The sequence below is a fragment of the Hydractinia symbiolongicarpus genome, chromosome 8 (genome assembly GCF_029227915.1).
Source record: "Hydractinia symbiolongicarpus strain clone_291-10 chromosome 8, HSymV2.1, whole genome shotgun sequence".
Lineage (NCBI taxonomy): Eukaryota > Metazoa > Cnidaria > Hydrozoa > Anthoathecata > Hydractiniidae > Hydractinia > Hydractinia symbiolongicarpus.
This window is the reverse complement of record NC_079882.1, coordinates 7,952,320-8,166,277: the sequence shown is the minus strand read 5'-3', so window position 1 is coordinate 8,166,277 and position 213,958 is coordinate 7,952,320. Positions and strand designations below refer to the sequence as shown.

Here is a 213,958-nt window from a genome sequence, read left to right as displayed (position 1 = left end):
GATTATGAATTTCATTCAAGTACTGGCTCACTAGTGAAGGAATAGAACAGTCACCCCTTAAGCCTCTGGTCAACCCAACTTAATTTTGCTGCATGTTGTGCAACCTCAGGCTACGGTATTTCCATGCAACATCTAAACGCTGCATTGCCCATTGTTCGTGCCGTGTATCGCTTCCACACTTTTAAATCCTTTAAATTTTATCAGAACTTGATATATCACTACCAGGCTTAGCCAGATTTCGACGTTTAAGCAATCCATTCAATCAACAAAACTGCATCAATTGGCGAATGAAGGCTTTATTTATCTTTTACGGTTAGTGAAAAAAAAGTGCCTAGTAAAAACAATGTTATGTGTCTGCCGTGTTTTGAGTATGCCAAACAAGAACCTCTTACAATGAAAACGACAAACAGAAATTGAGTTAAACAATTACAAACACAACTTTTCAAATAATTTTCCGCACATTTTTTTCTCTAACGAAACTAAGAATATATTTTATAACAAAGCTAAAAAACATTACAAGTGGCACATATTTGCGTTTTTTGCATAGCTTACGATAAAAAAAATTTAATCTTCACCTTCTTCTTTATAATGTTTTGTTTATAAATAAACTGTTTCGTCCAATGCCAACACGTTGCAATTTTTTTGTTTTGTGACTTGATTATTTGCAACTTGTGGTCACATCTGCTGAAATTATAAGCTACCTTAAATTTTATTATTAATATCGTGCATTTAACCACAGTTATCACAAGTTAGAAGTAGTAAGACAAACGTTTGTTGCCTGAACAAAACACTCATACTTTGCTTTGGAGTATGAATGAATAATACCGAAGCGTAACCTTTGGTAAATTAGAAAATGTAAACTGCATAATATTTTGATTATAAAAATTATAAAAATTTTAATTATAAAAAAAGATTATAAAAAAATAGAGCAAAACCTTCTCCAAATAGAGATTTTCAGAATTTCCACGAATGCTGCTAAAGCTGGAAATTCTCAAAACACCCAAAGGATTGTAGTAAAAATTTTGGACTCTGCAGAATATATATTTTCAGACACAGGGCTGGTAGTGAACTTACAAATTTTTATCTATATAGTAAGTACTAATTAAAAATATTAGGATGTAAATAGCGTAAAAAGGATACATAAACTGAAGATTCTTAGATGTATTTCCCTTAAAGTTTCGCTAGGAATTTAGTTGTGGCATTGAAAGCAAAGGCATAAAAATGAGCATGATTTGACACTTGCCTTTATCGCCATGTTAGATTATGTCATTGATACTTGACAGTTCGTTAAACTCTTAGCTAAAAATAATTATCATAGGACATTAATGATGCAAAAAATGTAAAAAGAAAGATATTCAGTCAATACCAAAGAGTTTGGAAGTTATTTCTGTATTTTAAATATTTTAAAAACCTGATTCACATCTTATTTCCACAAAAATAGGGACGTGTTAAATCATACAGAATTATTTATCAACGTATTTTGTCTTGCATTTCATCAATTTTGTCATTCCCATCTCCATCTTCATCTTTGTCTTTATCTTTGTCTTCCTCTAGAAATATTCAAGAAGGGTAAGGGATTTTAGAAACAGGACTAGGTAATTAGATGATAAAAAATATAAACTAAAGATATATATGAAATAAAGTGTTACAACTTACGCAGTCTTATTTTGCAGATATTTCCCTTGTTGTCGTTGTAATCCAATGTGGGGCCGCTTCTACTTTTACTCTCCTTGCGTAATGCCAATGTTGTTCCATCGTATGCTTCACCAACTATTACAATGTCGTTTATCCTTCTTACTTCTTGCACCATCGGATCAAATATGTTGAGAAGAGCGTACCTGTAAGTTTGATCGCTTTGAACGATACGTACAATGTTGTTATATTTTTTTGTTTCTTTGATAAAACTAGCCTGTCGAATCAATGACCATAATCTATATTCTTAAATTAAAAAAAGTTCGTGTTATTTTGTTACATCATCGCTAATCCTAGTCACTACTTTTTAGGCGTCTCAGTATTCAGGAAGGGTGTGTGTGGGGAGGGGGCTCCTCCGTAACCTTTTATTCACATTTTATTTATCTTCCACATCAAAAATATCGATGACGTTATCATTTCTCTACAGACGTCATAACGCTAGGACTAAACATTAATTTAATTTTAAGCGAGCAGTTAATCTTATTATTTGCTTAAATTATTCATAGGACTTGCTTTTGACTGTAATAATGGCCTAATGAATGTTATAATTTTTAAATCTTTAAGTCATACGCAATCCATCAAAAAACCGTATGTATCATTAAAATTACAATCATGAATAAAGTAAATGAAAAAAAGACAGCTTTTCCGTCATTTTTAAAACGGACAAATGGGTGGAATAGTCAATACTCCGCAGCTTACTTTTGCCCAAACGCAGAGAGCATGTGAGGTGCACTATTGGCGTTCTTTGTCATGCATTCTTTTATAATGTTTATTCTTTTACAAAAAAAAAATCAAATCGATTGATTAACTTAAAAAACAATTGCACTTAAACAAACTTACAGTGGGAAGGGGTCCCTTCTAGGATGATAAATCTTAAACTTTATGTTAAGACGAACATTAGGAAGAAGTCAACGTTATTATCAGTGACCTTTATTGGTCGTAATAGTAAAGGCTTGAAGTTACTAAAAAGTCTTATTACGTTAATAAAAGAAGTACTCACGGCCCAAATAAAAACGTCCAACGTTGTATACATTAAGTCCTTTAAAAGGAAAGAAAGGAAATCTTCCTTTTCTCGCGGTTTCTCCAAGACTTGCATTGGTATTCGGCGTAGTATAATCTATATGTTTAACAACAATAGAAATGAATTTAAAAAATAAAAAGTGCTTCTTGAGAAATTAGGGCATAATTTTGTTACTTCTTTAGACAATGATACGGGTTCGAGCAATTATGCTACTCAACTGCTATGGTGTATTCAAATATTTCCGATTAAAACAAAAATAAACAACAATTTCGTTTGTGTTATCTGACTTAGGGTTGCTATATTGACTTATAATTTAAACATCCAATTTAACATCCAATTTACTAACGCAAAATAATCATAGCTACCTTTCTTAATCCGTAAATTTCTGTTCGTGTTTCTATTTCCTGCAAATTCTGCCACATGACTATTAACTAAAACAGATGTAAAATATAATATTGTAATGACACTTCACAAATCAGATTCAAGTGATCAAACTGCAATATCAGATTTTCAGCAAAAAAACGGTGATTTAAGATGATCCTGTCAAAAGGACCATAATTACCCACTTAACGTAACTTTAAAATACAATTTGGCTACCTTGAATGCTAAAAAAATGCTAGGCATGATGGGCAGTTGCCGGGGCAGTAAAAACATGTCTACCAATAGAATGATACAATTATGGTTAGGCCAATTTTATACAAGTGTTGCTATCACCTTATTAAATTTTTACAAATATAAAAAATACAAAGTCTTTTCATTACCTATGATTATAAGCTAAGGGTGCTCTTACCTCTAGCATTCACCACTAAAAGGCAGAGAAAGAGAAACAGCTTCATCTTCAAAGTTTTCTTGACTGAAATAGAGAAGTGAAACCACAGCCAATGCTATTTATACAATACGTTTTAGTTAAGAATTCAATGTCTAAAAATATGCATATATTTCAATGTTACTATATTTTTACTGTCTTTTCTGCATTCTCTGTTACATTTGGCGCATTGCGTATACTAAAAATACTAAAAATGGGCTAAAAATGATGAGATATGAAACAAAATATTAAGAATTGTCAAAAACGTACAGAAATAAACCGCAAATAGAAACGAAATATAACAGAAACAAAAGTTACCTCAAAGACGAGATGCCGCCGAAAATGCTCCAAAAGTATAAACGCACATCACTTTTTGTCTAACTCAATTTCTGTATGGATCGTTAAAGAACTTCAAACTTGTAGACTGAAAATTTCTTGATGAATCTCTGGTGCGTGAATATGTACACAATGAATACTTTGTTTACAACGAAAAGAAAAATATTCTTAATTTTTGGGCATTATGCTAATTAGTAGAATACATCTTTTTAGCACATGCTGGTTCCAACGAGCGAAATATGGAATTTTAGTAATATTTAGCGCATTGTTATTTTGTGCAAAAAAATAATGTTAAGCGTGGTACAAACAACTTCGTCCCTAGGACTGTTTGCTTCTCAACGGCGCTGCGCTTTCTGATAGCTCTAGGAAAGTTGCTGGGGTCGAGTTTGTAGTACAAATAGTCCAGCCCGAAAAATATACAAAAAATCAATACATCGTATTAAATATAATTAAGGTTAAATTTAGCCAACTAAAAACCAAAAGTTAAGGTTAAGCTAAGATTCTTCAGCATTTTTTTTCGCAAGAATGTTTCTGATTGCTAAAATACAGCAAGAAAAGGTAGCCTCTTCGTTATGCGATGGCAACAGCTCTTCAGAAAACACTTTTGACGGTTATTTAAAGATTTAATAACACGGCAATAAAGAATCTGTCAATTATAAGTCATTTACTCATTGTAAATACCATACATGCTAGGTTGGTTACATGGGGAAAGACCATTTCCAGTCGACGTTGTGATTCTGCCCAAATTTTATGTTTTCTATATTAATAAAGACTGACTTTAGCTGTTCTGATTGAGAACTTAGTCTAGTGTTTCTCTCGACTTAACCTCGACATGTGATTATTATTTTTATCCCCCAACAAGAGGCAGTTATGAAATCAAAATTAATTTCATATCGCTGGTTAATTCTGAAGTTTCATCTCTTTTAAACAACACTATTCATGAAGATACCAGTACACGTTTGTTGAACTTAGATTCTGTGATCACTAGGCTTTGTGGGATTCGATTGCTGATTATGTTCGCCCAAAGTGTAACATGGCATGATTACGATGGGGGTAAATTTTTGTCAACAAAACAGTGTCAATTTTGTCAAGATAAACCGTTCAATAAAAAAATCAAATCTCTACCGATAGTTGAGCTCAAAAGATGAAATATTAATGACTATAATGGGATTTAGACTTGCATTCACAATTCATCAGGGCATCCAGCATTATAACTAGAAAAACTCATATATCGATCTATGAGAGAAGTAAAAATAATAGCCAGCCTGGTAAAAAATTGCAGAATGTGAAGCATCTTACTTTTAAAATTGTTTCTCAAGAAATTATATTTATTAAATATTGCCGATCGCCCCCATTCATCTGCTTTAAATTTGTGCAAACTTAGTGACTACATCTAGCCTGTTTTAATGTCTTAAGTTTTTATTGTTTTCTAATAGTTCGTTTAGCAATTGACCAAAGTCACTTAATAGGCTTCAATACCTAGCATTATTTGTAGTCACAGGGAAAGTAGCATATACAAGATTGTTTTGTTTTTTCAAGTGTGTATTAAATAACAGAATCGGGTGTGTCACTATTGTGAATGTATTGTAGTTGCACCTTTTTAACAGCGAGATAGTTCATTCAGCTTCTGCATCTTGTTTCTCCTCGCAATGAAACACATAATTTTTCCCATAATATCTACGTCATCATTATTATCATTGTTATTTAAAGCTATGAAGAAGATATCTTATATATACTGAACAGGTGTCAAAAGGTTTCTACCGTAACCTTAAGTGAAGTTTGTGTGGTCTGCTGATTAACAGTCATCTACTGACAGCCTATTAATTTGCGTAGATGACAAGGCAAACAAGGGAATATTATACGTATCTCTACCGAGCTATGTTACCTAAATGCCATCGCAAAAAGGCAGGGGACACCCATTGCTGGTTAATTTGAATCCACAAGGACGTTAAAACTTACATGCAACTCATGTACCAATTTGTTTACCAGTTATTTAGATTGGTGTGCGCGTGTGCATGTTCTTTCTCCGATACTTTTTTACAACTTGACACTTACTACTTCTTTCATATCTACATATCCGAACACTTAGATAGAAACAAACAGAAGGAAATGATATTGCATAATTGTGAAAGTAATTTCTTTTAATTATGTAAGTCGGTGCATTAATTACAAAACGTATGAAATACAAGTTTGCAATGACGATGAAAGTAAGCATACAGTAACAGAAGGGTTACAGACGCTCGGTTGTACCAATGTTCAACGCAGTGGGAATGTAGCGGCCATTTAATTAAGATCTTGCCGACTCTCTTATTAAGGTGCAACGGATTTGCTAACATTAGCATCACATGATTGAACAAACGCTTTCGGCTAATTAAAAACAATGGTAATGTCAACGTACTTAAAGTTTTCGTTTAGATATATGAGTATAAACGTTAATCATGTTTTTTTTCCACTAGAAATACGTTGGTTACAACGTAATAACGGTCAGCTAGCTAGCTTAATTAGAATGGTATTATTTCTATTCTAAACAATATCACCATGCTTGTTGGCTTCTTCTTTTGAATTTGGCCACACACACCTTAGCTAATCTCTCGATTATAAAAGCGGTTTTATTTTGAGTAAATTGTTCATACCATAGCTAATTATTTGAATCATTCACGGACCATATTGTACACACTATCCAATTGTCGCAATAGCCAATCAACATTATCAGACATTACTTACCTCCGTTGCTTAAACTTAATTGAAATTTAAGGTTTAAATTGATGGAAAGGTTAGCTGGGTACAGACACATGCTTATGTAGTCTTTAGAAGTTGTAGTGAGGCTTGTGCACAATAGAGTTTATTTCTATCATTAGTTTACAATTATAAGCTACTTTAAACTGAAACTGCATGTTTTAACTATTTCGTTCTTAGCTATTTAATTGGAGGGGCAAAATAGTATCTCCAATGGTTGCATGCCCAAATTCTTTTTTGAATTTTAAACCCTCTAAAATGGTCTAGGTCTAGGTCCTGGTTTTTTATACAAAACCTCGTTTCTTAACCCGATGCTAATAAAGCCTGTCAGGTTATGCAGAAAAAAAGGGGCATGAAAGTTGAAAAGCCGAAATACAAAGTAAGATACAAACTGCACCGTTTTGTTTGATGAACAATCAAATTGAAGTATTAATGTATTTTTTTCTGTTTTGTTTTGTTCTTGAGTCGAAGTTCAGATTTGCACGAATGTATAAAAATGTTTCGTATATGCCATGCAAAAAAATGATAGAATGAGGCAAAGGAATTCACAAAACCTGGGCGCTTGTCGGACTAGACATTCCTACAAATGTTCTACAAATCTGCCTAATGGCTTAATTGGTAAACCTTGCTTGCTATATATAAAAAGTTACTTTTAAGAGTTAGGGGAGTTAATTTTCTGCAAACTTTGAAGAACAAATTAAAAATATACCGAAAATAAGAAAACATATTTTACAAATAACATTGTGTTTTAAAAATTAGATACAATTATAATCAGGCAGGAATCCTTGCTGCGTGTTTACCACCTCTTGTGGTATTGGTGGTGTTTACATGAGAACAGATGTCTTCTGAAATATTGGTTTGGAGGGCAGGTACTTGTATGTCGACAACAACTGAATATAGAAAAAACGAAGGTTAAAAGATTGATGTAGCAATGTTTGACACAAATGCATCTCATTGAAAACAATACAGGTTCCAACACTCGTTGAATTGTAAAATTTTGCCTGACTCACCTGTGGCAATGCCTTGAGCAAAATATTGTTTCTTTCTTGTGGCAGTATGAATATCCATAGCTATGATGGCGGGAGTAATAACTGACTCGACATTTTGGGTATTCTGAAACGAAATTAGAATAATTTTATTAAATTCCGATCAAGTAACACAAGTTTTAGGGCCTATAATATATTTGTTTTATTTGAAACATAAAACACTCAAAGAAATTCATACGTACTGTGGCAAGTACAAGTTTTGCAGCCATTGCTATCTAAAACATGACCAAAACGACATTTCTTTTCACAGGATAGAGCAGGACCTAGAAATACATTAACAGAATTAAGTACAAATCAAATAATGTAAAACTAAATAAAAAGGAAATTCAATGGCTAAAAGTTGTTTTTTAAGAATCCCTAAATTTAGGCTAAGGCTTCTTTCTTCTGTTTTAAATTTATGTATTATACAGAAATAATAAATAGTTTTATTTGGTGGACAAATGTCTGATGCCATAATATTAAGTTAAAGGTTACTCACACTGGCAAGTACCAAATACGTTGAACTCTAAATCTCCTGGCTTCACAACCTTCTTGCACGCCAATCCTTTGTCACAGATGCCACCGATATTAAAAGGTCCTGCACAATTTTCGCCTAATACTTTGGCGCAAACTTTACAGCAGCCGCATACATCAAGTACTAAACCACCTGTGAAATAAAAAAAAAAGGTTTAGTTGTTATCCTAGATGACTTGTGGTCTGTAATCTGAACGATTTTAAAAACATTGAAATATCACTAAATACTGTATGCTACTAACAGCGACTTGTAAGTGTTTGCCAGGTGAAACACTTCTTCAAGCAGATAAAAATACAGAATTGCTTAAAAACCTTCCAAATGTTAGAATACTTCACGACGTTCAGATAATTTCCTCACCTTTGCAATTTGCTGGTGTCGTACATTTCGTTGGATCACACTTCAAACAAGTGAGTGCATCACTTTCCTCGATGTTCCATACCAAAATTATGACGAAAAGAAATAAGCATTTCAATGTAAGTGAGATCATGTTTGCCTTCAGTTTATCCGCATAAGCCAATGTGAGAAAACTTAACTGGAGTGAGGTTTTTATACCGCATTTATACCAATTTCTTGTGGAATAATTAGGATGCAATTAAGGAACGCACATGTATAATTAATTAACCCTTTCTTTGAACTGCGTATCCGACTTTTGTTGCATGAAGCTAATTGAAAACATGATTTACGATCTTCAAATTATAATGAACATTCTTTGTAGTTACGCATATATCTTTTGTATAATTATGAAAGCTAATATGATGATTCGACGTTGTTTGAGTTAAGACTGTTGCCATGGTTATAATATATTTTAAAGCAAAAAGGCTAAAATAATGGTTCACCACTAGGGGAGTTTCAAAACAAATCACATATTTTTTTCCTAGAAGTATACCTTGTTTGATTTAAGCATTATCAATTTCAAAATATTCATTATTTTAGCTTTTGAGTGATACCCTATGGCATGGTTTGTTTGTTTATTTGATTGTTCGTTTGTTTGCTGTTTTTTGCATGGGGCGTCTAAAACACGTTTGCTGTGATGATCGGGGTTTGTACATATTGTGGAACCAGTTACATAAAAAAATAAAAAAACACTGTCAGTTGTCACAAAATTCTGTAGACTATATGGATAAAGCTTCGGCATGACCTGCGATCCTTTTTGACACTTAGAGGATTCTGATTAAGTTATCTAGAATTTATAAGCTTGATATTCTAAGTCTAACGTAATTCTTAGCTAATATTATTTTGTTCAAAATATAGGAGAATTATCAGTTCGCACACGCTGTGCATTAATATTTATGAATATCATTTATTAATTACAGTTATATAGGTGGTGTAGGAACGATTAAGCACGTGCTTTATATTTTCAGGATAGATGACTATGCAGCTAAATTATTATTTCTTTCAGCTATAACGAGAGCAGTTAAGACCTTTACATATTTATCATTATGAGTTTTTTCTTATGACGTATCTGTATCAACAAGGTTCAAGTGATCGATAAGACCTAATAAATAATTATCGTTGTTTTGCTGGTGCTGTGCCCTCGACCGTGTATTTAACAAACATTTTAATATATCGCTTTCACTAAGAAGGCATAAAAAGTATCGTAGATCTATGAAAATTTATGTATAATGTAATGTGTCATTTATATTTTTCAGTTGCTTACGTTGCTATTGTTGTTATTTTTGTTGTTGTTGTTGTTGTTGTTGGAGTAAAATCTCCCTTTGTTTTCTCTCACCAATGGATATATATTGCATTCATAACGACAATAAGATAGTTGCCACATAACAGTAAAGATTACGAATGTTTGTTTTGGCAATTAGATAATTGTTAGGACGTGGAATATAGCTAAGGAGTGGGTTTACCACGATCGTGACGCATTGCGATATTTCCTCTTGTTTTTGAAATAACAAATATTCTGTGAAATCCTAGACTATCACTTATCCTAATGTCAATATAATTTATCGCTATATATTCTGATTATGAAATTTATAATTATGCGATCTTTCATTAGCCAAACCGTTATTTCCGAAGCCAAGACCTTATAAGATACAGTCCTGCTATGATCAATGTGGTTGCCAAGATGGAAAATGAAAATGAAAAAAAGGTCTCGTGAATTTAAACGTATTTGAATCATTTAAAAATGTTTAGACCTTGAACTAATCTTGGTAGCTATACAACGAAACAGAAATGTTTGATCTATATTCATTTACATTGTCTTATCAAAGGAGATTCTAAAAGTTTTTTTTAAGGATTGTCAACCGTTAAAAGCATATATTTATATGGTTATACACTTACAATCAATGTTTAACTATTTCCTCTATCCTATAATTTAACACAGCGTTGTAACAAATATAAAAGCGCAAAAACATCTGCTTGATAGTTCTGTTGTTTCTAAACCAGAGGTCAACTTTTGCAAAAACTTTTATATGACCAACATGTAAGAAATAATATCAGTATTGGGAACGTGTTTTATATCCTGAATATTATGTATTGCTGAGTAAAAAAATGTAGATGCCGTTGGTGCTTATGGACTGTAATTATCTTATTAAAAATTTGGCAAGCATATCAATAAGATTGATTTCATATACTGCCTCGTTCACTTTGCGATACATTGAACACTAAAAATATCTTATTTTCTGTAAGCATTTACTTGAAGTGGAGCAATTGGGAAGGATACTCAATTGAAAGGGACGTGTGCAGCAAAAATAATATATTGAACTAAAACAATCTCCTTTTCTAGAAGTGAGCGAAATATAATTCATTTGTAGCATTTTGAAATGATAAGATACCTATAAAAATTGTTTGCTTTATGTACCAATACAAATATTTATATGTTTTTTTTTGCATGATATCTTATTTGATTGAGTGATACAGGGATGCAGGCCCGTGTCCTTCAACCCAGGAACATTTCATTCATTGTAATTAAGGTTAAAATAATTACCATTAATTTAATTCCTTATAAAGTCACATCTTTTACTTTCAGAAACCTTGTTATGTAATGTAATTTCCTTTGTTTAAAATTGATTGGCTATTAATAAAATTAGCGTTCACAGGTTCTGGATTAATAGCTTGCCATATTTTCTCAGTCTGCTTTGATGTGAGGAAGTCAGCAAAAGTTAATGTAATTGCAATGTATTTTTAAATCGTCTTAAATTACTTTATCTACAACCATAATTACACAAATTGTAGGCAAAATGAATAATGTGATCCTACCTGAATTTTAGAGAAAGATTTTGCGTCCTCTATTTGTCCGCTCTTTGTTAATTAACTTTTAAGTAAACATATTAGAGCAATACTGCAACATAAAGCAGGTATTGATCACGTTATCAATTAAACTAGTCGATAGCCTGTGGAAAAATCCACGGGTTCGCCTGTCCTTTTTATACCGCATTGCGTACGTCTCGCTACGCAGCTAAGCTACTATTTTGTGTGACAGACAGACGGACAGATGTATACGGGTATTATGATATAGATATGAAATAAACATATCTGCATAAAAGGGGGTTAACGTAGGTCAGATTTGTTCATGCGGCAACACAGGGATTAACGTTGGAAACAGTTTTTTTAATAAAAGAGATCCTTCATTAAATTCTTGAGTATTGTAGCATATTTTTTGTTTGATGTTTAGTAACTCGTTGACTGCAGTGACTGCTGCCATTGCTAACAGTACATCGCCAAACCATCTCTTTTATAATTGCCAAGAACCAGTAGGAACAGATATAGAACAAGGAAGTTATGTCGTATAAATAAAAAGTTATGTTCCCTTGGGCTCTATATTATAGAAAACTAAGTCTTCATTTGTTCGACCACATTGCCATAGTGGTATTTCTTATGGCGAAATTCATCCCAAGATAAAATCATGCTTGACTTTTTTCCCCAATTCTGCTTACCGAAATTGAGAGCATCTTTTAAAGCAAAGAAATGGTTATATAGAAAAAACGAGCTAATTTTTCCGACAAATTTTGAATCGTTTGATGATCCCCTTTTGCATTTTCCTCCAGTGTATTTAAAGTAAGGAAATCCAAGTGTTAGCGTGCCAGAATTTAACAAGTAGACATAGCTTCCTTCAATGCTTGTCACCAAAACATCATCCAAATAAACGTCATACTGGGTGTTTCTCCAGGATATGCACGCTGTAAATGTTTGATGAGCTGTGATGTTTGGTTTATGCCCAATGGGTATCTCTTGGTGGAAAATTCGAACCAAGAAATTTCCTTTACGTACGTCTAATCTTATATTGGAGCAGGTGCCACCAGAGGATGAAAAATAATTGAACACCGTTCTGTAATTTTCATCGAGCGAGCCTTGAAACTTCACGCAAAATGTAAATTCTCTGAGTGAGGAAAAGGTAATTGGAATTTCAATATACGAGTCAGGTGCAGTTATGTCTAGTTCGAATGAAAAATCTAAAAAAAAAGGTGATATAATGAGTGCTAATTTATCTATCGCCAGCACATTACCTGGTAGTGAGCAGGATTTGAGGTTCACAAGAACAGCAGTCTGCACCTGCATTTATATCACTGTACGCCACAATATGTTCACGACCCTATATGTGTAGCTTATTGAGATGGCGCTCGATGGAGCTTTCAAGGGGGCGAAAAAATGGTTCCAATTAGCGAATGTTCCACTTATCTGAGGTTTTTTTCCAAAAAATCTAATTTCGTTAAAATAACGCAGTTCTGTGAAAAATTTAGAAACCTTTAAATACAGGTGCAAAGATTCCACAAAGATTCCATATCCGTCTTGATATTCTCAGCTACAAATTTTGTTAAAGATTTATTAATGAGGTATTTATAAAAAAAAAGATTTTCTTTCAAGATTTATGTTGATTATTCTTGCCTTGTCCGTATCTACTATTTTGATAAAAGTTACTTTCACTTCTGGAAACCATAAAGCTTCTATAAAAAAAAACATTCACACCAAAGTAATGAACGATAATTGTTTAGGCATACCTTTCTCGCATTTTTCGCCAACCTGGGACTTCCTGCATGTGCAATTAAAAGTATTATCAGAAAGTGCTTGACATTCACCTCCGTTTAAGCATGGATTTGGTTGACACACAGCCTAAACAAGAAAATGAAAATACGTGATAAAGATTGTTACGAAACACATACATGTTTTTATTAGCGTATGAAAAATTTGAAAACATTCTGGGGTATGTATGGTTAACTTTTATTTTAAGCTGAGAAAGAATTTTACAATCATATATGTTTTTCTAAAGTTGAAAACAACCTCATTTATTATGGCAATCCAGGGCTTTTTCGGCATGACTTTTAAACACTGTAGAAATAAATATCTGTTGAGATGGCCTATACTTATTTTGAAGTAAAGCTTAGCCTATGCTTATAAACTTATCTGTTAATGAAAAAGATTAACACCAGAATTGTATTGATGAATTAAAATTGATTCTGAGTTATTTTGACTTAAATTATTATAAGCAAAACTATAAAAAAAGAAAGCCTTTTACATTTCGCTTGGGATGTTTTTTTATAACGCTGGCGGAGTAAGTAAAATAATAGTAAACGCAAAATTGGCTATTGTGCTATACAGGAAAAGTAATTATTTGACTTATTGTATCAAGCTTAAAATGTCTTATTTTTCAATAGGTCAAAATATTCATAGTGTACAAGACACTCAATTAAAAGGTGAAAGAATTCTCTTACTTTTCTTTGATCTTGAAACATGAAAACAGACCAATCCTCAGCATTTTCTAAGTCAAAAATCTTCTTCTTTATCATCTCACAACTTTTTGTATTGCCTTGAAAATTGACACCAAAACAATTATCTTTACGCATGCAAAAGTGCACGCATTGTAGCAAGCTTGAAACTGACACAGTTGAACTGACGACGTTCAATGCCTTGGCATTTTCGTACTTTAATTTGGCAAACTTGCTCACTTCTTTTGTCCATGCAGATGCGATCAGACACAAGACAATAAAAATCAAGATATAAGCCTTCATGATCAAAATCAAATCTTAAAAGCTTGTATTTCCAAGTTCTCTTTTCTCTTCACTTAAAAAAGTTGTACTACAAAGTGGAGCTACCCTAAGAAGTTAAAAGAGTTTAAATATTTGATACTATAACGTTTTTATGACACATTGGTGAAATTTAATATTATTGATTAAAGAAAATTAACACAAACATAAACACCTGTATTTTTAATAAACATCCAAGTGTAAGTTGGCTTCAACAAACACGCTATGAGAAGTGATGAACATCTGATAATATATCTTGGTTTAGGAAAAAAAAATGTATTGTGTATTATAAATGCAGTTGTATTAAAACTAGCTGTTTTTTTTCAATTTAAATCACATTATTTGGCGAAGTATGTATTTCGTACTTAAACAGGTAGCTAGTCCATGGAAACGTTTTTTTTTTTTTACATTCTGTGGTGTCTAACTGTTACCCCGCATTGAGAATTAATCTCTTAAAAATTTTAATAGCCGATAAAAGTACGGAATCTTTTAACTATGTATTTGTTAGGGATATTATCTACAGTCCTGAAAAATTGAAACAAGTTAATATCATTGTGTGGCTTTCCAACTTGGATTTCATCGCATAGTGTAAACCAAAGAGCATTGGCAGAAATGTTCATATCTAAAAAAAATAGAACTTTGTTTCTATGTTGACAAAAGATACGATTACTGACAAATGCAGTTTCTTTTCTGCAATAAAATAATAAATTATAAAATTTAACATGATACTATTAAGAAGTCCACGCTGTCGAACGTGTTTTAATCGGCTGGTTGAATAAATATGGTTTTAATAAGACAAAACTACGTGTCGTTAAGATTCTTTCCTATCAACTTGTTTTAAATCTCGTCTATTTTATAATTTGTCTTGGCAGCTTTTAGAATACTATAGCTACTTGTCAATTGGATATGTTTATAAAAAATTGATTACCCTGACATGAAATTTCAGCCGCCCAAAATGACCAACTCTATCACCATTGCTAGGTACTTCATGTTCAAAAACCTTCGCGGGCAGAAACTTTACACGAATTTCGCAAAGTTTATCACCGAAATTTGCGAAAGTTAGTGTTCAGGCGCGAAAAAAAGCCAAGAAATGTCTGTTTAAGATTTAATCCTTGATCCATTTTTTGATGATTGCTAAGTTAATGCTCGCAAAATCTACTACGAACACCGAGTTGTAAAAGTTTTTATTCACGCAAAATAAATTTACACGAAAGCATACACAAAGGTTTCCGTCTCCGAAAGTCGCTACAAATGTAGTATACCGTAATTATTCTAATTTAACGCGCCGGTAAAATTATTTTAACCGCCCCGCGTAAATAATTAGAAGCTATAAATTACAAACTTTTGAGCACGGTCAACCCGCGTTAATAATTAGAGGCAAATAAACTAATCCGCTCAAAATAAGAAACATTTTTTTGAAAATTTTCCTTAATTTTTTTTTCAAAATATTTTTTTTACAAAGCTATTTCTTCTTCTTCTTGTTTCCCTTCGTTGCACGTTCCCTTGCATCTTTGTACTCATCAAGAGCTTTCGCAACAAGGCCTGGTAATTTTGAATGCATCTCTGAATTCGTCGACTTGAATATGTAGAAGGCTGGGAGCTCCATTCCTCCTTGAGGAAGGTCTTTTGAAAATGTTCTGAAGACGAAAATGATGATATCCTGCTTGATCTCAGTATCATAATATACCGAAATATATATGTTCAATTAATCTAAACCACTGCTTGTTTTTTTTAAAAATATGATCCGTGTTAAATTAGAGGACAATAAAACACGCCAAATTTTCGACCCGCGTTAATAATTAGAAGCGATGAATTACAAACATTTGGCCATTTTTGTCCTTCCGCGTTAATTAGAAGCAGCGTTAAATTAGAATAATTACTATGCAACGTAACGTCAAAATTTAGTAATTTTTTGACCACTGTCGAAAATCAGCTTTTACACATTAATAGCATGGTTTCGCCAAGATAACTGGAAATTTCAGCACATCGAAGGAAATAATGCATTTCATACAACTTTAAGAGAAACAATAACAAAGCAGGAGGGTTGCCCAAGTCTCTAGAGCTCTGACAACTGTCGTAGAAACGATCATTCGATCATTAATCAATTTACGCTACTAAACTGCAACCTGGAATTAAGTTTTTATGATGTTATTTGATCAGCAGGAACGCACAGGGGATCCATGTTTTTATGGAAAAACTCCAGACCCTTGCATTAAAGTTGAATAAATTGTGGCAATAATGAAAACACAGAAAAACACATTAGAATCAGTATTGCCTCACATTCATCTCTTTCTAACGAACAAATGTGTTACATGTTGTGACTGTATGTAAATAAGGCAATCGCATGCATTCCAATTTCCCAAAACCGATGTAGGGTTAATTTATTACAACAACGCCGTCATGATGAAATGACTTATCTGCAATTTGATTCCATGTTACAACAACGCCGTCATGATGAAATGACTTATCTGCAATTTGATTCCATGTTACAACAACACTCGACTTATCTTCCAGAAAACGATTACCATAAACCTTTAACTCTTGATCTGAAAAAGCTCTTTCATGCATACTAAAGAAGAGGATCTTTCCACGATACTTGCTTTGACTTTTTTTAGGGGCACATTCCCCCTTTACGTAATACTTACCAAATGACAACCTACCCGGGCTAGGAAGAGAGCCCAAAATATTTGCATATGCACTTATTTGGAATATGCCCTGGTAATAAATGTCGACGCGTCCATCTGTATTTTTCCACGACATGCATATAGTTTGTTTACTTGAAGGATGGTAGGTCAAAGCATAACGGTTGGAAAAGATGTCAATGTAGATATGTTTCTTCTCGAGAAATAATGCCATAACGTCGCACTTGTTCTTGCTGAGGGCATAATACATTACCGTACTTAGCTTTTCCCATTTTTCTGGTACAGTGAATGCCAGACAAAAAGTAAATGCAGTAAGATTTCCAAAGTCTACTGGCATATCAATGTAAGCACCAAGGTTGGATAAATCCAGTTCGAATTTAGTACCTGTATTGAGAAGACAAAAAACTGCATGATTTTGTGAATCGAGAAATTTACATTGATTAGGTTCAGAGACTATTCTTATTATTACATGCCATACAACAACATTACTGTGTTTGATCTTGCTATATAACGCCCTTTTCCATTTTAACACCCCGTCTAAATAACCGCCCACTATGAAAGTTGAAAAATAAACAATTAAATACGATATTTTAATTTGAATGAACATTTTTGGGTGTCCTTAAACAAAAGGTAATTCCTAAACATATAACATAATCAATTAAATTTAGTGGCACATCGCTATCAATATAAAATCTGACCTACACTCAACTATTAAGGGAGGAGGGTATAGATTTATAAAAAATGTCCTGGTAAGCGCTTTATCATACCTAACTTAAATTGTAGTTTCATATCAGCATCGTCTTTTGCACACAAAAGAACATGGTGACAGAGCAAGAAGCTGGAGTTTTTGTAAAACATGTTCGCTTCGTTAATGTTCTTCCTTTATTTAATGAATTTTCGTTCTGTGTTTTGACGTCTTTGAAAATACTGTAAAAGTTTTTTTTTACTTTTTACCGTTTTAAGTAATGTTGCATATTGCCTTTTTAGCCCAAGCTTGTTATGCTCAACTGAGATTCGAATTAGCTCGAGCTAATAAAATACTTGAGGTATAATATGTATATTAAAAATTTCAATGCATAACAATATCCTCTATTTTTCTCTATATTCTTACATACTTGGGAAAAAAACTCGACTCGAATATAAATTGCAAAGTATCAATGTTTGACGTTAGATACACATATTTCTTTGTTATGTGATTATCTGCTAATAACAGCCATAACTGCTCCATTTAATCTATTTATTTTCCTTCCACGAACAATAAAATTGAAAGTTTAAAACATTGTAAGATGTTGTCATGTCTTTTCATTTCCAGTGTCTAGCAAGAATAGACACGTGTTGCTTGCACTAGAAACAACATCAGTCTGGACAGACCAACTCTAATTCTTAACCCGTTATCAAAACAAGAACTTTCGTATATGACTCGTGTAAAATTCAAGATAAATTTGTTTGCATCAAAATAACACAAATACATTTGACGTCACAAATGACGATGAGGAGATTGATCAGCGCTCGGTGGCAGAACGAAGTAGAAAGTATTTTCCAGAATGGAAAGAGTCAGAACAAGAGAACCGTTGTTAAACATGTAGGATAAAACTGAAAATTTTGTTAGTCCTTACAAGTAAATTAGTTGGGGATTTTTATATATAGATGACGCAGTTTTTACAACGGATGTGAAAGATAAAATAAGCATCCACGGTTCGGATTTTATACAGCAAAATCTTCCGTCTATTTTTGTGTTCTATAATTTAAATCCAACCAATCAAAAGTTTACAGTGGACGAAGAATTTAATGTTACCTGATCAGAGATAAAATCTGATGGTAAAAAATATCAAAAAGTAGGTATTGTTGCTGACGTCAATATTTCCATTTCTGAAATATCAGGGTTTTGCGGTCCTGACGCGAACTGTCCCGTAATACGGCGCTTGTTAGATAGCACGATTAACAGATTTTAATTAAATTCACTTGACTTTAAAAAAGTAGCGATATGGTAGCTGCAGAGTATTTAATGCTTTTGGGAAATTGCCAAAAAACAGCCATGATTTTGATCAACATTGTATTTTTATTTTACTTTAGATATGAATTCAAATGAATTCGAGGACTATAAATAAAAGCTTACAAGTATAACCAAAGCTATTGAGAATGAGAGAAGATTGCGGCATGAAGCTGAAATACAGCACAAAATATATTCGGAAAAAAAGAAAAACGTTTAGAAGGGATTCTTCTCGACTGAGCAGAGCATGTGATTTTACTTTGACAAACTCTTTGATCAAGCTAATACTATCCAGGAAAAACTGGAGACAGAATTGCAACCTGCCATACGAATTGCTGAAAAGTTTTGTAAACATTCAAGAAAGAAGAACGAAAACTAAAGGAATAAGAAGATTCCTCGAAAAGCATGCTTCAACAACTCGCGGCCTTAAAAAGGGAAAAAGATGAAATGCATTGGTGTGTAGTCAACCTTAGCTGTCATAATGCTAAATTGGAAACTAACATAGCTGAGCAAGATTTTGAGGACTTGTAGAAGTTGTTGAGCTAGATGAAAAGTGAAAAAATAAATTTATCTTCCTCTCGACATTTTTTTCTTCTTCTTTTTGTCAGGTAGACCATTCTTATACCCAATGGCACACTCCTTCTTCACCATCTTATTTAGTTAATTTTGATAAAACGTTAGAAATATTTTCAAAGAATGAGAAAGTACTGCACAGACAAAAACATATTTCCCTGAATTGTTATTTTAACCACATTTGGTATAGGTTCTTGGGACTTGGAATTATAAGGGGACATAAAGTTCCCGCTGTCCTTAAATCCTTACGTAATTATCTTTACGACCCACAATTAGCATAATTGTATTATGAGTCAAAAGGAGTGAATTAGAATATTTTTTCTTTCTGACGTCACATTTTTTGCGTGACGTCATTAGCAATTATAACATCGAGAAAAATTTCATTACCTAAAAAAATCGCGATTGAGAACGTTCTGGAAAATATTTTGCTATTCTATTCTGATTTTCTGTTGGTAATAAAACTTCTGTTTCTGATACTTCTGTTGGTTGACAATGTATATTCTGGTTTTTGCACATAAAAGTAGAAGTGTGAAATAAAAGTACAAAAAATGCCCTAATACATAATGCGAAAACGTTAAATCCAATCATATCTACCAGAACATTTTTCACCGCCTTCTTTAATATTTAAAAAGCAAAAATTCCTGTGAACGTGAGCGAGGTGGAGTAAAAATCCTTGGAGCAGATGCCAGTCATAAAAATATTAATAGTCATAACGTTTCAAACCAATTGACCAAAAATTTAAGAGATAATACATTTTAAATTTGTCGCGGGCAACTTATGCCCCTCTCCCCCAAACCAAATAGGGTTAAAGTGACAGCTGGTCATGCAGAACTATTTTGTTTACTTTTGCATTGTTCTTATCTTTTTTACTTTATTATTTTAATAATAACAAATATTTATTAGCTTTTTTTCTTCTGTTTTCGTTAATTTTTTGTTGATAGCGATGATATCAATATTTTTAGACAAATAGTTTAAGCTTTCCCTTTTTTATTAAAGCCTTGGAAAAAGATGAAAAAGATTATTGAAATGTTTCTTATATCTCAGAAGAAAAATATATAATTTAACTGAGGTAAAAAAAGACTTACTTCTTTCACACGTTTTGCCGAAGGTTGAGTGTCTACAGTCACATTTGAAATCGTCTCCATTTACTACCGTACAAGTTCCACTGTTTAAACATTTCCTTGATTTGCAGGTCACCTACAATATGTGAAGAATCAATATGAAATAAATGTTCTTAATATTTGTTGAAATATGGGGGGTGATGCAGAGTTTTTTGCTGAACTTGCCAGTGAATAACGTTGTAGAAACAGGGTAAAAAAACTTCTACGCAAGACTGACACACGTCCTGTTTCTGTGAAAATTATATTAACAGAGACCGAGAAGAGTCGAATGGCTCTTCGATTAATACAAAAATGCACTATGGGACCCCTAGCGACCCAGGGAAATATATACAACATATAAAAACTAAAATTTCCAATTTCCACAGACGTAAGTAGAATATCGCAATGCTTCTATTAAACGCCCTTTTCCTTTAAACGCCCCTTAAATAAACGCCCCCACTGAAACTCAAAATATGTTATAAACACTAAAAATTCTTCATAGGTTTGCCAAATCAAATTAAAGTTGGTACAGTTGTAGCATGGGTTAAAAGATATTATTGTTGGCAAAAAAAATTTTCTTACGCCAATACTTGTTGTGTGATGTTGTCAAAAGCTTAAAAGTTTATGTCTACTTAAATTTTATTTAGTTCTCAAACGAGTTTTATATCTTATATTCATGTATTTTGTTATTAAAATAAGTTATTTGGCATAACCTTCTGGTTTTATATAACTTCAATGGCAAAATCAATTGAAAAATTCCAAAATATACCTAAGAAATCCAGTTTTCGGTTTTCTATGATAATGTCACCAGGAGGTAAACATTATGGACAAAAAAATAATCACAAAGTGTTATCGTTACCTGTTTTAACAAATATACGGACCATAGGTTTCCTGCTAGAAGATTGTTCTCAACATCTGTTCCTTTTGAAATCAATTGACATTCATTTGAATCCTGATTAAAGTTTATTCCCATGCAATTTTCATTTCTTGCACAAAAATGCGTGCAATGCAGCAAACTTGATGCTGATTTCGACTCTATTATTGCTTTGACTTTTCTGTTTTTATATATCAACTTAGCATTTCTTTGATGCACGAGATGTCCTTGAGATAAACTCACAGGATATAAAAGTGATGTTAGGATAGAAAGCAGACACAAGAAATAACACATTTCTACGATTTTTGATCTGATTGTTATGATGATATCAGATCAGTAATGAAATCCCAAATATGAATAAATAGATGGCTTTATTTTTTTCTGGATAATTTATTCAAAAAATTAACACATCTACTTTTCCTATGAAAATATGGCAAATATGTGTAAAGAAAAAGAATAAAAATTAAAATTAATTAATTTGGAAATAATGAAATTCTTAATTTTTTGTGAAAATAGTTAAGAAAGGCAAAAAAGTGAACAACATTAAGAGAAAGATTTAATTTAAACTCACTTTTCTTCATTCAGCATTCTTCTTGATAGTTACACACTTTGTCATATTTCAGAAACGTATTTGCAATCTTTTGCAATTCTCAGTGAAGCATTCTCAGAAAGCTCTTCTCTAATATTAATATCCAACGTGAGTTTTGTCGGGAAAGAGGAGAAGCTGGCAAACGAATTCGTTGTTGAATTGTGTGTGTTAGGGAAGGGAGTTAAGGCTCAACATTCAGTCTAAAAGACCAGATCGTCGATCGTCGTTTCTGTTGTCATTCAAAAAGTCGTTTTAGCAAAAAATTGGTGAAATGCCTTCAACCGTCTCTCTGTCCCCAAGATTTCGCCGGTCTAATTGGAGCATGGTAGAAAGATTTTTCAATTCACCAATAATAAAATAAAAAATCCTTTTTATGGTGGAATTCAACTAAGGCTCGCGCATAGACTGTTTGAAGCTTGCTAAATGCGAACGTAACAAAAAATATCTTGCTTTTAAGTAGGTATAGAAATCGAGAAAAAGTATACGGAAATTGAGAAATTTTATTATATGTATGAGCATAACATGTTAAAGTCCCAAGACTACATTTATAAGTGGAGTTTTTAAAGGATGTATATTTATGAAAAATATGTTATGTAAATACTACACTGATAAAGAAATATATGACTTACTTACAATATATGTTTTATTTTTTTACCACTAACAAAAACATATTGAAAATAAAATGTTTGCATAATCAAAAAAAATGGTATAAAAAAGTTAGATTTTTATTGTCCTTTAACATGTTGCATACGAATTGAATTCATTCGGATATTGGATCCTGTCTCCTTACAGTATATCTCTGCAGCTAAAACGTTGCATTCCAGGTACATAAGTGCTCTTTATAAAGCTTATAACGATTTCATGATGTTAAATCGCTTAATATAATTTTTTATATATTCTTCGAACTAGTCATACATCTTTTTGCAGTTGTTGAGCAATTCGTTTCTTTGAAACACCAATGGTTAACACAATTCCGTCCTCACTTCAGACTAAAGTCATGCAAAATTATATCTATTTAACATACCTATCCCAATATGTGTTATAAGGGTTATACATGTTGTTATTCTGCACATTTTGTTGCTCTTCGTTATTGTTTATAAAGTACTGGTTTGCAACATTTTGTTGTGGATCCAAAAGTTCATTCTCAGTAAATCTATTGTTGCTTGCTTCTTCTTGTTCTTCGCTACCATCCCTGTTCAGGTGCGTGTTTATTAATTCATTGTCGTATTTCATTACTGTGTCTTTTAAAACTGGGTTTTCTTGTTCGGTTGGTTGAACTTTTGTTGTTCTACTTCGAGTGGATTTTTTTGTTGTCGTTGTTGTTATTTCTTTGTTTGTTGGTTTACTTGTTGTTGTTGTTGTTGTTGTTGTTGTTGTATTTGTAATCTCCCCGAGTTTTACTGCGCGAAGCTTTTTGTCTAACTTCGCTGTGGGGCTTTTCTTTTGAGGAACTCTTTGCTTTTCAGAACAAGGAATTTTGTTTCGCTTTAAACTTTGAATTTGTCGCTTCATGCTGAATATTTTTGGTGCAGCTTTTGATAACTCTTCGCTATTTTTTACGCCAAGTAATAAGCTGTGGAGCTCCTACAAACATAAAAAATATAAAATAAAGGAAGAAGAAGGAGGAAAAGGGGAAAAATAAGGAGGAGAGAATGAAGAAGGAAAGGATAAAAGAGGAGAGGAAAAGGAACAGGAGCAGGAGGACGAGGACGAGGAAAATCATAAAGATATTAGATATACCCTGGCTAATTTCTGGATTTTCTCATCTGTTTCGGATTTTTCAGCAACATCAGATTTCTTGATAGCTCTCTGAGCAAATTCTTTAACTTTTGCAATGTACTGACGTAAAGAAACTCCTTTATCGGCTTCGATAATGTCAGCTGTTCGCTTCGAGAAGTAGTTCAGCGCCACTTTGTTCTGTTCTTCAATTTGATTCTCAATAACACTCGACCATTTTAAGGTACCTAAAACAATTAGAAGGGTACTTGCATTGAGCATTAACGTTCAAAAAAGCTACAATCACAACTTAATAAAGCGATCGTTGTATATCAGTAATTGGTTACAACACGATTTTATTTAAAAAAAAATTATAGTTACCCTCTCGTGCTCTTGCAAGATATGATAATGCATTTCCCATATCTTCCATGGTACAATTCTCAAGGAAACCTGGAAAATATACATTGAAAAGTTAAGTGAAAACAAGTGAAATAAAATATAATGTGAAAACAAATGTGCCAAAATTGTTTTGCGATTTGTGTATATTTGAGTAAATCTGATTTGGTAAAAAAAGAAAGCGAAGGTTCTTGATAAAAAAATAAACTTACAGTCTGACTTGATTTGATCATCAATCATTCGCAAGTCTGCTAATCGTCGATTTTTTTGGCGATAAAACATGATTTTTTCTTGCAAGAAGTTTTCCGTGAATTCCGACAATGGATTAATGATGTCACTGTATCTGTTGACACTGCTGCGGATTTTGCCACAATCTGTTTCTTTGTCAAACTCTATGATATTAAAATCTGTTGTGTTTAGTAATGTTTATATCAGAATTGTTGATTTATTGGTTAAAATTATTTTAATACTTTTAATTATTATTTATTGTATCAGTAATATATAATATTTTCCAAAAGTACACGTTCTTAAGATTGGCTCAATTCTTAAACAACTTTTAAGCAAATGGTCTGCTTGAAATTTAGAAAGTCGAGGAACAAAGCAACTTTTCAACAACCTTGAGGTATAAATCATTTTTGACCTTAGTAACTGAAGCTGAAATTTAAAACAACGTTTCTTATAAAAAACGAACGATTGGATACATATACCTTAATTCGAATGCTGATACATCGAGCAATCGTTATTTCAAACAAAAGTTCTTAGTCTACTGAAAATTTGCTTTATTTTCTGTTCTTAATTCAAACAAATTATTGAATCTAAACACAATTCCTAAACTACAACAAACCTTCAGCAAGTGATTTTGGTCTTGCGTTTTTATTTGCAACTATTTGGTTGTCACCAGGTGCTTGATCAAATAATGGATTATTTTGTGGTGCAATCTGCCATATTGATTTCTCCTCGAATGCATGTATGGTTTCGTCATCACTCAGAGTAAATCGAGGTAGTTCTCCGTATGCTAACTTTCTGAAATCATCTTCCTCGCTGTTCCAAACAATTTGACTAAAAGAGAAAGTAATGTTATTAGATGCTAAATCATTACTGTAACATTAAAGAATGAATTAATGGTATAAAAACTTGCTAAGGTTGTATCATCATGCTTTTGGGGAAAATAAAACCAGTGCTATAGGAAGCAATTTTGTTTAAGGAAGGGGGGATGCTAAATTCAGTGGCAAATTTTAAAAATTCGCATCTCTAGATTACCTGAAAGCGCATTGAGATCCAAAAAAATTGTTTCAAATTATCTTTTCAACATCTTGTGTCAAAATTATTACAGTAAGTAAAGCAAAATGGCAGCTAGAAATTTTTTTTGGGTAGTCACATTTCAAAAGTTACTGTTTTTAAGCATGTCAGTTGTTCTAAACATTCCAAATTTCCTTTTATTACCAATTCCTACAAAAATGTTGCAATTGGTAATTATATGCAAATAATTCGTTCTAAGTTTGTAAAACCATCTGGTGATTTAGTCTGTTGTCTTTGATGGTTAAGCACAATTGTCGTTTCAGACGCCTTATCGTTGTTATGTTGCAAAAAGCAGCGAATTTGGTGCAACGGATACAGGAGAGAAGTAAATAATTTTATATTTTTTTTAAAAAAATATTATTTTTTAAAAAATTCTTGGTTTTAACTCTTTTCGTACCTTTTTTGGTTAGTTGTTAATGAACCATCTGATGTTTTGTCGATCTCCTTTTCAATTTCTGCTTTCTCTCCATCCAAGCTGCTTAACAATACCTTGACTTGTTCCAGCTTCTTACTGAATTCAAAATAACCCGGATATAATTGGTTAGCAATTCCTTCTGCAATACTCTTTTCTAAATTGCCATCCAAAGCTGCTGCGACTGTGAATTTCTTCGTTTCATTTGTTAAGTTAAGATCGACATCGAATTTGACGAGAGATCTTTCCGCATTGTTTAAACTATCCTTAAAACAAGCCTGGCGAATAACGATGGCTTCGTCAGGTTTTCCCTCATTAAGAAACTTTGATATGTCAACACCAACTTTGATTTCCTTGTTTACTCTTTCAAGCCCGTCTAGAGTTGAATCAACGAGTTTTCTTGCTCGCTCAACCAGGGCACGTGCATCTTGTAAAGATCTTTTTGTATCAGCTAATGAACTCATAAGACCCTACGGAAGAAGGTGATTTAATTTGAGTAGGTATTGTCTTACTTAGGAATGCATAAGGCTTTATCGGTAAAAAGTAGTTGGCATTTGTCACCTGCGCAATATTGTCACTTTTTAACTGCAAAATTTTGGAAATACTTGGTAAGTTTATAACACATAACGAAGTAACTTTTATTTTTTTATCTTAAAAAATAATTTCAATTAAAGGAGCTAAGCTAAAAATTCCGTTTCTTTACATAATAAAAAAAAGCGAAATCGACAAGGACGGTAAGAGAAAGTTAATAAAGCATTTGAAATAAATCACACATGCGCTTTTTACACATGGTAAAATTTTAAAACAATACTGAAGCTGACTCTACTGAACACCAAAATACAAATTTAATGACTTAAACAAAAGTAAGTAAAATATAAGTTTTATGAGAATTTAAGATGAAGATAAGGCTCGTGTCCATTTAACCTTATTTCCCGCCATAACGTCAGAAGCTCACTATTTTTTTTGGTTAGCGCATGCGTACTTTGGGAACATTAGAGATTTAACCCAAGTGCACATGCGCTAGCAAAAAAACTCTTGACTTTATTGCGCTATACAAAAATACAATCAAATGGAAATGTCCCTTAAGACAAATATGGGAATGTGATAAACAGGAGTCGTGACACAAACAAAAATGAAAATATAAGTATTACCTGAAGTTCAATTTGTTTGTTATTTGCTTTGACATTTTCAATAACCTTACGACCTAGACATCTTGTAATGCAATTTAAATCTGGAATCTTTTGTTTACATGAATCCCAAGATGGCGCGCCAATAACGTTTCTACCATTTAAAGAGATGCCACTTCGTTTCCAGCTTGGAACTCCCATGCAAGCTATGATAAAGAAACAAAGACTGTTATCTTTTGGCCATTTAAGTATGTTAAACGGTTAAAAATTACAATGTTGGAATATTTCCATTTTGGGCAAAGAGCTATACGCATGCAAAGTAATGAGACAAGAAGAATGTAACGTACAACTTCCACAGTCCTTTACACAATGCTTCTTGATTCCTTTTCTCAATTTTGTCATTGTCTCAGCTCTCTGTCGAATATCTGTGGTGTAGTCTGCTGATCTCTTTTTGTTTTTATCTATCATAGCTTTTGTGGTTTCGTAAATTTTTTCAGTTGTGGTCACACGTTCTTCAGCTGAAATCAATGTCTTTTTTGTTTTTGTTGCTGTATCTTGCAAGAGCTTGTATAGTTCGCTCTTAATAGGTTGCTGAATTGGTAGACATGATGAAGCCTGAAGAATACAGGAAACAAATGTTAAATGCTATCTAGCCATTGACTTTGTTATCAGAAAAATTAAGGAATTCCTCTTGTTTCTTGTAGATGTACACTCAAACGTGGAAAAAAAAGGAGTTTAGAAAGCACTGGGATGTTGCATCATTAACATAAGCACATTACTTTAGCATAGGATTTATCACAGTTTAGTTGTTTTTAACCCAAAGAGTAAAATTACATTACTTTGCACCAATTGGACAAAAGAAACACATACAAAAATTAGTCTGATCAAAATTTCAACTCCGGTTAACTGGGCTGTGACTTTCAACCTGGGCTGAAACTTTCTATTTAATCAACCCCTGAGAAACTCCTTATACTGCTGATGTGAATCACACATAGGATAAATACACATAGTTTATGCTGCTATTCTCTGCCTGATGCTTTGTTTCAAAGAAAACAATAAAAATGCTCAAAATAGAACCCTGATTTTTTTCCTTTTTAAACGAACTTTTTGTTGTTAATTCTGGTCAAGATTTGAAAAGAGACTTTACCTGAAAATTAGCGTTTTGTATGTTTTCTGTATAATCCGATCGTAATGAAATATCAGAATTGACATTTCCTGGTAAACTACCAAATATCTTAGCTGAAAAACCATTATCTTCAACCTTAATTGCACTGATACGTGAAAACCCAAGGGTGGATACTTTTCCAACAATAACAGCAGAATTAGTAAAAGGATCCATACGAATAAGCAATGTGGGTCCATTAATAGTTTGTATTTCACTGTCTGGTTTTTGTTGCTTCAAACCCGCACGTATAGTCAGCATGCCCTGGTTAACACCTATATCTGGTAACCAAACTTCGGTCAAAAGTTGACTTTCCTGATGTAAGAACTTGATGGTGTATTCTGCATTTTGACCAAGAATGTGCATACGTCCTGTTACTTTGAGCTCTCCTTTGTAATCATAATCAGTCATGTTGTTTTCGCCTCCTTCCACGTGTTCTGTAAATAAAATCACATGATCTAATGATCGTTTTGTGGAATTTCATTTTATGCCTTTCATTTTATACCAACAAATACGCCCTTCAATGATAAAATTCTCTGAAAGTGGCCAAAAATTTAAGCCGAAAAAAGTTTATGCTCATCATAACTTGTGCATTAATAGTGCAATATCTTTAAAATTTAAAATTTCACTCTTCTAGGTAAAATAAGAATTTACCTTTGAAGAGTGTTTGTCCTATACAGCGTTCCTCAATTATTGAATGTGGTATTTTCTGTGTCAATTTTAAAATAAGTGATAAATAAAATGTGATATGTGTTCAACATGGAAACTAAATGCAATTACCTTCTTTGTTGTTCTGGTCATAAGTTAAAAGAGCATCTTCTGTAAACGCTGCTTCTTGTTGAAAACGCAGAAGAGGCTTTTTCGTTCCACATGCTGAGGCAAGTTTTTCAAATGAGACATCTCTGAGGTTTGCTGTAAATGAGTTTTTGGAAGGATCTTGACTATTCAGCTTTACATTTGCAATAGCCTCGACACTTTTAACTGCGTCGGAAGGATCCTTTCCAAAAATTATTTTTGATTTCAAATCTATAACGAGTAATACAATGTTAACATTAAAATAAAGTTTGAAAAATAGAAACCGTTCTCACAATTAATTATTAAGATTGTTAAAAACTGCTTTTAGAGATGATCCATGTTTTAAGCAATCAATTCAATTTAAACAATTAAATTTTCAAAGCATTAAATACTTCTCGTACCAAATGTTGGAACGGGTAAACCTGGTTCAAACGTAGCCGATAGATTGCTATTACTAAATTGGATATTTTTTAGTCCAAAAGGTTGCTCCCAGTTGTCTTTAGAGGCCATGTTAAGTTGTAACTGACCAGTATTGTCAACACGCATATCACCTGAAAAAAAAACAGAATAAAATTAATCCAATGCATATTTCATATTGCATCTGGTATAGAGTTAATATATAAAAACTTCCTCAGTGGTTGTTTCTTGTGTCGTCATTTATATTTGTATTTTGGTAATGTTTTACAAGGAAGAAAATACTTATGAGAAAAAATTTTTTTTTTGCAACAACAAGTTCTGTTGGTTGCGCGTAACTGAATAAATAACAAAACTTAACAAAAGATGGACGCCATGTTTACCTGTAAATGGAATAGCCACTCCTCGTAAATTAAGAGAAGCCAAAACATAAATATTTACACTATCCACCACATGAACTTGTAATGACGACCCATGCAGTTGGAGCGACTTTGACAATGTAATTGCATCGTTAATTGGTGCACTTAATCTTAGGACACCATTCGACATTGCTCCCGCTAAATGGAACGCGCTGCCATGTGGCATTTCTGATGATAAAACCCGACACAGTGAATCTCCCTTACATAGAGTGGCTTCAGGACGCATCAGTAAAACACGAAGGTGAGCACCTAAACGTAATACTCACACATTCAGATGAAGACGTATAAAACATTGCTAGCACACTATGTGCACACTAAAAATATGAAATTTGCTAATGACATTTTATCTATAGGGGAAAAATAAGGTTTCAAAAAAAACAATTTTTGAATTAAATATGTGTCTCCTAACCTGGCATGATTTTTGTTCTAATTAGACCTTCAGTCTCAAATTGAAGTTCGCCTGGTGTCTTCGAGTTGCTAAGAATAAGACCTAAAACAAATAACACAATTTTAAAATGAATACTTAACCAAGCCTTTAGCTCGTCAATTATTGTTTTAAAGGGTATTACAAACCTATATTGACGCCGGTTGCCCAACTGGACCTTTGCATCTTTCGATCAAGCATTCTGCCGAACACAGAATCTAGATCGACGTTTCTAAACAAGGTACCCATTGCTAAAGCGTCTTCTTTGTTGGCTTCTTCTGTCGCAATGAATTCTATTTTTGCATCCTCAACACCAAACACTGTTGGTTTTCCTGAGAATCTAAAATATAGTCATAAGGTATAATAATGCATATATGTTCAGGGTAAAACCTCACAGACTGATTGAGCGGTCGACATTTTATTTCGGTAACTCTAATTTGCGTCATTGTTTTGTTTATACTGCACTCGAAATAGTTTAATATATTAGTTTCATGTTTAAATAACAAAAACAAGGAAGTAGTAAATTACATTCAAGACAAAATATCTTATCAGCCAACAAATACGAGATGAAATACTCAAACTTAGAAACATATAACTTTCAACCAAAACCTACCTAATAATATTTTTATTCGTCAATGATCCAGCAACTTTAAAATTTTCAATAACAAAATCATCCATATGGTATTTAGTCATCTCAGGTTTAATAACAGCTCTTTTTTGGTCCAACAGATCTACTAACAACCCTGACCTTATAGAACTAGGATTGCTTGTAATTAAAAATCCAGTATTTTGACCTGTGAGTGACACAGAAACAGAAGTTGCCCCAAGTTTATAATCCCCGGAGGCAACAAACGTCCATTTAGAGAGCTCATCACGTTTCAAGTTAGCTTCAACATTGTTCAATATCATTAAAGAACCGATTTTCATAGGTGTATTTGACGTGAAATGTACAGTTAACGACTTCTTATCAATATTGTCAATTTCATAAGTTTTTATGAGTAGCTGTGTATCATCAATATTCGTTTGTTTTGGTATGTTCAGATCCTGCCCACGTTGTGCAAATAATTCAGCAACTCGAGATAAGGGCACTTGAAAATCATCTGGAAACTCAATATGCATCCTGTTGCCTTTAACTTCAACGTTAATTAATATGGTCTCTGGAAGATTCTGACTGTTCTGTTCACCTATTAATTTTTTTATTGGTAGTCGAGCCTTAACGGTTAGTCCCTTTTTAATTGTCTTTCCAGTGTTAAATAAGGAACCCACTTCTTTATTAAAATTATCATCTTTGACCACAAATAATCCATCCGGTGAAATACCAATCGCCATGTCTGTTCTGACGTCATTGAACAGTGGTATTTTAGACAAATCTTGATTCAGTATACTCGATAAAAATGACTGATACAAAGCGCTGTCGAAACTTGCTATTAAACCAGAAACTACTTTCCCTAGCCGTGGCTTTTGTATGATGACATAAACCATAGGTTGTGATGGAAATATAGACGCAGGGCTTTTGGCAACAGCGAGAAATTCAAAAGCACCACTTTCATCGTATAAGCCTGTTATTCTCGGATTTCTTAGAGAAGAAGTCACAAGTGTTGCTAAATCTGGTGGGAGATCCTGTTGAGCAATTTCTTCTTCAGTAAACAACCGTGTAAACTCAGGCAATTCCAAATCTGTTGTGCTCATTTCAATTTTAAAAAGTGTCGATGCCATTGGTTTCTCCACAATTGCGTTTAAGCGTCGGTTTCTCATGCTTAGATCTAACGCTCCAGCAATCTTCATGTCAAAATTACCAATGGCTTTTGGTGTTTGCTCGTAGCTAAAGTTTAAATGCATTCTGGCTTTCGAAAGTCTTAATTTATTTGGTATAACATCTAAAAGCTCTCTACATGTTAGATTAAAAGATATGTGCCCTTTACAGCGATCAATTGTAAAGTCGTTGACATCATATTTACCATGAACAATAAGCTCGTTTGATGGTTCTGCTAAATCAACGTTCGGTAAAATGCGAGCCATCAGCGCGGTAAATGAAACTTTACCATCGCACGTATTCTTATCGACAATCAATTTCACTCCACATACGCCAGACTTGGCATCAATTTTACATTCACCTAATTTAAAGGGTTGTTCAATGAAATTCGATGACATGATACCACGAATATTAGGCAAATCTGCAAGATCTAAAAGAAAGGAGAAGAAAATGATCCAGTAGTGACAGAGCAGCAATTTGTCATGACAACTTCCCTTAAGGCATGTTGTTATGGCTATACAGAAGTAAAGATTTTGGAATATTGCAATTAAATTACCGAAAGTGAGCACAAATAGAATTAACACCTTAATGAAATCAGTATACCTTGCAATACTTGCTGCTGTTGTGGAGCTGTCTGTTGTGTCTTGAGATTCTCCTGTTGAGTAGGCGTACTAGTAGGTGATACACTTCCATCTTTGTTCTCTTCCGGTTTTAGATTACTATCTTTACTTTCAAACGTTTTCGTTTTTTCTTTGTTTTCATCTACTTTCGACATAGATGCCGTTTCCTGATTCTCTTCTGCCTTCATCTCAACTCCTGTTGCATTTTTAACTTCGCTTGCTTGAGCAAAACCTTTGGTTGGTGTATTTTCAGTTAGTAGTTTAGTGTTTTCAATACCAACATCTGTCGGCTTTTCTACTTTAGTTGTCTTCTTAGTTGCAACTAAAACTGGCGCAGTAGGAGCAGGTTCGTCATGTTTTAAGGAGGCATAAGATGGTGAGGACAACGCAGAATAATGCGAACCAAGCTCAAATGATGGACTTGGATACTTCAAATCTTTGTCAGCGTTATTATTATAAACTGGTTCCCTGGAGGTGTCTGATCTATGCATTAGTTTTTCAACACCCTGGGTTGGTTTTCGTGCAGGATCCTTTACATTGGCTACTTGAAGAGTGTCGCTTAGTTTCGTGTTTTGCGAGGAATGCATGGTAGAATTTTCTGATGCGGTTGAAGTCTCACCAGCTTTTACTTGTGCTGACGTATCGTTTATAATAGTGTCATTGTTGTGAACGTTGGGAGAAGAGGGTACTGCTTGAACCTTCTGAATTGGTTTAACCTTAGCCTCCTCTGTTTTTTTGCTTGCTTGGTTATGAATTTCGGGTTTTATAGGCGCAAATGCTGCTGGGTCAGCAGCTTTTTGAGACCACTCGGACCAGGCCGACACCTGTTGTTTTTTTCCACCATATTTTTTATTAAAAGCCATAATAGAATCACCATGTTGAAAATTTGATATCGCTTCCGTTGGTCTAAAGGAGGCCATAACGATGTCTTTTTCTTCGGGTTTGGATGGAACATTCTTTTTGATTGGTTTCGTTTCTACGTCATAGGATTGAACCTCGACGTTTTCTGGTGACGACGACCTTTGCTTCCATTCGGTAGAATGGGGATTTGTTTCTAAAAAAGCAGAAAGTTAACAACTGATTCCATAACACGTTAGCAGGTGAAAGTTAGTTGTGTGGTCTTTAAGTTTAGTCAGTTCTCGAATAGGTACCAAGAGTTTGAAGACACAGAGTGTAAGGGAGAGATACAATCGCGGCGTAATGGCGGCTCTAAAGTGTTTAAAACTCTCATTTCATCAGCACGAACTTTTTTGAAATCTCTTCCCAACTATACAACGGCTTTGTGTAGGAACCGAACCTACATTCTCTTGGACATGAGCGAAATGTTCTGCCTATTTCTATAAATTTATGAGTTATTACCTTAAGTGCTGAATTGGATAACTATTCTTACCTGTTCGTTTTTCGTAGTTCCGGTTATCAGTTTTGTCATTTTTAATTCCATCAACTAACTGTTTATATATATCATTTAAATTCCAACATGCAGTGTTTGTTATAAACAACAACACTATAGGCAGTAACAATATCTTCATTTTCTAACATTGCCTACATAACATACCTAAAATTAAACGCAAAATGGTCATTACGCAAATTATATGCTAATGTAATTAGGGATATCTCTATACCCTTACTGGCATGAAGCTAAACTCTCTGTTACACCTATAACGTTGTTGAACCTTTCTGTTGAATGCGAAAACAACTATCGCAGTTATGCCAAATAGTAACTTCAGCATACATATTTTCAGGTTAGTTTTTAAGGTGTCGCCAATGAATTGAAAAAAAAAAACAAATAAAAATTTCAATCGAAAGTTAATTTTATCACAAGGTGTATGCTGATAAAGTTAAAAACGTCACGGAGTAACAAGTTGTTAATGTTGAAGTAAGGTTTCTGTCTAGATGCAACTGAGTTAGATGGAAAGGTAATAGCTGCGAAAGAGCTCAACCAGCAGGCCATTTTGCATTTATAAACACACAATAAACTTGCGATTTTAATATCTATAAGTACATATAAAATTACGTCATCATGTGATAATACCTCTTAGTTACTCTCTTAAAAGTTTCATTAATTTTTTTCCGGAAATTTCCATCTTTGATTCAATTGTACCAATATATCCCTGCAACCATATTTTTATTTTTTACAATGTGGCTCATTAGCTGTATTGTTACTGCAATTGAGAATTAATGAACCGTGTAAATTCGGCATTAGCAAGTGTTTTCAGTATGTTTTAAAAACACTTCAACGTTTGTTGATAAAGCTCTAAATATAAAGATTTGCATCAGTTGTTTACACAAACCTGGGCAATATGGAATGAAATCAAATATTTAAAGTTCCATGATATCTGTTTTCTATTACAATGTAATTATATATAAGCAAAGTAACGAAAATGTAAAATGTAAAAATAACTGCAATTAAAAATAGATTAACTATAGATTATCTATTTCAAGTACTATTTTTCAACAGTGATTCAATAGCATATGCGACTCTTTCTCAATGCAAGGCAACGATGTAGGATTTTAAACATAAATATGCTCATTCACTCGCGAAATTAACTGCCAGACCTAAAAAGTTATTTAAAGGTGGAAAATTATCATTTCTTCATAAACTTACATAAACTTTAACTTCAGTTCATCTTCTTCATTTCAAAGTAATTCTTTGCACTTTTATAACTCCTACTGGTATGTCATTATTGGTGCAAGTAAAAAATGTATTCCTAGTTGGGTATTTGAGTAAGATCTTTAAAAGGAAAAAAATTCTGATCTTTCATTTAGTTTCTATGCCATTAAACCTTAATGCGAATAGCTATAGCTCAGGTAAGGAAATGAAGTGCAATAGTTCATGAAGCGTTGCATGAACTGCCACTGCAGGCTTGTGGGTAGGGAAGGAGAAGAAAGTAATGTTATGTATCTGATTTAGTCACGTGCATTTTCTACGACCTAATAAGATTACATGCACAGCAAATATGTTAAATTAAGTTTGAGCTTATTTCATCTCGTAGAGAGGAGCGGCGAATCCGTTTTGGATAAAGGGATGGGCATGACAAAATTTAAATAAAGTCATAGATGATCGATTGTCGTATCTAGTTGTGGTCGTAAAAAATATGCAAAAATGTACCATGCCATAATTTTTTTTCATCAGTCTTTTACCACTTAACAAACCCTATTGTTTTAACAGAAGGATCTGTTTTTTAGTTGTGTTCATCAAATAACTAATCTATATTTACAATATCATTTAATGAATAAAAAATATCTTATCGGAGAATAAAAATTCTGCGTTAAGTAAAGTTTAAAACATTCATTTCTAACATAAGAACTAGAGAACTATATACAACAATATCGAGAATAGATTTTGTAAAAAGGTATTCAAGCGTCATATTCAGCGATGTACTTTTTTTTAAAACTACAAATTAAAAGAAAACATGGCTAGCATTTTTTTTTTTATTATTATTATTTTAAAAGAATTTTGGCGAATGAAAGAGCGAAAAGGAGGAACAGTAAAAATTTAGCTACTTATCCCGTTTTTTTCCCCGATAAGATAAATAAAAAAATAAATAGTTATGCTTAAAAATTTATTAAATTAGTAATAAAAACATATGCCAAGCTACACTTGCATATCATGGAACTGGATCATGCTCAAATGCAAAGTATGACACAGTTTGCCTGTCCAGTACTAAATAGCATTGTTCTATGTGGTGTGTTTGTCGTATATTGAATAGCATTTTTCCACTGCCCTTAACTGGCGAACTGTTTCTCATGAATTGCCGTGTACAGTTAGTTTCTTGTGTGTCACTACATTTAGTATGAATTGCACTCGTTGTAACTCATCCGTGTTCGTGTTGTATTCTCATCGAAAAATCAACATAGAGAGTATAACAGCTAACATTATGAAACGTGATGAAGATTTAATGTGGGTATTGAAACTGCAATCACCGAATTCTTCGTCCTAAAAGAAATAGGTTTAAGGTGATTGTTTTTGTGACAGAGTTATTGGCTACTATAAGTGACAAAAATTGAATTAGTTTGTTTAGTGGTTATGGCAAAAAACGCGTTTCTTTCGTTAAAAACCGTAAACGTACATAAACTGCAGAATATTATGTTTTATACATATTTTTTAATAAAAATAAATAAAAGATAATAAAGAATAATAATTGCAAGATAAAGAACATAAAGAATAAGAAGATGGCAAGTTACCTTGTAACAAGATGGAAGTAATTTTCTGTGATTATATCCCGGCGGTAAATTTTCTAGTAAAAACGCTTGTCAAGAAAAGAATTAAATCTAGTGCAATTTGAATAGCAGGGGGTTTTATTACAGTTCTGAGATAAGTCAAAAACCTAAAACAATCAAGCATTTTTGCTAAATTCTTAATTTTATGTAAGGAATTGTTTTTGTAAAAAATTTATTACTAAACCCTCGGATATTTAAAAAATTTTTGGCACTACAAAATAATTATTTATTATAGCAAACTTTAAAGAAGGGAAATAGAAATTCACTTTTAGTTTGTAAAATCAAATATACATTGAGAAGTTGTTTTAACTGACTCATTTAGAGTTTCCAGTGCTTTTTCCCGAAAATTAAGTCATAAATTCACATCGACTCCTTCTGAATTACGATTTAAACTTTTGGATCTATATATTTTTGCATTAAAACTAAAAACTCGATAGTTACAGAAGAAAAGGATATTTTTATACGGATTTCTAAGCAGCTTCCAATCAGGTTTGGAACAAGGATTTTGTACTCTATTTACAACAACCAGAACCAAGTTAGTCATTGGTATCTTATCAATATAAAATGATTTGACACAATCTCCAATCTCGATATCATCTAAAAAATATTAAGAATAATGATAAATACTTTAAATTATCATTTTTTTAATTAAACAGTACAACTTCGTATAATTTTCGTGGTATTATAGTTTTGGTGCTCTAAGAGGATTGCTTATTCGCTGAAAGTGCGTTATTCCAATGCTGAAGTGGTGACTCCGACATTTGAAGTATCTTTAGCACAATGCTTAACCTTTTTTTTCTGAAATCGAAAGTGTTCTGGAAGACTGCTGCAGCAATAACTCTAACAATATATATTGACGCAAGTTTCTTCATGATGCGTGACGCCCGCATTTCAATAGCATCCAAATCAAAGAGCAGAACATGTAATGATGTGGTAGAGAATTTGGACATTATGTTGTAAGTTCGAGCACTCATTCCACTTTTAATTCAGTACTGTTCACATTGACAATTCAAAAATTTCACAAGAACGTAGTAAGTTTGTTACCGACTTTTATAACTTTTTAAAGAGAACTCTATAACACCATTTTATTTGTTTAACAACTTACAATACCAATATCAGTTTTTAAAAATTAAAAATTAAAATGTTCTGTTACAAATTATCAGTAGTTATTATTCGGGTTCATACGGCATTTTTCGTCTAGCAAATTAAAAATCGCGTGAAGCGATCACGACATTTCCAGATGGAAAAGTAGGAAGAAAAAACAGAGGAGTAAAAGTAAACTTACCATGAAATGGCAGTTGGCCGTGGTTCACTTTGTAAAACCGCATTCCAGTAACACAAGGAACAAATCCTTCTGAAATATCGTCAGATTTAACCAACGTGTGTGTGATCATGTTAAATAAAGAAAGTTTTATGTGCAGTAGAATGCTAAAAAAGAAATTAAAAGTAAAATATTGAACATAAAAATTTCTGAGTTGATAATTTGACAAAATGTATTACCTTATGAAATTTGTTGCCAGGAATGAAAACAACAGTTGGAATGGCTATAAAGTTAATCAGAATACCTCACTAATTGATCCAAAACATAATCTCTGTTTTATAACAATATTGTATATGATCTTACTTACATTACTTAATGGTCTTGCTGAGTCACTCGAAGTTGAACTTGGTCCCAAACATTTAGCTTGATGATCTAAGTTCTGTGTCCTACAATTGGAAAACGTAGTGTTAAATAAAGATAGTAAAACAGACTGCTACAATAGCATAATTTAAACATGTGCGTGATTTGCATACATAACTTTTAGCTTACTCAAAAAAAATGTCTTTTTTCACCAAATATCTCATCACATCTCCTTGAAGTTTTCCAAAGAACGCGCCATTGTGCTAAATATTAAGGAATTACAAAATAAATTTACCTTTTATTAAAGTCCTAGTAAAGTTTTCACAGGTACAATATATTATTATACGTGTTTTTTAAGCATCAGCACGACAGAGTCAAATTAATGCTCAAATGTTGGCCAACTTTCAGGCCAGCTTGAGGTTGACTATAAAAGTTACATTGTGCAAATTTTCTTAGTACCACATTAAAATACCTGACTCCTGTTACCACAATAATCTTTTCAACTTTATTCAAAATGATGACGTGTGTTAAAAATAATACCTTTGTTATAGCGTCTTCATTTGTGTAAACCACATACCCTTCTTCGTCAAGTATATAAATGTATTCCTGAAAACGTCAAAAATACACGTTAACTGCGATACTGGAAGAATAAAAATGCCAGTTTAACCATTTAAATGCGATGTCGGGTTGTCCAACTGACTCGTTTTGAGCATTCTGGACTTTCGTTCAATCTTTCATTAGCCCTTAAAGTACGGGTCTCGGAAATAATGGCTACGGTCAGGCAAAATCAGCTCTACCGTTGGAGCGCTATATCTCCTGAGGACCAGGTTGTAATGAAAAGTGCTCCCATGTGTTAGAAAGAGGATGAAAATGTGGCTACTCAACGGTACCAAACTTGGACCAACTAGATCCTGTCCTTAGTCAATAACCGTGGCTCAAATTTAATGAAGGCGGTTATTTGTTGGGTGAAAAAAATAGCGTTTACAAGCGTTAACACACAAGTCCTACGTTGAAAAGTGCTTGCTAAGCGCTAAGGGGGGGGGGGGAGCTCAAAATATGCAAATGGGATCAAACAATCTACAATCCGGCTTAGAACATTGGCATAAATGCTAAATTCCAAGAATCGTGCCGCAAGCAATCATTTACAGAAACCTCAAACCGTTCTAACTCTTGCTATCGTCAGCATGGCTTATTTTCTATACCTCCGCAGGCCATCGCATAACAATACATTAAGCAAATTAATGTAACATTATAAAATTATCCTCTTACTGAAGCGTTTACTGCAACTTTTTCGATCACGCTTTGTAGAAACGTAGGTGTGATACTCAAACCTAATACTAAACACAATTTTCTGTATTAATTCGTGTACGTAAATAACGGATTCTTTAATGTGCGAATGAATTCAACTGAAAAACTTAACAAAAATGCCGCTGTAAAGGATTGAAGTGCCGCAGTACGACAAAAAATGTTGGACGATACTTTATATGGGAGAGACATGTGCAAGTTATGCGTTTATAGCCAACTAAGAGTTTAAAGTTGCCAGTTACGGCACTTGGATTATTGTTGAGCATTCATAAATTATCCTACCTGCTGTATGTATTAATGAATTTTCAGGAAAAATAGGTGAACTGATAGTAACTGCGTCGTCTTCCCCTAAACAAATGTTTGCAAAGTTTTATTTCAAGCAAAGGTAGTTTGGTCTCCTTTAAGGCAATCTTATTCTGCGTTGATGATTTATATACTACATTACAGTTATCTATATTTGCTCCCTTTAATTCTGATGACAGTGCTTTTTACATAGAGAATGGAACTATTTCAAACCTATTTTGGTAAATTTAATTAGCGCATTATGTTAAGAAAAAGCATTTTTTTCAATACACGCTCCTTCTTCAATTTCAATATCAGTCTTACCTGCTTCAAAGATAAAATGTTCGCTGTCATGCGTTGACACTGCACGTTTGTAAAACTCATTTTGTTGAACATCATCATTGGTAATGCTTGGTATCGACGACACGTTTGTTAGACTAAACAGAATGCATGGTTCTGGTTTTCCAACTACATTCTAAAAACCACTGTACGTGCGCACACAGGGATGGAAAAAAAGCGAAACTCAAGCGTAATGTGACTCAACAAAAAATTAACCACTTAACTAACCCTTAACCCACTAATTCTTTTACCTAACCCCTTACCTATACTAAAAGTAATAGAAATTAATAGTAGATGTTAACGTAGTACCATTTTCTGAGCAAACAAGCTAACTGATGTAAAAATCTTTAAGGGATAAATAAAAAAATAAATTCTACTTATGTTCTCTTTTCTTTAGCTTAAATTCAACCCAAATGCTCTCTCTTATAAAGGGCCCATCTAATAACAGAAATTTCTGCTATTGAGAATCTCCACTTTAGAGAGGTTTCGCTGTAATACATAAATCTATCATTTCGAAAATATCTTGAAAACCATGTATTCATATAAACTCTTCTAAAATAAAATAAAATTTTTTACCTTGTGTTAAGTACTAACGAATACCCGGAATATGTGGAAATAAATATTGTATTGACGCCGTGTCTAAAAAGTATTTTAACAGAAATATTATTTACAATGAAGCAAACAAATTGGGTAGTTAAGAAACGGCCAATGACTTATTAGGACTGTATTGTTTTAAAAAATCACTCACAAATTCAATTCTGTTGCATTCCATTTGCGGAAAGCCGTATCGTCAATGGATATTGAATCAAGTAAAACTCGACCAAACAAATACATATCACCTAAATATGGAATGGTAATGGTTTAGCAGAAAGGCTATGTCAAGAACTTTCACAAAACAAATACATATTGATAACGTTGTATTTGCATGTAGATGCAAAAATAAGAGATGAAATTGTGTATTCAAATATCCTATTTGAGTGCCAGAACAGTATTTAATTAATCTAACCATTAACTTATTGCATATGCTAAACTTCAAAGATCTCACTTCAAAGATTTAAGTGTGATAGTGGACTACCAGAAAAAATATAGGGACTATACATTTTGTTTCAACATTTTGTGGTTTGTTATTGATATTTGTGAGTATTTCTTGAAGGTCTGGATAAACTTTTTTTGTCGCAGGGGTGTATGATTCTTTCATTGAGCTATAGTTGCAGTATGGCCTAAAACAGAAAGTTCGTTACTCAGTAGTGAGCAGAATTTTTATTGCAATGAATGCTATACTTCATGTATGAGCAGAAGAAAATGCAATGTAAAGAAATATAAAAATATCCTACCATGGTGAAGCTATTCTGTTGAAATTCTTCATATCTCGCGAAATCGATTCCAATCCTAATATCAATAAAAGGTGGTAAAGGGAAGTGACACGAAAATTATTTAGATTTAATTATGTTTTACTGACCTTTTGATATATTTAACTTTTCTTCTACCAGTTTGTATGTAATGGCACTGTATGTTGGAAGCACAATGCCAGCCCTAAAACAAAAAACAAGATTAAAAGTTTTGTATACCATTTAAATTGTTTTGGCTTACCATAAATTATATATTTTTAAAAGTCCTGGAGTAATATTATATACATTGACAGGAATAAGAATGCATGTTTAAATTCTGGTAATTTTTTTTTTTTTTTTTTCGAGCTATCACTTTACTAAATTAAATTATTCTAAATGTTCTATATATACAAGTAATAAAAAGTTCAATAAAAACATTGAGTGTTAAATATAATAGCTAAAAAAACAGACACACACATAAATAGCTGAAGAATATCACAATAAGAAAAATTCAAGATAACGTTATTATTAAAAATTATAAGGTCGGATGGAGTATATTTGATTTTAAGTCCTCTTAGAGCCAACTAAAAGAATCTTCTACGATAAGAGTTATAGAATCTTTAAACTAACAACAAAATTGTTTTTGTTTTTTGTTTTTTACTTACGAAAACGGTGTATTCAGTGTATGTTTGTAATAAAATGTCATATTGACGCAATGAGCTCTTTTCTAAAACAAAATATATAGGTTTTGTGAAAAATCGATTTTTTATTTCCGATAATGAAAGACATCAGAAAAGCTATCAGTTTGGTTGTTAATAAAAATATCTGCGTTTTTTACGCGGTAACACTCGGTAGTTTATACAGAGACAGACAAGGGCTGAATATAGAAGGTAGGAACATTAAAAGTTAATTCCACATGGGAGAACCGAGGTCGTTGTATTAACTCTCAGTACTTCATGATTGACTACCAATTATTTTTTAATAACGATTCCATAAAAAAATAGTATAACACTCTTGATATCAATGATTATTTTTCTCAAGTATATGCCAAATTTAACACTTTAAATATGTTATTGTAAGAGTATAAACAACAATGCTCAATAAAAGCAGGTGCATCAAACCTTACTTGCTTATAAACTGGTCCAACAATTGTCACCTCGAACGTTTTATAACCCTCCTCCTCATCTATCATACTCTTGGTTAACTAATGAATAAAAGAGAATATTTATTACATACGATGAAGAAAAATAACATTTACATAATACTTACTTCGTTTATTTGACTTTAATTTTGTCAAAAGAAAGAAATACATATGTTCTTCCTTTGTATTAATAAAAACCGTTGTTGGAAATAACCTAACGACGAGATGAAAAAAATTCTTTAAGGTCAAAATAAAGAAGATTTTATTTTCAAAGTAAAAAATAAAATGCTAATATGAAAGCAAATCGTTTCTCTCTGGTAGTTATATTAGTTCCTTTGGCATTTCAAATAGTTACACCAAAACAGCATGGCATCTTCAAAGCTTTTGCGAATTTGCAGTTCGAGGACAAGAGAGTGTTAACAGCGACGACTTCAGAAATTTTAGTTTCCAGTCTGATACACTGCGTTCAATTATGTGCAAGGAGGAACAATTGTTTCGGAATAAATTTCCACCAAAATAAAAAAGGCTGTGAATTTTTTACAGAAGTGCATTTCGAAGCAGTGGAATTATTACAGCCAACAGCAGATTGGAAAGTATATCTCTTGAGGGAGGTGAAATATTTTAGAATTATCTGACAGCAAATTGTGGGTTACGTGACGATTTAGCAATATCTTTGCGGTTCAAATCCTGTTTTAGCACAGCTTTTCATTTAAGTAGAAACTCGGTCAATTTAAAATAAGTAGCAAAGATAATTCTGAAACTTTGAATAATTTAGCAATAATATTTTTGCAAGACAGTCCCAGAAGAAGTATATGTTTTGTGTCAAACCTATCAGCATGTTATACATAGCGAATATCTGACTATAACTTACGTTTCTGCCAAAATAAAATTCAAACTTCGGCGTCACTTTTTTTGTCCCAAAACCCAGAAAATTCAAGCGCCTATATAGTGAACATTTTACTTTGCTACAGCTGTCCCTATTAGACAGGTTTGACGTTTCTACCAAGGTTACAAGAAAGCTATAAAAAAGTTGTCAAAGAAGAGACTCAATCTCGGTTAATTATTCCGCACCCTTCAAAGCTGATTTACTTTATCATTTTTAAGCCAATGTGATATTATCTATTATTATATTGTAGGCAATATGTGATCCAAATCCTTGTTTAAATGGAGGAGAATGTAAAATTAGGGAAAACGATGAGTATGAGTGCATTTGTCCGAATTTAATCATAGGGGAACGATGTGAGAAAGGTAACGTTTCTGTTTTTCAGTTGTTCTTATGTTTTTTGTCTGTTGTTTTATTCTGCTTTTTTGGGTAAATGAAAATCCAGCAAACAATTTTTGAGTATGTTTTCTGAAATGCTCAACTATATAGTTAAACTAGTAATTTAAAACCATGGAGAATTTACTTAAATTTATTCTGCTTTTTATCACTAAAGGTTTGTAAAAAGGCTAAAAAATAAATTCTGTGGAAGTGTCCACTCAAAAACTTATAAAATTTATGGTATGTTTCGCGAAATGGTTTGTTGTTAATCTCATTTAAAAGACACAAACAATAAATTAAAACTTTTAAACGAATTCCGTGACTTTGCTTGTACAATAATTGATAACAAAGCACTCGTCACAGTAAGTTTAAATTAGCATGTGCAATTTTCATGTGGAAAATTCCCCACTAATGAAATCACTTTATTTTATCACATGATTTGTTCTAACCAATTAAAATCGTAAACAAAACGTTTTTAAAATACAGAACATTTTTATAGGGGATGATTTATAGACGCTTTTAGAAAAATTGCAAAAAAAGTCCACTTTGCCTGTTACAGACACACACAGTCTCTGTATTATTATGGAGATCATGAATATTGCTTTTATCTTTATAATTTATGTGTGTTGGTAGTCAAGCTATTCTCAAGCGAAGTTCATACAGACTTCTTTAAATAAAACTTGATCGTTTTGCCTTTTTTATTGTATATAGAATTGTTTCTGTAATACGAGGGTTTGTTTGATTGGTTTTTTAAATTTCCTTTCAAAATATTTACAAGTTAGCATCTTTAGAATGCTTTTTTGCAAAGACCATTTAAAAATGTTTTTTTTAGCTTTTAAACCTGCAAAAGACATTTAATAAACTGTAGAATCATATTGCAAACAGAAAACTCGATAAAAAAATATGCCACTGTACTACCGTCTATAGTTTTAGTTAACTGGAGATTCTGAGTTATCTTTACGTTGCACAGTTCATCTATGTTACTATTTTATAGATATTCGATTCAAGTTAGATATATCAAGTGGCGACTCGTTTGTTACAATGCCGACAACGTTTGGTCAGCTTCAGAATTTTACAATGTGTATTGCGTTTGAAATGCAAAGTCTTGGTACCTTAGATTATAGAACCATCCTAAACTATTTTCACGTCTCAGGTGGCACATGCTCGAACGTACTGTTTGCTGTAAACAACAGCACCTTTCGGGTCCGGATTTTAAACACAAATTATAAAATCGATTATCGTCCTGTGTCTAGGATACCAACAGCTGCTTGCATTACCTGGAGACAAAATACTCACCAATTTCAAGTTTATATCAGAAATACGCTAGCAAGATCCGATACAGGGGATAGTAGATTTATTCTAAGTAGTCCTGGGGTGTTAACACTTGGTATAAGGTATTCAAAAGCAGAATCAGATAAGTGCACTCCTGTAGTATCTCAGACTAATAAGTTCAAAGGGAAAATCGGTTACTTTTTTTTGTTCAATCGATTTTTTACTAAAGAGGATGTGCAAAATTATAGCAAGGTTATAATTGGTGAAATGTCGAATGTTGTGATTTCGTGGGATCGGTTCCGAGATGAGAAATTTTGGAGAAATGGAGTAAAGATTGTACCAATTATCAACTAGTAAGATTAATACGTATACGTACGTAACAGAATTTGATGTAATCATGATAGGTCTGCAAATCATTGTACAGAAAAATTGGAGGATGAGAATACGCATAAAGAAAGTCTTTGTGTGTACTAACCGAACTTATTGTTTCATGTGTGTATATATAACTATTCTAAAAGCTAGTCAAAATCAAAATGGTTGATGTTTGATTAAACTTTTTTAACAACTTACTTTTGTTTTGCTGCTGGTTTGTTTTTGTTATTTTCATTGTTTTGCTGTATTATATTGCTGTTTTTGCGTTTTTGTTGCTGCAGTTGTTGTCAATTTTGCTGTTGTTGGTATTGTCATTATTGTCGTCAACGTTGTATTAATTTTGCTGCTACAGTAACCGTTCTTTCTATTGCAGCAAGAACAGATCAAAATAAGCTCACCTCTTCTATTTCACTTCCACTTGTGTGTATCAATTGCTTCAAATATAAAGTGGGTGCTTCTGACGTCGTCTCTGTATTCTTTGGATCACTCTAAAGTCATTCAGAAATTTTATTATTTTATTATCTACGTCGCCTTGGCTATTACAAGAGGATACGGGGTAGCTTGGTTTTTTCCTAATAACTGGACTTAAAACAAAGGCAAATATTTTTCTTTACTTATTTAGCCACACCTATGCCATTTAAAATTCAGTGTCTCTAATTTAAATTGTGTACCTATTGAGCCGTTACCGTTAAAAATCGTCAACTTTTATCATTATATTTCGTAGAAAACATTTACCTTAACTACCAAAAATTGTTTCAAGTGCGGGGTAAACAGATGTCCTCACCTAAAGAGATACCTACCAGTTTCAAGTTTGGATGAAACAAAATAAAACCATTATTGTTTATCGCGAATCCATAACCATCCGGCCCAAGCTACAAGAAACGAGATTTTAAAATAATTAAAAAGATTGAAGTGTATCTCTACGCAGCCGATCTTTAAAAAATTCTTTATGAATTACTTATTATGTCAATTACGTAACGATAATTTAGAGTTAAAGATTTGAAAGGCTTACCATGTGTTTAGGTATGGTGTCTTCCAGCTCTGTTAAGGAAATGTCTTGGGCTGCCAGTCCCAGTATGCCATGTTCGTTCTAAAGAAACGTAATGTGTCATGTGACCATTTTTATCGTACTATTTCATTTGGTTTTTGCATCTAATACGTTGGGCTACGAAAATACTAGCTAAGTAACTAAAATTATGTTCATTTGCTTCATTATCATGAATTATAGCGTAGATAACCTGGGTTTTAGTGTAACTATTTTTTTACTAGCATGTACCGTAAGTTTATAGTTGGGCTTCCTAAAAAATATCAAAACGGTCATTAAAATTAGAAACATTTGTAAAAATTCGCAACATGTAGGTCTAATACTGAAAACTATAGCTATCACCATGTTCATTTTCATGCGTACCACTTCCGTGATAGAAATTAGGCCTAAAACTTGCACAGTGTTTCCGAAAAGTTCGCGCTATTACAAACAAACAAGTTTTTGTCAATTCCGTTTTAATTACCCAACTACGTTGATAACTGTTTAAGTAACCAACCGTCAGAGATTGAAGAAGGCTGTTTACATAACCAGGGACATATAATTAATGGAAATGATAGGCAAATTTTAAAAATTTTAACCAAAATCAATTGAGAAAACTGTATCTATCTAAGTTACATGAATTAAGAACTTGTTAATGTATACTTTCGCTCTTTTTTTTACATTCCAACTTGTTTGTTTGTTTTATTTCATTTTTTTTGTTTTTGTTTAGGCAATAAAAACCTTTACAATATTATTTATATGTTTTATTATTTTGCACAATAATTGTCAAATACTAATCGATACCTGTTTTTTCTTGAACATTGGTTGCACAACTGACATTACCATACCCGCGCCTGAATAATCTTCATAAATCGGTACGTAAGTGGGATTTGACACATTGCTATTCAATGCCAGAGGTTGACCAAGTACTGTAGTATACTCCTGGAAGTGCAATTTGCGTAGATTATTGTGTAGAAGTCTTTAATAGGTAAATTTACAGCGAAAATAAAAAATGTTTTTAGACTTTGCGTAACTTCGACTGTCTTAATCATGTAAAATAGTAACTTTTTATCTTACTAGCATTTTCTCCCAAACGTTTCCAGAAGAGTCCAATTGGTAATATTTGCCTTAAAAACATAAATGATCAGCGTTAACTTCAAGCATGGCCAAAGAAAGGTCAGGAAAAATAATAAACCATAATTAACCATAGATAGAAATTTTGATCCCAGGGTTCGTTGGCTAATGTCTATTTACGCTATCGCTTACCTGACTGCTTTTTCGCTGAATCCGTTGGAACGAGGTTGACAAAATAGAAATAGAAAAATCATGTGTAATACCTCTTGAGCGACAAGACATCTTCTTCAAAGTAGCTGTATATTTTGTAGATTGTCTTTGTCCAATTTGGTAGGAGAATATTCGTACCTAACCAATCAAAAAGATTCAGCCTTTTTCTACTTTTTTCCAGACTTGATAATGGTTCGAAGATCATACAACAGGGACCCTTCCGCAAAAGATATTAAAAAATGTACCGTTATTATTTTTTCCCGTTTTTCCTCTATAAAAAATCCTGGATTCTGCCAATTGCGAAATTTTATCTCTATTTCATGCTATCAAATGACCTGAAGGATTTTCATTAAAACAGATAGATCCCGATACTCACTTTCTTATTGTCTTCATGATATAACAGATGATCAATGTCACCAAAACCTTCATTACCGTCCGTCAAGAACATTATGACCTGATGACATCTCGATGACGTTGTCACATCCTTGTTATCCTGATAAGGAAAATGCGTGAACTTAAATGTAAGACAAAATGACCACTTTAAAACTGATGACATGGTAAGAGTCACAAAGTTGCGCAATTCTGTCACTTTGTCTCTGATATCATCGAAATAGGAGAGTAGGGAACTGTAGTTAAGAGAACAGTCAGTGGATGATCTTGAAATATGTTTAAATTTAAAAAATTATCGTATGACTGTCATATGTCTACGTACCTTAAATAACTGAAACGCTTTAGAGAATGCTTTTTCAAAGTCACTTTCGCCATCTGGCAGTTCCATTTCTTGAATAGCTTCAGTTACTCTCTAATGAAGTAAATGTACTAAAGTGAATGATCAAAGTTATATATCAAAATTAATATGTTTTTATTTTTTCATCTGTGTTCTCTGTTAAAGATCATCTATCACACAAACAAAATTTGGGACAAAAGCCTTTCTATTAATATAAAACTAGTGGAATTCCAGTGAAGTGACATTCTATACTGCATTGGAAAAGTGCGACTTTTTGCATGATTTTTCACTTCACTTCGATATTTTATTGTTTGGACTGTCAAGCATGCGCACTGATCGCAAACTGCATTTTGACTTTAAGGTAAGGTGTCCACATTCAAATCTTACCCACTTTGAGATTTCGTTTGGTCAATTTGACCGAAGTGAAATGCCGCCTAAAGTGAGTTACACTTCGCCTGAAGTCATAAGAAATCATGCATACAATCCTAAGAAATACAATGTAGACCGAGGTGACTCAAACCGGTTTAAGCTCACTTAGCGTCTCATGTAAACCGTCTCATAGAGTCAAAGTGTTAAGCATACCCATCCATCAAAAAACAGTTCGTTATTTATTTAGCTCCTGTTTTTGCAGTTTAGATAAAGAATTCTCCCTAAGCAGTCGTTCATTAAAAGTTTTTTAAATATCCTTACCACTTTGTTTATTCGGGTTCCTTGAATGAATCCAGTTTCTTCCGGAATTATGTAAGAAGGATTGGAACTAAACTAGAATGAATTTGAATATTGCTACCTTTAATTTCTTTTGTTTGGTGCGATTGCAGTAAGGTTCAGCATTTAATGTCGAAAGAAAAAGACACAAATAGTACTAACGTGAATAATGTTAAAGAAGTCGTTTTCTTGCAGTGATAATATCAACAGTTGCACAGCTACTTTTGCGGTTTCAAACTTCTTGCCAGACATACTTCCACTTCTAAAGAATTAAAGGCACAATGTTATCCGATGCAGGAGTTAATTTTGAGTAAAAGAGAGCTACTTTTATGAGGCGTTCGATGAATGGAATACCTTTTTAGAAATTTAAACTGTACGCACAGAAGAAAACAGACTTACGTGTCAAATAATATTAGCATATCTTTTGGTGAGCTTATTCCCTGTAAATACCTATATTAAAGTGAGGTATATTTAACTATGTTTTTTTGGGATTTGTATTGGTAGTTAAAAAAGATGGTGTCAACCGAAGAAGTTCCCCATGAATGAGAAACATGCAAACGTACCATCCCCTTCTCCTGCAGTCATATAAATCGATTCCGTTTTTCAAACTCCATATGTACCCTAGCAGATAAAAATAAATTGTAACAAAGGAACGCCAATATCAAACAAGTGTATTTTCGTATAAGTTACAAAAAAGTAAAGTAGGTTAACGTCTTATTACAATACTTTTCAAAAATAATTTTCATAAAGAAAAAACTATTTTGATGATTTCTTTGATAATTTTCTGCTTGAAATTGGCTTCAAATATATATTTAATGTGCGCTCTTTAAACGCGCACTTAGCAGAGAGAGTGGAAGTCCTTTTTGTTTATAACATGATTTTTGAAACGTACTTTCTTCAATAGGGTTTTATAGGTCTTTATGAACTATTAACAAAACCAAGTTATACCAGGGGCGAAAAATATTAGATCAATCAGACCTAATATTGCTAGGAGAGGGGAAAAAACCCTATAAACCTTAAGATATTGTATTGCTAACGATTGGTTTGGAGAGATACCTGGATAAACTTGATAAATTCCTTCAGGTACACCTACGTACTGCCAAAGCAATGATGGACTTTTTTTAAAATTATCAACAGCAACTGATGACAAATTCTTCAACATCTTAATTGTATTAAGGATTGTTTTACCTGATGAAAATAAGGACATTATTTTTAAAAAGTACAAAAGATTAGAATTGACAAAAAGATAAATAAATAACATAAATAAGTAATAAATATATTACTCACTGCTATCGTAGACATTACTTGGAACGTGATAGGCAAAAAAACTCGTATTCACTTCTTTATCTTTTATGAAAGTATCATAAGCTTTCATTTCAGGAGAACCAGATTCTTTGTACTTCTTAGCATTGAAGAAATCAACCTAAGATATAAAAATTGTGGAAGTAACTTAACTTTAATCACAGATAGGGGAGTTAAATTATTATTCTGACGAGATGCAGAGCATTTCTAGCAAATGATTAAAAGAAGCGCGTCACAGCATAAATTATACATTCTTCAGCACTTACATTTTGGATATGTTCGTCATATTCGTAGTTTTTGTAGAGTTCTTCTGCTTTTAACCTAATCGCCTGGATAAAAAAAGATGCCTTAATCGATGCAGTTACAGGTTACTAGCCTTAGCTTAACCCTTAGATTGCTAGAAACGCAAATATATTTTCATTGTTTCACATTTCACAACCAGTGCTTAGGTGTGTTTATTAAGCACTTTAGCAGATTTGTTTTATCTGTAGAATAGTTCACTTAGAAGAATCAAAATGTTCTTAGGTTTAATGTTAAGACTTATAAACACTAAGAGGAGAACTTAGTCTATGTAAATATAGCCAGCATATCATGAATACAATACTTACAAAAAGGATTCAAAACAAAGTTGCCTAAAATTAGCGTTCGCTCTGGCTGGAGGTAAACCAAAATATTTTTGACAAATTAAACCGACATAAAAGCTTTAAATCAATTTTTGGGGGAAACAAAGATACGTAAGGAGTTTTGTTTCTAAATACAGCGAAACATTTAGCTCAGAAATTTATTTACAAAGTTGTCCAACGTGAATTTAAGAAGAAGATTGACATCAGGCATTGTTGAAGATGTAGTATACCTTAAGGTGTAGTGTTCACTAAACGATATAAGTATGTAACATGGACAACTCCAGGACTTACCTCCAAAGCTTCAGTTTTTGAATTCAATATCTTGGTTAGATCTTCTGTAAATTTGTTGGATAATGCTCTTCCATCTTTCTTGTGTGGTATGATAATGCCATTTTTAACGAGATTGGAGTACAACTAAGATATATATCAAATCTTTTAAGGGGAAAAGAAAGGAAAGAAGAATCTATTGGGTTGTGGAAGGAAGATGCAACTGTTTGATGTTTGGTAAATTCAACTACAAAGTGTATTTTTCCAGTGGAATTCAATCACATTTCTGATATAAAGCCTTCTGCACGTGACACTATCGGTCAAATTTATCATTAAAGCAAACGTCCTGAAAACATTTTAAATGTAGTGTTATAGATATCGTAGTGCTTCACTTAAACATCTTGGGAGTTTAATAAATACTTTAACTTTTTAAGGGGTGTTAAGTTGGGGAGGTGGCAGATAGGCATGTCCAGTACTACCTGTTTGCAATTACTAGCTATTAGTTCGCGTGAATATTAATCGTGGTAGGATATAGACTATAATTTTAGATCACGCTCTTTTATATATAACAAACGCTATTTTAGAGGTTAGACGTCAAGTTGCCTCGCTAGTTACTTAGTACTCATTTCTTTCAACTGACACAAAACTGGCATCGTGAGCACTACCCTGACCCTTGAATTTTTTCACTGAAAATAAACAAGCAAAAAATTTTCTGAGGCAATAAAGTGGTTTTTACATACGTTGCTTCTAAGAATGCCCGATAGTTCAACTGGGAAGGTTGCTAGGTGGGGATAAATCATTAAGGCAATGGATGTAAAGCCTAGTGGTTGCCAAGCAAGTTGCCTAATTTAAGTTCTAGACCTTTAGCAACTGGTTTCCTGATAATAAAACGTGTTCTTTATGTTAAAAACACTAATAAATGTATGTATTTGCACTCAGATGTTGTGAATTTAAGTAAAATCTGTATTTAGGATTGCTGCTTTTAACGTTAGTGTGCATTTAAAAGAGAAGGAGGTAATGTATTTATTCTACACAAATAAGATAAAATGAAAGCAAGATTATATAACACAACAGATGTTGCGAATAGCAATATATACATACCTTTTTAAAAGAATTGATTGCTGTTATCTCTGTAAGTGTAGCATTGATATTTTCCCCAATTTGCACAGCCCATTTTGCATACCTGTGTACAAAAAATTGGACCCTTTTTGCTGAGTGTGTATAGAAATGGGAAAGGCTGTCGATTTCGTATTATACGTAAAGTTAACCGATTAGAGAGTTAAAAGTTATATCGTCAAATCGTCGTAAAAAATCGTTGTAAAAAAGTCATAACTTTTAATTTTATGCAGGGTAATAGGAATTTTTTCTATCATCCGTAAACTAAAAGGAGCACAAATTCTTGCGTGGCAGATACAGATTGGATTCGATATCCAAAACCTTTTGATGTTTAGTGTTAATAAAGGGGTAACTTCGAAGTGCCCCTTTTCACTTTTAGGCCACGCCCAACAACAACAACAAGAAAACAATAGATTGAATATGTGTGATAAACTATTTTGAAAGCAGTGATCAAAAATTTATGTTTTGATATAATTTTTCCTGTTTTTTTCTTTAAAAGAATATGTAAATTTTAATTAAAATAATAAACAAAGAAATAAAGCACTATGTAGCTACAAGGGGTAAAATTTAAATCATAAAAGATAAACACTCTTCTAAAATAAGCACATTTTATAAGATCAGTGAATGGCTAAAAATTAGGAACAAAGTAAGGACTGAAATTTTCCTGATTTTTCTTTTTTTCCTGAAAAAAACAGTTAACACAATTCGTTGTGCACTGAAAAACAAATAAAAACGCTTATATAAGAAGAAAATAAGAACGAGCGCCTCGAGAAACTGGGTGGAGGGGTGGTGGTGGTGAAGGATGCGGAAAGAAGGAATTGGCACACCCATCTTCCCCCAAATATTTTTTTCAAAACCTATTTCCTAAAAACAGAACATAGAAAATAACAATAACGCTTGGCCCCTTAAAATTTTATTGAATTCCAAGGGTTTTTTGGCAATCTGGATGCGTTAATTTTCAAAATCTTTCCCTTGGTCCAAACGATGGCTGGTACGGCGGAGACACTAAATACAAGGAACCTCAAAACAAATGTTATTCCTACGCATTGAGAACAATTTCAGAGTGAACGTGTAAAAAATAAAAATACTTCGGGCTAAAACTAAATTTCCCGGGTCCTTATATTTGCAGTTTTTTGAAAAAAACGCGAAAATCTATTCTTGCAAAGTGCACAATATTTTATAAAAGCGCGAAAATTAATCTACTCTATTGTTTGTCTGCCTTACTAACTAAAATCAAAATTTATCTCACGAAAATGTTGGTGCTCTTCTAAATGACGATTAATTTCGACAAACGTGTCCTGGACGCAAAAGTCCTGGCCGACCATCCTTTTTTCCATGAATAGTTTGACTACTCAGCACAAAACGTTAAAACCTTGTAGTGAAATAAATTAGGTTTGGCATTGCCCAAACTTACAAATCCTGTAGAATAATAAGTATTGTATTAATAGGATAACGTTTAAGATAAAACAAAAACCACGAAATAAGTTTTTGAAACACATTTTAGAACTATACAAAAAGAAATCTCCGCTAACTCTACTGTTCCTTTCATCACGATTTGTATTGCTTATTTTATACGAAAGGCGGGAATAATCAAATCAATTCAATGAAATAGACAACATCGTAAAACGAACAACAGCAGTTTGCGTAAGTTTCTCAACAATAAACGCACGGGGGTTGTGTTTAGTATCTTAAAGGCTAGAGACCTTTTGAGCGATATTTGACACTTTCGGGAGCAATAACTTTCGCAAGAGCAAAAATTCGCAAAATTTTAGGATTTTTATCATTAGCTAATTCATATCGGATTTTCGTGAACATAAATTTTGACGAATGGAGTAAGAACGTGTAACAGATAGAATGTTCTAACTTTACTGATAGAAATGTGTTATACATGTCCTTCAGTAATTTCAGATTTATTTAAATACACTTTTTTGTATAAGAACCAGAAAATTTGCCTTCAGCTTATGGTGGTCTTATGTTTCACATGTTCAGCCTGAAATTAACAAAATTATTATTATTATTACTATTATTTACCCAGGATAGCTTCTTCTGTTTCTATAGGAACTGTTATCGATGAGGGTCCTGCGAAGGGGCTCCCATTTGAGCTACGAAAGGCGTGCAAGCACAACAACCGCTCAACTAGACAACCTAAGATATCAATCCTATTCTCATGCTGAACGTTAAGCAGAAAAGATCAATTCACACTTTTAAAGTCTCTGGCATGACTCGATCCGTGTTTGAACCCTAGACCTTTCGCACTGGAAGGGAACACTCTAAGGTTACATTCTTCCTAAAAAAATCATTACATGCACTGCTGCAATGTTTGTTATAAGAAAAACATGCACTAACCTTACTTCGCTTGCAAACGATACTTCCACACAAAAAGAAAACAACGATAGTATGTTAAACAACATTTCTAAATTGAGAAAAAATTTTATAAATAGGAAAAAGTAAATATAAAACTTCTTAGGAACAGTAAAGTTAGAACCCTAATAGGTTTACTTTTTCTCGTTTCGAACGATAAGCTGAATATATTACGTGTTGTTTTATAATTTTAAATTATTTATGAGAATTTAACTTTCATAAAAACTGGAAATAGAAAAAGGAAAAACAGAAACATTTTTACTCGACAAATATCCATTGTTTTAAAATATTTTTTCCATATTTTGAAATGATATTATTTTTTTCTTTTATATTTTGAAGCTAAGGGTATATTGAATATATGAATACAATTTAATATGTATTACAAATAAATACTCTTTTAAACTAATGTTGTCTATCTCTCATGTTAAAACAATATTTTGTCTCTTCAAAGGTTGCGCGCAGTTTTATTTCGATCTCCCCCCTGCACTTTTTTTTAATTACTTTTTGCTAACTGGTGCAAACAAGGTTCAACGACAAATAGCGGGAAATAAGTACGATGGGTAATTCCCTTGATTTTTTTACGGTTTCAATTAAAATCGTTTTTTCTCTCAGATGTACCAAAATAGTAGCCAACACCCCAGTTGAGTAACCAATACATCAAAATGCACGAAAGGTGTGACAAATGCACGAAGTGTATTTGGGTGACTGCTACATGGAAAATTTGTGATATGAAAGATGGGAGCAACCTCAAACCCAGGACCTGGTGTCGTTTCTTGATATGAAGATGAAACGCGGACGTTTAATCTTTATATCAAAAAACGCTACAGGCCCTGGGTTCGAGGTTGAGTTGGGAGTTGAATTTATTAATACTCTTTGTTTTGATTTAAAGCATAAAACAAGATAGACATTTTTGTTTACTTTAATTTTAAGATAATTTCATTTGTTTTTTGCTCATATTACACTTTCATGTTTCTTTAGGTCTTAGATCAATATTTTAAAGTCCGTAAAATAACAATTTCGTTCCCAGGATTACGAAATTCCGTGGGACGAGATTGGTAGAATAACGCGTCCTGTGTTTTTTTACTGTTTTCTGAAAGCTTTTGAAGCTTATTCAGTACAAGTAAAAAAAATTATGATTTGACACCGCGCTTTGAAAACTATCGTGCTGGTACTGTTAGCTTCTCACTTTAGTTATAAAATATGTATGCTATTGACATCGTATCGATAGCACATCTGGAATTATCGTAAATATAACACGAATATAAATCACCTTTTCTGAATCGATTTCTTTATATGCATATAGTACTCGCAAAAATAGAATAAAATATTTAAACTTTTTTGCCCTGAATCTTGAAAATTTCTAAACGCAACTAACTACACTTGTTCGTTTCTCAGTAAAACTCATGACAAATTAAAGAAAGCTCTAATCAAACCGACGAGTCTCTTTTCATCCATTTTAAGTTAACGTAACGGTAATTTTCGTAAAGCGGAAGTTGGGTATTTTTGAAACTTTTGCTGTAAAACATTTAAAAGTCGTTTCTAACAAACAGATAAAAGATTAGCCCCCAGCGTCCAATTCCGATTTCACCGGTCCTGTTTGGAGCAATCTCAAGTGCAACCTGTGGTCTCTTGCAGGTTCTAGCTATTGGATGTGTAAAATGAAGTAGGCTTTATCAAAGCTATAGATTGAACTAATCCAGTGATATTACTAATAATTGATATTACAGCCAAAGTTTGTTAATACAAAAAATAAGTAATGTGAAATAATTACCTTTTCTTTCTTCTAAATTTATAATTAAAATTACTTTATTACTTTTATAGACCAGTTGCAAATTTAACAAAGTACTCTCTCTTGTACTCCTGCATACGTACGTGAGTAGTCTTATATAAATTTGTATTCAAAACGATATATGAGTTTAAGAGTTACAAAAAGATAATACAATAAATTTTTTATGAGTTATCGAATTCGTGAAAGCCGGTTACGCCTCTTTTCATGTACGCGTGATTCTGTCCATCGTTTGTTCCATTACAGATATTATTTAACCGAGTAACCTTATCCCCCTTTCCCCCCCTACAGAGGGCGTGACAGTATCGATTTTGGAAAACACGGTAAAAAAAAGATCTCTTAAAAATATATGCTTACGCTTACGTGAAGTTGTATCAAACTGCTTGTTGAATGATTTTTCTGTCCCCAGGGTTTGTTGCCTGATAACAAAGTCGCTAGCGGTTACTTCCCCAAACAGACAAGGACCCCTGCGGACGAAGTTCTTTATTAGCGCCCTGTGAAACTAGGGGAACAAGCTTGTCTTCCTGGGACAAGATTATCTTCCCGAACAAGTTTGTCTTTTAATAAATTTTATTTTCGAAAAAATCATGAAGTGAAGTATGAAGGGTGTTTACTACATTTTTGAATGGCATTTATTTGAAAAGAGCGTTATTAAAGACCTTTTTTATTCGACTATCTATAATAGTAGAAGATACATGATGTAATTCAGTCTTGTGTATGTTAAAAGTACTATATGCAGGTTTCTATAGACACGAATTCTGAATAACTTCAATATTATTCCTGTACTCAACAAGCTATGGCTTCTGTTAACTCTAGTGCAACAAAATAGACGAGGGCGTTTAAAAAAGAAAGGATTTATTTAAATTCCTGGGAAAAGTATTTCTTTAAAAGAGTGTGTCTCTGTAAAAGGGGCTTTTAACGAAAGTATTGCGGTGTTAAATTGTATCTTCCCACGAATTGTTTATAATTTAGTGATTTGATAGTATATTTCAAGCCTGCATGTAAAAAAAAACTCTTCCCTACCTTCCTTGGTCTGTTAAATAAAATCCTGTGTCCTGTAGTATCCCTTTAAATGATTAATCCTGTAATAAACTTGTCTCAAGCAAATTGTTTAAAGACAATTTCAAAAACATTGTGTAAATTGACCATTGTTTATAAAAAAGGGTTAACCAGACACTATATAAAATAGGTAAAATATGTTAAATTTTCTTTGTTGCACAGGCAAAAGAAAAATGTAGCTTTTTGCTTTTCGCGGGAGGAAACTTTCACCTGCGAAGGAGATGTTACGCATGCGTTGTAGGACAAGTATTTGATTCGTTAAGAAACTAATACATAGTCAGTTAGCGGCACAGTACAGATATGGGTTTTTTATTACAGAACGTCTGTTTTTGGTTTGCTTTTGTCTTTACTTTCAGCGCGCTAATTAAGTGGACGTTAATTTCCCACTTGTGTTCGTTTAGACTACAATAATTACGTTACACGGTAATTCAATCTGCATTAATTTCTACGACTTACAAAGGTAATAACCTTACCGTGGTCAAGTAATACCAACACTTAATTCGTATATTTAATGACTTTTATATATGTTGTGTATATAAGACAGTGCTGGTTGACAAATGCTCTGTTGTATCTTTTTCTTGGGTTGTTTGTACTCCTTTTTACATTACGAGGCGCCAAACGTGTTAATTTGATTAGAGTTAACTCTTTTACAATTTGTGGTAATTTAATTAAACGCTATTTTGAAATGGGTTAATTCTTCCATTAAATAAAATAAAGTTATTATCAAAAAAGAACAATTTATTTAGTTGAAGTGTGCGGACTATTCACATATATTAAAATATGGTGATTATTGCCCTGAAGAAATAATACAGTGAGATCCTGCTGAAGTGAACAGCTTTGTAAGACGGACAGGTGATACTTAGAACGGATAAATCTTAGGCTAAACTCTTTCAAAAAAGTCTTTATAAAGCGAACAGTTATAAAGCAGACACTCAATAAGAGGAACAATGTTTTTGCACACGAAATTTCTCACTATAAACACTCCCCAATCGAACATTACATAAATAAGAATAACGACAAAAAATCTTCATCAGAGTATTTTTAAATTTTTCTATTTCAGACAGTTTACAACTTATTTAATTATATTATCAAATACCTTTTTTAATATATGTCCATTCGAGAGCTTTTCTATTTTTTGGTATGAGTAATGCTTTATGCCTGAACTCGCTAAGTTAAGCTCGAAAAAAACTCGCTAAACTAAGGTGTGAAGAAACTCGCTTAACTAAGCTCGAAAAACCTTTTTAAGTCAAAAATTTGCTCTTAAAACAATACTCTTTTACAAAATATTTATAAAGCGGACATCTCTATAAAGCGTAGCTACAATTTTTTTTTATTGATGATTTCTGCTTATGACAGATTCTACTGTATTTATTTGCACACAACATTTAAATTTAGTTTTGACGTCAATTAGCATTATTAATTCAAGATAGACTGGCATACTGAATTAATTAATTAATTTGAATCTATTCTCCATAGAACATTTGTGGGTTTTCACAAAAACCCGCAAAAATCGCCTCGCAAAATGTGCATGATAGATCAACTGCAAAAATTAAATCACACAACAAAATTCATTTAATTTCTTTTTTATCTTTGTCTTTAGGTATGGGAAGAGAGGAAGACGGTTGCCTCTCCAAGTAAATCTCAACTAATCTCGTTTCATGGCATTCAAGGCTTGTGACTACAGAATATCGCAGAACGAAGACTTTTAAGAAAAGAACAACTAATTTTATTTTTCTGAAATGAAAATCTTATAGAAATTCATGACGTCATTACTGTCAAGAAGTCACAAACCGATTTTCATCCAAATTGTGTAATGCAAGTTTCAGCGATGTTTCTGATGACGCCATCGCAAAAAATCAAGACTTTTTTTAACAACACTCCCGTTTTGTGTGTGTTTGCTCTGTTACTTTATCACAGGTTTTAACAACCTCGATCGCAGGTCTTTTTTTTCTTTTTTTGATGTAAGGGACTTATATCGAAAAGAGAAGAAAAAGCCCTGGGATCGAGGTTGAGGCTTTTAATGCCCTGAGCAAAGTGATTGCAGGATTTTTAAAAATAAGACTAAATCGTAAAGTCCTTCCCTTTAGGTAAGGTTTGACGTGTCTTTGTGGTCTTTTTCTTAGATGTTTTGATAGTTGTTTTGGGAGATGACAATAACAACCGTAATATTGACAAGCGCAGGGTATAAACTACGTTGCATTTTTGGACTCGCATATGAAATGTTAACTTTAGTCGACTTTTTTAAAATTTGTCTACATATTTCATTCATTAAATTATTTCTTCTGATAAAGTACACACTTCGTGCATTTAAATACTTCGCAAAAGGTACGCAAAACCGCGCCCTGTCGACAAATGCTGATATTGAGAAAAGAATATTACAGGTTTTTATAATATACCTTTTAATTTATTTCTAGAATTTTGCATACAGAACCTGTGCTAACAGAAACAAAAATAAAAGAAAAAGTCTATTTGGGTAAATGTAATTGACACAACCCTAAATAAAAAATGAAAAGAATTGTGAAGAAAAAAATGAAATGATACGACCTTATTATGATCAAATAAAAGAGTATATAATATACTAAAAAAACAATGGCGAAGTAACATGAACCAAAAGTCGTTTTGCACATATGAATTTGTTAAATCTCTAAATTAGACAATAAATAATTATCTTCAGTCCAGTCAAAGTCTTCTTCGTAACATTTCCCCTTTTATTAAAACCATTTCTTGAAAACCGTCATCGCAACGTCTTTGGGTTTCACCATCGTTATAATTGCGAAAAGAAACCATAAAGGGTGAAAGAGAAGGCATTGATCGAATACTACACAGCAGTATAAAAACATATGTAAACCAAAAAGTTATCCCACTAAACTTTTAAACCCTAACTATTAATTATCGCGTGTATTATACTGACCAACATTCCTTAATCAGTCTCTATAATAATTCTTCTTTATCCTTTAGCAGCTAACCTATCGTTTCTTTGCACAAGCGGGGGTGCAGAAGACACTTGAGTCCTTATATATAAATTGATGACCAAGCATGGGCGTCTTACAAGTGACACATTTAAAACAATCCTCAGTTGCGTGCCAGTGACTTTCCTTATAAGACACGCGTTTCCCATCAGCTGGAATCTTTTGCCTGCACGCCGCACAGACCTTCGCGAATAGTTGATCGTAACACTTCATACAATATGGCTTTTCTTCGCGCGCCACGTACTTGTGTCCACCCAGGGCCGTGTCGCAGTTAAAACAACAGAAATGTTTGATGTGCCAGTTTTGATTTTCAGCTTGTGTGTATTCTTTGGTGAAAATCAGCTGGAAAATAAAAAGATGATTAAGGTATACTATTCATGTAGCTACAAAGGGTGGCCACGCCATAATATAATATGTTTTTGCCTGTCTAATTTCCCATATAGGCCTATACCTTTAAAACAGGTTTACTAATAGTATAGTATACTAGCTCTGGAAAGATATAAAAAAAGCTAATAGCTGCGAGAACGAAATTTCTATCAAACTAAACTCATTGGACAAAGAAGCATACTAAGAAGTGTCATATATACTGATATGCATAACGAAGTTTAAAAGTAAAAGTTAAACTGGTAAATTACTGGTATCATAAAACTGTCATAAAGCCAACATACCTCATCACATGCAGCACAACGGACACGAGTAAGCTCACCATAATGCCGACCACAATAGATCTTGTCGTCCTTGTAGAAGTAAATAAGGTCAACAAGCATTTCAGTGCATGTCGAACATACGAAACATCCCGGGTGCCAGCATTTATCCTTGCCCGCGCGTTCGGCGAAAATAGCCACCTCTCCGCTAAGAAGGTGTTTGTTGCATCGCTCACAAACCTACACGAGAAAATGGAAAATTTAGTTTAAAGTAAACCATTTTAAGAGTATTTGCATTCGCATGGATTGTACATACATATTTTTACGAGTACGTATTCTCGTAAATCAATTTGCGGTAATTCATAAATTTGATAATTTTACCAGAAAAAAAAGATGATTTGTATTTCCTTACTATCGTACATCTTCTATTTCGCGAAACAATTACCGCACTTACCTTCAGTAAATTTTCAAATTAATATGCCAAAAAGCAAAATAAAAATAAAAACACAGGCCGAAAAGAAATATTTCACTCACCCATTGCGTCACTTCCTGTGGTGTCTTTTCTTTAATCTCTCCCTGGCCAGCTGCCTCTTCATTTCTGCGTTCGTTAAAATTTTTCATTTTCTCTCTTTCTGCATCGGTTAGGTTATCGCAAAACGCTTCATCGAAATCATGTGCAGGTAGCTGCTTGGCCAACTGTTTACTTCGGTACTGCGCACCTGCTTCGTCGTGATGGGCGGCTTTGTCTTTAGGGATAGCATCCAAATATTTCGCCATCTAAAAGAAGCTTAAGGTTACTCAGGTTCTTAAGGTAAAGATTGTGAAAAAAATTGTCAGTTTTTTTTTTGAAAGATTCGGTTATTCCGTTTTGTGTTTTTAGGAAAGCTGCCACGGTTTATGTAAAAAAGAAAAGAAAAGAAATTTCAGCTGAACCAGCCCAAAAGAACGTCTTTGTACAACAAAATTTATGCCCTTAGGAAAACAGGTCCCTCCAACTTTTAACTAAAAACATTGATATACCCATATAACATTAAAACTTACGACAGCTGCAGATGATACTTCTGGCACTTGAATAAAATTTGCTTTCACATTTTCTCCGATCACAGGTTCGTTCTTTAAGTCAGCAATCTCCAACTTTCCTATGTTTTCTTCCAGTCCGCGTTCTTTACGAAAGATGTTGCGCACGATATCGTGGTGAATCTCTTCTTCCTGTTTGACATCATGGTCTTCATATTTGCAGTAACAAACCTTGCAAATTTTTCTGAACAAAAAATCATCAATCATAAGAATCATAAAATTACAATCCGATAATTTTATAATTTATATATTACATACTTGTTATACTTGTTTTTTTTTGTACTTTTTAGCCTTGAATGTTTTTATTTTACAACACAAGGAAAAACATGGTCAGATTTGAAGATACAGAAGAAATAGATAAAGTTATCTTATTGTAACAACAGACATGTCTAATACGTGTATGGAAAAGGAATGTTCGGTAGTATCAACGTTCATATAGACTCATATTAGTTTATTTATTTAATTTTTTTAATTTATGAAGGAATTTTAGGCCGACTGTTCTAATGTTTTTAATTTTTGTGTAAATTTCACCCTAAATGTGTTTACAAATTAGCCTCTTATATATATTTTACATTAGTAACAGATTGAAATGTGAAAGAACCAACAAACGTAAACAACTTTTACGTACCTCCAGAAATGTAAATCTAAACCATCACATGCAGGTCCACATTTTAAGCACGGTGCACCAGCCCCCCTTTCATGTGCAAGATGACGCTAAATAAATTAAAATGTATTTAAATAATTTAAAATGTATTTAAGAAGAGAAGGAATATTTGCCATTTTGCCTTTTTACATTTTATGCAAACTGATCCAAAAGCAGGATACGTATAATACAACTTATTCTTTTCGTTAGGGTTTTCTAATGCAGCCTCTTTAATAAACCGTTAAATAGATTTTCCACCAACTTATTAACATGAATATTTTCTTGGATAGTGTAGGTGAATTTTTTTCTTTTTACATTAAATAAGATCTAAAATATTTGAATTATTATGAAATTGTGTGGCAGAGCTGGGTAAATTATAATGCAGTGTTTACTTAGAATGTATTAAAAAGTATGAGTAAAGACCCATAAAAAATTGTAACAAAACATCATCATACTTTCAATGTTATTGTTAACCTATTCTTAAATACAGGAGCTAAATACATAAGCTATTTTGAAAAACATTAGTTATGTCTCACCGTAACATTTAATGTTATATTTAATTACATATTGCAGTGTAAATAATACAAAATGTATATAATAAGGCTAAGTTTGCCTTTTCCACAAATGAATAGTCGATTTTTTTAAAAAAGAAAACACATCATACAGAGCTTTAAAATCAGTTCAAAACAACAAGAAATGTCCCATAATGTGTAAACAAAAGATATGCAGAGATCGTTATGCTGGGTTGTAAAACTTGCGTAATGTAAAATTACGTTCAAGTGGTGCAGTAATTTGTTAACTAGGGTGTGCTGATTGGTTAACTTTTGATGACATTTGGTACTTTTTTATCTGTTACGAATAGCACAAAAATCAGTAATGTGTGTATGGGCTAGGTAACTTTGTAAAACACTTTAGTATATATATATCAGGATTTAATCCAAAATTTTTAGTATCATCTAGATGTATTACTATCCCCCAAATGAAATCTGTTTTAACTAGACAAAAGAAACTATCTATATTATAATACCCGTATATGTCTGTCTGTCTGTCACGCAAAATGGTAGCTTAGCTGCGCAATAGCGAGAAGCATGCAATGCGGTATAAAAAGGACGGGCGAACCCATGGATTTTCCACAGGGTAACGACTAGTTATATATATTCTCTCTACAACATACATAATATTCCTCTTTAACATTGTCAGGAGTGAGGTCAAAAACTCAAAAATTCGAAAAGGAGCAATTTTAGAATCAACGATGTCTTTTTCTGTTGATAATTATAAGTGGCTGCGTGGCTGCATGGTTTTGTTGCTACATGATAACTGCCTGGCTGAAAACCCCAACCCTAACCAATGCCAATCACATTGGAAGACCCTGCAGCCGCGTAACCAGGCAGCCACAGCAATTTGCATTGGTATTTTATTGCACATGTACAGGGTATGGAATATGGTAAGATTTATTATCAAAGAATGTAATTTTATATCAATGCAGCCAAGTAATTTTGATTTTTGAAGAGTATAAGTCCACCCTTCCAGCCATCATCTATTCTATATTTAATGATAACTTGCACACCTTGTTTAATGGGAGCTTCCCATTTTAAACTAGTTCTCAGGACCCTTCATAGTCACGGGTAAGATTTGAAGATATGAAACAGGATAGTTGTGGCAGGAACTGGGTGTGGGAAGACAACAGGCAAGATTTTTTTACACATGACTTGCGATAAGAAAATAATTTTTTAACCAATCAGATCTTCTAAAGAGAATTATTAGCCAATTGAATTGTTTTATTTTACCTGCTGAAAAAATAAAAACAAAAAATTTATCAAGATAGCAAGTCATCTATTCACAAACTTTATTTTGGGAAAAACTTTTTCAAGGATGTTTAATGGTTGCCCACAACTTTTTTTAAACCAACTTTTACCAGTGGTTTACCTTACTGTGGCCCTGTACTCTACTGTAGCCCTCCTGATTAGGTGATTTTTCTCGGATCTGTGAGTCTCACCTGATAAAGAAAAGTGTGCTAGCTACTGGTAATCTGCCTTCAACCAAGAAGGGACAATATAAAACTAAATTTTGCATAGCAAAAAAATGACACTGCATGGCATCTATACCTAGGTTAGGTAGCTTCTTCTTCTTCTTCTATGCCCTTTCGATTTGTAAAAACAGTGTTTTATTTATCTTAGGCAAGGCAAATGACTTTAAAGTCGAGGAATATTTCCCCATTTTTAAAATTGACACAACTCTCGTATTCAATGGGAATTAAACAAACACATCTCAGAAGACTGTAGTAGCAGCTAGTTAGCTGGTTTGTGTGTCTCTGGTATCTGGTAATCCTGCTTTTCTGTGTGCTGTTTCTTCCACTCCAGCCTTTTTTTGGTTAGGGTACAACAGGGCATGAATATTTAATACAGACTCGCATACCAAAACTGAGAAAAGTTATACCAACCCCAATTTCTTGCTGTCTAATAATCTCTTTTCCGTTAAAAACCTCCCGCCTCGCAGCTATAGTAGCCATTTTGTTATTATTCGATAAACTTTTTACCATACTTTTTTAACAACACAATACGAGGCAGCACAGAAGCTTGTTTTAGAGTTGAATTCTAAAGACTCTCAGTTTGTCACTCACCCATCCCTGTCCTATTATTTTATGGCTGCAATTAAATCGTGTTGTCCGGATGTACAAATAATTATATTTACCCCAATTCCCATTAATTTGTAAGATAAATTAGCTATAATAAAAGGACAACAAACTGGGATTTTAAACTCACCTCGGGAACATCTTCGTTTTTTGCGTCAACTTTTCTTCCAGCCATTGTTTTAATTGAATTTAACTTAACTCTTGAAAATAAAACAAAAACATGTTCAACCTCCACACTATTTTTCCCTACTTTTAATTAATCGGAAACCGAAATTTTCCGGTAATTTATACGCTTTATCCTTTATGTACAAAAATAAAATAAACGACATTACCAAATTAGTCTCCAGATCAAAGATAAGTATATTTAAAAACTCTCTCAAAATTTTAAGTTTATACTTTCTTTTTTATACTCAACTGACTTCGAAATAAAAAGTGGCTACTTCTACACAAATAACAATCTCATCGCTTTCGCCCTGTTTGTAATGTTTATCCTGTTATACCATATAAAGTCTATGTTGATTTAATGACATCTAAACCTTTTGTTTCTGTAAGTGCAATAATTAGAAAATAATTTTACTAAATTCTCATTGTTTTAAATCACGTCATTCAATATTTTTCCATAGGTATTTGCGAAGATTCATCCATCTGTCATCAATAACGTAATAAAAACGTATTACATGTACGTTTTAAAGCAAACATCGTAATCTTTTTATATGAAAAGCGAACATTTTTTTAAATGGGTGATGTGGTGTATGCTTTTTGTCTAGACTGTTGTTTTAACGTCAAAACCATCTTCGTCCCCAAGGTAACTCTTATCTTCTATGACATCGGAACGAAGCCCGGGGAACTAGGTTGTGTCATTACAATCTAACTGTCACACTTCTCCACTTTCTCTCTGTTTGTTTGTTTGTTTGTTTATTGGACGAATTACGTCATTGACTCCCTTCGTCACACAGCACTTCGTTCCCAGGTGTGCTTGCCTCTTTCTAATAAGAGTGGCGAGTTCTATTGATACCCTACTTATATTTTGCAAAATTGGCAAAAAAAAAGGGAATTCGTCACATTTTGAGTGTTTGGACGCGGCAATAAAATTCTAAAGAAGTTCAGAATTCTATTGCCGTGTCGTTTTGTTTACTTGATTTTCATCCAAATGTCTAAAATGTCTAAAATGACCTTATAAACTAGCAGGTTCTAATAGAAATTTACGGGAATTATTACGCGCAGCGAAAATGGAAGGTTTTTAAAAAGTATACCCATTGCTTAAAAAGAAACAAACAGAGAATATCTCTGTTTATTTGTTTGAAATAAAACAGAAAAATAAAAATATTTGTCATTCTCGACCGCAGAGCTCTCATATACTGGGCTCTGGGAACGAGAGTATTTGTTTGCAAGAAAATCCAGACGCTTTTCAATTCATGCTAACTACACGCTTTTTTTAAAAAAAACATCAAAGTTTTTAGAAAACGGAGCAACTTGTAATTTTATGTAATTTTTATACGAGGACAAATGTAATTTAAGCGAAAGGTAGGTTTCGAGAAACCTTGTCTAACTGAACAAGTAAACAGGTGAATTTGGTGTTCACAAAAAGATAGTCAACAACTACGTAATAGTTAAGCCTGTAAAACACAGAAACTTAAACAACATTGAGCTTCAGCCAAAATTGTGTGGACGATACTCAATTTTTCTTAAAAACCACATTTTCTGGTTTGAGTAATTCTTATACATAATTGTAAACCCCATTCAGGTATAGAAGGCGAACAAAAAACTTTGATTACCTAAAAAATTTAATATAACGAACTGCTGTAAAAGAGATTAATGTAAATTCTTTAAGAACAAACCTTTAAAATGTTTCTTTCTTTGGAAAGAAAAATGATAATTTATAAAAATGTAAAATATATTTTGTTAATGTAGCACACATACATATATATTGATGAAAAAAAATTATTATTTTCTCGTCTTTTTTTTGGGCGGTTGTTCGTCATCTTTAGTGGCCTTGTTGTTCAAGGGTGGTACAGACAAACCAGGAATCTATAAAAGGATAAATAATCATGAACTAATATAAGCGGTACAGATCGTACTTCTTTCGATATACAAGATTCTGTTCTGCGAAATATACAATACACATTCGTCCATGAAAGCTGATGTCTAAAGGCTGTACAACAATTGCAGGACTGAGTTGTTTTACAACTGAGTGAAAACACAAAACCACGCCAATGGAACGAGACTACGATATTTGTGCAACACATTTTGAACTGTAAAAGGTTGTTGCACAATAAGAATATATAACAGAGGATGCGTCGTACAATTGTTGGAAGCAAGTAACAAATCGCGCCTATATTAATTCGAAACTGCGACTTTTAAAAGAAACAAAAATCAGCTTTTTAAATTAAATTTTCCAGCAGAAGAATTTAGGATAGATTTGGATTCGTCTCAATGGCCGTCTCAACGGCGGTGACCGTTTAATAACACTTTGCCTTTTGTATCTACTACTAATAATCCCTTAAATCTCTAATTCTCATTAGGTGATTATTAGTATTAAAAAAAAAAAAAAAAAAATTAAAAAATAGTATTAACTGATAAATTTGTTGAATAATTTTTAAAAGTGTGTTGCATCATTACCTGTGGATGTACTAGCTTTAGTTGCATTTCTGTAGTTTGTATTGTTTTCTGTTCTATGCTCACTTGAACGATGACTTTGTCGAACACTTGTAACGTGACATCTCCAGCTGTTTGACACATTTTCTACAAAGCAAAAAGTCAAAGAATGACCTATATCCTGCTGAAAAAGCTGTATTTGGAATATTTTAACAAGGCTATTATGTTCAACGATTTATGGATAAAGGTACATAAACACCACTCAGAAACGAACGAGAACCAAACGGCTTTTTGGCCGAATTATGTTACCAAAGTGAAGCGTATGGAAACTTAATGTAATAATGCGTATAACTTTAGTCAAGTCACGATCTCGGAAAGAAAATATGTTGAATCAAATTCATTTTTTAATCTATAACTTTTTGCAAATGTAAATTTTTATCAATTCAGTTTGTGCGCAATTCCAGATATAACATATTAAGAAAGAGCGGAAATTCAAAGATCAAAACCACAAGATATTGACAGCGCCATTTTTATCTAAGTAACACGCACTCCGGAGTTGTCGAAGTTTGTCTATGTCGAACTGAGGACTAGGATCTGAAACGGTTCTAATTTTCGCTGACGTCAAGACGCCCCAATTTCTTGATTTTTTGCACCCTTTCGGGTCGTAGTATTGATTGCGCTAGAAAATGCATCTAGCACACTTTCGACGTTGTTTACTTAGCCTACACACCTGCCAAAGTAAAACTTTCCGCAGAATACTGGCCAACTGGTAGCCTTGTTGGTAGAGCGTTACCTTCCAGTGCGGGAGGTCTTGAGTTCGAACACCGTCTGAGTCTCCGTTATTATTATTACTCAAACAAGTGTAAATCCTTTCTGCTTAGAGTTCAGTATGAGAATAAGATTGATATCTTAGGCAGTTGTCTAGGTGAGCGATTGTTGAGCTTTAAAAGAACTAAGCCCCCTTCGCAGGACCCTCGTTAATAGCAGTACCAATAGGAACTGAAGAGGCTATCCTGAACAATCCCAATAATAATAATAATAACTGTTTTTTGTGGGGTTATTTTTGAGAGAAACAGCTTTCCAAATATTATTTCCAGTGTCGTAGCTGGAAAATTGAAGTACAGTAAAACAAGAACTTGTGTACATCCTTTAAACACAAGTTCATGCAAGACATGTCAAAGTACAGAACAGACTACTCCTCACAAACTAAGTTAAAAGCAAGTAGACAAATCAAAACCTGGTCTTTAGTATGAAGAAAAAAGTTGTTACTGTACCAGCTTTGAATTGCCGTGTAAAATTCTTTTGAAAAATTTTTCCCGGTTTCGCTATTTTTATAATGAAAGTGATTTTCAAGAATGCGCTTGCCTTCAGTACTACTGTGTATTTACAAACTCCGCCAACGAGGATACTCACCTCCTCATCAAAAGAGCACGGTCCCTCAGTATGTTTCTTCTTCGATAAATAAACTGTCCCTTCTAAACCGTACTTCGGTATAAGAATCTGGAGAGCATTTTTGCGAACAAATAATATGTAGCCGTCTTCATTTGTAAGGCGATTTTTGAAAAATATCTAAAACAATAATTTCAAGTCAAACGCACCAATATAAACTGCTATTCTAGGCTTTAATTAGTTTTAGGGTGAAGATACACGTTCTTTTTCCAAAGCATATCTAAAGGTTTAGTAAAATTAAAATATACATTGTTCAAAGTTTGGTATGCAGACACTGAAAATATAGATCCAGGACACAGATCGGATTTCGAAAATTATTGGCGCTGTTCAAAATTTGTAAAAAGTTACATTTTATGTTGTAATCGTTTTAAAGGTGAAGAAGGTCTTTTGGACATAAAAAAGCATCGCCGAGGCATAAAATTGATACAATTCCCCTAAATAAAACGACTGTTGCTACATAGCAACTCAACAAACTGATTTGACATATATTAGTAAACAATCCTTACTTGTGTATGCAAATTAACAGACGCACGGCCTGCATATTGCGCCATCTTGTGTCGATAATTACAGTGTGTAGTGGCTGACTAAATATAAAAGAGTGAAACACATAAGTTTGTGTGACACACGATGTTGAAAAGTGTGTGCACATTTTTTCATTGAATTTAATAAAGCTTTTAAAAACACCAGTTTTATGAGTTTTATTTTATATGAGCCTCTCTTTTTTACAGAACTATAGTATTCTTTCAATTTTTTTATGAGTTTAAATACATTATTTTAAGGATGCTTTCATTAAGGCGATTTTCGCCGCAACTCTTACCGCTTAGTATTTGAGCATGATATTAGATAGGCACAATAGAAGTTCTTACAGCTAAAAGTTCAATTCAAAAATTCACAAATTAGCCGGACAATACCATACAAAAAACATACAATTGGTGGAGTTTGAGCCTGATTATTATCCTTAACCCATACTTAAATTTTTAGAGTTTTAAGTATCATTGTTATTAAACACTACATTGTTTAAAAAAAAGAGTGTATGCGATGATTAAAAAATACCCCCTAAACAGATGGCTAAACAAATTTTTGCATACTTGTACAATTGGCATATTCAGTAAATCAGAACTGGATGGGTACGCTCCACAAGCGACACCTAATAAGCGATGCACTAAGACATCTGGATATCTAAAAAGTAGATCAGAACGAAAAATATATCACATTGCATGAATAACAGAGCGAAGTTGACATTTTTGGTCAATGACCATAATATTACCATATTATCCTTTTCTTTTTAACATTTAATAGGCGCATTAAGAAATAACTCGCTTTTTCATACAGATTTAAAATCTTAAGAAAAATGAAAATATGTTCGAAATAATGACCAAATTAGTTGTCAATCAAGAAGAAAAACTAAAGTGGTCATTATTTACTCCTGTAGTTTTTAAAACCCGTTTCGAAACGATAATGTCCATAGCTAGTGATATATTCTTATTAAAAGAAGAAACTAAGAAAAGTCACCAGCTTACCTTCTTATTGGTGATGTGAAGTGAGTATAAATCGGTGTTGCTAAACCATAATGTTTAAAATCCTCAAACTTCTCAGTACCAGAGCATAGGTAGACAGCTTGAGTCAACGATCGTGTTGTAAGGATACGCAACATGACATTCTTGTATGGATCGTCAGGAAATATCGCAGCATCTAATGACTGTTGTAACGAGCGACCAGTAGAAGCATCGATATCGACTTTCTGAAAAATACAAAAAAAGAATATTCTAAAATCTTTTGTTGTTGTTGTTGTTGTTGCTTCTTTATAAGTATTTTGTTGTAGACGTCTGCAACAACAAATTTGAATAAAATTATAGATGAAATTTACATATCTAGTATGTGCGGTTCTAGAAAAATTAAAGAAAAAATTAGTGCAAATCGTTTTCTACAAAAAAAAATTAAAAAAAATTCTTTCACGAGTGTTATAATTTTCGCGAGTGTTATAATTTTCGCAAGAACTAATTTTCGCGAGAATTAATTTTCGCAAAATTTATAAAACTGGCATTACAACTTTTACTTAGAGAATTTAAATAATGTTTCACTTACTAAGCTATTTGCTGATTTAATCAACGTTTCAAACATCGCAGGAGACGGAGTGGGATGTTTTCTTAACACTGCATGTTGTGGAAAGTGTTCGTAAAGTTTTTTAGCAACCGAGATATTGGCTAACAACATAAATTCCTCGACCAATGAATTTGTTTCTCTATGAAAGAAATACAAACCCATATCACAGAGCATAAAGCTCGTAGTAGAATTTCTCAAATAAGCTCTTGCGTTTATTCAAAAAAATATCCGATTTTCCTCAATCTCTCCTAAAAATAACTAACACTGTAAAACAATGTCTATTTTTTTAACGATTAAAAAATTTTAAACTTGTATACTTGTACCACGTGGAAGATTTTTTGCCAACTTCAAATATACACATAACCACATATACGATTTTCATTAGAAAACCCACGACTTTCCGTATGTCTATTAGTACTTCTATAATCTCATAAACCTTAAAACAACATTTCCCCGTCTAATTAATGTACCATCCTACCTCAGCTGTTTTGATTGCAGATCAATAGGATCATGCGTTTCACTGTCAATGTTGAAGCGAATTTCAGTCGAAGCTAGTGACAATGCTCTAAAAAGAACAGAAATTATCTTCCAACTATGAATATTACTGGGGAAGGCAGGCAGGGCAGGTGGTGGGAAAGAGGCGGTGATAGGGCAGAAGCGGTGATAGGGCAGGGGAGATGACGGGGCGGTGATGGGGCAGAAGGCGGTGGTGTTTAGTTAAGCAATAAAAAACAGAGTTCGCTACAACGTACCCTGCATCAATCCTCTTCTGCTTTAACTTTTTCGCAAGTTCGTTTAAATGACGCAAACCTTTTGCTATCTGATCCTGCCGAGAGGCGTCGTCAATTATCATTTGCGCCTCTGCATAAGTCATAGCAGCCTGAGTAAAAAAAGAGTATTTAATCAGATCGTTGCACCAAATTTTGACTGATTGCAGTGTAAAAATCAAATATTTTTTATAGAAAGTATGCCACAAAGCTCAAACAAATGACTCTAGGGATCAGTATTTACAGTAAAAAAATGTATAAGTTTAACCCAGCACCTTTGAACTGATTATGCTTTTGAAGAAGTCCACTGATACTATGTCAGCATCCGGTGTCATTTCCCAAACACAAGAGAAGGCGAACCTAGAGAGGACAGAAAAGAATGAGGAATATAACATCCGCAATATAAATAAAACAACCTCCTTCTAACGTACCGTTCCACTTTCTCGTGAAGCGAGCAGAGATTGGAGCTAAGTAATTCGGGAAGCATGTCTATCCGCTAAATGTAAACAAACACATAAATAAACAAACAAACGGACAAAGACAAAAGCACTAAACAAATGTGAATCAGATATCGCATACCTGATCCACTAAATAAACTGTCGTAGCACGATGTGCTGCTTCTTTGTCCATGTTCGTGTTCGGTTTGACAAAATGAGTGACATCAGCAATATGGACACCACACTAAAAAGATATGACAACAATTAAATCACTTTTACATTGTAATTAGGGAACAAAATTGAATTTATAAGAAAATTACCTCATAATTTCCGTTGTCCAGCATCCTCCAGTGCAAAGCATCGTCAATATCTGTGCAACCTGGTGGATCAATGCTGCATATATTGTAGTTACGTAAGTCCCGACGAATTGCATAATCCTGAAATTGTATATGCATTTTTTAGCGACAAACTGCGCTGTGTGTATGTGTGTTTGTTTACTACTTTAGAGCAAAAGTAAAAAAAAGATTGAAAATTGATAAATGTGAGTACGTTTTATCATGAAAGAACAAAGTTAAAAAAAGTGCAAAAAAAAACCAATCATATTTAACCTTACTTTTGCTACAAAAAACAACAGATTTTTCACTCAACTAACCTGTTCAGTGATAACCCAGGGCATTTCAGGTAAATCATCCAAAACTTGTTGCGAAAATGGACAGTGTGGCACGTCGTGTTCCAATAGCAGCACTTCATTCTCTGTTGCTTTTTCTCCACACTCGCCCAAGTCACGAACGTAATGACCCTAAAATGACGAAAGTTACGTCGAATGAAAAAGGAAGGGAGAAGGAACCAAACTGACCATATTCGACAGAATGTATGAAGAAGTAGCGTCTAAAACACATCGAAAACAGAACGTACCAACGGATATCGCGAATTTCTAGGCCAAGCGTCAATACTGACAATAATTTTCTTGTTTTGAAGTAATTCACCTTGTCTCGACTCGATCATGATACGTGGTATCTGACGGTTTGCAGCCACAAACATATGCTTCAGACCCTAGTAAAACGAATGAAGAAAAAAATATAAAGAACTTATCAATTACTGTAGAAATTGTTTCCATTAGAGTGGTCAAACATTCAGAATATGGATGACCTCGTAAAACTTTAGGCGGCGTTCGCTTAGTCTTCATTAAGACGCTTTGAACTGTTCATAGGAAGTTCAACCGTGCATGTCCAGGGTGGTATAAAAGGTGACTGAAACCCGAAATATTCTTCGTTTTAGTGTTCCTTTTTGAATATATTATAACTTAACTTAAAAGTTATTGTGGCCAACAATAGACGTTTGTAATGTAATGCTGCTTTAAAAAAACATTTAGTTTAACTTATTCCACGCACACTGTATACTTTATCCACTCATTAATTTGAGTGGAGCCGTTAACCCTACGTAATAGGGTCACATGCCATAAAGAAAGACAGGACCTGGTTTTAAACTTTTGACACAGTAGAACGTCGAAGCAGTGGTAAAGAAACAAAAATATATTAAAAAAAGCAACATCGGACATATCATTGGGAATTTCTCATGCAAATCTTTCAGGAAGTACAACTTATAAAGGTACCTTACGGTCCCTAGTTTACCTTAGCATTTCCTTTAGGTGATAACATTCCACAAAATGGTCGCCAATTACGCTTTATGATACCAACAACCTGAGAAAATTAATGTAACCAATAAAAAATCTTTAAAAAAGCAAATTATTTACAAAAATAGAAATGCATTTGTCAGGTGCTTCAAACGAACCTTCCCGCTTTCTTTTAAATTTGCCGTAATTCTTTTCTGCTTTTTCAGCTCTTCCTCCACCTGAATATCAGAGAAAAGGTAAGGAGAAAGTACATGCATTAATACTTGGAATATATTACAGATTTACTGATTACCCCCTTTGTCAGGAAGGAGAAGCAGGGCAAAACAAGGACAGACAGATGAAACATGGGTAACTCACTTTTTTTCATGTTACTTAATTAAATTTTTATGTTTTCCAAATAGAATTCTACCTCAGGTGGATTTTTTTCCTGTTTCAGCAAAGCAAGTTCCTGCTCAAGTAAACATGATCTCTTTTTAACTTTCTGTATAATTTTATGTGCCAAGACATTGTTACATATATTACCCTGTTAAGGGACTTTGTTTAATGGAGTACAAATCTGATTTGTCATATAACTTTCCCAAGTAAAAACATTTTTTTAAGTATATTGAAAGACGGCTAGAGCAAAACTTTTGCCACAATTGAAATAGTCAAAAATGAAAATTCATTTCTAACTAACTAATATATTTCTAATTTATTTCCTGTAGAAATATATTGTTTGTAAATTTAGCTTTTGTTCATTGATTTCCTTGCAAACTTCATGAAAATATTTAGACTGAAGCATTAAAACATGTCTAAGCATGTAACCAATTAAAAAAATGTGTAGTTTTTATTTTTCACCACTATTTTTGATTTGACAGGTATTTGTAATTTATCCCCAACATGGTAAAATATCAAATTCATAGAATGAAAATATGCTACAAATATCCCACTAACGTTTTGATCTTGTTCCTCTTCTTCTAATTCGTCATCTTTTTCCTCGAGTATTAGTGCAGATGGCGCAACCCACTCTTTTTTAGGTAAGATTTCAATGGCAACAATGTCATCTTGTATTCCACGGTTCAAATGTTGCAGTCCTTGAATAAAAATCTAAATAAAATATAAAACGCTTTAAAGGTATTAAATCATTTATTTACTTATTTAGTAATATTTACAAAGGGATTGTGTAACATGGTGTTTGATTTGGACCAAAGAAACAATTGGCAGGAATTAATTAGCAGGGAACTGAGAAAACAGACACAAAATCCAATATAATAACAGAAAATGCAATTCTTACCTCCCTCTCTCGACCTGGAATACGTACAGTTGCTTCAAGGTAATTTTCTCTATAAATAAACAGTTTGAAAACTACTTGATAGTTGTTGTTTGTTTGAAAACAAAAAAAATTAAGGATGCAGGATTTCTGTATGTTGCTTTCTTATTAACATGGTGATTATGAATGAAGTTGCAATTTATAAAAACCTACTGAAATCATTGAAACATGTATATATATATTGCAAGAATGTTTTGAAAAATGGAAGTTATATACAGTAGTAATGGTCAAACAAAAAGATTTCTCCTTTTTACAGTGAATATTAGTGCAATTAATCAATTTCAAATATCACAGTAATAATGATGACATAAAAGGATTTCATTTCTTTTTACAGTGAATTTCAGGCTCAAACTTATATGAGTTATATAACAACAAACATACTCATACCTGCTTGCACAAAATGTTCCCTAAAAAAACACAGAACACAAAAGTTATGACAAATATGTCGATAAGAGTATGTAGTATCAGCATTTTTGCATTAAAAGCATGTGTGTATGTGTGTACATTCATCTTCTGCAATAAATGGATGCTTTATGTTTCAACAAAGAATACATGTTAAAAATTAAAAATAAAACGACGTTATTTGTGCACATATAAACTTAGAACACTGGTAGTTAACAGTTTGCTAACAATTGTAGGAAAATAATTGCAAGCCTTTTTTTTATAAGGATGTCAAACAATATTTACTCACAATGGCAGCATAAATAGACGGAGTGGAACAATTACGTAATGCGGAGTGATTATACAATTGTGGTACATATTTTAAAACAGTCAGTCTAAATATGCCTGTTTTAAGTATATAAACATTACATTATTACTTTTGTGATTGGTTTAAAATCTTAATGACACACTATGACGAGCTGTTGGTCACTATCATCATAGTAAAGCCTATTTTTGGGATGATCCACCTAAACTAAAAACAGCTTCAGGTAGTACAGCATTATTCACATACAGTATGCAAGTAATACATACCTGAAGGTATTTACCAGTTTTAAGACCTGTTTGAATGGTTGACAGGGGTAAATGCTCTGGAAACATCACCTTTCCACCCTAAAAAATGAAAATTATTTACTAACATTTTAAACCTTAACCAAAAATTGCCTGATAATTTAGATAAAAACATAATCTCAAGCTTTAACTTTTCGTTTTTGTGGGACACTTTCCTTGTAAAACGTTTGTTTTGAACAAACGTTTTCCTTGTAAAACGTTACCACAAACATATGACAGCGTACTTAACATGAAAGCTTAATGCTATTAAACTATAGGCTATACAGATTATTAAAATATTTATTTTTTCTAAGAATGTCTACTGTAGGAGATGGAGCAAATTCTGTAAATTTAAACTCCTAAAAAATCAGTACAGAATAAAGTATTGTTGATTGAATTTCCGCGCCCGAAGGCATAGGAAATTCTTTAAAACCGTCGTTTTTTTCTTTCGGAGCATTTTTTGAGAAAAAATCAACCCTGGGATTTCACGTTCCTCCGAGAGGAGGATAGTATTGGTATAACTGACTAACTAACTAACCCTGTCTCAAATGGTCAATTGCAACGTCACAGATTTAAACTTCGTACCCTAAGTACTGGGAAGTCATCTAAATGACGTTTCATGCCAAAATTGGTATTTGTTTTCTACAAAATTTGGCTCAGTTAACAAAAAAAGTATGCTGAACATGATGGTGACATCAAAATTTTGATTTCTTGTTACCTAAATGTCATTTTAGGCCAAAATTAGTCTAAAAATTAAAACTACTTTATTTTTAACAAAATTTGGCACAGTTAACAAATAAAGTACGCTGAACATGATGGTGAAATTAAAATTTTGATTTCTTGTTACGTAAATGTCATTTTAGGCCAAAATTGGTCCAAAAATTAAAACCACTTTATTTTCGGCCAAATTTGACACAGTTAACAAATAAAGTATGCCGAACATGATGGTCACATCAAAATTTTGATTTTTTGTCAACTAAACGCCGTTTAAGACCATAAACGTTTCAATCGCAAGACTTTCAACCATGAATATGATAGGCTGTATTTTTTGTTAGCAATTTCTTTTAAAATGTGAGTTTATTATGACACGTTTCGTTTTGTTTGCGTTTGCTGTAAGATATAATGTCACTTGTGTGCTTTATCTTCAGAGTTTCATGCACCAAACCTCTTCGAATGTTTGGCACGATAACACAACGAATTAGCAGGTTGTCATCAAATATTTTGGTAGCGAGCGGAAGTTCTTAGAGTCCCCAGGGCTTCTTGTTTGCCTTCAAACGCAAAAATAAATCCACAAAATGCTTTGATAAAGCCTTCTTACATTCAACTGTATGTAAAAGAAAATGTTCTTCAAATTGTTCTTGAAACTACAGAAGAGTGAGAAAAAAATCCAGTTTGTAATCTCTGAAATGTTCTGGCTGAGGAAGCCTTAAGGTTTTTATATGGTTATATTGTTAAAGAAAACATACAAAAAAAGTTCAGTTATAATTTGAGAATCTTGGGTACTGTAGAAAACAAAAAGCATAGATAAATCCAATCATTTTCGTCTTTTTTCTTTTTTTTTTTTTGAACAATGAATTCTTTATACTAAAATAAAATCTTTAATTACTCAGTTCTACCACATAATTTTTTAAAATTTTTGTTTGAATGGGTTTTTGAGTTAAAGTGTATTTGAGTTGTGAAGCATAAAAAAAAATTATATTTCGTATCTGCAAAAATTAATTCCGCAAAATCTCCTCCGAACAAAGAACCTGCAAAAATAATTCTGCCTAATTTTGGGCATTACTTTATTCCCTAAAGTTAATATTAAACTTCCTTACAAAATTTCCTTCTTTTCTTTCCATTAAAAAAGGGAATTCATTTTAAAACTTCATAACGTAGTGAGACATGGGCAGTGAAGCAGGAAGATCTTGACCGTTTAGAAAGGAATGATATGAGAATGGTTAGGTGGATGTGTAACACCAGTGTGAGAGACAGAAAGAGTTTAGATGAGCTAAGAAGCAGGCTAAGTCTCCGTAGAATTAAAGATGTTATCCATATAAGAAGATTGAATTGGCTGGGGCACTTGGAAAGAATGGAGGAGGATAATTGGGTAAGAAAGTGTAGAGACTTGATAGTTCCTTGGCAGACCGAGAAAGACATGGCAGGAGGTTATAAGGACAGACTTGATACAGAGGAAGTTGAGTTTAGATCTAATAAAATCTAGATCAGATTGGAAGAGGGTCATTAATATACCCCGTCCAACCCATGCTAGCATGGAAAACAGACGTTAAGCATAAAATATTCTCAATAGTAATACTTACAGCTTTGTTAAAATTTGGTATTTTCGCCAACTTTTCAACAAGATAAGAATGACCTTGTAAACCTTGCACATATTCATGAACTGCAAAAAATAAATCAAAAATAAATTACTTCACTTATCTGTAATTGCAAGGGGCTTTAAAGCATACAATATATTTTGTTAATATTCAGTAATAGATAGAAAGAAAGAAATCGAAAATAAAAATTTTGTGCACACAATACACAGTCATATTTCAAATACAAAATACTGATCACCATTTTAAAATTTAATAGAAAAAGAAATGGACTGTTGCAAAATTTTCATTTAGTTCTTCCAATTATGTTGACAAATACATCTCTTGTGATTATATAATACAATTCTTGAGAGTTTATGCCTGTTTCATTAACAGTAGTTAGAGGTATGACTTTAAAATAACAATCTCCCCTAACTTCTTTTTACTCCACATTATAAGTACCTGTATAAACTTCCACGCCTTCAGCCTGTGCTTTCTCTTTATTCTTTATATCATTTGTCAGCAAAACTATGGAGGCTCGATTTGCTCCATTACCATTAACTCCAAATTCTTTTAGATGTTTATCATACCATCTAAACAATTAATGTCTGTTTTATTACACTACAACATGCAAATAGAGTAAAAAAAATGCAGAAATTGAGACATGCTGAACAAAATAACTTATTAATCACAGTTTTTCATACCGAGCGGCATGTCTGATACATCTATCATTGTAATCATTTGGACTTTCTCCTTTCTCTCTTTCTGTATAAGTATCTCTAAAATGGGTAAATACAAATTACATACAACCACTAACTAAGTACAGTCTGTTGAAACTATGTAGTTTCAAGTTATTTGGGCAACACACACAATTAAAAGATTTAAAACACCTTGTGAATTTTAAAGAAAATAATATTTACTTTACAACAAACAGTTTTCTACAAAATCTCGTGCACCTATCAATTCAGATCTCATTCAAACCTTTATCAGCCTAAATTCTATTACCCTTTCTTACTTTGGTTGTTTCAGTTGCTGGAACCATTAGTTTTTCCTATTTTGTTTCTATCTTTTTACTTTTTCATAGCAAGGGAAAAATCCATGGTTGTGCTGATTTAAAAGGAAAATTGTACCAATTTCCCTACTTTTTATTGAAATTATCACTGTTTTTAAAAAATTCCACATTAAAAATTTAGGGAATATGCATAGCACGAAACAAAATTGATATTGTATCATGGTTTTATTTTCCTATTCAATATGTCACAAAATGTTTTTTATTGAGGGGGGAGCAAAAACTGGAAAAATCCAGGGGGACTGCCCAACTTAGACACTTTATCACCATTACAATAAAGTAAACTATATACGGGCTAAGGTAAATAATTTCAAAATATACTCTTTTTCTATCAAGCAAGCAAAAACTATCAATTACATACATACTTATTTCAATAAACATTTGACATAGATCGTTAAGCACGTGCCCAATTTTACAATATACATTATTACCTCTGATGCAGTTATTACCTGTGATGCTCATTACTAAACACAAAGCAGCGCTGAGATTTGACTGAGATAAGTTCTCTGATCCGTTTGTATGCAGTATAGCTTTGATGCTTTACCTAAACCAAACCATGCTTAATAAAGAAATATTACTTAAAACTGGGTAACATGTGCAAGTAGAACATTAAAATAATTTTAAATTACTAATTTTTTTTAGACTTATCAGTGGCTAAACTGAACAAATGCAATATATTAGACTATCGTACATGCTCAATAAAGCACTCCTTGCAAATAAGCACCCTTTCGTATAAATACCCACTTTTTTAAAAGCTCTCTTCTGGCACTTATTTGACAAATTGTTTTTAGAATCATCTACATGCAATTCATGTCAAAATGTTTTATCTCATCAATTAAGCAGTTTGCTATTATTTTGTTGACATGAAGAAAATTTAATCATAAACATTTATGCTCAAGAACATTTTTTACCTGTTACATATATATTTCTATCTTTCTGTTTTAATACTTTACAACTATTATAATTCCTATAAAGAAGCTTTTACATAAAACAAGTATGAGATCTTTTTTATAAGCATCCCTCTCAATTTGTGACCCCTCTTGAACAAGTGCCCACGCTACAGGTCAAAACTTTAAATGTGCGGGTCTTTATTGAGCATTTGCAGTATTTGTTTTGAAAAAAATGAAAGGAAACATTGTAAGGCATACCTCGTGTAAAACTGTTTGCAATAAAATAACATTTTTAAAAACAGGGTCTTCCAAGACATCCATCTAAAAAATATTGCAGATACATGTAAAATCTATTAAAATGATAAAGACTGTGTCTGTCTGTCTGTCCTTCTATAACAGGTAAAGCAGATGTGTTAATTTTCCTTTAATGTAGTTGAAAAAGTTATGTCTCAATTGTGAAATTTCCTGACACTACAACACGAATGTCACGTCAAACCTAAGTCCCTGAATCAGTTTCAGAATAAAAAGGTTGATGATATCATCAAAAAACATTTAAACCTCAATATCTCTGCAAACATTTGTTAAGTACATAACATGATGCTATACATTTTTTTCAGGTAAACAAATTTCTCTTTATGGGATATCCCAATAAGTCAAATGAGTTGTTGCTCTATGATATCCTTACCAGCAAGCCTTATTAAAGATTTACTGAAAATTATACATGTCACAGTATATTAATGAGCTATATAAACTTTAAAAAAAAATATCTATGCAATGATAGATAGTGATGAAGGTTTCAGCATATAGATGTCACCCGCACGAATCCCTCAACTAAACAATGCTAAAAGTTATGTGATTTGTTGGCAAGAAATAAGAAATTCACAATGGCACCATGGTGTAAACAAACAAGATCACAAGGGAAGGATAAAATAGACACAGTTTTATTCAATTAACTAGTCCACAAAAACAGAGGTGTACTTCATTACCAATGTAGCATAACTTTGCATATGAAATATTTTGTTATGATAACAAAATTTAAAAAATAAATTGTTCAAAAGTTTTGAAATATCTTGTTAGGTAACCAGTTATATATGTTAAATTGCTTTACTTGTTGATGCGAAAAGTTACCAGCATTGTAAACTTAGTTTACAATAAAAGGTTTTATCAAAAGTAAGCTTTTATTCTCCCTGTAAACAAAGCCATTCCACCACTTGGTAGCCAAGTTACTATCGTGTTGTATATTTGTAAGGGGGAATTCCCAAGGGATTTCCATGTGGTTACAGTCATGGTAATGTACATTATTTTCCAAAGACGTTGTGTAAACATTCCTCAGAAAAAACAGCTCCATCATTTCTTACTTAGCCCCTATATTACCTTATCATAACAAATATTTGTTTGTGTGTATATACAAAGTAATTAATTGCACATAGATAGATCACTAGCTTATGTGATATGTCAACAACATATTTCATATTATAAGTTGCATTACTTTGCATTTTCAAACAATTACACATAAACTTATTTTAAGTTACCTGATGCAGAATAGCATTGGTATCTAGAATCAAATAATGTGGAAAATCACATATTTTAGACACAACATCTGGAGACGAATTTAAAACTGCATTATCATTTTCACATTGAGTGCACTCTTCAGCACCACACCATATATCATCACGAAGGTAATGCTCACGAACAATCTTTACCACACCACCTCTTCGAGTTTTTTTCAAAAAAACTTTTGACTTTAACATATTTCTTGACCTAAAATTATATATAAAATTGTCATTTAGGGGCTTAATAGACAAGTTTCATTGTGACAGTGTTGTTTATATATTCCCCAGACCTCTTACACAAATTGACAGGCAAAATCATGCAGGTGGCAAGGTAAAAGTTTATTTTGAACTGATGACTTTCAATGTTTACGTTTTTACGCATGAGCAGAAAAAATCAGAAAAAATGACCTTAGGTGAAGAAAGTCAGATTATGGTTAAAAACTTTTGTACTGTTGCTACTAGCATCTTTTAAATGATATATGATCTAAATCTAAACTATATGCAAGTTATATTTTAATTTTAAGATCAAAAGTTGCCTTTAACTGAAAATAAAGTTTGGAATGGACTGGTTATTTTGCCTGTCAATTTGCAAGAGGTCTGGGGATTATAAACAACACTCACATGATGAAAGTTGTCTATCAAAGGCACCTTTAACCCCTTTATCTTGCACATAAGTTCTGTTTAATTAGGATTTCTACTGTGAAGGTTTGACCATGAAAAGTCCACTTTGTGCACCTAAGGAGAGCACGAAGAAGAAAGTTATGACTTCAAGAATTAGTGAAGGATATACATTGCTTTTTAAACCAATCCTTTCAGTTTTACTAGATTTTAAACTAATCAGGGCTTTTTTACCCGTGTTTATTCATTATTTTTTATTTTGATTTTAACTTCAAATGTTCATTCTTTTTCGAGGGCTGGGGTGAATAAAAAAACAGAAAACACTGACGTTAAAGGAAAAATGCGATGTTATAAGCTTCAAGGACACTATTGGTTTAAGAACTTGTGAATTAACAAACAAGTTGAAGTTGGAAAAAATGCAAATACAAACTAGCCAAGTAGCCAGCTATATTAGAAAGATAAAATACTCAAAAGTTACTAAAATAATTAATCAGGTCAGCAAAAGCATCAGAATGTACGTATTCCCATTTAAAGGGACTAAACAACATTGTATCCTGTTGTAGGCCTAGGTAAAGCTAGCCGTACCTAACAGCCGTACCTAAGCCGTACGTAACTACACTTTTCTTTGTAAGGTGAGGTAATGTATTTTAATGGAAAAACTGAGCTAATCGTAGTGGTAAATTTGTTGTGTCACTGAATTTCTGTTTCTGAATCGCCAATGAACCCGCAAAATACGAAAAATGTTAACGAAACATCTTGCTCTTATGGAAACCAAACGGGGGAGAGCGCGGGATTTCCAAATCGACAATTTAAGTACGACTGGCAATAAAAAGGTGGTTAGTACGAGCAGTGAACTTCAATGTGACGATAAGATATAAGAAACAACTTTAAAACGAAACCCAAAACGAAATTAAGTTGAGTACGGCTAGCTAAAATAAAGTACGGCTGGACAATATTAAGGTACGGCTAGGTCCTATCGTATAAGAAACATCTTCAAATGCTAAAAACGTTCAATAAAAACGAAATTATGTTAGGTACGGCTAGCCAAAATAAGGTACGGCTGAAAAATATTAAGGTAAGGCTAGGTCCTATCATATGAGAAACAATTTCAAATGCTAAAATATGTACAATAAAAACGAAATTATGTTAGGTATGGCTAGCTAAAATAAGGTACGGTTTCGTTTTTATGGAACAATTTTAGCATTTGAAGATGTTTCTTATCTGATAGGAGCTACCCGTACCTTAATATTTTCCAGCCGTACCTTATTTTAACTAGCTGTACCTAACATAATTTCGTTTTTATTGAACGTTTTTAGCATTTGAAGATGTTTCTTATATGATAAGACCCAGCCGTACCTTAATATTATCTAGCCGTACCTTATTTTGGCAACCGTATTTAAATTTAGCCAGCTGTAGTCACTTTTAGCGCTAGCTGTACAGCTATTACGGGAACCTAACCTAATATTGTCCGCAGCGTAATAATGTTCAATCTTACTTTACTAATGTTTTTCATACATTTAATTTTAAAAATCTCTTTTGTATTTGTATTAAAATCACTTTATAAAAATTATAATACATGTAAGATATATTATTATCGGTATTTCATCATTGAGGATTCCCTGGGGGTTACTGGGGCTCCACGATGGAGTGCTCCATTTTGCATCATTTTTATCAGCATAGCTAGATATTCACCTAAAAGACGAAATAAAAGTTGGACAATTTAACTCTGGTATAGGTTAACTACTAATTTTAAGCTTAGAAGCAAGTGGTCCTACACAGAGCTGCTAATTACGAATTTTCTTAAGTACGGCTAAGGTACGGCTAACGTGCGGCTGTTAGGTACGGCTAGCTTTACTTTAGCCTGTTGTAGGAGTAGCTGGCTAGACTTTTGGAAGGAAGGGTAACTAGGTGAACTGACTGAAGTTTTTATGGCCCCATAGTTTGTGGTTATCATGGGGAGATGGTGCACTGTGTGAGCCGTTGGATGTTGCAGGGAGTTGTATGGCAGAGCGCTGACTCTGATCTGATAGAGTTTGTGTAGTAGCAAGAGAGCATTTAAACTCCAGTACTCCCCATCAAAGTCATGGCCCCTCCTGAAAATAATAGACAGGTTCCTCGATATTTTTAAGGCTACCCATGTAAAGTATGCAAATATCTATCTATCTATCCGGCCACTTTACTGAAACATAAAGGTTAAATGTTTTTTATGCTTCCATCTGTGAACCTCGTGGTTATGGTACCATATTTCATTTTTCTTTCATAATTTACAGAACGGTCTTTGGGTATTTTCAGTTGTGACCCCCCGCGCAAAAAAGGTGTTGGCACCTTTCTGGAAAGGGAGGATGTTCCTTTCTGCGAATTGCCTCCCGAAATTAGAGATTATGGCATTTTATCTTGCATTTTTGTTAGATCCTTTGGGATGAGAATGCTCCACCTGGTATGAAAGACAACTTCGCTTCCAGGACACATTAATAATTTGCTAGTCATCTCATAATAGTCTAATTTATTTATCATAATTCTAATTTAATAATTTCCAATGGCTATTCTTATCTGTGGATAAAAAGTTGTATTTATTGCGACTGTATGCAACTTGTTATTACTCTGTTACCACGGGAACACGCTCACTTATGAGAGTCCTACGGAAATTTCCGAAATTTAGTGCAATGTCATTTATTATTTATACGTTCTTTTTTACTTAACCTTCTAAACAACTTTTTTTTATAAATAAATTTAGAATTCCCTTTGTTTATCTTGTGGATAAAAAGCATTGTTATGGCAAAAAGAATGTGAGTTTTCACAATTTTACTTCTTCTTTTTCTTCTTCTTCTTCTTCTTCATCACCTTCATCTTCAAACTGTTAGCAACTGAACTAATGCGACTTCTTATTTTAATCAATGTTTTAATCTATACTGCTTCCTGCATACTTCATATGCTTTGGACAAAACAACAGTAGAACGTGCACGCTTAAATCTTTGGTGGTTGCAATTAGCAAGTGTTTAACTATTTTGAAAAAAGTGGTGATTATATATTTAGATGCGTTTTTAAAATGTTTTACTAACCGCGAGAACATACATAAACATTAATGAACATTTATGAAGAGAGGAAATAATATCCTGTTTAATAGTTCAATTTTTATGAAAACTAGTAAAGCTTTAGTTTTCTCTCGCGTGCTATTGTTATCTATTCGTTATCATTGTGAAAAAACCTTGAAAAAGTTCAATACATTTAGCAGACTTGTTGTGAGGCTATTGTTTAAAATCGCAATGAAGAAGAAAATCTCATCCCATGGATTTAGTTTTCAATATTTTCCTATAGATTATTTAAAAATTTGTTGAGACTGTGAAGAGATAATGCTGGTTTTTGATTCAAAGTAAAAAATCCAATGGTAGAAGGAATTTAAAATTCCCAACCAACAGATATTTTGTGTGTATAAATCTTCTGAAAGCATGTGTGTTAGAATGAGTAACGAATCAAAATTAATGGAAATTCGAGCGGTTTTAAAACCCAGTATTGTGGGTCTCGGACCGAAGGAGTTGTACGTACAACCATTATGGAGCAACGACAATCCTCATTATCATAAAATTAAGATTAAGAATAACTTTTATTTCGCTACTAAAAAAAGCAATTCAGTGATTCACTCTAGTTACACATATACACGTCATAACACTGCTGCCAGTAGACGTAGCACTCCTTCTAAACAGCTACCTGCAAGCCGCGATCCAAAGCTCACAGTAGTTTTAAATCCAACTAAAGATGCATGTGATTCCAATGATCAAGGTAGGTTATGTCCTTCATCAGTTTTTGATTCAAACATAAATAAAGTTTTAGCTGAAAGCGAAAATAATGTCCCAAGTCATCAAAATAGCAGAGAAGGTAGTGGTAACTTTACATAAAGCTTGCCAGGCTAACCTTACAGTCAGTGAATCTAATATTACACTTCCCGTCCAAAAGTACCTCTCTTCTGGGTGACAGCGAGAATGACGACATAAACGTTTTTAGTCATGCATATGCTGATATATTCAATTACCTAATGTTTCCTAGTGAGCTTTTTTTTATTCAAATCTAAATTGACTACAAAAGGTTTTAAAGGTTATAGCTATTTTAGTAATGTTCGGGTTGGCTCAATATTTTATCATCAAGTTGCACAAACCTCAAGTTATTGATTTTTAAAGGTTGTTTGTTGACAATCAGAGCATATAAATAACTACATAACCTTTGGATTTGCGTGACAAAACGTAATGGCAAAATTAAGTCTCCACATTATGACTGCATGGCTGACATGTCAGGGACCTGCAACCACATAGTAGCATTTTTTATCCGTTTTTATTTGCACCCATGAAAAGCTGTGTCTCTGTCACTTAGGATTTCTCATTTTCTAAATATTTTTAGTTTAAGAGACATAGCTGAAAGTCCTTTATTTAAGGATTTGGTTACTTCCTGCTTGTTAATACAAGAAAAACCTATTCTCTTGTATGCAATACTGGTGGTCTCCCAGACTTTGCTGATCAGATTCAAATGTTGCAGCTGGTCAGGTACGATTTTTTCACCTTTCTTGAAGGTGACTCATACTGCTGCCAAACAGTAACAGGATAATTAAAATTATATCCAAGCTGTATTGATGAATATGGATTACTGAAGGTTGGTTTTTTCATCCACAAAAGTGCTCACTACAAATCCTGCCACTAGGACGTGGAAGCCACAAAGTTTTATCGTCCTTTTTTTTATTTATTTATTTATTTTATTTATTTATTTATTTATTTATTTATTTATTTATTTATTTATTTATTTATTTATTTATTTATTTATTTATTTATTTATTTATTTATTTATTTATTTATTTATTTATTTATTTATTTATTTATTTATTTATTTATTTATTTATTTATTTATTTATTTATTTATTTATTTATTTATTTATTTATTTATTTGCAGATTCATGAATTGGACACTACGTTCCCGAAATTAAAATCAAGGGAACAACTATTTTCATCTCTAAATACAGCTTGGGCAATGAAAACTCGGGTTGGTTGGGTTATTTTCAATTAGAACGTAATTGTTGTTCTGAGTGAATTAATCTTTAAAATAATTTTATGTCTTTGTGGCATCCGTGAACTATTTGCAATTTCGGGAACATCAATATTTATTTCGCCTACCAAACCCCCGTCAAACGTTGGTATAGACCCTGAGAGCAAGCCCTTGATATGTTAACTAAAACGCATTTAATTCACCTAATTTCACCAACAACATCACTTATCTATCTACAAAATACAGTTTTTTTGGAGAGCAGAATGTCCTCTGCAAGTATAACAAGGCAAGTCTTAGTTGCTCTTTTAAACCGCACCGAAAACCGTTTTCGTGACAGCACGATCTATAGCTTTATCTTCCTTTGCAACACTATGTTGAGACATCAATGGGCAAAAATGGTTACCTGGACATCCTCGCTAGTGTTATATATCTAATACATATCAAGGGTGTCTCGTTTACCTCTAAAACGAGACAAAATCCGTATTTTCAATTTCGGGAACATGATGTTTTTGGAATGCGCGTTCCCATAACACTGTCAAAGAAATTGTTTCAGTTTAAGATGATGTGATAAGTATTGCACGCCCGGGTTTTCAACTGTTGATATGCAGCAAAATTAAACTATGTATTTTTAAGTCCAAAATCGCGATAATCAAACTTTTCAATTTTCAATTTCGGGAACTATTTATTACTCATTTTAAGACGCGGCGCGGAACATAGTTTTCTTGTTATTTCGTTTTATAGCTAAGTGTTTTTAGGAATTTTTAAATAAAACGCTACATTTCGTCTTGACACATCCTATGGAAAAAGATACCACTGAAAAACAACAAGAAAACTATCTAGAATGACTTCATTATTGCAAAAATGTATCTGCATCAGCGGACATATTAGCAGAAAGATGGGGTGTTGTAACTGTCAGCGGAATGTTGAGAATAAAAACATAAAAGTCTTGGTTGCCCTGGTGCTGCACAAGTCTTAAGAGATTATTAACAACATTCCAAAATTAGACCCAGAGTTCCACTACAGCCTGAAGAAAAATGATCGATAGTCAAGAACCGTACACGGAATCGGCACTAGATTTACTTTACTGTATGTGGTATATAAAATTAAAAGATTGCATGTTAGCGACTACCTCTTCTTTGAGTAAAAACCGTGTATGTCTATAGAATGAATCCTGCACTATCGTGGTGATTAGTAAACCGTTAAACAGCCTGTGTCGCAGTCGCTAATACGCAATCTAAATTCCCCGATAATAAAAGATCATTTTTAGCGGCTGTTGTAACTAATGGAGGTGGAGACGTGACAAAAGCCGTGAGAAATAAGACATTGTTCTTTGCGAAGCGGATGCTGTTATATTATTGATTAAAAATTGTTCATCATTGGTATAACATGGTTGTTACAATACATGTCTGCTCGAAACGCACCGGTAAAAGCGTTTGATATTGCAAAATATTTTGATGACCTGTCACCTAAACTTACGCTGATATGTTTAATGGCCGACGGCGGTATTCAAATTGCTTGTTTTTGTTTAAGTGTGGTTTGTGCCCTGAAGCACAGAAAATTAACGCGAAGAAAGTCTACTTCGCTAGCGTAGCTCACGATGCGCGTGTGCGTATATGCCGAGAATGCAGAAAGAAAAAGGTTTTGAACTTTTCGTAATAACAAGCTTGGGTTTTGTATTTCCTTTGTTAAACCCTAATGTGTGTGATAAACTATTATTGTTCACGGTAATTGAACAATTTTCCGATAAAAGAAAACGAAGATGATCAAAATTCATTACAAAGTAAACCCCGTCGGAAAATTTTAGATTTTGAAAATGTTTTTCTATTCTTTTCAGGATACAAAATTTAATTGAGAATTCAATGAAAAGTAGTATTCTCCTCAATATGAATTGAATCCCTGCATTTTAGTCCTTTCCGCGACTAACGGAAGATTTTGTGACAGCCAAGGACACTTTAAAAAAAATAATATTTTATTATTTTGTGCACAGGTCTAAAAAAATACAAAAACGCACATCAAAACTGTAGAAACAGCACCCTAACGGGTTACCATGGCAACTAGCCAAAAATTGTTAGTAAAAAACCGTTGTCATTGCTTTCACGCTTCATAGCTAGATTGAGTAAATATGCAGACCTCTTCTAGAAAAAATCTCGTGCATTTCTATATGTAGACTTTAACACACAAAAAACCCTACTTTTTCCAGACTTTTATTAAATAAATTTGTTTTCGCTCAAAATTGGTGTGGCATATTATATTTCGTCGAATACAGGGCTAGTTCAGGTCGGAATCGAGGTCTCTAGGAATGGGGGGGAGTACCGGGGTTACTTAGTGAGAGAATCTTCTCAGGGACACGAGACCTGAACTTTATGCCTGGATAAAAAAGAATGAATACTGCGTACGTGTGAATTAATTGTGACATGATACTGTAAGGGCAAATGTGCACACACGGAAAACATGTTCTGTCCTACCACATATTTCAAAAAACGTTCACAACACAACAACCTTTTTTCCTACAAAGATCGGTAAATTTTCAGTTTAGATTATCACACAACAACTTAAAATTGCATATTTGCGACGCTTTGTTAGTTTATCCGTTCTGGTCTACAAAATGTTTTTCGTGCGTGAACATCGACCTCAGAAAGTTATCACAAATAATTTTCACTCGTGACCAGGCTTCAAAAAATTGTGCCTAAAAATCAAAATCAAATTCATTTTATCGAATTACCAAAGTTCAATGTTCTCATGATCTTTTCGAGCAGAGACTAATAACAACTGGTGTCACAAAAATATTTTGTAAGAAATCTTTGACTTGAGCGCTTGTTGTTAATTTATTGTCCTAACCAGGGCTCTTATTCCAAAGTGACCAGTAATTATCGACCTTACGTAAAAAAGACGGAAATTTAGACGACGGCAACTAGGGAAATGAAACGTCCTATAGTACGCATAAAGAAAGTAAAGAAGCGCGTAAAGTAATGTAATGCATTTTATGTTTATTACTAGAATGAAGTGATATAAGCCTTCTGTAAGACAAAAGATGCTCTTTTTCTTGTTTATACTATTAAGATGATTAACGATATTGAATTTATTTGCTTTTACGACCTAACCTGATAAAAAAAAATCATGCTTAATAGTAAACTTCGAAAAATATACGTACAGAACAAAGAAGAACTCAAGCAAATAAAATATTTCTTCAAAATGTACACATTTTGTTTAAGAAATTGGAAAGAATGCGTATTTAAACACAAAACAAAATTCGCAAAAAATACTTGGAAAACGAAACAACTTGCGTTTTCTTCATAACGTGAAAACATCTTAGTTTTACGTCCCCGTATCCTATCCTCGACAATAGAACGACAATAGTTCGAGCAAGGGAAGTTTTGTTTTCTCTACAGCTTTTAAGAAAAATAATAAATAAAAACTTGGGGGGAAAAACATTACATAAACAAAAAGTAGCGTCAATAATTCTTACATTAACGCTGATCCTAAAATAAGCAGATGCGTGTGAAAACAAAAAATATATTACAAAAAAGTGAAGCATTAACGTATTAATCTTTTAAAGTGCCGGTTTTTCTCTTTTTGCTTTGCAGGAAATTTTTTCTTTCCGTTCTAACTTTTGATAAAAGTGTCTCTTCACCGTACTTAATGAGAATATCTTCGATTTTGTGTTTTTCAACAAGTGATTTAAATTCTTTCATTCGAATTTTTAGCGAATGATCAGCGGTTATTAGAGGCTGGAAATGATCAATCAAATCAAATCAAACAAATATTGCTTCAATTTAAAACTTTTTTGTCACGTGAAGTAAGCTTTAACGTTAAAAATAAGTTAACCACAAATTATTAAAAAGGATATACATATAGTATCAAACAATATTCGTTATTTGAATTTTGCATCCAAAATGTGATGCTATTTTTAAAAATATAGTTTTTTGGAAACAGTCCGAAATACGCCTGAAAAATATGAAAGCCATTTGGATCTCAAGTAAAATGCCATTTTGTGAATCTTAAAGCAATGGACTATTTTGATGCTATAGCTAACTACGAAGTTATCAATGTACTGTTTCTTTTACTACCCCTCAATTCATAATGGATTTATCACAACGTTATAGATCGAAACCAGCACACAAACAGTCAGGAAGAACTGATGATTAGCCTTAAGCTGATAGTTACCAAATACAGTATAATTATATCCTGTATATAAGCTAACTATATACTTCTGTGTTACAGGCTAATTGTTAGTTTTTCCTGATTGGCAAACCACAACACTTGTTTTGATTTTTTATATATATAGCTAGCTATATCCATCTGAAATCTGAACAAGCCCAGTATGTTCTTGACTAAGCTACCGCCAACCGCTGCTTTCAAAAAGGATCAGTTACATCAGCTGCAAAATTATTTAGCTTTGCCAGCTATAGCCAGCCATGTAATATAAGTACATCTATCTTAAAAAAAACGGAAGTAAAAGCTTCCCTGCACTCTAGAACAAAAGTAAACAAACAGGGAAGTAGAAACTTTCCCGCACTCAAGAACAACAGTGCTCTCCTTCTTTGCATATACAGTACATGCTTGGACGCGTTTCTGAATTTATGTAGCCGATGAACAAAACAAAGGAACCTGTTTTTTTAAAAAATCAATTTCGGGAACAAAAAGGAACATCAATTTCAGAATCGGGAACATGTTCCCGAAATTGAAATGCTATTATTTCATTTTAGGGAACAACGGGAACAAAAATTTTAATTTCGGGAACATGTTCCCGAAATTGAAATAATATATTTCAATTTAGGGAACAATTTAGAAAAACGGGAACGTTAGAATTCAATTTCGGGAACATGAATATTGTTATTTATTTATTTATTTATTTATTTATTTATTTATTTATTTATTTATTTTATTTTTATTTATTTCTTTATTTAAAGTTGGATCCAGTATAGTTACAATGTACTAATTTATACCAACTATCAAATTAAAACATGTAAATACTAAGTGATAAAAATACAAATAAAATACTAAAATAAATCATCGATTGATCCCCGAATGAGCAGCACAGAGTTTACATTGGCAGTATATTTCAACGTGCCTGATAACAGATTTGAATTCTTTTAGATCTGTCACATTTTTGGCACACGCAGGTAGGTAATTCCAGGCTAGGCTAGCGCGAAATTGAAAAGAATTTTGCCCGATACTGCTTTTAGAAGGTGGAATGACCAGTACAGTACCACGCCTAAGACTGTAAGTAGTCTCTTTCTTTCGAAAAATATCCCACATTAGTTCAGGGTTCAATCCATGAAGACACTTATAAACTTCAGTTACAAGGCTTTTCAGATTTCTATCATGGATAGGCATCATACTAGATATTTCCAGTATTTCTGTATAGGTTTTCTGCACTTTTTCTCTCCTAACTCTCTTTACGCATTCCAAACGATTAGCTAAGTAATGATTGGTACTTTGAAAACAAAACAGGCGGTATGGTAGTGGTTGACAGGAATCAAAACTTTTTATACTCTATGCAAATACTTCTCTTCTACTTCCTTGTGTTATTAGTATGCACCCAACAACATCACAATTATCTGGACCGTATCTATGAGACTATAAAGTCAAACAACAACTTCCATCCCTTTACTCACCAAAAAAATGACTGACTGCCGGAACGGTTGGCTTACCCTGAAGACCTGTTCTTCAGATAAGAATGGTAGTTGTTATATCGAATGGGATATACAGCTAGCGCACCATACAAAATAACTAAACTCTTCAATACAAAGTAACCTGGATATTTTTTACAACAATTTAACATACGTCGCTGAATTGGGCACGATTAATATACTTAGAGATATAGCATATAAATTAATTACCTCTAGCGGCATCAAGCTGAAAACCGCCTCGACATCAACATCACAGAACCTCCACTTCTTTAGAGATCGGGTATACAGCGTTTAAAACGCACTAGTCACGCATTCTAACAGCGGGCACTACGAAACGACACTCACATAAAAGGCCTGTGAAGTTTCTTGCAATAAGACAAAAATGCTCATGCTGACATACGAGATTGTATCGATAAAAAAAAAACGAACGTCACATTGTATCCGTTATTAACAAAGAAGCTGATGTTGTACAATCCTGGATTAGAGATAATTGTCTTATTCTCAACATGAAAAAAGGAAAAACCGAATTTGTTATGTATAGAAATAGATTGTCAAATGTGGATGATTGTAATGTTGAAATTTTATCTACTACCATCAGCCAGTCTGATACTTACGAATATCTTGGGATAACGTTAGATTCTCATCTGAACCTGAACGAACACTACAGCAAGGTGTATAAGAAGATTTGCTCTCGTATATACTTATTGAAGAAATTACGACATCAGATTTCTCCTGTGGTAGCTAATTCCATATATAACGCGTTGATCAAACCAATATTTCACTACTGTTATCCTGTATATTGTAACCAAAGTAATTCTTGGAAAATGAAATTTGAAGGACTTCATAATCGTGCTAACACTATCATTCATAATACTGGAGAACATTCGATTTCTATTGAAAACGAACGTAAAAGAAAAGCTGTCACAGATGTTTTCAAGATTCTCCATAAAATTGATAAACGTTAGCAATATTCAATACGAGCTGGTGAATCATAATATCAACACGAGAGGTAACAGGTCGCAGATAAGATTACCAAAAGTTAGAACAGAAGCTGGCCGAAAGACTACGAGCTACTATGGTGCACAATTGTTCAATACACTGAACTTGGATGTACGAAATGAAAAATCTTTTGTCAATTTTAAACGGTATATTTTTAAGCACGAATGGTAATATATATTCATATTTGACTTATGTATTGTGCCATGCCAATCATGATTTTCCTGGTAGTCTTTCTTTCATAACTTCAATCGGTGTTTCTATCACTTCTCACGCCTCTTTTGAAACAGTATCATTGTGTATGATGATGTCTGAACTTGTGCTTTCTTAGTAGTCTGTCATAGCATTTCACCTCAGTTGGTGTTTTAACAATTCTGATGCCTCTTTTTGACTCAGTGTCTGAAAATTTTATTTATTTACTTGATTATTTGACACATTTTAATATATATAGTTACACATTCACACTTACGATCAACTATGCCATTCTCCTTCACAGTGACTTATCCTGATACGTGCCTACTTGCTTACTCATCACTCGTCTTTATCCAAGAGTGCTGCACTTACTAACTATGCCTCTTCGAAACAAAATTTTTATAGTATTTTTAGCTTTTACTTTCATTTATTTTTGTACAGGTCCTGCATTGATACCAGATATGTATATATTCTGACGTAGTCAACCTGTGTAAATATGAATAATAATAATAATAAATAATAATACTACACGTTACATTTGAGTTCAGATTAGACTTCGACATCAAATTATTGCTGCATTTATGCTCGGTTTCGTTTAGTACTTTAAAAAAAATGAAGATGAATAGAAAAGTAGAAAAATGATACGTGTATTGCAGATTACGATTTTTTTTTTCTTTTTCAAAAGCTCTAAGATTTTAATAGATACTACTACTGCCAATGACTACGTGTTAGTAGTTTAAAACAAAGGTTAATTATTTGGAGAGCAAAGGTACCACTTCTACAAATATTTTCAGAATATTTTCATTTTTTTTTCAAACACTATTCTAGCTGTGCATATATTCAATGCTTTCTTAGAACACTCAAATAGCAAAATAACTTTTGAAATCCTTTTGAGAACTTGACAGTTGCTCAAAGCTTCTGAAATGTGGAGCAAACAGTTTCTAGAAATTGTCATCATGGGAGACGACGTGAGCTATGCTTACCCCATTTGATAGATTGCCGAATGAGTTTCCCAGGGTATTTTGTTTATTTTTTTGTCAGTTCACGAACTTTTGGGGCAAGTTGCACTATAATAAAAGTTACTTATCATTCGGTGTAGATTGTCTGCTGTGACAAATAGAATCCACCACACAAGAGTTTGGGAAGGCTTGGGAATGTCTCTGGGCTAGAACTTTTCTATTCTTATATAGGTTGTGTATAATACAATACTGATGTTTGATTTTTTAACAACCTTTCGCAAATAAAGCGTTAGAGAGGGAGTGCAAGTTTTTTGTCAAAGGGAAAAAAATAAACCTCAACGGAGAAGTCTTATCCTGTTTTAGAGAAAAGCACTAGGTGGTCTCATTGAAAGACAAATTATATAGAACACTGTTCTATTCTCCGTACCCAGACCTTTCTTCCACTTTTTATATTGTCGGAAAATGCAATGACACCCTATGAAAAAGAAGGAGGTAGGTGTGCTGCTAGCGCGGGGGAGCACGCGGCGAAATCTCCACAACTACGCGGCCTTTGTATTACCGTCAATAAGTACAGCTACCCGTAGGATGAAAAAAAAAATATGGCTACAAAGCTGCGACCTGACCTGACTGCCTTTTATGATCTGATTTCTTGTTATTTGGCAAACACCATAATAGTAAGTGTTTTATTTAGGACGTATTGCTGTTAATTTTGTAGCAATGTAATAGGGAAACAAAAATCAATCGTCTTCTGTGAAAACATCAACAAGAAAGCTAGCTAGATTTTAGCTAAAGACAAAACAGCAAAAAAATTGCAATTTAAACAAGCAATATATTCATAGGTGAATATTTATCATAGCACATCCGTATTTCATTCTCAACGGAGAATGCTTCACCCCGATCAGACCTCTGATCTCGACTCGCCCGTCATGATCAGAGGTCTGATCGGGGTGAAGCATTCTCTGTTGAGAATGAAATACGGATGTAGTGCATGGTAGCCTAGCTAGCTAATTAAACTACATCACGTGGCCTAACTAAACGACTCGCCTAATTACGTCATGCCGCCTAAATAGGTGTTAACCCTGACTGGTGGTAGTGGATGCTAAACTCAAATCTCTGGTTATGACGGAGGGTTAGTAAACGAAATAACAAAGCGTATATTTGTATCAACATGAATGTTTGTCTTCTGTGTATTAACAAAGTCTCTAGATACTTTACAGTACAGCTGCCGCGCCATTATAGCACATTTGCATATTGGCACATAATAACGGCATGGTTAAGGTACCCAATACCAAACATAAACATAACGGTAGTCATATACCCAACAATGGAAGTTCGGAAAAAAACTGTTTTTTATATCATTTATTTGTTAAATATAGCTGTAATAGAATCCCAGCTGTAATAAAATCCCAGACGGTTACAGACGAAAACCTTAAAGAAAACCCGAAAAAACACCCGCGGCCACCCTAACATATATGTACGTCGTTTTCGGCGAGTCCGCACCCTCATGGAAAACACAACTTTTCACATTCAAAACTATTTACAGAAGAAGCTTTGATTTAACAAGAACAAGAAATATCTAAACTAGAGAAAACGCTAAATTAGCAAAATCTCACCCAAAATTACACAATATATATACGTTTGAAGTGAGATACCATGTAACTGGCGTGTTTCCCCCAAAACATGATGGATACCCTAAGAAATATTGAATTGTTATTGGCTTTGAAGTATATCAAGATATTTGACATCAGGAGGGTTGGATCCCTCCTGGTCACACAATAATACATATTAAAACATTTCCATATATCAGTAAGCTTGCTGTATTTCCTTTTCCTTTGGTGTACAACATGGACTTTTCACATAGGCAAAAAGGGGTTAAAATGTAACTAAGTGGCAAGATGTAAAATATGCACATCTATCTATCTATCTTGTTTTGCTTGTAAGTGCAAATATTAAGGCTTGTATCATCCATGTCTCATCAGCGTTCACTTCCACACCAGTGAAGAATCGCATGGCTAGATATCAGCTGTAAACTGTAGTTACCAACTACGAAAAGGGCATGTTGATGATATCTTAGTTTGTGTAATTTTTTATCTAGGTCAGGAGTCAGTGGATTAGCTACAGTACAGTCCAGATGTAAGCGTACGCGTACGCTCAACTTGCAAAAATAATTGCTTTCATTCAAAAAAACAATAGGTTAGCGAATTCCTTTCAAATTGCGCGAAAATAATTGCTTAGTGTTAAAAACAAAAGCATAGCAAGAAACATTGTTTATAGACATTACTCTGCGTGAGAAAAAATTAAACGCGAAGGCCATTGAATTTTTATTTTTTTTAATGACGAAACTAATTATAGTAATACGATTTTAATCTCGATATATTTAAAAATTACAAGCTCTTTTAAAAAACAACAAATCCAATGATCAAAATATTTAAAAAAAATAAGCAAGGAGGTTTAAAAGAGAAGGAGACACATCTTCGCAAAAACATTTCTAACGCTGTTTTTCCTTTTTAAACTTTTAAAAATCGATCTAAAAAAACATTTCTATCGCTGTTTTTCGTTTTTAAACTTTTAAAATGCGATTTAAAAAAGCTTTTCTATAGCAGTTTTTCGTTTTTAAACTTTTAGGAATTGATTTAAAAAACATTTCTACCGCCGTTTTTCGTTTTTAACATTTTAAAAATCGATCTAAAAAAAACATTTCTATCACTGCTATTCGTTTTTAAACTTTTAAAAAGCGATCTAAAAAAGCTTTTCTATCAAAATTAAAGTTTCAATCTTTGGTAAAATATAATAATTTCTATCGCTTAAAAGCTTTATTTACAGTACCGATCGCGAGTAACTATACACAAGTATTAAACTACAGGTACAAGTAATTTTTTCCGTGGGTATTCCACAAGTACGCGACGAGTATAATGCACGTACGAGTACGTCAAAAATACTCGCACATTTTTGCTATTGTACTCACAGAGTACTCGCTAGCGTGTTTGAAAGGCAAACGATATAATTAATCGAGAAACTGGCGGGGAATGCACTTGCGGTCAATATGCTTTTATGTTGGTGTTGGATTTATTGAAAAACACTATTTTTACAGTGTTTCTTCGTTCGTTAGTTTTCTATGTTCAATAGTGAGTTGAAGCTGGCATTGAGATTACATGCTAACACTTTAAGCCCTGGCGTTTTGTTGATTTACGATCGAATCAGCAGTCCCATTTGGAACCATGCCACAGGGACTTGACACTCCGAAGAGCCAGACGAGTCTAAACTGATTTGCGTTATATTCAACTCAACTGCGGGAAAGTGCGCACCAACGCAAGCTATATATGATAGCCAGAACGAGGGAGAACCTTAATTGCCTTACAACGGAGTCGTAACTTTCAAGCGAACTCTTTTGCTTCTGAACAAACAAACAAACCAATGTCACTTCTGAAAAATGATTTTTAAGTCTAAAAATACCGAATGAAATTCAGTTGTCTGCGTTATGAAGATCTCCTCACTATCTCTAAAACACGATTCTGGGGATAAATTTTTCTTTTGTGTTGAATGTTATTCTAATCTATTTATATCTTTGCAATAACATTGAGATTTTGAAATGATTTGATTCTGGTAATAGAACAATATAGCAGGTATCATGTTTACGAGTTATTGACATGTATTTCACAAGCTAATGCCCAGGACTAAATTGATAAATGCTGTTAAAAAGCAGTAAAAAATGTAACAATTTAGTTTGAATGATATTCATTCTTTCTTTTCTTTTTTATATTTGCTACTTTTAAACAACAGGTGCCCACAAAATATATGAAAAAAATTAAAAATACACTTAATAAGACATGTGAAACTTTGTCCTCCCCATTACTGCCGCTTATTTTATTATGCATACTATGCTAAGATGAGAATGGGTAATAAAATTATAAAAACATGAGAAAGAATTTTCCGTACATCGTTGTTACATACGATCTGTAATAATTCACTATTCTTGTTTATTTTTATGCATTTTAAATAAGACGCATATCCTTGATACACGTTATTTTTTAATATAATATTTTTCATATAAGAACATAAAGCTTCATAGAAACAAAATTTAGTGCTGAATTTAGTGCTAAAATGCTCCTTTAATCTTTCAAAATGGCGAAATGCTGATAGCTACACGATAGACTTGAAAGCCACTTATAATTTATGACAACCCATTTTGAAGTAATTAGGGAACTCACTCAAAATTCTCAAAAAACTTTTGGTTACTTACAAAACAATAAAATTAAATGTGATTGGCTTAATTTAGTCTCCAGAGTTCATTGTTTAATTCATGCTTGCGATGAAAAAAAGGAATAATGTTTGAATGTAGCAACAAAACATTTAGCTAGGAGAAAAAAACATTTAGATGCAAAGGGTTTTCTCCTCGGTGAGAAAGAGCCATTACAGCAACGTATACATTTTTATGTAAACTAAAGAAAATTTGTTGCAACATAAAAAATAAAATGTTATTTCTTACGACGCGAATACGAAGTAAAAGTTTTCACAACGTGTAAGGTAGATAAAAATTACGCTAAGACGAATTCCCGTTTTTTACCTTATACTCGCACACGTACTCACAAATCATTCACTTACTGTACTCGCATGCGCAAGAGGTTATACTCAAGGGTATGGACTAGTATACTCGCCAATTACTCACACTTGTCTTGCACTTTACTCTGCATTTAATGTACCCGTACTCGTATACTCGTGCATAGTTACTCGCGATCGGGACTGTAACCCGCGCAACCAACAATTCTTTCTCGCTAGTTTTTTTAGTTTCCACGCAAAACTTTTATTTAATAAAACTATTAAACAATGGCTCTTTGTGTCACAGTGATAGAGTTGATAACATTTGCAATTATGCTATTGGGAATAGTTATGTTAACACTATTTAACAATAGTTACGCGCAGTTATAATAAGCTATTTTTTCTTCAATAATCTTTTGTTTATTACGATAATTTTTTGTTTATTAAGACAAACAACTACCGCCTCCGAGAAAAAGGTGTGAAACTTGAGCGTACGCGTACGCTTACATCTGGACTGTACTGTAGGATGCACATGTTGGCTTTGACAAGGCTTTTATTGGTTTCTTCATAATAAAACGAAAATGATTATTATTCCTGGGGTCTGGGGTGTGTGATCTTACTATCACAGTCTTCGAATTTCAGATATATTTGCTTCAGCAAATAATTGCCGAAGCAACCTCGCAATTTTTCAAAATCACTTTGGCAGTCCTTCGACAGAAAAAATGCCAGAGACAATGGTCAAAAGCACTGAAAACCTTCAGAAATTGCCTTGGCAGACTTCGGCACTTTCTTCGGCACTTTTTAAAATGAAAAAATATAAATGATGCTAAGCCTTGATGAGTATCAAACATCAACAAATTCAACTGAGTTAATCCCGATGTTTTTGTTTTTCTTGGGAGCGATAATACAACCTTACTTGGTCACTCAACCATTTTGAACTGTAGGCCGAACTGAATAAAACTACGGGTTCGATATTAAGTTTGTCAACACAGTGCAATGTGTTGTCTACCTTCACGTGTTGTCTACCTTCACGTGGCGATGCTGTTACAGCTAATTTCATTGCCTAACCAAAGACAACGGGGAAATATTTCATGTTCATGTTTATGATAAAGAATTAAAAAATGAAACACATGAACTTTTGTTGCTTATTAATTATTAATAATCATGCACATAATAATACAACAAAAAGGAACAATAAATCTGCTTCCATCATTCATCAAAAAACGAGCTTTAGAACGGGAAGAGTGAGCTTGATAAATACTTTTTAAAAATTCACTTGTAGGTGAAGAAAAAATACCAAAGATATCACATCTTTCGTTAAACAAATTTATAAGAAATGGTATTGATATCTCCCTTTTTAAGCTTCGTATCAAGGTGACAAGTTGACAAATCGATTTTCGTGACATGCGTCACATTCAATTATACGCTGGGGGCATCGAGACTATATGTTTTTTATTTTTCGTCGTTTTCGAAGTGGGCAGTGGAAAGTTATTTGTGTCATTGTGGCCATATCTGTTTAGTGAAATCTAGGAGTATGGATAATATGAATATTCATAAAAAAAGGGAAACTATACAACAGTCGGCACTGGTACGGAAAATAGAAAAAAGATTATTTGACAATGATCTATTGTTAGTGTTGTCATTATTAAACCCTGTTTAACTTCCCATAATTTGATTTACATATAAAAATTGTTTGATCTGCAAGTTGTCATTACAGGTCACCTGGTCTGGAAGATTACCTTTGCACTGTTGCAGATTTATTAACAGGAAGGCTTTTTTGACAAGTTCGTGTTGACCAAGGGAAGTGTGAACCTATTTTTACAAGCCGATATTGTTTGGTGATTGTGGCAATTTTTTTTCCAAAAGGAATTTTGAGAGCATGTTATCAAGAGTTCAGTGATTCTTGTTTGTGCCTTCTACTACTGGCATCGTTTTTTATAAGTAAATTATTTAATGAATATTCTCTCAAAAAAGGTACAGACACATTTTAATTGTTTTTCTAGTTTTTCCCAATCTACCTTGGTGGCATAAGCCTATGTAAAAAAGCAGTACACCTTATTTTTTATATAAGAAACATCTATAAAGAAACATGAGGTTGAGATTAGGCCGAAATTAAGAAAAAGTTAAGAAACATGGCTAGGCTGAAAGTCTCAAACAAGATTTTTAAAAATGCAAGGAATACTAAGCCATTAATAATGACCGATAGCTGCTAGCGTTTGTTGCTTTTTCGACATTTATATATTTCAACTGCATATTAATTTGAAACTCGAAAACATTAAAAACAAGCATGGCAACTTTCAAAATAACATTCAAACTATATATTACAGAAACAACAAACACTGCAATGACTTCAATATAAATGTTTTCAAATATATTATATATGTATATAATCTTTTAACAACTTCAATAAAAAAGATTTAGCGTGTTTCTATAGTGAAAGGCTGCCCTTCACATTTTAAGTCGTAGTATAATACTGTAACCCTGTAAAGAAAAAGAAGGAAAACACATGTAAGAACTATAAAAATTAAGAAACAGTTTAGAAACATTTGAAGCTTAAATCAGGAAAAATTAAGAAACGCTCAGGCTGAAGCCAAGCAGTATGTTTCTTATATAAAAAAAAGTGTAGTTGAAATGGCATAACAAGTTTATTAATTAGAAGGTTTTGGTGTGAGGTATAAGCAAGATGCAATGGTTCTAATTTTAGAATATTTGAAAAGAATTTTTCTCTTTATGTCATTAATGTGCTCTTCCCATTGCTTTTATTGATCAAATATTACTCCAAGGTATTTAACTTTTTTACTCCTCTTCAAAGAAATGGTTTTGTTCACAATGTTTTTTAACTCACTGTGGTTGCCAAAAAATATTGTTCAAGTTTTGTTCATATTTATAGTCATTTTGTTATTATTCAGCCTGTGAGACAAGGGTATCCAAGTTTTTATTGGATGAAATAATTATTGTATCATCTGCATATTGATGGTGGTATATAATTTTAATTGATGGCAGATTTTAAGTCATCAATATACAAACCAGTAAAACGCACCATCTCTGATGCAAAAACACCATAGTTTTTTAAACAAAATTTTATGATCAACAGCTTATGTGGCGTCATAGATTAGTGGTTATAGCTCTCATACTCTGTGCGGGAGACCGAGGTTTGATTCCTCTTGACAGCGATTCAACATGGGCGAGTAATTGTCACCATAGCCCTAGGGTTAACCCAAGCCATGTGAGGGATATTGGGGAGATGGCACACTGTGTGGGCCGTTGGATGTTGCCAGGAGGTGTCTAGTGGAGTGCAGGCCCTAATTCGGTCTGCGCAGCTAAAAATGAGCATTAAATACTTTAGACTCTCCATCTAAACCATAGCCCTTCCTGGAAATAATAGACAGGGTATATCCCTCGTTATTTGTGAGGCTAGTCATGTAAAATATGCACATCTTTCTATCTATCTAACTGTCAAAAGCTTTTTTTAAGGTCAATGGGCACAGCAGCAAAGTTTTGTTGGACAAGCTCTGTAAGAATAAAATCAGAGGGACTGCAGTTTCTGTGGAAAAGAATTTTCGAAATTCAGACTGTCTGTCATTTAGGAAGATGTGTTCAGTAATAAAATGAAAAATTTTCTCATACTTTTCACAAAATTCATAGAAATGTGCAGAGTGGGGATAGGCTGATATTTTTTTTTAAAAATAGGCAAGACTCTTTTAGTCTCCCAACATTTAGGTACATAACCAGTAGATAAAAATTTGTTAAAAAGACTTGATAAATAAATACATAAAACTGGTGAACTGGTTTTAGCAGTCACGAACCTATTCCATCCAAGCCTGTAGCTTTATTAAGTTTAGTAAACTAATTATTTAATTATTCATTTCAATAGGACCCCACCGAAAATCATGTCTGCTAACTGGTGGATTAGATCTAGTTTGGCACTAACAGTGACAAATAATCTATATTATAATACCGTATACGTCTGTCCGTCCCTCCATCTGTCCGTCTGTCTGTCACGCAAAATGGTAGCTTAGCTGCGCAGGTAGCGAGACACATGCAATGCAGTATAAAAAGGACGGGCGAACCCATGGATTTTTCCATTTTTGTTGCTATGTTGGCTCCCTAATATGTTATTTTAGGAAAAGAGTGGAGCATAATGTCTTTATTTCAGATGAAAGTATTTTAAAAGCATGTTACAGGTAAAATCTTCCAAGATGACAACTTATTTTTCTTTTGGTAGTCTACTAAAAACATTTTTTAAAATGAGTACACATGTTTTCAGTACTCTGCAAAGCACTACCTCCAGGTGGCCTGTACACCCCGCATACGTAAATAGGTTTAGTTTTTTTCTGGCACACTTTCACCTATAATGACTCAGCATTCAAAAGGTGGCTATCCAAGTTTTTCATTAACAAACATCAAAACACCCTTACCTCGTGTATTTCGATCATTCCCATAACAAACATAACAAACATAACTCAAAAGTTATGTATCATCTTTCATTTGAAAATGAAGAGAATCCTTCCATACTAACCACAAAAATTGCTGCATTTCATTGTAACATGACAAACATTGTGTATATCTGTATGAAATTTTGACATTGCTATATATATGTGATTCTGAATCACAAAAATATATATGTCCCCATAATGCTTAAAAATTTGATGTATCACAAAATTATATATGTCCCTATAATGCTTAAAAATTGATGTATTTTTGTTCCGTAAAGCTCTGTCCCTACCAGGCTTAAAATCTAAACTAAAGAGAAAATTTCTGTGTTAATTGTGAGAAACAAAATAGTGAAAACATTTGTCTGAATTTCATAATGTGTTTATTTTAATGTATAAGACCCATTCGAATCAAGCCTATAAAATGGTTGAAATACTTATTGACTTGCCACATTTTTTCAAAAAGGAGGCACAGCATTGGGAAATCTGTGTTGGATCTGTGGATGAGAGCACTTGTGGCAATAATTTTTTATTTAAAAGCAGCCTGACTAGTTTCATAAAAAATTTTTTATTTTTATTTAGTATTGCATTATTTAGAACATCCTAATATTTATAGGGCTGATCAAATGGAAATCATTAAACGGCGAAGCATCTGGGAGAAATCCTTCAAGCAAGATGACTAAAAGAACAAGAACACTTGATATGTATGTGTATATAATGTTGCTTTAATTACTTTTTTTTTTAAAAAAAATCTCTTCTTCTGCATAAAATTGAGTAACTAGCTTTGTTTTGGTTTTTTACAACATATGATATTGATCCTATGTATATACATATGAATATCTAGTTGGATTTATTGTTAGATATTAAGTAAAAATAATTCATTCTGTTATTCAGTTATTTTTTTACTCAGTGTTGGCTAAATGACTCATCAAGTTGACTTTAGATTTTTCATTCTTTTCATATTCCCCTTCTTGTTTTTGAAACAATGATCTCATACTAGTTGTTAGCCTGTGGAAAAAATTGCAGGATTTTGCTTGTCGCTGCTCACAGCTACCATTTTTGGCTCACAGACAGAAGTGTGTATCGTTTAATAATCATATACCCTGTTTATATCTTTAACCTGGGGTAGTTTTCCAAGGTCTGTCTAAATAACTCTTGTATGCCTTTTTTTCTTAGCAACTGGAAATTTCAGATTTTTGCGGGAAAATAGTTCTTTGTATGACCTCTTTTTTATCAACATTTTTGTCCTCATACAAATTTTAAAATTGAGGAAAATATTAGGTGAAACCTGAAAATTTTAAAAACTAAATGTGAAGGATCGTTAAACAATATTAAGTAATATATGTATTATTATCTATAAAATATTCTACCATATATTAAAAGAACATGTAAAATAGGTATGTTTGTTGTAACGCTCTCCTCCCTCTCTTACAAACATTATGATCTTTATTCTTGTTGATGTTTATAAAAATGAATTAAGGCAAGACAATTCTTGAAATAAATAATAAAAATCCATGTCAAAAACAAGCACCCTCCTTTATACTTTAAAATGGTTCTTCTTGTTTTTAAAAAGATGCTAATTTAAAGTAATATAAGACTAGGCCTCAAATAGGCCACTGTTTTATAAAAAACAGATAGAAAATACCCTTCTCCATTGTATATATTATTTAATTTTAGTGTTGGGGAAGACCTCGGTCAAAAAACTATGTTCTTAAAAAGTTTTTGCACTTCTATATATATATATATATATATATATATATATATATATATATATATATATATATATATATATATATATATATATATATATATATATATATATATATATATATATATATATATATATATATATATATATATATATATATATATATATATATATATATATATATATATATATATATATATATATATATATATATATATATATATATATATATATATATATATATATATATATATATATATATATATATATATATATATATATATATATAATATGATATATAATAAAATAACATTAGAGCGAGAATAACTTGCTACATAACATTCGAATACCTTTTGCTGCATAATATTTTTAAGACAAGTCTTTGGGCATACACATATTTCTAGCTCAAAAGAAGATGTCATTCTTGTAATATGGTACAGTAATGTAACAAGGTTAGTCTTAAAAAAAAACAAGGAGAATTTTTGCTTAGAGTTAATACCAAAAATGCAATTGAATTCGAAAGCTGAATATTTTATATTATGTTTTCCTGTTTCTGCAGTTGCTGAATGGTTTCTAAAAGAAATGATTTTGCTTAGAAGAAGGCATATAGATATTATAAGAAAGTAATTGGAATTATAAGTAATTGTTAGATTATTTTAGGAATGATAGGAAGGTAAAGCAAATATTGTCCTATGTTTGGAAAGTCGGATAAAGTAATGTTATAACTTTCATTTTAGTCCTTCTGCATGTTTACTTCTGGGTTATTTCTAATCATTAATTACATTATAATTATGCCTCAAATATAGCAAATTTTACTTGTCTTATGTATGGCTAAGTGATTCATGTTTTTCTGTTTTGTTGTTGTTAAATCCCCAGTAATTAGGGAAAAGGTTTTTTTCCAAGGTCGAGAAATAATGTTATTGTTTTTTTCTAAAATAATGGTTATAATTGCTGTCTAGAAATGAAATAAAGTTTCTGTGAGGTTTGTGTTTTCCCATGGGCAATGAAAAAATTACCAGTATATAATTAAGTTTATTGTTGATTAGCTAGACTATAAAAGATTTTGTTGTGTCTTGGGATAGGAAATTAAAGATCAGTTTTGGCTGTTGTCATGTAGTAATTAAATCACTTTGTGCAGAAACAGTTGACAGATTCTGCTTTGTTTCAAGTTTATAGTTTTAAAATCTAATTCATTCTGATACTGTTGATTTTCTCATTTTACTGACTACTCCTTTCTTTACTTTTTACACTCAAAACTAAGGTCTTTTAAAGTTAGAATAATTTATCTTGACATATTATTAATGACTTTGCATTTTCTAAGTGTTAAGCACATTATCTGATACTGCTGTTAAAATCACAGGTCGCAGTGTTAATATGTAGTGGCTATAGAGACTGCAATTAAATATGTATGCATACACTCTTTCAATCCAGTGAATTAAAGTTTTAAATGTATATATTCAGTTTAGTTGGAAGTAAAAAGTGTTGCTACATTAAAGTTTGAGTGTTTTTTTTTTATAATTTTTTTTTACTTTGACAAATTATAATTACATGATTTTGATCATTTTTTTTTCTTGTTATTTGTATATTGTTATATATTTTTAAGAACTTTATTTTTTTGTTAATATTATTCCTTTTTTCTTTAAAATTTTTCATGTCTTTAAGTAGCTCTTCATTCTTCTGAAGTGGATATCAAGCATATGCTTTTTAAAGAACAGATGTTGTATAAAAAGTTCCACGTTTTTTCCCTGACTTCTGTTGAAAACACATTGAGAAACTTTTTGTGATATAGTAGCACTGTTTCTTCAGAATTTTCTGTTTTTTTGACTGTTTTTGTTTTAAAGGCCTTTGTTGTAATGGTTCAATGGCGTTGCTAATGTTGATTTTTGTTTCTCAATTGTTTCAAATGCATAGTTTATGTAAGAAAGAGTATTAACTCTGCAACAGGATTCCTCTACAGCTTTTTATTTATGCATCGTTTGTTACATAAACAATTCAATAGTCATTTTATAGTTTATAGTTTTTTTTTGTTTAGTTAAAATTTAGAAATAAGGCCTGACAATTTTTGTGATCATTTACTTGTGCCAGGATCTCTTTTTCTTTTTATACAAAAGTATTAAACAATACCTTCTATCATTTTTCACACTTTCTATAACCAAATGGAGTTGTTTACTTAGCTAAAAATTGAAGGGATGTTGAACATATGTTGATAAGCTTTTTTTTTTTTTTTTTTTTTGTTTTTTAAGTAATTTGCATTTTATAGCTTTTGGGGTTTTATGCTGCATAATTATCATGTCATATAAGCAATAGCAAATGTTGAAATTTGTTTTCGTAGGTGTTTTGATATTGAATATACTGACTCTGAAATACTAAAATTATGTGAAAAAAAGTTTTGTGATTTGTTTAAATTGATACATTAGTGAGTGAAAAGGTTTTAATATTGGCTAATTTAATTGTGAAAAAAACTTGTGAACTTTTAAAAGAAGTATTTTCTAACTGTCTTCTGAAGTTGTAAGATTACTTTGAAGTGTTGTCTATCTAGTTGTTTTCTTTTTTTTCAAATGTTTTTAAATGCCTCTCAACATTTTGAGAGCTAGGGAAAATAGATTGCACAAGAGACATGGTGATACAAGCACCTCAGGTCAATGTTTATCAAATTGTTTTATATATATTGTTTTTGTTTTTTGTTTTCAAAGTATGGTTTATTTTATTTTTATAGTAATAAGACTGCCAGAATTTGATTATGTAAAGTGCTTACTGCTTTGTTGAAAAGGGAGGCTTATAGGAATTATGTAATGTGTACTTGAAGTACCCTTATTGAAGATTATCTTATGACCTCAAAATAAAATTTAACTTAACTTTTTCATGTTTTAATCATTTATTTGTTAAGACAATATTCATTCAAACATCATTCTATACGTTATATGATAACAAATAATGCAAATATGCAACCACATGCAACAATTTCCACTTGCTAATGTGCTTATTATGTAGAAACCTTTTCAAAAAAACATTGTTCAGATTTTTCGTGACATCTCTGTTTTTTCTTTTCTCTGTTGTCTGTATGGTCTAATCCTGAAAATCTCTGGCAATTGTTATGTGTTACTCTCTTGATCAAAAATTAAGATGTTTCTGTAGAAGTTTGTAGGCTTGGTTTTAGTCAACAGAAGGAAGTCTAATCATAAACTAATTTATATTTTTAGAAGGTTTAGATACAGAATTAAACTTGGAAATGTTTTGTTATGTACAATAAAGATATCAACTGATTTAACTAATTATTATTTTTCTTTCTTAATTTAAAAGGTGAAAACAAAACAATAGTGTATATAATACCTAATATGGGCAACAGAATTTTTTGTCAGTATATTCTTCATTCCGACGAACATTTTTTTCATGAGATATTAAAATCACATGACACGCTTAGTTGGTACTGAGAAAATGCTGAGAACGTCGTCAATGAATAGAGGAAGTCATAGATATCCTTCACTTGTACTGCATGGGTAAATTTACATGATTGTAAACATTTTAAACGTGTAACTGCATTACAGAGAGTATTAACTGATTTTGTAAAGACCAGTTATACTAAAACAGTAATTAAATAATATATTTGCAAGAATATATAAACAAGAGTTTAAGGTTCCAAACCATGCTAGCGTGGAAAACGGACGTTAAGCCAAGAATGAATGGTGATGATGAATGAATTTAAATTTCATTATAGTTCATTTTATTATCAAAACATTTTATTATTATTTGCAATCAACAACCACTTGTTAACTTGTTTTAACAAGTCTCTATTTTTTTGTTTTTCTCTTTTTTTTATGTTAGACATGGTTTATCAAAGAATACTTTTGAAGAGCTCCGACCGCTCCCTGAAAAACCAGAAGAACCCTATTATCCATACCCACATGAATACAATAACCAGGATGTCCAAAGTCCAGAAGAGAGTGAAGAATTATCATTCAGCACTTCTTCGTCTTCGAATACATTTATTAATGGATTTTTCAATGAAAGTGTTTCCTCAGTTGGTACGGGAGGGAATATAACGACTGGACGAAGTAGTGCATATTCATGGGGACACGAAGATGTAAGTAGTTGTTTTGATGAAAATTATATAAGTGGTTTCTTATTTGGTATATAATAAAATACCTTTGGTTTGCCAAGCATAAATTGGTAAGATAACCTAATGGGATAGGATGCTCATATTGGCAAATCCCTGACATAAGGCTAACTCAAGGAATAGTCAAGGAAATATTTTATCAGGCACACATTTAAAAACTGTATTGTAATCAACGTTTTTTTTCCTTTTTTTTGAGATTTTTTTGGGTGTGCATGCAGGGTAGGGTATGCATCTAGGCCTGTAAAAGGGTATGCATTCAAACCTTATAAGTGTATAAACAAAATGGAAAACATATAAAAAAGGGAAGGGTGTATAGGTGGTAAAAAGAACCTAGGTTAATGTTTGTGGAATGCTTTTCGTGGAGTGCAATGAACGTTGGATAAGGAATAAAAATGTTTGTTATTGTTATCCTTTTTTTAAATTTGGACTTGTTTGAAGAACTAAAACAGTTTACCTTTGCAGTTTTCTAGGAGTTCTTCTGATGATAAGCATAATGAAAGTAAAGTAAAAGCCGACCCATACCGAAATGTTGCATTTGATACTTACCTTCCTGAATCCCTAAAAACAACATAGACCTATAATTTTCACGCCTTCATCAATAGTTTAAAATTGGTAGATCCTACCTGCTGCAATCTAATTGAAAAGGCATTTCCTGCAGACCTTCAGGACCATAATTATCTGAAGATATTTATGGTTAAAGTTAAAAATTTTGGTTTTGCAAATTTGAGAAAAACTGCTAAACATTTGCCTTGCATTTACCTTTTTAAGAAATCAAGGTTCTGCTTGGAACAAGTGTTTAAAGCACAACAGATTTCTTATTTACATTAAGAGTTGACTATTCTTAAAATGATTTTTTGTATGTAAATGTACTTTATTATTGCAGGAATTCGATAAAAAGGCTTCCTCTCAAGTGCGAGCAATGTTCGATGAAATTGATTGCTGCCTATTTGAAAATGTTTCACGTAAGCATTTTACGTTGTTATATCGTATGTCAACAAAATAAACTGTTTTTTAGGAAGATATTTTGATGCGTTACTCTAAAGATATTTTTAATGTTATGAAAATGGTCTTGACAGTTTTTACCTTTTCTAAGCACACTAGCCATTAACCTGTGGGAAATTCCCTTCGGGATTACCTGTCATACATATTCCCTGCATCACTATTTCGTGCATCATTCCTTGCCTGTTAACAGGAAATATAAAATTTACTTGGACCAGGGTTGTTACTATGATTATAGGTACGATTATAATGGACTTTTCTATTCCAAAACCCCTAAGTTTTAACTGGCTAACAGACAGACAGCCAGTATTATAACATAGAAAATATGATAGGGTACAATAGGAGGAGATAAAACTATAAAACTGGAAAATAATGACCATAAATGTCTTGTGCGTTAATTAACCAATTAACACATAATAAGGTTATAAATAAAGAAAAACAAAAAGTCATCAACATTACAATTATCAGAGTTTTTAGGAAAATTTGGGTTTATATGTGTGGCAAAATGAAAAACATGCTTTTTCTTGTGCTGTATTGGTTAATTTACTACTTATTGCACACCTAAATTATTTGCATGTGTGTACACACTATTGTACACCTCTTAAATCGTATATATTTTTATCTTTTTAGATCAAATGAATGACGAATGCAGTGATTGGGTGACATCATTTCCTTACTTAAGGTATTTTTTGTAATTATTACTGCATCAATTCACGACCATGATTTTGTTTCTTGTTCGTTCCTAAGATATTCCAGATATTTTTTTATTTTTTTTATTTATGAAATAAGGTATAATACGTCATGCAACTGTCACATGCATTTTTCTTACAGTCACAACATTGTGTGAGTCGAATTGTAAACCAAGCCAGGTGTATTCAGGCATGAGAAAGTGCCAGCCTGCAAATTGGGAACTCCATGGTCATTAAGTTTCGCAATTTGTTTTACTTATGTTTAGGTTGCTGGGCAATCAGTTAATTCCGAGTGAAGAATCTGGAATACAGATGATATCAAAAGAGACCGGACCTGTTGGTAACAAGGTAGCTGAAAGAAATGAATTGCTAGAAGATGTTGAGACTGATGCTGGCACCGAACTTTCTATGTGAGTATTTCATTTAATAAACTATGGAAGAGTTTTGATGAATTAGTGCCATCACGTTTTAATGTCGCGAATTCTCACCTATGCCAGAGTGGCCACCACAAAGATCTTCTAAATAACTTCAAGAAATAAAGACTCCAAAATCTACTAAGTAACCTAGAATTTAAACCCAAAATAATAATTATTTCTAAATTCTCCTAATATTATTTATAACTAGTTGATAAAGCCCGTGGAAAAATCCACTGAGGCAAGATAAATATGAAAAAGAAGCGTCATTCGAATTTTGATGACGTCAGCAACCCATCCACAAAAAAAAGAACCTTGTTTTCACGTTGCCTCTCTTGTGTAGAGCTTAAACTGCTGATCAAGAAAATGTATATGATCATGTGCTATTGACGAACGGTTAGGAAGATATAAAGGCTTAAAAATTTTGCTGACGTCAACAATGGCCCATCAAAACTTTAAAAAATTTTTTTAGAAATTTGAATACCTGTTGCCTTCATCGTATAGATCTTGAAACGCTGAGCAAGAAAATGTATAGAATCATGTACTTTTGATATTAGGGTTTAAAGGTTTTTTGATGACATCATCAACCCGTCCATTCCGAAACAGATTCGGGGACCCAGGTTTGGGAAAATTACCCAAATTGGTCCTAGGTGGTCCCTAGTTACCCATGCGGTGAAAAATCATTGACGTCACCACCTCGTTTCCAAGTTATTTAGCCTCAAAGTTTTAAGTGCAATGTAGTGGCTTCATTAATTTAATATAGGATATTGACGTTAAAGTAGTGTTATTGACGTCGCGCCGTAATGTCATAAAATTTAACAAATAAGACATGCATTTTTCGGCTACATCAGAGAAAATTTCGGTAAGATGAAGGTGTACGAATTTGTGAAGAAATGTTTTTTGGAACTTTTGGTAGGGACTTTGCTGACGTCAGCAAAATTTTAAATCCTTATATCTCCTTAGGCGTTTTTCAAAAACATACGATACTATACATTATTTTGATCATTGTTTCAACCTCTACACATTACAGAGAACAAATGACTAAATTTTGCCAATTTTCTTTTTGTATATGCACTGCTGACGTCAGCAAAAAATCTAAAGCAACCTATTTTTCCATTGTTCTTCTGCCTTAGTGGATTTTTCCACGGGGTTTATCGACTAGTCTCTTTAATAATACCTGCATACGTCTGTCTGTCTCGTAAAATGGTAGCTTAGCTGCACAGGTAGTGAGAAGCACGCAATGCGGTATAAAAAGGACGGGCGATCCCGTGGTTTTTTCCATGGGCTAACGACTAGTTTTTATAAATTTTCGCAAAAAGTATATAAAAAATTGTTCTAAATTATTAAACTAAATGCGGTGGTAAAACCATGTTGTAGAATATTCATGATGTCCATAACAAAATTCCCTACCTCTTTAAGCTTATCAGCTAATAATTATTCTAAGTATGAAAAACCTTTATTCTCCTAAAATCTTTGCCCTGTATTCTACGTGTTCAGAGGGAGGCTAAAAGGTGGTTTAAAAAATGCAGGAATACAAATAAAGTGTGATTGACAAGGATTTCTCATGGGAAATTTCTTTTAAGGGAAATAGTTCATTATACCAGAAACTTCGTATTAGTGCCAGTTAATACATAACAACTATATTTTCTATATTATATAATAAATTTTTTTACCTTGTTTAGCTTATCAGTTAATGGGCAAAAAGTTGAAGCAGTCAATGCTCCAGCATCTGCACAAACATTGTCAAAACAAGGTAAAAAAAGTTTGTGTTAGTGTTTTTTTACTTCTGTTGTGTCTTCAACGTTTGTTTTGATCATTGCCATAGTTTTCCTTTGAGATAGCAACGTCTTATTTGTATTTAATTTTTTAAGTTTGTTATGTATTACCCATTCCTTTTACGGTGAACTAGTCTTTTGTTCCGTACTATTAGTTTTCATACATATGTATATATTTTTTTGGGTTGTGTAAGAGCTTTGTATGTGTGTGTACCACTCAGTAGTGTCTGGCTGCTTTGTGATATAGTGCTTTTATAGTTTCTAGCCCTAACTACAACGATATAAAAATTTGTGATTTTCTGTCCTGCACTCACACAAAATAGTAGAAACCAATCAATGTCCAGGTAGAAGTCTCAAGCTAAGCTATAATTTCTATATGTTTGCTTTACCTTTTTATTGCTAACATACTGGTGAAATTGATACTATACGAGTCATAATGCAGTTTTCTCTATATTGTTAGCAAATGATGTATTTTTAACCATTGCTTTCTTCTTGCTAGATATTTCAAACCAGTTCAATTCACTTTCTCATCTTGAAGAAGAAGTGTTTGCTATTGATGGCGAGATTGAAGAGTTTATAGCCTATGACAATAATGATAAGTGAGTATATTGTGATATTTTGACAAAAGTCTCAAATCCACCTCAGGCCTATTGTGTCTCCTCGAAAGTCCAAAGAAATGTCTGGTGTAAAAGCTGGCAAACATTAGCTAGATTGACCTTTTGTACAACTTGCATCTAAGATCTTTTCAGAGTGGCTTGCCAGACCTCGAAAAGCCTTGAAATCATTTAAGGTGACCTTGAATATTCCTCATTTTATAGAGGAAAACCTTGAAATTCCAAAAATCGTAGTAACTTGTTGTGTTTTTAGCCTTTTAAATGCCTTTCATTCCTTAGTTTGGGTGTGTTTTTACATTCGCTTATACTATTTTCTTGCGTCTGTTTGCTTAGGAATATGGCGAATATTAAACTCTTGAAAAATAGCCACAAAAGAAAAAAATTTTAAGAACGTTAAAGCACATTGATGCACCAAGTTAGTCGTTAACTTTATTCATTTCATATGTTAAAGTGAAAAACAAGATCCGAAAGATCGTAAACGTAAGAAGCACAGAGCGTTTCCACCTGTCACTCCTCATGCTTTCATCAAAGAAACAGTTTTAAGTGAATGCTTTGATAATGTTTGGGTAGAGGTATGTTGAAGTTTCGGGCGTTGTCGTTTCTGAACAATACTATATCTTATGTATATTTTAATAGTTTAAATTCTACGTTAGGCATTATTCAAAACAAAGTCACTTTTCGGGCGTGTTGTATCAATGTTTTATCTGCCTTTTTCAGATTTTTGCGCGAATTTGACTTTCCTTATGACTCTATTTAGCCTAACGCCTCTGACGCTGCGAGAGTGTTAATAAAGAAAGAAAATTCTCGTTTGTTCCCATCTCTTCAATTTATACTTTGGAAAAGTTGCTTTTAGAAAATATTTTAGAGTTACAAACCCTTTTTATTATTTTACCGTGTTTAAGTTTGTTTTCAGGTTATTGGTATACTTAAACATTTGCTCAAGTTATATATTCGTGCCAGAGCAAAAAAAGGTACTGAATTTAATTAGTGAACAATAAATTTAAAATTAGTTATACTCATTTTTATTATACTTGTGTCTCCATATTTTTGCTCGTGTGATATTGGAGAGAGTGGTGCAATGGTCGCGCATTCACATTGTAATGAGAAGGTTTCAGGTTCGAGTCCCCACTCTGGCGCACTTTAAATGTAGTGTTGTCAACCACTTTGGTGCCACAAACTGACTGCTAACCGGCTTAGTTGTCAGGAAAGCAAGTTAAAGTAATGCTACACGTATTTCTGGAGCTAATGTAACATAGTTGCAGTCAGAGAGAAGAAAGAGCCAGTCGTCGGAATGGAATCCTCAAAGGACCTTTTAAACTTCTCATTTCTTACTATTTTTTATTTTAGAAATGGAAAGACAACATGCTAATTTTGATTCCAACATGGATCGCTTTCTTGAGAGTTCACTCGAGCTTCCACCTTCAAGAGATAGTTACTATGGGAGACACCCTCGTTTTCCCTCACAAGTAAGTTTGTCTCTTGGGTAATATGAACACAAATTCAACATTTACATTGGTAAAGGAACTGTCTATGTTGAAAGCAAGGCAGGGTGATAGCCGGGATAGGACGCAAAGCAGTAAACCGACTTACTGAAACGTTTTCACTAAATTACCTGAGCTTAGAAAACGTGTTACTAACATGAAGTTTGCGGTGAAGAACCTTTGTATTTGTAGACGATTAACTTGTCGTTGCGGTAATGATTGATGATTGATGATTTATTGTCAATCACATTTTTCTCACATTTGGTACTGTGCTAAAAAATGTGGAAACGGAATAACACCACTGGGAAATTATTCACAATAAAAACCTCTAGAAAGTTGATTTCTGTTTCACTTAAATACACTAATATTTTCTCCAACAAATAATCGTGGCGAGGTAACACCGAATTACAGGATGTGAAAAATGAGCTATCATCTCGTCTCATCCTCCAAATAAACAGCACGAGGTCAAAGCGATAATAATTTTATTTTGTTTACTGTTTTTATAATAATTATGAATATAAAAAAATGAGAATTGAGTTTAAATATTTTTTTATTATTATTTTTATATCAATATTGTTTGTTGCCTGTAGCTTTTCTTTAAAATTGAAAGTGAATTCCACAAATATTTATCAAGCTGTCTGATATTTAAAATCGGAACCTAAAGAGAGTTAAAAAATGTTTAAAAAATTTATGTTCCAATGAAACGTGGTGTAGCCATACACAAATGGTGAAGATATGAAATATATTTAAAAAGCTGTTACATTTAGAAATAGTATTTATATACCTTCCTTACTGGTAAACGCTTGTGCATAATTTTTGACTTTTTACAGAATAAGTGATGAAAAATAAAATAAAAACCTTCAGAGCAATTTTATATCAAAATTTTAAACTCGAAGTGAAAACTGAAAATATCCAACTTTTGAATCTTTTCAAGTCTTAATGTACTAAAAAAAGTAAAGAAGAAATCAGGGGAAAAGGCTTATTAATCAAATCGGTAAGAATGATTGTTTGTTAAAAAAATCGGTAAATATTTTGGTTATTACAAAAATACCAGTCAGTGAGCCGAAATTTTGTGCATTTTTACCGACTTTTTCTTTTCGATAAAGTACGTAAATTCGTCTTGGATTTAAATTTGATGATGCTGGTAGGAATTTTTCTCAAAATTGTTTTGTTTTCAGTGACGAAAGCGTTTTAATAATCAACGGTACTATAAGAAACTCTCACTTGTATTTTCTATATGTTGTTATGAACGGAAATAATACGGAACATTTAAAAGGGGTGTGTCTAAGTAAGGTGTTTCGATTGTGATCGGGAAGACAACACCGAAGCAACAACGTGGTTAAATGAACACATATTTTCAACGCCTTTTTATAAACAGCTTAAGTAGAAAGGTCTTGATTTTTTTTAGCTAAGGTTGAAGGTTGGAACTGGGATATTCAATACGTCTTCAGACCTTACTGCTTTGAAAAAATTAATCACGATCAGATCAGTATCATTGCAACACAGAGAATCTTCTGTTACTCAAAATATGTAAGTATACTTTTACATCATTTGATTTTAGAAATTTACATTTATTAGTATGTTGTGTTAAGAATTCATTGTTATTGTGTTTTGATGTCGTCCAAGCGTTAGAAATGAAGGTGTATAGTTTAAGGATTATATTTACCAATGTTTTCCAGGATCCCTGAAGAAGATGTTACTCTTAAAGATCCAGTCAATGTAAGTTGCTTAGCTTTTAATCTGCTTCTTAGTTGTTGTTCACTTTCGATAGTTTGCGATTCTGCGTCAACGGAATCTTTTTTACATCTGTGATTTGGTATCTAGAGGTGTTCCATACACGACTTCTTGTTTTTAGTGTTCTTTTTTATTTCTAAATTTTAAAGTGGGAATAGTGAGTACTGCTTATTTCCAGTCCTGTATATTTGTAAGCTTAAAAAGGCGTCTTAAAAGAATTCCAGGTGCCCCCGCCCCCGCTCCACCCCCGAAAATTCAAACACTTTTAGTCCCCATTTACGAAATGGCGGGTTTTCATACATCGCTTTTCTATTTTAGCACCGTCCGCTATCAAGTACAGTCGGTGTGTTCAGACAGTTTCCCAAAACGAGCACGTTTCGCGCCGCCGAACAACAGTTTTACCACAGAATGTTTTCTGCTAAAGGTCCGAAAAGGTATGGTATTTTTATTGTGTTTTTTAAGTCTTAACAGCAGTAATTTTGCTAAGAGGTTTACAATTTCAAATTTAACGCAACAACTTAAAATATAATGTAACAATTAATTTTATAACGCATGCGCAGTGCACAAAACTATCTCTTTTTCAACGCCCTGACTATATTTTTGTGAAATATATTCAGTTTTATAATGAAACTTGTCCCGCAATTTTGCCGCCTTTCACCTTTGTTGAAAGTTATCACGCCCGTTTTAATGACGTTCTTTCGTCAAACTGTCACAATCTTCATAGATATACGCTATGTTATGAAAATTAACGCCGCGTGATAGGGATGCTACAATGTTAGAATCGTAAAAATGTTTTCCGCATTGCATTTTTTTTCATATTTCTTATTTCAAGAGCGATTCGTTTACAGCCACTTCAAACCCCGAAGACTGCTGGACACGTGGTTAGTATATTACTCGTTTTCTTTTCTCTTTTTTTTTCCTATTAACTTATCAATTAAAGGAAAGTGTTGTTTTGGTGGTATTTTTGTTACAGCCGAGAACTAAAATCTAGACCTGTACTAAAGCCTTGCTTCCAAAGAGAGTTCACTTAGTCTAAAATAAAGACACTATTGTAACAGGTTGTTTGTTTTGTATGAATCCAAAATATTTCACATTTTATCATGTTTCAGGTGAGGAGTAATCACCTCTATTAAAAAATTGTTTATTGAAAATAAAAACATGAAAATGTTAGACATGGAGTAAGTATTTTCTTTCTTGTTTCAGGAGGTAAACAACGTGGGTGAGGTTCGTGGTACCCGACTGACAACTTCTGGTGGCAGACAAGCTGGATTGACCATTAACAACAACAACAACCAACAACTGTGGTAAGACATTCATGTTGAGCTGCAATTATAACAAGTAGTTAAAATTTCATTTGGAGGAAGTTGCAGCATGTATTACCCATCTTACTATATGAATAATTCTTTGTGTCTGTTTACGCAAGCTTAATTTTTTGCTTTTTGTATTTACCAGGGGTGCTCGAAACGGTGCGCTACCTCCACTAGAGAGATTAGGAGCTGCCGACACCACTTTGTCATATCAAGTTAAAAGTCCGGTAAGTAGATGGTTGCTTATGTATTTAAACAAGTTATATTATTTTTCACCTGGTAGCTTATAAGCTGAAATTTCCGGACCCGTATAATTAAATGACGAATGAAAAAATTGACAACCAAGTGTTGTTTCTCTATAAACCCTTATATTGTTTTTTCTAACCCTAAAAAGGGATAGTCAGTGATCTGAAAAACCCTGGAAAAGTCGGAGATTCCTAAAATTGTATCAAAACATCATTGCGTCAAAAGGCAATTTAGTAATTTGTTGTATAAAACTTAACAAATTAAGCATTGCCGAAGTCGGGGTGAATGAAAATGAAAACTGACTGGCCACCCTGTAAAGCTTTTAAGGTCGTTCCAAAAAAAACTTCAAAACTCTTTCGTATGTGAAACCAGACAGAAATAAGTAACCAGTTTCGCTCTGAAGCGTTGTGGAGAAACCAGTATCCAGCATCGATGTTTACTGATCAATTACTTCTGTTGTTTTTAGAAACGTAAAAATCGAGCAACAAGTGCCGTGAGTAACGATTCTAAGTAAGTTTTTGTTGTTGCTGTTGTTAAATTAACTTAGTCGTTAAAAATGGTATGGTGAATGTTTGTAAAGTTAAAACAAAAAAACAATTTTTGGGATATGTAGTTCAATATATGCTATCATTTTTTATAGAAATCCAACAACGCGGGATAGATCATTTCATTCAACGCTGCCTGACTCTAGACCGAACACTACCCAATCATTTCTTGTAAGTTGATGTATTTTAAGTTCCTCTCATTTTATTTTACAGTGTTAGTCTGATTCCATTGTGCGAGTTTTCAACAATCCTAATTGAAACACACTTGATAAAATTATAACTTCGAGGCGAGATATCATGGTTTTCTTTTGTGTGCCACAGTTTTAGATTAATTTATGTTTTTTTTCCCGATCGCTATTCATACAAACTTTCAAGCGTTTAATTTTATTTGGTAGTTTTTGCTACATTTTAAAATTAAAAGAGAAACACGTGACTGATGTTTGATCGACCAATCATTTGCTTTATTTGATCGACCAATCATTTGTTTTATTAGAACGACCAATCGTTTAACAGACTTAAACTTCGCGACTCATCACAAAGCTTACCGTCTAAAACATCTGCGCACACTTACCACGACAATCCTTTCTCAACTAAACAATTATTAGAGGAGGAGCCTCAGGAATTCGATGATCTTGTGTTATGGGGTAAGTCTGCCCGGCACGTATGTTGTTTGAAAATTAAAAATGGCTGCTTCCAATGTGCGCTACCATTTTTTGCAGTATTAGTGTTTCTTGTCATACCCTATACCATGAAGTAACTTCATTTTTCAGGTCACGGCCCACCTCTTATTTCTCACCAACAACCAAGAAAACGAAAATCGCTTGGAGGTGGTCCTGCTAGGTAACGACATGTTAAAGATGCAGAATACTAGATTGTCTTCGTGTAACAATTACAACCGTGGTCAGGATTAGAGCATCAGTTGATGTGTGCGCGAGTACTGCATCAATTGATGTGTACGTGTATATGAACGCGTCATCCATGACCGTTGTGATGTCATAGATCGAACTAAATTCGGTGCAAATATTTGTCTCGAATTGATCATCGAGTCTGTTTTAAGACGAATTCACAACTTGTGAAAGAAAATTCATTTATTTATTTGTGGCATAATGCTACTGTATTTTCTTAAGATAGACCTTGGTTCCATGCATATCATGAATACGAGGCTGGTTTTTATTTGAATGTAAATTTATACACAATATGTAAATATTGTAAAAAATACACTTAGTTGTAAATACAAGTTTTAAAAGTAAATATATTTAATACATTCACTTTCTTTTTTTTTCTTTTTTTTTCGTGTAATAGGCAGTGCTAGCTTTTCCAGGAGTAAATTTCAGGACTTATTTTATACCTGATTTGGTATTTTATAAAATAACTGCGCCCAATCCTCTAAGTCGTACTTTTTCGAACAAATTTTCCCTGGCGTGTTTGAGATAGAGGCAATCACTGTAGATCAAAAGACGAGTTATAAAAGAAAAATTTAAGATTATGATTTTTAACCTCTATAATATATTCATCAGACAAACGAAAAAAAGAATTTAAAAGTTTGCCTCCAGCGAAAAAAAAACTATTGATTTCATATGGAAGCGCCTAAAAATTTGTCTTTATTTGTTCTTGATATACAGGATTTGAAAATTTGTAATTTTGTGAAATTATGACGTCATAAATTAGATGCTGAGAAACAATATTGCTGGTATGAAGGATAATCAGCATAACTAAATAGTAATTTTCGTTTACATATCAAACTGAATGTCTGAAAATCTCAATCACCTAGAAAACATTGCTTCCTCCTAAAATTGTGTAGCCTCTGACATGTATTGCTTTTTCTTTGGAAGCGGTTATTTTTTTAACATTTAAAAAAAGTAACCAATAACGGATATAAGAAACATCCTTGGCCAGATTACAAGCCGTCAAATAGCGGTTTTGTCATCGGGGAACAAACCCTGTGGACAAGGATGGGTCATTATATTATCTTCTTTACTTCCCAAAGTTTTGTCAAAATCTACTAAAACATGAATTGGTTCACCTAAATTCTTCCAAATTGTAATATTTTTAGCTGTGGCCACCTGTTACCACAGTGTCATTTCAGTAATTACACTCTCACGGGCCGCAATTACGAATTTATTTGCGCCGTTTCAACATAACACAAAGTAAAGACAGCGCATTATGAACAACCTCGTCCCCAGGACCTCTTTTCGCTTTTTTGATATCGGGATGGGGCGAAAAAGAAGGTCCCCGCTGGTCGGATTTGCAAAATGACTGGTAGCCTCACTTTCACTAATGACATTTTAATTTATCTGTGAGTTGTTTACCAAGCTTGGCCAAATCTTACTTTGGTAAAAACTTTGTAGAATACTAATGTTTGTTAGGGTGAGTGAAACCACTTGCTGGAATATTCGGGATGAAAAGGGCTTTCCCCGACATGGACCACGTGAGCAAAGAACAATAGAATTACCCAATCAAAAAGCGCGGCCAAATTTTGGCCGCAGAAAATCGTTTGAGACCCAGCGTAATTTTTCCCACCTTAACTACTTCGATTTCCCGGTGGTAAGAAAAATTACGCTGGTTCTCCTATCATATATATACACTATGTGACAGGTTCAGCACTAGCTAGCAGTAAAAATATTTTGCCAATATAGGTGTTGTGATTAGCTGGGTGAAAGTAGATCTATAAAATAATTAAGAGTAATTTCGCGCCGTCCCCGAGATCAAAAAAGCGAAAAGAGGTCCTGGGGACGAGGTTGCATTATGAAGTCATTATTAATAGTTTTTCTTGTCACAGTGTTTATAAACGTTTTGCTTTTAGGTCTATTTATCTATTTATTTTTTGGATCTTTTATTTCCGTGCAACTCTGTTTACTTCACTGAGAAGAGATCTAATCGTTTCGCTCCCCATATTTGCATTAAAAGGCTATTTTAGTAGTTTATTGTGCTTTAGAAACAGACAGAAGTATAACCTAAAATGAGCATCTATATAATAATACGCCAGTTCCGTGTGTCTGTAACAGGCAAAGTGGATGTGTTGTTTTTCTAAAGAAACAGCCGCGGTAACATGTCACCTTTGCTAACTTTTATTATTTATTGTCTTTTGTGTGCTTTTTCAAATTGATTTAAAATTTTTAGTTTAAAAAAGTCACGGTTAATTTACTTTATTGTTCTCATAAAAACCTTTGTGTAATAATGTAATCTTTATTACACAAGTCACGGGTAATTAAATTCTTATTATTTCCTTCAGCACGTGTCTATTGTTTATGAAAAACATATTGGATTTATTTATTCCCGCTTGAATGGAATTAACAACAAAACGTTTTCACGAAAAGAACAATGAATTTTATGGTTAATTTCGCTGTTTTTTTATTTGGTATCTATAGTGGATTTTTCCACGGGACTAAATACTAGTAATTAATATTTCTTTAACAGGATAATTAATATTTCTTTAACAGGATATCGTATACACCTTGCCTATCATCTTATTGTTCGTCTAGTATAAAAATGGTGTGCCTACCTTTCAACCGTCGGCCCTAATTACGCCGATTTCAAAAACCGCCTTTCGACCGCCATTAAAGGTGGCGTTAAAAGAACCGCTGAGTGGAAAATCGAAATTTTTCGCTATTTAAAACCCTACGCAGTCTGAAAGGACACGAATACACTTTTTTATGAAAATCGACTGAACATATTTCGAAACGAAGTTATTTTGTATAATTTTGTCGAGTTATGAGAAATACGCCGCCTTTTGCATTTTCATTTGCAAATAGTCTTTAACGTCGGCCGTGATTTTCGCCAGTCGCTAAAATAACGCTAATGATTGGTGTCTTTGGCATGGAGGGCCATGGTTATAGGTACATTGTTGATAGTTTTAGCGTTGTTAGACTTACATGTATCTAACACGATTTAAAAAAACGAACCATATCCCTAATTTTCAAATGAAATACTTTAGAAACGTCGCCAACTAAAACATGATGGATTACCTGGATTAAAATAGTTTTGGCCCTGGGACAATTTCTAGTGCCCTTTGAACAAAGGGCATGTTACTGGCCGAGAAGAAATACTTGCGACATTTTGCGTGACATTTATTTTGCAGAATTTAGAAATATAAGTATATAAGTTAAGGCTTATAAATTTCTTCTTCCTGACAAAAATATAAGATGCTGGTAGTTCAGTAAACTTATTTTGCCACAGGCATTGGAGAGCATATATTCTGATAGTTTAAAGTAAATTTACATGCATGATACTTGTTGGATCTGTATGTATATAAATATGAAGAAAAAAAATTAAAAACGAAATATAAATTCGCAAATGGTTCTTCTTTGTATGGTAATAACATGTTATGACTTTCTTGAGATGCACACAGGACCAACATTATCTCCGGTAAGTTTGTTATGCCCGTTATGTGTTCCATCACAGTATGGAAACTAAAAGAAAACAAAATGCATCACTACTCATCATTACTTGACGATAAAAAGGTCTATTTAAAGACGCCTTTGTTTGAAATAAAATTTAACAAAATATATAGATATTGATTTTGTCATCAAAGAAAATTACTTATTCATTGTTTCAATAAGAAGCCTTTAAGATTTTTTGACTCTAGTAAGGACTATTTTCTAGATTTTGCAATAGGTTTTATCACAAACTGCATCCAAAGGTATTATTTGTAATAATTTATGTTGTAAAGTTTTAACCTAAAATTTGCAGTAATTTGTGTATTGTTAGCAATCAAAAAGAAGTGACAACATTTTGCAAAATTTGTTAAAGTCCCAAATTCTACAAAATATTTAAAATGGACAGTTAAAGGCATCTGTGAAATTTAATTTTGTCAAAATTTATTCCCAATAAAGTAGTTGGCTAAAAATTTTTTATAAGTGATAAGAACTGCAGTTGACAGTATGTAAAGATGTACCAATGTTACACAATTCTTACATTGTAAATATCCTGCAATATTTGTATCTTTTGCATCGCATATGTGTCCCTTCTTCGAAATAATAATAAAATTCTGACTTTAAGGAACAGTTATATATAATACCTTGCTTGACCTCCAGCACCTACAGAAGGCAACTTCATTTGGCAGGTCCTCCATGTCAAAAACATTTACACATTTCGCCTTATCTTTTTCCACACATTTGTTAATGCAGTCGCTTCCATCATAATGAGTCACCTGTTTAAAAGATATCAATTAGGATTACTTCGTTATCTGCAGATAGATAGATAGATAGATGTGCATATTTTACATGGCTAGCCTCACAAATATCGAGGGATATACCCTGTCTATTATTTCCAGGAGGGGCCATGGCTTAGATGGAGAGTCCTAGAGTATTTAATGCTCATTTTGAGCGACGCAGACCCAATTAGGGCCCGCGCTCTACTAGACAACTCCCGGCAACATCCAACGGCCCACACAGTGTGCCATCTTCCCAATTTCCCTCACATGGCTTGGGTTAACCCGGGGCTATGGTAACATTCACTCGCCCATGTTGAATCGCCGTCAAGAGGAATCGAAACCCGGCCTCCCGCACAGAGTACGAGAGCTATAACCACTAATCTACGGCGCCAATATTATTCTCCTCATAAACACATTTAATTATAGATCTTAAAATCTCTTATATATTTTTTTCATTTCTTTTTTCATTAGATGTACTTACTAAAACAGAAAACAACCAAGAAATGATAAAAAAACAGCAGTTAAATTGACGTGGGCTCTCTCTAATCTATGACACATGGGACAAATCTTTCATTATTCAGGTTAAATTTAACTGTGAGAGCTATGTTTTTATGTAGCTAAATATATACACAACTTTGCGACAATGCAGAAAAAGATCCATAAAAGAATAAAAAAGACAAGAATAGTATAGTAGTTTAGTTTTCTTGTCAATATTCAATATGAAATAAATAGTTGTTGTTCGTAGATATGCTTGATCCATGGCATTTAAGTTGTGTGCAGAAACTTTTAATAGGGCAGGAGAATGTTAAACATATCATATGAGCTCGTCCCTAGAAACTTTGTACATGTGTCAATATGGAGCTACATCCTGTCAGATATCTTAGATGTACAGTAGCAGAGTCGTCTGGGTACAAGGTTGGATATCATTTATTATATGTATCGCCCATGTGTATCATACACAGACAAGAAAATAGAATAAATTAATCAATTTCCAGACATGCCTAAACAAAAATTATACTTTGTGAAGTTTCGTAGCCGCTCAGATTGTTTTATTTTTTGTCGTTTTCTAAGCACTTTTACTTGGGCTAAAAAAGTTATATAAAGTATCAAACACGCAGACGTGCAACCATGAACTGTATTGGTTGCACCTTGGTTGTTTTAATGGTTTTATGCTAATTTATTGGTTTTCTGCTTATTCCAAGGACGTTCCTGGTCGTTTCTGTTGATCCTGGTGGTTTCTGGTCGTTTTCTGTTTTAGTAATTAGGTAATTAGCTACGTTTATTGGCTGAGTTTCGCTAAAAACACGCTTTTTGAGATTCTAGCTAGGCTGGTACAGACTAGTAAATATAATAGCTACCTTTGGAACTACAATCTTGAAAACTAAATATGAAGCAATTCCACCTGCTAAAAATGCCCCACCAATTTTTAGAGCGTCTTCCTTAAGTGACATGATTTTAAGGGTGTACGAAGTTTCTATAAAAGTATCAACAATAACAAACAAAGAAAAATGGTTCTCCTGCAGTGCAGCCTTGTTGAATGTGGCAATAACGCGGTGTATGACGCCGGTAAGATGTCAACATCGTTTCCATACTTCTACTATCAGCCAAAATACACTCCCCCTTTTTAGATAACAAATTATTAAATTACAAATTAACATTCATCCCATCTAAAACTCGAGTTTTGGATGGAATAAATGTCAAAAAATAGCTTTCAGCCAAGAAAAAATCTAATGTTCTTAGTAATAAGTTTCCAAATAATTGCGTGTATTATTTAAGTGAATCATGAACTTTAGGTAAAAATATATTGTGAATATAAGGTGTTTTTACTTTTCAATAGTTTGTTTGGTAGTAGCTAGCTTGGTAGACACTCTCATAATTTCCAGGACCCTCTGGCACGCATTGCTAGAAATAAAGCTTTGCATTTACGGAAACGAACTGACACAAGATATTATTGCATTAATGTTCATGCTTACTAAAGAAGGCAGTCATCCGCCTAGAATATTCGATGATGTTAATTTTCGTTACAATATCATACAAACTTTATCAAACGATGACAAAAGACGAAGAAAGAGTTGTCATTGCTTACTGCGTAACGAGTGTTTCATATTGCGTTGATCACTCTCTTATGTCGTAAAAATAGACAACAAGTAATACGTTAACCTCGTTCCCAGCGCCTGTTGTCTCTTCCCAATGATAACTGGCCAACGAGCGCCGTCCTGGATGTCAGAAGAGGCTCAAAGATACATCGGGTATAAGTTTGGTAAAATGCAAACAAATGTCCTTTAATCTTCTGCATCAAATCAAGCGTAAACCCCGTAAACTGGGACGAGAAAGTTAACCAGTGACAATAAATTTGGAGATGGTTATTTAATAGGACGCAAAGACACAGGACGTTTTCTTAGAGGATATAGAACGTTGTATCAATTATGTCCCTTACCAGTAGCGGAAAGAATCAATAATGAGACAAGTTGCCTGTGATGATGCTTCTTGCGCGCTGATTGGCATCCTCGTTCTCATATCACTTTTCCTTTTTGATTTAACAGCGGCCCCTCCGACGCCTAAGAGAAAGCCAGAAGTTTATTTTTTTTTCTCATGGACTGGTTTTAATAAACAATTCTAAATTTTTGTCATTTATTTGTCTCGAAAGTCATTTTAAACACGTTTCCATAAAGAATTTGTAACATCTGCGTCGTGTCATAAGAACATCAAACGAGGTTGTTGTATCGACGTCCCGTATAGCAGGTTTCCACTTAAACAAACGTGGTCAAATTGAGTGACGTTGATTTTTCTTATGCATTGCCCATTATAGTTCCACCTGCGCCTTCTTTTTTATAAAAGCAAACTCAGAATTTGTGTTCTTGTCAATGTCATGTTTTAAAATAAATTTTCGCGTAATTTCAAATTTGTGTTATTGTATTGAAGAAGAACTACTTTGTTCATCACTAACATACTGCCAAGCAGTGAGCGGGATTCGATCCGCGTTCCCCAGAACTGGGAGCCGCAGACGAACCCACTACACTACGTGCGGCAATATGTTAGTGATGAACTCAGATAGTTTATCCGGATGGTGTGTATACATATAGGTGAATATTTATCATAGCACATCCGTATTTCATTCTCAACAGAGAATGCTTCACCCCGATCAGACCTCTGATCATACGGGCGAGTATAATGCGTGTAAGTCATTTGAATGAATCGACATTGATCGAGGCATGGTCGAATGTAAAAGTGGCCATCGTAAAATATTGAGGCGATGAACTCGCTACTTTGGTCGAAAAAATGGGGTGGCTGAAATTACAATGCGCCGGGCTACTCAGAAAAAGGAGGGCGAAATAATTTTGTGGCTTATAAATATGAATTCGTAGCATTGGTTTTGTCAAATATCTAAAAAAAATATAATTATACCTGCCCTAAATAAAGGGAATTCATGGTCGCAAATATTTCCTTCTCTCAAAAGGGGAATCCATGGTCGCAAATATTTTCAGCCCTAGTTTCCTTATATAAACAATTTGCCTCTTTTCCTGCTGATGAAGTCCGTAAAGGCTGGCTTTCGGGGCCACAAGGCACTGGGGACGAGGTTGCCTTCTGCCGATTTAATAAAATTTGTTTCTGTCTACATGGAGTAATGACACTATTATATATCTTCTTTGATTTCTCGGAACAAAAAGTAACTTTTTGCCAGAACAACGGCAGCCTGTCAAGCCTCAAAAAAGGGAAAGATTTTTTGGATTTGCATTCTATTGTATGTACGCTGGGTAGCTACGACGCAGCTAGCTTAGCTAGCTTACCTCTTATGACAAAGGAACTAAATTAACTCCCTCAAACTTGTCCAACATTGATTTGCGGGATATGAGTTCCACACCCTTTTATTCCTCCAGTAGCTAGCCTCTATAGTTAACTAAGGGGCTGTTCATATGGAGGTGGGCTGGCTCGGTTGACCGGGCTGGCTTGGCTGAGCGCGATCTCGTTGCTATTAAGAAACACATGAAAAAATAAAAATGTGTTCATATGATAACCGAGCTGAGATCTCGCTTGTTTGTACAGAGATCTCGGTCAGGCGGGATCTCACTGTTTTTAAGAAACGCATAGAAAATAAAAATGTGTTCATATGGCAGGCGAGCCATCCCACCTTTGCGAGATGAAATTAACAATAAATTTAAAAAAATTCTCATCAATTATTTAAAGTTCGAAATATATGTAGCTATACGAGATGTAAAAAACTTCATATGAACACGAGGTGAAAATCACCCCGGCTAGCCGAGCCAGCCCTCCTCAATATGAACAGCCCCTTTCTTTGGGGATATTAAATTCAATTTCTCTTAAACTATTCCGATATCCTGGTGGTAAGAGAAATTATTTTGCTTAGAAGTTTAGATAATTATTTAATTAGACAGAAAAGGGATCACACTACATCAAATCGCCGTGCACCACTTTGGCAACTTTTTCTTCTCTTTTTTAGCGCCTAAAGAAGACTTTAACTTAAAATTTAAGTAGTTTATAGTTTGCGAGACGAACAGTGCACAAAAAAATTGTGGAAGCCATCTTAATTTTGTCCGCGGTTTGACCGTAGCGAAACAGCCGTGGGCTATCCACTATAGCCAGATAGATGTGAAGTGTAAAAAGCAAAGCCATTTATCCTATATTAAGTTCCAAAAAGACTAAAAACGTAACTTATAAGGATCATCTCTGTAATGTCTGTAAAGAACGTAATGGACGGAGATATGATTGCTGAGCGGAACGAACAGACATCACATCTCTCCCCTACCACTAAATAAACTAAGTAAATAAAAGTATATAGCCACAAGAAAAATAAGAAAACTTTTTCTTATGACTATGGTAAAAAAGAAGAAGTTCTAACTTGTTGAACAGAATGTTTTTGATAAATATAGTTTGTAAATGTTTAGTTCATCACATAATCAGTGAGATGTGCAGGAGTTTTTCTTATACGTTTGTTCTTTGGATGCGGAATAAATAGATCTTCCTCAGAATCTGATTCTTGGTATGGTATGGTTTGATCATCCGATTCCTCTTTTGTTGTTGTATCAGTGCCTGGCTGTTGTTCTCTGTTATAACATGTTGTTGCTGGTAAAATAAAGTCATCATCAGTACTGGACTCAGTGCTCACGGTAATCACACCTCTTTCCTTCTGATGAGAGTGAGATCTAATGCTTAAGGTTTTACATGAGCAGAATTACGCACTATTGTAGGTTTGTTGCCACATTGCAGGAAGACTGCGTTACCTTTGACTGCAGAAACAGAGTACTGTGTTTATTTCCAACGTGGGGTGAATTTATTGCGATGTGGAGTTTGATCAGCAACAAGTACAGTATCACCATGTTTAAGTTGGTGAGCTTTGGCATGATTTCGTTGATTGGCATATGTTGCAATTTTCTGTTTTCGTCGACGATCTTTAAAAGAATTCTTTTGAGTCCCATTGTCATAATTGGGAAGTTTATCCTTGATCATGCGTCCAAACATCAATTCAGCAGGTGCGATACCAGTAGTAGCATGCGGTGTTGTTCGATATGCTAACAGAAAATTTTCAAGCACAGTGCGCCAGTTTTTGCCATCAGCAATTGCAGCTTGAATAGTTTTCTTCAAGGTGTGGTTAAACCGTTCAACCTCACCATTTTGCTTCGGGATGGTATGGAATTACTTTGCGGTGCTTAACTCCAAATTGTTTCATAAGAGATTTAAAACTTGGTTTTTTTGAAATTGTGGACCATTATCGGTGATTATGGTTTTAGGAGCACCATAACGACAGAATAATTTACGGAGCTTCTGTGTTATGTTGGTTGCATTAGTTTTGTGAATTATCTCAACTTCGGGATATCTCTTGTAGCAGTCAACACATACCAATAAATTCTCACCTGTTGGAAAAGGACCACACAAGTCACATCCAATGAGAAGCCATGCAGCATCGGGAATTTCTGTCATTATGACAGGTGTTTTTCTTTCGGGGTCAGCCGTGACTTGACAACCATGGCAGGAACTGACAAATTCTTCAACAGCTACATTTATACTTGGCCACCAGACTTTACTGCGAAAACATTGTTTCGTAAGTAAGTAAGTAAGTAAGTAAGTTATATTTGCCATCATTATAAAATCGTTAAAAATATTTACAGAGAAAAAGAAATTGAAAACAAATAAATAAAATAATAAACTATATATAATATTAAAATGTATCATAAAAAATATAAAAAAAATTAAATGCAATTTTCCTGAGTGTTGATATGTTTGATGGCTGGATAACACAAAACAAGCCAAGGCGAGATTTCCATTGTGGTCCATTTCTACCCTTATAGAAAAAAAGATAAGCAAAACGAAAACGAAAGGATTATCAAAAGATCATATGAATTTAATTCACAAAATCCTCTGAGTCCCTTCTCGTTATAACATCAAAATAGTGCTTTTTTAGGTTGTGTTTAAAACTGTTTGTAGTACTAGATTTTTTAAGACCCTCAGGAAGAGTATTCCATAAGGAGGGTCCAAGGTAGAAAAGACACTGTTGACCTTGGGATGTTTTTACACAAGATTGTTCAAGCCTCTGGAATGATGAACGAGTCGAAGCTCTTCTATGACTTGATGGAATAAATACATCAGACATGTACAGAGGACATTTTTTCTGAAAAAATTTATATGCATGATTGTTTACGCATACTTTAAACCTTTCGCCAACTGGTAGCCAATTTATTTCCTTAAAATCCGTAGCACCTACATGTGATCTGCTACTTTGTTGTAAACAGAAGCGAACACATTTGTTTTGAGCAACCTGGAGCTTCTTTTTCAAAACTTTTGTCAGGTTTGGATACCACACAGTACTGGCATAGTCGAAATGTGGTTGAATTAAAGAGTTACAAAGAAGTCGTCGCAGATCCTTGTTCAAAAATGAGCTTTGATGATAAAGAAATTTAATTTTGCCATTAATTTTGTTAATCACATGTAAGGCCATTGACTCACCAGACAGTGATTGGTCAAAGATGCAACCAAGATATTCAACTTTCGTATGCAGCTTGATTTCTACTCCATTGTAGGAAATATTAAGTTTTTCTGCTTTCTTAATTTTTCCCCTGGAGGCAAAAAGAATAGACTTAGTTTTATCTTCACCAAAGTGTATGCTGAGTTTGTTGTCCACAAACCAATCACATAAATTACTGAAGTCTGTATTAAGAGCATTTTCCATCTCAGTTATGTCTTTGTGTTGAAATAAGAGACATGAATCATCTGCGTAGAGAAAAAGATCACATTGTACTAAAGCTTGTGGCATATCGTTTACATAAAGTAAGAACCCAAGATAGAACCTTGGGGAACACCACATTCCAGTTTACCTGGATTAGATGATAAGTTATCTATTGACACACAAAATGTTTTGTTTGCAAGGTAAGACCTGAACCAAAGAATTACTTCATTTGAAAATCCAAGAGTTCCTAATTTTTCCAAAAGTATGGAGTGGTTGATGGTATCGAAAGCTTTTTGTAGGTCAATGAGGATCATACCAGACAGCAAGCCTGCATCAAAACCTTTTGAAATTTTGTCATGTATATATGATAGACAAAAATCTGTTGAATGACAGCTTCTAAAGCCAGACTGAAATTTAAATAATATATTGTTTTCGTCTAAGAAAGCATGTGTTTGGTTATGGACCACTCTTTCAATAATTTTAGAAAAAAGAGGAAGCAAAGATATAGGGCGGTAATTCTTTGGATCAGTTCTTGATCCCTTCTTATATAGTGGCTTAAGTTTAGCTATCTTACATTCACTAGGGAAAGATGACAGTGAGATAGAAAGATTACATAATTGAGTTATTGGTCTGCAGAGAACATCAGCACCATCCTTCAAGAAAATTCCAGATATAGTATCAAGTCCTGGTGCTTTTGTTGTACTAGTATCATTCAGCAAATTCAGCACATCTTCTTCTAAGACTTGCTGAAAATTGAATATCTTGTTTCCAATGTTTAGCGATTTGTAATATGAGATGACAGCATTTATCCCAAATCTATTTGAGGGCTACTTGTAGAATTTCTTGTTGGAGTGAAGGCGGTATGATAATCTTTTTATTGATCATTAGGACATCATTGAAAATAGTAAGCTGGTTAAGTAAGCGTTCTATGGCAAATAAAATAGCAAGGCTTTCTCGTTCAATTTGGCTGTATCGTGTTTCAACAGAAGATAGTGATCGACTAGCGTGACTTATTGGTCTTAGAGTTCCATCAGGTTGACGTTGTGTAATGACAGCTCCAAGACCAACTGGAGAAGCATCACTAACTACTTCTGTGTATGCATTTGGGTTGAAATATGCCAATGTATCACTGGACAAGAGCAGTGACTTCAAATTGTCAAATGCAGTCTGATGCTCAATGGACCAATTCCATGAGTAGTAGTAGACGTAACGGATAAGTGACAGTTGCAAAGTTAGGCAGGAATTTTGAACAGTAAGTTACCATGCCTAAGAATGAGCGCATTTCTTTGACATTTAATGGTGGTTTTAAGTCTACTATTTATTGAATCTTTCTTCTATCAGGTGCAACACCTTCGGTGAACATTTTATGACCCATGTAGATGAGTTCACTTTTTAAGAATTCACATTTCTACTGTTAATTGTAAGGTGTTTCTCACATAGGCGTTGAAAGACTTTTTTCATGCGGTCAAGCAGTTCTTCACTATTGTGTCCTCCAATTATAATATCATCAGATATGTTGCGCACTCCAGGAATTCCAATGAGGGCATGCTCTATTTCTCTTTGATAGAGCTCAGCAGCAGATGACATACCAAAAATGAGCCTTGTATATCTGAAAATACCATGGTGCGTAGCGAAAGCAGTTAAATCTCGACTTTCTGTATCTTGAGCGATTTGGTGGTAACCTTTGTTAAGATCCAACTTCGTAAACACGGTACAACCATTTAGCTCATGTAGCAACTCCTTCAAAGTAGGTATTTGATATGGTTCTCTAATAATAGCAGCATTTGCAGCACGCATATGCTGGTAGATGAGGAATCTTTCTTAGGGACAATGACAAGTGGGTTGACCCATGTCGGTGGTGATTCAACAGGTTCAATCACATGATGATCAAGTATTTTATGAAGCTCATCATCAACCTGTTTCTGCATCAGTATTGATAACCAATGTGCTTTTTGAACAAAAGGTGATACAGTAGGATCAGTCAGGATGTGTAGTTCCACATCTTTCAGCTTTCCCAAACATTCAAAGCGATCAGTATTTTCACTCAGCATTTGATGTAATCTGGGATTGGTTATTTCGATTTGGTTCACCACATCAGTATTTGGGCCAACTTGTAGTAGATCCAAAGCACAAGTGGTATCATAACCTAAAATATTGATGTCAGAGCTTGGTACGACAACAAATTTTGCAGAAGTGTTGTGGTTATTGGACTCAACAGTTGCCCACACATAGCCGATAACAGCAATTGGTACCTTAGATTTGTAGGGATAGACGTTTCTGTTGTAAGGCCTCACTTGAAGTGGTTGTTTGAGGCTTTTTAAGATATCTGCACTGATAAAATTGATATTGCTGCCACTGTCAATGAGGACATTAATGACATGACCATTGAATTGGATTGGGTATGGGTTGTTGGATTGTGTAGTATTGGTGAGTGCAAAAACAAAGTCGTCATCAGAAGAAGAGCAGTCAGCAATTACATATCTGACTTTATCTTGTCACTGGCTCGATTTGCAAACATTACTGAACTGACCAGGTTTTCCACACGCATGACAAGATTTTCCTTTTGTTACCTCACAAGTATTAGCAAAGTGATTCTTGCTACCACACCTGTAACATGTTTGATTCTTCTCTGTTTGTCTTGAAATAGAACTTTTTGGAAAGTGTGATTTGAAATTCTGTTGACCTCATCATTGTCAGATTCATCGTTAACAACAGTGTCAGTAGGTTGTGTGTTTTTATACTGCTCTGCTTGGTGATCTGCAGCTTCAATGATTGCACCAATTTCACACAACTTCGCAAGTGTAAGGTCGTATTCTTTCAATAGTCGTTTTCGAAGTTTATGGGGATTGCATTTTTCAATTACTTGGTCAACAATTTCATCGTCTGTGTCATGAAATTCACACATTTTTGCTAGGGATCGCAAATGTGTAACATATTGCGCAATTGATTCATTTGTGTCTTTTTGGATACGTACGAAAAACATGACGTTCATATTGTTTATTCTTTCGAGGGAGAAAATAAGTGTCCAATTTTGTGCATGCAATTTTGTATACATTTGTTTCCTCAGGTAAGTCTGTTTCAGGAAGGGTGTCAAATAACTCCCTGAGATCCTCTCCCCCACAGTGAAGAAGTAGTGCCTTCATCTGGTTATTGTCTGTAATGCTAGCAGCTATTATATATAAATCAAAACCTTGTCGCCATTTCTTCCAGCGAGTGCCTAGGCTGGTTGGGTCTCCATGGGTATCAAAAGTGGACAGACATTTGATATAAACAAATTTCGCCATATCAGTAGAATGAAAGTATAGTTCGAATTAATGAAGCAGTAAATACGGTGTAAAATGTCTCAAGAGTTATTAGAATGTAAAACTCTAAGTTGTTTTCACTTGCAGCGCCAGTGTAATGTCTGTAAAGAACGTATACGGTATTTATCAGTAAACAACACAGTTTTATGCTATGGTCTCCGCCTTATTGTATATTTCCAGCTGTAACTCTTAGGCTTACAAAAGAGTCAGAGCAAAGTGGATATGGACGGAGATATGATTGCCGAGCAGACTGAACGGGCATCACAATCTCCTAGATTATTTCATTTTTTAATTACCATGACTTACCATAAGAATTTGAAACGTTTTTAAAAGTGCATTTTGTAATGAAATAATTTCAAATCACATAGAAATTGTTTCATTAATTTCTGATTTGTTTAAAATCGTTTCATTATAAAACTTTTTGTTATGTTTATCTGTGATTATTTCACACAGCATATTCATGCATAAAAAGCACATTCTTGTGGAAAAAAATATTTTACAACAACTGTGTGTGATTAAAGGAGTAGTTTCAGTTGCTTACCTTTTATAACAAAAATAGGATGATTTTTTGTTTGTAAGGTCGTTTTTTCGTCATTATAAAAAAATTACGATGATATTTAAGCTTCCTAGGGTTGTTTTCTCGTCATTATAGAAAGAATTTCTTTTTTTGTCATTTTACAACAAAATACAGTGATTATAAACTTTAAGGAGGCAGGTTTTTTAAGTTAGAGGGAATGTTACGACATTATATAATTTTTATAGTGTCGTATTTTTGAAATTATGAACAAAATACAGTAAGGTAAAAAGCTTATAAGGACACGTTCCTTATAAGCTTCTTGTCATTTTATATGAAATACGCTCACTTTTGCAAAAACGTTGTTTGTGTTCGAAAGTTTAATTGGTTTTTAATTGGTTCAACATCATTTTAAAATCGGTTTTAATGTTGTGTCAGTAACACCTGTACATTGATCACAAATAATACTTTGACAATCATATCAAATCATTTCAGAACCTTTTCCAAATCGTTTCTATTTTATTTTTCTCAGTCTGTTATAAAATCGTTTCATGAAAAAATATGAAACATTTAATTTGTTTCTTGATAGGATGATGCAATAATTTAAAAAAAATAAATAAAACAAGCTTGGATAGCTACCTAGCTATTATTATTTCCCTCCACCTCCTTTTTACAGTCAAACCTTCACAGTAGAAATCTTAATTAAACAAAACTTACAAGCACATTAAAATGTAACTAAATGGCTAAGATTAACCAGTCTAAAACATATTAAAGATTTGAAGATAGAACAAAAAATGAAAATTGAGCATGTGATTGGTTTAACCAGTATCATCACACTTTCTTGTCTGCAAGGATACTGTATATATATATATTGCTTTTTTGATTTTTAAACAAATCCAGCATTATTTCTAGTGCTCTTGCAGGCATTATGTTTTACTCACAATTTCTTTTTTGAGAAACCATTACCCATTTTCCAAATAGGCAATGGTTTCTCGTTTTGAGTTGTTTCTCAAACTAAACTCTCACCCTTTCTGGTTTCAAGCAAAAACCTAGTAAAGTAAGTCAAACATTCTACTCCCTTTGGCAACAAGTACAGGGTTCGAATTATGATATATGATTCGCACGTTATATTTGTACTAGTTCAGTGTCTGCCAAGTGCGGTCCCATGGTGGCAGCACGAGGGAAAATTTGCAATTCCAGGAGTTTAGATTGGTGGAAAATGCCTTTCCAGCATATTTAAACACTAATGGTGTGACATATTTGTATGATTTTATAGTTTATTATCCATTTTTCTTCTCACCAGCGTACCTGCAATCAGCACACACATATTGCTCACGATCACGATGTCTGGGCATTTTATATTTGTTTTAAGTTCTTATCGAGTATGTTCACTTTTCTACGGTGGACAAGTTACGAATAACTTCTTTCCCAGCTCCTCTGTTTCAAAGAAAAATATATTAATAAGAGAAGTGGCAATAAGTTGTGAGGAACTAAATTTTGGGGAAAGTGAACCAAATCAAATAATTTCCTTTTTATTATAGAAAACTTCCAACTTAAAAAAAAATTATAAACTTTCACTATTATCATCTTTTTCAATTTCCAGGTCAGAAGAAGTGACAGCAGCAAAGTCCATCACTGTGTTATTGCTTGCTCCGTCTGTAACACTTCTTTTCTTGGAGGGTTATTTACGGCGTTTAGCACCATTTAATCTTGAAACTTTTTCTGTGTTCCAAATTTGAATACAAGATCCTGATCTGATCTGATTAAAGTTGGCGTGAAAAGTGTTAATATAAGTGTTAATATAACACTTTCCACGCCAAATAGCAGTTGCTTTTAGAGCCATTCCTGCGCTAATCTATTCCAGGAATCCGTTTTGATTCTGTCCATGCGGCTAAAAACACGTTCTAACTTAGGGTTTGTAAATAGTTTAAGTGTCGTATCTTTAACTAAAACAATCTTAGGTTGTTACAAACTCAATGCACCATTCTTGCGCACAGACTTTGGGTAAGGGGAAAAGGGGAGCAACAAGTGCATTTAAAATTGTAACCTCGGTGAAAGATAATTGAGGAGCATACAAAGCATACAACTATAAATCAAAGTTGTTTCTTAAATTTCTCGATACTAATTCATGGTTTGATTTAATGCTTCGCATAAATGTAAGAAAATGCTGGGTCGCTGCATTGCATTTTTGCCCCACTTTTTAAAATCACTTCGCATTTCGCAAAGTGCGAAGCGCTAATTTGAACCCTGAAACATCTACTAGGCTAGTAGATTTTACTAATATACATTTCATAGGTTCATTACTGTCGTCATTAAAGATATTTTATACATCAAGGCAATTTTTATTAACAATAATTTAAAATATTATATTGTAGGAAAGTATATATGTATTCAAGATGCCCAAAAGCTTCTCTAAAATTATAGTACTAGGTGCTAGTTCTATTGGAAAGACAACCATTATTGAACAGATAGTTTATGGAAATTACAATCCAGAAAAGGTAATAAACATATTTTTTTAGTTAAAAGGGCTAAGCCCTCCCATCACTGATGCTACACTCAGTCCACTATGTATGTACGAAGTCAAATAAAATCATATATTTAAAAATCATACATTTGAAGGTTGGAGCCAGAACATATGGGGATTTCAGCTTTAAGCAGAAAAGCCACTAAAAGTCCTTATTTTTTAACTGTATCTGAGCATGTATTATACTGTCAGTTTAGACCTTGTTTGGAGAATTTTTTGATACTCTCCACCGCTATTTATTTATTTATTTATTTATTTATTTATTTATTTATTTATTTATTTATTTATTTATTTATTTATTTATTTATTTATTTATTTATTTATTTATTTATTTATTTATTATTATTTACCCAGGATAGTCTCTTTAGTTCCTGTTAGTACTGCTATTAACAAGGGTCCTGCAAAGGGGCTCCTACTGTATTTAAAGCTCCCATTTGAGCAACAAAAGTTGTGCAAGCACAGCAATCAATAACTAGACAACCGCTTAAGTTATCAATCCTATTCTCATGCTGAGCGCTACGCAGAAAGGATAGATTCACACTTTTATAGTCTCTGGCGTGACTCAGCCGGGGTTTAAACTCAAGATCTCCCGCACTTGAAGCGAATGCTCTACCACAAGGCCACTAGTCTAGGAATAAATACGATCTAGAGCTGAATGAGAGTTCAATAATCCATAGGGATAAACCAGCTTTGAATAGAAATATTGCATCTGTTCGATTATTCCTATCTGTTGATTTATATATCGATAATGTATTTAATGTATAGTAACATGACTTGATAATGGCCGTATATGGCTAAAACAGTGTCAAGATATATTTAATTGATGAAACTAGTGATGTTTTTCCTTTACACTTAATTATAATGTACACACCAATTTCTACAACATTAAAATCATATTTATATTTAATAAATCTGCTAATCAACAGCATCAATTAGTTTGGTTGATGTTACAAGGAAATACTAAAAATATTTCTATCATCCCTTGGTATTTCAATATTAATGAATATGGTTATTGTTCTGATTTCGAAATCATTGGTTTCTAAATGTGTGTAAATTTTGTTAGGAGATGCATCCAACAATAGAAGATTCATACGATGCATGGGTCGATGCTGATCGAGGACAAAAGGAAAGAATTCGAATATTTGATGTAAAAGGACTGGTAAGCTTTTTATAATAACAAATTTACCTACAAAAAAGTAACATTTCTATCAGCTTTTAATTTATCCCATTACGCACTTGGAAAGAATACAAAGAATTTAATTTATCCCATTATGCACTTGGAAAGAATGGAGGGGGATAATTGGGTAAGAAAGTGTAGAGACTGGATAGTTCCTGGGGCAAAGCCCAGAGGCAGACCGAGAAAGACTTGGCAGGAGGTTATAAGGACAGACTTGATACAGAGGAAGTTGAGTTTAGATCTAACACAGTCTAGATCAGATTGAAAGAGGGTCATTAATATACCCCGTCCAACCCATGCTAGCATGGAAAAAGGACGTTAAGCCGAGAATGATGATGACGCTAAATACCTAAAAGTCAAGTTTATGCATGCTTTGAATATACAATATACTGTTGAATTTATTTTCACATATATAATTAGATATTTCAATTATTTATGCCTTCAATTTAATAGCTTCATTAAATAGCCTTTCTAATTTAAGATTCTGAGATCAATAACAAAAACTTTTTATGTTTTGTTTAGGACTTGAACAATCTGGTTTTGCCGTTTCACCACATCCAAGTAGCAGACGTAAGCAGTGCATTTTTTTTATTTTTTTTTTAAACAAATTTAAAGTGTTAAAATTTTATATTTCCATTTCTCCTCCAAAATATTACAACATATACTTTTAGAAATTGCTTATAGCGCTATTTATGTGATTTTAGAGTATGTTTGATTTGGCTTCATGCAACAGTATAATAAACTATGTCCACACATTGCGGATAGCTGTCGTTCTGAAATGATTTTTGTTGTGGCTATCCGTTCAGTTATAAATATTGAAATGATCCCGCTCATCTGTTTTCGAAAAACATGTTCCCGAATGAAACCTATCCGCAATGTGTGAACATAGTCTAAATATGCACTGTGTATCAAATATAGCTTTTGCTTCTACCTGGTATCATTGTTACTTTTTCTTAAATCACTTCAATTCTCAATCAGTCTAAAAATAATGGTGCCTGTCTGTTTGAGTTGTCTTTGGTACTGTTTTCTTCCATTCAAACTAAATAGGCATTCGCTACTTTGTCCAACGTAAGCTCTAAAGGTAGTTATGTTTGGTTTTCATTATTGTCCTTATTTTGTTGAACTTTTAAGAAGCGAGCACTCTAAAACTGGACTTCCAGTGTGGATTAAGAATTTTTTTGTGTATTTTCTCTACTTTTCAGGCCTATATTCCCCTACTTAGGTGTATCTTGTGGATAACACTGAATGATAATTACAGAACGTATAGTTTTACACCATTTATCAGTTTTGCCTTTACACATCCAAAAGAGTTAGAATTAGAGTAAGAAGTGTTGTGTGTGAAAGACCTATGCGCAACAATAGTATATTTAAAACTTTTATTTTCTTTACTTGTGAATCATTGTATAAATGCAATTGTTGGTGTGTTCTGTAGGCTTTTATGTTGGTGTTCAGTGTAACTTCCCGAAAAAGTTTGACCTTGGTTGAGCATCTAAAGAAGGAGATCGAACGCATCAGAGGAAAAGATGTAAGTGACCATTCCATCTTATGATTCGCTAGAAACGAATAGCTTTGAAGTTTAAGAAAGGAGTGTGCTTTTATTTATTTAGTTTCCTATTGTTGTGCTTGGCACGAAGGTTGATGTAGCAGATGCACGAGAGTGTGAACATTCTGCTGTTGTAAAATGGGCTAATTCCGAACGAAGTAAGTGAGTTTTTAAGTGACGATTCTTTTCGTAAACTCAGTCGCTCCCTGCATTTTGTTTTGATGGTACTTGAAATGTGGTTAATAATCAGGAAAACAGGCAACGTCTTTTTTGATGTGAAAAAGTCAGAAATATCTCATTAGATCATTCTGTTACTTAAGAAATTTTGCCTGAAAGCATTCGGTTTAAAAAAAGGTGTGAGAAAATATGTGGCAATTAGTTAAAATGTATTTAGGCTTTAGATTATTTTTCAATCTAGGTAATAAAATGCAAGTTTATTGGATTGCCAGAAAAGTTAGGAAAGCAAGATTATGTTTTCAATACAGGAAAATTCAATGCAAGAGTTTGTGGTATTTTAAAAAGTTGTTAGAGTTGTGAATCGTAGACAGCTTAAAAACACCATAGATTGGGCATATACAAACTCGCAACTTTTAAAACTCGTAATATACATGTGGGATTTGTGACAGGACGAAAATATTTTTTCAGTTTATGTCAGAAGGGCAAAGTTGCAAGAGAGTTATGCGAATTTGTCAATGACTTTTAGTTTTTTCGTGCCCCTAAATATCACCTCTCAACATTGTGTTTTAGTTAAGATGTTTGAGGTTTTGCCAATGAACAGAAATACGTTACAGGAGCCACTAACATACCTTGTGAAAAAAATCAGCAGTAACATTGGTAAGTGCTACACAATTAAATGACACGGCAAAAATGCATCTTATTTGTAAGCGAAGAGCCTAAACTCTTGTTATGACGGTGCTTGAAATTATCGCTTTTACGTGTGTCAGAAAGTGGGATATATGCAGCATATCATGTCAGAGAAAACATGCTAAGGAGTTAGTTATTAGAATTAAATTTCGTTCTCCTTCGCTAACGCTTTAAAATCCACGCGTTCTCCCGGGTTTTTTTTATCGTATTGCGTGCCTCTCTCTACTTGTTGTACCATTTTGCGTGACAAACAAACAGACGTATACGGGTATTATAATATGGACTAGTCGTTAGCCCGTGGATAAATCCACAGGTTCGCCCGTCCTTTATATATCGTATTTCGTGTTTCCGTGACATGGCTTTTTTCTCGAGCACATACAGACACACGAGAAACGGTTATTATTAAAGAGACTTTCCGGTAGCCCGTGGAAAGATATTTCGTGTTTCCGCAGCACAATGGTTATTTTGTGCACAAACAGACAGACACAATGCGGCTATTATTAAAGAGTTTTTTTATTTCAATTTTTAACCTTACTCAACTACTCTATTAGGTAAACGAAATGCGGATGTGAAAGGTATATTTCGACGTGGCGTGGGAAAGAATTTTAAAGAAAGCATGTCAGAGAGTTGAACACAAGCTGGAACATCGAGACTAATACGACAACATTGATACGTTTTATCTAAAACTTTTATCAACACGGCTATCTTGTGAGTGTGGCTGCAAGCTCATGAAGTTGAAAGAATGTGTGTATTCTTGCATCTCACTCATGAATCCTTATTGTGGAACCGATAAACCTGAACGTATTCATCCGCACTATTAGATTTTAAAAGCTGAACAAATTGAGAAAAGATTAAGATATTCACTGCTGATGCAAGCTAAAAAAAACTTCAAAATCGTGGTAAATAGACATTTTTTATTGTAGTCAAATGTATTCCAGTAAATTTTTTTATGTATATAAAGATTATAATATCAAAGAACAACAACATGGCGGATTTTATTAGGACGATTATAATGATTAATTTATAAGAAGAAATCGAAACGTTCAAATACTCGTATGGCTGTATGTCTTTCTTGCAACTGATAGAGATAAAATAGTTTCCGCCTGCCTAGAATGTTTTCGAATGCAAAGAACCGGAGAGGGACAGGTGGGGGAAGTAATTTTTTTAAAACCCGGCTTATTATTTTTTTTAACCAGAAGCTTGTTATTTTTAAGCAAAGAGTCATAACATGTCTGCAGAAAATTGCCAAATTTCCCGATTATAATTTGTTGATGTTTCCTGAATTTTGATTTTCTAATTAAGTTTAATTGAGGTTTTAAAGAACTTTTTAAAACCGTAAAAAATTATTTTTTTAAACTTCCTTGTTGAGTTAGATTAACTTACTATTTGAATTTTTTAACCAGGAAATAAAATATGTTTCATTCTTTTAACCTCTTTAACTTCACTCATATTTTTATGTGTTTTTTTTGTTTTGTTTTTTGACAATGCAAATTGCAGTTGTTTCGGCCATTTGTCCAGAAGTTTCAAAGCTCAACGTTATTTCGTACTCAACCTCGTTCCCAAGGCAATTCGATGACTCGTTCTATTTTTTTCAATGACAATACTAGATTAAAAGGTTGACAATTAACATTCTATTTGGTCCAATATGCATAACCATATTAGTACAGTGTTTCTATCTGCTTAGTGTCCTATTTTTGTTCAGTTTTGCAATTAACTAATTCACGAATCATCTGATCTATTGGATTATGACTGAATGCCTCTAACTCAAAATCCCCTTAATCGAATTAGTAAATAACTAATGAAGATTATTAACTGATTAATTTATTGTAAGCAATTGTTAAGTTGTCTTAAAAATTAAGACGTATTATTTGAAAAGAACGTATTATTTGAAAAATATCGTTTCAAGGGCATCTTGTATTACGGTGATATGAACGTCGCTTGTAGGTAATAGGTCCTTGGTACGAGGTTGGTTTCAAAAGCTTTACCAAAAAGAGACCTAATTAAACGTCTGTTTAGTGATATTATTTTCTAGTTCGCCTTACTCAACCGAAAATAACTTTATTTATTTTCTAAATTCCATGTAGGAAAATAACAACGCGGTATTTAGCAGTGTAGTTGTCTTAGCTAGGACGTGTCTTCGTCTGTTTAGTGACTTTAAGAAATTTCACTGTCCAGCTTAAACGCCCACCTTTAAAGGGCATGATAGTTTACAACCTCTGCATGTACACACATAACCTCGTTCCCATGCCCCATTACTTACCTTTAACCCAAAATTAGAGAAAATACAAGATGTCTTGGTGAGAGGGATGGTTTAAACACAGAGTAAAACCTGATGTGTGAGTTTAAAAGAAGTACAGGTGTATTTTTTTGTTTTGTTTTGTTTTTTATTATTTTTTATCTTTGTTTCGTTTCTTTATTTATATCGAACAAAAAATTACGGAAATACAATGTGATAACGAAACAAAGCAAGCCAGATGAAGTTTTTGTTTCTTCTCAATCGCGAAATAGAAAAAAGCCGAAAATAACAGTGGGAGTAAGCCTAAGTTTACGGAAACAAGTTTGTGTAAATATAAAACTGGGGAGAGTCACAGTTGGTGTTGTCACGAAATGAGATATAACTGATTCGGATTTGCGTTCTTTTTGTCTTCCCCTTTTCAAGTTTTCAGGTAAGAATTATGTAGTTAAACTCGATTGTTTTTTTCTCCACAAACTTTTTTTTGGTTTTCTTTATATTTTCTGGTTTGTCCTTCGAGAGAGCCTACTAGATAAGTATCTTTTTTCAAATATATTTTTTAATGACGAAGTTAAAGTTCTAATATATTAGAAATTAAAAAAATGACTTGCTTATCCAAACCATTCTGAAAATATTGATGCTATAACTCTAATGGTATAAATCCAACTTTATTTTTAGATCAGATTTTTTCTTAAGTTAATTACTTAGCAACCATACATAAGAATTAGACAAATGTGTACATTAGGAGAAGTTCCGGCGTAAAAAAAACTTCGGACAAAAAACCCAGTTGTTATATCTGAAATCATGATATTTGGAAAGTCTTTTAAGTTTGCGGTAATTTAGTGTCTAATGAACTTATTCACTTAAACTTGTCCATGATCTTTTTTCAGTCTATGAAAGGGTATTTTTCCAACCTGAAAGCTTTTTCGCCGGGTTCCCGATATTGAAATAAGTGAAGCCAGCAGTTTTTAGTATGCGCGGTCCTGCGTCCGAGCGGCACAACGTCTACTGGAAACAGAAAAGAACTTGAAATGGCGGCGATTTGAGAAAATTCATTGGTCGATAAATTATATAAATTATATACATTGCAGCGCTTTTAAAGCTTACAAAAATTCAAAAATGATTTAGAATTTTGAGAACTTGCGTGCGCCTTGAACTGACGTGCTAAACGCTTAAAGTGGACTTCGCCTTAACTATTATCAGCTAACGAAGCATGCTTTTTTACACACATTTTTTTGGTACTTGCGCCACCAACAAAACCGCAATATTTCGTTACAAACATTTACGCTTTATTACGTTGTCCCGAATTGCTTTACGCATATAATCTAAAGGTGAAAAAAATTAAACCACAACAGGAACGACGAAAAGTTTGCGCGAATAAAATACGTTCGTGAATTCAATTTACTAGTCGGTGGGCCGTGGAAAAATCCACGGTTCGCCTGTTCTTATTTTACCGCATTGCGTTGCGTAATAAACAATAATGTAATATTGGATGCAAAGATGTTGGCAGTGAATGTTATATTTAATTGGATTGTTTTGTTCACATTTTTCTCCTTGAAAATTAATAATGAGATTTTTTAAACCAGACGATCGATCGATCGAATCGACGATCTTAATGTTACATCGTCTCGGAAAAAGGATATACTGTCTCAAAGTTACTTTTACAAAGAAACGCAATTTTTTAAACACGGAAAAAAAAGTTTGATTTAAAACAAAAGCCATTTTGTTCCAGAGTGAACGAACTCCATGGTTGGTTTACTAATTGGTAAGTTTAATGTGAACAGGAAAAAAATTTATACAAGGAAAATATGTGACTTGGGTAGGTTTTAAGGACATGCGTTGGTTTTGTTTTGCTTGTTTGATTTCTTTATATTTAGTTTTGTATAAAATTAATTAGATAATTTTTTTTTTATCACAGTTTAATCAGATGTTTTCGGCAAAGTATTTGAAAGATAATATAAATAATTGAATTACAGTTCATTTCATAAGTTGGTTAGGTCTGGTATTATAAGTATGTTAAATATACTGCATAATTTCTAACCTTGCCACAAAAAAAATGTATTCTACTGCTGCGGAAATTGATGTATAGTTTCCACGCGTGCTAAGTCGATGAATTAGTCGTTAGCCGCGGGCAATCTGCGTGTTTGGATACGATTTTTAGCTGTAGTACATACCCCAAGCATCCCTATTTTGTGCATCCTTAGTACAAAACAGAAATTAGCAGACATTTCAAACACACAAACGGTGGCTATTATACAGTAGGTCCTTGTGGAACTCCCGGGGCGATTATTTTAGCTTCAGTGACGCTAAGCATAGAACTGCACAGATTTTAAATTTGAAGTATTTTAATTATGCGATTGATAAAAACTGCCAATTCTGATATTTTTATGCTTTAAAAATATGTCGTAGCATGAGGCGGTAAAAAAAAACCTAATTCCATTCTATACTTCACTGGATGCGTGTGGCTACGTTCAATGCATAACATAAACAAACCATTTGCAGAGTGTCCTGCATACAAGCGTCATCTGACTTTTGTCAAACTTGCGTTGCCTAGCTTTAAGATCTCTATCTGTTTTTATAAATGCATAAATTTTAGTTAATCAAACTTAATTAAAGTAGCGAACAAAGAATCATTCATATTTGCTCTGCAATTTCGTGCCCAATACCTGTGAACTTTTTTGCTTCGATTCAGTTTGACAAACCTTTGGGGTCGGGGTTGTTAATATTTAGTAACAAGCAACAACCAACAACAATAATAACAACAAAAAGAAAGACTGATTTTATTATTATGTAATTACAAGGTTCGTAGCTTAAGTGTTTAATAAAAATTATTTTTTTTCTTTTCTGCAGAATATTAAGCTGAATTTAAATACCTTTTCATATCTTTCATAGGTTTCAATTAAGCGACTCGTTGTTATTACTTTCGAGACACAAAAGTTAGAATGTATTGTTGACAAGTTGAGAAGGTTTTTGTAATGTTGTTGCAGAAATAGAAAAAGTTATTAAACCAAAGTTTATTTTAGTTAACCAGTGGTTTGAATGTTATGTTGGAAGGTATAAACGTATTTTTTTTTAAAAGCAATGCGTTTTTAAAACTAAAAAAGATTAGGCTGTTTCTTAAAGTTGAAGAGCCTGAACCACTAAGTCATCATGGTACCAATCCTGCGTGTGTGCTGGCTATGAATTCCCTTTTGACGCAATATAATCTATTAGCAAAACATACATTCATTGCATTCAAAGATCTTTAGATATTTCTTTATATGCATATTCAGTATTTAGAAACTTCTTTTTCAGAAAATATTACATGCATAAAAAAGTTATTTTCGCTGCTTCACGTTAAATAAAAAAAATGGATACTTTGATATTTAAGCTAAACATGCAATTTTTAATCATTATTTTTAATACAATCGTTGTTTTTGCGGCTAATTCATCCAATATGACTCGCTCATACAATACATCAATTTCAACCATTCATGAAAGCCACATAGCTGAATCGAGTCAAGTCGAGTGTAAATCGCCGAACAAAAATGCAACCATATCATCAGGACACGAAAAAACACCGCGTTATGGAAATTCAGTCGCAGCATTTTTAAAAAAGTATTGTCAGATGTGCAATATTACCGATGCGGTATGCAATTGCAACAGCCTTTCTGATATTTGTACATTACTTAACACTAGGGTAGAGCATATGTTTTTATATCAGCGATGGAGATATTTGACGATTGGTTTCTTCAACGTCTTTTTTGGAGTTTGTGGAATAATTGGCAACGTTATCGTACTTTTGGTCACGTATTTTGAACGCGTGACAATCAGTAGATGTCAGTATCTCATTACATGCTTGGCTGGCGTTGATTTGTTATTTTCTATTTTACAGGTTATTTTATATATGCCATATTTTTGGACATTCTATTGGATATATGGTGAACCTATGTGTAAAATATTACATGGCGCAAGCGATTTGAGTTTCATGCTAGCTCTCGGATTCATATCAGTGATAGCTCTGGAACGATTCTTTGGTATAGTGTATACGCTAAACGGTTGGTTTTCAAAAGGTTTCCTTAAACTGGCAGTCATTCTGAATTTCATAACTGCATTTATTGTTACTTTATATGCAGCTCTCAGGACAAAACTGGAGACGATTTCTGATAAAAACGAAAGATGCCAATTAGACTTCTCACGACATTCTCATCGCATCTTCAATTGGTTTATCAATGTGCTGTACTTCGCATTACCTGTTTTTATAATTTCCGTTTTATATTACTTCATTGCTAAAAAACTAAACAGTAAACAAGAAACCGAGGTTACTTCCATGCTGGAGGAAAAACAGAGAGTAAAACGCCTGAAAAACAACAAAAGGATTATGAAAATATTATTTGCTATTGTGGTTGCGCTTGTTATTCTCGTGTTACCAAATCGTATCGTCGCAACCTTCTTTGTCTATGCTAATGATATAACCGTAAAAACAGAAGACATTATTATTATTATTGGGTATGTCCCCTACTCGTTGCATGTTGCTATCAACCCCATTTTGTATTCGCTAATTGACTCGAAATTTAAAAAGAAATGTAAACGTATTTTTCAAAATTCCGTTACAAGGCTAACCGTTTATTTGAGTAGCCAAAGCGCAAATGATCAAGACGAAATAAATGATGGAAGGACAACTCTGAAGGAAGATAACTTTTAATAAACAAACTGAAATTTTTATTCGTTTTGGTTTGATCATAAGAATCCTCTGCAGGATTGGTTGAAAACAAAATTATCATATTAAAACCACGGTGGACATAATAAGAACAAAAATAAGAACCTTTGGAGTGCTGAAAAACTTATTGAAAATGAATTCAGTGCATTGGATCAGGTTTAAAGGGGAAGGGGAAATGATATTGTTTTTTTATGTTGTTTTTTATTATCGGGGCTACGGGAGACTATACACCCCTTTCCCTACGCCCAACCTCTTGAGTTTCTCTGTAAAATAATCTTTTTATTGTGTATTTGCAAATATTTTTAATTTTTTTATGTTGATGAATTTTTGAATATTTAGAATTTTCTTTAAATGTAAAGCATTCAAAATAATTGTACTCGAGTGACATGATAAATACGCTATCTAGCAACCTCGTTTCTAGGTCACTTTGCCTTTACGGTGGGTTTTCACAAACAAATTTGGTCAAGTCGAGCGACGTCGATCGATTCGAAATTAGGATTTTTTTCTGCTTTTTGTCAAATCAACGCCGACTATCTATTTAACCATAAGTGGAAACCCCCTCTTACGATCCCGCCCTGTGATGTCGATTCTAACGAGACAAGAGAACTTGGGAAGAGGCTGCACCTACAACGTAGATATACATATGTAAAAAATATCTTTACAGTAAAAGTAGAATTACAGTAAAAGTCTTACACAACGACTTTATATAGATAGCTAGAACACTTTTCCCTTCTCTTTCGCTATATGCAGTATTTCGTGTAAATCCTATTAATTTTTTAATTTCCATTTATAAATTTAATTCATATTTTCCGTTTCATATGCTCCAACATAAGAAGTTCCATTTTTCCGAAGAAAGAAACGGGGATTTTAATCGCAAATATAATCAGAATCATATAGTCCAAGTAAATTTCATTACTTTATGTTAACAGGCGGGAAAGGAGGTACAAAGTAGCGATGCGGGAAATATGTGCGACTGGGGATCCACCGTGGAATTTTCGAGTTCATATTTGAGCCTTGGCAGGGCTATCGTAAGGTTAATTTCTTTGTTAATTACCGTATTTAGTTTTTATTTCAATATATAATCTTTGGAAAGTCCTTTCCTCCTGCAAGGAAAGTTTAAATATTAAAATGACGGATTTGATAATGATAGAAAGTTTGAGTTACTTGGGTGAGATGGGTGTGATGCGAAACTTCCAAATTAAAAACATGTATTTTTCCTGCTCGAAAGAAAAGACTCATTAAACAACCGCGGGCGAATAACGTTGCTGAATAAAAGCTAAATATTTTGTAGTTAAAGTTGGCATTACTTTATCGTGTTTAATCTGTACAAACAATGGAAGTATCTTAAGGAAAACAAGCATAGTTCCTTTTTTTAAGAGACATTCTTTTATGCATTGGATTGGAATTTGGAATTTTAGTTACAAATAAAGGGATTTTACGTTGGAATAAGTTTAAAAAAACTTATTTAAAAATAGCGATTAATGCCCGCGATTGATAATTTTATTGAAAGAATTTCTAATCTATTTTTTAAATCTGAATGCTGAAAACATGCTGAGAACAAACGTATTCATTAAATCTGTTTAGAAATTTTTTATTTAGGATATTCACAATGAATACTTTATATTTTTCCTTTTCATTATATTTTCATTATCTTTTAATTAGATTTTAATAAATGTATGTATCAGCTAAAGTAATTTTTATTTTCTCAGGTTGAAGATTCGTCAGATGTTAACATTACCAAAAAACATTAAGTGAGAATTGGATTTCTGTGGTGACAAAAAGAAACAAAATGGAACAATTTACGATTATAAGCATAATTCTACTGGTTGCTAATGCGAACATGGCATCGAGTACTGTCGATTCTAAAGTAGATATAAAAAACAGGCAAGCTAAATGTCTTTTCCCTGGTAAAAAATCATTTTCGGCTTCACAATCTGGGAAAAAAGAAATCTATTTTGGTGACGTCAAAACAGTATTCACAAGTGATGTAAAGAGGAAGCTGAAAACGTACTGCAGCAAATGTGGATTTAATAAAGTCGAATGTAACTGTACCTACCTTTTAAGCATTTGCAATTTTATTAAAATGAAAAGGAGAAAAAATTTTACTTTTAATTGTATACGATGGGAAAATTTAACTAAAGCATCGTTTAACGTCTTCTTTGGAATTTGCGGATTAGTTGGCAATTTCATCGTCCTTGCCGTGACGTGTTTCGCGCTCAGAAAAGTAAGCCGATGCCAATATATGATCACATGTCTAGCAGGTGTTGATTTTGCATTTTCCATTCTGCAAATTATCATAAATGTGCCGCACTTTTGGACTTGTAGCTGGCTGTACGGTGAATATATGTGCAAGTTTTTTTACGGTGCAAGCGATTTAAGCTTTGTATTAGCGTTGGGCTTTATTTTGCTTATTGCGATTGAAAGATTCACTGGGGTGGTGTGGAATGTAAAAAAATGCCGAAAGAGAAGAATACTATTTATAGGTATTGGAGTCAATATAACTTTAGCGCTGATTATAACATTGACGCTTTCTCTAAAGACATCTTTATTTAGTGAAGATTTAGGCGAGAAAAAAATATGTCGAGTGACATGGTCAGACTATTCGCTTCGAGTTTATCATTGGACTGTTTTTGTCGCCTGTTTTCTCATTCCAATATGCGCGGTTGGAGTTTTATATTACTGTGTCATAAAGAAGCTTCGTTCTGAAACAAAAAAAGCCTTTACCGCTATCTTGGATAACAGACAACGCATCAAACGTCTTCGAAAGAACAAAAGGATCATGAAAACATTGATTTGCTTAATAATAGCACTTGTAATTCTTGTACTTCCCAATCGAGTGGTTTCCATACTATTCAGTTATACTCATTTTAAATCTGTAACAGTTTACGCTATATTGGTCATCATTAAATACGTACCGTATTCTTTGCATGTTGCCATAAACCCAATATTGTATTCGATTATCGATGTTAACTTTCAAGATGATATGAAGCATCTGCTTAAGTGCACACTAAGAAGAAATAATAGTAGTCATTTAAGTGATCATTCGGGAGCCAATCACAGATATGTGAATACACAACGGGTACATTGTCAGACTCCATCGAGAGAAAGAATAGAACTTCATGGTCGTATTGTTCATTAAGAGTTCGATCACAAAACACGATTTTATGATAAATTCACCTTCGTTCCCACGGACTTTTGCCTTTTTTGGTATGAGATAACTAACAGGCAAAAATCCCTGGGAACGAGGGTAATGATCAATTTATAAATTTATGGAGAACATGAAAACATTTTTATTTGAATGGCAGCCTGGTCAAAGGACATGCTTTGTCATGCAGCAATAAAAAAATCAATTTGTAATATAGACGTAATTATTTATTTATTTAAAAGCATTTTAGCAGCGAAGGGGTGACTACTACCCTCTGTCGCTACTACTTCAAAGGTAGAAACTTTCACGGGCTTCTGCCTATTTCGCGAGGAAAAAAGTTAGGCATAGACTTTCGCGAGAGACCACGGTTTTGCACATTTTGTGGAAAATACGTTCGCGAGTAATTAAAGAAAGATGAAAAAAGCTTAAAAATTTTTATGCATATTCACATTTTTAGAACAGATTCAAATACGGTTAAAGGGGACCTCGTACCTCAAAAAAACGTTGCTATATCGAAAACATATCTGGTCTGGATAACGAATTCAATGATTAATAATTCCTTTCTACTCCGGTATCTCTAAAATAAGCAAAAACATTTTACTAAAATTAACCTCTTTTTATGACATGGCTACGCTGCTTTGAAAATGCTGGATTCATAATGGCGAATTTGCTTACGTAATGCAAGAGCAATCATATAATGTTTTTCGGCTTTTACAAACCATGCTAAAATAATTAATAATAAAGCATTTATTATAGAAAAATTTTGGAAATGTATTAGGCTTTCAGTTTGAACCTTATTGAAAAAAATTGAGAGAAGAAGATGAGGATAGTAATTAAAACGAATCAAGCATTGTTTATGACAGCGGCGATGATTATTTTGATGAAGAATCCCAGCATAATTGGATCGAACAGCCGATTGGTCCGTGGTGTTCTTGCGAGAAGTGTGAGAGGATGCCGCTAGAATGTGAGTGTAAATGTTGCAAGAAGTTAAAAATTTCTCAGATGAAAGAGTTGGAAGGTAATTATAATATCATTAGTACCCAGGGAACAACGAGGATGATATTATTACCCAATTCATCGTCATGTAAAAGGGACTATAAGTTATCATTTTAGTACTGAACATAAAAACTTCAAATACATCGTCCTTTTAAAAGACGCACTTTGGACAACTTTAGTTAGCATGCACGACAGAGAGAGAGAGTAGCCTTCTAACAAACAAAGGGCATGTATCCAATTTGTAAATTACTAGTACGTAAGTATTATTCAGATTTCATAACACGGATATTATTATACCTAAACACTTGTTTCTTTTATTGTAGAACATTCGGTATGCTGCTTATCGCCAGTTCACCTTATGGGTACATGTTCGCATAGGGAGAAAAACACGGCGTGTTACCCCATCTTGCGTTGTTTCAAGAATTAGACCAGAGTTCCCATCTCTTGATGATAGTTACGTTGGCTTTAAGGAGGGTATTTAAGGAGGCGAATTTGAGTTGTCGTGGACTTTCAATCGCGTACGATAAACAAGGTACGTAATGTGGATAATAATGTAAGTAATTTTATAAAAATGTGTAACGTAAATGTTGAGTATCGTCTTGTGAATATTTAGTGTGAAGTTCAATGATTTCTTCACAGTCTGGTCGTTCAATGGGAGCAGTACATACCGATCGTTTTCGACTTGCCCTATCCTCCCCATTGTTACTTTGCGAGCGATAGTAAATATCAGAGGCGATATGCCGCAAGTAATGATATGACTTCTCCGTCTTGACTTTCTTTGCAACGAATCGTTTTGACGGTTTTGAGCAAGAAATCGGTAATCCTTCCTTTTTTGTTGACCTGAAAGTTAAGGCAATTTATTAAAACAGGTAGTGCTCTAAGATAAAAATAAAATAAAATAAGAACAAACCTGCGGTCTATCAATGTTGTGGTTATGATCTAAAGCAGCTGATTGGACGCCCGATATCATCTTTTCTTGTTCGTAAAAAATACTTTTCGGCAAATAACGAATTTTTAATGAATGAAACACTTCTAAGTAGGTTGTAAAAATATTTTCGTTTTATTTAACGATGTCTTTTATTAGTCTTTTATCGTGGGCATCCAGAAGTAAATTTTGTTCTTCATGGTCTGGTTCAGAATTTAAAACCTCGGCTTTAACCGAATGTACTTTGCATGAAAAATAAAAAAAAAGCGAAGCAGCCAAAAATATGTGCACAGAAATTCCCCATGCTTTCACCTTCTTTTTTTTGTAATTTCTAAACGACACTCTTTTTTTCTATGTTCAGGTTTGTGTACAAAGATTGTTGGAACAGCCATTAAGACAAGCTTACAGGGTGCTTTTCGGAAACCTGCAATACAAAACGACTAATTCATACATTCGCAATATACACTGTGTTCAGTATCACAACTTTCTTACCAGTCCTTCTAATAATGAAAATAACTGTACTAACAAAAAGAAAAAAATTGTATACTATGCTTACCTTTTATAAGTTGATTTCTTAAATCGATGGACTTATCAAAGCAGTTGGTTTGGAAGCGCTCCTCGCATAAATAAATAGTTTTTGGAAGATCAGTTCTTTTCATGTTTGCTATAGAAGGAGCAACGGTAGATTTATCACGCGGGATTTGGAAAAATGATAACTCCGGGTTTTTTTCCTATGTTTTTGACTGCCTACGGCAGCAAAAGACGGATCCATTCTTAAAATTTTAACTTTCTAGTAAACTTTGCGACTTCTTTAGTTATGTTGCAATAAAATTTTGTAATTTTTTTACTTTCGAATTAATTTTTGAATAGGAACCTGCTTGCACGCATAAACGCATTTTCTTTATAAAATGGGTTGTTTAATCCCGCAAAAGCGGTCTGCTTCATAGCCAGCTCTACGTCATTTGTTTACATTTCTATCGCATCTGCTGAGCTAGACCGTTTTGCAGAAGAAGGCCGCCATTAAAAGGCAGCACGTTTGGTAAAAATGATAAAAAAGAATACAATATTTCTAACTTATACTAATAAATTGTGCAAAATAATTATTTAATTCTTTAAGAAGTCAGCATTATCTACGATATGAGAAAAAGTTTTTTTAAGGTGGGAGGTAACCTTTAAACGTTAATGCGTCAGCCAACTTCCCTGTATTTAATTTCCGGGACCAAAAAAATTTTTTTACGAACTTAATAAACTCTGTTTTAAAAAAACCATTTGCATAACCTATGCCAATGATCACCTTGCATAGTGACCATCTTTCAAAACCTCATTGTCAATTAACCAAAGTTTTATATATAACCTTGCAGAGCTAAGCGAGCCTGGCATTTTACGTCACAGATACGTGCGGCAAGTTTGTTTTGGTTCCTCTCATACGCAACTTATATTTAACTTCATATTAATATTTACATTTTTTATTCATTTTGGCTGAACTTTAGAATTCTCAGTTACTGTAACTTCATATCTGTGTCTACATTACTGCTTTTATATGATGGCCAAGATTTTGCTGTACGAATCCCAAAGTTGCTTTTTATTATTTTTTTCACAAAATTTATTTAAACAATAGTTAACTGAAACTGAATTTGTATATGGTGGACTCGCTGCTTTTTTTTGCTTTTACATTTTATGGCCTGGACATCTCCAAAAAGCCACCCATTACTGATAAATTCTGCTTTTTCTTTTCCTAATGACATGTTTATATCTACAGTCCATCCTGGATTTAACCATATGCCAGATTGAGCGCTCAATCAAAGTGTGACTTAAAATTTGATTAAGTTCGATTTTCTGAAATTTCTTCATAGCGTGTTAAAAAAGGCCTAGCAAGAATCAGTTTAAAAAAATCTTCCTACCTTTTCTCTTCCTCAAAATGGCTGTGTAAATTTTTTATCCCTCGTGCAAAATTATCTTTTATCATATTGGTCTAAAAGTATTCCATAACAAGTTTCAAGTCAATAACTTTATTTGCTTACCGAAGTTATTGCACTTTGAATTTTCTTGAATTAGGCCGGCTAAATGTGCATTCAATGATAAAATGGCTCCAACGGTTAACCTACTGGCTTTTTATATTTTTATGGTAACCAAAGCATATAAGGTAATAAAACATGCCCACTAATAACAACCTGATATAATTTAAAACGTAATGATACATATTTTGTAAAAAAAACATTTTCAATATTTTGTGCAAAATTATTTTGTCTATAAAGGACACTAGGTCTCTCAGCTAGTAATTTTATATAACGCAATTCTTTGCAAAAAGCTGCAAATTAAACCTGGCCACTTGGAAATAAGTTGAGTTTCTTTCTTTTGTTCTACCTTGATAGTTTGCGCTAGGTATAGTGTGCTAGATAGCTACTTTTGTAATTCTAGTTTTATTAAAGTTTCCTATTAAAATATGTAAGCAGTATTACTTTATGATGTCTTATTTTATACTCTCATTGCTTAGTAATGCTTTTTATTAAATTTTCACTTTGAAAAAAACATGATACTGATACAGCTCCTTCACCATTTTAATACGAACAGCTTCCTCCTGTTCGTCAGACTCGCCGCCTCGCCAAAATGTTTTGTATGACGCAATAATTATGTGACATATCCGCGCCAATCAGGTTTCACATCGGACCATGTTCGTATCGCCGTCCCGGGGTCAGAAAAGATACAAGATGCCCTGGGGACGAGATTGGGAAAGTCGTGGATTTTTGAAAGAAAAAAGAAAATCACGAGTTTGACCCAAAACCCCAAACTTGTGGGAAATTCAATCTACTTAGTTCAGGAAAACATATCGAGAATGTTCAAAAGTCACTAGATAAAGCGAGGTAAAGTCTTACCACAATGGTAACCAAGACCGCCCACCCTGCTAAAGGGGTTATCCAGGGTGGAAGATTGTCATTCTTCTTGCCTGCTCCAAAATAGGAAGGGCCGGAAGATCGGTAAGTCCGTTTTTTCCGGGTTTCATTCTGGAAACTTACACTCAACAAGCTCCTAACAAAATAACACAGCAAAAAGTCCATTCCTGTGTTGTGTAGCTTTAGTTAGGAAGATGACATCGTTAAAAATCAGTGTTGAAAGGCTTTTAGAACAAGAAGTTGATGAAATTAACCGTTCTGGTGAAGAAAAATATATTAAACCTTTTTCATTGTCTGAAGAGCTGACTTATCTTGCAGGAAAAATTGATTTTTATGATGGACTTGAAAACTTGCAAGAAAATAATACAGAGAGTGGCCAAAATGGAGAAGACGAGCTGGCCAATGTGAAACGTAAAAGTGAAGAGAAAATTGAAAACAAATGGCCATGGGAAAATGTTCATTCAAAACTTCGAATAGCTTTATCAGAAACATGTGTAATGTTGGATGTGCTGCAAAGTCTTACTAAGAAAAAGTATTTGGTGCTTGATCCGATTCAACAGAATGCAGAACCTGATAAGCAAACTGTTCAAATGCTTGAAAAACGAAAGTTTTTAGCCAGAGCTGGTTCTATAATTGCAAAAGGAGCTGCAGGTTTGAGTAAGAAAATAGACGAATCAGAACCGATTGTTGTAGAGGAAAATGACAATGAGTATTACATGCAACTGATGCAATTAAGACAGTACTGGCGTGTGAAAAAGACAGGTAACCAAATAACTGGGGATGTGAGTTATCGTACAGCTGGGTCAACATTTTGGCATCCTGGTCTATTTGAAGTAAAGCCTGATCATAGTGAATTAACTGAAAAAACACTCACGGTAAATATAAGCCCTGATTTAGTACAATCATCAGTAATTACTGTTCAACTGATTGATCAAAACAGTAGACATCCATGGAAAGAAACATCTTTACTTACTTCGAAAAGAAAAATTGACTCTTTAAATAACTGGGAAGAAAGTCTTAATCTGGCACAACAGCATATATTTAACAAGGATTTATTTGCACGTCTTTCTACTGATGCCTACCAAGGGTCATTTTCAGGCGTTGAGGTATTAAATTCTAAAATTACCTGCAAAATATTAGATGATGTACAGGTTGTCATATCACATGAAATTGGTTGTAAAGATGCTAATCTCTCAACTGATGATGCTGTAGATTCTACAGATGATTTAAAATTGATTCTAACTGCATTGCTCCAAAGTCATCATAAAAGAAATGCAAAGTGGACTTCACCATATCCAGCTACATCCAACTATTACAAAAAGCAATCTAGAAGCTCAACAATTGTCAATATGTTAAATCGAAAAGAGGTTTTGCAGCATAATTCAATCTTAAAAGAGTTTCTTGACCAAGCCACACATAAAGTTTGGATTACACGCCTCAAGTTTTATCTTGACGAGAAGTGCAAAACGCTAAATGACCAGAGTATGTTGATACATTGGAACTCCTTGAAGTGTAGACTCAAGTCATCCATTACAGTTTCTGTGATAAGCAAAATACATTTAGCATCAGCTGTTAAAGCATCGTTTTTAATTTCCATAGATCAACAGGGAATGAACATAACATTCGAAGATTCTAATACAATTTATTTACATTTTGATATAGCTGCTCTAAATACTCTGATTGATTCAAAGATCCGTACACATCTTCAAATGGTGGCAAAGTGTTTATGTTTGAGATACAGTTGGACTGTTGTGCAATCGACATGGAAGTATCCAACGTTCATTGTAGAAAATCAAACAGGATTCCCTGAGAAGCGTTTGGTGTGTCTTTCAAGTGACAAGAGTACTAGTATCAGAGTTACATTTCACAGTAACATTACCATAGAACTCTCAAAAGCAGGTAGTGATGTCAGTTCTTTGTTAGATTGTGAATTCCAAGCATATGTGTACAATCCAATACCGTTAGAAGCTATTGCTGGTTCATCATTTATTGAAAAATTCCAAACATTACTATTGTGTTGCTAATAGTGTGTTTTGTCAGGATTTGTCTTTTTTTTGTATACAGAAAATCGTACTTGCAAAAATACAACTGTAGACTTTATTTTGCATACTTTCAAAGAAAACTTTGGCACTTCAACCTGGCGCCATACAACGTGTATTCAATGGTATTACTTTTTACTGAACTTTCTGTGAAAACGAATTTAAAGTTAAATACCCTATTAGAATAAATTTTTGCGAGAAAAATTTTTTTGCGATTTCGCAAATTTTCAGGCTTTTTGCGAAATGTATTAATTGCCACTGTCGTCATTCGCAAAAATATATTCTCGCGAATTTTTGACAATTTGGTCATTCGCAAAATAAGTTTTTTAAACCTTGTTTTTAATAACAAAATTTATCATTGTGCTTGCGTAAGCCAACAATTTTTGTTCCTTCCGCGCCATGTATGTACAACATTACAACAGAAAAAACTTTAACATACTATTTAAGGATAACAGCGTTTTGAAGGATAAAGATAATTACTGCACATGTAAGAAAATAAATGCATCAAGAAAAATGTTGCATATAGTTTTTGGTTGGAACGTTAATTGTAGATTGATTGTGAATTACTTGTCTGGTTTCTGTATCTCTTAACATCAGACGTCAGTTTTCTTTGATTCCAAGTCTGTTTTCTTTGATTGGTCATTTTTTCATTTACCCTTGGACATTAAGGAAACATTCTAGAATACCTGCATCAATTGAAATAAAATGGTGTACCCTTGTAAAAGCATTTTGATCGTTCTTTTACAAGGATCTTTAGTCGTCTTATTATCAATGGGCTCCTTCAAATCCTAGTAATTGCTCATTCGCGAAAATTACAGTCTACTCACCATAAGTGGAACCGCAACGGGACTGAAAAAAAATGGTTCCACTTATCCGAATTGCTCGATAAGTGGAACCTCTATGAAACTGTGCTTTTAGCGACGCCGTATTTCTTTGCTGTAGATATACAGGTTTGACCTGCGTCAATTTCTTTTAATGCATTGTACTAGTCAACTAAAGTTACACAGGTAACCCTTCGCTTCGAAGACTGCACAGCTACCCTTTTTGAAATGTGACTGTTGATATAGTTTTTTCAACAGTAGCAAAAACGGCCAACGCAGCCAGCCAATATATTTTAATAAACTACACATAATTTTACAACAACAACTAGAACATATGACTACAAGGGACTAAATTACGACATAACACAACATATTCCTAACTAACGATTTAACTATGTTTTCATTACTTGATAGCAATCGAATATTCGCATTCGAAAAAAGAATGTTTTGATTAAAATGATTCAAACGTACTGTTGTAGATAATTTTTCTTTTGGAAAAGTTCCACTTATATGAATAAATATTGCTCAAGGGACCAAAAAAATGATTCCACTTAGCGAAGGTTCCACTTATCCGAATAAAATAAGAGAGGTTTGTTGATGCTAATCCAAAGGAACGGGGAAAATGTTTCCAATAAACGAAATTTCCGCTTATTTTGAGTTCCACTTATCGAGATTAGACTTTTTTGGGAGAAACTTTCGCGGGAAAAAATTAAGAATAGTACAAACAGCGATATTTTTTTATTATTTTCACATTTTATTATTTTTACATATATTCCCTTCCCCATAAAAACAAAGTAGGATCTACCTGCATCATTTTACTTTCGTGGATCAGAGCGAAAATATATTTTCCACGGACTTATTTTTGCCGCTATCCGTAGAACATACTTTTCGTGAAGATTTATTATCGAAGGCAGGTATAAAATATTTTTAGCGGGCATAATTTTAAGAATTAGAAAATTCGCGAAATATTGCGAAAAATTATTATTCCAATGAGTTATGTTCGCATTTTCGAATTTAACATTGTCTCAAATATACAATGAACATAAAAGGCTTGTTAAACATGGACGTGAAGCCTGGCTACGCAAAATTAAATTCGCACAAATTTCAAGTTGCGCGAATTTATCCAAACCAAACGGCAAAACAAAATATACAAGTCATTCATTGTTTTTTTAAAATGCCATTTATAATTCCCTTTGTTACTCCAATCCTAACTGATAAAACCTTACACGAGGCTTATTTTTCTTTTAAATTAGCTTCTCATATGTTAAGACAAGAACGGCGGCAAATATTGTGCGAAAACAAGCCCAGGTTGTTTAGTTTGGAATTTATGGGCAGAGAAACGGGATATCCTTCCAAACGTCTGATACTTCTTGCGCTTATGGTTCATACTGTTAGTATATAGTTCAGAAAAGTTCAAAATAATGATCCGTTTGAAGAGTATTTTTGGTAAAAACGACAATTGTGCATTATGGACAAAATAATTTCTATTCTTTACAATGGTGCTTTATAAAAATACGAAATCTCCGAACTTGATTTATTGCTTTTGAATGGTTTATTTGTTTGTTTGCTTTTAATTTATTTCTTTGCATTAATAATTGTGCGTCAAGAAACAACATAAGGAATGGAACATGTTTAACATATACAGCTCGCGTATTTATTTGTCAATTGATTCACAGAGTGACGAACATGAATTCTGAGGTAAATGTTCACATTTGGCTTAAATTAAAACTAAGGACAAAATCAGTCATCTTTTACCTCACACGTGAATTAGGTTGATTATGGCAGTACAAGTTACAGCATGGAGATATAATATTCCTTCGTGGTTAGAGCAATGCTATGCGTATCTCTGACGGAAATGTAACATAGTTACAGTCAACCTCGTTCCCAGGGCTTTTTGTCTCTCATCGGCGCTGCGCTTATTGATAGGTCCGATATTCAAAAAGAGACAACTTGTCCTGGGATCGAGGTTGAGTTACAGTCGGAGGGTAGGAAGAGCCAGCAGTTAGAATGCAATCTCGAAAGGCGTTAAAACTTTCCGTCACTTACATATACTATTATCATATGTATTATTATAAGAGATTCGCGCATAACCTGACGCAAAAAAAGTAAATTTTGTCTGTCTATATATGCACTTCATATGATCATTTGTAATTTAAATGATCTTCTTTGGTTTTGCTGTCTGCAGCTTTGAAAACGAGACAGAACTGACGCACAGAAAAAAGAAGTTTGAACTTAAACAAACTATCCAAAAAAAAAAATATATCAAAAGAATTTTCGAGTTATTCTGGGCTCGAATTAGCAATTCATATTTATACGGAAGTAATACCAACCTCGTCACCAGGGTTCTTTTTTTCACCGTCCGAGAATATCAGAAAGAAAAAAGATCATTAGTCATGGCCATTAGTCTTATTTTCATATTGTTCTAAACAATAGACCTATTTTTGCAAATTCAGCTCTTATAAAACATATTTCTGTAAAAGAAAAAAGTGCAATTTATACTATAACTTCTGTTGGTGCATGCACTTCAAAAAGTTTCTTTTTCACAAAGGAAATCGCGACTCTTTCGCCTTTACCCTAACGGACGATCAAAAGATACACCATCAATGGAAACAATACGCAACACACGGCTATGGTCATCCAACCTACATTTCCAATAGCCATCACAATATTCCATATAGAACCATTTTTTTAATGGTTCCCATCTAATTATAATATAATGAGTGTGACCATGACTTCGTGATGTTATTTTACTGACCCGCATCCCTGCTTTCATCATTTTAATATCGGTGGTGACCAACGTGGTGCGGTGAACATGGTGTCCTGTGCGAGCATTTGAAGCACGCACTTCTAAAACTATTTCCCGATGGAACCCATATGTTTCAATCCATTTTAAGGCTTTCACCTCTTCTTTAATCATATGTGTATAATAATGCTTCAAAGCGTTCAGTTCCTTCCAAAATGGAGAACCTTCTCCATGAATAGGCATGATAGGGTAACGTTGGCGAATTATACCCAGTCCTTTAATTTCAGGTAAAAGTACATGTATACCCGAAGCTTTGACAATGCGAGTATTATTATTCTGATCAAGAACGCACGTGTCTGCTTTGCGAACCGTATCGGCAGTGTCATTGTCGATTTGAGTGCCTGTAAAAAACTCTTTCGGTGTGAGATAGTAGTTTTTACTGTTGACCCCATTTAAAGCTTTGCTTTTATCCATTGTGCACGCTCCGGTGCGTCCATTTTCCGTTACCGAGTCTCCTCGATTAATCAGTCCATAGGGATTCCATTTAGATAAAGGCGTAAGATATATAATTTCCAATGGAATGGCGTAGCTCCATTTTTGACTTAAAAGCTGCACACATTTTTTTCTCCAATCTCTTCGTTTGCAAACTGAACGCCCGGCCACTTTACTTTGTGTGGTCTGTGCGGAAAACATGTAACTATCGGAAAATCCTCTTAACTTATAGTAGGAGCGTGATTCATCAACATCCGTGGTTTTTATCCACCTGTGGTAATAGGCAGTGTTAGCAGGATCGGCTACCGTTGTTTTATGTCTATCCAAACCTTCATCTTTTAAATTACCTAATTGATATAGGAGGAGGAGAAAAATTAAACGCATCAATGTTCCATGAAATTCACTACAGATTTGAAAAAGTAGAAGTGTCTTTATAAAATATTCCACGGTCTCCTTTATCAAAGGAATAATCGGGGAAAAGTAACTAATTTTTAGCATCGGTGAGTAAAGTTTCTCAGGCTAAAAGGTTCCCCCGATTAACTTACAATCACATAATTACGGAAGCTGAAAAAAGTGACCAATTGGGGACACACATTTGGACCTAATATTTATTATTGGCAGGATTATTACCAGAACGACATTTTTTGCCTATTTAAATAGGGCTAAGCAAAGCCAGGACTATGTCAGTAAGTTTAGTTCAGCGTAAATTTACCTGGGTAGTTATCTTTTCCAGGTATTTTCGACATTAACAGGTCTAACAAACCACGTGGGTCTGTATTGACATCCATGTCACCGTTGGCTTTAAAACCGGTTGGTCCTGAAAACCATTCATCCGAATCTTTCTGATTCAAGACAAACCGTGCTGCGCGTGAAAAAAGATGTCTATAAATAGATCGCCCCGTCATGGACATGCTGCTAAGATTGTTTTCAACACGTAGTCGATTTAATGGAAGATCTCGACCCAAAGGCTGACATAAGGTTCTGTAGTTAAATTGTGCATAGATAGGTACGGAATTATTGAACCCAAAAATAGATGTTGGAAGCCATGCCAAGTTTTCGCTTCCATTTTTTGTCCCAGCATAGGCAGCAAATTTTATATTATCTTGCAACTCATACCATGATGGCGGATTTGGCAAATCTTGATCAATCCCACCACTATTCATCCACGCGCCTTCAAGGTAACACAAAACAGGTTTAAAATATTTTCTGTAGTCACGTTTGGTATGATTTTGTTCATTAAAGGCTCGAAACCATTCTCTCATTTCAGCTATTTGCTCAACAACTGTACCACTAACTGATGGTGGTACATCGGGGAAGGGAATTTCTTCAGTTTCATGCAAATTTGTGTTATTCGCAGGCTTGTGCAAGCTATAGTCGTTGTGCTTTGTTTGGAACTCTACACCGTTTAGCACAGCTTGAATCTCGCCCATCCCAACTGTGCGCACATAGTTAGCATGGTCGTGAATAGCTGCTACGGAGAAGCCATTATGAGATTCTTGATGATAATTTTTCAAACCTGTATGTCGATCACGTATTCTTTTTAATCCAGAATTACCTGAAAAGATGGAAAAACCGTTTGATAAAAACTTTATGCTCACATACTCGGTATGAGCTTCATGTCGTGTAACTTTATGGTTAAAAAAGATCACAACCAACTTTAAAATTCGTTTCCAGGTAACCTCTTTGCCAGAACTTGTTAGACTTTGTTCAGGTCGTCCAAATAAAAAGCCCTAACAAGTTCCGGGGACGAGGTTGATTTCAAGGGTTATTTTCACATTTTTACATTAGGACCGCACTCAAGAAAATTCTGATGGCAGTTGGTTGGTTTCTAGATTTTTCCAAATAATTAACATGTTTTTGATTAAAATTTTACTAGTCCTAAATCCATCATATCAAGTTTAGTATGAAAGTTAGACTGAAAATAAACCGTGAAAAGTGCATAGGATGTTTAACAAAACGAGATATCTAGAAACACGCTGCAAAATGCGATATATTTAAATAAACAAATAGGGAAAGACGAAGTATCGAGGTATGCTCTTGGCAAGTGTTTTAAAAAGTTTGTCGGAGATTTCAACTTCATGTATAGTCGATATTACAAAATCTATATTTTACCTGCTGAACGAATTTGTTGTTCTTCATAAGATTGCTGACGTTGCACCTGTTCAGCAAATATTTTCAACGTGTTTTCCAATTTTTTTCCGGCTGCATTTAAATGTTCCAAGCCTTCGTCAATCGATTGAACCCATTTTTGAGTTCGAATAACATTGCACGTAAGTAGAAGCAAGTACATCAACTTTAGATTCATGTTCATTCTAAAAAGTAAAGAATTGTAATAGATAGCATTTAGGTCGTGTGTTCCTTTAACGCCTTGTATTAAAGGAGTTTATCTTCGAAATAAAGCGAAATAAGAAAAGTAACTCCGGATCTATTTTGTTCCCAGCCCTTTTTTTCGCTTTCATGTATTTGGCTAGCACGGAATTCGCGCCAGCAGACATAAGCTCTGGGGAGGAGATTGAACACTGGGTTTATTTCTATGATAGCTCGACGTTGAACTCTGGAATTCACGGCGGCTGTAAAAACACCAGCGTTGAATTTTGGCCATCGTTGAAAATATAATTCAAAGAATAAAGTCATTCCAAACCGATCTGTTTCTTTTCGTAATTGTTAGTGTATAATCGTCCCAACGTGCGATGGTGCAAGTACGTTTTTCTTCTATTTTTCGCTATTTCTTATATCTATACCCGTATGCTGTCTGTGTGTTTATGCGCAAAAAAGAGTAGTGCTACAGGCACGCGAAACAGCAAGTACAATATATGTTTATCCACTTTGCTAAGACAAGCGATTTCCCGCCGAGCTTAAAGGACGGACGACCCTGTGGATTTTTCCACGGGTTAACGACTAGTCTCTTTAAAGCTACATATCACGAGAAAATACAAAAGTCAAAAATAGAATTCTGTAAAAAAACACATATCAATAAATACAATCAAGATACGTGGCTGTAAAATGCTCCTTAAAGAAACTATTTCTTAACATTTTCCGCCTCTGTTTTCAATGGGTTTTTAAAAACATTAAATTATAAACATTTGCAAGCCAAGTTTTCTTATAGTATGTCCTATCAAAGTCTTTAAAAGAAATCATTTAAATTCTTGACAGAGCCATAGAAAAAACAACATAACTCAAGTCAATTAATTAAATGTGGCAGTAACGCATGCGCCTGTTATAAACGACGCATAGGCAAGGAAACAAAGTTTTAAAAAAACACGGATCACACACCTTTTTACTGTAGTTGTCCGGATTGAATCCTGTAATATTTAAAAATATTCACAACAATAAACAACACTAAATAAACTGTATGTTTCATCGCAATTACGCCATGACGTAAAGTCGGTGTCATGTAAAATACTGCATTTTAAAGTTTATTTTGACATGATTAGATCTTCTGACTAGTCCTCCTTCGTAGAGATTAGTTTAAATAGTAGGAATTCTAGATTAAATTTAATTTGCATGAAACTCCTGAAACACAAAATTGATTTAGATTGCCATATAAGCTTATTTATTATTCTTTATTATTTAATGATAGTAGTGTCTGTGGAGGAGAGCTAAGGAAAGTCATGGGTGATTGATGCTGACTAACAATGTTGAAAGGTTGGAAGAAGGATTAAAGAAATTAGAATGAGATGTAATCTCACCCAATATTTTCTACTTTTAGTCTAAACAGACAGATTTCGCGGATACAAAAATTCTCGAATCTAAAAAATGGGGGAGAATTGCTGGGCATAAAATTTGACAAATTTAATCAATAATTTTTACGAGAATTAACACTGTTAGGTCGGGGGTATTATAAAACTTCTTATATTCTTTTCCAAATAGAATAAAACTTGGCACATATAGTGTGCCAAGTAAAATAAACAAAATCGTAGTACTAAATTTTGCTGATGTCAGCACTTTTTCTGTGAAGTCATTCGAAACTTGAAATTTATCACTATCTGACAATCTGCTTAAAATTTAAAGATAACGCTATCAAATAGTTTTGCCAATAGTAATTATCAATCAAGCTTCGCATTACTGTCCAATTCTTTCTGTCAAATTCAGTGCATCTAAACACTATTTTCATCTCCTTCACAGCACGTAATTTTCTGCACTATTTGCATAAAAAGATTTGATTTTGAGAAGAATTTTTATGACGATTAGATATTAATGTACTTTTTCCGCAGAAAAGAATATACCTGGAGACAAGGTAACCGCATAGTCTAGCTTATTTTTTCGGTTTTTCATCAGTAACAGGAAGGAATACATTTCATTTTCAAGTAAATCCACTAAAGGAACGTAAAAGAACGTGTTTGAAGCCTTAACACAATAAGACACCAGGTTAGTGAAACTAAAGTACTTATAAATCTAAGTTCAAAGCTACACAAAAACCAGTAAAATCTCTTTAATAATACCCGTATACGTCTGTCTGTCTGTCACGCAAAATGGTACCTCAAGTAGCATGACGCACGCAATGCTGCATAAAAGGGACGGGCAAACCGGTGGAATGTTTCACGGTCCCCCGACTAGTTTGTTCTATTTTCGAGCTTTTTTCAGCCTGATTTGTTTTTATTTTGTTCTTACTAGTAAGAACACAATTTTGGGATTCATTTTCATTTTGTTCTTATTTATGGTTTTTTGTTAAATAAGTGTTTTTTCAGGCTAATTGGTTGTGTTCAGGGATAATCGAGGCAACGAGTAGCTTGAGACAGAATTGACAAGAGATTCTTTTTCCTGTTTTTTTTTTATAAAAATCTAGACTCGGGTTGTTCTTAGCCATGAATACATTATCTTTAGCCTGAAGCTGTTGTTATTTTGTTCTACTCACGCTCTATATTGATCTTCTGCTGAAATTCTTAACCGGTAGGTCAGTTCACATCTAACGCATGTTTCACTGTCATGGTTTCCTACCCAAGGCAGCCATAACTTTACTTATATTGGGTCGACAGCAATTTTAAAAACCAATTACCTTTTATTTATAAAATTTTCATTTTTCTATACAAAAAAAACATCCACGGTACATTTAATATTATTAATTAAAACGGTTTTCTGTGAAAACGTTTTCCTCGTTTCCATATGAATGCATTTTCCGCTTTAGTACAAAAAGCTCACGAATTATTTTTGTTGGCGCGTGCGCACTTTCGAATATCAGAGATTTACCAGAATTAGACTTTACCAGTAAAATACAAAAACTGACGATTATTTTCTATAAATTTTCCTTAATAACAACCTTAAATAACTCCTTATGTCCACACGATAGGGCGCGTTATAATTCTCTACTGTTTGCATTTTTACACCTACCATTCTAAAACACCAATAAAAATGATTTCAAACTGATAATATTGTTATTACATAAAAATGGCGACATTGTTATTACATAAAAGGGCACAAGTGTTCCACCCTTCCCTTTTCAAAGTTTAAAACCAAATTAAAATTCTGCACAAATTCGCTTTTTCATCATGTCCATTAGTTTATCTCTTATAGTGAAAACTGATTTGCACGTTCTTGCATTTATCTTTAAGCGGAATGAAACATTCATTCGCCAAATCTATTCAGACACCAGCGTCCAGAAATTTATTCGGATAAAATCGAAGTCCTTCCACAGAATCGTCTCGACAAAGCTTACCGAATTTTTCCGATAGCAATAACCTGAAACATATTTACAAAACTTTATATAAGAAACCGCAATATTTAAGCAGTTTGAATGTTACCAATGAAGCAAAAATCATAAATAAATCACAAACGAATTTAAGTAGAGAAGTGTATCTACCTTTCTTTTGCTAGTGTGAAAGCTAATCCGAGGATTCCACCTAGTTCTTCCGCTGTGAGAGATCCCTCTTCGATAACCTATAGTTAAAATAATATAAAGGTTCTAAATGAAGTCCAAAATCCAAGTGGCGCCTCCAAGAAGATTGATCATGAATAATGAATTTATTAGCAGGCTTCTCAGTCAGAGAATCCTAATATTTGCAACAACGGTAGCAAGTTTGACTTACAAAGGGTTGGTTAGAAATAAATAAATTGGTGTGTTTGGTGCCTTTAGAAAAGATATACTTTTATCTTATTCAGTTTTATATGTTAGAAAATATAGAAAGACAACGTGTAATTTTAGACACGTATTTATGTATCCTTAATCACCATTAGGCAATTTGTCACGTTATATATATACCTTTTTCGTTGTTTTACTTATAATTTCTTCCTCTGTATGCGCCAACGATTGTATTACTAACACACCACTGTCAAATTTTCGCAGTCTGAAAAATAATTGGGAAAATAACATTCGTATTCTGGGTAAGCCAACCGTTCTTTGTTTGTTTAAATAGTGTCTATAAAATTTACACTTCACCTCATAGGTAACCTGAGACCTTCAAACATTTTCGCTGCGTTGTAAACGTCGTCTGGAGATATCAGCTAAATACATGAATAAGTAGCACATAATGGAAATTATTATTACTTTATATTTCGTTAAACTCTAATGTAAAAGGGGATGATATATTTAATAACAAAAAAAACGCCTGCAAAACAAGTTGAACGTTTCTCGCAAAATAATTACCGCTATTTATTTACTAATATTTGTCGAACTGCATGCTGGTAAAGAAGAGCAGTTTAAAGCATGTTTACTAACCTCCATTCCACGAGCACGGTTGAATCGACAATAAACGTCAGTTAAAGTCATCACGCCACCTTCATCCTAAAGTGAAACGTCACAAAACCTTTCCAACAAAACAATAGTGTGTTAACCAGAAGTAAAACTCAATTTATGTTAGAAAGAGAGTTAGAGCATTTGCTCTGTGGTATTTACATGGTTTAAAAAATCCTAGGAAAAAAATGCTTATTTTTTTATTTTCAATTAAGAAAATCTTTAAAATTGCTAAGATATTTTAGGCCTAAAAAATAATTAGCCTTCCAAAATTTGAGTTGCAGTTGGTGGCTAAGGAAAAGTCTTTGATGATTCATCTGTTGATACCGTTAAGAAGCCTAGTTCATCCTCTTTCTGAAACGTAGGAGTACTTTTTATAACAAACTACTCCTCTTAGAGTTATGGCGCTCCTACCATGGGTCTGTTTCAAACGATTTTTACATCAACGTGTCTCCACGGGTCTAGCTAATGATACATTGTTTCATTTATCTTAACCAAAGAAGATTTAACACAGAAAGAATTTTCTAAATTTTGAATTAACTGTCACTGCTAAGGTCAAATTAATTATTTCCCATAAATTATCTGCCACATTAAGCAAAAGATCCAAACTTATCAATGGCTCTTATATTATCATCAACGCAAAACTTTCTACAATTAATATCCTAAACTTTTTTAATAAAACAAAAAGCAATTTTTAAACGCGCATTTCCAGAGAAAAATAAATAATTAAATCACCTCAATTATATTATTTAGAAACGAGGCTAATTGCTTTGCTAACTCTTCGTGATATCTTACACCAGAACCATGCGTATCCCTGGGAACAGAAAGTAACAAGCAGTAGGGTTTAAACTCACGTGGCAGTATAAAACCAAGACCAGAATAAGTTTCACCTTGTTACTGGATTGTCAATACCCATACTAAGTAAATACGATTTGAAGGCGACAGTCTAGAATAAAACAAGATGTTACTATGCCTGTTAAATAAATAAACAAATTGACAGAGTAAAATACAGTTTTAGTAGCTTTTTTAGGTTTGGGTGCTTTCTTTATTTCATAGTTTAAGTTGAGGCTCTTATAAAAGGAGACCTTTTCTCCCTAAAAGACTTTAGTTAGGGCAGTTAAGTGGCGCACTCCAATTTCCCTGACGATGCAGATGCAGCTCTTCGGCGAGACATATGTACGATGGTCTCTTAACTCTTTTGGCTTTTAAGAGCAACCAACGATTGAGATGAGCGTGTCGATCCCATACACAATACAAATATATACCTCATCGTCTGTAATTGAAATCTTTTTATCTTGCAACTTTGAAGAAAACTTTTCAGCCAGAACAACCATATCTTTTGCCTAGATTATAATTTATGTACAAATATAACACGACAGTTTTGTACAAATATATAAATTTATAAAAACAATGACAATTAATTTGCAATTGACACACAGAAAACATCAAATATGATAGAAAAAAACTGCTAACACGACAGAGCAATTAAACTGGTTTTGGTTTTTTTTAGTGTGGTATGAACACTTATCCAAGCAAAATCATGAGTTTTTGAAAGCTCCGTGTCCGCAATGCAATCCCTTGGATTGCAGTAAATTAGTTTTTGTTCAAATTTTTGCTTTTGTTACATTATTTTAGCTAAGTTAATTTTCATTAGATTTTGAGTGATACACATGTTATCCTTGGTTGGGGTAATATTCTAAACTATATGTTTAGTCTATAGCTGACAATTCAATAAAGGAGACTTAAGAAAGTAGAGAAATAAATCAAGTACAAACCTTGTCGATAAGCGCATCTAAATCTTTGAATGCTTGATTGATACTTTCATCAGTCTTTTTATATTTTTCTTGCATTTTTCGCTCAATACCACCAATACCAACATGCCGATGGGATATCTAAAAACACGTACATTACAAGAAATGTTAATGATACACCTAATGCAACATTATGCAACATTATCTTTTATGCACCTAAGCTAAAGATCAATTTTTCTCTGTGACAAGAGGTATTTAGAAAGCCATAGAATCACAAAAATGCATGTGATGACTTCCAGAAATAGTAAATGTGCTAAGCGTTTACACATTTTAAAAAATCATGTTCCTATTTTGTATATTTTTGTGTTGAATTTTACGATACATTAAATAATGTCAATACGTTATTGTATGATTATTGTAAATATTTAGGACTAAGTATTATGATTAAACCACCCTTAAAAAGCCCTTCCTGTTTTAATTAAGGTAAGTTTTTTTTAATTCAAATATGGAAGGGCAGCATCTAATCCTTAATGCGTTTATGCAACATAATAATAAGCTTACCAATACAATTAAATAAGATCATACCTGAGGAGCTTGTGGTTGAGAAGGTGCACAAGCAGCAGCAGCAATTTTTTCCCAATCTTTTTGTGAAAGTGCATTTTGAAGAGCTTTTCCAAACTATGACCAAAAGGCAAAAAATGACTTATCAAAACATCCTGCATTCAATCGTGAGACACATTTACATTTCAATGATTCTACAAAGTAAGATTATACACTACCGCTTCTTGCCCACCAACTCTGAAGGAAAGTCTAATGTAATTGTGAGAACTTGCTCGTTTTGGTCCACTCGGTTTATCTGGTGGTGCTTGTTGTAAGTGCAGAGTGATTTTGGCGCTAAAAATTTATAATTTTTATGTTTAACATTCTTTTAGAACAACATTAGCGATGTTTGTTTGCAGATTTTATATTTGCTTCCTATGCCGGTTGTTGGTTAATCATTAGAGACATTAACTGTCATCGGTACAATAATAATAATAGCCATAAAAGTTCAAATTTATAAAAAAAATTGGAAAGATAGAAAGGTAAAGTAAAAAAAAATACCTTTTGAACATACTAGAGCCCTCAAATTCAATCTTTTTTATCAGATCTAAGTTTATTGCAATTACTCTGTCCTAGAAATAGATTAGCAGAATGGCTCTTACTATAAGTGTTGCCACCATTAGTAAGGATGAAGGGCTAATAAAATATCAAGATTATACTCATTTCAATCAAAGAAAAAAAAAATTACGTAAAAAAATGTATAATTTTACGAAAGTGTGCAGTGCATTGTTGGTCCTTGCAAACAATTTATTGAAAAAGTATAAGCCCTAGCCCTTTTTTTAAAATGTTTGAAATTTTTTTATTTTTAATTCATATTTAGGGGCATTTAGAAGACATGTGGTTTGCAGCTGTACAATGGGCTAGACATTTACTTTTATGAATATAATTCATACATATAAAAGCATATAAAAATTATGAAGAAAATTTTGTAGGTACTATTTTTCACTGAATGTACTTAAATAAGCAGGTCAATTTTTGCAAATCCTTACAAAACACTAAAATCGTTATTGTTTGAAAAAAATAGACATTGTTTCAACCTTTTGTTCCTCGTCTTTCCAAATTAACTTCAGGTTTGTCAAATTGACTAATCCAGAATCAAAAGTTGTCTAGACAAAAAGTAAGTACAGTTTAGGAACACTTTATTAAACAAAAGCAGCTCGATATTAAGAAAAATGTGGGACTTTTGTTTGGATTGTGGTGTATACTTTATTGTCTTATGGTATGGTCAGGAAATTACTTTAAGCATTGGTAACCCCTAAAATTCTTTTTCGACCTTTTATAGGAAACGAGAAACTTAATTTATTTGTATCAAACAGGTAATATTTTAAAGAGAGCACACAATATTTGGAACAGTTACCAATACATTTTTCCCTATGCATCCTTACAAGAAGTAACACAGTTTTCATCTCACTATTTTGGGCGCCCAAATCTGTATAACGATGTCTAAATTTACCTGTATAAGCCCCTGGGTCTTATCTTATGGTATGGTCTTTATAGCAATTAACATTTTACAGCAGAAAAACTGGTTCACAGAAAGGGAATGACACTGCTACATACCTTTTCATCACCATCATATAAACGAACACTCAACTGGTGATGCAACTGGCGTTCATTAACATCACATTGTCCATTAAACCAATAGAATCGATCCATATCTTTTTACTTTCTATATTCTAGCATAAACTATAACAATTTTAAAGGGATTCTGAGGTAAAAAAACAATGTTGGGCATATAATTGTAGCTTAAAAAGTTGTTTAAAGATGTTGCAAGGGCTTTGAATGTGGTTAATTGCTAATGTTCCTAGAAAAAACACAACATTAGAAAGACAAATGTATTTCATTTAACGACTTTGTGATGTTAATATAAAGCGATATTTGCCGAAAAGGGGTGCGGATGCTGGGCAAGCGAAATGACACAAAACTCTCCTGCACGTGTACCCAATTTAATAACACTCTCCGTGACACCTATCCTAATCTCATAAAGCGTATTTGTTTTCAACAACTACCTGTTGTTCCTTTCTCACAATTTTTTACAACTATCCTTGGTTATTTTCTTTTCTCTCTCTTTTTTACAACAGTCCTTCGTTGTTTTTTCTCTCTTTTTTACAACAGTCCTTCCTTGTTTTCTTTTCTCTCTCTTTTTTACAACATTCCTTCGTTGTTTTCTTTTCTCCCTCTTTGTTTCCTTTCTCTCTTTTTTATTACAACTTTTGTTGCTTCCTTTATCTCTCTTTTTTGCAACTTTTGTATTTTCCTTGATCTCTCTTTTTTACAACTTTTCATTGTTTCATTTCTCTCTTTTTTAAAACTATTCATGTAAAATTACCCTTATCTCATGAGTACAAACACACCACAAAACGAAGGCTGATGAAGGCAGCCCAGCATCCCCAAATTTCCCTAAATTCTTAAGTCCTACCACTTGCTTATGTTTACAATGTTCTAAAGAACATTATTTATAGTGAGATAAAAAATAAAAATTCGTATATGGGAGTGAAGATAACAGTTTTCACAAACATCAACCAGGGCACAAATGGAACCCTGTCCTATATATGCACAACTTCCTTACAGGTACATTAACATAACAATGACACCCATAACGTCTAAATATAACTACAACAGCATCAGAGAAATGCCACACAAAAACAAATATATATCCCAATGTTACAGGAATTGTATAATTTAGTAGCACCACTAAGGCATGCCATACTACTGCTCCATTCTAGCAAAGCGTTGTTCGAGACATGCACGTATCCCCGATAACAGTCACTAGACCACCTACCAAGAATTTTAATGACGGATTCTGAAAAACCACAAGAGGCCGCTGCAGAGGCACCACCGATCTGAAAACTATGTGTATTCAGGTCTAAATTGTTTTTAAGGCTAATACTTAAAAAGGCTGAAACATATTTCCTTGTCACAAAATCGCCACTGGAAAGGATGAACAAAGGACCATGTGTGCCACCCAGAAACAGTAGGTATTGTCTAATTGCATTAACGGGACATAATTTTCCTCCAATGTTGGCCAGGCGGATTGTGATTCCTTGTCTAAAGGGATCTGTTTTGGATGCTTTAATATGTAAAAATAAAACTTTGCCACAGGGAGAAAAAGTAAAAACAGAAGGTGCCAGATTGACAGCTGGGTCAAACGAGAAATTGGAGGGCAAACATATTCCGAAACACGTAAAAACCCCAAAAAGGCAACAAGAATGATACATTTCCACAAGGCTTTGTCATGAGGAGAAAACTGGGTGTGGTCAATAAATGTCAACATTTCATGTAGATGAGCAGGAGTGATGGGTAACCGACGACTGAATACTGGAGGGTGACAACGTGTAATGCCTCGTAAGACATAGGCAATTTGTGCATGGAGACTAGTTTTTCATTGTAACCACAAATATTGCTTTGGTATTGGATACCGCACAAATACACTTTGATTGTGGAAAATTTGACTCGTCCAGCAAGAAACGTAACAAAAAGTTGCAGAGTAAGCTCTTTAAGTGGAAACATTGGTGCAGAAACTTGGTTGCAAAACCGTTGAAAGCTGCGAATTCCAGATAAGTATGTAGACCTAGTATTAGGTGAAAGTGCTGAAATCAAGTAGCGATTCATAACGTGTCCAGGAACTCCGAGATCAACTTGGGGACAATTGTAGGAGAAACTTCTGCCTCTGAGCATATGGCTTTGAACTTTGGAACCTGTAATCGAGAAAGGAGATCAGCATAAGTGTTAACTACCAGCTATGTGACACAACAGGAGATTGATATTCCGCTGGGCAGTAAAGAAAAACAATTTTCTAATCAATGACATGATGTACTTGCATTTGAACGACCCTGTTTGCCAGATGTGAACAATCGCTTCATTATCTGTACGTAAAACAACTTCCTTGTTACCCCAACTTTCACCCCAGCAAAATGTGGCAACCACAATGGCTAATAGCAGGCAAAAACTGATACTATAGTCTTGCTGAAAATGAATGGGTAACATCTTAACATACATATATAAATATACATTTTGGGTTAACATCTTGGGTTAGCCTAGGGCTATGGCAATATTCACCTGGCCAAACTGAATCGCTGCTAATAAGAAATTTATCCCTGGACGTGCAAGAGTTATAACCACTAAACTACAGCTATGGCGCCTTATTTGAACTCTAGCCAACTTCTCAGTACCTCAGTTAAATCCCTCTTTCAAACTCTGCTTCATTTAAGATTGATCTGACGAATATTCCCTGTCTATAGAGGCAATGTGTCTAGTCAACAACCCTGCTCTCTATGGCCATGCATTGCTATCACAAATCCACTGTCATGCCCAGTTCACTCTACACTCAAAAACTTACAGTTAAAATTTGAAGTTACATAATTTGCAAATATAAAAATGTGCTATTTTTGGAATTCAAAACATAAATGCACTAAACATGAAGCAATTTGGGAGAGGGTCTGAAATACATATATAAATATACATTTTTTCAGTTTCAATATATATGCAAATGTGTACCTTTGTGCTAAAACCATGTCACCAGCCCTATGAAAGTACAAGTACTACACTGTTGTAGCACTTTCTCCTTCAGTAACAAACTATAAACAGGTGTCCAAAAATACAGCAGGCTATTCTAGAAAGGTTATAACCTCCTAAAATCAAGGTAGTATACGTATAATTTTTACACTAGAGCTATTAACTAGTGAAAAGTGAACTCTAATTATATAATGTTATCTACATGAAATTCCCCTGTGTATCTTGCATCATTTGATTAGTCAAAAAAAGCTTTACTGTTACATTTTGGATGATACAAATTTGAAAATATGAACAATGGTCATGGCCTTAATATATAAAGTCAATTTTTACTTGGGTGATCTAAATTATAGTGTAGCAATGCCTAAGACAAACAACACGCACTAACTTAACCAGGTGAAAATCACTTTAAATAATAAATTGAGAAGTTGTATTGCCAAAGGTTTCCCGTTCTATCATTCGTTCCATATATATCATCCAAGAGGTATTTATCCGCGAAAGTCAGTTCCAGTTGCGAAAAGTTTTTTTTAAAAATTGATAGCTAGCTAGCTATGATATGCCAGACGAAAATATTTTAAATTCCAATCAATACTGGCATTAAAAATATGTGAGCATTGCCAGAGAATCTATATAAAATAAAACAGAACACAATAAAAATGACCAAGCCGTCAGTGCGTGTCTGTGGTCCAAAACAAAAACAAGCCTTTTGTCTCGCTTGCCTAGCTCGCTATCATTTTGGGCATTCCCTTGGTTCTAGGAATTTAGACCGCAAAATCCGATGCAGATATGGCTGCACGCGCACCTGCGTCTCTGCAGCATGAAAGGACAAGTGATGCATTTCTTCGACAAGGTCAACTGCAGTCCTTCCAGCAAATTAGTTTCAAACTAGAACAATACTTTTTTATTAAAACTAGATAATGAAACCCTGGTGAGTTTGATGACTTATTTGGCATCGGTTTCATAAATCCAGCTAGCTAGATAGAGATAGATAGATAGATGTGCATATTTTACATGGCTAGCCTCACAAATATCGAGGGATATACCCTGTCTATTATTTCCAGGAGGGGCCATGGCTTAGATGGAGAGTCCTAGAGCATTTAATGCTCATTTTGAGCGACGCAGACCCAATTAGCGCCCGCGCTCTACTAGACAACTCCCGGCAACATCCAACGGCCCACACAGTGTGCCATCTTCCCAATTTCTCTCACATGGCTTGGGTTGACCCGGGGCTATGGTAACATTTACTCGCCCATGTTGAATCGCCGTCAAGAGGAATCGAACCCCGGTCTCCCGCACATAGTACGAGAGCTATAACCACTAATCTACGGCGCCACTAGGTAGTTAGGTAGTTACTAAACATTTTACACAGGTTAATTCACCTATCTACCACAGTAACAGTTCAGGAGTTGAGTCAAAAAGGGAAACCACTACCCATCTAGGAAACGGTTTCCTATTTGGGAAACTTCACGGTTTCATATTTGGGAAACCGTTACCCTAAACAGGCCAGAAATACGGCAATGGTTTCCCATTAGGGAAATCACCAAAATAAAAAGGAATCTGCACACGAGCTGGTTAGGAACCACACTAAAAATTTTTAACCAATAGAAAGGGAATATTTTCCCGCAAATTTTCACCAAAGGAAAAAAAAATTATTGTAGCCTCTTTCCGCAATTCCGTAAAATGGTTCTGAGAATGGGTAAAGGTTTCCCAAAAGGGAAACCCAACTTAAAATTAAAAAAAAATAGTTTAGGAAACAGTTTCCTATATGGGAAACCATTTTCCTATATGACATGGGAATTTCCCTATAAAACATGGGAAACCGTTTCCCTTTTAGTGTCATCTCCCGAACTGAGTAAGTAGCCTTTATCATCACATTACTATTACATCGGAATCCTCGAGGGACATTGAGTTGTGGTTGAATTTTTTACCCAGTTGGAATGGGATGGCTGTCACCCTAACAAGCTTCTATGAAATGGTTTTCCATCCCTTTTAACAACATTAACAACACCAACAATACACCTTTACGATAAGTCGTGAAAACTAACACTCCATCGCAGCTTATTTTGCGATCGGAGGAGCATCACACTTTTATAAGAGTTTATTAAGGAGAAAACAGGTTCTTTCGTGATAACTTTTTTTGCCGTGTTGTATCTTATTATTATTAACGTTTCCTGAAAATTCAAAAGAAATTGACACAACAGAAGTTAAAAAACTGGAGAAAAGATGCTTTCATCTCTAACAAACTCTCATAAAAACACGTTTTCAATGGAGAGCCGTAGGAATGCATGTACAATTGAATTATCGTAAATGTGTATTACAGCATTACCTTTCTCAAATTACTTGTGGTTGTTATCGCAGTACATTTGTGGGATAAGAAGTGGTCTGATACCCAGGTCAGTATTTAACAAGGCCATTGTCCACATATGAAGTACAGGTTCCTGCAAATGTGAGCACATGAAACTTGTTTGCTTGGTGTTCTATTTTACTGCAAACCACAACATTATTGTTTTGATGCTGTAGCACTTCTATTATTTATGCAGACTTACTTTCACGTTTACAGGTTGAAAAGTTCAAAGAGCAGTATCCATACGCTGAACAGCTCCCTACTCCTATCACCTCGTCAATTTCTGAATGCCCATGAATTACGCCTTCGATGCTACATTGTCACCAAACACCAGTCTCACCTACCGTTCAGGACTCTCATTCTACAGATTGTTTTGCAACCACGTTTCTATCCGGATGTTTTTGCTCTAATCTTCAGCTTTATGTCACTTTTATGTCAACACTGGCCAAATTGTGCCACTATCAAAGTCTGCTTGTGTGTAATGCAGTATCAAAGTCTAATCTGCGGATTTTCTGAAAGGATATCTGACATGGGCAAATTGTACTACGCTACAAGCTGTATTAAGTGGACTAAGAATGCCGTAAGCCAGCAGAGACTGCCTATCATGTCCTCCCACCTACAAGAAATGTTAATGTTATACCCTTTTATGAATCCTGATATTATTATTATGTGGTAACACACGCTGAAGGTACACTTTTACTTCACTATGTTTATAGTGAAGTAAAAGTGTACCTTCATGATTGAAGAGAAAAGAGAAATAAATATCCTTCATACATGAGAATAAATTATTAAATAATTAGTATGTTAAATAATTAGTATATTAATTAAGTAAATTGTCATAGATAGATAAATAAATTAGTACTGAAATGTACCTCGTGAATAGAGAAAATAAGAATGTAATTCATGCATTTGGGAGATTTGGGTCATGCCTTGGAAACCATTCACAATATATGATCCATGAGGACATAATATTGTGAAGGGCAACCATAACGTGCATTCTTTGCCTTGGGAAAAACATAACGTAATTACACCAAAATCTATCTATTATCTGTCCTGCCTACTTCGATTATTTTCTTACCTGGCATCCCAATCCATCCAAAGGTTAACTTTGCAATGTAACATGTACTCTCATAGAGCATTCTGGCCAACATTGTAGCATCTTCAAACTTGAGAATCAAATAAAGTTTGAACAATCATAGTGTAATGGACAGCATTGTTTTTTCATGTTGTTTTAATTTGCAACGCAAACCAAAACTTGCCAGCATTTAATTCCACAGAATTTCACAGTATTAAAACAGGAAAAACCACATTATTTTTACATTTTGAATATTTTTTTCTCTAATGGAAATTATAAACAAACTAAATCAAAAAGTTTTCCCAACAATTAATGTAGCTGTTTTAAAATTTTATGAAGACTATTTCTATCCTAAAACTACAGCCAACATTTTGTACAGGTTGCATAGGGAGCGTTTACATAATACGTAATCAAGTAGGGGGAGGGGGGTCATCGAGATTGCTTATGCTTGATTATGGGAGGGGTCAAGTGGTGACATAGCAAATCAAAAAAAACCAACAACATATTTTGTTATGAGTGTGAAAATATCAACCATCTAAAGTGCTTGTATTCGCCATATTCTATATTTTGTATGTAAAATATAAAAGTAAAATATAAAACTGTAAATATTCAAAATTCTTTACGGATTTTTTATCTTTTTTTTTTTTTTTGGGGGGGGGGGGTAGATGATGACGTAATTTTTGGAGGGGAGTCAACCAAATGATTATGACTGATTACATGGGGGAGGGGGTGTAGAAAATAGGCAAAAAATTATGTAACATGTGAACGCTCTCATACACTGGAAAATGGATACAGGCATATTATAATAGTGAAAAAAAAGACAGAAAAAGTAGGTTCAGGTAATTTGTGTACAGAAAAAGTTTACGTCAATACGTTCATACTATTGTTTTTTTTAAAATAATTCAGTGTGAAAGGCTCTACTAGTACTGATAGTTTCCTGATTTCTCTAGCAATTTCAGCACTGAAAGTTTCTTTTCGTTTTTAAATTTATACATGTATAGAATGAAATTGAAATTGACTTTTCTCTGTACGTTATTCAATCACACAAGGGTATGTACAAAGAGTCAAAATGAAATTTCATGGAAAATTTTTTTTATTAGTTTTCTAATTTTTTGAACTTAAACAATCCAGTATTTTTTGGCAGCTTTAGCCTTGAGTTTCTTATAAACAGGTTTCATTTTTTAAAAAAAATATGTGTAGTGTAATAAAGAGGATTTTTTTTATTATCCTGTTCATTTGTATCAGAAAAGTCAAAAGCAAATCATTCAGAATTACAATTCATCTCTTTGGCTAATCCATACTTATCAGAAATTACTAAAGCTATAGACCAAGTTAAAGCTTTCCTTACTTGTGACTTACTTGTGTTTATACTTATATTATAGAGCTCAAAAAGTTGGTTAACAAGTCTTTTTAAATTTTTAGAAAAGTTCTTTTTGTTCTCAAGATATTCAAATTTAAAGAATTTCAGATTTATTTATGCTGCATAAATTGTGCTGTATATTTATGTATTTAAGTAATAGCAAATTTTGACATTTTCTGTCATCATTAATTTTGAACCAGTTAAGGGGTGTGTATCAAACTTTATCAATGCATAGATATTATAAAGGTGAATTTATTAACATAAATGTTTTTGCAAAATGACACTTGTTTGCTTGTCCTAGGGCTCTTAATTTTTTGCTAACTACCCCATAACTTTGAATTTGCATGCCGGTTATACCTAATTATGTGTTATATACAACTTGTGACTTCTTCCCAATTCATCAAAAACTGCAAAGATCAGTTACCATGTGTTATATTACCTATTATTTACATATCTCAAGGGTATGGATCAATTTGTTAATGTAGCCAAGGATATTATGTCTAGAGGAAGGAGAAAAGGTAATGAGCTTTGACATAGAAGACATGTATCCATCACTTCCTTAACATGAAGTTATCGAAACAGCACAAAAAAGAAACAGTATTATTATTAAATCAGAAAGAGGAAGTCAAGGCATTTTCAGAAAAAATATAGGTATTATAGGAATTTGTCTTATCGTGTAAATAAAACGGTTATATTTTTTAAGTATAATTTTAGATTTTGTAAGAATGTTTTACAATCTGATGTTGCTTCAGCAAAGACTTGAAAAGAAAAGTTATGAAAAGGCAATCCTTAAAGTATTTTCTTGAGAATATTGTTTTAATATATATAATATAGATATTAATATAGAAATAACATTGGAACTAAAAGGAAAAAGAAAATTTTCAAAAGGATTACTGCCATAAGGATTTCAATAGGTCAAGGTAATTATTCTTTAAGTTCTTTCTTGTCTTGGTACATAGTCCTGATAAAATTACTACATCAATGAACATGCTTGAAAGTTTGGAAGATGTTTGGAGGGATTAGACTTTCCTTTTCACTCCACCTTGTGTGTTCAGCCCAGCAAGTTTTCAAAATCCTTTCAACACAAAAAGCATCACATGAACAAATTTCCTCATATATTTTACATGGCAGGTAAATGTTTTTACTTTTCAATAGAAAAAGAGGGTTATTCATCCATTAATGGTTACGTAATTGTAGTGTCATCAATTTTATTTCATTTAGTTTAGATGGCACACCATAGTTAGATTATGTTTTGAGACAGAAAATAATCTTTTTAAACGTTAGGAGAAATAAAAAAACTCTTTATTAGAGTGAGGTAATGCAGCATTATTCCTTTTTGAGAATTTTAATAAAGGCAGATAAAAACCAGGCTCGACCAAGAAATACTGACCTGATATGCAGAATTTTAGATACCAAATTTTTAATATGTATTCACAGGTATTATTAAGACAAATGGATTGACTTTTAAACTGAATTGGGTTGTGTGATAAAAAAATCATTTAACATTTAATTTTTATCAACTGTTGTTAACATTAGTGTAAGTGTTTGTGCTTTTTATAGGTGCTACCATGGGAACATAATATTTTCCACACTTTTAAACAAGCATTTCACATCTTCAGCTGTTATAGAAAGTTTATGATACTACATAAAAATCGTTGCCTTTTCTTTTGTTAAAATTTAACATGAATTATTTTGAATTACTTATAATCTTGTTGACTAACTTAAAGTGGTGAGTAAAATTTTGAACAAATCCTTAAAATTGGGACTAAATGTTTAATCTTAACCTTAATCTGTTTCCTTTTTATGTTCATTTTTTATGTTAAAGTTATACAAGAATAAAAAAAAGCTTTCTTTAGATGCAACTAATTCATGCCAGGAGAATACAAATCGTTGTTAAAACAATAAATATTTGGAAAGACTCCCCTTTCAGGAAGAAAGTTCATGTGAAATTGTCAAAGTGATATGTACTGCTGTTGTACTTTACAGATTTTTAGTATTTTAAGCACTGTACAAGAATTTAATATCAATATTACAGTGTTAAAAAAGTAACAAAAATAAATAATAAATGGTCAAATAGTAAATGTCATCTGAGTTATTCCATGTGAGTGGCTGAAAATTTGCAGGGGCTCTAAGTGCACAATTTCAGAATTTGATGAAACTTTGTCATAAAGTTCCCAAATAATTATATCCTGAAAATCTTAGCCTAGTATTTGTGTTAATTCTCTTCAACGTTTTTAGTTAAAAAAGTCATTACAGTCATTAGGAGGCAAATTTTCTGTCAAACTTTATTATTAACGAATTAAGATCTGTAACATTATGATTGATTTATGCTGGTATTGGGAATTAAAGTATATCTGTCATCACTAGAGCATGAGGATGTTTGTTGGACTTCCTAGAATAAAAGAAAAATGTTTGCATATATCAAATTACAAAGTTTTCTCTTGTAAACAAAGGATTATACTTCCAACACCCACGTATAAATATTTTCCTTCACGTTAAAACTTTATTGTTTTGTTTGGTTCTTTTATAGCACTGTGATGTACTTTGATGTTAATCCTCCAGCAAAGCTGTGAATACAATCTCTCTCTTAAAACTCACAATGAAAGGTAAAGTGGTTAATAAAGATAAGAATAAAATTGTGTTGTGGTGTTTTAATTTTTTTTTGTATAGTATAGATGTAATACTTTTATCTGGTGTTTGCTTTTATTGCTTTATTTGTTGAGCACAATACAATTGTTTGTTTGTTTATTATTTTATAAAACAAAGAAAGATGTTTAAATGTAAACTGTGAAATAATCGTGCATCTAATTATATTACGAAAAAATAGATATTGTTTATCTTTCTTTCAGTGTTTTTTCTATTTCGTAAATAAATAAGTGTAATTACATATTTTTTGTTTTGATATACTTTCTGCAAAATCAAAAAGAGAAGATACATTTATAAAAGAAATATTTCTGAACAGATTTTTTTATGTTTTGTGGTGTCGAATTATGTAAACTTGATGAGAATTTGATCTCTTTTTTTTGTGTCAGGTTTTGCAAGCAATATCAAGCATTATTTACATAGTGTTTAAAAAAAAATTTTTTTTTCAGAACTTTCAGAAAAGAAAAAAATGCTGCAGCATTTTGGTTTTGCGTCACGTATAGGTGAAAAATAATAATGATCATTGTATATTTGAAAATTTTTTACAATAATCATGCCAGGTGAAAGGACATCATCTATTTCTGTATCACTACCAGAAGAATTAACAAAACATTATGAAGATAAGAAAAAGGAACTTGGATCAGGTACGTGTCTTTATATTTTTGATATGTTATTGTTGTTAAAGTTTGTTATCTGTGATATGTTACCAGAGAAGTCAAATGATAAAGTTACAAAGAACAAGGCAACCATACATTTTAAAATTAGAAATAAAATTTTATGTATAAAAAGTCAATGTTGCCATTTCAGACCTTGTGGACAAAACTTGGACTTTACTCTTCATTTTTGGCATTGACGCAGGACAAAATTAGTAGAGATATGTTGTAGTCCATTTCTGGTACCGATATGTAGTGAAACAAAATGTGTTTTTTAAACTTGGAAATCACAAATTTGCTTGCAAAATCTAAATTATTATTTCTATTTTCTGTGGATCAGTGATCACTAATAAAGGATCATCCCCAAGTGTTTCTTAGCCGTATTGAACACAGAAAATTAAGTTTGTTGGCTATAAAAATTGCTTCCTTTGTACTTCATTTTAAAGGCCGAGCCTTTAAAATGAAGTACAAGTGGCATTAAATATAATGTTACAAACTTTCCAAGAATCTTACTATTATTGGTTTATAAGAAAAATATAAAATAAGAAATAGAATTTAGGAAGGAAAAAGTTTTTTTTTCAGTTAATCAAATTCTTTTGTTCATTTAATTCCACAATTCAAAAAAAAAATATTTACCAAAGTGAATTCACCAAAAAAGACATGATTGCAAAACTCGTGAAAATCTCAAATAACAAAAAAAAAACAAAAAAATGGCAAAATATAAACACTGTTTTCAGATTTGAGCCATCTTTATTCCATGTAACAGCAGAACCGGTGTCATGGGTTTGGTAGGGGGAAGAGGCTGTAGAATGTTTTTATTTTCTTGGCATACTCAACGCGTAGCAAACATGATCCACATTTTCTTGCACTCTTGCACCGTTCATTTTTTCTTTGATTGCAATACTTTACTCTTTACTTTTTAATAATCTCCTGGATAGTGACAAAAAGTTTTCATATTAAGTTTGTGAACCAACACAAACTAAAAAAAACATCTTTGTTTTTAGGGGGATTTGCAAAAGTCATCCTTGCAGAGCATATTGCTACAAAGGAAAAGGTATCTGATTCGTAATAAATACACCACTATGAATAATTGGATCAAATCCCAATAATGTTTTCCAGTATTTTAGTTACACAGCCTGTATTTTTATCTGCTCTTTGTGAATGCTAGCTAGAATAACATTGGAATTTTAAATGTCACAACTCACTTCTTCAAATTTATTTCAGGTGGCTATTAAAATAATGGACAAGGCACTGCTAGCGAAAAAGGTATTTGTTGCTATTGGTTTCATGACATTTCTGTTTATTTTTTTTAACTTTATCTCTTAAAATAATCTTACTGCACTTGTCTAATAGTTTTAGGCCACTTTCATATTCCTATTTATCACCCCAGTTTATTCAGATATTCTGAAAAATAGAAACTCTCAACTTTCCTTTCCTTTAAGTAATTTTATGGTTGTGTAAAAATCAGTTGTTTTTGAAGGAAACTCAAGGTATAAAATGATGTTGGACTTACATTATAGAGCCTAGAAAGTTGGTTAACAAGACTTTTTAAATTTTTTAAAAAGCTCCTTTCGTTCTCAAGATATTCACATTTAAAGAATTTCAGATTTAATTTTATGCAGCAGCATAAATTATGATGTCATATTTAAGCAATAGCAAATTTTGACATTTTCTGTCATCAGTAATTTTAGACCTGATAACAAATGTGCATTCAAACTTTATCAATGTCTAGATATTATAAAGATGAATTGATTAACATAATTTTTTTTGCCAAAATGACACTTGATTGCTCGTCCAAGGCCTCTTAATTTTTTGCTGACCACTCCGCAACTTGCTATCTGCACGTCGGTTTGCAATACAATTTTCTGGGCGAGCTTGTATATCTAGTATTTTTGTTATAGGATGATCTTCACAGAGCATACAATGAAATTTATGCTTTGAAACATTTGATCCACCAACACATATGTCAGTTGTATCAAGTTTATGAAACACAAGAATCAATATTTCTAGTTATTGAGGTATTGCTCATAAAATACTGTGATGGAGAGCAAAAGTATGTGAGAGGAAGTGCAAGAAAAGTTAAAAAGAGAATTACTTTGCTTTAAAACAAGGGCGATTCTTTGTGTTAGGTGAAGGAATTCTTCTGGAATTTGCACCGTATTGTAGGCCTTTACTTAGGGAATTATTTTTTTTGCCTCTAGCAAGGTGCTTACTCTTTCAGAAATGTCAGGATAGTTTCAAATTATTAAGAATTGTGGAAACGTCAAGAAAATGTCAGGAATTTTGGGTTAAATGGTAAATCAGAACCATTTCTATTTTCAAGATGTTGGCAGAGGTTAAATTTTAGACTTGCATTAGCAGTTTCTTTTAAAGTTACATTTTTAGGTTTCAAAAGGTGTAGCAATTTGCCTGAATATCTGGAAGGAAAATTTTAGGATTTCTAGTCAAAAATGTCAGAAATTTCTGAAAAGCAAAGTGTTAAGATTAAGCCGGCACCTTGCTCAGACAAAGCTTTAAAACCTAAATACTATAAGATTTTTAATCGTAATTCCATTAAGAGTTTTTTTTATCTTTATCTATGTTTTTTAGACAGTTATGGTATTTAAGATGGCATGTCAAAAAAAACCTACAAACAGCTATATTAAAAAAGATAAGTTGGCAGCCTGACACAGCTCTATAAATAAGTAAGCCTAAAGATTCAAGGTTTAAAGTAATCAACAATTCTGAAATTGTAATCCACTTTGTAATGGTGGTGTGGTGTTAGCGTGTTCTGCTTGTAATTATAAGATTGCAAGTTCGAATCCTAACTATGGAACACTTTTTTCACTTTTGTAGTATTGCCCTGGTGGTGAACTTTTCGATTACATTGTATCTAGGAAGAAACTTCAGGTAAGGATCTTTTTTTGTTTTCATTAAATTAATATTTGTTGAAGCTTTAGGCATATTCTTATTTAACCTTTTTTAACTTCAGTGTTGAGAAATATACAAGGGACTGGAAACGAACAGGGTGGCCACACCTAAAATCTCCTAAATAGTCAAATATTTGGAACATAAATTTTGATTCCTTCTACATTCCCCTAAAATTGTTTATCCTGTGCCATGTATTTTTATTTCCAAGTAGTTAATTTTTATTGTCACGATTTGGAAATAGAGTTTGTATGTAATGTTAGGCTTTATTATCAGTAAGTGCTTATTTCCTCCAAAGATTTTGTCAACTTCTCCTAAACTATGAAAAAGTATACGTTTTCAGTGTTTTCTCCTTAATGTTAACCCAAAAAAGTTTTAAAGTTTAATATGTTAATATGTTCCCACCTTGGAAAAGATAAAATGCGACTGAAATGTCCAAGGAGTGTCCAAGGTGCATTTTCTGGATAGAAATAAACGGTATTGATAGAGGGGTCTACTGCATATAGGAGTTTGTTTTTTATGTTTAAAGGAGAAGGAAGCAAGACATTTGTTTCGTCAAATCATTTCAGCTGTTGCGTATATTCACAAAAAGGGTTATGCACATAGAGACCTAAAGCCGGTATCACTTTAAATTGATTTATTTATTTTGTTTCTGTCTTAGGCATTTTTATTATTATTATTATTATTATTATTATTATTATTATTTCATGGCACTCGGGAAGTGTTTAAAGTGTTTATTGAGAAAGTAATAATAGTAAAAATAATAGTAATAATAAAATAGTACATTTCATGGAATCTTCTCATGCTTAATCAAAAGCATCTCTCACTTAACCACTCTACTACGAAGATGTTTCTGATAGTAAATCAAGTAGGAGTTTTAACGTGTTGAAAATTTAGAATGAAGGTATAAAAACCAAAAATGAAATATGCTGTGTTTAAAAAGGCATTGTTCTTTCACGCACTATCTTTAGATAACGTCGAGAAATACATACATTACATGGAATAATGTTTTTAAATTTAAAAATTCGACTTGTTTTTTTTCTTCATGATTTCTATGCTTACGTGAATTTAATTTTGAACTTTGAGGAGGGGTCCCATTCAAGGAGTGGAAGAGCTCTTACAAGAAATACATCTTATATGTTAAAAAAGCATAATTTTTTTCTCTTTGTTTATGTCTATACCTTCCTCTGCACCATTGTAAAAAAAGTAAAGTTAATGGTAAGACACTACTAATTACAAAAAAATAAATAAATTCTACAAAACAAGTTTTGTTGTATTATTTTGGTTTTGTAGAATGCGAGAACTGATTTGTAGCGACCTTTTTTTGGAAATAAGTTATTTTTTTATCAAAAGAGGAGCGCGGATTCGATTAAATACGATCTGTCAGACGCAGATGAGTGCTTTGAACATTTTTGCATTTCTAACATTTCACAAGGTCATTCATGAATGACTTTATTGAATGTCCCCAAATCCAGGAAAAAAAAAATTCGTACTTGATATGCACTACAGAGATATTGTTCTTCTTACCAACATTTAAGTTTTAAATCCCTCTTCAAACTCTATGCGAGTTTGAGTCAGCATAAATTTATTTTAAGATCTGTTTTTTTTAGGAAAACATGTTACTCGACGGTGAAAAGGTAATTCATAAATTTATTAAATTTATCGACACGATTTTCAATTTGTTGGATAAGTGAACATGCTGCTACTTATGCAGCGTCCAAAATATTTGAATGGTGTTGTTTCTATTAACTAAAGTTACAGATAAGATCTTCTCATGTATCATTTAAAAAACAAACAAACGTAAATGGACATGTTAGGAACTGGAAAATCTCATCAAGAAAAAATCTAAAATTATCAGAAAATATAGGAGAATTAATTTTAGAGAATTTAGTTTAAGCCATCGTTTACTGCAAATTCTAATTATTGCGAAAACTTACTTTTCCCTGGAGAAGGAATGTATAGCTACCTTATCAGTAAAAAAAAACAACATGAGCAAAAATTTGGTAAAATTTTTAGTTGGTAAAATATATTAGTCATCTGCAGAAAAAAAAGTTAAACTGAAGAAATTCAACATTTGTTTCCTCTTTTTAAGGCATTTATTTGAGTTCTTAATGCTCTATAAAAAAAAAAGCAAAAAGCAACAGTCAGCAAAACATGAAATTGGTATTTGGTTCTTTTTAACCATCTTTTATTTAATGTTTCTGATCGTAACTTAGAAGAAATGACGCAGTGTTTGTGTTAAACTTAAGTACCTTCTCATGGATCAAAATACTTCTCCTGAGAGCAAAAAGCTCAGGCGTAGAGAAAAGTTGCTCTTTATCAACCGTAGAATAGACACTCTCAAGTAACTTACATTTCCCAGGGAACATTTCAAGATGTTTAAGTTAACTTAGGATAGTAAATTTTGAATAAGAGAAATATCGACAGTTGTAATCTCTAAACTTAGTCAAATTTTGTCAAACATGACATCAGTGGTTTAAAATGGTGGTAATTTTTTTAAGTAAATTCATGTCTTAACAAGCTAGTTTTAAAAAGGTCTTCACTGTTCTAGATCTTCACTGTTTCTTCTTTAGAATTTAAAAATAATTGATTTTGGATTGTGTGCCAAGCCTGAGAATGGTTTACGAAGCCCACTTCATACAAGAGCTGGCTCAGCACTTTATGCATCACCAGGTAAATATTATGTTGGCTATCTTCACCAAATTGTATCTCTTTAATGATAGCCCTATTCCGTCTGTCTGTCTGTCTGTCTGTCCGGAAAGACGCGTCCTGTTACGGAAACCCGAAATGCTATATATAAAGGACGGGCGATCCCGTGGATTTTTCCACGTGTTTAACAACTGGTCTATATTATAATACACGTATGCGTCTGTCCGTCTGTCTGTCTGTCACACAAAATGGTAGCTTAGCTGCGCAAGTAGCGAGAAGCACGCAATGCAGCATAAAGAGGACGGGCGAACCTGTGGATTTTTCCACGGGGTAACGACTAGTATTCTTGAAGATTCTTAGCCTAGTTAACTAAACTTTCTTCCAGGTTATCAAATTCAGTTTCTCTCAGACGCAAACATGTCAGAGCAAATCCCTAAAATTCAAATCCCCTTCATGACAAACCCCGAATAACAATCAACCAATGAGCACAAAGTCGATGTAGTCACATATTGCCCTCTTAAATAATTCAAGAATTAATTATATTTGTTCTGGTTAGTAAGGCCATTCGCGCTCAAAATAAAGGATTTCCGATATTGACCATGTGATCCTAAGAAGGACATACATATAGTCATCATTTTTTTGGAACCTTTTCTTATTACCTGTAATCTGTAGTAGAAACTCAATTTTAAAATACAATAAATAATAAAAAACCGTGAAACGTTGGTAAAATATTCAAAAACTAAACAACATTCCAAGTCAATGGTAGCATTTTTGAGTGTTTTCGCCAATCTAAAGCATTCAAATTTCGCATTTTTCCCAATGTTACCAACATGGTGCAGTACCCCACAGAGCCTGTTAACCCCTTCTAATAGTAGAGACAGTAAAACTTGCTGAAAACATTGATGGTTAATAAAAGAATGGAAAGGAAGAGAAAGAAAAATACAACTATTTGGATTCTATTTTTTCGTGTCTCTCACAAAAAATGTTCAAAAAATAATTTTAAAAATATATTTTAGTTACTTTTATTTATTATTATCCTGGGCTATTTTTGGAATGTTAAGAGAATACCTGATCGTCTGGCAGGTACTTTCATAATAAATTGACACAGGTAACCCACTAATTCATCCATCCATGTCGTTACGCCCATTCCGTTACGCACTCCCAGAAATAATCGTATGAAGTAAAAGTAACAACTCTTCTACTTGATCAACCACTGGCGGCACAATCTTGAATTATGTTATTGGATCTTAAACAAGGATAATATTGTTTTAATCAATTTCGATTCTTTGTTGCTATTGTTGTTGTTGTTGTCTTTGTGGTTGTTGTGTTTGTTGTTGTGGTTGTGGTTGCTGTGGTTGTGGTTGTTGTTGTGTTTGTGTTTGTGTTTGTGGTTGTTGTTGTTGTTGTGGTTGTGGTTGTCGTTGCTGCTGTTCTTGTATGTCCTGGAATTTTCTAGATATTCTAAAAGTAGAGTTGAAATTACTGTCCCATTTGCTGCTACTTCTGTCATGGTCGTTCCTTCGACATCCACACACCCTTTTAATTCCTGTCCGTACACTTTTTAACGTAAAACAATACAACAAAGGATTGACCAGCGATTTTGCTGCTATTATAGTAAAAAGCCATGGTGACGTGGCATAGAGCATATCATTAGTGTTGTACGGATACAATACCCAGAATGCACTTACTATCAAGTATGGCATGTAAAAAATAATTAGTGATACTAACATTCCAAAGGTTACCACAGTGTATCTTCTCTCCCTCGTAGATCTTCGTGTTTTCGTACGAATGTTTTTAACTGTTCTGTAGATTCGGATGTAAATGTACGTACAAGCAAGCAAAGCGAATATTGCAACGGGCGTTTGCACATAGAATATTAAGTCATAGTAAGGCAGTAGCGAGGCTAGGTTCACAAAACCGACTATAAATATCCACAAGACAGTCATAATGTACTTATAGATTCGTTTGTTAACGAGGATTTTCTCGTGGTATGCGAAAGGTTTGAAGATAGCCATGTATCGATCGACTGTAATAATGGTGACGGTAAGAAATGACATCATGCCGAATATGTTGACCGTGATGATTTCAATTGTAAATAGCACGCAGTTGTGTGTCTTGTGATATGCTAGCAGTAATACTGTAGTGTAGAGCGGGATACTCACACACCCAACCAAGAGATCGCACACTGCGGTATTCGCTAGTAGAAAGTTGGCGGGGGTGTTAAGTCTTCTCACTCGAACAATCGCTGTGATGATTAAAATGTTTAACACTGTGATGGGAAGTATTAAGGAAATGGCGGATGCTGCTGCTACGAGTAAATTTGTTTTGAACCCATCATGCAAAGCGTAATCATTGTATGTGACCGCACAGTTGAATTGGTAATGCTCTTTTGATGTTGTATTTATATACATGATATATAATATGTAGAATTAACTACTTCTCACATCTCCACGACTTTCTTCATGTCTTCTCATGGTAAATTATCTTATTTCTATTTAATAATTTAAAACAGTTTCCCATATTATCAAATCCTTTATAAATTGTTTATGAAAAATAGATTTACATTTCCCAATTTCGTGCTGTTTGAATTATTGAATGAATTATTTTTGTATATTTGCTCGTTTTTTTAGATTCTATGTCAGCTGTGTATATAAATTTAACCGCTAAATTGACTTCTGGATTTTATTTTTTATACCCGCCATAAAGGCCTTTTTGCCAATTAGATATATTTCGTAAAAGAATTATCAGTTATAATTCTTATGACTAGAAACTCGACTTCTAAAACTATTATCAACTCTTTTTTTTCCATTTAAAGTATTTAGTATTATAATTTAATTAGTGTTTATATAATTCGTCGTCCTTTGGGATGTGAGGGGCGAAGACAGCAAGTATCAAAACTTTCTAAAAGTTCGCTGAAGCTACCATTATGAGACTTATCCTTTATTTATGCTGTACACAGTGTTTTTATGAAGATACGTTTCCTATTGTACTGTTATTCATAATAACTATTTGACACTGTTAGTAAGAGCGGTAACTTTCAGTAACACGCGTACCCTCCTATTTACCCCTGATTTTTTAACATTTTAGGGGACTGCCTGTCTTCACTCCCGCGTTGATAAATGAATTCTCGTTATTTTAGCTTTAATAATTTGTGCAAATGCACACCTCTCTGCAAACATAACGACTTTGATTAGTAAGAAGGCTTACAGCTGCTATGTTTATTTTTTTCCCGCCAAAAGAATTGAAATGTTTTGCCACAAAAATGAAGTAGCGCAACTTTTGTGTAAGAAATGAAATCAGCCCTTAGTCGATAATATGTAAGTGCAGAAAGAAAAATTCAAATGATAAACGATGTTTTGCATTTCCAAAATGAAAATTAAAGAAAAGAAGTGTTACTGTAATTTTTGCGTTTTTTAAGGTCCATTTGTATAACCAGTTACAATAATGTTGCGCTTTTTGTGTTTTTATAAGCGCGTTCTAAGTTTTTCTTGGTTTTGTTCCAAAAAACATTGTCCAAATATCAAAAAGGTGTTAAATGGCTTTTTTGTTCACCCTAACTTAATTGTTTTGCTACCATTGATTTTATTTAAAAAATTTGCCCTAAAAGAATTGTCAAAAAAAAGGTGAGCTAATTTTAACTTTGGGCAATTAGTGGTTCTGCAGAATGAAGACATTTTGTACCTCAAGCATCCCCATGCACCAGTTTTATGTAAGGTAAGGCTGCCAGACGTTGCAAGCTCATGTTTGTTGTTTGTTTTGACTGAGTCTGACAAAATGTCGGTGGTTTAGTGATCCTAGGTAGATTTAGAGGACTTCAAGCAATTGTTTCTTCTTGTGTCTGGTATTAGTAGCTTGTTTGTTAGGGTTTAGTTTTAGCTAGTTAGTATTGGATGCTTCTGTTTAAGGAGAATTTTTTTACATATTAAAATTGCGAGGCTATTCATTTCGAAAATATATCAACATTTAAACGACTAGCTAAAGATCACATAAAAGCATCATCTGAATATTTATTACCATACTACAAACTATACAAAAAGTTCAATATATACATACTATAACATACTATATTCATACTATACCATGCTAATATACCACATATGGTTCTTATTTAAGGTTTTTCATGCCATAAACTATATATATCGACATTTAGTTCATTGAAGAACACGTTAATTATTATCGTCTAAATATTTATTACCAAACTGTTACTATACAAAATTTCAATATATACATACTATAATAAATACTACATATATAGTACTTTAGGTTCTACCTAGTATATACTATATGTTCTCCGTAATATATATACTATATATAGTACTTACTTAAGTCCGGTTGATTTTTTTTTCTCTTCTTCATCAGGAGTTCTTTTACAGCATGGCGTATCTTAGACATTGTGAAACAATACAAAAGAGGATTTACTATAGATTTTAACGCTACAAACGTTATCGTCCAGACATGCAGCGCATCTAGTCTGTCTTTGTTTATTTGGAGTTTTCTCGCCCATATCAACACAACGGTGATGTAGGGCAAATAACAAATACACAAAGATAAAAACATCAGCAAGGCTAGTGTGGCCATTCTTGCTTCTTTCTTCTTTGTCCGAATATTCTTTTTTTTACGAAATTTCCCATACTGAGTGTGTATGGCTCTGTTAACTTTTCTCACGGTGATGAAAACTTTCGCGTATGCACAAGTAAAAATTGCCAGCAGCGATGGGAACATTATACCCTCGATGACGTATAGAATATTACTTTTTTTCGCTAAAACGAACGATGTTACTCCTATTGCTACGACAAACAATATGGTCACGCAAACCCAAACGTAAATGTTCACATTGGAGGTTATTTTGCTGCTGTAAAAGTAAGGTGTAAACAAAGCCAAAGAAATATCAATTAAAATTAGAATTACACCGAAGAAAGACTGCAGGCAAAATATATGCAACAAAATAACTGCAGTTATATATAGCCAGCATTGTTTGTTGACTTGAGACACGGCTTGGATGACCACTATTGTGAAAGCTGGTAGTCCAATGAGACCCACAATGAAATCACTTACTGCGGTGTTCACCAATAAATAATTAGCGGGCGTTCTGAGGTCCTTCTTCTTCATCAGGGCGTAGATGGCTAGTACGTTTAGGAAGACTATGTTTGCTGATATGATAAAATTGATAGGTATGTTGACTTGCAGACTTGATCGGTAATAGCTGTCGATTCTGAAGTTGGTCGTATCTTGCATGCATGTGATGGTGTAAAAGACGGCTTGGTCAGTTTTATTATCCATTTTTTTTTTATTTATTGTTTGTAGTGACTGCGTGTATTGTTAGTTTTCTCAAATAGTGTAAATTTAATATGAAGCTTTTGTTCAGTCTTACATTCCTAATAAACCTGCAAAAAATCATGCCCAGCTGACTCTGGTATTATGGTTAACTCTTTTTTCTGTGAGGTATTGTTGTTGGCTATCAATCAGGATCTACGGTGTGTTCGTGCAGGATTTCTGTGCCAACTTGCTTAAATCACACTATGTGGACACCATTCAGCATATTTTATTTTGCTTTTATTTATTTTTCATTTTATTTTTTTGCTTGTTTATTTATTAATTTATTTTTATTTATGTTATGAAATTAACCTCATTTGGAGTTAACTGCATTTCTGTCGACGGTTCCTGCGGTTTCCTGTGTTTTTGAATTCTTTCACGAAATTTTTCTTCTATTTTTGTATAAAGTGCAGATATGAGTTTTTTAGACAGAAAGTAACCAGTATATCTGCAGTGCATTAATAATTCATGTTTTGCTACCAGTTTTGTGAGGTATAAATAAACTTATTTGGCAGAAAGAAAGAAAAAACGATTTAAGGCTTTTATCGAGATCAAAGTACATCAAAAATTATCAGACCATCTTGGAAATAAAAATATACAGACACTGGTTCCCAGCCCTCTCAGGATGCACACAAAATGGGAACAGTAGTTATTCTTCGCCACTCCTTTTAATACACCTTCTCACAGTTGAGAAAAAATAACATACCCTTATTTTATTCAACTCAAGGTATCTGTACAACTAGTTACACCGTACCAATCATCTTAAAACCAATTTAGAAGACATAACAACTTCCATAATTAAAACTGAAAACGACCTTTCCTTTTTACCAAAAATACTGCGCTGTGCGCTGGCAAACGTGTTTGTTTTTTTTGTTTTTAGTTTTTGCGCAATAGCCTCCGCGCAGATTTTTCTCATAGCCGTGTGGTATTGTCTTTTGAAACCACTACTTCGTGTAATACTACACATCATAGTAACTGTATCATAGTAACTGTAAAAACGTGTATTCTTATCAATTTTCGTTTATTTCTCACCTATTTCTTTTTACAAAGGAACTAGCAGGTTTTGTTTTTAAATTTGATGATTTTTATGTTTGCTCACAAATTTAGAACTGGTTTTAAATATTGGTTATTTTTAGACTGATCTTTATTAGCAGCCACAAACAAAACACAATCTTTTTTTAGCAATAATTCAACATTAACCTTCAGCGCACTGTTGCTCTAACTGCAACCTCGCCCCCAAGGCTTTTCAGTCCCAATGCAACAATCTGTTAATAGGAAAATGTTAGAGCATACTACCTGCGAAAAACTAGTTGGTTTAATATGAAAGATATTGGAAAGTTGTTAATGAAGCTTTTTACTTTTTTGAATAATCTCCATCGATTCTTAAGATTTTTGACTTTTGATAAATCATGTATTAGAAAAAATAGGGTGCTGTTTTCAGTTAGTTTTTAGTCAACCACGCTTTTTTGAGGATATCCCTCAAATTCGAATCCACCAATTAACACAAAAAATTCTCAGAGTAAACCACGAATTAAAATCAACCAATGAGCATAAAGCCAGCATGGTCACATCTCACCCTATTAAAAAGTACGAGAATGAATTTATATTTGTTTCGGTAAGTGAGGCCCTTTGCGCTCAAAACAAAAGATTTTTCAAAATGATAACACGAGTAAAGCACAATAGAAGTAACCAATCAAAAAGCGAGGTCAGTATTTTGACCGCAGGAAATTCGTTTGCTTCCCAGCGTAAATTTTCCCACCTCAATTATTCCGATTTCCCGTTGTTAAGAAAAATTATGCTGGGTTTATTTTATTTTACCGTCTTTGTAACATTTTAATACGGAAACCAGATGTGAGCTGCACGAGAACATTATTCGGTTCTGTCTAAATCTGGCTTACCATTTGAGCAGTGGGTCTTAATTGTTCTTATTATAATTATGTGACCAAATCTGCAAAAATTTGTTTCGTAGAAATTTTAAAAATCGGTCATCCGTAAAAATTTTTCCTTAAAGTTTCTACAGCAAATTTTTTTATTCCTTCGTGCTGGAGTTCTTTGTTGCTCATTGAAAATACATTTTTGAAAGCTATATTTTAGACAAAATACTGATTTTGCCTTTACTAAAATCACAACACTTTCAAAATCAACAATAAAATAATGCGGACTCTGCGTTACTATGTTGGAGACTCTGTGTTATATGGTGGGGACTCTGTGTTATATGGTGGGGACTCTGTGTTATATGGTGGGGACTCTGTGTTATATGGTGGGGACTCTGTGTTATATGGTGGGGACTCTGTGTTATATGGTGGGGACTCTGTTATTGTGGTGCGAACTGCGTTACTGTAACGTGTAGGCAAAGAAATGTCGAATCATTATCATTTTAGTGTGATTCTCCATTTGTCTTTTTTTACTTTTTTTTTTCTTGCAACTCATAATTAACAAATAAATGAAATGTAAAGTTATTTTAAAGAAAGGTTAGTTCTTGTAAGTCGTCTGTTTCTTTGTGTGAGGCCAATGTAATCCTCGCAAAGTAGTTACTAGGTCAATATAATTGTTGTTGTTAGGATACTAATATAATCTCTTGTTTTTAGAGTTGATTTCTGGGCAACCTTATTATGGGAATGAGGCAAGTTTTGTAATTGTTTAATGTTCTGTGTGCCTTAGTTAATCTCTGCTCACAGATTGTCTTTCGTGAAAGAGTAAAAAATGAAGATCGTGAGGGAGAACGTATTTTAATTTTTTTTTGTTTGTTTGCCAAACTTGATAGTTATTCTTTAATTTGTACGTCCTTGATTAATCCACTCAAAGAATTTTGAGGACCAATAGAAAAGCATAGTACGTCGAGGCGTCGTCTATTTTTTTGGTTAATTTTGACATTTTTCTGCAAACGTTACCAGCGATCTTAAAAACCTAAAGAACTTAGAGGGAATGTCAATTAAAAAAATTTACGCATTTTTTATAAGTCAGCGGTATTTGTGGTATTGAAATTTTCGTCGTCAACAAAGTGAGTGGAGATTAAATAGTGCTTTGGAAGTGTTTAGCAATATTACTTCGGAAAATCAGAGAAAATTACATTTTACTCATACAGAAGTTAGGAACCCTGTGACCACCCTGTACCCAATTAATAAGATATGTTAAATTGTTTAATCCGTTTAATTATGTTTTTTTCTTTCAGACTGATGTCTGGAGTTTGGGCGTGGTTCTATACGCACTACTGTGTGGATTCCTTCCTTTTGATCACGAAAACACTTCAGAACTTTATAAGAAAATTAAGGTGAGATAAAATTCCCTTTTGGGGAATACTTGTACTTCACTTCTATAATTCTCTTCGCTAACATATTATTTAATAATTTTCTCTCTAATTCTTTGTGTTTTTTTATTAGAAAGGCCAGTTTCCAGTCCCTCATTGGTTATCTGCGAGTAGGTTTATTTCAATTTTTAATTTGTTTTCTTGCTTTATCGTTTCTTTTTTGTCGGTATTTTTAATGCCAGCAGATATAGTTGCTGAGAAATGAAAACTGCTTTATTCCTGCATTGTACTAAAGGAAATGTTTAGGAGCATCTAATACCGTTTTTTAGTTTATAAATTGATTCACAAGATTTTGATGTTTTTGCAGGATGTAGAAATTTATTAGAAAATATAAATGCATTAGTTCTCGTTAGGATATGAAGTGTAATTTTTTGGGGTTTGTAACTATATTCATGTTTTCAGCTCTTTTTGTGTTATTAAATTATTTAATGCGTTGAATTTTAGGAAGCCTGGGGCTGTTGAAAGAAATGTTGCAGGTACGTTTCAAGCTATACATTCCAACTTTTTTTTTAAAAAAAAAAAATACCTGGTTCCGCTTCGACGTCCTATGATTTCAATTTTTATGGGTTTGTTTAACGAATTCGTCTCGTTGTTATACACTCGAAATATAATATTTTTAGATACATGCGGATAAAAGAATTCAGGTGAAAAATATTCTACAACATCCATGGCTTGTAACCCCGTACGAGGAACCTGTAAACTGGGAATCCACCTTTCAAGTAACTATATTTTCTTTTTGATAATATTTTTTTTAAAGCTTAGCTAAGTATTAAAATGAAAAGAGCGCAAGGAAAATTTCCAAGCATTTTTGTATAAGCTCAATTTTATTTTCAGGGGAGTTTTAAATGAACTAGTAAGTCGAAAAGTATTCTTAATGAAAAAGTGTGTTGGGACAAATTTTAAAAATCTACTGGGCTCCATTTACACGCTTGTGTAAAGTTATAGCTTCTATACGAGCAATACAGAACAACAAGATGCAGTCGAAACAAGTACCTCGATGGAATAAATTTTCGCGAGAATAAAATTTCGTAATTTTGCAACTTTTCGTAAAATTAATTAAATGCTTCGAAGTCGAATTTAAGATTTTGTTCATAAGAACGAAGCAAATATCCTTATAGCAAGAACAAAACAAGGCTCAAAAATACTGAAAATTTCAATCAACATTGAGCACCTGATTTTTATAAACATAGTGCGGTATTCCTAGTACAGTATTGAGTTATTTTAGTTCTCCCTTTCGCAAAATTTGATTCTTTTAAGATCTAAAAATCGGTTGTTTTTCATTCGCGAAATCGCAAATATCAATTTTCGCGAAAGAGGTATAGTGGCAGTCTTAAGCTTGGTTACCAATAGCTAACCTAAATTTTGTTGCACAACAGTCACCGTAACAATTTTTTTGGAAACACATATTGTACAACAATAACGAAACAAAAAATGTTGCACAATAAATGTTGTAGATATGGAATTTGAACTTAAACCAAGTTTTACACGCGATTTTATGGGTTTTGATGCTTTTAATGTTTGACTTATTTTTACGATTTAGCCTGACCGTTTAAACCAGACAGCCATCAATCTTCTTTCTGACTATTATTCTTGGCCCGAGGATGAGACAATGGAAAAAGTTATGGATGTACGTGAAATATATAAATTTAAATTATCGAACGCATTAAGTTTTTGTTTTCTTTCCATTGATTTATAAGACATTCCGATTTTGTTTTTATTCCAGCTAAAGTATGATCACGTGACAGCATTTTATTTCTTACTGTGTAAGATGTCCGATCAAAGTTTAAGAAGATTTCGAAGCACGTGGTTTCGAAGAAGCAAGTTTTTAGAAGAAAAACTGCTGAAAAATAGGTAGGTGGTTTGGTGCTATCGCTACACCGACTATTTTCGTCATATCGCTACACCAACTGTCTTTGATCTGTCGCTAAAACAACTATATTCGTCCCACTGGTATACTAGTTCAAATAGAACTTGATGGTTTTGTTTAGGTTTGGTTACATACAAAATTAACGTTTTTAAGACGCGCTGAATTTTGTGTATAGTTAGGCATGGAGAGATTAAGTGGAGTTAAGAAATTTGCAAATAATTTTTTGGCTGTTTTTTTATTTCTCCGCAAAACATAAGAGAAAAATCAAAGGCAAATTTCACAAATTTTTATTTTCTGGAATAACGTATAAAGAAAAGGTTGTGTAAAAATGTTCTTAATTTTTTAGCTTACTGGTCGCCTCGGACAAGGTTTGTCTTTTTGTTTTTACATCAGACTCTTATTCAACAACCCTTTTTACACCATTCAAAACGATTTTTAGGTTCGAATTGTGCAAGTTAGACTAGTATTTTTGTTATGTTGAAAACAATTGACCAAAGTTAACGTTTGACCTGTTATGTAATTTGTGGGTTTTAAATGTCTTTGCGTTTAGTACAAGCTGAATGGATATATAAAGGAAGGAAGTCCCGTGCAACAGCGTTATTATCGTAAACTCCCAGATGCAGGACATCAGAGCAGAATAACTAAGGAACGTTCAAATACTGTTGATATTTTAAAAATTGATCAACAAAATAATTCATCGAAAAACTTTGAAAATGAAACTAACGCAATGAAAACGGGCTCTGTGAAACCTACCAGACTGCGTTCGAAGACATGCGGAGAAGTGGAAGAGAGCAAACAAAATGGTGTCAAAGATGTGAAAGAGAACAAAGTTCGTGCTCATACTCTTATACAGCATTCAGATCCACTTGTTAAAGTGACACAAGAAAAAATAGGAAGCACGTTCGTCATTCCGAACGTGTATTGCGAGGGAGGTACATAATTTTGTTCGATACACATAAATCACTTTTTCGAAAAATGTTAGGTTTTACGCTGGCCTACGGGAAAAGTGTGACCCGGGATTCAGGGACCATAGAAGGTGGGACCCAGGACGAATCAATTCTTTAACTGAATGTAAAAAAATGAAATAAAATAGTTCCGTGTATTCAGGCCTTAAAAAAGGATTCTAAAAGAAACTTATTCGTACATTGTCTAGCAAACTACTCTCTTCATTTTTTCCCTCTTTGATCATTCTGATGAGAAAAGGAAAGAAAGAAACAAACATTAATTAGCTTAAAGTAGCTAGGTAGCTAGGTAGCTAAAGCAAGACCTAAAAGACAAAAAATTCTAGCTTTATTCAAATAAAATGGCGAGAGATGGCTTAATACTTAGAAAGAACAATGTAGTCACCACATAATAATTTAACATAATAAGTCTAAACATTTATAAATGTCCCGCCATACTCACATTAATTGAAACACATCAGTCGACGCACACGTAGCTGCCTGCTTAATCTATCGCCATTTAAAACACCTTTTAAGCGATGACATTTTAGATATAACGTTGTTTACAGTTATTGGTTGTCTTTTTTAAACAAGAACAAGAAGCCCTGGGGGCTCTAAGAATTTCCGCTCGCTACCAAAATATTTGATGACAACCTGCTAATTCGTTGTGTTATCGTGCCAAATATTCGAAGAGTTTTGGTGCATGAAACTCGAAGATAAAGCACACAAGTGACATTATATCTTACAACAAACGCAAACAAAACGAAACGTGTCATAATAAACTCACATTTTAGAAGAAATTGCTAACAAAAAATACAGCCTATCATTCATGGTTGAAAGTCTTGCAATTGAAACGTTTATGGTCTTAAACGGCATTTAGTCTACAAAAAATCAAAATTTTGATGTGACCATCATTTTCAGCATACTTTTTTTATTAACTGTGCTAGATTTAGCCGAAAATGAAGTGGTTTTAATTTTTGGATCAATTTTGGCCTAAAATGGCATTTAGGTGACAAAAATCAGAATTTTTATGTCACCATTACGTTCAGCATACTTTTTTTGTTAACTTTGCCATTTTTTGTTGAAAATGAAGTAGTTTTAATTTTTGGACCAATTTTGACCTAAAATGACATTTAGGTGACAAAACTCAAAATTATTATGTCACCATTATGTTCAGCATACTTTTTTTGTTAACTGTGCCAAGTTTTGTCGAAAACAAATACCAATTTTGTCCTGAAAAATGATTTAGATGACTTCCCAGTAGTTAGGGAGCGTGGGTACGAAGTTTACATCTGCGACGGAGGAACGTGTAATCCCAGGGTCGATTTTTCCTCAAAAAATGCTCCGAAAGAAAAAAACGACGATTTTAAAGAATTTCCTACGCCTTCGGGCGCGGAAATTCAAAGAATGACATCTTATTCGTGTGGAGCATGGAAAATCATCCACATCTCGAATTCTTGATAGATTATTTTAAAACCGTATACTGTAAAGGCTCGAATACACGGAACAATTTTACAGATCAATTTTCGAAAAATATTATTTCTTGGAATATTGTTGAAAAAAATACACACAAAAATTTTAGGTCAATATTTACTCAATTCTTAAATTGATTTAATATTTTTGTATACATACACGAGACAATATAAAGAACAATCTGAATTTAATTTACCACAACATCAGGCATGAGCGACAACGAAGAAGAAACAATTTTGTGCTCCTTGATCTTTTCAAGCAGTGTCATTCTTTCACATGGCAGAAAAGTTAGGAAAAAAAACTGTATGGGTGAAAGATTGGCTCCATCACAGAAATGAAAGAGGAGCTTATAATACAATTCTGAACGAATTAAAATTAACGGATTTTGAGAGCTACCGAAGCTTTTAAGAATGAACACGGATACTTTTCAGGTAAGTTTGATTACTTCATTTTGCATATCAAGGATATATCACTCCACTGTGACAGCATTAAATCATTCATCATATTAGAAACTCATCGACATCGTTGGACCCAAGATTCAAAAACAACGAACAATGATGCGAGATCCAATTTCACCTGAAGAGAAGTTAGCTGTCACTTTGCGATTCCTTGCAACTGGTGAAAGTTACGAAAGTTTGATGTATCAATTTCGAATTCATAAAACAACTATCTCTCAGTTCATACCAACTGTTTGCCAAGAAATTTATTTGTCTTTCAAGGATCAATACTTACATCTACCTAACACCAAAGAGGAATGGATGGCGTAAGAGGAAAAGATTCGAACGCGTTGGCAATTTCCAAATTGCATTGGTGCTGCTGATGGGAAACACATATCTATTCTACATCCTAAGGATTCTGGGTCAGAATTCTATAATTATAAAGGATTCTTTTCAATTGTACTTCTCGCTATAGTCGATCATGATTATAAGTTTTGCTTCGTGGATGTTGGCTGCCAGGGAAGAATAAGCGACGGCGGTGTTTATAGAAACAGCTATTTTTAAAAAGCTTTAGAAAATGGTGACTTAAATCTTCCCGATTGTAAGCCCCTGCCACAGTCTCCTGATCCAAACTGGGCTCATGATCAGAACAACGAGCCTATTCCTTACGTCTTTGTTGGAGATGATGCGTTTCCATTAACCAACAACTGCATGAAACCTTTCGCACAAAGGAAACTTACACCGAGAAATAGAATATTCAATTACCGTTTGTCACGATTTCGCCGCATTAGTTAAAACGCGTTTGGAAGATGGGTGAACCGTTTCAGAGTATTCTCCACCAAGCTCATGCTAAGTCCTGAAAAAGCAACTATCATTACGCTTGCCTCACTCGTTTTGCACAATCTGTTACGAGATTTGTCGAAAGAGAGTTATACACCTCAAGGGTTCATCGATTTTGAATGCGAAAACGGAGAAGTTGAACTTGGGCGCTGGAGAGAAGGAAGCTACACCGAATCCATTATTCAGAAATTGCCAGTGAACAGAAGTAATAGAGCGACCAACTCAGCTGAGTATATCAGAGAAGTGTTCGCAGACCACTTTTATGGACCAGGACAAATACCATGGCAATGGAATCAGCTATAAACTATTGCTGGTTTTTTTTTTTACCTTTGTACTAGAAAAAGAAACACGTATACAAAAATATTTTATTGGAATAATCCATTGTTATAACTGCTGTAACTGTTGTTCATAAACACAGGTGATCCGAGAGGTGAAGAAGAAACAGAGCTGCTTGACGAGGAAGAGTGACGTCGTTTATACTTCAGTGACGTTACGGAATGTTGCATGTTCAATTTAAGCATGTCTTTTTCTTCGCCATTCGGAATACTTGTTAATATTTTGCACAGCAATTCACAAAAAACTTCATCTTCCGTTTTTTCTTTCCTTTCAGCTCCTCCGTTTGACCTTTTCTCATTTAACTTTTCCAAAGCTGCAGCCGCAGAATGCATAACTTTTTGCGCTGTCTCCATGCTCGAATCGCGAATCTTCTTTGCGCTTTTTGCTGAGGGTGGATTCAAGACCTCGTACGTTGAATTTTCATCGGCATTGCTGAAAGTTTTTCTTGGAGTAAACGAATCATTTAAAAAGTGCAAAACTTGAAAGAACTTCCAATTACTCTCGTAAACATCATCAGCTCCAGCGCCACTGGCCTTTGAAGATTCGACAGATCTTTTTTGACCACCATAGTATGTCTTTGGATTCGTGAGTTTATCTGCAATATCTTTCACTGAAGCAAAAATACCTTGGTCTGCTAATTCTTTCTGAATTTTTTCAAGAGATTTTTGTCGTGTATCACGATTAAAATATTGGCTGTTTCTTGTGTTGTAGAGATTATCGTGATTCGACCAAGTTTCAAAAAGAACAAAGATTTCGTCATCATCCCAATCTCTTTTTTCGGATGACTTTTTTGAAGGTCTGCCACGTTTTTTTGCAACCACAGCTGTTTCAGGTTGTGCAATCTCCTTAGCTGGTTCACTCCGTTTTTGCGTGTCCTGCGAATTGTCATTGTCAGGAATTGAGGATCTAAACAAAGTTCCAAAAAGCTTTTTGTACATTGAAAACCTCTCAGGAGACACAGTGGTAGTAACAACCTTCCAGTGAACGAAGAATTCAAGTTTCGAATAGGAATCGCGACAACGTCATTTCGCGACGTTGCACGTTAGGTGGAAGAGAGCAACGTGTAATCACGAAGAAAGTAGAGACAAAAAATAGAAATACAAAGTACCTTTATTCAGTTTGCCTTGCGGCTTGATACGATCTAAACGTACTTGGTAAAACAAAATTATCTGACATGTTTAGTCGCGTTTCTCTTCATTTACTCTCTTTGCGTGCATAAAAACATTTGAAATGAATGAAATACCGAGCGTGAGTTTCGAAAAAAAGGGAGCAGCTGGCGGTTTCCTTTGAAATAATATTGTTCCGACGAAAAATTGATCTAATAAAATCAAACCGGTTTGATTTTATTAGATCAATTTTTGAGTGTTTTTACGTCATTATGGCATTATCGTTCTGTTATTTTTCTACGATATATACGCAACAATATTAGATCAATTTTAGTTCAATATTTTATTTTGAAAATTGATCTGCAAAATTGTTCCGTGTATTCGAGCCTTAAGATGGCTTTACCGCAAGTGAGTAGTCTGATGTCCTTAAATTTCAATGAGATTTCAGGAAACACATGGAGCGCACATGTACAAAGAACAACACTACGATATGAAAAAAAAACTTTGTTCTGAAGTTGAATGAAGTATGACTACATGTCGTCTTTGTTTGATAGAATATAAAAACTGTAAGAAAAGTAGATATCTCTTGTGGCCAAAGGAGTTCAATAAAATAATAAATTAACTGCATAATTTTAATCCTGAGTCTCAGGATTATATAATTATATGGATTTGGCTTTCTAGATTAGTCGGCCACGGTAAAGCAAAATTGTTGCTCAACTGTCCTGCAAAAATTAGCGAATCCAAAAGTAGCAGTTGCATTCCTGCGGTAGTTTTTTTTTCTGCGACAGCGCGCTAAAAAAGCAGGGTTACAAAAGCGGGACAGACATCGAAGCCTGATAGCAGGAAAAAGAGACAGGTATCCTGTCTAATTCGTGAAGGTATTGGAATGTATTGTCAAGACGAAATTATATTCTATGTGAAATAAAAATGCAAATTTAGTAGAAAAAGTCATACCGAAATTCCGAAAAATTGAAGAAGAAAAAATTTTCAGCCTATTTTTTAAAAAATTCATAAAAACAGTTGCTGCGACAGACATCGAAGCGCGAGAGCAGAAAGAGAGACAGGTATCCTGTCTACTCTTGTGTATAATTTGTGTTTCTGTAAATTTTAATTTTTCTTCTGTATTTCAGTCTAGACAACAATTGTCGGCTTTCCGTTACATGTTAGCATGATTTGAGTTGTCATTTTAAAGCTTACCTCCCACTTCAACAAAAGTTCATCTTATTCTGTTTATACTATGTTGAGAATTTGTAATTTAACATTTACTAAGTAAAATTCGAAATAATAAAGCTAATATAAAGCCATCTTTTCTTGTGTTTACAATCGGGATACAAGATGGCAACTGGCACGACGCTTCTTCCCCAGCTAATATTTTACAACTTTAACGACGAATTTCTTGCGAAAAAATCAAAATACGTTTAAAAGAATTTTTTTTTGTAATTAATACAATATTTTGAGTTGATTCTCGATTACTTTTTTTAAAGTGGGAGGTAAGCTTTAAGAAAAACTTGTCTAGTTCAAATTGTACTCTTCCGATTTCCCGGTGTTAAGAAAGATTACACTGGGTTCCTGGCTAAAAAAATCTGCTCTAACTATTTCAGTTTTGGATCAAAGTCTTCAATGGATATGGATATGGTGAAATACATTTAAAAAGCTTTGTGTTTTTATATATATTATTTCCATCTATATACGAATTAGACATCTCACTACGAGAAGTGATAGCATGGCTACTTTGAATGAAACACCTGGCCTTATCTTTACCATACGCTGAGATAATATTGTGGTGTTGGTAATATGTTTATTAAAAAAAATAATCTGCCTTCCGGGTCCCACCCTCTAAGAGTTCCAGGCTCCCAGTGCTTACTTTTTTCGTATGCCGGCTTCACTCTATTTGCAATTTCAAATTGCAGTGTTTTGCATGCTGTAAACAAGACATTTTATTAGTTTTTCAATTCTTCCGTGGTACATTAGAAACGAAAATTAACGGATAAACTTTCGGGGTTTTTATTGTTCGAAATTTGTGTCTACCGAAAGATTTTTGTCTGAAAATTTTGGTTTTTCTTATTTTTTTAAAAAACACCAGTACATAGAATTTATATATAGGGTGATCAGAAAATCAATAAAAACTGCAGTTTTTAAACTTATTATTTTTGTTATTTTCATATTTGGCTGAGGTTCTATCTATAAAATTGGATCCTGAAGACCCTTTTTTACATCTTGATTGAATATAGGTACACTTTAAATGCTTTTTGCCTTCTTCTTGTGTCATTTTCCGTAATCTTTACATTTAAAATGTGGTTAAAATTCGTTCAAAAGACTTACCACTACATTTTTTGACTTTATTAATCTTGCTCGAAAAATTTTCTGCTGAAATAAAAAATTGTGTCCGAAAGTTTTTTCGCCGAAACATTTTCCGCTGAAAATTTTAGTTCTTAATGTAATATTTCGCTTGAACAAACTATCTGAGGCCTAAACTTCAAAATTTTATTCTATGAAACAAGCGTCACCATAATTTTATTTTTATTTTCTATAAAAAAAGTTAGATGTGTGGTGATATTTGTTTTTATATTCTTTAGGTAAAAACAAAGGGTATTCCAGAGAAGCGAAAAATAATCTAAACACCACAAAAAGGTTATTGTTAAAATTATTTTAAGTTAGATTGATATATATCTTTTGAGAAATTATCAATTTTGTTAGCATTCCCGTACTTACTTTTCGTACGAAACCGAAATACTTGAATCAGACATAACGAAATATCATCCATGTATGGACTCGTTTTTTGCCTCAACAATTAAAAAAGGCTTCAAATTTTTCTGCTTTTTTAAAAAAAAGCAATTCTTTAAAGGAGAGTCAAACTGAACTGCGGCACGGCTGCTGAATAAAAGTTTATGAAAAGTGTTGATTTTAAAGACTAGACTGATTGGCTTGCTCGCCTGCTTCATAAACTATAACTACATTTTGTTTACATTTTTGTGAGTGCTGAATTATTTATAATGAGTATTTTTACGCATTTGTCAAACGGGTGGCTAAATTAAAAAACAATGGATATATTTCCCTATTGTGATGGTCACGGGTTCAATGTATACAGAGTGATTTAATTAGAAAAAGTTGAAGATCAAAATGGCAAAAATGTTAAACAACATGTAAAGAACATATTTTTATTATTTTGTACTACTTAACTTGCCAATAAAATAGCGATTAAAGATAAAGAAAGTAAAAAACCAAGGAAGAAACATGAAGCCACCATATTGCATTGTTCGTTCGATTTGTTATTGAAGGTTTCCGGTCTGTATAATTATTCAAATTTGGCGCCATCTCATGATAACCAACTTTATCGTTCGAAGTTGGTAGTATGTTGTGGAAAAGGGACTCAAAACATGAAAAATATTGTTGTTGGTTATGACAGATATTTCTTAGTTCAGAGAAGTTTAAACAAAGGTTCTAAAAAGCTGTTACTACTATAGTACGCAAAATATTCTTGGTTATCTCAATTAAAAGATGTTATTTTGGATGTTTACTTATTTTCACCCCATGCAGCCATGGAATTTCTGTACAATGTTGTTGAAAGATATATAGGTAGTTAATCGTGAAATTTTTTGGTATTATAGTAGCTATCTTAGCAGATTTTAGGATTTAGAAATCTATGTATATTTTTCTCTCGCTTAAAATTTATTTTCGGCTACCACAAAATAGTTTCTTGTTCGCCTCTCCTTTAACAAGATTTAAAAGGATTTTCCCGCCGCCACAATCTTTGGTTATAAAACGATTTATTAAGGATTGGTTTGTAAAGGTAACAAGTCACGTGATTTGTTTTAGGTTAGCAGCTTCTTGTATCGATGGGTTAAATCAACCAACGAGAAGTGTGGACGCAAGACATAACATTGATCAACAAAAATCAAGATCGTTGGAAGCAGGGGCGACGTTTTTAAGAGATTCCAGACCGAGAACAAAATCGATGAAAGAGGTTTTGCGATTATTTACGATATTTTACTGATTTTTTGCCTTGTTTTTACTACACTGGACGGTTTTTTGATTTTGTGAAAGGTGTAGCCAAAGCGATAATATGTTGCGTGTGATTAACAGGTACCTGCCACTCCCTTTTTTCTGGTGCGATGGGTGCTTTTACAACAGAATGGATTTGAGAGATGCAAAGATAAAAATTATGGGGCGAATTAAATAAAAATGGCAATATAAGAAACACAATAGTATGCATACACACTTTTCCTTTTAAAAGAATAAGCTGTATAAGAATATCAGGCTAAGATTTCAGGTTAAAAACATTATGTCTGTTGTTTAGAACAATAGAGAAATAAGAATTATGACCAGTTAGAATTTTGATATTCATATTAAAAAAAGCAGTGGGTTTCTTGCTAAATTCAAAATTTTGTTACTTTATAATAATGTTTTATTAATTTGTAATAGAGACTCTCTGGACTATTCAAGCAGGAGATCAAACCAAGAAGAGTAAAGGTAGGTCAAATTTTCACAAAACCGAAAAACTCATCTACCAAATTGATGGATTTACGCAAGCTTGATTGGGGCAATGTGTACAACATAAAGAGCTGTAGTTTTAGACGGCTGTAGTTTTGGGCAGTGGACATTTGGAATTTGGTCTTTATAGGCTATTTATCACGTGGAAAACACATCGACATTGTCACCAGAAGCAGTCCGTAAAGAACTTGAAAGAGTTTTGGCGTTGTTAGTATCAAATGATGTCATTGTAGCGTTCACTAATCCAAAAAAGTAGGTATTTTATATAAAAAAACGCGGGTACACGCTGGTGAATCGCGTTTAAAAAATACGTTTGTTTTTAATACCATAAAAATTGTCTATTAATTTTCTGAGTACAATGTATTGACTCGAGACCACGAATGATATTGGAAATAATCTTTTTTTAGATATTTGTTTAAATGTAAAGCAGGACTTGACGATTTTAAAACCAGGTTCGAATTAGAAATATGTTTGATTCCCTTCATGGACAACGTGGTTGGTAAGTGTGATTGTTTTAACGATTTTGTTTCACACAGGCAGTGTGGCCAGCGATCTGGAGAACTGTAAATTTTCTAAATGTCAGGGAAAAGGTATAGTATATAGGCTGAGTGCAAAATGAATAATGCATTCAATGCTAACGTGTTGTTTTACATCAAAAATTTATGGAGATTTTCAGTTATATGTAAAAAAACCAGAAAAAATAAAAATGAAAATTGAGTGGCTCTTAAGCAATCTGAGAAACTGACTAAAGCTTTAGGTTGTGCAAAATGTTGTTACAAAGCGAGGAATTTTTGAGCGTGTGTTGCTAAAATTTTTGTAATCCGCCATTGTAGCTGATTTGTGCGCACACGGGAAACATTTTGTGCCAACGAGTCATCATGGCTATTTGGTAGAGGTAGCAGTATCTTTTATTTTTTCCTAGGTATTCGTCGAAAACGCATCGAAGGGGATGCGTGGCGGTACAAAGAGTTGGTGGAACACGTGTTATCGGTAGCGCGTATCTAATTTTTCGAAGTTCTATTTTTTTGTAAATGATGTCTTATTTATTAAAGGCACGTAACATTGGGTTTTAACAACGCATGATTTCGCGCAGGCAGGAGGAGTGCTATTCAGGCGACACTAGGCGATTAAATGTATCAAGTTAAAAACAGCGCGCATATCCTTACCAAGTCGGTAAAAAAATTGGTAAAAATTTTTAGTCCGTAAAAATATTAATCATTTTCACGAATTTTAGCACTTTCTATCGACTTTTAGCAACGTATTCACTTTGGACGAGTAGTTCTTGAAAAATTATTGGAAAACAAAATACACGCAGAGGAATTTAAAAAAATATTGATAGTCATTTATACGTAAATGTATATTGGAAATATCCAACATTTTATCGTCTTATTTTTGAAGCATTTGGTTATTAACGCACTAAAAAGGGATGAAACAAAAAGCGATGAATAATTTTAGTCGACTAATAACAAGATGGATAAAAAAAGTCTGTAAATAATTATGCTCGGTAAAAAGTTGGTCATTATTTTACCGACAAGGTACTGGAACGAAGTTTAACTTTGGGAGTTTTCCTTTTGAGCTCTTTTTGTTGTATTTTTCAGAAAGTTTCTTTTTTGTAAAATTTTGAGCATTTATTAGGAATGACTTCCAGTTTTCATTTCTTTGTACTTGTATTTTGAGATCTCTCTTTATGTGACTTTCTGTGACACAACTTTATGTAAATTATCAAAATTTATATTTTTCCGAAACGGTTGGACAAATATTTTTTGACGATAAAAATAGTTTTATGTAAGTACAATTTATTAGAATATTTTTTACTAGACTTTAGATAATATATGTTGTAATATGTAAATCGATAAATTATAAAAATATATGATTAAATATCGCTGCTGTTATGGCTTATAATTCAACGTTTTCACGGAATACCTTAGTAGGGAAAGAACTTTCCCAAGAATCTAAAATGTATGCGTTGGGACACCCTACTTTGGATTCGTAACTGGTGAAAATTAAAAAGCTGGTTGGTGGTAAGAAAAATATGTCTTCGATTTTTTATCGTAAAAAATCCACAATCAACAATTTTTAGGTGCTAATGTAGACTGAATAAGTAGCTACAATTGTAGACATACGAGATCATGGGTATTGGAAAAAACTGAAGATCCATTTATATATAATGCAGTGAAACCTGCAGTGTGCCACAGGATTTATCAGCATATATGAGGGAAGTGTAAACCAGGGGATATGGTTTGACTTGAATGTCGTCGGATTGTGTTACATGTGACGGCTTTTCGTGGTCGATCTTATACCTGGCCATCATTGCAACAGCTGTGATTATTGCAGCTGTCCTCGTTTTAGTTTTAAATCAAAGATTTTCATCACATTTTAGAGGAATTATATTCTTTGTTCAAATGCTTCCGTACGTGTGTGATCCGAGTGAGAAAATCAGATTATATTGGCGATTAGCTCCTGGGTAGATCTAGGTGGCGTGAATGGTATACCGATCAATAGCTGCTTCTTGGAGCAATTTACAAGCCTTAATGCAATTACGTTGGGATATCTGTATCCAGCTT

At 33.3% G+C, this 213,958-nt stretch overlaps 21 protein-coding genes across 31 annotated transcripts; 8 read left to right on the top strand and 13 right to left on the bottom strand.

The window, feature by feature from the left end:
• Positions 1–7,317: 7,317 nt before the first annotated feature.
• On the bottom strand, positions 7,318–9,747 carry LOC130655611 (endothelial cell-specific molecule 1-like). Its single transcript, XM_057458377.1, has 5 exons — positions 8,508–9,747; positions 8,115–8,282; positions 7,819–7,899; positions 7,601–7,703; positions 7,318–7,480 (listed from the first exon to the last, which is right to left on the bottom strand). The coding sequence occupies exons 1-5, from the start codon at positions 8,635–8,637 to the stop codon at positions 7,387–7,389; spliced, it is 576 nt and encodes a 191-aa protein (XP_057314360.1). The 5' UTR covers positions 8,638–9,747; the 3' UTR covers positions 7,318–7,386.
• A 2,066-nt stretch (positions 9,748–11,813) lies between these two features.
• Positions 11,814–14,212, bottom strand: LOC130655574 (sushi, von Willebrand factor type A, EGF and pentraxin domain-containing protein 1-like). Its single transcript, XM_057458340.1, has 3 exons — positions 13,808–14,212; positions 13,097–13,208; positions 11,814–12,550 (listed from the first exon to the last, which is right to left on the bottom strand). Exons 1-3 carry the CDS (start codon positions 14,102–14,104, stop codon positions 11,931–11,933), a joined length of 1,029 nt encoding a protein of 342 aa, XP_057314323.1. The 5' UTR covers positions 14,105–14,212; the 3' UTR covers positions 11,814–11,930.
• A 2,172-nt stretch (positions 14,213–16,384) lies between these two features.
• On the bottom strand, positions 16,385–21,698 carry LOC130654906 (uncharacterized). The gene is made up of 3 exons (XM_057457557.1): positions 21,284–21,698; positions 20,410–20,521; positions 16,385–17,145 (listed from the first exon to the last, which is right to left on the bottom strand). The coding sequence occupies exons 1-3, from the start codon at positions 21,590–21,592 to the stop codon at positions 16,496–16,498; spliced, it is 1,071 nt and encodes a 356-aa protein (XP_057313540.1). The 5' UTR covers positions 21,593–21,698; the 3' UTR covers positions 16,385–16,495.
• Positions 21,699–22,514: 816 nt separating this feature from the next.
• Positions 22,515–34,984, bottom strand: LOC130654904 (uncharacterized). Its single transcript, XM_057457556.1, has 18 exons — positions 34,457–34,984; positions 33,815–33,979; positions 32,408–33,478; positions 30,665–32,234; positions 30,201–30,391; positions 30,037–30,117; positions 29,592–29,876; positions 29,196–29,345; positions 28,780–29,025; positions 27,985–28,436; positions 27,185–27,452; positions 26,862–27,043; positions 25,696–26,180; positions 24,844–25,058; positions 24,212–24,391; positions 23,985–24,053; positions 23,628–23,851; positions 22,515–23,471 (listed from the first exon to the last, which is right to left on the bottom strand). Exons 2-18 carry the CDS (start codon positions 33,951–33,953, stop codon positions 22,899–22,901), a joined length of 6,381 nt encoding a protein of 2,126 aa, XP_057313539.1. The 5' UTR covers positions 33,954–33,979; positions 34,457–34,984; the 3' UTR covers positions 22,515–22,898.
• Positions 34,985–35,863: 879 nt separating this feature from the next.
• On the bottom strand, positions 35,864–55,165 carry LOC130654646 (voltage-dependent calcium channel subunit alpha-2/delta-4-like). The gene is made up of 36 exons (XM_057457258.1): positions 54,961–55,165; positions 52,600–52,681; positions 51,523–51,645; positions 50,875–50,937; positions 50,594–50,729; positions 50,363–50,494; positions 49,870–49,927; positions 49,706–49,756; positions 49,469–49,568; positions 49,292–49,363; positions 48,587–48,676; positions 48,251–48,367; positions 47,928–48,012; positions 47,668–47,717; positions 47,395–47,532; positions 46,579–46,656; positions 46,367–46,438; positions 45,965–46,054; positions 42,647–42,724; positions 42,186–42,247; positions 41,652–41,725; positions 41,527–41,581; positions 41,291–41,412; positions 40,941–41,031; positions 40,769–40,831; positions 40,178–40,290; positions 39,854–39,919; positions 39,536–39,603; positions 38,807–38,872; positions 38,456–38,529; positions 38,274–38,352; positions 38,146–38,189; positions 37,931–38,073; positions 37,102–37,242; positions 36,610–36,665; positions 35,864–36,361 (listed from the first exon to the last, which is right to left on the bottom strand). The coding sequence occupies exons 1-36, from the start codon at positions 55,023–55,025 to the stop codon at positions 36,263–36,265; spliced, it is 3,096 nt and encodes a 1,031-aa protein (XP_057313241.1). The 5' UTR covers positions 55,026–55,165; the 3' UTR covers positions 35,864–36,262.
• On the top strand, positions 42,644–46,027 carry LOC130654647 (sushi, von Willebrand factor type A, EGF and pentraxin domain-containing protein 1-like). The gene is made up of 3 exons (XM_057457259.1): positions 42,644–43,272; positions 43,798–43,909; positions 44,917–46,027. The coding sequence occupies exons 1-3, from the start codon at positions 42,955–42,957 to the stop codon at positions 45,546–45,548; spliced, it is 1,062 nt and encodes a 353-aa protein (XP_057313242.1). The 5' UTR covers positions 42,644–42,954; the 3' UTR covers positions 45,549–46,027.
• Positions 55,166–60,202: 5,037 nt separating the features above from the next.
• LOC130654824 (testin-like) lies at positions 60,203–66,264 on the bottom strand. 2 transcript variants are annotated; one of them, XM_057457462.1, is made up of 7 exons: positions 66,118–66,264; positions 65,916–65,985; positions 63,139–63,224; positions 62,475–62,694; positions 61,968–62,210; positions 61,458–61,673; positions 60,203–61,131 (listed from the first exon to the last, which is right to left on the bottom strand). In XM_057457462.1, the coding sequence occupies exons 2-7, from the start codon at positions 65,958–65,960 to the stop codon at positions 60,787–60,789; spliced, it is 1,155 nt and encodes a 384-aa protein (XP_057313445.1). In that variant the 5' UTR covers positions 65,961–65,985; positions 66,118–66,264; the 3' UTR covers positions 60,203–60,786. The 2 variants fall into 2 exon arrangements, with proteins under 2 accessions (XP_057313445.1, XP_057313444.1); XM_057457461.1 differs by lacking the exons at positions 65,916–65,985; positions 66,118–66,264 and adding an exon at positions 65,594–65,715.
• A 1,397-nt stretch (positions 66,265–67,661) lies between these two features.
• On the bottom strand, positions 67,662–83,514 carry LOC130654823 (exosome complex exonuclease RRP44-like). Its single transcript, XM_057457460.1, has 28 exons — positions 83,490–83,514; positions 82,848–83,076; positions 81,574–81,636; positions 80,875–80,969; positions 80,061–80,135; positions 79,819–79,949; positions 79,366–79,445; positions 77,051–77,128; positions 76,466–76,485; positions 76,043–76,091; positions 75,703–75,855; positions 74,928–74,987; positions 74,768–74,836; positions 74,052–74,189; positions 73,789–73,935; positions 73,457–73,573; positions 73,279–73,380; positions 73,131–73,195; positions 72,975–73,059; positions 72,685–72,812; positions 72,411–72,497; positions 71,915–72,071; positions 71,350–71,570; positions 70,918–71,008; positions 70,336–70,413; positions 69,794–69,949; positions 68,405–68,527; positions 67,662–67,813 (listed from the first exon to the last, which is right to left on the bottom strand). Coding segments are annotated over exons 1-28 (2,883 nt in total). The 5' UTR covers positions 83,492–83,514; the 3' UTR covers positions 67,662–67,729.
• Positions 83,515–86,363: 2,849 nt separating this feature from the next.
• LOC130654070 (protein FAM149B1-like) lies at positions 86,364–122,153 on the top strand. Of its 3 annotated transcripts, none has more exons than XM_057456593.1 (21): positions 86,364–87,263; positions 105,877–105,964; positions 110,791–111,049; positions 111,966–112,044; positions 112,712–112,763; positions 113,037–113,180; positions 114,866–114,936; positions 115,458–115,557; positions 116,024–116,144; positions 116,486–116,543; positions 116,920–117,038; positions 118,462–118,583; positions 118,733–118,772; positions 119,106–119,221; positions 119,620–119,668; positions 119,991–120,091; positions 120,240–120,321; positions 120,807–120,850; positions 120,981–121,056; positions 121,379–121,529; positions 121,656–122,153. In XM_057456593.1, exons 1-21 carry the CDS (start codon positions 86,933–86,935, stop codon positions 121,727–121,729), a joined length of 2,277 nt encoding a protein of 758 aa, XP_057312576.1. In that variant the 5' UTR covers positions 86,364–86,932; the 3' UTR covers positions 121,730–122,153. The 3 variants fall into 3 exon arrangements, with proteins under 3 accessions (XP_057312576.1, XP_057312578.1, XP_057312577.1); XM_057456595.1 differs by lacking the exon at positions 86,364–87,263 and adding an exon at positions 96,567–96,965; XM_057456594.1 differs by lacking the exons at positions 86,364–87,263; positions 105,877–105,964 and adding an exon at positions 110,272–110,465.
• Positions 122,154–124,939: 2,786 nt separating this feature from the next.
• On the bottom strand, positions 124,940–127,590 carry LOC130655418 (CDGSH iron-sulfur domain-containing protein 2 homolog). Its single transcript, XM_057458173.1, has 3 exons — positions 127,396–127,590; positions 125,903–126,034; positions 124,940–125,294 (listed from the first exon to the last, which is right to left on the bottom strand). The coding sequence occupies exons 1-3, from the start codon at positions 127,486–127,488 to the stop codon at positions 125,208–125,210; spliced, it is 312 nt and encodes a 103-aa protein (XP_057314156.1). The 5' UTR covers positions 127,489–127,590; the 3' UTR covers positions 124,940–125,207.
• Positions 127,591–139,379: 11,789 nt separating this feature from the next.
• On the top strand, positions 139,380–144,197 carry LOC130655287 (NF-kappa-B inhibitor-interacting Ras-like protein 1). The gene is made up of 7 exons (XM_057458022.1): positions 139,380–139,531; positions 140,621–140,716; positions 141,257–141,304; positions 142,167–142,259; positions 142,342–142,435; positions 143,025–143,111; positions 143,693–144,197. Exons 1-7 carry the CDS (start codon positions 139,430–139,432, stop codon positions 143,770–143,772), a joined length of 600 nt encoding a protein of 199 aa, XP_057314005.1. The 5' UTR covers positions 139,380–139,429; the 3' UTR covers positions 143,773–144,197.
• Positions 144,198–145,001: 804 nt separating this feature from the next.
• Positions 145,002–153,840, top strand: LOC130655152 (galanin receptor type 1-like). 3 transcript variants are annotated; one of them, XM_057457861.1, is made up of 2 exons: positions 145,002–145,807; positions 151,783–153,840. In XM_057457861.1, the coding sequence occupies exon 2, from the start codon at positions 151,863–151,865 to the stop codon at positions 153,210–153,212; it is 1,350 nt and encodes a 449-aa protein (XP_057313844.1). In that variant the 5' UTR covers positions 145,002–145,807; positions 151,783–151,862; the 3' UTR covers positions 153,213–153,840. The 3 variants fall into 3 exon arrangements, with proteins under 3 accessions (XP_057313844.1, XP_057313845.1, XP_057313846.1); XM_057457862.1 differs by lacking the exon at positions 145,002–145,807 and adding an exon at positions 147,801–148,428; XM_057457863.1 differs by lacking the exon at positions 145,002–145,807 and adding an exon at positions 150,876–151,106.
• On the top strand, positions 148,423–150,541 carry LOC130655154 (atypical chemokine receptor 3-like). The gene has a single exon (XM_057457864.1). The coding sequence runs from the start codon at positions 148,724–148,726 to the stop codon at positions 150,056–150,058; it is 1,335 nt and encodes a 444-aa protein (XP_057313847.1). The 5' UTR covers positions 148,423–148,723; the 3' UTR covers positions 150,059–150,541.
• A 4,269-nt stretch (positions 153,841–158,109) lies between the features above and the next one.
• LOC130654764 (mediator of RNA polymerase II transcription subunit 17-like) lies at positions 158,110–160,187 on the top strand. Its single transcript, XM_057457378.1, has one exon. The coding sequence runs from the start codon at positions 158,225–158,227 to the stop codon at positions 160,052–160,054; it is 1,830 nt and encodes a 609-aa protein (XP_057313361.1). The 5' UTR covers positions 158,110–158,224; the 3' UTR covers positions 160,055–160,187.
• Positions 160,188–163,281: 3,094 nt separating this feature from the next.
• On the bottom strand, positions 163,282–167,559 carry LOC130654762 (uncharacterized). Its single transcript, XM_057457377.1, has 4 exons — positions 167,399–167,559; positions 166,238–166,437; positions 164,838–165,680; positions 163,282–164,472 (listed from the first exon to the last, which is right to left on the bottom strand). The coding sequence occupies exons 2-4, from the start codon at positions 166,434–166,436 to the stop codon at positions 163,460–163,462; spliced, it is 2,055 nt and encodes a 684-aa protein (XP_057313360.1). The 5' UTR covers position 166,437; positions 167,399–167,559; the 3' UTR covers positions 163,282–163,459.
• A 1,806-nt stretch (positions 167,560–169,365) lies between these two features.
• Positions 169,366–174,852, bottom strand: LOC130655969 (vacuolar protein-sorting-associated protein 36-like). Its single transcript, XM_057458796.1, has 14 exons — positions 174,701–174,852; positions 174,181–174,249; positions 173,645–173,715; positions 173,323–173,437; positions 173,129–173,221; positions 172,568–172,684; positions 172,058–172,135; positions 171,683–171,738; positions 171,528–171,606; positions 170,778–170,843; positions 170,499–170,563; positions 170,322–170,406; positions 169,923–169,999; positions 169,366–169,801 (listed from the first exon to the last, which is right to left on the bottom strand). Exons 1-14 carry the CDS (start codon positions 174,794–174,796, stop codon positions 169,705–169,707), a joined length of 1,164 nt encoding a protein of 387 aa, XP_057314779.1. The 5' UTR covers positions 174,797–174,852; the 3' UTR covers positions 169,366–169,704.
• Positions 174,853–174,935: 83 nt separating this feature from the next.
• On the bottom strand, positions 174,936–176,358 carry LOC130653678 (uncharacterized). The gene is made up of 4 exons (XM_057456195.1): positions 175,851–176,358; positions 175,495–175,582; positions 175,349–175,451; positions 174,936–174,944 (listed from the first exon to the last, which is right to left on the bottom strand). The coding sequence occupies exons 1-4, from the start codon at positions 176,356–176,358 to the stop codon at positions 174,936–174,938; spliced, it is 708 nt and encodes a 235-aa protein (XP_057312178.1).
• Positions 176,359–178,263: 1,905 nt separating this feature from the next.
• On the top strand, positions 178,264–213,286 carry LOC130655967 (maternal embryonic leucine zipper kinase-like). Of its 6 annotated transcripts, none has more exons than XM_057458793.1 (25): positions 178,264–178,502; positions 184,962–185,037; positions 185,635–185,718; positions 186,732–186,781; positions 186,952–186,993; positions 187,629–187,745; positions 188,563–188,616; positions 189,164–189,253; positions 190,245–190,271; positions 191,208–191,307; positions 199,185–199,219; positions 199,769–199,867; positions 199,977–200,013; positions 200,348–200,379; positions 200,524–200,622; positions 201,444–201,530; positions 201,627–201,754; positions 202,117–202,138; positions 202,321–202,702; positions 209,480–209,534; positions 210,720–210,867; positions 211,326–211,373; positions 211,525–211,646; positions 211,802–211,893; positions 212,317–213,286. In XM_057458793.1, the coding sequence occupies exons 2-25, from the start codon at positions 185,031–185,033 to the stop codon at positions 212,397–212,399; spliced, it is 2,040 nt and encodes a 679-aa protein (XP_057314776.1). In that variant the 5' UTR covers positions 178,264–178,502; positions 184,962–185,030; the 3' UTR covers positions 212,400–213,286. The 6 variants fall into 6 exon arrangements, with proteins under 6 accessions (XP_057314776.1, XP_057314774.1, XP_057314778.1 ...); XM_057458791.1 differs by having other exon boundaries at positions 178,265–178,502; positions 185,524–185,718; XM_057458795.1 differs by lacking the exon at positions 178,264–178,502 and adding an exon at positions 181,745–183,082.
• On the top strand, positions 179,409–181,519 carry LOC130655972 (uncharacterized). Its single transcript, XM_057458799.1, has 2 exons — positions 179,409–180,045; positions 180,213–181,519. Exons 1-2 carry the CDS (start codon positions 179,960–179,962, stop codon positions 180,670–180,672), a joined length of 546 nt encoding a protein of 181 aa, XP_057314782.1. The 5' UTR covers positions 179,409–179,959; the 3' UTR covers positions 180,673–181,519.
• Positions 192,232–193,847, bottom strand: LOC130655970 (melanocyte-stimulating hormone receptor-like). The gene has a single exon (XM_057458797.1). The coding sequence runs from the start codon at positions 193,692–193,694 to the stop codon at positions 192,576–192,578; it is 1,119 nt and encodes a 372-aa protein (XP_057314780.1). The 5' UTR covers positions 193,695–193,847; the 3' UTR covers positions 192,232–192,575.
• On the bottom strand, positions 195,433–197,021 carry LOC130655971 (trace amine-associated receptor 9-like). The gene has a single exon (XM_057458798.1). The coding sequence runs from the start codon at positions 196,561–196,563 to the stop codon at positions 195,589–195,591; it is 975 nt and encodes a 324-aa protein (XP_057314781.1). The 5' UTR covers positions 196,564–197,021; the 3' UTR covers positions 195,433–195,588.
• Positions 213,287–213,958: the final 672 nt, after the last annotated feature.

Excerpts from the sequence above, each read along its gene's own strand:
- LOC130654823 (XM_057457460.1), bottom strand. Across the intron at positions 79,446-79,818 it reads AGGCGTGGAAGTTTATACAG|TTCATGAATATGTGCAAGGT; the intron begins GTACTTATAATG and ends TATTTTTTGCAG. Across the intron at positions 73,574-73,788 it reads CCTGGGTTATCACTGAACAG|GATTATGCAATTCGTCGGGA; the intron begins GTTAGTTGAGTG and ends ATACAATTTCAG.
- LOC130654762 (XM_057457377.1), bottom strand. The coding sequence starts at position 166,436 with ATGAACATGAATCTAAAGTTGATGTACTTGCTTCTACTTACGTGCAAT. Across the intron at positions 165,681-166,237 it reads ACAACAAATTCGTTCAGCAG|GTAATTCTGGATTAAAAAGA; the intron begins GTAAAATATAGA and ends CCATCTTTTCAG. Across the intron at positions 164,473-164,837 it reads TGGAAAAGATAACTACCCAG|GTAATTTAAAAGATGAAGGT; the intron begins GTAAATTTACGC and ends TATATCAATTAG.
- LOC130655972 (XM_057458799.1), top strand. The coding sequence starts at position 179,960 with ATGTGTATTACAGCATTACCTTTCTCAAATTACTTGTGGTTGTTATCG. Across the intron at positions 180,046-180,212 it reads AGAAGTGGTCTGATACCCAG|GTTGAAAAGTTCAAAGAGCA; the intron begins GTCAGTATTTAA and ends TCACGTTTACAG.
- LOC130655418 (XM_057458173.1), bottom strand. The coding sequence starts at position 127,488 with ATGTCACTTAAGGAAGACGCTCTAAAAATTGGTGGGGCATTTTTAGCA. Across the intron at positions 126,035-127,395 it reads TCAAGATTGTAGTTCCAAAG|GTGACTCATTATGATGGAAG; the intron begins GTAGCTATTATA and ends TCTTTTAAACAG. Across the intron at positions 125,295-125,902 it reads GGTGCTGGAGGTCAAGCAAG|TTTCCATACTGTGATGGAAC; the intron begins GTATTATATATA and ends GTTTTCTTTTAG.
- LOC130654647 (XM_057457259.1), top strand. The coding sequence starts at position 42,955 with ATGAAAGCAAATCGTTTCTCTCTGGTAGTTATATTAGTTCCTTTGGCA. Across the intron at positions 43,273-43,797 it reads AAGTATATCTCTTGAGGGAG|GCAATATGTGATCCAAATCC; the intron begins GTGAAATATTTT and ends ATTATATTGTAG. Across the intron at positions 43,910-44,916 it reads AGGGGAACGATGTGAGAAAG|ATATTCGATTCAAGTTAGAT; the intron begins GTAACGTTTCTG and ends ACTATTTTATAG.
- LOC130654904 (XM_057457556.1), bottom strand. The coding sequence starts at position 33,953 with ATGAAGATATTGTTACTGCCTATAGTGTTGTTGTTTATAACAAACACT. Across the intron at positions 27,044-27,184 it reads TGTAAAGGACTGTGGAAGTT|CTTGCATGGGAGTTCCAAGC; the intron begins GTACGTTACATT and ends TCTTTATCATAG. Across the intron at positions 26,181-26,861 it reads ACAAACAAATTGAACTTCAG|GGTCTTATGAGTTCATTAGC; the intron begins GTAATACTTATA and ends CTTCTTCCGTAG.
- LOC130654070 (XM_057456593.1), top strand. The coding sequence starts at position 86,933 with ATGTGTGTTAGAATGAGTAACGAATCAAAATTAATGGAAATTCGAGCG. Across the intron at positions 111,050-111,965 it reads ATTCATGGGGACACGAAGAT|GAATTCGATAAAAAGGCTTC; the intron begins GTAAGTAGTTGT and ends TTATTATTGCAG. Across the intron at positions 120,851-120,980 it reads GCCGTGAGTAACGATTCTAA|AAATCCAACAACGCGGGATA; the intron begins GTAAGTTTTTGT and ends CATTTTTTATAG.
- LOC130654764 (XM_057457378.1), top strand. The coding sequence starts at position 158,225 with ATGACATCGTTAAAAATCAGTGTTGAAAGGCTTTTAGAACAAGAAGTT.
- LOC130655611 (XM_057458377.1), bottom strand. The coding sequence starts at position 8,637 with ATGATCTCACTTACATTGAAATGCTTATTTCTTTTCGTCATAATTTTG. Across the intron at positions 7,704-7,818 it reads CAAAACTTGTACTTGCCACA|AATACCCAAAATGTCGAGTC; the intron begins GTACGTATGAAT and ends ATTTCGTTTCAG. Across the intron at positions 7,481-7,600 it reads TGCTCAAGGCATTGCCACAG|TTGTTGTCGACATACAAGTA; the intron begins GTGAGTCAGGCA and ends TTCTATATTCAG.
- LOC130655152 (XM_057457861.1), top strand. The coding sequence starts at position 151,863 with ATGGAACAATTTACGATTATAAGCATAATTCTACTGGTTGCTAATGCG.
- LOC130655154 (XM_057457864.1), top strand. The coding sequence starts at position 148,724 with ATGGATACTTTGATATTTAAGCTAAACATGCAATTTTTAATCATTATT.
- LOC130654906 (XM_057457557.1), bottom strand. The coding sequence starts at position 21,592 with ATGTGTTATTTCTTGTGTCTGCTTTCTATCCTAACATCACTTTTATAT. Across the intron at positions 20,522-21,283 it reads CCGTATATTTGTTAAAACAG|GTGACCTGCAAATCAAGGAA; the intron begins GTAACGATAACA and ends CACATATTGTAG. Across the intron at positions 17,146-20,409 it reads CGGCAAAACGTGTGAAAGAA|GTACTAAATTCGAACTGGAT; the intron begins GTAAGTCTTTTT and ends TTCTCAATACAG.
- LOC130654646 (XM_057457258.1), bottom strand. The coding sequence starts at position 55,025 with ATGTTGTTTAACATACTATCGTTGTTTTCTTTTTGTGTGGAAGTATCG. Across the intron at positions 48,368-48,586 it reads AAGCGTTTCAGTTATTTAAG|GATAACAAGGATGTGACAAC; the intron begins GTACGTAGACAT and ends TTTCCTTATCAG. Across the intron at positions 36,362-36,609 it reads TACTTCCATCTTGTTACAAG|GACGAAGAATTCGGTGATTG; the intron begins GTAACTTGCCAT and ends TATTTCTTTTAG.
- LOC130655574 (XM_057458340.1), bottom strand. The coding sequence starts at position 14,104 with ATGAAGGCTTATATCTTGATTTTTATTGTCTTGTGTCTGATCGCATCT. Across the intron at positions 13,209-13,807 it reads TGTTTCAAGATCAAAGAAAA|GCTGTGTGTCAACCAAATCC; the intron begins GTAAGAGAATTC and ends TTTCTTGTTTAG. Across the intron at positions 12,551-13,096 it reads TGGCGAAAAATGCGAGAAAG|ATTTTTCATTCGAACTAGAC; the intron begins GTATGCCTAAAC and ends CTTTTTTTTTAG.
- LOC130655967 (XM_057458793.1), top strand. Across the intron at positions 201,755-202,116 it reads GAAAAACTGCTGAAAAATAG|CTTACTGGTCGCCTCGGACA; the intron begins GTAGGTGGTTTG and ends TTAATTTTTTAG. Across the intron at positions 209,535-210,719 it reads AATCTAAACACCACAAAAAG|GTTAGCAGCTTCTTGTATCG; the intron begins GTTATTGTTAAA and ends GATTTGTTTTAG.
- LOC130654824 (XM_057457461.1), bottom strand. The coding sequence starts at position 65,692 with ATGGTAAAAAGTTTATCGAATAATAACAAAATGGCTACTATAGCTGCG. Across the intron at positions 63,225-65,593 it reads TTAGACAGCAAGAAATTGGG|CGTCATCTTGCACATGAAAG; the intron begins GTTGGTATAACT and ends TAATTTATTTAG. Across the intron at positions 62,211-62,474 it reads AAGTATCATCTGCAGCTGTC|ATGGCGAAATATTTGGATGC; the intron begins GTAAGTTTTAAT and ends AGCTTCTTTTAG.
- LOC130655970 (XM_057458797.1), bottom strand. The coding sequence starts at position 193,694 with ATGTATATAAATACAACATCAAAAGAGCATTACCAATTCAACTGTGCG.
- LOC130655971 (XM_057458798.1), bottom strand. The coding sequence starts at position 196,563 with ATGGATAATAAAACTGACCAAGCCGTCTTTTACACCATCACATGCATG.
- LOC130655287 (XM_057458022.1), top strand. The coding sequence starts at position 139,430 with ATGCCCAAAAGCTTCTCTAAAATTATAGTACTAGGTGCTAGTTCTATT. Across the intron at positions 142,260-142,341 it reads AACGCATCAGAGGAAAAGAT|TTTCCTATTGTTGTGCTTGG; the intron begins GTAAGTGACCAT and ends TTATTTATTTAG. Across the intron at positions 143,112-143,692 it reads AAAAATCAGCAGTAACATTG|GTAAACGAAATGCGGATGTG; the intron begins GTAAGTGCTACA and ends CTACTCTATTAG.
- LOC130653678 (XM_057456195.1), bottom strand. The coding sequence starts at position 176,358 with ATGTATCATTCTTGTTGCCTTTTTGGGGTTTTTACGTGTTTCGGAATA. Across the intron at positions 175,583-175,850 it reads TTTGCTAGAATGGAGCAGTA|AACATTGTAAACATAAGCAA; the intron begins GTATGGCATGCC and ends AATGTTCTTTAG. Across the intron at positions 175,452-175,494 it reads TCATCAGCCTTCGTTTTGTG|TTTTAAAAAAGAGAGAAATG; the intron begins GTGTGTTTGTAC and ends TTACATGAATAG.
- LOC130655969 (XM_057458796.1), bottom strand. The coding sequence starts at position 174,796 with ATGGATCGATTCTATTGGTTTAATGGACAATGTGATGTTAATGAACGC. Across the intron at positions 172,136-172,567 it reads TAGATGCGCTTATCGACAAG|GCAAAAGATATGGTTGTTCT; the intron begins GTTTGTACTTGA and ends ATTATAATCTAG. Across the intron at positions 171,607-171,682 it reads ATTGACAATCCAGTAACAAG|GGATACGCATGGTTCTGGTG; the intron begins GTGAAACTTATT and ends TTCTGTTCCCAG.